Source organism: Patella vulgata, chromosome 4, assembly GCF_932274485.2.
Source record: "Patella vulgata chromosome 4, xgPatVulg1.2, whole genome shotgun sequence".
Classification (NCBI taxonomy): domain Eukaryota; kingdom Metazoa; phylum Mollusca; class Gastropoda; family Patellidae; genus Patella; species Patella vulgata.
The window spans coordinates 66,320,624-66,608,981 of record NC_065882.2 but is presented as its reverse complement, the minus strand read 5'-3'; the positions used below and the strand labels follow the sequence as shown (position 1 = coordinate 66,608,981).

Genomic DNA, 288,358 nt, shown 5'->3' with positions numbered 1-288,358 from the left:
GCATAACTCTGCACTGTTGCGTCATAAAATAGGAAATTTGGTCATTCTCTCAATTGTAGATATACCAGTGACGTTCACTAGTCCCTTACCCCATTTTGAGATGTATCCCTACGCCACAACCTACGACCGAAACGCCACAACCTGTGACCAAAATCCCATATTTACGAATAGGCAAAACTCTGTACTGCGTCGTCATAAAATGGTAAATTTGGTGTCTGAACTAATGTTTTTGGGGTCAGTATTTCATTTGAAGATATGCCCAGTGGTGTTAATTGGCCCCTTGTACCATTTTCGGGGTACTTTATCGCGTACTAGCATATTTGGTATGTACATGTTTTGAGTGGTTACCTATATCCCCATAAAATGCTGTAGTGGAAAATAGGTAAAGAAAGACAAGCAAAAGGTACGTAAGGAATCCTTTACCAATTTGCTCTACATAGAATGAAGAGCGTTGTAATCTAAATGATTTCTAATAAACATGGGGTTGTTTTCCATTAAATGTGCAACTTTTTCTAAAATACGCCTTAATATCTGATTGCTGGGCTATACAACATTATAGTTCGCGTCGGATAAACTGATATACATCCGCAGAAACTATAGGAAAGGCAAAAGTTCAATACATGTGGCTGCTGCTTTATGTGATGAATTTAAGTTAAGAGGGGGTTGAAATGTTATCACACACGCGTACTGTAGAATGTGTTATTGGGTGATAAAAAAGGATATATTGTATACATAAACATGATATTATTGATATACCTATCAGGTACGAATGTATAATATTTACATATGTTATTGAAATATGCAGTATGTGTGTCAGTGGTGTTTCCAATTCATCGGTGTGTAGCACCATAAGTCTTCTGTCTGACGTGGAGAGCGTCTATGGGAAACCGATCGCCACATCCTACGTACGACCCATGCATCTTTTCTTACTACATATTTCTGTAGCCTTGTGATCGTCTAGAATTTATCTCTAGCTGTCTTTACTTCTGCTTCACGTTGTGTGTTTACTTCTTACAGTTTCTTAAAACGTTTGTCTTACCACGAATAATAATGCATAGTTCGCTTCTACATTTTATATAGCATATAACTGAATACAGGTATACAAGCATAGCACAAATTACAATACTATATAGCTAAAACCACTTCTCCACCCTATCCAGCCTCTCGGCTGTCTAGGAACTCAGATGTACCCTCGATCTCTAGAATCTAATGCAAGTTTGTCTTAAAACTTTACTATGATTTATTTTATAAGACTCCTGCAGATCACGCACAGAAAGCCTGTTCATGGCCCTGAACCTGTGCAATTAACGATATGATTGGTTACTTTAAGCTAAATGATGCAATTAGAATAATTCCACTCACGTGTAATTCTGGTGGTAAACGAGTGACATATGTTTTCGATAAATAGCTCTTTTTTATGTGTCAACTGTCAATTACAGACTAAGTTGATTTAGTGCACACTATATATGTGAATATGTTTGAAATTACTAACTTGCCAAAGATATTTATTAATGAAATATAAAGGCATCTTATTTCTCTATTCCTTGTCTATAAATTTAAAAACAATGTCGCAACGACGATAGTGCTACAGGTGTCACAGTTACATATCTACCTGTAGTAATATAGTTCATTTATCTGTATATAAAATACACATATATTGAACGACCGTTAGTATATTGCAATGAAATAGGCCGAATATTGACTACAGCCCTATGCGTCCAAATTAAATATGAGGGTATTGGCGAAAGTTTTAAAACTAAAGTCGCCGTGAAGAGAAGACGTGTCTAATACAGTTTAAGGTTATATCAGAGAATGAAACTTAGTTGCTATGTATAATTCCGTTGACCCAGAAGAACATTTATTGTTACATATGTTCCCAACAATTCTCGTGACACGTGTTACAATATTCGTCTAAAGTGTCATGAATGACAAACATACGTGTAACAGTAGACCACAGGATACTTTAGAGTGATGACGGAGACCAGAATAATGTTGATTACGGCATCGATAGTGATTTTCTTAGTGAAAGTAGCGACGATAATGACAATTTTGGACTTTTTCGGGGTTTTTTTTTGTCAACTGTGCACCTATGATGAAAAATCATATTAAATGTATATGTATATTTCAGAACTATAATACCAACTATAAAATATATTAAAGATACATTATGGGAGATAAGATAAAGAGATGGCAGTTCTCGCTATAATAGTTAAAAACTAGATAGTGTAAAGGTAATTTGCTGAAAATTTCAGTCAAATTGATCCACTATGAGCCGAGAAATTTTCGCATAGTCTCGGTCATCATTACTTAAATCATTAATATAAACAACATAGTCTCGATTATCCACTGTTTTGATTTAATTATCAATGGCCGTTAAGCGGCATATAGGGATCTAATCCAGCCAACATCAAGGGCTAGCCTTGACATCGAGAGTTTATTATGGCCTGGAAAAGTTAATTAATGTCTAATTGATAATTTAGGCCTAAAGAAAGACTTGTAATAAGCAGATTTTGCTCTTACATAATGCATGTTTAATGAACAATTTCCGTCCGGGGTAATGTCTAAAACTGTACACACAGTTAAAAAAAAGCATCTGAGCTATTGTATTTTAAATCCACTTTTGAACGGATAAAAAACACAAAATGACCTTACATGGATAGGCTTGCCATACATGGATAGGATGGCATACTTATCGAAGGTCTTTGAAAAACTTTGTGGCACATGAGATCTGGCTGAAACGTTTTAAGTCCGAAGAGAGAGAGACAGAGAGAGAGAGAGAGAGAGAGATGGTTTAACGTCCACTCGACACAAACTATTTCATTTTGGGACTAACATATGATTCAATTTTATTTCAATAATTCGCTTGCGCATAGGTTCTTTATTCTTTAGCAGTGGGGGGAAAATGGGAGGACCCGGGGAAAACCCATGAGTTTGGACACGTGACCCTACTTCTTGTCACGTACAACCAGGGAATCGAAACCACGCCAGTCGACTCAATGACAGACTTTATGATACAACGCACACGCGCTAACCATTTGGTCATCTATTCCCCCCCTCCCTCTTAGCCCGAAAAGGATAGATCAATTGCGTTGAACAAACTTTTACCACCAACAAATACAATCAGTCAATGAATTATAGACTTAACAACAGCAACTGTAGGGTTATTATTGTCTTCGTACCAGACCAGGGCAGTCATTAGTACCTGCAACTGAACGGACTAACCCCAACGCAGAAACATGCCGACGTGGTCTTCACTTTAGTGGATGATGCTATATAAATCTTTTAAATGTAAAATTGTATCAGATGTTCATGCAAGAAAGCATGCCCTGATTGGTGTGCCCGTCACTGTAAAAGGCTTAGAAAGAGTGTCTGTTTACTGACATACTTTAATTAAATGCTATCTGTGTCCCCATTATACGAATATAGACCTTCCTTGTTCTCATAATATACCTTGTCATACGTCTACACACAATAATTCAACCTTGACAAAAGTTTTTTGGGGTAGTGATTATTTTTCTTCCTGGTTGCAATGTAAAGGTTATAGAAATTTGATATGAAATTAGTCACTTGAACATAGCTGGTAAGATGGTGTCTAGGTCTAGTCTGGGTGTTTTTATTTTAATATTTCAAGTGATTCAGATAGAAGGTATGTTTTAATTTAATATTCATAACTTAAGTCTTGTTTTGTCGTATACAGAATGTGTTTTAAATTATTTAAATGTTTACGTATATGAACACACGATACTAATATAAGATTCTTGATTTTGATATATTCATATTTAAGAACGTCCCTTACGACTCATACGTTTTTGTCCATAAATAGATTTTTTCGTCATTGAATACCCTTTGGAATTTGTTACGTCAATATGTTTGTTATATATTTGGTAATTCCTTCTTCGGTAAAGGTCAAAATGTGTTTTTATTTATTTAGTTGATTGATTTTTTGAAATATGCAGTAGAATTAAGTTTATTTATTATATTGAAATTAATTAAAAACCTGTTGTTAAATTACTTTAGGGTGTGGTTGGGGTGGACTGACACTTATTATATGTAGTGTATACATACACTTAATAATTCATTAAGAAGAGAAAAGGGGATTTTAGTTTGCAATCCTATTATCTGCTACGCCTTCTACGCGAATATCGAAAATAATTTTTTAGGTTTCATCAAAATCAGTTAAAAAATTGTGACCTCTAGAGTTCACAATTGTGGTATTACATATTGTTACACTCATTTTGAACAATTGGCCATTTTTTCGGACAGTTTCTGTCCAATTTTCACGAAATTCGAACTCAATCGTCATTTTGGTGTAACGATGATATATTTCAACGGTTTTTAAAATCCGATAAAAAAAACTGTGACCTCTAGAGGGTCCACACGCCAAAAACACGATTTTGCTTACAATCGTGGGTCACAGTCCAGGAAGGTACGGTTAAATATGCGCCAAAGTAGAAAGGAACCAAGAGATCTTTGGGTTATAAACATACAGTTTCAATTTTATCAATATCGGATAAAAATTGTGACCTCTAAAGTGTCCAAAAGCTAAAAACGCGTTTGTTTTTTTTTATACAATCAGGAGCCATAATCTATGCAGTTACGCAATCAGGAGCCATAATCCATGAAGTTACGGTCCGATACATGCCAATATCGAAAGGAACTACGATATTTGGCATTATAAACCTATATTTTAAATTTCGTCAAATGGACGGACGGACAGGAGCGACGACAATTTACGTCCATATGAGAATGGTGGCGCATAAAATCGTATAGAACCTGCTCCACCACTGATAATCAACCCTATTATATTAAGTGCATGATATAACCGAGAGCTATAAATATATTTGTTTAAACTTAGTGTAAGACTACCCACATGGCACGTACTAAATGATAAGCCAATAAACTGCACTGCTTTACTACAGGTCTATTATATTAATAACAAACGCGTTGTATTCATACTTTACTTCTCGGGATATTGAGAATTAGGTGTGAAGTTAATTTTTATCTAAAAGTTAGTTAAAAGACTCCACACAAGAAATATACAGCATAATTTATATGTAGGATAAAGCATGAGACTGAGGTTATGCTGGGGAAAGAAAGACTGAAGAAAATAACCCGAGAAAAAGAAAAACCGAGGCCGGCAGGCCGAGTTTTTTCTGTCAAGTGTTTTTTCTGAAGATTTTCTTCCCCAGCATAACCGAAGTCGAGGATTTTATCTTGCTTATAAACCGTCCATGTTTTACATGTACGCAAAATGAGAATATCCCAAAATTCCCATAAGAAAAACCTTAGATCATGTTTTCTTATGGAGAAAAAAAAACCCTACCCTGGAGGAATAACCTGTTACAGGTTTAAAGAAAAACTTTCAGAAGAATAACCCCAAATTCCCCTGTATATAAAAAGCCACCCACGACTTTCAGACCTCAAGTTATTCCGGGCATAGAATATATCCCAAAGATCAAAGAGATTTACCGTTACAGGTTTATAAAGCAAATTAGAACAAGTGTAAAAGTCCGTCAAGTCCAAGGGGTTGGGTGGCCGAATGGTTAACGCATGTGCGTTGCATCATAAGGTCTGTCATTGAGTCAAGTGGCGTGGTTTTGATTCCGATCGATTCCCCACTTGTACGTGAAAAGGGTCGCCTGTCCAACCTCGTGTGGGGTTTCTCTGGGTCCCCCCACCCCCGTTAAAGCCCCTACACGCAAGCAAATTATTCAAATAAAATTAAAAACCATATGTTAGTCCCGAAATGACCTAGTTTGTGTCGAATGGACGTTAAACCCCACCTCTCTCTCTCTCCTGTCTAGTCCAGAACTAGTATTTCTTATTTTGAGAAGGAAATAAATGTGACATATCAGGAGTGTACTTGTAGTAAACTAAAGGATGGTTAAATGATTTCTATTAGATAGATCGATTGATCAAATTGCAGTTTATCAAATTTGTATTGTAATGACCACAGCATGACAATTTGTTTTTTCTTCTTGGTTTTTGATATTAGTGATTTTCGACATTCACCAATATAAACAAAAACAAGGAGAAAGTGTAGTTTTTATGTGAATCCACTGCTCAGACATACTCATTTATGATATCTTTAGAAAACTGATTTAATCAAATTTAATGTGTTTTGGAAACATTCTGTAGATAAACATCCATCAAATCTGCTTTTCTGAGATTTAATTTTGAATATCGAAAAACGAGCTAGTAAAAACTCGTAGCTACAGCTTTGAGCTGTTAGATTTATTATTTGATTTAATCAAATGCGTCTCTTTGTTCTGTATTCATCGCATATTTTTTAAATCTGAATGTCTAAAAACGAGTAGCTCGGGTGAGCTACTTGTTTTTCGTTATTCGCCAATATCGAAAAACGAAAAAGGAAAATCGAGCTAACTTCACACTGCCACCACACTCATGGCCTACAGTCTGTTTATCATAATTGAAATGTCCCGGTAGGGGCAAAATGGGATTCACCCTAATTTTATATTTGCGACTATTCCTGCTGAACCTCACGGTGGTTTCCCTTCCAAATTCAGTAGGTATTTTGTTTGATTATTTAGATGTGTTTACATATTAGTTATCCCTATTGAGTTTTGAAGCACCTCTGCCTGTAAACACTGGGGATTCTAAACTGGCCTACATACACACGTAAAACAACTGAACCTCGGGAGTTGTACATCGCTAGTCTCTTAGACCTTGCTTTATATGTCTGATGCCGACCTCCCCCCACCCCCCAAACCAAACACGCATAATTACTCCTATCGCCCGTCTCGTATTTCTACCATAAATAAATGGTGACAATAAATAAAGGTTTCGCCTTTTTAAATTTTGGTATTTCTAACCTTCAAATAATACGCATGACTACGATGGTTTTATCGGTTCCATTTCATCATCTAAAATGATTGTACTAAACGCCTCTTTATTCATTTTCATCTCCAAAATCCAAATTATATATCATCGAATCTGTAGTCTATGGACATGGTCGACCAGGATTTAAAATCATCATCGCCGACTGACATAGGCGTACGGACCGAATAACATTGGAGATTGTATAATGTTTGCCCGAAAAATACGGTGGCAGCACCCGAAAAACGAACCTACATAACTTTACCACCAAATAACCATAGTAATATCTTGAAAAAGTAACGGCAAGTAGCGCCTAGTGGAGATAATTTTCATGAACTGCAGTATTGAGTTTGAGAACGGCAAGTAGCGCCTAGCAGAGATAATTTTCATGAACTGCAGTATTGAGTTTGAGAACTAGACGCCCTGTATCAAAATCAGAATTGTTTGCATAATATTCTGAAACTATGAACTCCGGTTTGGAATCACCCCACTTCTTTTTGAGGGATGAAATAATTTTCATATTTTTCGTTTATATCCACTAAAATTTTATTTTTGTAATATTTAGCCAGTGCCCGAAAAAGTTTAGGATTATATTATTTTGTTGTAATCTTTCAGGCCAAATCAAAAATGTAGCCTTAGATAAGCCAACCAATCAGAGTTCTATATATCGTGAAAGTGATTCATCTAAAGCTGTAGATGGTAATACTGTTGGTGATTATGATGTAGGAGGATCATGTACCCATACACAGTCAGGTTCACCCGGTTGGTGGTGTGTTGATTTAAAACAAGTCTTCAATATCATCACTTTTAAACTGTATAACAGAAACAACAGTAAGTATACAATATTACCAATATTACACTATGTAACACAAACACCAGTAAGTATACAACATCAGCAATATTAACATATATAAAGAAAACAGTAAGTAAACGATCATCATTATCAACAGCATTACATTAAATGTGAGAAATGTGAGAAATACACTATTTTACTTGTTCACTGTTTCGCACTCTCTTTAAATACGTATTGACCATTAGAGTGTTATAACATGATTTTATTTATTTTATCTTCACGTACTTTATATAACGTATTGACCATTATCATGATGTAGCATGATATTGACAATTTTACCTTCATGAGCTTCATAATGTGTATTTTCCAATAGCATAGTGTAACATGATATCGGCCATTTTTCCATCACGTTATATTTTATAATAACTTTTTTTGCATTAGGATGTTAAGATATTGACCATTTTACCATCACGTATTTCACGCTGTTTTTCTTTTGTTTCTAAATATCACCATCACCAGCACCCTTGGGGAAGAAATAATAGATTACTCTTAATTTAGAAATGACGTAACTAAATTGTGCAGATCACATTATTCATTTTGTGGCTCTGTGAATATGTCGCTGTCTTACTAGGTGCGAACGGTTGCAAATAACAAGCGTTTAGTCTTTGGATGAGTGTAGCACCATAGGTCTTTTGTCTGACGTGGAGAGCGGGTAAGGGGAACCGGTCGCCATATCCTACGTAGACCCATGCATCTTTTCTTACTACATATTTCTGTAGCCTTGTGATCGTCTAGAATTTGTCTCTAGCTGTCTTTACTTCTGCTTCACGTTGTGTAATTACTTCTTACAGTTTCTTAAGACGTTTGTCTTACCAGGAAAAACAATGCGACAGTTTGCTTCTACATTTTATATGTATATAGCTGAATACAGGTATACAAGCATAGCACAAATTACAGTACTAGCTAAAACCATTTCTCTACCCTAGCCAGCCTCGCGGCTGTCTAGGAACTCAGATGGAAGCTCTCTGGAATCTAATGGAAGTCTAACGAATTCTCACAAGTATGATAGTTTTGTAGCTGTGGGTTTTGGACGTTCAATTATCTAATTGGTCAAATATCATGTAAATAAGTATAGAGATTGGTCAAACAAGCTAAATGATGCAATCGTAATTTTCCTTCACATGTTTCTCGACACAATCTATCCTTGAACTCAGACCTTCTTTCCTGTTATTCTCACACTATTTCATAAACAGTTAATTTGCGTTTTAAATAAACTCATACCTTAATATACTGACACTAGAGAATAATTTGTAAAGATAAAAAATGTTGTTTAACCCATCTTATTTCTCTATTCCTTGTCTATAAATTTAAAAACAATGTTGCAACGACGATAGTGCTACAATTCTTCCCCCTTTAAGAATATATATAAAATATATATATTCTAACTAACTATTCACGCAACAGGCAAATATAAATGATTACTATACTTTAAAACAAAGCCGTGATAGAAAAACACAAATAATCAAAAATCAAAAATCAAAAGTTAAAAGTTGCATGCAAAAGCTCTCCAAAAAGTTCATATGTACTTCAAAGTCCTACGAAAATTCACTAATCCCAAACACAGAAAACACAAATTGTCTTTTTTAAATCTTCAAGTGTCCTAATTTCAAAACACTATAACACATCACGTAATACTTATAAAGTTCAGGTTTCACTTTAAATTCTGTCTCAGGAAATCTCAATTTGGTAAACTGGTAAACCATTTCTTCTTCTTGGATTTGTATTGGTCTGTTTCAGCTACCATAGTATCAAGTTGAAACTTTCTTTTTTCTTCTTCTAAGTATGATTGGGTTGTACAATTTTATCCGTCATAGCTGCAGCCAAACTATTAGGCGAAAAGTCGGTAAAATAGCGTGATTGGCCAATGAACTATCGGTATGCAAAATGCACGCGATGAACTGTGTTAACGATGTAGTAGACATTATCAGGGAGATAGTAATAGTATACGTGTCAATTAAATATATCTAGAATAATAGCCGAGAGAGACACGTTATATTTACCAATCAAATCAATATGACGGCCATAAAACATAAAACATAAAAAGGTTTTAATAAGTTTAGTGCGCAAGTATCCTTGTAGTTGAAGCTTAGATGACAAATGCCTCGATCTACTTAAAAAGTCAGAATAAAAGGAACAAGCTCTCGCGTAACGGATTAGCTGAGACACAAACACTCCATAAGCTGGTGATATTGGAATGTTACTACTAATAAATGGAAAGTTAACAATCGGAAAGTCAAAGTCATCACGTTTATCGTCCAATTTAACACTCAGTTTATGGCAATTGTCAAAATCGAGACGCAGATCCAAGTAGGAAGCGTAATTGTCACTGTCAGTGATGTTTTTAATTTCTAGCTCATCAGGATATATGAATTCTACATAATCACTAAATGTAGGATTATTAAGTGATAAAACGTCATCGATATATTGATAAGTGAAATTAAAAAGTCTGACTGATCGTTTATTAGTTTTTACGAGCGTCTGTATGTAATCGGCTTCGTACGAATAGAGAAACAGATCAGCAAGCAAAGGTGCACAGTTGGTGCCCATGGGAATGCCAACCACTTGCTGATATATTTCCCCTCCAAATTCAACAAAGATGTTATCAATTAAAAAATCCAACATCTGAATTATCTTGATGGCCGTGAATTTGTTTTTGGAATCACTGTGATTCTTAACGAAATATGTGGAATTGTAATTTACAACTAAATATTGATATCTCGCAGTACCTGATTTAGACGAAAAGACACTGTGAATAATGTCTTTCAACCGGGCTTTTAATTTACTATGGGGAATTTTAGTGTACAAAGTAGAAAAGTCAAACGTTTGAATAGATGAGACTCTTTGGAATTTTTCAATATCCACATTTGATTTATACCACTACGAGAGTATATTTTGTCACAGTATTTTTGAATACCCTCTTTAACAGCCGTTAGTATAGATGTCAATACTTTTGAAAGTGGTTTTGTGGAACAACGGGATGAACCTGCTATAAAACGTTGCTTGTAGGGATTTTTATGTAGTTTAGGTATCCAATATAACAAGGGCAAATTCTATAGGTATCTCCACACGGAGTACCAAATGAAGTGAGTACAGATTTGTGATTGGATATAATTTCATCCTTACTAAGAGTAGATCGTTTGTATGTAGCACTGTCGATTGGTTTCCCGAAATTAAGTTCGTTGAACAGACAGTCAAAATAATAACGTTTACATATAAACACTATGTTATTGGACGCCTTGTCAGCCGGAACAATGACATACTTGTCATGCAAGGCATTGAGATTTTCAACAATGCTAACATCATTGAAAATAGACTTAGGCCTAGTGTCAACTGACAAACGTTGCATGTATATTTTTCGTTTAAGTAAACGACTGATAGATTTAGTCCAATCAGAGAGAGTATCCGAGATAACATCTTCCCTCTTGGCCCATGATCTAGCGTAGTCCTCTACGGCATCCATAATAAGTTTGAAATTTTGATCCCATGAAAATGGTTGCGGTTCCCGGTATTTGGGTCCTTTGGACAAAATTTCACGTAGCTTATTATTCTGGACTATGTTCAAATCACCAGTGACCACATGTCCAGCTGGTGGGTGAAGGAAGGACGACGTAGAGCAAGAACAGGGTAGAGGGTCATCATATAATTCTTTTGCATTGATGTTAGATAATGCATTTCTGTAATTAAATATTTTGGATGCAATGGGTTTAGTATAAGTATAAGAAATCCTAGGAACAGTAACAGTTTTGAAGTAAGGAGGGATGTGTGCTGTGACTTGCTTATGGTGTAATATTTGGCTTAACCCGATAGCATCAATGCCTTTATTAGCAAATTTTAGTTTTAGAAATGAACTGTTGGTGGTGTGTGACGCATCAGGCTCAGTCGTAATGTCATTGCTATCAGACCAAGAACTAACTATTCCTAAATCATTAAAACTTTATTTTTATATATTAGTCTTATATTATTATTTCGAAAACTTACAAGTAACTCACTCTTAATTAAAATTAAACTTTATTTTACTATTAATAAACTTTGATGTGTCCTTTAATTATAAATTTCCAAACTAACTTTGACCTCTTGACCTGAACCCGATATACAATTTTATAATTTCAGTTTCTGTTTTAGAATTCCGCCATTATTTTTTTATTTCTCCGTTAGAAATGTGATCTTTTGCCCTAATCATTTACAATTTTGTATTTCTGTTTTGACTACTATTTCCTTTTTTTTTCATGTCAACCAAACAAATATAATGTTATCGTACACCATTGAATGTCTAAAACAAACCGGATCCATAGCTTATTCCAACATTAGTATGACATAACACTATCGAGAATGTCAATGAAATATGGCCAGTATATGAATGACATTCCATTTTATCCTACAGTATGACGCGAAACCCCATTTCATTTAATTTATAACCATGTCCCAAGTGAATGAGTGCACTTCCATCCACAGGAACATTAGTCTATACACATACAGTTTACTATATTAACGCGTCACGTCAAATTTAACACAATGTTAGAACCTATTGTTGTCCCCCGCCTTTCGAAGAAAGCAGGGGACTATTAAAATGGGTTCGTTCGTCTGTCTGTCTGTCTGTCTGTCCGTCTGTCTGTCCGTCACACTTTTTGGGACACAATAACTCTCTTCCTAATTGAGCTAGAATGTTCAAACTTGGTGTATGTGTTTATTAGGTCAATGCCTTGATGGAGTTCGAAGATGAGCATTTTCCGCTTAGGGTAAGCAGAGATAAGCAATTTGATTGGTTGATGCTTTGGGACACGATAACTTTTAATTAAGCTAGAATGTTCAAACTTGGTGTATGTGTTTATTAGGTCAATGCCTTGATGGAGTTCGAAGATGGGCATTTTCCGCTTAGGGTAAGCAGAGATAAGCAATTTGATTGGTTGATACTTTGGGGCACGATAACTCTCTTCCTAATTGAGCTAGAATGTTCAAACTTGGTGTATGTGTTGATTAGGTCAATGCCTTGATGGGAGTTCGAAGATGAGCATTTTCCGCTTAGGGTAAGCAGAGATAAGCAATTTGATTGGTTGATGCTTTGGGACACGATAACTTTAGTTCTAATTAAGTGAGATTGATGAAACTTGGTGTATAGTTTCATTACAGTAATACCTTGACTAAGTTTGATAATGAGCATTTTCTGCTCAGGGTAAGCAGAGCGATACGCAATTTGATTGGTCGAGACTTTGGAAAACAATAACTCTCCTACTTTGATTGTTAGACTATAAGTAAAGATATACTGTTTGATTGTTCAATACTTTGTAAAAGATAATTTGTGATAAATTTATATGTGTCCTCTAATTATTTTCCTATTTCGGCGGGGGACATCAGCCTCACTGTTGGCTTGTTTATTATAATTCGACCTCATGTCAAATTACACATTCCTAATGATTGCGTACATGTCGACAGCTTAAAGCAATTAGCAGTATATATTAAACGTTAATATTACGTTTCTAAAGCAAAAATTTAATTACATAAAATTATATACAGACAAAATTTACCGTATACCGCCACTTTCCTAAAAAGTGTCGTATTCTTACTTTAACCTCATATTAAACTCGTATTAATGACTTTGCGATAATCTCACAATTTAACGAGCCAATAATTTTAGTGTTTTCCCACAACAACTCTAAGGCCTGGACTAAGGGCCTCAAAATTATATAGCTGAACACACATATACGAAACAACACAAAAACACAAATTAACGAATCCCAGTAGAAACCACGGCCAACTAGGAAACTAGAGTTAATCACTCACAAACTTCATCCTTAGCTCTGCCGTCTTTCCACTGCGACACGGAGACAACATTAGTTCCTTATTTTATTCCCTATTCCCTTTCCTTACCATTCCTTAGTTATATCAAAACATTTTATTTTTTAAAACCTACTCCCTAGAGACCCTCGATCACTTTAACTTTAATTTTACTCAAATTTACTACAGGTCATGTTAACCCGATAATATACATACCTATAGCTTGTCATATTATATTGTTTACTAAACTTGTCTATCAGAACCGATGAATGACTGTGATTTGTGCTCTATACAGTTAAATTTTAAATATTTAGTTTCTAATCAGATTTTAACATTAAATTAATATTATTTGGTCTGTAAACAAATTTAACACATTTAATTTACCAAACAAAATGTATTTACCCAATTTTTCGATTATCTTCACCATATTTCTTTTTTTCCACCAGAATTTTTCCTCTGTTGCTGGATTGTACAGATCTTTTTTTCTTCTTAACGTCTTCAAATATGTATTCTTCTTCTAAAGTGACTTCTTACCCCAAAGGTCGAAACTTCAGCACAGCACCAAATCGAATATGTAGCACCATAGGTCTTTTGTCTGACGTGGAGAGCGGGTAAGGGGAGCCGGTCGCCACATCCTACGTAGACCCATGCATCTTTTCTTACTACATATTTCTGTAGCCTTGTGATCGTCTAGAATTTGTCTCTAGCTGTCTTTACTTTTGCTTCACGTTGTGTATTTACTTCTTACAGTTTCTTAAGACGTTTGTCTTACCAGGAATAACAATGCGACAAGCATAACACAAATTGCAATACTAGCTAAAACCATTTCTCTACACTAGCCAGCCTCGCGGCTGTCTAGGAACTCAGATGGAAGCTCTCTGGAATCTAATGGAAGTCTAACGAATTCTCACAAGTATGATAGTTTTGTAGCTGTGGGTTTTGGACGTTCAATTATCTAATTGGTCAAATATCATGTAAATAAGTATAGAGATTGGTCAAACAAGCTAAATGATGCAATCGTAATTTTCCGTCTCATGTTTCTCGACACAATCTATCCTTGAACTCAGACCCTCTTTCCTGTTATTCTCACGCTATTTCATAAACAGTTAATTTGCGTTTTAAATAAACTCATACCTTAATATACTGACAATAGAGAATAATTTGTAAAGATAAAAAATGTTGTTTAACCCATCTTATTTCTCTATTCCTTGTCTATAAATTTAAAAACAATGTCGCAACGACGATAGTGCTACATGAGACGAACAAAAGAGGTCCACGTGTGTACTCGTTGGCGTGCGCGTAAATAAACCCTTGACATGGGAATTCGAGGTAATCATATGCGGAAACACCGCTGTCTGTGAAATATTCCTCCACAGCACATGCGTTGCGTATGCCCGTCTTCATTGACTCGGTTGGCGTAGAAATATAGGACGTTCAACCCCATTTTTAATTTCGATATTCATTTCATACACAATTATGTACACGTTTCTAAAATAAAATAAAAATAACTAGTTTAATGATCTTTGGGCTGGGTACACCAATGAATGAACGATTATAATAGACTCAGTTTGTATACTTGCACTTGTAAATAAAATAAAAATAAGTAGTCTAATCATTTTTGGGGTTGGTATAGCAGTGTTTGAATAATTTTGTTGTTGAAATAATCTTAACCTTTCTTTGTATTTTATTGATCATAAATCCTTTGTGCTGCACACTTCTATCTGGATGGTAAATATGTTAACCGTTATTCACGTTCTTTGTGAAACTATTAAACTGGTGATCGGCTTAGGTTACAGCATTACAGTCATCCAACTTGCCAGATACTGGAACAGTTAATGCGGATCTTCTAGACTGAAATGTTTCTAAAAATTTACGAAGATTATCTTCAAAAAACACGGGATACTACTTCTCATGTGTGTAGGAAGTATACTTTATGATTTGTGTAACATGCTGTGATAAATATAATTTGATAAATATATTGTATGTTACAGATCAAGAGAGATTACAAGGTTTTGAGATAAAGATAAGTTCCGGTGATGAGTGTAATGAATCAGGATTTACATCAGCTACATCATGTTATGTAAATACACCACCAACAGAACAAGATGTATATACTATAGAAAGCTGTAATCAACAACCATCTACATCTTTATCTGCTAGAACAGTATTTATCAATGTTACTGGTATACTTACATTATGTGAAGTTAAATTATATACAGGTCAGTCCCCTTATTTTATTTACAGGCTTATCCGATTTTCTTAGTGAGAAAAGTCAAATTTTTTGTAAATTTCAAACTCAGTAATAAATAAAAAAGAAATATACGATATTTCAGGGGTTTCAAGTAAGAAAATAACATATCTCTTTCCTTTTGAATCTTTAGCGTAATCTCATCTACCCGTGTGAAACAAAAACGACAAAATACAAATTTCTGATTTCATCTTGTACTCATTTAGTCAAACCTTGTAACTGTTAATCTCTGGCATATATCTTGCTACGTTCTGCGGCTACATGTAATACTGAGATAAATTCACTTTCATACATTAAAGTGTATGCACTGCTTTCTGTTTATTGTAATATTGCAGCTCTAATAGTTCATTATAGTAAATGACAATACAGTAATCTTACACGGACTGGTACAGAATACAGAAAAAATAATTATTTTTTCAGGTTGTACAGGAGATGATTGTGAGTGTGATGATAACTGTGAGTCTTGTATTGTAACAACAGGTGTCTGTAACTCATGTAAATCTGGTTGGTTTGGTACAAACTGTCTACAACAATGTTCTACATGTATGACATGTAATAAATCAGATGGTACTTGTAATGATTGTATTAATGGTAGATCTGGTATAAACTGTGAGAAGTCATGTATAGTTACTAACTGTATAGGTAACTGTGATAGGAATACAGGACAATGTACCACCTGTACACAAGGTTACCATGGTGCCAACTGTCAATCAAGCTGTAATGGTGGTTGTCTAAACAGTTACTGTAATAAAGATACTGGTGAATGTACTTCTGGGTGTAGATCAGATTTTACTGGTAGTAAATGTGAGACATGTGTACAAGGTAGATACGGTACCAACTGCCAACAGAACTGTAATGATGGCTGTCTAAACAGTTACTGTAATAAAGATACTGCTGTATGTACGGATGGATGTACCAGCGGAAGATATTCACCAAACTGTGCAGCATCATGTACAGTTACTTACTGTGTCGGTAACTGTAATAGGACTACAGGAAAATGTACTAGCTGTAGACAAGGTTACCATGGTGTCAACTGTCAATCAAGCTGTAATGGTGGTTGTCTAAACAGTTACTGTAATAAAGATACTGGTGAATGTACTTCTGGGTGTAGATCAGATTTTACTGGTAGTAAATGTGAGACATGTGTACAAGGTAGATACGGTACCAACTGCCAACAGAACTGTAATGATGGCTGTCTAAACAGTTACTGTAATAAAGATACTGCTGTCTGTAGGGATGGGTGTATCAAAGGAAGATATTCACCAAACTGTGGATCCCAGTGTACAGTTACCAACTGTGTCGGTAACTGTAATAGGACTACAGGAAAATGTACTAGCTGTACACAAGGCTACCATGGTGTCAACTGTCAATCAAGCTGTAATGGTGGTTGTCTAAACAGTTACTGTAATAAAGATACTGGTGAATGTACTTCTGGGTGTAGATCAAATTTTACTGGTAGTAAATGTGAGACATGTGTACAAGGTAGATACGGTACCAACTGCCAACAGAACTGTAATGATGGCTGTCTAAACAGTTACTGTAATAAAGATACTGCTGTATGTACGGATGGATGTACCAGCGGAAGATATTCACCAAACTGTTCAGCATCATGTACAGTTACTTACTGTGTCGGTAACTGTAATAGGACTACAGGAAAATGTACTAGCTGTAGACAAGGTTACCATGGTGTCAACTGTCAATTAAGCTGTAATGGTGGTTGTCTAAACAGTTACTGTAATAAAGATACTGGTAAATGTACTTCTGGGTGTAGATCAGATTTTACTGGTAGTAAATGTGAGACATGTGTACAAGGTAGATACGGTACCAACTGCCAACAGAACTGTAATGATGGCTGTCTAAACAGTTACTGTAATAAAGATACTGCTGTATGTACGGATGGATGTACCAGCGGAAGATATTCACCAAACTGTGCAGCATCATGTACAGCTACTAACTGTATAGATAACTGTGATAGGAATACAGGAAAATGTTCTAGCTGTAGACAAGGTTACCATGGTGCCAACTGTCAATCAAGCTGTAATGATGGTTGTATAAACAGTTACTGTAATAAAGATACTGGTGTCTGTAGGGATGGATGTACCAGCGGAAGATATTCACCAAACTGTGAAACACCATGTACAGTTACTAACTGTGTAGATAACTGTGATAGGATTACAGGACAATGTTCTAGCTGTAGACAAGGTTACCATGGTGCCAACTGTCAATCAAGCTGTAATGATGGTTGTATAAACAGTTACTGTAATAAAGATACTGGTGTCTGTAGGGATGGATGTACCAGAGGGAGATATTCACCAAAATGTGGATCCCAGTGTACAGTTACCAACTGTATAGGTAACTGTAATAGGTATACAGGAAAATGTACTAGCTGTACACAAGGTTACCATGGTGCCAACTGTCAATCAAGCTGTAATGATGGCTGTCTAAACAGTTACTGTAATAAAGATACTGGTGAATGTACGGATAGATGTACCAGCGGAAGATATTCACCAAACTGTCAATCAACATGTACAGTTGCTAACTGTGTAGATAACTGTGATAGGAATACAGGAAAATGTTCTAGCTGTAGACAAGGTTACCATGGTGCCAACTGTCAATCAAGCTGTAATGATGGTTGTATAAACAGTTACTGTAATAAAGATACTGGTGTCTGTAGGGATGGATGTACCAGCGGAAGATATTCACCAAACTGTGAAACACCATGTACAGTTACTAACTGTGTAGATAACTGTGATAGGATTACAGGACAATGTTCTAGCTGTAAACCTGGTTGGTATGGTATAAACTGTGAACATAGATGTTCTAGTAACTGTACTGGAGAATGTAATAAATCAACAGGTAGATGTACAGAATGTAAACCAGGAATATTTGGTGATGAATGTAATACACCATGCCCCCTTAACTGTTTTGATAATTGTACTAGAATAGGTGGTATATGTAATGGCTGTAAAGCTAATACAGTCGGTCTATTTTGTAATTATACATGTGGGACTGAATGTCTACCAATTACAGATGGGACACAAGAAACATGTGATAGAAATGGTACATGTACTGAATGTATTGTGGGAAGATATGGTGATGAATGTGATAAGAACTGTAGTACAACATGTGATGGTAGATGTAGTAGGAGTAATGGTAGATGTACTGAATGTATTGTAGGAAGATATGGTGATGGGTGTGATTTGAATTGTAGTACAACATGTGATGGTAACTGTAGTAGGAGTAATGGTAGCTGTACTGAATGTATTGTAGGAAGATATGGTGATGGGTGTGATTTGAATTGTAGTACAACATGTGATGGTAGATGTGATAGAAGTAATGGTATATGTAGTTTATGTATTAAAAGATACAGTGGCGACACCTGTGATAAAGATTGTAATGAAAACTGTACTATTTGTAATCAAGATGATATCAACAACTGTTCTCAATGTAACGATGGAAAATATTATGGAACAGCATGTAATTACACATGTAGTTTAAACTGTAAACATGGTTCCTGTTATCAAGAGAACGGAGATTGTACCGGTGGCTGTGTGGAGGGTAAAATGGGAACGGACTGCTCTAAAAGTAAGATATGTATACCTCCAATTAGTATTTACTCTTTCATAAATATAACCAAGATACGTGGGGTTTAATTCGAAAAATAATTGTGCAACCGATACTGTTTTCAAGATGTCTATTTGGGCTATTTAGAAAGTAAACGTAATATATAGTTCCATAAACGTCAAAGTGGCTGGGGGTGGGGTGGGGGTGTGGTGGAGGGGACGGGGATTTAGACAATATCCACTTCTACATTTCATTTTACAGTATGTTTAAAACACATGTAAAGCTTGGGGGCTCTTGATTCGAGTTTGTCTAGTACCTGAAACTATTCTTTAAAGTAAGCAGATGTATTATGACATCCCTTTAACAAGGGATGAGTAGTCAAGTACAAATACTTCTATATAAATCCACACCAAATGTCCTCCTTTTGAAGATATATATCTTCGGTGTGGATATTCCAAAACTTCTAGAAAACGTCATCGATTCAAATCACCTATTTCATAAATAGTTATAAAATGTAAGAATCGTGAAATTCAGGAAAGGTGATATAACATCTTTACCCATTCGTATAGTATAGCCTACATGTATGTATACAGGGTGTAAATTATTTCAGATTGTACTTGGGGATTTTATGGTGAGAATTGTAACAGAACCTGTGGAAATTGTGCTCAGAATGCATCATGTGAGATAACCAGAGGAAGTTGTGGTTTAGTTGGATGTATAGAAGGTTATACAGGAGATACTTGTCATGCTATTAAACGTAAGATATATATTAAAATTGATTTCAAAATCATAGTAGTCATGCATGTCATACCTACACAGTGGATTTTTTTTATCTGAGATCTAAGAGGATATGCGTAATGTGAATCCATACCTAACTGTACATTCCTGGTTTCTCTGTAATTTCATAGTTGACTGAATCCAGAGATGGGATTGACTATATATCTGAAGATGCATTGATATATCATATCGTGATGTCGGCAATCCTAATTTTTCAGGAGGAAGTAAAAACTAAATAAAGCAGTATCCACAATTTTTAATTAATCAACTTTGTGTAGACGATTTACTGCTGATTAAGACAAGAATTTCCACTTTTGACGTATGACCCTTTAGTTTTCATACAATATTTTAGATTTATAACACTGATAGAATTTAGAAGCGAATACCACCTTTCAGCTTGTAGTAATGCAGGTATGCAGTGTTCGCAATATGTGGAAAGCAGAAAAAGGCAAAATTGCTAAGTGATCCGTTTAGATAAATGAGACACGTTATATTTATGTCTGCGTTCCATCTATTCCGCGTCCCCAATAAAATTAAATTAAGGTGGTTCATGCCAAGTGTACCATCGAATGAATAGATCATATTTTACGGCTTTGATCTCTTTTAATACAAGTTGTGTTATCTTGTGTGAATGTTGGATGATTTATGTTGATGCTAGTTCTTTGGGTCGCTGTAGATCGATTGTATGTGTTGCTTAGTTTGTGATATCCGTGAATGACTGTCGGTAGATCTCTTTGGATGGTTGTTGGATGATCTCTTTTGAAGGAAGTTGTGTGACATCCTTGGGTGAATGTGGGGTGATCGCTTTGGATTCCGTTTGTGTGTTCCTGGCTTGAATGACTATTAGGCCGTCTATTCTGTAAATTGGTGACTTTGTGGGGATTTCCTTTGAAGACCGTAGTATGGTCCCCTCGGATGCTAGTAGCTGGGTCATTTCTTTGATCTCCTTTCGTGACAGTTGTGGAGTTTCTTTGCGTGACTAGTTGTGTGATCTCTTTCAATGCTTGTGGCATTTCATTGGTTAACAGTTTATTGCATGCTTGTCGGCTTAGGGCTGATCATGTACGATAAAGTTGTTTTCGTTTCAGTGGTATCGGCGAGACGTTTGTTGCAGGCGGATGATGCTATGTAGGACAGGGGAAGGCGTAGACTTAACATCATTGTTACTTCTGGCAAGATAAATTAAACCTCTCCTTCTTGTAAAATACTGCTTTAACTCGAAGTAAATGAATAATAAGCGGCTAAATTTCGATGCAAAGTCAACACAAATATAAGACATTGAAATATTTCCAAACTCTCCCAAGTCAAATATTTACTTAGTATATTCTTAAGACTACTTTTGCAGTTCTGTTACACAGTACTTGAAAATTATTCTAATTTATAAAACAAAGAATCATAATAAAGTGATTCTATCTTCAATCACGTTTATCTTGTTATGTGTTGTTTTAAGTCCTTTTAAAACATCGATAATTATGTGCTTTATTAGAATAACTTACTATCAATAAAACCAGACGTTTGGGTATTTTTAGAAGACGGTGCACACAAAATTTGTAATCGAAAAAAAGCCTATTTTGAGTAAAATTCGACTAGGGAGGTTTCTGAATCATGTCGATAAATTTTGAAGATTGAATTTGGTAATTTGCAACATGTTTAATGGATCATAAATAATCAAAGTCTTTGCCTACGAAGAACGGTAAACCTATGGGGTCCTAAACTCCTATTTCAGATATTTATTGAATAAAATATTTGTTTATAAATTGATATATTATCTTATAGCAGAACAAATGAAACGCAAATAGAATTGTGAGGAGATCAAATCAAATCGAAATCCTCGGAATGGACTTTAACTGAACTCTGTGTTTAATATTCAGACTATTATAAATCTTGACTCTAGTCAATTCTCACTACAAATAACATGAAGAACAGAACTAAATGTTCTATAAATAATAATAATAGTGAAATTTTAAAGGGATTCTTCCTCCATGTTTTATTTCAGCTCCCGGGCCTGATTCTCTTATTTTACCTGTTGTTGTATCGGTTGTTGTAGTTGGTATTGTTGTTTTAGTTATTGTCGGTGTGGTTATGTTCAAAAGGTAAGAATTCTTTTTATAAATATATGGTTTCTACAAATAAATATAGTTTCATAACATCTGAGACCACTGCTCATTTCAGAAGTTAACATAGATTGCAAACTTTTATTTTGTGTGACATTTTTATTCCATTGGATTTAATGTTGTTTTCAAATATATAATACTATTTTATTAAAATTCGACATTAAGTTTTTCTCATTGACGGAAAGTAATTTATCTATTACATAAAATATCTATTGCAGAAAAAGAAATAAAAGTAATACACCAAGGCTAGAATCTGAAGATAATAAATATGAGAACTTCAGTTTGACGAAATCGATTATTAAAAACGATACATCAGGTAAAATCGAACTTGACGGATCACAAACACAGATTATTGCTGTTTTGGCATTTAAAACTGATAATATAATATGAAAATGTTTCACGGTACATTATGTGAGATTTGGATAAAGAACTGTCGGCTCTCGCTATAGCAATATAAAATAGTCAATTACTTCATTCTGGGCGAAGTTATAACTGTTTGAAGAAAAGCGTGGGATCGATTTTTATTGCTACAGTTGTTACGATAATAAACAGTCTTGATCATCCATTTTCAATTCGATTATTAAATCGCAATCGTGTTTCAATGCGTGCATATTCACAACCAATCGATGGTTTATAGAACTGATTATGAGCTTGGCAGGTGAATAAATGTCTAATGCATCTTTAAAATGGATTGCCGAACAACATGATGGCCACAAACGAGGGAATATTTAATTATTAATCTCTAATTTAATCCTGTAAATCAGGTTTTCCAATTATCTGAAAAAATTATTATTTTATTTAAAGAGTTTGTTTTAATTATGGCCTTTATTAAGTTGGGGGGAGAGGGATATTGTTTCTGTGAATACCATATTTATAATGAAAGTTATTTATATACGATTGATATTTACAGACGAAGATAATACTCGCGAATCGGTTTACGTAAATGAAGCTGTTTATGTTTCTCATATTATAGAACAAGTCATAGATAATGGAGAATCTGTTTATGTTAATGATGTCAGATCAGATGTCTTTGTTAATGATGCTAGTCTTTATCAGAACATCCAAATTACACGATCCAAAACTTGTATCGATCTGAAGGATTTGTGGGAAACCATTCAAAGAAAAAAACAAGAAAAATCTTTCAAACCAGAATATCAGGTAAATTGAATACACAAATTAGGCCATTTTGGGACTAACATATGGTTCGGTTTCATTCAATAATTAGCAATGGGAGGAAACCGGAGGACCCGGAGAAAACCTAAGAGGTTGGAGAGGTGACCCTACTCCTTGTCACATACAAGCAGGGAATCGAAACCACGCCACTTGACTCAATGACAGACCTTATGATTTCACCCGCACGCGTTAACCATAGTAAATGCGATCGTTCTTGTATATAGACAATCTCTATTAGTAGTAAGTGTAGTTGAATCACACTACATATAAACAACCAGAAACCCAGAAGACAAACCCAGTGACACGACACATGTTACAATGGACAGGACAAGCAAAAAACTACAATAGTATTGCCAAATCAGACAAACAATCGTTCCTATATTATAATTGTAACTTTCTAATCTATGCACATGATCTATTGTTGACCAGAGTAATTGTTATTTATGGTCTATTCTAGGATTAATCGATGGTGTTACAGATTGATCATTGATTTATATTTACTTATGGTTTCATTTATTTTATCTACGATAAAAGCTGGCAGATCTATTGTAGATTCCATAATGTTAAATAATGAAATATAGAATATAAAACAAAATGAAACTAAACCAGTTTGGTTAACCAACTTGTATTGAGCGGAACACAATTTTTATGGAAAAACAATCACTGGTTTGTAAACATATAGCATGATGTTTCTATAAGTGTTCTCTTACCGTTATCAATAACAATAAGAGAACACTTATAGAAACATGTTATAAGTTTACAAACCAGTGATTGTTTTCTAGATAAATTGTGTTGCGTTTTATTGTGCTCAATCGTTAGTTAAATGCAACTCAAGGACTAATTGAGCAGGCTGTATCCAATTAAACGTAACATCGGATGTACTGATGTCCAAAAGAAAGTATACACACTAAAAGTATGACTAAGTTTTGTTTAGATTAAAAACATTTGACAAAACATTACTGAGTTTGTCTCTTGCGTCCAAACTCAACATTTCTAAGCAAAATAAAAATGTGAAACAAATTGACATTCTACCCAAATACCGTATACCACGGAAAAACGACTTTGGTTGATGTAGCACAAAATGCACAGTGTATACTTTCTTTTGGACATTAGTACATATATAATGTTTTAAAAAATTTGTCGTTGCTAACCATTGTTTATCACCAATCATCCATGCACAAGCGCGTTCTTTTATCCATAGCGCCAAAATTATTGCGAAATATGGTCGACAATGCCAGATATGTTATAGATATGCATATTCTGTATAGTATCATATCTAAAATTTAAATGATTTCATAAAGAATTGACAAAATTATGGATAAGTGAAAAATTGACAAATCAGCATAATTATGCATTCAATATTGAGGCATATATATATTTCATAGTTTGTTAGTTTATATATTCTATAATATTTATCCAAACGTGGGAGCCACGGTGGCTAGGTGGTTAAGACGCTGACTTGCTAGCCTGGAGGTCGAGTGTTCGATCCCTGCATTGGCCTAGAAAGTTCATCTGGATTTTCCGACGTGGTTTCCCCTTGTCAGTGGTGCAGAACGGAGGGCCTGACAAGGACAACTGTCTAGTCCTTCGGATGATTCGAAAAACCGAGGTCCCGTGTATACATTGGAATGCACGTAAAAGATCCCTTGGCAGTTGGAATTCGATATAAGAGTAGGCGATAGTGCCGCTGCCCGGGCAAAAATTTCCCTCATAGCACACTGTATGGCATATGCCCGTCTTCATTAGCCCAGTATAGGAGCAGAACAGTAGGACGTTAAACCCCATTTCATTTCATTTATCCAAACGTAACTATTCTTACATATGATAAGTAGAATAATTATATAGATTTATCTTATATTGCTTCATGTCGGTAAATTTATTTCGTATCTTGATTCTTGTTTGTTATTTTATCAGGCTTATTGATGCACAAATATGGTTTGTTGAGACACACATGGGTTTTTACAACCTGCATATCGTCTTTAATTTTCATTCAATTGAACTACATAATTTATATATGATATATCTATCTGTCACGCGTTGTCCGTAGCTGTTATAAAAGTTGATCATGCGTAAGGTATAGTTCTTACTTGTCGGTATTACGCCGCTTTTTAAAAAAAAAAACATTAATCATTGGATATGATATGTAGAATATTATATACAATATATATTTCCTTAGCGGTGGCTTATTGCAATACCTTGGGCGCTTTTGAAAAAAGAACGCTCTTGTTGGCTCTTGTCCGTAATTAGTAGGACTTTTTTTTATTATTTACAAGAAACTACCAAAAGACTTGTGTTCACCAGTTGATGTTTGTATGAACGATGTAAATCGACCTAAAAATAGATACAGAAATATATGTGCATGTAAGTGTTAGATCTATTAACACGATTTGTAACATGGACGGGAAATCTTCCTTTGTTCTTTTCGTTGAATAAGCAGATTGTTTTCCCTCTAGTAAGATTGGGTGAAGCTAAACCGTGCAATAACTAGACATGTTCAATGTTATTGCACTCTTTTGCTGGTTTACACTAGTTTTAGTAGAAATCATATAGAGAAGTGGGGTGGGTTTTCTGTGCAATAATAACAAGCATGTTCAGCAGGTGTCAATGTTACAAGTCATTTATAACACTCTTCATTCGTTAACAGGTTTAAATCGACCTGCGGTCTCGAAGTTTAAACATGTTAACTCATGAAAGCCGTGCTATAAATATAACTTGAATTAAATTCAAGTACATTCTTCCTTGTTGAATTCACAAAAACACCTTTTTTTCCTAAATAGAAACATAATACAATGTAATCTGAAACACATTAATCTTTTCATGAATAAAATTTATATAAGGAAACTCGTGACTGCCTTTTTGTTAGCCATTCCTTTGTTGTCGACAATAGAATATTGATAAATACAAAATAATTGTGCAGTTAGTCGTGGTTATTTGTTCAATACTCCATTTAAATATTAAATATCTACTTGTATTTCAGTTGATCACACACGGGTGAAACTAGATATTGAAAATGATGACCCCACTTCAGATTATGTCAACGCCTGTTATATTACTGTAAGCTAAACACATCAATAAGTATATTACTCGGTCAGATACATATACATATTTTTATATTTTTAGATGTTAGAAATGTTTGCTACGTGTATAGCTTACATTATTAACTGTCTTATTGCTGTTTTAAGCCGACCGTGCACAGTCTGTGTAGAAAGGTAGGAAGTTAAACCCCATCTCAATTCATTTCTTTTAAGCTGGTATTAAGAAATGAAATGTAATAAGGTTTAACGTCCTACTTACCTGTACAGAATGGGCTAATGAAGAGGCCGATATTGAGAATAATAAATTCTTCCACACCTAGTATTATGACACATATTCTAGTATTACGGCTGGATTCTTTTCCTTCTTGTCACTTGATATGTTTGCTCCCGCTTTATAACCCATATAATAATAATAATAGTGTGTATTTATAATGCACACATTCCATTCGTGTATGCGCATGGCGCAATTGCCAGCTCTTCACATATACATATAATAAGGTATGCTCATTATTTTTTACGAATATGTCTTTCCTCTCGCTGTATAAACAATGATAATATTTGTTCATTATAATGTAGGGATATGACTGAATGAAATGGTTAATGGCGCGTCAACGTCAGCTCAAACCGTGATATATTGCGCCAAATATATAGTGATGTTACACGAGACAATGTAGGAATATGTTTCTACGCCCACCTTATAAACCATATAATATGTTCATTATTTGTAGGGATATATCTATGGTCTCGCTTTATAAACCTTATAATAATATTTGTTCATGAATTTTAAAGAAATGTCGTTAACCCCGTTTTATAAACTATATGATAATAATATGTGTTCATTATTTGTAGGGATATGGAAACATCAAGAATAAATACATCGCGGCACAGGGTATCATTTTTTTTTTTTTTTTCATTTTTATATATTGTAATTGAAACCTTCAAATGGGCGTTATACATACGAATCTGATTGTACAAAACGGAATTTGTGCAAGCCTAACAACGTTCGCATAGCACATAGAATAAATTATGCTAATTTTGTACGGTGAAACATTCAGGCGAACCCATTCGCCATCGAATTTCGCCTAGTGTGTCTGGAACTGTGACACTCACCCGATCTTCGATGTCCATAAAATTCGTAAAGAGTGTTCCATATTTCCGACGAAGTTACTCGGGCAACGCAGAGTACTCAAAAGGCGAAAATGTCGCATGAAATTAATTGTGTCTTTGGCATTAAGAATCAAATGTCTGGTGTATAGAAACAGTAATGCCTGGGATACACTACGCAAATTTTTAGGTCGAACCATTCGGGCCATATCTTCGCCAGTGAGTTTCGCCTAGTGTGTCTGAACCTTCGCCCGACTTTCGCCAATATCAATATGGTTCAGCTCGTGTGTTCACTCCGGCGAAGATGACGCGAACCCTAGAATTCATCAGCAAATCAAAACCGTTCCAGGTTTCTCATGACAAACCAAATGGCGACCTCCAATGACACAGCGTGGATAAAAGTACATCGAAGCAAGCGTGAACTTAGTTTAAGGCGACTTATCCGAGAGATGTAGATCCACTCAGATGTCTGGGTAACTTCGGCGGCGAAAACATTGACCAAACTACATCCGAATTAAATTCGCGTAATTAGTCCCAGGCTTTATTATTCAAAAGTAATAATTTTCGACAATATGTTGTGTTTTAATGTGCTCAATCGCTAAATGCCACCCAAGGATTAAATATATTTTGACGTCAATCTCTCCTGATAGAATGTGCTCCAAAATTGTTCATGTTCTATTATGTTAATCGCCAACCCCTTTGAAAGCAGTAATGTTTAATATTTAATATACATTGCAAATTATTGACTAATTTCAATAATATGGACCATCTGATGTCATATTTTGACATTAGCTTTAATAAATATATTTAAATATATAATATATAGGACCTAATGATGTGAACATCAATGAGTTTGTTAGGATGCTTTGGGATGTTAAAACAGGAAAGATTGCTATGGTTACTAATCTACACGAAGCCGGTGGTGTAAGTTTAATATGGATGTTTTAAAATACAACATATTTTATCTTTTGATTATTAGAAATATATTATTTTAATTATTTTATAATAAATTGATTGTTAGAAATAGATTATTTTAATTGTTTTATAATAAATAGATTGTTAGAAATAGATTATTTTAATTATTTTATAATAAATTATTTGGCTATAATGTTACAAGTTAATTTGATCGGTTATAGAATAGTTTGAATGATGTATTGTAAACTGGTTCAGCCCAATTTTTGAAGAGAGCCGAAAGCAAAATTTTAATTTATTTATTTACTTTCTTTCGAATCACAGATGAAATGTTTAAAATACTGGCCCACGATCGGCAAGGTAAAGACTTTCAGAAAGATAAAAATTGAACTGATTGAAGAGGATGTATTGGCCCATTTTACTATTAGGACATTGAAAATAACGAAAGTAAGTAGCCTAAGCTAATCCCGTGGTTTTCTCTTTAGTATCGTTTCGGAAAATTCTTCTTCTTCTTTTTCGTCTTCTTCTTCTTCAATTTGTGATGTATTCGAGCCATCGATGACGGAATTGGTATTTTGATAAAATACTAGCAAGGAGCCAAAGGGGTCTTTGTATTCTGAGACAGGGATTCATACACCTAACTTCTATGAAAAGATTTAGCAAATACAACTATTGAATAGGCTGTAATTTCATGTTAAAAATATTTTATTTGAAAAAAAAAACTGTAGGATGGATGTGGATCTCGGACAATAAAACATTGTCATTATACATCATGGCCTGATAAAGGTGTCCCTACTGATATGGCGTCATTGGTAGAATTCAGAAACAAGATACTTAAAGTCAAATCACCACAACCAGGACCAATGGTGGTACACTGTAGGTTAGTTCGCTTTTAAATATTTAATATAAACCTGTTGTTATCAATAGAAGCCGATCTTATGGGGTCACTGTTATCTGTATGAGTATTTATTATCAGAGACTGATATCGTGGAGATGGGGTGTAGTGATGAAAACGAAACAGGGGATTAACCCTATAGTACATTGGTTTCGTTAATTCTGTGTTGTATAACAAAAGCGTGTTTGGAAATGCCATGATAATGTTTAATGCTCTGTCTTAATGTAAAGAAAACCGACCGTGAAATGAAATGAAACGGGGTTTAACGTCCTTAAGTTCTGCTCCAATTGGACTAATGAAGACGAAAAACCGATTCTCCTTGCCTTGCAGTTATTTTATCTTATCTCTATTTCGATTTATCCTTATGGTTCTAATGTCGGCTGTGTTATCGGAGATATATTGGCGTGATCATTGGTTGTTTACAGTACTCAGCATTGATAAAACCTGTCATATCTTATCTAAATTTGTTTTTAATCATATTAATTTGAGATACTATTAATATTAGATTAACCAATATATCTAAATCTGTTTCATGTTTTTCAGTGCTGGTATTGGACGAACAGGAACATTCTTAGCTTTAGATTATCTGATAGAAGAAGGTAAAGCTGAAGGTTCTGTTGATGTGTTTAAATGTATTTCACAGATGAGAAGAGAAAGAGTGAATATGGTTCAAACTGATGTAAGCTGAAAATCATTTTAAATTTTTCTTGATTTTTCATAGTAACCCACTATTTATACCATGTATTGTATTGCTGTGGGCTAAAATTAACTCAGTATTAATATGATGTTTGCAATAAGATTAAAATTAAGTCGGTATTAATAACACGTATGCTGCTTTCTATATAAAATCAACTCAGTATCACAACCATGTATAGGAATAAAATGAACTAGGTATTAATACCATGCAAGGTGTTCTTTTGGATTCAATTTTTAACTCAGTATTAGGTCTTTGTGGGAAAACACGCATCATGAAAGTCTAGTTTCTGGTTTAATGAAGCAAATTATCTGGTTCAGTATGTATTATTCTACAAGTTTATTTTTCTTGATAAATATTTGTAGGATCAGTATGTATTTCTACATGAAGCTATATTAGAATGGTATATAGCTGGTGATACTACAACTACTGTTACAGATTATCAAGGTGTTTATCAAGATCTTCTTAAAGTTAAACAAAGTTCTGGTAAATGTGAACTAGAAGAAAGGTTTGAAGTAAGTTCAGTATCATTATCCAATATTCAAGTATAAATAATATCCGTTTCAGTAACAAAGACAGAAAGAAAAAAATCTTGCTGTTCATGAGGATGATTACGGAGTTAGTGACAATACACAATAACAAGTAATTCAAATCCCTAATCTAATTTCATTATAAATTCTGACTTTGAAAAGAATACTTACTATTTTATTTCGAGTAGAAATAATATATCCCGGTTTGGATCAATGGGATTTATTTAATGACCTCGACAATTGGAACAAAACACAAATCCATCCACACAGTCAGTGTTTTTGCCAGCTATCTGGACAAATATTTCCAAGTTTCCACCCAGTTTAGGAAACGTTGAACACCATCCAGTTATGGTTCACGTCGCAAACTTAAGTTAAAGAAGTTTATATTTTACAAATTTGTGGCCATTAATATTGTTTACTATGTCTTATTGTAGATGATGGGCCAGGTTTGTCCAAAATATACAGACGCTGATTATTGTACAGCTTTACTGAAAGAAAATAAAATTAAAAATAGAGTGCCAACAATATTAGCGTGTACGTAATATTATTTCTTTTGAAATTTGAAATTTACTTTGACATGATGTCACCCTCATGTGGCTTTTAAAGCGTTTAATATGTATTACCGCGGGAGTAATCTCCCTTTATTTAGACGATTCATACATGTATATATAATGGAATAGGGCTTAATGTTATATATGTCTGCATCGACTGGGCTAATTAAGAGTAGCATACTCCATGCTACTACTAACTCATATTTCGATTTTTGACAGGAATCTTTATCGTGCTACTAGTGGTATAAACGGAACCCCGTTTTAATAGACCGATTTTCCTTGTCAGACCCTCCGTCCTTCGCCACTGATATGAGGAAATCAGACTGGAAATCCCGGGGAACTTCCTTGACTAACACCGAGATCGAACTCGGAACCTTCTGCTTTGCTTAATGGGTCAGAGCTATACCCACAGGGCCACGTTATTGTATAGACGTGTCACTCACTGCACAATAGATACGCCCAAACAAAACAGACCACAAAAAAGCATAATTGATAATATTCGGGTTTTAATTTTCATTCGTACTGCAGTATAATCCTTGCCAACCCATCACTTTTGCTGGCTTGACAGCTCCAGACAATAAAAAAATAGCCTTATTCTAAGTACTAGATGTGTTAGTGTCCTAGCTGTTGTGTAAATTATCAATTAAATCCTATTTTACTTGTCCAGAGGGTTCAGAAATATTTTTAAATCCAAGTAACATCTGAAAAGATTTACGTCAGGCTTTTCAAATCATTTAGTTGAATTTTTCCAATTTTTTTAAATTAGGTGTATTAAGATGAAATTTGTATCATCAATTAATTGGAATATTGTAAAATAGTACAATTTGTTGACCAGAATAAAGATTGGGACATATTATTCAGTTACAACAAGAGTGGTATTGAGCCTTTAAGGCAACGTTTACATTGTATGCAGAAACAGTCATAACTCCTAAAATAAATCTATGCCCACATCCCTTACGACATTAAATCAGCTTTCACATTATATGCCCCAACACCTGCATTGAAACGATCTAAGGTTAGTATAGTATTGTAGTTGATAACATCATTGAAATAAATAAAAATGATTAATTGATATATTTTTAGATGAAAATACTAGAATACTTTTGACGATACCCGTTCCTAATACATCAGATTATATCAATGCTGTTTATATACCAGTAAGTAATGATTTGTTTTCGCATCACATGGATTTTGTATACTGTTCTATATACTCAAACTTGGTGCGTACGTGTTTTTTGTGTACTGTTCTATACTCTAAAATGGCATGTTCATGTATTTAAGGATAGTGTTCAAATTATATTTGGAATGTGTTTAATAAGTTCTAGCACATATTGTAATATTTGTGAACACCAATATTGTCCCTTAATTGACACATACAATAAAAAATATTGACACGTGTACCCACGGACACAAATGCACTGTGTGTTGCGTCACGTTTTAGATATCAAAATGAGTATGCTTAATCGTTCTGATACATTATGAAACCGAGCGATTTTAGAATGTATGAATACGGGAAAAGCTTTTATACTGGGTTCCAGCCTTGCGAATGATGCCAGGTCGCCCATTTAGGCTACACATTAGTAAAGACCCGGAGCTCTAGATAAAGACTTATCAATACGTACTCTAGAAAACAGTAGGCAAAGAATTGAAGAGGTGTTGTGGAATCTACTTCAGTCCATGGCGATAGGCATAATCCTCGGTGACCTATCTGGAGCAATAGCATGTACAGGATATAGGTTTTGATGACATATGATACCACCTCTCATGTATTTCAGATGAGTACTTAATTAGATGATATTTCTTGTGTAATTTTGAATTATAATTTGTAGAGTTACAGAAAGAAACGAGCTTATATATTAACACAGACACCATTACCTAATACTGTTATAGATTTCTGGAGAATGGTTGTTCAAAAGGAATCTCAAACAATCGTTCACATGGATCATGGACAAGATAAAACTAAGGTAAAATGGATATGGTTTATAACTATCCTGACAAGTTATAGAATTTATTAGTATTCTGTAATCTTAAAAGTATAGGCAATGGGGAAGTCGTTAAGGTGGTAGCTACTTTTTTTTAACAACATTCGTTAATCCCAACAGTCATACGCACCAGGCTATCAAATTATTTCATCATTTACCCAAGGACTGTTTCACGGACCGAAAACCATTAACAATTATTGATCATTCAAAATGGGTGCTGTAATTTTGTATCCACACCGCCCATAGATTTTATAGATTGTAATTTGGGAATATGTAGGAATATATTAATTAATTTTAAAACGTGATCACGGTATGTTCTGAGCTTCACTAGCTGGGCTAGAAAATGTCGGCTACGTGATGTTAACTACTTTATGACTATGTATATATAATATTTGTTTAGGGTATTGGTCAGTATCTACCAAGAGATAAACCACTAACCTGTGACCCCTTTACTATAACTAAAACAGAAGAAATACAACATGAGTTTTATACAATTATAACATGTCAGGTTACAAGTACGTCACAAGATGTAAGTTGAGTATTAGATATTTAGGATTAAGTTTGTTCTAGCTTTGTAGATACAATCACTGCACAGCCAAGCCTAGCACACACGAACGGTTTTGTATTTTCATTTAGTAGACAAATCGCTCGTGTGTGCACCATTGCAACGAATATCGACTGTGTGTCATCAGCGAGAGTTTCCAAATATCAAACACCTTTCGTTTTCGGTAACAACGAATTGCTCATCGATCTAATGTAGCGTACAGCAGGCAAGCTCTCGTGGAACAATTTTTGTGCCAGACACATTTTGACAAGTCACATAATAGTCACTATTCACTCAACTGCTATGACAATACGTCATTTCAAAGTTCAAACCAAGAAGTTAGGCACAATAACATTGAGTAATCATTATAATTTAGTGGTGTGAATAAAATTTATCGCTGCATGTGATCAAATCATTTTTATAATAAATATAGTTCATTTGGGAAACGAGACAAGTGTGTATCTTTTAGAGACATTTTCAGAAGATTACACCACCAACATTCTTACAAAGTTCGGTAAATATTCTGGCAAAACTTGGGGCAGTTTTGTACGTTTACGTTGTATGAAATGATGTCACCTGTATGAGATGTTTTTTTTATATTAACACAGAATGAGATAGATCATACGGTTAGAATCTACCAGTGTACATTCTGGAAAGGTGAGGAAACCACACCTAAATCATCTACTCCATTTTTCACCCTGTTGGAACACATTCAGTCATGGACATATGATCAAAAAGAAAACCCAATTATTGTACACTGTCGGTAAGTTAAAATATACATGTGTTGTATAGTAAATTGTTTCTAATAAGGTTATGAAATGAAATGGGGTTTACCGTCTTATTGTCTGCACCAACTTGGCTAATGAAGACGGGCATACGTACACCATAACGTCTATTCTGCTCGGAAAGCGACGTTTCTACCTACTCTTTATGGAATTCCAACCGTCAGGGGCTCTTTTACAAGTACGCATATGAGTACACATGTGGGCCTTGTTTTGTCGCCCATCCGAACAATTAGAGGCTTTTCGGTCTGCACCACTGCCATAAGGGAAAGCAGGCAGAAAATCCCGAGAATTCCTGTTTATACCGTAGCCCCCATATAGGGTTATAACAACACAGGGTATTATTTTATGGATACACAATTAATGAGTTTAACCAAATTCTACCCTGTGACAAAATTAGTACACAGGGTACAATTTTATAGATACACAATTACTGAGTTTAATCAAATTGTATCCTGTGACAAAATGCCTATCAAAGAAGAAGGTTATAACACTGTATCAGATAGTTGAATTATTTAGGAAGCAAACATGTAACTGTTTTTAGAAGGGTCACTTTGATTAGTTGATTTAAATCAGTTCATGGCAAAGTTTGATACGAAAATATAATTAACATTCACTTTTAACTTGTTGTACATTTATCAGTAAATCATATTGTTGTGATATGAGATACCAGAAAGTTAAAAGGGGAATAACTCACAATTCGATCAGTATTTTGTGACCCTAACCCCATTCCCTTCTGTCATCACCCTTACATACACACCTTTCTCCCATGTTAGCCACACTGTTTGAAATTAAGAAACCTTCTAAAAACCAGGAACCCACTTTACAAATGAATTTATTATAGTTCCCAGTCATTTTGATTTCGTGGATTTACATAATTTTCATCAAAGTCCTCGGATTACTTTATCTAAAGGAAATAGTAAATCGCAATTTGTATGGGCATTGAAGAACTGTAAGTATGAAAATAAACTAATTTGTTTTTAGAAATGGAGTGAACAAGGGAGGACTATTCTGTGTTCTGGCAGCCATTTTAGAACGACTAACTTTAGAACAAGACGTCAGTGTGTTACAGACTATAATACAGCTTCGAGTATCCAGACCACAGATTATTACTTGTTACGTGAGTATGCACATGCTTTTCAAATTACATCAATTATTGCAAATCATTGTTTTTCTCCTATTTCTGATAAAATTAATCAATGTGGTTCTGTGTAGCATTTGTTAAAATTCATGGCATGGACATTGCACCAGCAGCCCTGTCACCTTCCAGAACATTTCAGAACATTTTTAATCGTGTCGACAATGTATGCAGCGTAATCGGGAGCCTGACAAGCCCCGTTTGTGTTTTCTTACCCCCCCCCCCCACCCCGTACACTCCCTAATTATCAAAATTCACAGTAGTACCTTAGGTTTTGATTTTAGTCCCTAATAAATTAATATTATTTATTTTCAGGACCAAGTGAAATTTTGTTTCGATTCTGTTGGTAATTATCTGGATAATTTCTCAATGTATGCCAATTCTTGTTGATTATAACTAAATTATAATATGTATCGTATAATCAGCCAATTCTTATTTATTACTTTAGTGGGATGGTGCCATTGTTATATATTTGTTTGGGATTTTTTTTTCTTTTCTGCTTTTATGTAGATGTTATGCTTTGTACAAGTTTTGTTTTATTATTTAAAGTTTATACTAATCAATGTCCACATAATGTATACATAGCTATCTTGTAATTACAAGATAGCTATATTGTAATTATAGGGTAATCAGACTTTTGTTGGGGTTTTTTTTTTTCATTTTTTTATTGACCCTAATAGTCTTCCGTACTTAGGTATGTGCTGAAATGATTATATTTTTTTATGCATATTATGTTTTATAAATATTTTCAATATATTATATTTTGATAAGACTATTATATTTGGTTAAAAATATTATATTTGGTTAAAATATCATATTTGGCTGAAACTATTATATTTTGCTAAACCATTATATTTAGTTAAAACTATTATATTTTGCTAAAACTATTGTATTTTGCTAAAACTATTGTATTTTGCTAAAAATTTTATATTTTGTTAAAAACTGTTATATTTTGCTGAAACTAATATGTGTTAATATCATTTAAAGTAGTTATGTCTCTAACTCAATATCATCCAAAATCTTCGACATTGAAAACACGAATTATTTGTCAATTTACATCAACATTGATGTTGTGATCTTACGGGGAAAAGATGGCCTTCTGATATCCAATAATTAAGACAAAATAAACATTTTACCGTTGGTACACGAATCGTGTACCATGATGCATTTCAGTGTCATTTTTAACAAGGGACTCGTAGAAAGAGGCTAGATATATTCCACAAGTCATGTCGAACGGTGACGTCATATTCTTATCTGGAGAGCACGCGCAATAAATACTATCGGTATAGAGTGGAATAACCAGACGTTAGAGATTGCCATTGGATTGAGACTTCTGGCATATTTCGCGGAACATAACTGATTAGAAATTGCAGTAAAACAGAAACGATTGAATGTAAATTAGTTTATATACATTTACATTATATTATTATATGTGTTGCGACCCATTTGTGTCAATTTCTAGATCCAAAATATTAGCGAGTTAGCTCCTTAAAATCCACATTATTTAAACTATATTTTGTTTTGTTATATCCTTTATATTTTGTTAAATCTATTATATTTTGCTAAAGCATGTTTTATAAGAATAAACATAGACATGTTAAAATACCAAAATAAAAACGAAGTCACTATGTACCGTTCAGTATGAATACTGGGTCTGAAGCAAAGTTAATTTTTTTTTTGTTTCCATTTGATTTCTTTGTGAGTAGATAAAAACAAAGTTTGTACAACACCAGAAAATTGTGAGTTTATAGTAAATATTATCGGGGTTTATTTTTCTTCATTTTTTTTTATTTCATATTGTATTTTATGCCATTTGTAAATTATTTTATTAGCTTATTTTAAGTTATGATTCGGTGCTTCTTTTATTTATTTGAATTAAATATTTTTACTTTGTTTATGTCACATGTTTTTTTGTTAAATAATAGTTTTTAAGTTATAAGTAGTATATATTTCCAGGAATTACTGTCTCTTTCATTGTGGAAGGCATGCATGTAGGGACGGGTTACACAGTAAACCAACCAAAATTAAACCCAAATTATTTTATAACTGTTAGTTGAGCTAACTTTTTCTCTATCATGAGGTTCTTACCTACATACCTGCACCCTTCAGCATAAGGTCATCAAAGATAATCATATTTTTAAAACATTGGTCCAAGGATTATAATGAATGTTGTGTTCACTTGTAATTAACATTCTAAAGTAAATTTTGTCCAGTTGAAGTTTACATTAGTGTTATTGCGTATACCCCCAATTCTAACGTAAGTTATATTCATATTAAGTTCACATTAGTGTTTATCCCGTATGCTCCAGTAATATTTGATTTAATTTGTATCCACTAACATCTACGGACGGATATTATTTAACCTGTCTATAATACTGTACCCAGGATTATTTGGTGATTAGTTAATTTAAACTATTATTTTCTTTTACATATTTTATCTAGATGTAAAGATTTTAAATTTAAAATAAATCTTAAGTTATTATTATTTTTCGAAGAAAATAAAATGCTGTAAATTATATATACCTGTGTTATTGGTATTGTGTATGTACACACGGCGGGAACGGTTGATTTTTACCAGTATTCGGTAAGAATGTAGTTCATTCCGATACTAATCTCTCTCTCTTGTTGAATTGCGAGTTTTTGGTAAATATTCGTGTCTTCGAGGCAAAAAACAGGGTTAGGAAGCTGGTTACGGTAATACGTACGGCGTAGTATAAATGAAATGAAATGAAATGGGGTTTAACGTCCTACTGTTCTGCTTCTAAACTGTGCTAATGAAGACGGGCATATACAGTGTGTTATGAGGGAAATTTTGCCCGGGCAGCGGCGCTACGGCCTACTCTTATATCGAATTCCAACTTCCAAGGGATCTTTTACGTGCACGCCAATGGGACCTCGGTTTTTCGTCCCATCCGAACGACTAGACAGCTGTCCTTGTCAGGCCCTCCGTCCTGCATCTCTGACAAGGGAAAACCACGCCGGAAAATCTGGATGAACTTTCTCGGCCAATGCAGGGATCGAACACCCGACCTCCAGGCTAGCGAGCCAGCGTCTTACCCACTTAGCCACGTGATTCCCCCTTACGGCGTAGATAGCTACATGTTCATAGTGTGGATTTCAAGTCTCAAAACTTTAGTGGCTATCCTCATACAACCTTTGGAGCAAAGGCATGGAAATTTGTTGCTCCGTCTGTGATGAAAAGCGCTCAGCCCAACGAAAATTTGTGAAATATTTTTTTATTTGTTTGTTTTGTAGCATTTACCTCCCTTTAAACTAAAAACCATTCATAACCAAACAACTCGACGTTAATTTGAACCCCACGGAAAATCATACTCAAACATAGGCGTACGAGCCAGAGGGCGGTGGGTTGGGGGGGGGGGGGTCTTTTTACTTTTCGGTCAGACGGGTAAAATGAAAACAAAAATTATTATTTCATCTAGTAGTTGGCAAAATAAAGTGCCCGAAATCGAATGAAACACTAATATTACTTTTCTTTTGATTGAATACTGTAACCTAGTAGATTACTTTCATAAAATCAGGTACAACTATATAATCTGGATATGAATTTAATTAGCCAGCAACATTAAAATCAATTTACAACTAAAAAGGAATGAACAAGACAATGTGCATCCTTTATGATAAAATATTATATTTCCTCTATATGAAACTTGGATTTAATTTATATGACTTTGTTATTAAGACACTAATCTCCAATAGTTTTAAGTTAAACAAAATGTCGCCACTAGTGACTTATCTATATATATATTTGTGACTGTCGTTTGTCTGTCTGTCTGTCTGTTCGGGGTTGGCGGCTACACTAGGTCTGCCCCGAGTCTGAAATTTGGGGTATAGGGGTAGCTCGGACCGGGGAGTAACATAGGCCAGGTGGCGTTAGTCTACCACTTCCGGTTTCGGAGTTATGACCCCTCGAGCGAAGCCGGTCTGTTCGGGGTTGGCGGCTACACTAGGTCTGCCCTGTGTCTGAAATTTGGGGTATAGGAGTAGCTCGAACCGAAGAGTAACATAGGCTAGGTGGCGTTAGTCTACCACTTCCGGTTTCGGAGTTATGACCCCTGAGCGAAGCCGGTCTGTTCGCGGTTGGCGGCTACACAAGGTCTGCCCCGAGTCCGAAATTTGGGGTATAGGGGTAGCACGGACCGGGGAGTAACATAGGCTAGGTGGCGTTAGTCTACCACTTCCTGTTTCGGAGTTATGACCCCCGAGCGAAGTCTGTCTGTTCGGGTTTGGCGGCTACACTAGGTCTGTCCCGAGTCTGAAATTTGGGGTATAGGGGTAGCTCGGACCGGGGGGTAACATAGGCCAGGTGGCGTTAGTCTACCACTTCCGGTTTCGGAGTTATGACCCCCGAGCGAAGCCGGTCTGTTCGGGGTTGGCGGCTACACTAGGTCTGCCCCGAATCTGAAATTTTGGGTATAGGGGTAGCTCGGACCGGGAAGTAACATTGGCCAGGTGGCGTTAGTCTACCACTTCCAGTTTCGGAGTTATGATCCCCGAGCGAAGCCGGGTATCCTGCTAGTAATAAATAAAAATATGTTAGTTATAAGACAATACGTAAAGGGGTAGAAGGAGCTTAATTAAATACTAAATCCTTAAAACAACTATGCAATAAAACTTCTGTTTGTAAAAGATTAAACCAATGAATACATTTCATTATATTGAAACAAGCGTAGGAGATTAGTGTCTGATTATAGGTATTACTGGTCTCAATTTACAATGTATAAATTCTGTTATAATAAAATGACAAGAAATATTTATTTATGACTAGAAGAATGCCCGGCTTCGCTCGGGGGTCATAACCCCGAAACTGGAAGTGGTAGACTAACGCTACCTGGCCTATGTTACTCCCCGGTCCGAGCTACCCCTATACCCCAAATTTCAGACTCGGGGTAGACCTAGTGTAGCCGCCAACCTCGAACAGACAGACAAACAGACTGACAAACGACAGTCACAAATATTAGTATAGATTATGCAGAATACAGGAAAAATATGTCGTCCAAGCATAATGTTCAAATGCTTGTTTATAATACCACGAATCTGTACTGAATTGACAACGGATTAAATCATTTTGTCTGGAGCCACTCTATTTTGTGCGATATTTTTCGGGCATCAATTATTATTTGTGAATGCAGCTGCAACAGTCCCATTGGATAGTTTGAATTCAGGTCGGCATAGATTGGAATTTCGGTTACAAAACGATTGAAAAACTTTGAAGATTGATCAGTTGATTGGACTATATCAGACCACTTGCTGCATTCAGGGACTGGAATTTTCCAAATTTCCTTTGGAAGGGGGTGGGTGGGGGTGGGGGTGGGGGGTTCTAGACGTCTGTAACCCGAGAGATAAATAACACTGAACAAATTTCCATCACTATAATGATAAAGATCGCAATATGAAGCAAACTACAACCAAACTATCAGCAGTCATCTCCCTTGGAACTGAATGTTGAATGAATGCAAAATCTAAATATGGTTCAATATTGTTATCAGAATTGTTTATTGTTATAAAGATTAAGATGATCGAAATGTTCTAAAACATATTATAGGCCAGTTAGAGATGTCATGGATTTAACATTGAAGTCAATGTTGAGACAATTACTGATCAGAATTCAGATAGAGATATCAGAATATTTTGGACACAGACGATACAAAGAGAGATAGATCGGTCTGCACACTGAGATCTATGTTCCCACTGACCCAATCTGATTTAAATGCAGATCTATATTTCGTTTCGTTTTTTTATACTTTCGATGGCCTACACTACATGAAGACCTGACCGGTTGTAGCGATAGGTCTCGTCAGAGGTCAAACGAACGGCTTTTGACACTATTTGACCCTACGTATGACATTGAATTAACCAATCAACATTTAATGTTACTAGTGGATTACCCACAGTTCCGTGCAAAACACGCCTAAAGCTCGCCGTAACAGACCATTTCATTGGCTAAGCCCTCACACCATTCATAACACGTCAATGATAACAACTCGTCCAGATCCTAGTGTAGCAAAGACAAGTAAAACGAACTTTTGAACTATAAAAACGAAACGAAATAGGATCTGTGTTTTAATCAGATTGCTACTGACCTCGATGTTGATTAATTGGTGTAGTATTTTTTTATGCGATTATACTCCGTTTGATACACACGGAGGCTAAATAAGCATTTTTAGATTATAACAATGGAATTCTATTTTTTTGACAGATAGTTTTAAGATGGAGCTTACAACGTTAATTGTTTTAACTGTTCGCAAATCGACTTCGTGGTTAATTGTATGATTGAGTGTCTATCTTATATGTCTTCGATATATTATCAGATGATGTGAAAACACAACTGCTAACTCTAAATGCCACACGGTTATAGAACGGCCCAGTTGAAAACTAAATACTAATATTCTTCTCGCCACCAGATCTTTTAATCGTGGTTGAGAGTTGGGTCGGTATCCCAGTGTTCGCTATGGAATATTATGAATCTCTGAGACAGTGGCGGGCTGGATCTGAAAATATTGGTTGCCAGGAGACAAAGGGGGGCCACCCACTAATACAATTCTGTCATTTAATTTTTAATGTAAGTGGAAACAAAACGATGTAATTAGAATTTTCATGCTAATAATTTTTATCTAATATTTATATATATTTTTGATAATTTATATTCTAAATATATTGTCTAATGTCTAAGGGGCCCACTTGCCATTGGGCAAGCTGACAACCTTAATAGTCCGCCACTGCATTTACTTATCCTATCATTCTGCTGTGATGGAAGCAAACCTTCTGGTTACCGGGTTTAGTGTTGGTTTAGCATAAGGAGGAAGCACATTAAAGTCTAAATGTGCTAAACAGACTAACTGAAGTTATAATCCGTTCGAAATTTAAATAAACAACGGCATCGCAGAATAGGGCACTGTGTAAAAGATTTACCCTGCTTGACTCCCAAAAAGTATCATAATATCTGGGTCGAATCAACCGTAACTTTCGGGTTGGAATTTGGGTTTTGTCTGATAATTTCACAAGAAATGTATTAAATCAACACAAATATAAACAATAAAGTATATATTTTAATTGCACGCGGTATTTTACATGTTCAAGTTTGTTTGTTGTTTTTTTAAAAATGTACATAAATATGTTTAAACATGAGATGTGAAAACAGCCTTTAGTAAATTGGCCATATTTTAAATCGTGCGTAAATGATAGCTAGATCATGTTCGCAGGTTGTGTGTCTCTGACGTTCAGAATGATTTTAAATCACACGAGTAGATTAGATAAAAAAAAAAAATAGTAATTGAAGACCACAAGGAAAATTAATGACGCTATTTTGAGTAATATTTCGCCAAGTCACCGTCAATTTTGAATCTTCTTGAAATAACTGCAGAGGTTATGAGGACGAAATCGGTCAGGTTTTAGAATATGTCCGCTGCTCACCTTAGCCATATTGACAATGAACTCTCAACATGAGGTAGCCTACTTCAGATAAAGTATAGCCTTAAAATAGATTCGTGGGCAGTTCTTGTAGCACTCCAAGAAATCAAGATCGCATTTTCACAGTTTCTTAAACTAAGTATAATACAATGAATAAATAAATAATATATTGGCGTAAAAGTGTAATAAATTGGATAATATTTACAAAATGTTCAGTTTATATACAGATTAGATATTTACAGTATAAGTATAATGTTAAAATTTAGTAAGACTAAGGCCATACTAACCCTCGCAATCACTTCTTAATAGTGTTTGCGCTTTATTAGATTTAGTGTCGTTATTGTATTGTATACTTTCTTTGATTAGCTCAGACCATCACCAGATAACCGGCAAACGTTTTGGCTCATGAATACAAGGCAGCTCAATTCGCCGTTGCCCTTTGCAAGATGACTACCCGTTGTGGGTCGAGAAGAGGTCTGAAATGTTCAAAATCACCCTACCAGTGGCCACAATACACAGTCAGTCTAACGGAATAATTCGGCAAAATTAAACAACAGCAGTTGCACTAGAAACATGAGAAACAGGGTGAAATCAGTTTGATCGATACATGGCCATCACAGTTGTAAAATAATCAACTATATGCTGCTGTCTTAGACAAATTATAAATAAGATTGAAAGCAACAGAGAAATCGCAGCCAAATGAATGTTAATAAAATAAACATAGGCAATACAAATCCCTAAAACTTTAGAACCCCATTGCACAAAGACTATTCCCCATGCCAAACAATTGGACATTTATTATTCAAATATAAATATAACGTTACATGACGTGTTCCTGACAGTAAGGTTTAAACAAAATTTAAACCTGATGTATGATCTGATAATTAATGAAAAGAATTAAATAATTTATTTACAATATTGGAATGCCAGAGTATTATATAATAACCGTTGAATGTATATGTATAATTTATTCTATTTACAACTATATATATATATCTTTACACTGTTTATTGCACAATTTATTTTCAGTTTTATATCAGTTTCTTTTGAAGCGACTAACTTTTAAACATATCACATAACAACTTTTCCATAGGCATGTTTCCAATTGTTCTACCAAAGAAGAGTCGCTCAATTCGGTCAAATGGAATATATCGTAAAGCAGGAAGTGTGAGTAATAATCTACCAAATCTGAAACGAGAAACATTATAATTTATAAATGTATACATTGTCGTATTGAAGTAAGTAAACGTGTCCTAAGGGTGATTTGTTCGAGGCAGTGTATTCTTTACGTAACACCCAATCTGATTAAAATACAGATCTATATTTCGTTTCGTTTATTTTATACTTTCGATGGCCTACACTACATGAAGATCTGACCAGTTGTACTGGGATATTGCGTCAGGGGTCAGACGAGCGGCTTTTGACCCTGTAGAGTCAGACATTGATTAATCAATCAGCGTTGACGTTTCTAGGAGTTCACCCACAGTTCCGAGCAGAGCACGCTAAGAACTTTCCTTAACAGACCGTTTCATTGGCTAATTCCTCAACTAGAACGCCTGTTATCTAACAACTCTTCCAGATTCTAGTGTAGTAAAGACAAGTAAAACGAAATTTTGAAATATAAAAAAACGAAACGAAATAGGGTCTGTGTTTTAATCAGATTGTGTAACACCTGGTAACATTTTCCGTTATTTTCGAAGTTCACGGTTTAAGTGTACAACTTTGTAGTAGAAGGCGGCCTCTTCAGTAACATTTTAAGAATATTTGATTTGTATTAAGTTGTATTTTGCTGGGTAGCACAAACCCTAAGTATGCTACTGCAAGGTGTACTTATTTATGTTAATATTAATAACATTTCTAGTTATTTTTATAAAGCGCAGTAATCACTCTCATGTTAATATTAATAACATTTCTAGTTATTTTTTTAAAGCGCAGTAATCACTCTCATTAAGAACATACATGTATATCACATTGAATGATATCATATTCCAGATAAACTTAGACTCGACATCCACTGACTGCGTAGTTTTTCATGAATGTTCGTTACGCCAGAAACGTCTAAAAGTTTGTACGTCCCAGATAGCTAGTTAACTAGTGTATGTCTGGCTTGGAAGATTGTCTTCTAAGTTTGCATATAATATAACCTGAACTGTATCAATCAAATAAAGGGTTCGCTTCGTTTTACTCAGTTCCTATCGGCTAGCTCTACAAACTGTCTGCGGCATATCTTTAAAGTAGAATACTGTCTGAAACTAGGTGCTGACGGTCAAAAACTAATTTTAGATGCTTACATGCTGTCCGCCTTAACATTTTCTTAACTTTAATTAAAATATGTACCTGAATGGTCTTGTGGGGTGCTGTGCCCGAATATGTTGACCAAGCATCACTTGTGCTTGATCCTGTAAATTTTCAACTTGCTGTGGGTCCTTTAAACCTCGTGTTTCTGTGAATTATAAATACATGGTATTACAGATCAAATGTGTAAGAAGGTTTGCTGGTAACCTTTCTAAGATCGTATCCGCCGTTATCATGACACCTTCACAACCTTGATATAGCACATTATATAGAAACACTAAACATTCTTAATGTGTTGTTGGCCAATGTTGTAAATCATATTAGCAAAATATCACATCTCCCTCCGACTTTGCGTTCTCCAATTCGAATAAAGATATTTGATATTTTAAGGTGTTAAATCGATAAAGCGATGTTTTATTAAATATGCAGAACTACAATTTATTTACCTGGCTTAAATAAAACAATGGCTTTAAGACAGGCAAATTCTGCTGGATCAACGCAGATAGCCTTGAATCTGTTCATCACTTCTTGTAAGATACGCATGTCACTGTATGGTGAGACCTTGCCTGTCTGTCCTGTGTGCGCATGTTCGGGAAGTATAAAAAGTGGACACGCTTCCATTGGCATCGACCATTGAATAGCACACAATAGAAATAATTCACTCCACGCTTCTTCCAATAATATTACCTGAAACAGTTAATTAAATTCCTATTAGAGAATATTGTTGAAAATGGTGTGACTTGGCATTGGTATATAGTTCATAAAACGGTTTTGCGTTCCACTGTTTTGCGACATTTGATTTGCCATGCTCGGTCATTTTTTTATACGACGTCCTCAAACATTATGAATATTTCAACGAATAATGATTCATCCATTATTACAATGTTTAAACATCCTTTCGTTACGCATGCGTTCTACAATCGCAGCAGTAACAAACATTAAGCGTTAATTAATAAATATTTCAAGCCCCCGAACAAACCTACATCGATACAAAGCAACAAATGCTAAAGAGCAAAATATTTCAAGTTAGGAAATATATTTTTCGAGTTCAAAGAAAATATATTTGTTTGTGAACAAATCAATCTCATTAAAACACAGATCCTATTTCGTTTCGCTTTTTATAGTTCCAAATTTCGATTTACTTGTCTTTAATACACTAGGATCTGGAAGATTTGTTATATAACCCGTGTTCTGCTTGATGCGAGGTATTAGCCAATGAAACGATCTGTTGCAGCGAGTTCTTGGCGTGCAGTGCACGGAACTGTGGGTATCCTACTAGAAACATCAACGCTGATTGGTTGATCAAATGTCTGACGTCATAGGGTCAAAAGTCGCTCTTATAACCCCTGACGTGACTCACACAGCAACTGGTCAAATCTTCATGTAGTAGAGGCCATCAAAAGTATAAAAAAACGAAACGAAATAAAGATCTGTATTTTAATCAGATTGTGAACAAATGAACTAACATGTTATAATTTTCATAAACAAATATATAATGAGCAAAATGTAAAGTTCATAAACAATATTTCAACATAATTACCTGATCTCTGAAAGGTAAATTGGAAAATGAAGGTAAATTTTTCGACCATTTGACAGCCATGAAAAGAAGACGTGCAGAACATTCATAGATAGTTTCTTGTCCAGCGGGGAACATAATAGGTTCGGGATAAACTGCTGTATGTGGTCGTGGTCTCTCTTGTTCAACACTAGTCACATCTATGTTCTCATCCAGTCCTGTAATAAACAATTATCATAAATATTAGACAAAGTCCCAAGTCACAAATTTGGGCAGGTAATGTAACATCTATTAGCTATGTGAATTTCTCAAATAGCTTTGTATCATATGTATTTTAATGCTATATTAAACAGCATCATCCGTTACAATCGCTGGCTAACATGATAATCTGTGTTAGATTAATTGGGTAGCAATACTATTTATTATATTTATATGTTACAACAACCGTTGTAATCAATTAGTAAATAAATGAATAAACTGGAGTGGAGCATACCGTGGATACCTGCGTGTGGAGTGATGGGGTTAGCTACCGTTTATCCTTTTGATATTTTACAACGAGTCGGGTTCCCAAACGGCGACATTGCTCTTTATTCATTTTTAAACATCAAATATCACTGGATTCGTTTCACTACTAACGTATTCGCAGAGTCCTGACTTTTTCTGACATTCGAACCATTCGACAAACGTTTTCAGTTTGCCTCGTATAAATCATTACGAAGGAATGTAGAAGTGCCCGAAGACCAAATCAAAGGTATAAAAATAAGTGTCTTACCCGTATCATCGGGCTCTAGCTTGGCGTTGGTTTCAGCTGTCATTAGGCTGGCCATAAATCTGTGGGTGGCACCAGGACTAAAGGCGGGATGGGTGGCTGATACGGTGGCACTGTTTACAGACATCGGGTGTTCTAGTTCTCGTTCTATCTGATCTTCTCTGACTTGGGCCGTGTTCCTCGGTTGTCTCTCATTCTGTACAGCTGAAGACACGATAACTACAAAAATTAGTTTATGACAATACAACGCCGGTATTACTTACTATGCTACCTCTGAAAAACTAAATAATGAAGATTAAGAATTCACTATCAGATATGTCACACCCTTGTAAATAAATAAACAAAATCAAGCAAAATCTATGACAATTAGCAGTATATAAATTTAAAACCTTTAGGGGACGAATTCGACAAATTCAGGGCAACAACTGGGTTTACAACATCACAACTGGAAAGTGATACCAGGTGTTCGCGAATGTAATGTAATTGTTTATGTCTTTTGGTTGTATCAGTTGGGGTACAGAATCTCTTAATAATCGACATCGCATCCAGTGAAATGCTCATAATGAAAAAACTGAAACATATTTGGGAGAAACCGAATGTTGGAAAAAGACTCTTGATAACCGTTGTTCGCTCTTGAATTTTATTGGAACAGTAGATGGGTATATAGTATTCGCATTGATTATAAAGCACGGCCATATTTCACTGTATATAATTATATAGTTGTTGTCTTAACTTGGTGATTTTTCATAGTTTGATCTTACGTTGCGTTTAAACTCGTGTTAATTCGGGGTCACGGCGGCTAAGTGGGTCAGACGCTGGCTTGCTAGCCAGGAGGTCGGGTATTCGATCGCTGAATTGACCAAGAAAGTTCATTCAGATTTTCCGGCGTGGTTCCCCCTTGTCAGTGATTCAGGACGAAAAACCGAGGTCCCGTATACAAATTGGCGTGCACGTAAAATATCCCTTGACAGTTGGAATTTAAAATAAGAGTAGGCCTTAGTGTGGCTGTCCGGGCAAAATTTCCCTCATAGCACACTGTATGGTGTATGCCCGTCTTCATTAGCCCAGTTGGACATTAAATCCCATTTCATTTCATGTTAATTCGATTTAAAATTCAAAAGCGATTGTTGAACTCTAACATTTGTTATATGCAGTTGTATCTACACGAGTAAAAACATAGACTTCAACAAAATTGACACCCTTTTAATCGAAAATAACTAATGTACTTATAAACCCAATACACGTTATTCAGACGTTATATAGTACATTGTCTGACTCTACAGGATTATCAATAATCCATATTTTAAGGGAAAAGCCAACTAACGTCTAAAGCTAAAACAATAAAAGTGTTAAATGTGTTTTGAATATTGGTAAAAAATGTTGACTTTGATAGTGGTGTTTATATTATCAATAACAGGTGAACCAAACAACGCGTCATATTATGTGGAAAGTTGAATATTGGTGTAAAAAGACAATTTGCTGTAAACGACAATATAAATGCCTCTCGATGCGCATTGTATCGGGGCTATGTCTGCTATGTAAAATATACATTAGCCCAAAGTTGTGTAAAACTGATTAATTTTAATTGACTATTTTGAAATGATTAGTTTTAATGAGTTAACTATAATCAGAGTATTCAATATTTTCGTCTTGTAGGCGATATCACTTCAAGAGAAGCAGCCGTTAAATAAAGCTTTTTAACACACACACAGAACTATCGTTATTCCCTATAACGGAGTTAAAATATTAAGCTAGTATCCATGTAGTACGCCGAGACACATGACATCCAGTGTGTGTTTAAATGAGATTAGAGCAAAAATAGTTTCTTAAACTGCAGTCTTAAAACGATGCCAGAAAAACTGCACTGTGGCATTTGTTTTGCTGTTCTTTCGTTACATGTATTGATGTTGTATATCACATATGAAATACTAGTCAATGTAAATATTGTGGGGATTAACACCTGTCTATTCGTATATAACATAGACTTTATAATATCAATAATACCATTATTATACTGATTTCATCGATGCTTTTCATCCGTGATACAAATACATTTCTAGATATGGAGCAGATATAAATACACGTATGTCTGTTTTCACTCTCACGCCTCCATTTTCAGCATTTGCATTTTACTTAATGATGAAGAAACAAATAAACCAGCCCTGTTGGGGGTTTTTTGGACACATAACAAACATGTTAATAGTTGTAGGCGAGTTGTTAAAAATGTATAAATATTGTAATAACCCCATTGTCTCCAAATAAGCGAATACTATATACCATAACAATGTCAAATAAATGCCTTTGTTCGCACTACCCAATTTGATGTATTTGATTTAAACATCAGTGAGGTTGCAAATTTTGTAGAAATAAACCACTTACTTTCTTACGTATACCACTTTAAGTGGTATAATTTGAATTCTAAAGACAATGATATATAAATATATACGTATACACTTACCATCTTTGTTCATGCCCAATGTAATACATTTCTTCAGGCGACAGGCTTGACACTGATTTCTGTGTGCTTTATCAACATTACACATCCCTGTTCCAGCTTGACATCTAAATTAGAACAATAATAGCCTTATGAATTCTGATGTTTCTTAATAAATATATATGACTGCTTATATTTATATCTAAATCTCTCACTGTATAAAATAGGTATATTTGGAAATAAAATACTTATATTTCTAAATAACTGACAGCATAAATGACTTATATTTCTAAATATCTGACAGCATAAATGACTTATATTTCTAAATCTCTGACCGCATAAATGACTTATATTTCTAAATCTCTGACCGCATAAATGACTTATATTTCTAAATCTCTGACCGCATAAAAAACTTATATTTCTAAATCTCTGACCGCATAAATTACTTATATTTCTAAATCTCTGACCGCATAAATTACTTATATTTCTAAATCTGTAACCGTATAAATATCTGACCGCATGAATAAACATACGATTACTTCTATTTCTAAATAAATAAACATACATGTAATATCTATGCTGAATTATATAGTTTCATTATTGATTTTCATTTTATTTTTGGTACGTGTATGTGGCTTGGGGAAAATATTCATTTGTATTCTACCAAAGTGGTTTGCTTTTCTATATTATAAGCTTTATGATCTATAACACTAGACCACTAAGGGACACGTGCCCAATTACTTGACAATGTCAGAAGTTACAAAAGGTAATTTGATCAATATCCCGCTAAAAGAATTCTAAAACATTCGTATCCCTCTAAAATACTTCTTAAATATGGATAATCTTAAGGGGACAGTCCCGGGTGTATATTAGAGAATAAAACTAGTTAATTCTGTATGAAAGACTATCTTAATCGGTGATAAGATATGAAGCTATGTGGGGGTATTTACACTCTATTGTTATTTATACTTTTATTAATTATCAATGTATATTATTTATATTTGTATACATGCTTTGACAACAGCAAACTTTTTGCTCCGCCTGTAATAAAGTTCAGTTCAGTTTATGTTATATATAATTTTACAAAATGAATAAACTGTTTATTTCCAGGAGGGTTCAAAATTCCAAGTGTCTGGATAACTTACGTAAGTTTTAATGGCGAATGTTTGCGCGATTACAAAGTCACTGCAATACATAATTCCATTAAGCGAATCAAGAAAATAAATTTTGACTTGAAACTTCCAGACAAGCTAATTGGACTATTTCTATATATTTGACATTTGAGTTCCATACCTCGGTTCTTATTATAAATGAAATCTCCATGAAATCTGGGACCTTTCCGTTAAATTTTGATGACACACACAGATTAAATTAGTGTGTGGTCTTTCTCGATCTCAGCCCACTCTCCTGTCGTCTTTATTCTTCAAAAATTGAAGAGCTCTTTTAATCCCCCCGATCGCCATTGTTCGCCATTTTGAAAAGCGTGTTTACTAAACAGCGTAGATAATACTACTATTGTGTTTATGCTTTGCTCTAACTCTTCAACATTTATTGCCACTTTTTTACGAATTGTAAACACACAAGATTAACCACGAAAAAGCAAATATTAAAAAATAGACTTCATTGACGAAAGAAATTGAAACTGTTTGACTGAACTAATACAACTTCGTCAAGGTTTTCATGTTCTGAGAAAATTTATTCATAGTGTACAACGTTCAAACACGGATAGTGTATGTATAGCATTATAGAAAAAAACATCGGAGATAACTCATTTCAATCGAAAAACATCTCAATGATTTCTAAATTATTTTATCTTAAACTCACTTAAAATCAAAACTCTTCGAAACTCTGAGAATATTAAAATGTCATAAAAGCCCATAAGGTTCAAATCCATCACCGATGATTATAAGAAGATTTTGCTAAATGACAACAAGAAAATGAAGAACTTGTTTAAACCAAATTTCTTTTTTTATATCTATAATTCAAACTCCGCCATTATCAACAGAAATGTGTAATTAAACACAAGCCTATTCTTTTTATACCACAAATATATCTTATTAAATCGTTTCTTTAAAAAGAAAATGATGGAATATCGATTTACGAAAATAAAGTCAGTCGGCATTTTAGTGTTCCACACGGTAATGAAAAGATGTTACCGGATATAAATGCAAAAATCGAGCAACGCATAACACTTTAGGTTACAGTTCGAAACCCCAAATATCGACAGAAGTTCTCCACTAAAGGTTAGCAAATTTAAGAAAACAAATTTTCGAATTGTTTTTTAAAACAATAATTTGTTGAATTGTTTTAAAAACAGAACTTTTTGTGTTTATGGTATTTGTTAGTTGCTCAGTCTACAGTCATTCAGAATAAAATTTGTATATTTTTACCTGTAAATAAGCTTTCGTCTTACACTTCTTTTGAAGAATCCGCTGCATCCATTACAAGCCAAAATACCATAATGTTTACCACTGGATGTATCACCACATACTAAACAACTTAAACCAGGCATTCCCTTTCGGATAGGTCCAGTAGACGGTGATAAACTACGATATGATTCTGGTGATCCTATCCCCACATCTGTACCCAGTAGTGGAGGAGAGGGGGATTTACTAATAGAAATCGTCATCACGTGTGGGGAAGGTCTTGGTGACAGATCTTGGGGTTCTGAAAAAAGAAAAAAAAATAATGTTTTAATAAAATCTTTGTTTAAATCTGCATGTAAAATTTAGCATATCACATTGTATGCCATGAAACTCAACTTCATTTCACTCCACAACTTTAACTACCTGACTACTACTTGCGTTAAAATGTGTGAATTTACGTTATAGAATTCGAGGATCGCTTTGTAGTAAGATAATATAAAAACTGCTGTTTGTGGAAGAATTGTTTTAAAAACTTTCATCCATGCGAGTCTTTTATGTCACTGTTATCGCGTCCCTACCTATTGTTATTGCCTCAATATGTTAGGTTAGATTACTCTCAAGTAAAAGAATTATGTCAATGATTCACCTAAAACTTATAACTAACATAATATAGATATCTTAAATAAATAACTATGTAATTGACGCGACTTAACCTCAACAACAGTCATAGTATCGATACCATCTTTAACTTTTACTAAAGAAAACCCAATCAGAAAACCATAGGACAAACACAAGGACGAAAATAAGACAAACAGCAAGTAGGATAAGTGATCTATGGATAATGAATATAAGGACAGAACATGTTATTAAAAGACACATCAAATACTGGTCAATAAATTAAAAAACTTAAAAACGGGAAAATATTAACGAACTATCAAATCAAAGACCCGCCGTAATCATTTAGTATGATACATACTTGCAATTAGCATCAGTCTTATAATTATCAAGAAAGCTATAAATAAAGTGTCAAACAACATATTATTTTTTTTTAGTGCCAATGTATGTTCATGTGCAAACCAAAAAGGAAATAAGGTAATCGAATTCAGTTTGAATTATTCTTGTTAGAATTATTATCAGTAGTTAACTAAAATAGGTTTAATAAAGGAAAGCATTTTACTTGTGATGCTCTAAATAAAATACCAAATTAGAAAAATACTCGTAAGATGGTCGATTATTCAATTTCCACGAAGAAGTAACTTAGAAACGGACCCATTCTTAATAAATTTTTGGATATTTTTCTTATATTAAAATGCAATCTGAAAATACTAAAGACTACTGTAAATATTAATTCAATATTAATAGATCTGGGGTTTGAATGAATGAACGAAATAGGGTTTAAAGTCCTACTTTTCTGCACCAACCGGGATAATGAAGATCGACAAAGGGGTATGTCATTTTATACCGTATAAATCTTTTGATGTACTTTTTGACAGTTGGAAAATTAATTTCCGCAATAAAACATTCAGCAAAATATTTTTAATATTCATGGCATTTAATTACCAATCTACAACAGAATTAAAAACTAACACGAATCGCCATTGTAATGTTTTGTTGTTTTGCATGTGATCAGAATATGGAAGACATTTTCTTTCCTTAATAACCTTTCGTAATTAAACGACAACCTCTGCTCTTACACCTGCACTTTCACGTTTGCTGATGGAAAAATTAAATATTTATCACAAATCTTTGTCGCCGTTTAGATCTCTTAAACACAACCAAAAGGGATTTGTAAAAAGCGGAATGCAAATGCCAATGAAACGAAAGGAAAGGTTAACCGTATGTTGTCATGTGCTACGGTGGTTTTGGCGTTTTAATTTTGATAAAAGGAAAACATCATTTCCGCTGAACAAAATCATTGGTTAATCATATTGATCTCGTGAGCTCGTGAGCTTGTGGAAATCGCTCCATTGATCTTTTGAGATGTCGGAAGACAAAGAGAACTATATAAAAACATGAAATGTCAGGTAAATCTCAGGAGACGAAAAAGAAGAATAAAATAAATCACCCTGTTGGATTTTGAGCTTCGTTTCGTCTACCTAACACAAGACGTAAAATTAAAGAAATTAATTCGGGGTATTTATATCGATGTTTTTTTCATGAGTGAATCTAAATTGTGTTTTTACAAATTGCGTGTCTGGGTAGATTAATAATAGATTAATGGTACGATAAGAGACAATTATAAGACGGGAGAATCAGCTTGATCTGTGGTCTGAATACCAAATATCCTTTTACCAAAATAAAAATAAAAATCAATCTTCTCAGATTTTTTTTTCAATAAATGATTTAGCAGTATAAAATATACAATGAAGAATTAATATTTTTTTTATAAACGGCGTCAACACGCTATGGATAGGAAATTAACAGAATTGATCATTGTTATCAGACATTCTTCATTTGATATAACTTTTAATAGTCTTACGCGTGTGTGAAATTTAATTTTAGTTAATTAAAACCATAAATAATTAGTTTTATCACAATATACAATTTGTATAATATATATTGACAAAATCTAAAAGATAAATTTTATTTTAAATATTCACATCTAAAAATTCAAATATACAGATACATGTATGCAATTTAAAGTGGAGTTAAAGTTTTACCAAGAAAATATATGTAATTTATTTTTAATATGTGATAAATAAAATAACCTAGACCCGCTCACATAACGAACATCTAAGTACGGAATAAGATATGTTGTTTGATTCTTCGCTGAACTCCGGGAAAACCACTAAAATATTTGCACCACTCTTTTAAAACAGTTCAAGCGTCTATCATATCTATTGTCTGTAACGGATTGACCGATGTGTCTCAGATTTACATACAGACTTGTTGAACAGGCGATACGTTTCAAGTCAGTAGCTTGAAGCGTATATATGGTATTAGTGTCAGTGGCCTGTGGCACGAAGTAACAGTATATTGTCGCATACATAATATATTATGTCAACGCTTTGGCGATATAATATATTATGTCAACGCTTGGAACTAGGATGGAGGTGACTAGGCATGAACTTGCAACGATAGATTTAATTGGCGCTTTGATAACCAATGAATGCTTTGGAGACATATTTTGGCGGTATTTTCCATCATGGAATCGGTAAGTTTCGATTGTTTTTTTCTTTTCTGTTTTTTCTCTCTTTTCTGTGTCCTAACCCTAACCCTAACCCTAATCCGAAAGAAAAGTGCCCTTTTTTTAAATTCTGACATCACAGGTGCCCTTTTTCTGATAAGGATGCCCTCTTTTATTTACAGGGACACTTTCTATTGTTAAGGGGGTGGACCGGTCCCCATGGTCCAACCCCTGGATCCGCTCTGATGACGCGTACATTCCACTGAGTCTACAGGTCTAATATGCTAACACGCTTGGAGCGTCAACACAATATATTATGTCGCCCAAGCGTTGACATAATATATTATGTATGCGACAATATACTGTTACTTCGTGCCACAAGCCACTGACACTAATACCATATATACGCTTCAAGCTACTGACTTGAAACGTGCAGGGTGCATGTTGAAGGGCTTCATTCTAAGTCAAATCAAATTAGGTGTTTTTTTTTCCGACTGGTGAATATCTCCAAAGAGATGATTATATAATATTTATCGTTAAATTGTTTTATCTTATATTTTACAAATATTTAAAGTATTCCGGCTTATTTAAGAAAATGGTTATGGCCGAATTCATTTTCGAGAACTTCTTCACTGAAACAAATGCAAAACTTAAATTTGAATTTGATATCTTCTTCCAAATTTGAAATTACACTTTAATGCAAAATTTAGTCAAATTAACAAGATATTTAAACAACTGCATCTAATGAAGATAACAGACAGTACTTGATTAATTCGAAACAATAAAACTACTACTAAAGACTTGACAATCAAGAATTAATCGCAGTTGATTGATCTGGCACGTGGTCGTACTTGATTAATTATATCGACGAGAGTTTAGCGCACCTCAAAACGACCAAATCACACAAAGACAAAATGGAGCTCGCATTCCGTGACCTTTGCGAGGAAATTAAAAATTGATTGGTTTATGAAAACAATTATGATTTATTTATTAAGGTGAGGTTTTTACCTAATGTCTTAAGGTAAACGGCGATGTGATTTTCAATGATACTAAAAGGTGCGTTAGGATGGTTAGTATCTATCAGAACAAATGTTCATGTTTTAATCAAATTAATTATTAATCTCAACTAATCGGTGACGTTATGCCATTCTTTTAGATTGGAAAAAGATAACATAAAGAATGACTTCTGACCTTTTCAGATGATGAAATTAATTTCTCTCCTGAATAACTGATAATATTAAACAAGATAAATAGAATATCAAAGTTTTCTCTCATTTGAAAGGTTACCTGTTAAGAGGACTGAGTTCACAAAGACAAAAATATATTAGAAAACGTTGCATAAAAACTGAAAATTGTATTTTACTTGTTCATATGCTTCTGATTCTTTTCTACCATAAGTGTGGAGCTTTCACGGTTTTGTCCCAGTAAATAATTAATGCACTTCTAAAATGTCAGAAGACTTTGAATCAAAACTGTATTGTACCAAAGAGCGCGGAAGCCGAATATGGAAATACAGGTAATTCTGAAAAAAGATTAAATATCCCAGGCACCGCTGCTCTGGCAATAATCTTTCTTTTGGTGCAAAACAAAGTACGCAATTTAAGTCGCTCAATTAACTTTTGTTAGATATCAGAATCAATCAAATTTAAATTTAAACAAAAATAATTCTTTTGATTACTTTTTATTTTTAACTTATCATTTTGAGTTACCATAAATATTAATGATAATGTATTTGATATTTTTAATATCATATGTTATTGATATACCGTTATTATTATTTGTAAATCACCTTAAACATAGAAATTGTATTTACTTTCATCATTAATTTGCATATAACATCTTGGATAGGCATTTAGTAATTGAGCATATCCTCGTCTAAACGTCGCTTAGTTATACCTTATGTTAATTTGCAAATACAATAATAAATTATGTATGAATACATCACTATAGGTCGTCTAATCTACTTAAATATTATCAAACTGAATGAACTAGTTAATTTACATTAAGAAAAACAAGTGACAAAAATATAATCCTTTTTTGAGCGTTTGATCAGAATGTGAAATCTCTGTTGATTACTATTCTTACTACAAAATTCATAGTACCGAGCAACGCTGGGTCCAAGTATTACCACCTTTTTGGTTTGGTCAAAATTAAAGTTGTCATGTTGATTTGTTTTGCAAGTCGATAATCTGTCTTCGGTGAAAACGTTACGATTGTTGATAAGCCATGGTGTGTTGGGATGTAGCCGATGTGCTGTTCCACTGTCGACGGAGTAATAATCCAAAATGGCAACTTCCACTCAATCTTTTGAAGCAAAATATTAATCGTGGAACCTGCCCCTTTACTGATCAAAATGATGCGTATCAACCCAATTCAATACTTTAAAGGAAGTAGCATAAAGGAAGCGGGTTTAGCGCTTATACCTTTAATTAAAATAGCAAGGAATTCGAACGGATTTATTGTAAATGGTAAAACAAATTAGTACGCGCAAGCATAAAATGTGTGCAAAGTGTCAGCTTGTCTGCGATATCACCCTCGGTGGAAGCGGACGTTAAACACTAAGAACAACAACCCAATTTAAAAGCCCCTCGACAAATGGGAATCGGGATAAGAATGCGTGGTAGAACCGGTGTCTGGTCAACATTACCCCCCCCCCCCTCCCGGCCAATAAAACACTGTATGGCATACGTCCAATTGGTGCGGGCGAGTAAGATATTTAACCCCATTTCAGTTCCTTTCTTAGTCTAATGGTGTACATGCTATACACCAGTTTCTATCTGTATATCTTTGGTTTGTAATTTAGCAGGTGTAGATAGCTAAATAAAGAACACCCAGTAATCCCCTCCCTACTGTATTATGGTAGAGATAATCCCCTTGAATTAATTACAATATATCTATAGGATATTATTCACCACCATCTTCTTCATAATACATCCTTGTTTGACACTACAATAAATTTATCGTCTACAAAGAAATTGATTCGACCGCATCTCACCACCGCCTTGTCACCTCTCAGTTTTAATTTTACACCTTGGTGTTCTGTTGACTTAGACGGTTTGGTGGGTAGACAGATAAAGATGAGAACAAGATGAAATAGATGCAATTTTTTGACATCAAGGATGAAAGTTTTAATCCCAATTTCAAGATGATAAGATCTAATAAATAAATCTTTTCTTTGAATTGATAAGTATGAAAACAAAATTTACTTTTATTCTTTGATAGAATAAATGAAAAAGTGAAAATCTAACATTTCAAATGAAAATCAAGTTGAATACATAACAACGCTAAACTAATAATAAATGTACCATGTTTTAAGATTTAAAACTTTGTGTAATGATTTTAGAATTCTAACATCATCATTGCAAAAAATCGTAGGTTTTAATGAATCCACCGCCTTGATAGCCCTCCCCTCCATAGATGGACAATTATTGCGATGTTTGACAATAAGAGTGACCTAATATACCTTACGGTTTTTGCGAAGCCCCGTGTTCATTGGGCTGGTTAGTGCCGAAAGGAAAGACGTTAAAGTCAATTTCATTTGATTAAGAAGCTCAACACTTGAGATATTAAAACACATTCAGTGATTTATATTTAGATGTGTAAGTTATTTATATATGTTAAAACTTCTTCCATCGCATCTTTGCTGACGAAACATAATTAATATGCATTAACATAATATTTACTGTAGTCCTGAACATATGCAGCCTTTGTTCATGTCCTGCTGTCGAAAAAAACATTAATAAACTGCAATTAAAACCATTGCTTTGAAACCTTCACCTTTAAAGTTAAAATAAATCAAATTCTCCTATCTGTATCTAAAGAAAGTCAATAGACTCTACAAAGGCAATATTTCTAAAATCAAATTTTCAAACAAAAAAAGAAAAAAATAGAATTCTACTATACGCCTGCCACCAGAATCGTCTCGTTTTTCCAAAAAATGCCGACTCTGGTTGATATAAAGGCAACGATTATCTATTTCTTTCAAGATTTAATGTATGTATTGGGTATTATAAAGCGATGTTTATTCAATATTTGGGTATCCACGACTATAAAACATACAGTCAAAAAGATTAAAGGTAGAGATAAACGGGGTTTTACGTTTAGCTTATTTTGGAGCGCTTCGTCACGAAATTTAATAAAACATCAAAAGAGGGTTTTTATATTTGTAGAGCTGTCTGAAAGAGAAACTAGTTTAGGTTTGATGAGACTTTGGTTGTTGTGTGTTGGTGTTTGATGTATCGTGACAAGAATAAAACCATACATATATAGGATAGTAAGAAGTCATATAGGTACTTCTCTTCTTTCTTGTTTCAATGTTTTATACTAGTATATGTCACATGTGAGTATTGCACAGGTAGGGACAAAATAAATGGCTGGCCATGTCAACTCCCCAAGCCAGCGAGAAGTGACATCGGGTGTTCCAAACAAGATTAGTACTCTCATTATCGTATTTAAAACATAATTTTCAGCTGATTAGATTATTAATGAGACATAATTTGTTAGCCATATGAACTTCTTATATAATTATAAGACGTAGTATACGGTTGTTCTCGAATGGGTAAACACCCACTTTCCACATGCTCGTCTACCGTTACAATTCACGACATTTTTGGACTAGCTTCAGTAACCCGGGCTATTTTGTAAACGATTTCCCCGAACAATGCACATCAATATTGTCCCCATGCAAGCTGCTTATAGGGAGATTCAACAGAAAATAGAAACCATGACATACCCCAAAAAAAGATATTTAAGACATTATTTATCCTGTAAATAACAACTTTTATTCCAAAATTTCAGCGACTTTTGGGGTAAAATTAATGAAATTCGTAATATATAATTTCCTCGCGTACTTAATAACTAATGATTTAAAGTAGCATGGTGGTAATCAACCCGTATAGTTTAAATTTTGTCCAACCTTTATATTATGTCAATTTACATCTTACGATTTCACTTTGCCTTCTGGCCTTTATGTCATGCGCACTCCCATTGTTTAAGCTTCAACTTCGATTTCTCTAGAAATGCGCATGACAAAAATTAACCGGAAGGCGAAATACAATCACTTCGGTCCTTCTTGTCTTCGCGACTTCTACTTCCGGGTATAGATTCACAACCCTCTCACTTTCCGGGATGATGGGGTACTTATCGGCTTCTATACTTCAATCGATCGTGAACGCAACTTGACGAAGTCACTCGAAACCATGAGGTTGATCTAGACTTGACACGAACTTTTTAAATTAATATTCATATTTAACAATGAGTATGACATGAGCTTCTTGCCACTTTAATTTATAAAAAATCAAAGAAACCGGCAACAACAAAAACAATTAGAAGGGAGATAATCAGGAGTTCATTAATTCAATTATTTAACTGAGAATAATGACTTATTTCCTTTGATTTAAAATCGATATTCCATAATTGTAGAACAAATAAGGTTTTGATAGACATCGATCACGATAGAAGTTGACAAATCTTCAATTAAATAAGATAAAATTCCTAAACATTAATATGTCTGTAAACACGACATTCCTGATAAGACTGATAAAACCCAGATCTCATCTTTATGATGTGATGTCTGTCTACGGTTAACTAAAATACACGTTCAAGGAAGTCTGGGTAAGCCTAGTAGTTTATACGACAGATATTTTAAATATCAAAAATGAAATGAGGTTGAAGGTCCTATTTTTTCAGAACCGACTGGGCTAACGAAGACAGGCAGATGCCACACAGTGTGCTATGAGGGATATTTTGCCCGAACAGCTGCGCTACGGCCCACACTTATTTTAAATTCCAAATAGCAAGGTTTGTACACCAAAGTATACACGGGGCTTCGAGTTTTTCGTATCATCCGAAAGACTAGACGCAGTTCGTTGCCAGGCCCCCGTCCTGCAGCACTGACAAGGGGAATCCCGGGGAATTTAATCGGCCAAGACCGGGAGCGAACCCGAGACCTCTTGGTTAGCGAGCCAATGCCTTACATGCACACATTGGGTCAACGCGGCTCCTCGTATAATTTAAAAGATCTAAAAAACTCACTTAGCATACAGACGAGCAGTAAGACGCAATTTGTCAGTCATTCGAATTTCCAAACTAAATTATAACAAGTGGTTTTGAATGTTCTGTCCTATGCATGACACCTGCCACTATGCGTATATTGAAACTAACTAGATCGATAGTTTTGACTTCTGAAGCTCAAGATAACCTCACAACAATCGTCACAAGTGAAGTCACCTGTCAAGTTCTTTAAATACAAAAAATACGTTTTATTTACACAGGCTGAACGCTTACCACATACATGTATAGTGAAGCCTTCTTCAGTTTCAACATAGTCCCCTTTTGTTGCTTCATATATCTAAACGTTGCACTTTTCTTTTAATGTCATGAATTCTAATATACATCCATACTCGATCATGACTGTAAGCGACACGCCTTTTCTACGTCAACCACTTTCCAAATTACGAATTTAAAGAACAAACTTTCCAAGATATGAATTAAACATTTCAAGTTATGAATTTAATAGGGAATTGTCGAATTTGGTACTCTTGAGATATTTAGCTATGGATTTCGGACTCTACAAACATGTATATATCCTTAAAGATACATTATGGGAGATTAGATAAAGAGCTGGCAGTTATATTAGTTAAAAACTAGATAATGTAAAGGGAATTTGTTGAAAATTTCAGTCAAATTGATCCACCCTGAACCGAGAATTTAGCGATTGAAAAACTAAGATAAGTCATCCGCCAACCCCACTTATTTGTCGATTATGTCCCTTCTGCGCAGAAATTGAGACAAAACCCAACTTTTTAATAGAATACAAAATGTATTCTAGTTGGAAAAAATTACTCCGATTACCAGACGCTGGGTCATAATCACATTGACAAATCGCTCTGGAGAATGAACTTTGATCAGAATAAGAATAAAAGGAACCATGTTTCGACCTTCTGTTATTGTACACTGCCAGTTCCCAGTGCCAGCCTTTGTCTCCGTGACAGATATCATGTGGTTAACCGCACTTGTAATGTCTGGCAATATCCCTAATGTCCTTGTAGGATTATAAATATCTCTACTCCTCGTTGTCTGGTTATGAATTAAAATAGTATACTTTATTCGGTAGTGATATATTATTTGTTTGCAAGCAGGGATCTTATGAATACAGTAACTGTCTCTTAATAGTTTCCGTAGATGGAATAATAGTGAAGTGATTATGACTCTAAATATTGGGCATTTTAAGCTTCCATATTTTCTTGTAATTAAAGTTAATAAATCTTAAAATATTTTCTGTTTGAAGAATATTGACAACTCTAATATGAATAAACCACGTTAGTGATGATTATTGAATTCCATGTTTATGCATGATGATTTGAAAACAATGAATCAAGTCAAATCAAATCAAAAGTAAAAATCATTGATAACTTGACGACAAGTTAAACATTGGATGCGGGGTGAGGATTCAGTCCCCGTCTTAATCTGAAAGCAGTCATATTGAAAATAAGATTAGTTCAACAAGAGAGGGTCAACCGATTTGACATTTGAATCCAATTTGAGGAAGCAAGTGTATAAAATTACCAGCTGTCTAAGTTGAACCGTTTATAGCCGTAGTCGTAGAAGTAGGTGGCCGTATCTTGATTGATTTATTGTGTCGTTTGTCACAGTGGCTGGTTGTAAGAGAGTAATGAATAATGAGCTAACTTAACGGGATTAAATAGCTTCGATCTTTTCACATTAAAATCGTCAGTCAGCGAGATGGTGAGTGGTAATTAGGAAAGAATCTTGATTCTCCCGAAATATCTCGAGATGCCAGCTATTCTATCTCGTCCTCTCTTTTCTCATCCCAGCCAAATGAACGTGACGGTAACCTCCAGCTGCCGCACTCGCTTGATGACACTTCAAAACGTCATCAACTACCCCGACTGCCAAGTTTTGGCGGAAAGAAGAGCTTCAATTGCCATAAATTAAATATAAAAAGCCAGAAGCGACCAAAGTTGAGATTATGTCGCCGGTTAATGTAATAAAGGAAGGGAAACTAGATGATTCAATTAAGTCGGTGACGATCATTTAATTTGTCCGCTGGATGACGGCTATCACCAATAGATGAGAGACCTAATTGCTTTTCTGCAGGCCTCTATCTATCACTTAGTTCAATCTCTGTATAGATGGCTGACCATATCAATAGACCGGTATAGACTACTAGAACAAACATCATATCCCAGTAACCTGTAAACAGTTCTATATTAATATCGGCTGTATCAATTAAAGGCTGTTTCCATGGTTTATAGTTGAAACCATTCAGAATCTGAAACTAGTCTCAAAAGGTGTACTTAATTTATGACAATAATAATTATATTAATATAAAGCTTTAAATAATCTGAGCCGAGGAAAGTCCTTTCAAAACGATACTTTCAAACAGAAAATTTCCTTTGCAGAAATGATCCAAAAATACTTAGTAAAGATGTGATATGCGAAAGTGAAAGCTGAGTTTGCACAATCTAACATAGATTAAATTGGGGGATTGAATTTTCTTCGGCAATGTTATAAAGGATATCCAGAGGTATTTTTGTTGGAATGTACTGGGGGAAAGTAGGTGTGTCACGACGATGACTACTACCATTATCCTCTTTATAAACACAAATTACTAGATCTATTACCTGTAATATTTTATTATGGAAATTATCCAATGTCCTGTTTATTTTAAAAGCTTTCGAGTTATACATTACACAAATATGTCTATTATTCTTAATAGTAATTATTATTTGTTATATTATTGAATATCAAAAGCTTCATTCCCAAGGTTATCACAATTTCACACCGAAATCAGAAAGTCCATCAGCCACTTTCTCTTCCAATAACTTTGTTTTCATCTAGTGAATTCCGACTTTCAAATAAAACGCACCGAAAATTTAATTTGGTAAATCAGTTTCTAGTTATTCGTCGAGTGTTGAGAGATCTTTTGTGTGGCTTTTATTAGAAGTGATGTGGTTTTTATAAATCACAAATAAAATCCACATTCGTTTTTACTAATTAAATTTCATCGACAAAAAGTGCGCTTTGAGAGCTTTTTTCCTGTCTGATGTCTTTAATGCGAAAAAAAGTGAAATTATTCTTCATCATCGTGAGCCTTGATCGGTAAAACGTTATAAACGCTTACAACACGAAACGTTACTTGATAGTTCAGTAGAAAGTAGTTTCCTCCACCAACTCCCTATACGTGATAAGTATAGATTCTCGGTCCAGAGTTGCCATATTTGACCACACTGAAATGATTCCTTTATTCTTTCCTTCACTCCGGACATCTTCTCGGCCCGTGATTATTTGAGGTCAACAAAACGCCATTTTAAACAAAAATAGTTCCCAATGGGCGTCATATATCTATAAAATTAAAATGCAGGTATGTTGGCGCAAGATACATCGGGCAAATCACCGGGGTGGTTGGCAACCCTATAATTCACCGTTATGTTGTATAATGTTTTAATCATTTCAATCCACTATTATATAGCACTATATTTAACTGTAAATATTATTTTTCTGCGTATCAATTGTTTTAATCATCTATTATTATATAGAACCATATCTAAAGGGGCTAAACCTCTAACGCAATATTTTGCACAATATTCAAAATTAAAAATACGAATTAAAATTCAATATTGGTCCATTTTAATCAATATTGATGTAATCTTGTCGTGAAAATATGAGATCCTAATATTCAGTATTCAAGACACGGTGAACATTTCATAATCAGTACACGAGTCGTGTATTCTATGGTATTGAACAAAGAAAAACGTATCCTACAAGACAATGCACAAACGACAAAATAATAATAAAAAACGTGTAGATTGGACCAAGCAGGAGAAAACAACTGCCCGTCAATTTGGACCGTTCAACTGATTAAAAATTACAATAACCTTTTTTTTTAAAAAAAAATTGATTATAGATCACTTTACATACATTCATATTACATTAATATTTGCTTTTAGACCCATATTCGTTTATTTTAAGTTTCCCAGGAATAGAGCCATACGCCATTTAACTGTAAATATTATTTTTCTGGTTATCAATTGTTTTAATCATTTCAACCCATTATTATATAGCCCAGTATCTAACTGTAAATATTATTTTCCTGGATCTCATCATGAAAAAATAATTATAAGTATAAAACAATCACCTATATACATTTAGAAAAGAACGTGATTACATCAAAATTTACTCCTATTTTTCTTATTCATTTGTAAATTCTGTTCCCTGTTTCCATGATTTTCATTCATTAATAGTATTTGTAATGAGGCCATTTTAAATCACAGGGTTAAAGTAAATATACACGTAGAAATGCGCCAATAAAATTAGATAGAGCATGAATGAAACTACTCAGGATGAATTCGCTGGTGTGAATTGGATTCTGAATGAAAAGTTCGTTTTAAAGATGCATTATGTAAGATTTAGATAAATAATGGAAAATAAATATATTGAAAATTCCTTTCAAAATTACTTTTTCTGGACGAAGTTGTGCGTGTTTGAAGTTTTGGCCAGATGTAACGTAAATTGTTTATTATCGTACTAACGGTACTTGACAGTCGAGACTAAGTCTCGATTATCCACTATATCATTAACTTTTTAAGTTTTATTCCATTTAACTCACGATCAATCGTTGATCTAGAGGGTTGATTATAGGCTTTTCGTATGAATAAAAGTCTAACCAATAGTGTATCTAAAATTTAATTTAGGTTTTGCATAGTGCATCTTTAGATAACACCCAATTATAATGGCTAAATATTTAACCTACCAAAGTTGAAATTGAAAAGTATATTTACTTTTCTTTCCTTTCAATTTTCTCTGTTGTTGAACATCCGATCGGTAACATTTATTGGATGAGAGGTCGGGTAAGGTCAATTGAACATCAACTTCATTGATCGAATTAAAGTGTTTCAAGAGGATTCATTGAAAATCTCTAAACCAGTTGTACGACTCGTAAATTGAAAGTTAAAACGACTTTATCTGGATTTGATATTTTGCATACCATCTAATTTGAAAATTCCCGAAGCAATTACACAAAGCCACTTTAATATATAATATAGTTTTATCCCGTATAATTTTAATACCAATTAAAACTTTTTATAAGATATGAGATGTTCTAACATAAATCACCACATTAGCATTCATTAAGTTTAGATACTGAAACGTTTAAATATTAATAATATGTTTTGTAGTAACTTTTGGGGAGAAAAAAAACTGAGATGATCTTGTTTATAAGTAGATAGGGTAGAATACTAGAAGTGAAGTATCTCGCCTATCACATTAACATTCATGACTGTCCTCTTTGATCTACAGACGTCTCAATAGAGACTTGATTCCCACTCTAACATCAAACGTGCCAGTCTTTGTCAATGCGGCCATGTTTGTGTAATTTTAATAAAAAGAAGCTAAGCCAAGATAAATGAATGTAATAACTTGTATCCCATTCTAGGGTGAAAAGGCAGAGAGAAGGTAGATAGTTTAGAACATGTAAACATACATCAAGTCGAGCATGGTACAATTGAAACCAAGCCCAACCCCGTATTCAATTACATTAAAAGCGAACAAGGAATCCTGCTCGCGCGACAATACGATCAAGGGAGATTACTCTGTCCTATCACTCTTGGTGTCTCGCGATAATCACTTAATCCTCACATGCCTGAAAGATGAATGCGGGCGCTTTTCACCTAGTATTTAATTCATCTGATGTAAACTCCACTAAGACTGGAAACTATGCGATGTGTGATTCATTATTCCAGTTAGGTTAATCCTTTACGACAATTAAAAGGTTGAAGCGTCTGGTTGTGTGACGACCACGCACAAAGTGGTGACGTCCCCTTGTTCTAGGGTTTTAATTGATTTACAGGGAACATTGAGTGCGAATCTACAGCCAACCCAGTGAATAAGTGCGATGCATTTAAGAGAGTTTTTAAGCTTATATTTATATGCTTTCGTTTCTAGAAAAAAATAATCTCTTATAATTAAACTAAGAAAGAAAAAGGTTCTCGGATCAGTTGGAAATGGCTCTTGACGTAATTACAATAAGATATAGTTAACCGAGTCCGCGTCGTTGACGACGACGGCGACAATCAAAATGACAATGTTTATTATAGATTTAAGAAACAATGGCCATGTAAAAAGATAGATACAGTGGTACAAATAGTTGCAATTAATTTGAAAATTAAGTGGTAAATAATTCGCTACTGTACAAGACCTCACAAATTGATGGGCGTAATTGTTCTTCATTGATATGGCTAAATACCACAAAACCGATCTTAACCAACCTAGGATAAAGCGTTTTTGGTGTGTTTTTATTAACTAAAGGAGATACATAAACAATAAGGACCGGGTCATGGTAAAATGGATTCCTCTTAATTATATCAACATCTGAGCACAGGAAAAGCAAATTAAACTAACAATTATTAATAAAGGGATTATGTATACTTGTACTTGAATTTTAACTGTAATAAATATAAAAAGTTTCTTTGAATGGTGTACTAACTGTAACGAATGTTCTTAATTAAAATTTTAAGACCAATAAAGGGGTTATTTTGGTCTCTTTTAACCTGTAAGATGTCCGACAAACATTTCTATTTAAATTTTCAAACACAGCAACGACAAAAGACACATATAGACACATAAAATATAGAGTGCACAATCTTTGGTAAATGTGTCATTACTTAAAATATAACTGGAGATCATAATTAAAATTTCAAACACAAAAATTACGTATGAAAATAATTATCATACTGTATATAGGTAAAGAAAATATTGATTCATACACAATCTTCGGTAAATATGTCATTACTTAAAATAACACTGGAGATCATTGAATATTGTTTCCGTTATACTAATATAATAAAGATTCAATTAGATTGTTTAAGCGACTATAAAGTTGTGCACCTGAATGTACTATATCCACCGGATATTTGAATCATTACTGTTAGTTAATCAAAGAGCACTCAAACTAAGTCAATGGAAATAGACCTATATATTTTATTTTCTCGGATTCTATAATCGTGCACAGCTATATTTTATACGTTATTTAAATGGCATTTGGGAATCGTCGAGCATAAATTCAATAAAAATAAATATATGGAATACCAAGGTCAGTTAATTTGGGTGTCGGTCGGGAGCTCATCGGCACCGATTGTAAAAAACGATTGACATTAATTTTTTCAAAATAAATAAAATTCATCTATGGATAACCTGAAAGATATAATGGCCTACTCCGGAGAGAAAAATAATCTGTGCGAGGGGTGCGGGACAAGGTAACCAAGTGAGATTCATTTCATGTATATTCTGCGCCGCGATTTGAGACCAAGGAAACCAGTTGGTCCTAGAGCTCAGAGCTACCCAGTCCATCCCTGATTACAGCGCCGCGATTTGAGACCAGAGCTACCCAGTCCATCCCTGATTACAGCGCCGCGATTTGAGACCAGAGCTATCCCTGATTACAGCGCAGTTTCAACTAGGCTTCTTTGAAGACTAGTTGAAATGTCGCTGTTACAAAAGCTATAAGTAATTGTTATTCCATATAGTTATTTAGATGGTTATACTAATGAGATGTTAAACGGGTAAATATAATACATATATATATTATGTTATAAAACGTGCAGTTTGGTCAAAATCATGCTCCTTTCTTCGAAACATGTATTTCAAAGCATTTTAGAATATCTCCTCAAGATCTACCTGAATGAACTTTGCTGTAGATAGAAAGTAATAGAGATATCATTTGATACAAAAATATTATGACACCACAGTACATCGTGCTGGTTACAGTGATTGTTCTACCTCGCTCCTCCGGGGATGGGAACATCTAGTTGTCTAACGCGTGCGTTTTAGATCACAAGGTCTGTCATTGAGTCAAGTGGCGTTGTTTCGATCCTGAGCTAGTATGTGACAAGTTGTAAGGTCGCCTGCCTAACCTCATTGGTTTTCTCTCGGTCACTCGGTTTCCACTCACTGCTAATTCAAAAACCCTTGTACCCACAAGCGAATAAATGATATAGCAATTGGTACCATATGTTGGTCCCGAAATGACATAGTTTGTTTCAAGTGGACGTTAAACCTTATTTCTCTCTATTTCTATCGCTACCCCTCCCCCCTCCCCAAGCCCAAATAAATCCACCAACCCTCTCTCTTAACCCTTTTTGTTTGATAAAAGATTACCCCATTCCCGTAATTTAGCCTACTGTTGAGAGGGTACACAATGGAAAATATCTAGTTGAATCTATGGTTCGTGTCAACACTATAATCAGGTGCATTGTTTTAAGCACATATATGTAATCATATAATGACTTGATATCATTATCAATCGCGTACGGTGAACTAAAATTACATGGCGGAATAAATGTGAATCAGAAATTGCTCAAAGTGCGAATCGACTCATCCATGTTTGCTTTATGGCATTAATGCGACTTCTGGTTAATTGCAATGCTTACAAGTATAATCTATGATTATGATTTAATCTAGTCTTTTATTGACGAACAGGGCATTTCTAGAAAATGATATATCACAAATCGTTTTTGCTTTTTCAGACACTGCCCCGGAACTACATTTTGAAATGTAAGTCCAATTAAACCATCGCTCTGTTTAGTAATACGTAATGACATGTGTAGTCCAAGAGATAGTCTGTGCTTACCCTATCTACAAAAATATGATACACCGTCTTGTTTATATGCGATGTCCGTGTTAATCATCATTTTGTGTATTTGAACAATTATAAGAAACAAGATTTTAACGTTTTATGAGTTCTAAATTAGTACTGATTACAGATGCTTTTAGCACTAATCTTTCAATATTTAGTCTGGGAGCTGTAACATTATTTTTATCTCTAATTTTACTGAAGTTTTAATTGCTTATTCAAATATGCAATTCAGTATATAGAATAAATATCTTCGTTTCGATATGTTCGGATGCCGGTCACAGGTAGAATTTACGACACACAATGAAATCATGTGCTAAGCACCTGCTTCAATTTACCTGTTTTTCTGCAATATTATATATACTGTGAAATATACTATAATCAACATAATATATTAAATAAACCAGGTATTTTTTGATACTCTGAAGTTATACTACTTTAGTCAAACGCATAAAAATAATTATTTGGCCAATCTGTATTGTTGTCTTTCTGATAGTATACAAATATAGTAGTTTATAGAAACAACATAATTAGGATTTATATCATAATAAATGAATGAATGAAATTGGGTTTAAATTCCTACTTTAGCATATAATATCAAAATAATGAAAAACAAATAAATTCTAAGTGAAAAAACTGTCAAAATATAAATGAAAAACTCTTACTTCTGTAAAATAACACAATTTACCAGATTGTTTTTGACTGATTATTATGTTTCCTTTCCCTTTTCTTAATTGGGATCTTTTCTCTTTTTGAAAAATTAAATAATGAAAACTACTGGTCATATTATTGTTATTTCACTGCTGATAAACAGTTGAATTGCTAGACTATTAACAGTCGAGAATATTATATTGTGAGATCAGGGATTAAAACATTTTAGATAATGTATATAATGAAACCTTTAGTTAAAGTGGCTCCATTTGCAAACGATGAACTGATTAATGCGCAGATAATTAACATTTGGCTTTAATGATAATGATTACATTGATCAATTAATATTTACTTTATCGTCATGCACATTATTAAATATCTCAATTTTTTTAATAATGATAAATTTCATAAATGTCTTTGTCAATATTACATCGGTATCCATTCCAGTTTATATAATGTGCATATAATTTGAAGTGGGTATCGTTGAATTTATAGTGTCCATGCAATATACATTCTAAACAAATTAACTATACTGAGACAACTACAATCAGTTGTAAAGACTGTTGTAAGCCACTGTCGTCTATAGGGTTATATATTTGACTACCGTTATTCAGTTAATCAATTTGCTAATTATTAATTAACTGAAACTATATAAACAAATCGGTATTAATATAAAACACAACAAATCGGTACTGTATAAACAAAATGAAAGGCAATAGCAAAGACATTATGCATTGTATTACTGGCATGCTTAAATGATACAAATAAATGTTTAAAAAAAACAGAATTAAACTATAAGAAATCTTCGAACAGCATAACATTTAAAAATAAACAAACATACCTGTCTGAAATGGACGCTCCATAGAATGTTCGGACAAATCCATATTCGTTCACTTGACCTTTTTCTTCCGTGTTTCTGTTCACACTTAGCAGCATAAAATCATAGAATTAAAATTGCTGATGTTTATAACAAGCTCGCGACGTTTATACCACGTGCTTGACTTCTTCCACTAATCTCGCGCTGGCTGATCGCACATCAAAATAAAGGTGGGAATTAATCTCTGGATGTTAGAGACTATAGTATAAAGACATCATCAATAGAGCGCAACCATTGTTTAACGCGAGGGGGGATGATTCCAAGTTGAAAGATAAAGTGACAAAAAAACATTATTAGATTTCTCTTGTATTTTACCCTGCACTTCAAAGATTGTAATAATGTTAGTTTATAAGAGAAATCATATGTTTACACTTTATAAATATTTAATTGTCCGGTTTCCTTTAAACCTTTACAAGAGCGTGGTGAGCCGTGTGGCATGAATATATGTGTATATTTATTTTAGATGAATATGTAAATAGCTCGGGAAAAGACTAATCTAAAAGTTAAACTTGTGATATTCTCGCTCCGTTTACATTTCTCCTGAATATATAACACAAACTAAACAGTATTATTATTATTCTTCCTTTACTTTTTAACATTTGAAACTTTTCATTCAATAATTTTTGTTTGAACTTTTGAATTACTAGTTTTTGATATTTCATTTATAAAAGAAAGTTAGGCTTTTAGATGATTTAATTCCCTCATCAGCCTTTTTCCTTATTATAAATGATGTCAATATCCCTACTCTCTAAGGAAAGATTATTTGGATTAAATCGTTTTCATTTTCGCACCATGGAGGCAATTTCAAGACACTCAGTATTGTTTAACGCCCGCTTCGACCCATTGCGACGTCAGTTACACATTTTCTACTTATTTAGAAATATTAGAAAAGGGTTGCAATAATTGGTCCGGATCACTTAAACCACTCTTGACCAAGACTAGCCCAAAACTATTTTGTTTCAATATGGTAAAGATTTTAACTGAAAGTTTATAAACGAGAAATACTAATTCTGCCATGTCATTCGGTTTATGTACAGCCCCTGCCCCCTGCCCTCGCCCACATACCTTGCCCTTTCAACTATAATAGTTGAGAGATGTAAATTATAAAATACTTAAAATGATTATAATACAATGTGTACACTTTAAATTGATTCAATCAGTCACAATACGACGGTAGATATGTATATCAGAATCCATATTGTTATATTTTCCCCTTATTAATCAGCAGTATTTCTAGTTTTAAGCGGGTGCTTGTTTCAGATTCTTTTAGTAATGTTATTGTTTTAAAAAATAAAATGCTGGCGTTGATTTGTCATAATTTCAAATTATAGTATACGCTTAAGTTTTAATGCATAATTTTCTCTCTTTTATTGTTTGGAGGTGGTGTGGTGATGTGGGGTGGGATACGGGTAGGGAGGGGATGGGGTGGGATACGGGTAGGGAGGTGGGAGCAAAATTGTATCCAAATGAGTTTAGGTTATTTAGTCACATCTCGTAAGCCCTTCTACGCGAAATTTGCTCAATAGAAACTAAGGGTTTACTCATATTTAAAAGTATCTAAGTAAGTCCTTACTTAAGCCTTAAAAAGTTTGGCGATCTCGGATGCCAGGCTTTTGTTATTTGAGATATACATTGAGTAGCAAAATAGGAAAATGTTATTACATCATAAGCTACAAACTTTATTATTTTCGCCACCGTAATATTGAACTTATGTTTAAAAGTCTCTGTGGTTAATACGACCAAACCAACGAAGACAATAGAACAGTGACAAAAATCAAAATTTATTCAAGTTTAGCTTGTCATATATAAATAGATAAGTAAATGTCATATACTTATGATTGGTCTATTTATAATTGAAATGAAACATTGATAAGACAGGTGTCCGGAATACACAAACGTAAATAAAAAAGTACATAATAATAATAACAAATCATTGAAAATATAATAATATAACTAAATTTTACTTATATAGATATATAAATAATATGACAATATTGTAATATACAAAATAGCCGTTAATACATTAGAAATCAATATGCATCACTCATCATCCCCTAGTTTCAATATAGACTCTTCTGATATTTAGTGGGCGCGTGTTGTTATTCATCTATGTTATACTAACGTGATTGGTTGCTTTTTGAATGATAGGTTATATTTTCACCAAAGAGGGGCGTTATACAACAGCCACGCGCTAACGTTTTCTTATGACAAATGCAATTTCGATAATAAAAAGGGGAGACGGAAAAGATAACACCTTTAGGTGAATATTCAACAATAGAAAATAACTAATTAATCAGATTTGTATTATCCATTGGATTAGTATTCATGGTGTTTTATGTAGTATTAATCCTATCGGCGATTTTCAAACGCACAAACAAATTGGCCTTAAAAGAAAACAAGAAAAAATAATAAAATAGAAGTAAATATTGTTTAAATCCAAATCCGTACAATCCTACATAAAATGATGTGTTAAAGGGACAATAACATTCTTGCTGGCTTGACAGCTCAAGAAAATAAAAAAATAGCCTTATTCTAAGTACTAGATGTGTTAGTGTCCTACCTGTTGTGTAAATTATCCATTAAATACTATTTTACTTGTCCAGGGGGTTCAAAAATATTTTTAAATCCAAGTAACATTTGAAAAGCTTTACGTCAGGCTTTTCAAATCATTTAGTTGAATTTTTCCAATTTTTTAAATTAGGTGTGTTAAGATGAAATTTGTATCATCAATTAATTGGAATATTGTATAATAGTACAATTTGTTGACCAGAATAAAGATTGGGACATATTATTCAGTTTCAACAAGAGTGGTATTGAGCCTTTAATTAACCGCTAATACAATGTTTATATAAATGGTAAACTATACAAATCACAGTTTTTAAAGTTTTATAAGTATATTTAACAAATTTTTTTCATAAATAACTTTGAAATTTACATTTCTGTTATTAATATTTTTGACGTTTATTTATTTCAGTTTAATTTTAAAATATCCTATATATTTCAAACATAATGAATTAAAAGGTTTATAAATTCAAATGCATGGTTGCCTTGTTTTAAGTTTTTTTTACATGTTAAGAGCAATGCATTAAAGAAATGAGAACTCAAGAAGTTCCATACCATGTCATGTGTTGATTACCCTTTTCGTGTACTAGTTTTATTTATTGATGTACGTATGCTTATTCCTTTATTTATTTATTGTTATTATTTGTTTGTTTATCTTATGTTTAGATGGGTGGTACGGGTGGGGTTTGTTTCTTACGCTCCGATTCGTTAAGTTTTTGTTTGTCTCACCGAGAAATTTCTTCTTTTTTTTTGGTTTGTTTTGTTTTGTTGGATTTTGTTTTTGTTTTTGTTTTGTTTTGTTGGATTTTGTTTTTGTTTTGTTTTGTTTTGTTTTATTTTGTTTCGTTTTTTAATTGGCTTCCACCATGTTCTATCATTATTTTTTTTTACAGTTTAAAGCGTGTGCTTGCTCGTTTTAGATTCGAACACCCCCACAAAGACTACTCCACATTACGCAGGTCATTGACCATTAACTAGTCCACAAACAATAAATTGTTAACTTGTTTTTCGCGAGATTTTTTCTGATTATTTTATTTTAGGTCTAGATTATATTATACAATAATGTTATAGAAAAAGAAATCCGATAACCCGATTTCTATCTTCGCTTTTAAGCCTTTATTTCATTTGGTACATTTAAAGTGATTTCTTCTCTAAATTAATTTTCGATTTTTAATCAAGAAATGGGATTCCCTTTTTTTCATCTTGTTCAGATTGAAATAGACAGATATTCTGAAACGAAGAGTAAAAATTGATTTTGGGGTCCTTATCTAATTATAACTCGCGCGTGAATAAAGCAAATAATCCCTCATTTATTGGCATTAAGCCCCATTTTACATGCATTATTTAATCAAACGGCTCAACGCAAATTATAGATCGTTAAAGAAAGGGACCGCTATACGTTCTGTATTCGCTAGAAGCTAACAAAACGAAACGAAAGAACCAAATTAATCTGACAATGACAAAAACTGTATGATCGTCGTCAAAGTCCCGAAGGCGCGAGACTTTGTCAATTAATAGGATAGCACGTGCCACGAGCTAGCGGTTGATTGTCGGTAAAAGCTTGTGACAAGTGCGGGAAATGAACAACTCTAAAATCAAATTGTATTCGGATGTGGGGTGGGCGATAGATCGTGTGTTTTTGTCGGCGTAGGTTAATTTCTCCACTTTTGAACAAATAAGCATCCCCGTCGCCTATCATCCACAAATACACGGATAAACAATAACATGTATATAAATAAAAAAAGAGGTATGAATGAATAAATTACAGTTTATATCAAGTCATAAAAAAATTTATTTAACCCTTCCATGACCAAATCCTGCTAAGACCATTAATAATTGCATGTACCATATTTAATTATATATTTATAACTTTCAAAATAGGTTTAGATCATCTATACAGACTTGATACAGACTTGAAATTCTTTTCTCGTTAGTACCTTGTTAAACAAAAAAGATATATTTAAATATTTTAAAATATGTTTAAATTACCCACAAAGACTTGTCGTGACATTCTATTAGTAATTTTCAAAAATAAGTTATAATTAAAACTTTTAAATTAAGTTTAGATTAGCAATAAAGACTTGAAATTCTTTCTTTTTAGTAGTTAACAAAAAGCTATATTTTAAAATATTAAAAATAGGTTTAGATCATCTAAAAAAACTAATTAGCAATTAACAAAATAAATCTATATTTAAAACGTTTAAAATATGTTTAGATTATCCACATAGACTTGAAATATCTTTCTCATCGGTAGTTAGCATAAATATGATATTTTTAAAACTTTTAAAATAGGTTTAGGTTTTCTACACAGACTTGAATTTCAATTTCATTAGTAATTTCTTCCAAAAAAGGCTACATTTAAAGATGGGTTCCCAGAAAAGTATTTATCGGGTGGTTATTTCCAATAAAAGTATGGTAATTTTGGTATATATGGAAAGTAGAGATATCCAATCTTACTAGAAAAATACTGGATTCCCCGAAAAACACTCATGGAGCGTATACAGGACAAAAATGTAAGGGTTCCCCTAATCAACAGCACGCGTGATGTCAAAGGTCACACGCGAACATTGAGCACTTGATGTACAAGTTGATAAACTTTATGAAGAGTTAGACGTACAACACTTTCTGAGATAAAAATGACGGAAAAAGACGCGGATAGTGGATAGTCCGAGAATTTAATTAGGATTTGATATTTGTAATAAATAGTAAGCGATTAAAGACAACATCGTCTTATGTATGCAATCAATTCTCCTCTGACTTCCAAGAGAGGTAAGTCACGTGACGTAAACATGGTCTGGTTTGATCGAATTTTTATAGCAGGACATTCCTTCGCAATTACAATGTTTGAGACGGATTTGAAGCAAAGTTATGACAAATTAATTAGTTTGAATATGTTTTTAGTCCATATATACCATTAAATCACCCAGTTCGTACGCGGGAACCCATCTTTAAAGCTTCAAAAATAGGTTTAGATTATCCACGTAGTTTTCTCACTAGGAGTTTTAACAAATCTATATTTAAAACTTGTCCTTGCAGATATCTTTTGCCTACATTTTTCAGTACCATTACATGTAAATAAAATACTATTTATTCAAGGACTAAAGTATTATTACGCTCTCTTAAATACTTTGTATTGCTTATACACGATCTGTACAAGTGATAAGGCTATTCAAATGTAACGCGTCCAAACACTCACAAAAATGACTTTAATTTCACATGGTTGTTAACACCACTTGAAAACTTAATCAAACATTCGATACTAAACATTTTGAATCAATACATGTGAGAAAGTCAAGCAGACGACCGGTAACACATGCTAATTATCTCCCTTAGAAAAACAAATTTGTGTGAAATATTTTGATAATTTGACTCATGGACGTGTTGGGGATAATAGAATGCAGTTATTCGTACCTCATTGATTGAGGTGGGTTGGCGATCATGTGTTTATTTGTTTAATATGGCCGCCAGATCAACTTTCTAAAATGTCGTCTGTTCCATGTGACATGTCTTTTGCTGTCGCCAACACGTGACTATCACTATACAGAAGTTACAACTCACAGAAGAATCCGATAACTTTAATTTTGTTTCATAACACTAACAGAGAAAAGTCGATAAATATACCTGAATGTAAGCCTGTAAACAGAATATGTGAAAGTGAAAGCTGGGCTATTGAAGAAATACAACCCTCCAGCATATAAAAATGGGGCTCAACCTTAATGCAAGTTTCATCTTTCGGTATTTGCATAATTTTTTTTTTCATTAATAAACTTCGTGAAAAGAAACTTTATCTTGATGCCCTCTTCAATTTTAAAACACCTGGAGAAAGTTCCTGGGGTTTTTTTTCTCACTCTGAACTATGGCAATCAAACACTGATAGGTGTCAATCTTATGATCGTTAGAAATTTTTCTGGGCATTTTGCTATCAAGCTGAGCCTAATATGCACCTACATAATGAGTTAATATTATGCTCTGAAGGATAAATCCCAGATATATTTCTATGTATAAAAATACCCCTTAGAACACTAAAGTCTAGTCCCAAAACACTATTGAAGTATAAAGATGTATAAACTGTGTGATTTGACTAAAAAACATATTCAAACTTTTTTTTCTTCAAATCTCTCTCAAAACTTTTTAATCTCAAGAAAAATACCTCAAGGGCTTGAATCTATTCTAAGACGCCTGGTTTGCCACGTGACTCAACTAAGAGAGAATCCATTACAAGGTTGTATTTATTGTCGTTAGTCGCTGTCCATTTACCATAAATATCGAAGCCTAAGTAAATTCTTGGATTATCCATTGCCAATTTCTATCCCCGCCTTTTAATCGCAGTGTCTACTTGGTGTTTAAGTCTCTCAATGTTCCCACAACTGCTACCTATTAGATCAACACACAACAAACACTCCTTACATCGGTTTAGCTAGCAATCTGATTAAAACACAGATCATATTTTGTTTCGTTTTTATAGTTCAAAATTTCGTTTTACTTGTCTTTACTACACTAAGATCTGGAAGAGTTGTTATCATTGACCTGTTCTGAATGATGTGAGAGATTAGCCAATGAAACGGTCTGTTACGGCGAGCTTTAGGCGTGTTTTGCACGGAACTGTGGGTAATCCACTAATAACATCAATGTTGATTGGTCAATCAAATGTCTGACGTCATAGGGTCAAAAGCCGCTTGTATGACTTTAATCGGAATGTATCGTTAAATACAAAAGCCCAGTTATCCTGTGGAGACGGAGGTGAGTTTCGTGACGAGCAATCACTGTGTGCCCGGATAAACATGTTTAATACCCAGACACATGCGCAATGACAACTTGTTGGTTTTTGTTCAGACTTTGTTTATTTGGTTGTTTTCCAAGTAGCAATATTCCAGGGCCCTGTTTCACGAAATTTAAATAAAGATAAAATCCAAATTTTAGTACATACTTCAATTTTGATTGGCTAAGCATTAAAATCAATCTTATATTATCCAATCAAATTACTAAAATTTAAATTTTATCTTAGTTAAAATTTCGTGAAACAGGCCCCAGGTTTTAATTAACACTTAGAAAAGCTTACAAACGGTATCGAATAGTCACTGATACCAGGTGTCTCAGTGTATATGTGGAGTCGAGCTCTCTAAAGGGGTTCCCGTCTTCATTAGGCCAGTCGGAGCAGAACAGTAGGACGTTAAACTACATTTCATTTAATTTCTAAAAGAGTTACATAACCCCGATAAACCGCCCAAACGGCCGCATATTTTAAGCTACATCTTTCGGACATAAAAAGAAAAGGGATTTAACGTTACACTTTTCGGCACCAACCGGGAAAATGAATAGTTAAATAGTTAATTGCTTACATTTTGGAGTTTGATTTGTATAATTCAACAAACTTTATTTCGCAGATCCATTGAAAATTTGGACAACCTCTTTAAGATTTAACATAGGATGCAAGAAAACTGAACTATAAAACACAGACTGTTAAACCCAAGAATGCACAGAGAGTTAATAACGCCTAATCCAAATTCTAATTTATTAATTATAGCAATGTGAACTTTGCAGAGCAATAAAACTTCAATTATGAGAGAGAGAGAGAGAGAGAGACACACACACACACACACACACACACACACACACTCACACAAACTAGGCCATTTCGGGACTAACACATGTTCAATTTTATTTCAATAATTCGCTTGCGCGTAGAGGTCTTTAGCAGTGGGAGAAAACCGGAGGACCCGTAGAATACCCACGAGGTTGGACAGGCGACCCAACTCCTTGTCAGGTACAACCGGGGAATCGAAACCACGTCAGTTGACTCAATGGCAGACCTCATTATACAGCGTGAACGCACTAACCATTCGGCCACCCACCCTCTCCCCTTTGTAAGTTAGAAGGACAGGATATAGTTTAAGTGAAACTGTTAAATTACTCTATAACGCTAACCATTTTGCTTATTTAATTTGTGTACGAAAATGGGGCAATTTATATTACATCTGCATGTATACATCCGAATTAAAGAAATATCATATTATGCTAGTCGTATACATGTAATATATACATATATTATACATATATATATATATATATATATATTATACATATATATATTGCTTCGTATACATGTGAAGCAAGATCTCACAATCTCAGTGATAATAGACGGAAAATTTGGAGTGGAACGTGTTGGACCACATTGCCTTCCAAGATGATAGTCAATAACACTAGTTGAAATGTGGAAGTCGAGTATTGAGATATAACCGACACTATAACAGTACTCATGCAACCCCGAACATTCCTGTTCCTAGAACCAACTCCAGGTTGCTAGATTGACAGCCAACCGCTGTCAAACCATCCAAGTTCCTGTAAAATAAATACAGGTAATTTACAGTACACGTGCCGAATTCTCCCATGCACGTGTTCTGTTGGTATTTCGCGAATACGTTTATTAACAGAACAAACGAGCTTTCAAGTACCGTTTGTTCCTGATTGCTTAAAGGAAATATTGGATAAAAGAACAGCGGACTGATTACGATTTGACGGCTTTATAATTAGTGTATCAAATACAAGCAAAACCCGTACAACACTGCGTAGTCGGGTATTATCAATTAATATATCGGATATGAAATAAGGAGGAGCGACTCACTCCTATTAACGACGGTATCGTGCAAATGGTCAATATACTTTAATGTTATATTGAATTAATACTGGGTGATATGTACACCTGAAAGGAAATCATTTGATGAATGATAATGGTGAAAGGAGATTAGATATGTATTGTAATATAACTGTTGTTAACTTTGTATGGTTATTAGATGATATTATAAGCTCAATAAGTTGGCTTAATCAACAGATTTATTTGGTTTATTATCACATAAACCACATCCTTATTAGTTTTGACTCTTTTCCGTTTAAATCTATTTCCTCTATACATCTTCATATTTGCATATCTACAAACAAATCCGCTTGGCCATTTCTATAAGTAATGATCGGTTCAGCTAACAGCACACACAATAATCCATTGTTTAAGTATTCCTAAACCAATTTTCAAACTTTACACAAGGGTCAAGAGAGAGTGAGTGTTTAACGCCCACTCTAAACAAAATCAAATGAAATGAAATGAAGTTTAATGTCCTAATCTTCTGCTCCGAAATGGGCTAATAGAACGGACATACGCCATACAGTGTGCTATGAGGAAAATTTTGCCCGGACCCAGGTCTCTTTGACAGTAGGGATAAGTTGGGGAACCTGAAGTAAATCTACGCGATTAGGCTGGCGACCCTCTACCCAACGACACTTGACTTAATGGTGGGCCTTAAGTACTAAAGTGAACGCCTTGACCACTTTACTTGTGCTGGAATCATGAACCAAGTGTCCATGGATTCATTCTTGGTTCGAGCAAGGCGGAATAACCTTCCTGGTTGTAGACAGATAAGGCGAAATAACTTTCCTGGTTGTTGGCGGATAATGTGTCTATTTTTTTTTTAATTATCCATTTGACAACCCCATAGAATTGGTATTTCGTTTTTGTGAATATATAAATGATTTTTAATATGTCTACAAAGAAATATTCTCGGATTGAATTGATTTTGAAGGAGTTTATCTCAGGAAATAATAATATGCCAAGTATATACTGGAAAAAAGTAGTCGCAACAACCAGTCCGTTGACTTGATCTTGTTTTCAACAATCTAAAGAGTACTACTTATTAAACCTCAGACTTTATTCTTTGAAACTTGTCGAGCTTTATAAACAAATCTCCCTAACAATTAGACGATTGCTAATTGAACGAATATATCTAATATAAAAGAACATTTGTTTTTGAATTAAATATGGTAATTATATTTGATTGATATAGATTGGGGAAAAGGTGGATAGCATTCATATATGTTATTTGTTCTTTAACAACCACAGCAACCGACGAGTTATCCTTTTTTTTATACCGGACAAATAAAATTAGATTCTGGGGAACAAGTGACGCGTGTAGATAAATTACCTTTACAAAAGGGGAGATTCAGGTGCATCGTAGAAATCAATGCTAATGCCTTGTCGATATATTGATAGAACGTTATTTTACAATCAAATATATTCCATATAATGCGTCAAAACAGATAAATGGAAACAAATTTCTTTTCATCAAATGTTGATATTACAAATTTTAATAATGCCACATTGACAATATGCGCAAGTCAAATAAACCAGTGTGTTATTGCTTGTGGAAATAATCCTAACTATATTCATGTTTTATTATATATTTGTCTCGCCTCTACTTCCAATAGATTAATAACAGAAAATGTATTAAATACATATCAAGTATTGGCTATTCACATTTATATTGAAAACCAGGATGACAAAACAGCACAAACTAATAAATATACAGCTAAAAACTATTCTCCATTCGCTTGATTTGTTATTGAAATTACCACTCTTGTATTTCACATATTAAATTCAAAGTAAATAATACGACCATTTCAATGAGACCCCTTTCCCTTGTTCTTTTACAGCTGTGATTAATTAATGCATTTTTACATCAAAGTGAAAAAAAAAAAAATTGTATCTTCCACCTTTTGAATTATTATGCAATGGTTCAAAGGATGTTTTATTTTAATAGAATTATAGATATAGGAGATTAATTATCTACACAATTTAAAACTCATCCTTTGAGTAAGCTTCCTAGTATAAAACAACAGGTGCTAGTAGATATAAGCGTTAGAGGGCTCATTAGGAGTCGAGTTTATTGCCCTAAGAAATAAGGGATATTAAAGATGGGTTCCCGCGTACAAACTGGGTGATTTAATGGTATATATGGACTAAAAACAGATTCAAACTAATTAATTTATCATAATTTTGTTTCAAATCCTTCTCAAACATTGTAATTGCGGAGGAATGTCCTGCTATAAAAATTCGATCAAACCAGGTCATGTCTACGTCACGTGACTTACCTCTCTTGGAAGTCAGAGGAGAATTCATTGCATACATAAGACGATGTTGTCTTTAATCGCTTACTATTTATTACAAATATCGAATCCTAATTAAATTCTCGGATTATCCACAAGTTTTTCAACTTGTACATCAAGCGCTCAATGATCGCGTGTGACCTTTGACATCACGCGTGCAGAAATTCCTAATCGTCGAGCTGTGGATTAGGGAACCCTTACATTTTTGTCCTGTATACGCTCCATGAGTGTTTTTCGGGGAATCCAGTATTTTTCTAGTAAGATTGGATATCTCTACTTTCCATATATATACCAAAATTACCATACTTTTATTGGAAATAACCACCCGATAAATACTTTTCTGGGAACCCATCTTTAAGTTCTTTGGGATAACAGCATTGACCCCCCCCCCCATCCAAGTTTTAAAATCGGTTATGGTATATAAAAAGAGCTAGGGTGACGGGGAAATAGGATGCGGAGAGGGGTGGGTATTTGGAGAATCAGAGTAAGCCATCTTATTTGTATTCAACATTTCTTGTTATTGAGTGAGACGGGACTACCGCAAGGTGATGCCACTATTTCTGAACTCTTCAAGAGATGAACAGTGACCTTTAAGGCTTGACAGAAATTCTATCTTTAAATAAAAGTTAATAAACTATATTTATTAAGATCTGTATCTCCTCATTCTGTACAGTACAGAGCTAACTCATTCGTTAAAAAAGATTCATGTTAATATGAATATCTGTTAAATATTGGGAATAATAGGACTGACAATAATATAGAATTAAGAAAAATCAAAGTTTCATTTTGTCAAAAAGGCAATGCAGGACCTTTAGTCTAAAATGCCACGTTATATAAAAAATTAAACATTAGATTTTTTTTATTAAAGATTGCTCTCTCGTACTTAGCCCGTTATGGCACTAAGCTATAAAACGTGGCTACTCTACGTCAAATCAGTTTGGGAATACATTGCTTAACTATTCATCATCTATTTGGCGACAGTTGACAATATATTTTATCAAGTTATATATATTGGTAGTGATATTCAAGAAGCCTTGCCCCTGAATAGGTATAGACTTGGATTTTCAATAATAAAGACGATTATTTTCTTGGTAAAAGTCATATTGTCTCTCTTTTAAAAAAATACACTTTTCATGAAGTTAAGCGCAAAAAAATCACATTTTATTTGCATTTGTTCCCACCAGCACTTTAAGTGTTTTCAGTGCGTCACAGTAGCCTATATTTTAATTTGATTCAAGATATATATCATTTATATTAATAATATACTACTATATTACACCAAACACGGATCGCTAATCTTAAATACATATCAAACCCACTAGAACTTATTAAACGTGTGCCTATGACTTTGACTGACGCGTGACTTATTTGTCGGTAAAGGCAAAGGGAGAAAAATGTTTCACCTGTCGGTTTTACACGTATAATAATTAGAGTTAAATTTCACGCACTACGGTATATTAACATTTTCTCATTCCTTATCAAAGCTAAAGCTGCAGCGTATTATAAATAAACTTTAGCAAAGATCGATTTGAACAATATGTTTTCACCGTATCACCATTGTAATTTATCATCCATACAAGACCAGTCGCGTGCAGCAAATATATAAAATCGTGCTTTTAAGGTCTAGAGAAACAAAGCAGAACAATACTGTGAAAAGCCGCCTATATACATCTAGCCTATTGTTATTCCGTTCAGATCGAGTGGGACTTTTTTTGTTTATTTCTTATTTTTGATACAAGATTCATTCGATAAAGAATTTGTTTTTGGGGACTATGCCGCACACGCGCCGTTCATTAACAATACAGTATATTCTTTCGAAAGAGTGTGAAACTCGCACGTGTTTGATTGTGCAGTTTTTGGTTGATTAGTCGGGACACAAGGGAGGTGATCTTTTAGGGTGGAGATAAGGGTCCCTCAGCTATTTTAATATCCCCCCCTTTTATTCATGAGTGATATTTGTCAGTCATTGTTTAAAGACAATATGCTTTGAATATATTTGCTGTTTAGTAAAATAAAACCGCTAGTGATCCCCTTTACGCATACCTTAATAATTGCATTAGTTTAGACTTCAATGAAAATGAGAAAGCAATGGGTAAAATATTAAATAGGTGATAAGGAGACATTTTAAAAAAGAATATATGTAGGGGTTATTCAGGACAGGTGCGATGTTTAATATGTTTTGCATGTAAAAATAATTTATGTTGAAAAAAAGGTACCGTTTGAGCATATTGAAAAAAAAATAAGAGCAATTAATAAAATATTGAAATTTCTCAGATATCTCCTTCTCTAAAATTTGAACATAAACTTAGGTGGGAAATTCGCACAGCTATTACATTGTTTATACGCCCAAATATGCATGTGGACGTATTATATCGTCGTCCCTGTCCGTCCGTCCGTCCTCAATTTGTTTGTGGACACTCTATAGGTCACAACTTTTATCCGATTTTAACAAAACTTGAAATATAGGTGTATCTCCCAAAGATCTCGGTTCCTTTCGATCTTGGCATTTATTGGACCAAAACTTCGTGGAATATGTCCCCTGATTGTTCGAAAAATCACGTTTATAGCTTGTGGACACTCAAAATTTTCATATTGGCACATTTCAGACCATAACTTCCTGGATTATCACCCCCCCCCCCCCCATTGTACGAAAAGTCACTTTTTTTAGCTTGTTCTCTATCCATCTCTTGCAAAATATGGACGTATCTTGCCTGGCAACCGCTGGTTAATTATTATTATTCGAGGCCCCATTAAAAATATTTCTTCTTATATAGTTTACTATCAAATTTAAATTTTTAGCGCCTCTTATAGAGATAATGGCCCAAACGTCTAAAAATTATCGGACCATTATTGCGCTGTTGCTTCTTTATCAAGTAAAGCATGTGGGTGGACCCAGGAGAAAAGTTTAACTTAGTTTTAGTTTCACAAATTATATGCAACTTTGTCGCACGGATCTAACTGTCCCCGAGAATTTAGTGGCTGATATAGTAAACTTATTTTATATTATTATCTATGCGCTATAATTTTATATAGTAATTCAATGTAAACATTTTAGTTCTCAGCGAATTTCACTGATTGTTGATCGGGTACTAGGTTATGTAGGTTCATTTTTCGGGCGCTGTCGCCGTACTTTTCGGGCAAAAATCCGCCATGCACCTATGTGTTTTATAGAAATGCATATTCTACACATCATATCAAAAATTCAAATGATTTCTTAAAATAACTGCCAGAATTATGGATATGTGCAATTGACTCGAAAAACGCTCTTGCCGGTGATAAGTCAGATCGTTTCTGTCCAAATTTCAATTATCCATAATTTTGTCAATTTTTTATGAAATTGTTTGAATTTTGGATATACTGTGTAGAATATGCATATCGGTCACTTTTAACAATAATTTGGGCGCTATTGTCAAAGGACACGCTCTTTTCGGTTCTTGTCGGTGATTAGTTTGACCGTTGTCTACTGATTGTGTAGTTCGACCTCAATTGGACTACGCAAATATCCATGAGGTTAACTCAGCCCCCCCCCCCCCCCACACAAAAAAAGAAAACAAAGGCGTGATTGGGGTCGAACTTCAGACACCTATGAATTTGGACCCTAAGTATATTAGCTCTCGCTACTAATTACTAAATATCTTGAATTTACCCCAAATAAATTTCTCACACTGCTTTTAAAACAAACTTAATGTTCCATGTGAGTATATAAGATATAAATGTACTTTTGAAGCCTTCAGTGTAATGATTTTTAAATTTAGACCAACTCATAGGTAAGCACGAAAGAGGATGTCAGGATTTTCTGGAATTTGACTGAAGATCTTAAAAGGTTTAATAAATGCAAAAAGGAAAAAAAAAACAAGATAATTGCGTCTAAAACCATTGTTTTTCGTTTGATTTCCAGGTTTGCTTGTGTTTTTGATTGATTCTATATAGGATGATAAGAATGGTTGGCGATCGCTAGATTTACACGTTGCTATCGTCATAGGGATTATTATTGCTTTAATGATAATATTGCGCTGAAAGAAGTGCTATTGAAATGGGCTCGGCCATGCCATTCTTTCGTCCGTCCTTTCGTCCGTTCCCCCGTCTTACCGTAATTCAGTCCGTGATTTGATTCCCAAGCACATATCTTAAATCGTTCACAATGTCGTTATGAAACTTTGTATATACATCAAACCTGTTACTTTATTTTTTATGTTTCCATGGAAACAAATTTGACTTACTTTTAAACGCGAGGTGACTGAGTCCGTGTGTTGTTATTTAAATCGGCGATGATATCGTCAAATCACTTCATTAATTTCTGTATTCAATTAGCTGACCTACCATGTTATTTCAGCTTACAAGTACAATAACTAACCTTTACCACAGACTTTTAGAAGCTGCATGGACATGACCATTGACCATCCATAGAAACACCAAAACAATTACCGAATGACTTGCAGATTAAAATACAATCTGTCCGAGCACCTGCCCACCCACGTTAAGTCCTTCTCATTGATGTCAATTAAAACTGACCATGTTAGCATAAGTTTTTGACGGATATTCTAATGAAGGCGTGTTTAACTTGTAATCTTTTGTTATTTGAGGAGATTCACCCTGGTCATGGATGACATGTCATCTTAGAGGTGTTGTTCGCCAAATAAAAGATTCATGTTATATCTGTTGGATAATTATCACACAACGAAACGAACTATGAGACGCTTGCTTTTGTCCCCTCTTCTTTGCATTTTATCTTTTGAACCCCGAATTCCGCTATATAAACAATTGCTTCAGTTTTTCCTCCACCTATAAACTATTTGCTGTTTTAAATTCTGGTATCAGCAAGGTCGTGACTTTAGTCCAACACAATTAATTATCGGTACTTTTTATGCACTAATTAACTTATTCCATAAGTAATTATAACATTTGTGACTTATAAGAATCGGGCAATTGAAGACGCCTTCCCACGTATGAACTGTGTGATTTGATGATATATTTGGACTTAAAAAGTATATTCAGACTAATTTATCATTCAAACGTTTGCTTCAAATATCTCTCAAAACATTTTAATTGCACGAAAACTACTCCATGATGCAAATGCAAAAATTTATTTTAAGAAACCATTCTTGTAACGTCACTTGACTGAGGGAGAATCTTGTATTTGTCGTTAGTCGCTGTCCATTTACCATACATATCGAAGCCTAATCTCTGCCAGATTCTTTTTCCGTCATGTAATTATAGGATACTGGGCGTTTACGTCTTTCAATATCCTCAAAATTGTTAGCCATTAGATCAACATGTAAGAAGCGTCCCTTACGTCACTCGATGAGACAAGCTACCAGTCACTGACACCCTTACATTTTTGTCCTTTGGGCGCCACATGACTGTTTTTCGGGGTATCCAGTATTTTTCTAGTACGATTGGATATCTCTTCTTTTTATAGATATATATATACCATACTTATATTGGAAATAACTACCCTATAAATACTTATTTGGTAATGTATCGTTATGTTCAAATTGTTCGATTTGACCATTGGCTAGTTATTCTATCCTAACCCTGTCAGAATGCATTTATAAATCTGTACGTTATTCATGGTTTCTATATTTGACAATATAATGCAAAAACTTGTCAATTAAAATCTTATTTTGAAAAATAAAAGAACTATACTATCGCGGGAATACCAGTTACATTTTGTAATACCACGTATTTTTGGATCGATGGTACTATATATATTTTCATATTGATGGAATAGTCTGCAGACCAGGGATGTGATTTGTGGCAATAAGCTATTTTTAGAACCATGTCAGTGTTTTTTTAGGCAATGACCATTGATTAATACTGGCTCTCTTACAGCTCCCCAAAAATGTAGGCTAAATATATATATATATATATATATATATATATATATATATTGCTTTTTTTTCACCCAAAGACTCATTTAGTAAGGGTTTTGTGAATAGCATTGTTTTAATTACATACTGAAATAGGCTTTTTTTTTCATTGGCGTTATAACGCCACAGATGATTCTATAATTGAAATGACAGCTTGGTGTTTGATATTTATCGCCCCATTTTCAGTGCGTCTACAAACAGCTGTATGTTATGATTGAAGTCGTGTGCCGATGATCCCAAACCTATGTGCAATATTTTTTTTTATCGGGATATTAAAAACCTCATAATTCATTTTACAAATATTTAATATACTTGTGTATTAACACTGTATTAGCACGCCGTTGTAAAATCAAGATAGCATCAAACATGCGGTAGAAGTATTGTACAGACAAATGTTTAGTACTACTGCACATCCTATGAGGTGATACTAATCTGTTTGTTCTATACTTTCATTTTAATAGCAAAAAAGAGAAAAGGGATTTTATAAATTCAATTTCCTCGACAGTCGTACATAACCATTGACTGAAAAAATAATAATATTAGAAAGAAAATATGCTATACGCAATAAATATCTGGATATTTTGGTCTACTAGATGGCCTAATTTACCTTGAAGGAAGAAAATCTTTTTGAGATATAACTCTTTTTTACGACCTGAAAAATGCGGCACTATGAACTAACCACCATTATAATTTCTTTTAATTGCGTTATATTTTTTTGTACAAAAATAGCAAAATGAATTGCATTAATTGGAATTGTACTTTTCGTATCAGTCGTAACGGATGCATTCATATAAAGGACTATACTGGGATTAACATTATAAGGCAGTTGTACACCTGGAAATACTGAACCTTCTAGTTTTTAGAATAAATTTACTATTTCATTACGGCCCCTATTTAACGCTTTACGAATAAAGAAATAATTTAAATGACTGTTTTATAGTAAAATTAATTTTAAAAAAAAGGTGAATATTGTAGGGACGTTTCTTTATTTTCGCCTTTTGTAGCAAGATTCTTCGTTATATGTTTGTGTTTAAACAATTACGACCCGAGAGGCTGCTGGTTAACATTAGTCTTCAGGTCCTATAATATTGGATTACTTTATAGCTTTACTTAGCTTTAATATGTGAAGGATGTCGTGAATTCGGCAGTGTGGTTACATTTTCTATAACACTTCATACCACACTATGCATAGATCTTTCCACTAGACCTGATAGAATAGGGTCCCAAATATAGTGTAAATTTATAACAAACAACATTATTCATTAAATACATTTTAAATCTTTAATTTTATATGTTAGTTTAAAATCTTAGGAATAAGTCGTGCAGTAACTGGTGTGTAGCTGTTAAAACCGTTATAAGCCTTTATTGGTTTATTACCATCAATACCATGGCGTGCAATCCCAATAAATTCATCTGATCCTATCTAGTCAATATACCATAGAAAACATATTGATAGTAGATATCTTGATAGTCTTCTAATGAAACATTTGTGATATAAATCAAATAACATTTATTTTTATATTAATGGCGACATGCTCCCAACGTTCACTTGCCTTAAGCCATATAAGCGAAGGTAAACCATGTAAACCTAACTAATAAGAAAGGACAGATTGTTAAATCCATCTAGTATGACAAATGTTAAAATATCTTATATTGGTATTTGAAGCATATTTTTTATTATTTTTTGAAGCATATTTTGTATTATTGTTTGGAGCATATCTGTATTAATAATGAAGCATTTGTATTATTATTATTTGAAGCATTCTTGTATTAATATTGAAGGATATTTTGTATTATTATTATTTGAAGCATATTTTGTATTGATATTGTTGCATATCTTGTATTATTATTTGAAGCACATTTTTGTATTATTATTGAAGCATATTTTGTATTATTATTTGAATTAATATTATAAGCATATTTTGTATTATTATCTGTATTAATATTTATTATAAGCATTTTTTGTATTAATATTTGAAGCAGATCTTGTATTCATATTTGAAGCATATCTTGTATTCATATTTGAAGCATACCTTGTATTCATTTAACCCATGTCAAGCTAGTTAAATTTGGTTTATATTTAAAAATATATGATGCAGGGCATCATTTTATATGTCGTGTAATTATAGTTTTTCTATTTAAATTTAAAAATTAAATCTTATCATAGTAATTCATGTCAAATAAGAAGGAATTAACAAAACCTCCTTTCCAATGTGAAATTTATTTTTACACATGTAGGATTTTCTTTAAGAATATTACATTTGAGAATATGTCACAGGTGGATATAACAATATCTTGATTAGGCACTAATCCGTTAACGTCATTACAGTATCTAAACATTACCGATGTTCTGAAATAATCTACTTGAAAAAGTTAAATATCGTAATTAATTTTAAATCTGTAAAGGGGGTTATTAATTATTGGTCATCGCGGGATGTATCTATAGATCATACAAATACAGGTAGAACTAATTAATAGATTTTAAATATTATTACTGAATGCCGAACTCACCTGTCACTTCATTAATGTTTATTAGGATTTTTTTTTACTTATCTCAAATGCTATATTATAAAAAGAAAGGGGGTTGGATGGCCGAATGGTTAGCACATGCGCCCTGTACGTGACAAGGAGTGGGTCGCCTGTCCAACCTCGTGGGTTTTTTTCCGGGTCCTCCGGTTTCCTCCCGCTGCTAAAGATCCTTACGCGCAAGAGAATTATTGAAATAAAATTGAACCATGTGTTAGTCCCGAAATGACCTAGTTTGTGTCATGGGGACGTTAAACTCTCTCTCACTCTCTCTCTCTCTCTCTAATAAAAAGAAAAATCTTAAATCTTAATATTTATATTAATCAGGTTATTGTTATTACAGGTGAGATTGGTGGGGCGGGTATGGGTGGTGTGTTAGTTTACAAGATCCAAATAATTCTCCCATTTCGCTAAAAATAGTGGCGGGTGTCGTGCATGCAAGGTATGTTTACTCTTTCTAGAACACATTATACAATTTGAGATGTACACATGACTATGTACATTAGTTACATAGTGTAGTAGCGTAGGGTACGTTTTCCATGTTCGCTTTCTGAGGCGTTTCCGCGCGCGTGATCGCCTGCTACATGAAAACGGTCTCATTACATTTGCATTAGGTCGACGTTTTCGTCAGCGAACATGGAAAATGGGCCTAAAGCTAATATCTGAAGCGGACCGTGGTGGCTCAGTGGGTAGGGTGTTTGTTCGCTAACCAGCCCCTTTAACTCCGTGTAGCAACATCAAATCAAGATTTTGATGACATGGTTAAAAGAATATCTTCTGTGTATACGTCAAAAAGTAATGGATTTAAAATATCGTACAAACTAATCTGAACAATTTAATTTCTTCTATAATTAAAATAATCACATTATCTATTATTAACCCTGGTTCAATTATAGATTGAAACAGTGAAAGGTTGAGTTTTGTAGTAATTGTTTAATCCCCCATCTTGGCGAATGACCTTTCCTCAATCTGCAGAAAGTGGTTTATTAATCACACGACTTGAAGTATTGGCCTTATAAATAATTCCCACTTTTAATAAACCATTAAGAAATTAAATCAACGTAATCTTGTTGCAATCTGATTAGCATTTCACACTTGGTTGGATTCTGTCTTACGCCGATTTGTCTACACATCAGCCATCTTGATTGAATTCTTCACGTGAAGGTCTTTTAATTAGCCATCGTCTACCTTCATTTATCCGCGACAGCAAGGGACACAAGCATACAAAATTAATGATTAAGATTAAGAAATGGGATGTAGTCGAAACGTGAGTAAACCCTGTATGCTGTTGTTACCCTTTTCTGCCTTAAATTGGGTTTAAGATTCCAAATAAAGTAATCAGTTTCAGACAACTTAACACACTGAACTGTTTGTGAAGTTTAAACTCATGTCAAAAATCAAAGTCCGTTAGTCGATGCTCAAATATCCAGAGAACCAGTATGCTTAGTGTTTAAGTCGATCGTACTCGAATTGGCGACGTCTTAGGTTTTTTGAAAAGCGTTTCCCCAAGAAGATGATTAACAGAAACATGAAATGGGGTTTTAACGTCCCTCTGTTCTGCCCCGACTGTCTTTGAAATTATAATATTTCTTTGGAATGTCAATCGCCCAAAGTGTTATCGAGTGGTTCCGCAAAGAGTTAACATGGTTTATGTCGAATATCACGAGTAAAACCATATCTCTACACGATGTCGATACGTGTTGTCTGTCAAAGACATTTTCAAGAGCTATATCTGCTTGACTGATTTCTATTAAAACTACATGCCAAACCCAAAGGCGGATAATTACATGAATTAAACGATACTCAACTATCATCCTATCAACGAAATACACCCATCAAACTTCCAGGAACGGTCATTTCATTTCCCGCCAATTCATTCTTGATGACCTAATCATGTGTCTGTCAAAAATACATGACAGGTGACACGCGCAATATTATCCCATATATAAATCGAAATGATATAAGTAAAAATAATCGTACTTCAATAACAAAAAAAAAATAGATGGATATTTTATTTAATGATAAATATGTAGTGGACGATTCTATTTCTATAATACTTGATATACATTAAATACCATTTACTTTCTTGATGAAATTTCAAATGTTTGTAAGAAAATTAATCTACGTTTAAATTCAAAAGTATAATGCAACAAAACATCGCCAGTTACGTGAATCCACATATGAAGTAGTATCTAGTGTTCTAGAAATAGTTCGAATCACCGGTTGTACGTGACAAGGAGTAGGGTCGCCTGTCCAACTTCGTGGGTTTTCTCCGGCTCCTCCGGTTTTCTCCCACTGCTAAAGACCCTTATGCGCAAGCGAATTATTGAAATAAAAATAAACCATATGTTAGCCCCGAAATGACCTAGTTTGTGTCGAGTGGACGTTAAACCCCATTTCTCTCTCTCTCTCCCTCTCTCTCTCTCTCTCTCTCTCTCTCTCTCTCTCTAGAAATAGTAGGAACGCCTTTTCTCTAATTCAACAATATTCTAACTTACGAGACAGGGAATTTATTGTACCTCTCCCGCACTCGTCCTTTTACTTTAAAGACGAAGAAACCTCAATCATGACGTAATAAAATCCAACCGGTGTCTGTAACTGAGACTAAATTGAATTCCACTCAATCACCTAATTAATGAAATTTGGTTATTATTACATATCAAAATTGTGGTGTATGAGGGATCACGTGACCCATCTATCACTATGATGGGGAGTTGTTTTTCATCTCTCCGCCGGATTATGAGGCGACCGCACGATTTAGCCATAAATCTCCTGTAATTACCTTATCTTATTTCATCTATTAGTTTCCTTTCCGTTGTGGTTGATGGTTCTATTTCCGCTCGACAGATTTTCACGACATTCTGTCAGGTTTCACGACATCCCATACGACCCCTTAACCACTGTAATTAAACGCTATTGGAACAAGAAATGATAGAAAATATGAGCTTAATAGCAGATTGATGGCAAGAACAAATTTTCTTGTGAAACTTAAGTAGGAGTCTTGTCAGACTATCAATCTATCATTTCGTAGAGATCAGAAAAACATTTACTTTAATATATATATATTAAAATATTTAAAGATATTTTTTCTAGTAAGTATAAATGCTTACAATGTAGCACCCTCTCTTTTCGGGCATAAACTTTATAAAAGATGAAAAATATTTGAAAATTATTACTAAGTTCTTGTCCAAGAAAAAGTCAGGTGAGTTACGAGTTTTAAACCAAAATCAAACTACTAATACTACAAAAGATGCATTATGTAAGATTTAGATTTTAAAAAAAGCTGGTCTTTCTTGCTATAATATACTATTCAAAAAAAGTAGGGGATATTTGATTTTGGGGGCATAATACTAAAATATGCAAATGACTACGAAAAAAGTCACTATAGAACCTAACAGAAGAAACATTTCCAGTTACATGTGACGCCCAAACGCACCAATAGCTACCGCATGGAATGCAGGTGATGCTTGGGATCATCATGGGGGTCCAACCCAAGATTTGCACGACTCTGACTTTGAATGTTACAGTCATTGTGGCATTGAATTCCAGGGTGGAAACATCAGTTTAATTGTTTTAGTGACCAGAAAACAAATTTTGATATGCGTCGGCTTACCCAAAATGAAAGGTTACGTGCCCTTGGCATGCTACAGATCGGCACAACACAGGCGGTTGTGGCGCGGACGATGAATGTTTCTCAGTCTGTCATAAGCAGGCTATGGTCCAGATACCGTGATACACAATCTGTACAGGACAGACCACGCTCAGGTCGACCAAGGGCGACAACTCAAGCCCAGGATCGATTTATCCGTACCTTGGCCTTGAGAAATCGTGTCATCACAGCAAATCAGATCAGCGCTCGTCTTCAAACAGACACTGGTGTGAGAGTGAGTGGCCAGACGATTCGGAATCGACTGCATAGGGGTCACCTTCGCGCCCGACGTCCTCGCGTGATCCCTTGTTTGAGAGATCATCACATTCAGGCAAGACGTCGTTGGTGTAGGGATCGTCAACACTGGGATAATCGACGCTGGAGCAATGTGATGTTTTCAGATGAGTCAAGGTTCACTGTTGATTTTTTGGACAGACGTAGGAGGGTGTGGCGTCGTCGAAACGAGCGCTTCCAAGACGTTAACGTCATCAGACATGATCGATTTGGGGGTGGTTCTGTTATGGTGTGGGGAGGCATCACTGTTGCTGGAAGAACGGCTTTACATGTTGTTGCAGGGCGTGTTACAGGCCAGTACTACCGGGACAACATGTTGTGCCGTTCGCAAGACGTCATGGCCGCCGTTTCATCTTCCAGGATGACAACGCAAGATGTCACAGGGCCAGGATCGTTACAGGTTACCTCCAACAACAGAACATCACCACATTACCTTGGCCAGCACTGAGTCCCGACCTCTCCCCCATCGAGCATGCTTGGACAGAGGTTAAGTCAACGTCAACGACGTCCTGCCAATGTCCAAGAACTTGCTGCTGCGTTGCAACAGGAATGGGACAATCTGGACCAAAATGACCTTAGACGTCTCATTAGGAGTATGCCACGTCGGATCAATGCTTGTTTGGCAAACAGAGGAGGATTTACCCGTTACTGACTTGGTTGTGATGCTGTGGTATCTTTGCTGTTTGACCCCGGGTATCATTTTACCCTTATAATGGTCAGTCTGTGCCTTACTTAGTCTAACGATCATTTGGAATAAATCGATGAATGTGAACTTCATTTCATTTTGTCATTTGTTTCTTCGTCAGTTTCATTAGGTGACTTTAATAACACTTAAAAATCAAATATCCCCTACTTTTTTTGAATAGTATAGTTCAAAAATTGATAATGAAAAATAAATATATTTTATTGTGAGCGAAGTTATGGGTGTTGGAAGATGTAGCATTATCGTAGCAATGGTGCTGGATAATCGTGCCTTAGTCTCAAGTTTTTTTAGGTTTTTATTTCAATTTATCATTAAATTTTGACATTTTCACGGGCTTCCTAATCCATTTTAATCTCTGCCATCCTATTGTCCAGAGAGATTGTTATGGCTTTGTCATGTAAATAAATGCCTAAATAATAGTTTATATAAAGTTGAAGCCAAAATAATGCACAATGTATCTTTAATTCTACTGCTATGCTTAAGGTGCAGTGTCCATATCCACAGCATCATCTATATTTGTATGCTGGTGTCGCCGTTTGACTCTTTACTCTTACTTGCTTGAAAAGTGTTACTTAAAGACATGGCCAAAATCTAAAGCACCACGATAAATTAATTTTCGGTTGTGATAAAATATGTTCGCTACAAAAGTGGGGAATCAAATTGCTAGGTAGCTGGCCTCTCGTATACTAAGCACAATTAGCACAATTTATGCATGTAAGGTCTGTAAACATGGAGTACATATCTGCTTAAGGTATGTCCCTTCCAGAAGCAGCGGATATAGAATCTGTAAATAGACCGAGGGCGGTTCCAAATCTAGGGTGCTATCCACAATCACACCTCACAATGGATGTCAACAAAGTCCGTAATAAAATGCATAAAAACACTGAGCGAACCGATAGAACATAGATCGTATTGCCTATATAGTTGGTACCATACTGCTTTCTAGAAATCAGAGCTAACATTCTAGTATTGTAACGAAAATATCATTTTTATCTTGTTTACAAATTAGCATCATAAGATTGTAAATGCCTTGTGGATAAAACGGTTTAGTGTCCAGTCAAAGCGTATTTTCAATATGCCATGTTTCACAGAATAGCCAATTTAGGATATTCCCTATTCAATCCGTTTTTCTAGCAATCAAATCAGACAAAACTACCATCCTTATTAATGATGGCCGAAGGGAATCGACTTGCTTAACCGTTCATTTCTACTCTTTCTAACGAATGCATAATCATATAATATTCGTCTGATTAATTTTCCATTTATTGCCTAACCACGCCGTCAAACCCCGAACATCCAGTTCTTCGGTATCTTTGGTGCCAATCAAATGGAATCGACTTGGGAACAGGATAGCCGGAAGCAATGGAATCGTCAAGAAACTAAGAAAGAAGAATCATTTTAATTGGCCACCTCTGGTGTCGAATCTAGTCACGTGGTAAAAGTTAATCAAACGTTGCCGGCGGACATCTTGAATTGTTGTTGATGCGTGAATTATCGCCCCTGATTGATATGTTAAGGATCGTGTTTTTTCCGCCTCTAGCGATTTACAAGACAATTTACTGTCTAATTGAGCCATCACTAACAGTTAACGTTTCCAGTTAGAACACCAGGATGTATATTTTTTTAAGATCATGGCGAGGGTTTGAGATTTCAATTTGCATGTTCGGAGAAATTGGTTTAAGCATATAATATACAATAACTCTACACTGTAAGGGTGTATTTGACTGCATTCATTTCATTATTAGATAATGTACGCTGTGCTGTCCTATAACAACAGATATTTATTACCTATGTGAATTCCTCCAGTGTCAAGTAATCTAAGCCTCCAGTTTGGGTGAAAAGGTATTAAAACATTGTGATTATTAAGATTGTTTGGGCTTATCTCCCCATGATATCTTCAATTAATACTAATAGTGAAAACGTCATATCCGTTTGATTTACATATCTATATCTGGACATTACACTCACATAGCGTGTTTCAAGCTACGTCACGATGACGAAATTGAGCTTCCGACTTGTTCAGATTATTTGTATAGCATTCGCCACACAGTACCTCAGTTGGCTGCTTTGTTTATGAGTATATCAAATATATGTTGTTGTTATATGCTTACCCACGATCTGGAACATTGTCATTTTAAGAGGACTTCCTAAGGAATATATTAACGTCGAAACTGATTCTTTTCTATGATCATTAAAGACGGAGGGTCGTAAATTTCAGTTTGTAACAATTCATCGGGAATAATCAAAAAGAAAATGTTGCTTCATATAATAAAAATACGACGATTACTTGCAATAAAAATATGCTGATTACTTGCAATATATACTCTTTAAAAAAGTAGGGGATATTCAGAAACAAGGGGGATTTTGTTCAGAGTTTCAAGACATCATATTATGAAGGATTGGTGAATCATTTTTCGAAGTTTAATCTCTAAAATTTCCGTTGAGTATTCAAAAAGATATTCTGAACTGAAAATTTGTCAACATTCGTCATGCTGGGTAGACCATATAAACGGGATAATGCCAATCGCCAGAGCTTGTCTACGATATCACCCTTGGTGGAAGTGAACGTAAAACTCCAGGAACAAACGAACGAACGAATCGCCAGAGTCACCTGTAATCTTTAATTACATCCGTCCGCCGAATTCACGAAAATTAAGTACTTATAAAGCCTACAACTCATAAGGAATCTCAAAACGTCTATATCTCAACAATGGATTGACTGATACGTATGTCTTAACTTTTGTATGCAATCTAATATGAACATCTTGACTCTTTAATGTGTTTTTGTTATTAATTGCCTCATATAGAAGCGAAAATGCGGATCAAAGACTACTTTGCATTTAGAGTTAGAAGCGGGTGTCAAGCTGTTTCCTGTTTATCACGATCTCTCAAGAACTGGTTAACGTTCTTTGTGCGATATGAAATTGGGTTTAACCGAGCAAATGAAGACGGACCTATGCATGTGCTAAGAGGACAATTTTACCCTGATAGCGGCGTTACTTTCATTTCGATTAATGGCTGTCGGGGGATCTTTAACGTGCTGTCAATGTTATACACGAAACCTAAACTCTTCGTCCCGTCCAAACGACAACACGCTTTTCCGTGGCAGGTCGTCCGTCCTGCACGAATGACAAGGGAGGGGGGGGGTGTAAAATGGCGAGACATTTACTCAGACAACACCGGCATTGGGGGGTCACGTGGCTAAGTGGGTAAGACGCTGAGTGTTCGATCCCTGCATTGACCGAGAAAGTTCATCCAGATTTTCCGGCGTGGTTTCCCCTTGTCAGTGATGCAGACGGAGGGCCTGACAAGGACAGCTGTCTAGTCGTTCGGATGGGACGAAAAACCGAGGTCCCGTGTACATATTGGCGTGCACGTAAAAGAGCCCTTGGCAGTTGAAATTCGATATAAGAGTAGGCCGTAGCGCCGCTGCCCGGGCAAAATTTCCCTCATAGCACCATGCCCGTCTATATTAGCCCAGTTTAGGAGCAGAACATTATGACGTTAAACCCCATTTCATTTCATTTCATTTATATAAGAACATAGCTCACACACTGCTAGCTAGAATATTTAGGTTACAGTATATAAATCGGGAATATTATTACAATAAGATTATATCAGATGTTCAGGTTATACAAAATAACGTGTGATTTACAAAACACCCTGAGATATGTCAAGTTACCGACGTTAATAGAAAACAGTGATGAAATTAAGAAGCGTCTTGTGTTGGTGCCAGCCTGGTCCTGGGGCGATGATTTGTGGTTGGAACTAGAAGAAGATAATTAAAGGATTAAAACCAATCTGTTTGTGACATAACGCGTTAAGCTATTTTCTCACTCTATTCTCGCCCTGACTAAAAAATGACGATCGAGGCCACGCGCGCGTTTGCAATGGAATTGATTTTAAGTTGGGTTTGAAACGATTAAAAGGTTTGAGTATGTCACAGCCCGCCAACAGTTCAAAATTCAATTACAATATATCATATTGATGGTGTGTTCTTGACATCTAATGCTGGAATCGGTAATACTCTACTATACTTTCATTACCCACTTTCCCGGTCATTTGGTTACGATGCCATCACGACTATCAGAGTTTACAGCCATCGAGTAGCGCGTTTTTTACCAATACCATATGATGCGTTTTATATCTAACGACATTTTTATCGTTTTAATCACAACAAATCATTGGTTGCCATAAAAACCAGCAGAAATATCATTACATCTAGTAAACTTTCTAACCTTATAATAAAAAATGGGCGAACATTAATGGCTACGGGAACTAATGTATTGACAAAAAAAAAGGTTTAACTGGGTATGGTTCCAGGACGTACATTTAAAGTGTTATCTGGTGCCTTCTAGTTCTTCTGGTATTCCGGACGGGACATATTGTATTTTACAAACAAAACCTAAAATAAAATAAAAGTATTTGATTATTAGTGCAGTTTATTTATTTTATTTAAAATTTGATCAATACTAGAAATGAACAGTCACATAATCCTCATCCTCACCACCACATCATTATAATCACCACCATCATCATTACCATCATCACCATCCTTTAATTTAAAAAAAAAGAAAGAATCACTATAGCTATTAATTCTTATGTTTACTTACGATTAAGTGATATCTATACCTATGTCATGTGGATAATTAGAATAAGAGAGAGAGAGACAGAGGGGGCGAGGGGAGTGTGTGTGTGGGGGGGGGGTGAGGTCCACTCGACACACAACAGTTCATTTCAAGACTAGCATAATATTTCAAGAATTAGCTTGCGCTTAGGGGTCTTTACCAATGGGAGGAAACCGGATGGTCCAGAGAAAAGCCACGAGATTGGGTAGGCGATCCTACTCCTTGACACATACAAGCTTGAGATCGAAACCACGCAACTTGACTAAATTACAGACCATTAAAGTGCACGCTTTAGACCACCCAACACCCCCTCACCCAAACTAATCTATCCCACCCCTTGAACATACGTCACATCATAATCTTAAATTCAAGTCCTACCATTAGTTGGAGCTTATGTGGCAAGAATGGTAGTCTACCTTTCCTTTGTGCAGTTATTGTTGTTAGCATGGGAATATAGCTAAAGTCTTCTTTAATAATCCTCAAAATAAATTCTAAAAGTTAAGCTTTGCTTGAAGGCATGATACGACTTCATAAGCATAGAAGTCAAAGTGTTCTAATAATATTGGACTCAAATTTATATACAGAGAGAATGATGCATCAACTATAAAATGAAAAGACAAAATACAAGACAATAAATACTGAAAAGTCCACACGGGTAGTCCAATTCCCATTTACAGAAAAAAAAATGTCAAGAAAAACTACACTAAAATAAAATAGCACAGAGCAAATGAATAAAGAGTGGAGACTAATCAAAGGAGTTTCTTTTTTATTGTGTCCGGTTAGCAACGTTTCACAAAAGTTGTCTCTTTTTCCCATTTTACTTTATTTTGATGGATGAGAGTGAAAGGAACATCAACTGCTGTCTTCTCGTCGAATCCCGTTTAATCTCAGGAGACTCATGAAATCTCGTTAGATGGTAAATTGAAAATCAGATCAGTCTGCAGCTCACAATAAAACAAATTGAAACCAAACATGGTCGACAAAATAACAGCCGAACCAACTTTAGACTCTTTCCCTGCTCGACAATTCATTGTTCAGTTAAATGGGCTTTGTATCATTTGTGTTAAGAGTAAGGCGTTTAGATGGGCTATTTGTATTATTGAAAGATAGTATATGATCAACAATATGATCAATGCGTTGGATTTTTTTTTTTCAAATAAGAAGGGATTTATTTTAAAATAAAATTAGACTCATAACGACTACACTGGGGTTTTTTTCTCCTAAAGTAAGAAAATTTATATTTTAAAATGATATTAGACTCCGAGAAACTACAATGGGGTTTTTTTTTGGGGGGGGGGGGGGTAACCAAGTCATTTTATTTTTTTAAGTCATCCGTAGATGGACAATAGTATTGGACTCCTAATGACTACACTGGGTTTTTTTTTCTAAAATAAGAATTATATTCTACAATGATATTATTTAAGCTATCTGTAGATGAACAATAGACAACACCAGGATTGGTCCTCAAGTTGATGATGAAAATTTGGCAGGATAGAATTGCATATCTCCTACTTAGCCACGGAAGCAAATAAAAGATTCATTATGAAAGAAAATCGACTATTTATGTTTTTTTAATATACATTATGTTACATAATGTGGATAATAACAAGTACCACCAAACTATGAACCAGGACATGGCAGTGACATCATAACAGCCATCTTCATATCAAAGTTCGAAGTCTGTAAATGCACAATTTTCCAAGATACAAACAAGAACAAGATGAATGGCGCTTGGGGCCCAGTTCCTGATTTAAAAACCCCTTTTGGATTTTTAGCTACTAAAAATAAAAAATTCATTTACATCAACTTTAAAAAGAAAAGGCTTTAGTATAACACAAGTATTAGTATCTATACAAAATTCTAATATTAAAAATCGTTTAAAAATAAAGCAATCCTTTTTTTTTCTTTTTTTTTTGTTTAAGTGGAGCCGGGTACTACAGTTGTGGACCTCGTCTAGAGGGGAAAGTGTCTTGTTCTGAAGAAAGCTGTTCTTAATCAGTTCACAAAACAAACGTACAAAAGTCACTTCCTAACTATCAGTGATCCCCTTCCTGTGATTTAATTTACCCTATCCTGTTGGCCGATAATTACTTTTATTTCTAATCGGGTTGGAGAGCAAGAGAGACGCTTCAAGCCCCGGATTAGACGCCAACTACTCGTCATCGGCCACAAATAAGACTTCCAACAAGAAAATCGAGTTAACCGATTCAATAGAAGCTCGCGAGTCGAAATCTTGTAAATTGGGCTGCGAGTGGCAAAAACTAGAGGGGAAATGTAAATGATATTTGAATCAAGATGATTGAATTAAGGAAGAGATGAAACTCTTCAATTCAATCAGGTGATCATTTGAAAGCAATCAATTGTAGTGTAAGAGATAAGGTGATAGATGGGACTCAACTATGACAAAATGAACTAACGACAATGATAAAATACGCTTCTAGTATTCCACTTGCTGAATTATACATTTCTAATAATAGATATCAGTCTTGTCATCTTCGATTATCCGAACCGATTACATTGTTACTATTATATAATATAGGAATAGAAAACGAAATATATGGCATTTATTATTATATGAAGAGGCTATTCGTAACCTTTTATTAGGAAACTCTGTATAATAAACAAGCACACGGGTTGGGGTTAGGGTTGCCACAGTTTAGTTTAATTATTGTCATTCTTTACTTTGTTTCATCAATGGTTCAGAAGTATTTACGAGATAATCGTAATTCATAAATACAGTATTTACGAGGTAATCTTTTAATACAGACAATGGCTATGAATAATCCCTTGCTTTATAATAACAACTATTGTACGATAAGGCAACTCACGAGCACTAATATTTCACATTATAGTATTGTCAGTGATCTACGTATCACCAATTTCATTAAATCCTTATATCCTGTTTTATCTTTTTAATGACCATACTGTAATTTGAGATTACCCAAATTCCTACTGGCGTTTCAGTCGCAGGAAAAGGCACTCTTCAAGTTGAGAATTTTAGCCATGTGTCTTATCTTTGTTCATGTCACTATCGTGTAATGTAAATAGTGTCGATGGGTAGCACTCGCGATAAAAACTATTGACGGTTTTTTACATATTGGATATGATGTAAAGATAAAATATATTGCATTCATGAATGAAATGAAATGGGACTTATATAGCATCAACTCCAACTGGACTATATTGCGTCAAACATAAATAAAAACAAATATCACAAGTAGAAGTAGCGAATTAAATTAAAAACAAATATCAGAAAACCTGTATGTATAATATAAAAATTTAAAATGATAAATAAAAGCAAGTTACAAATATACAATTAAAATTGATAATAAAAATGTGTCTCCTTTGTAGAGGCTTGTATTTTGCAATATAGAGCCGGCTGGGTAAACAATTGATTTAATGACTGGCAGCGGTAAAAATGCAATCTTACATCATTGAGATGCTTGCACTCAATCAGAATGTGCGAGGTTCTCGCCTTAACGTGAGATTAAAAAGTAAGAAATTAAATTAAAGCGGTTTAACGTCCTCCGACTGGGCTAATAAAGACGGGCATACGCTATACAGTGTGCTATGAGGTACATTTTTCCCCACGGTAGCAACACTATGGCCCACTTTTATATCGAATTCCAACTGCCAAGGGATCTTTTACGTGCACGGGACCTCGGTTTTTCGTTTCGTTCCACCCCAACGACTAGACAGCTGTCCTTGTCAGGCCCTTCTTCCTGCACCACTGACATGGGGAAAGCACGTCGGGAAATGTCGATGGACTTTATCGGACGATGCAGAGGGTCGAACACACGACATCCAGGCTAGCGAGCCAGCGTCCTACCTGAGCGACACAATGGAAGAGAAAGCATACTTTGTGTTGTTCATGACTGCTGTCAATGTGTAATCACATATTCACCCGCTAGTCGTCCTGGACGTCGATGGTGAGATAGACATAATGTTTTATTTGGAGAGTTCACAAGGTCAATACATTTGTTCTTTTGCATTTCATCCACTGAATTGGTGACTCTGTTTGTGAATATTTATTTCCTTCAATTTTCACTGGGGTTAACATTTATCGACACAAAGGCTTCGGTTCTTATAAATCAATGTGAAAAACATCACATCATTTCAAGAGAACGATATTATGGTATTTATTACAAGTTGTTGGGTTTTTTTCTTTGGGAAGGGGGGAGGGTGTGGGTAAATTCGAGAGTAAAAAATCTAAAAAAAAAAAACATAAATATGGTGATTAATTTTAGCACAATACAGAATTCGCTAGGATTTTTTATTTCACTCTTGTTCTTGGGACATGTGGTTATATAGACTGCCTACTGGATAGAATTCGAATATTGTTTGGCAACCGCGATATTTCTTAGACAAAGTAACCGAGATCGATTTTAAATCATGGTTGCATTTGAAATTTGTATATCAAAATTTAGGGGTTCTTTGAGAAAATTTGTATTATATATGTGTGGATTTGGAATTTGTATTTCAATATTTATGGGTGTTTGGAGAACTTTTATTATGTGAGATATGAAATTTTCATCGAAAGAATGATTTCCAATCAACACTTTCCTCTTTACAGATAACGGGTGCGCACGTGCCTCTTTCCACTACGTTTCCACAGATTCGTTGATTGTTAAAATTGTATATCTTCTCTGGAAATATATGTATGTACTTGTTCTATGTTCTTGTATTATTTGTTTTGTATTCTTGTGAAATTCTACAGCATGGCATAAACAATAAAACATTACTCATAAATATCCAACACAGTGTGCCTTCCGCCCTGCACCACTGACAAGGGGAAACCAAGGTCGGAAAATCCAATGCAGTGATCGACAGCGTCTTACCAACTTGTCTGGGCTTATTACATGGGTAACAGACATTGTAAAACTGATACCGTTAACTTAATCAACAGGTGACTTTTACTAATGATAAAGTCATCATTTCTTTGAACTAATGTTCGGTATACATAGAAAGGTATTTGTCTGCCTATACACTGTTTACTCCATTCGAGCTAACATACCTATCTATCAATGGTTTATCAGCAGTTATCAAAGCAATGTCATCTGTTTATTGTGGAGGGAGAGAGAGAGAGAGAGAGAGAGAGAAATGGGGTTTAACGTCCACTAGACACAAACTAGGTCATTTCGGGACTAACATATGCTTTTTAATTTTATTTCAATAGTTCGCTTGTGCGTAGGGGTCTTTAGCAGTGGGAGGAAACCGGAGGACCCGGAGAAAACCCACGAGGTTGGACAGGCGACCCTACTCCCTTGTCACGTACAACCGGGGATTCGAAACCCCGCCAGTTGACTCAATGACAGACTTTATGATACAGCGCGCGCACGCTAACCATTCAGTCATCCAACCCCCCTTGTGGAGAGACGAAGGAGTATCAGATAGCTTTGATTTTGGTTTTTTACCTTAAAAACTTTCACATTAATAAAGATTACTAAATAAAGACCGAATATCTGTAATAAGATATATTGTGCTTGTGGGATCACGGTGGCTAAGTGGGTAAGACGCTGGCTCGCTAGCCTGGAGGTCGGGTGTTCGATCCCTGCATAATTGGCTGAGAAAGTTCATCCAGAGTTTCCGGCGCGGTTCCCCCTTGTCAGTGATGCAGGACGGAGGGCCTGACAAGGAAAGTTGTCTAGTCTTTCGGATGTCCCGTGAACACATTGGCGTGCACGTAAAAGATCCCTTGACAGTTGGAATTCGATATAAGAGTAAGCCGTTGTACCGCTGTCCGGGCAACTTTCCCTCATAGCACACTGTATGGCGTATGCCCGTCTTCATTAGCCCAGTTCGGAGAAGAACGGTAGGACGTTAAACCCCATTTCATTTCATATTGTGGTTGTACTGGGAGTGGGTAGCCATGGAAAAAACATCATCGTCTGCGGACTTTGCTTCAGGGGAAATAACTCCTAATTTACATTGTGCTGGTTTAACAGCACCCATTACAGCGGAGATTGTTTTCAACGTTTGAGTAATTAATGTATTACTAATATAGGAACGATTGGTCAGATTAGAAAATGGGGTACGATTATATAAGAACAAATAGCCAAAATAGATTTCACAAATAGTGTAACAAAAACTTGAATGAACTCGTATGTCATGTCAATACCAGATAATATTACTAATTTATAAAATGAGTTGATACTTCAAAGTAAATTATATCTCATAATATACTCAGAGAGAGAGAGAGAGAGAGAGAGAGAGAGAGATGGGGTTTAACATCCACTCGACACAAACTAGGTCATTTCGGGACTAACACATGGTTCAATTTCATTTCAATAATTCGCTTGCGCGTAGGGGTCTTTAGCAGTGGGAGGAAACCAGAGGATCTGGAAAAACCCACGAGGTTAGACAGGCGACCCTATTCCTTGCCAGGTACAACCGTGGAATCGAAACCCCCGTCAGTTGACTCAATGACAGACCGTATGATACAACGCGCACGCGCTAACTATTCGGCTATCTAATCCACCCACCAACCCGCCTCTTATCTGTAAGGAAAGAGAAGTGTCTTTTTTGGAAGGGCATTTAATAATTGAACATAAGCACGATATACAATTTTATGGATACACAAAGGTTGGATTTATTACTATACAAGGATAGTATTGCCTCTATCAAGCAAGTAATAATGTGCATCTATAAAATTGTATCGTGTCTTAAATGTCACTTAGATTCTAAATATAATGCTGATTGCGAAATTTTAAGTGCCTTGGTTGATGTACATTTTCACTTTCGTGTTTTATTTTTATATCTGTAACGTGTATAGTTAGAAGGTGGACAATATACAGTATCAAAATAATTTAAAGTGCATTTGATGACAAATCACTCATCACAACTTTTACTATTAATTACAGTTGCGTGAAATCTGAGCCATAACCCGGAGAATTCCCTACGAGGTTGGATGGGTGATCCTAATCCTTGTCACGTACACGTGTGGACTCGAAACTGCGCCACTTACTCAATGACGCCCAACCCCAAATCACTGTGCGGTTGAACACGACTTTCTTGGCGACGATAAATATGATGGCAAATCATTATGGTGTGTGCTGAGTGTATTGACCAGCAGATTGTCGCCGATGAGATATCGTCCATGGTAAACTTCCATTTTATAGATTCGCATGACTATAGGGCTTTTTAACCACTGGGAGGAAACTGGCATAGCACAAAAGAAGTCTACCAACTCCAATAAATAATGATCCTAATCCGTCGTAACATCAGTACCATGCCATATGTCGTAACATTTGATATTTTACGTCGTAAAATTTGATATATTATTTTAATTAAGGAAATGTAAATAATTTAATATATTATTTTAATTAAGGAAATGTAAAATAATTCTCGACAGGAAAACAGAAATTGTCTTCGGGTAAAGTATAATTAGTTACTAACATATTTTACATCCTTGAAGACGTAATTAACTTCACGAAAAATATCTTTGACAAAATTGTTCCACAATAGCGTTTCTTCAGTCAAGACATTCTCCTGAAATGACATGAAATGAAATGGGGTTTGATGTCCTTCTTTTCTGCACCGACGAGGCTCATGAAGACAGGAACATGCCATACAGTGTGCTATGGGGGAAATTTGTCCAGGACAGTGACTTTACAACTACTCTTATATCGAATTCAGGCTATCAAGAGCTCTTTTATGTCAACATGTATCAGGAACCTCGGTTTTTGATCCCATTCGAAGGACTAGATGCTGGAAACACAGGGATCCAACCCCTGACCTCCTGGATAGCGAGTCGAGTCAGCACCTTACCCACTACCACTAACCCACCGGGACAATAAACTGTCCAGCTCAATTAGAAGCAGTGTTGTGTCCCAAAAGGTGGGGCGGATAGAAAAACAGACAGAGAGGCGATCGAACCTATTTTGAGAAGTCAACCTGGTTCCTTAGAAAGACAGGGGACAATTAATTCATATCCTGGTGAAGATAATTCACCACAACAAATACTTTGAAATATGTTTTTAAAAAACAAATATGTTTCTGACTGTCATACCTTCAGACATACTGACTATAACCCAGCTGCCATCTGTTTGGGAACAAAGGGATGGTAGTCGCGTTATGTTACATGTGCGCTGTTGATTATTATCTCAGGCATTTGGTCAAGTGGCGTGATCCAAGCTTTTAAGTGACAAGGAGTTGGGGTCGTCTGTCCAACCCTGTGGATTTTCTCAGGGTCATCAGGCTTCCTTCCGCTGATAAAGACCGCTGGTTAAACCAACAGCAACAACTTATACTGCCCCGGCGGACAGCTAAACGTTGGCATGTCTTTGAAACAGTATCACACAGGTTCAGATAATTACTTGGGATTAGAATAAAGATTTTTAGAGCCTTCCATACAAAATTTCAGTCACTGAAGCATATATGGGATTTCCCCTTTAAACCGAAATGCCAATACGTGACTATCTTGTCACAGTTGAAGTTGAAATAACGCCATGTCATTTTATACAGGACTGTAATGACTTATAAGTTCTATTAATTATGCACAATTTTTAAAAAAATAGCGGTGTAGGTCATTGTCAGGAAACAGTTAGGATGAATATACTTGATCACTTGTAATCCGAGGTTCCGCCTCATCGCAAACTTTATCATTGGCTAAGGGAAGCTCTGTCACATCTGAGTGACAACCCATTTATACTTCCTAATTGGAGGTATAAAATCTGCTGACGTACATTTATCTGCTTGTATATTTGTGCACATTTGGGTAGGTTTGTTTTTATTCTGATACATAATTAAGTATTAATTTTATTTTCTATTACGACGACATGAATGTATAATTATTACCACTTAAAAACTTGAATTATGCCCATATTGAGTTATCATATAATAATTCTATGTCATATTAAAACGTTATAAAAAATAATAATTATACTGGTTTCTAGTCGGCTAGATTATTTGTCTGATTTTCTACGTATTAATGCGGTCGTATATTATTGCCGCCTCTGCCTATCCGTCCAACTTTCGGTAATCGTTCTACTAATTTGAATTGTTTTTTTTTTAATTTTTAAAATTAATTTGATATAATAGCAGGAGATAAGACCACCGAATTCGACTTGCATCTTGGAGAAACGAATACATCCTTGATGCTGTTAAAATTATATGAATATTTACAGTTATAAGTATAGTAAAATTTCAATATCAAATTACATGGTTTGTTAACTTACATTTAAAACGATAAAATTATAAATTCATATGAATACAAGGCTTTTGTAAGAATACATCAAACGTAATGTGGAATTACAATCATGTGTCAAGTTACAAAATGTGAGCTGTATATTAACAGAAATGCCATTTGGAATAATATTTTTACAACAAATTGTAAATTTACTGTCAAATAGTGGTCACATCAGTTATTGCCCCTTTGCCAACATATCGAATTTTGTGCAACATATTTACTGTTCTGTCAGTCAGTTTAGTCTATTTTTCAGAAATAGGTTATTGAAAATATGAATGCACCTAACTGGCTAATGATTACAGGCATATTCCATACATTGTGTAGTGTGGACATTTTCCTTGGACAGTGTCATCCCACCTACTCTTGCCAGGATCGAACCTAGGATGACTTAGCCAAGTGGGGACAGCCACATTGCCTTTAGTAATTTTACCTCGGCAAATTACATAATATATGTAAATCTACACTAGAATGGTGAATTTACTTGCAGGCATATTGCCATCGTAATGCGGTATAATTACACAGTGTAATTTTACCAATTTATGAAAATTATCTTTATGGTAATTCTACATGTTCCCCGTTTACAGATCTGTAAATTTACCGTGGATGTATACTAGCTAGAGGTAAAGTTACATTACAGAATGTGAAATAACATGCAATGTTAAAATACAGCTATAATGATGGCAACATTTCTGCCAGCTTAAAAAAGGTAAAAATACATAATAATTTCAACAGTGTATTATTATAAAATATGTTATTACGCTTTTCATTACAGTCTGCAAGATGTCTCAAAAATGCTGTATTTTTGCCGCTTGTGCAATTTTGCTTGGTTCTATAGTGCAAACTCAAAATAGAGGTACAGGAAATTTATTTTTTTTCGCAATATCGTCTTACACTAAGAAAATGCACTATATAAGACTTAGATGAAAGTTTCAGTCATATTGCAGGCTTCTGAGCTAAGTTATCAGGTTTTGAGGTGTTTAAAATATAGTTACGATAATAAACAAAATCTCGGTTATCCAATTCTAAATTAAATTATTACATGGCAATTGTTTATCAATCCATTGAAAATCACGATCATCCAATGGTCTAGAGAGTTGACTATGGGCTTGTCTTATGAATTTAATATCTAATTGATAATTTAAATAAAATTTGAAGCCAAAAGAAAGACCGACAATATGCAGATTTATCTTTTATATAACATTTTTAACATATAAATTATAAATATTCATTACTTCCTACTGCGAAATTTATGTTAACATATTTTTGATTTAGATCAAAAATATACATGTCAATTTCATATATAATTTAAAGTGTTTTACACGGCCTTAGATTTAACCGGTGGTGACAATAACCAATTTAGTGTTCATGTGTCGTTATAGATTTAATTCGAATAAACTTATGTACGGTAAACGGAACACAACCCCGAATTTAGGCCTAACAGTTGTTCATACCAACATTAAAGATGGGTTCCCGCGTACAAACTGGGTGATTTAATGGTATATACGGACTAAAAACATATTCAAACTAAATTTTTCATAATTTTGCTTCAAATCCTTCTCAAACATTGTAATTCCGAAGGAATGTCCTGCTATAAAAATTCGATCAAACCAGGTCACGTTTACGTTACGTGACTTACCTCTCTTGGAAGTCAGAGGAGAATTCATAGCATACATAAGACGAACTTGTCTTTAATCGCTAACTATTTATTACAAATATCGAATCCATTGCATACATAAAACGATGTTGTCTTTAATCGCTAACTATTTATTACAAATATCGAATCCTAAAAAATTCTCGGATTATCCACTACCCGCGTCTTTTTCCGTCATTTTTATCTCATCTTAGAAGGTGTTGTACGTCTAACTCTTCTTAAAGTTTATCAACTTGTACATCAAGCGCTCAATGTTCGCGTGTGACCTTTGACATCATGCGAGCAGAAATTCCTAATAGTCGGGCTGTTGATTAGGGAAACTCTTACATTGTTGTCCTGTAAACGCTCCATGAGTGTTTTTCGGGGAATCCAGTATTTTTCTAGTAAGACTGGATATCTCTACTTTCCATATATACCAAAATTACCATACGTTTGTTGGAAATAACCACCCGATAAATACTTTTCTGGGAACCCATCTTTAAATACGATAGTCTATCATATGCGTTTAATATGCATGCATTTGACACCTACGATTTCATTAAGAATACGGAATGTTTATTGTTTGACGTGTATTACTTGTTGACATAATTTTTATACAACGTTAATAGTGATACTGAACAATACTACCTGTATTCTATATTAGCTCACTTTTACTTGTGCAGGTGTTTTACATAAATTAGTTTATACAAAATAAAAAAAAAATCGTGCGGATATTTAGTTAGCCTATCGTTTTCGCTAACAAGAAATATACATATTGATCGTAATAAAACAAAATATAAATATTGTTTGTATATTATTGTATAGTGATCAGCCTTTGAAATATCTATTGAATTGTAGAATGCCACAAAAGTTCATAAATGAGTCTGTGCGATTTTGAAATTAGCCAGCCCTGTCACATTCAGTGTTTTATCCATTGGTATCTTGAAAATAACATTCGGGTGTTTATCCTGATTAACTCGATTAATCGTTCAAGAGCTCTATTCGGGACGAGAATGGTTTTTTTTTACTCGATGTATCTATATTGCTCAATCCCCAGATGAAAGTGTTCATGACCTTTTAACTTTTTAAATTGCTAATAAACTTCTTTTTTTTTTCAAGACAATGATCACGTTATGTCGCTCACCATGTACCAAGCTCAATTGTCAGCCATGAAGAGAGATTATCAGCTGAGAGAGACTACTGTAGAAATATCAACTATGGGTCTAGGGAGGTAATATCTCTTTCTTTTTTTTCCGTTCAGATTTTTGGATCAGGAACTGCTCCCCAAGAGCTGTTCATCGTTTTGTTGTTCTTCTTCTTATCGGGACTCTAACGCTCCGCCAATGCAAGTACGATCCACATGAAACCATACACGAAACTTGACATTCCAAGATGGCGACAGTAGCACCATGCTTGGTTCTTGTCTTGATCTGTGTAGCACTACTAACGTACTTGTTTGGTGAAACATACAACACTTGAGTTGTTTTAATCAAATGCGTTTACAAAATACAAAAATGATATGAAGGTATCGGGATTTTGCTAATTATCAAGAGTTGCAAATTAAAACTGTGATCTATCCACTAATGCTTTGTATCCTAATATCATAATTTACTTCTCTCAAACCAACCTTTATAGTGTCAACCCATACTTTGGTTTTGCTGCGTTTGGTGGTGATGCTGCAGATGCCGATTTTGGTGGTGGTGGTGATACTGAATTTGATGCTCCATGCTCAGACTCCGATCGACTTTACAGAAATATTACTGGTTATTGTAATAATATAAGACGACCAACACAGGGTAAATCATTTGAAAGATATAAACGATATGTTTATCCTCAATATCAAGATGGTAAGTAATCAACTCAGTCATGTATCAATGAAATGTAGCATTTCCCACGTGGCTAAGCATTCCTTTTCTATTGATTATTTATTTTTTATCGCTTTCAGTCAGTGTGGATACGTGTTTTCCCGCTTTTGCCTCACTTCCCGATTATTCACACCTGTTTGGGATCACCCCGTAAAGATCTGTGTTACAATATTTGAAATTTGTTTAACCGGTTCTATATGTAATATCGGCGGACACCAACAGTAGTTTGTGATGCAATTTTTTTCGATTTTTATCTTGCTTACAGTAAAACCATTCGAAACACATTTTAGTTATGACATTAAAACATTCTTGTCTTCAGGCATATGCATACCAAGGATACAATCAACACAAAGTTTCGGCCGAGTTCCTTATGACATCCATTTTCCAAAAAACGATTACCACAGCGGTAAAACATTTGGTTATGGGCGAGATTGGTACGATAAACCTCTGTTGCCCAGCGCCAGAACTGTTAATTTTGTTTTACATCCAGCTAAGAACATGAACTCGAGGAATACAGTGATGTTTATGCAGTGGGGGCAATTCTTAGACCATGATTTAACAGCCGCTGCTATAGAACAACGTAAGTTTGTTTCCGATTTCTATAGTTTATATTCTACTAACGATTAAGGAGCTCGTGTAACTAGAGGGATGGGCTTTGTTACAGAATGGCACCAATCTGATTAAAATACAGATCTATATTTCGTTTCGTTTTTTTATACTTTCGATGGCCTACACTACATGCAGATCTGACCGGTTGTAGCGATAGGTTGCGTCAGAGGTCATACGAGCGGCTTTTGACCTATGACGTCAGATATTTGATTAACCAATCAGCATTGATGTTACTAGTGGATTACCCACAGTTCCGTGCAAAACACGCCTAAAGCTCGCCGTAACAGACTGTTTCATTGGCTAAGCCCTCACACCATTCAGAACACGTCAATGATAACAACTCTTCCAGATCCTAGTGTAGTAAAGATAAGTAAAACGAAATTTTGAGCTATAAAAACGAAACGAAATAGGATCTGTGTTTTTAATCAGATTGAGAATGACACATGATGCTGTATTTCATTTATGCCACTTACCCTATATGAGCATTTCTCAAAAAGATGTACATGTCAACATTCGAAGCTGACAGATATCATGACAACACCTACGATATGTTTATCTGTTCCTTTATCTGACTTACCCGATTCCCTTATTCAGTAATTCATCTTAGAATTGACAAACGAATCTATTCCATTTTTAACTTATCTCTCAACTATTGCTCTCAGGTTCATTTGTATGCTAGTCTTGAGATTAATCCCAGAATTGTTTGTAACAAGAGACGAGACGAGACAAAATATATCTCTGTGTGTGTGCTTACGTTTGCACTTTGTTTACAGCTCAGAACAATGTTTCCCGATCCAGATTGTTCAGATTCCTCCAGACAGGTTCTTTAAAAGGAATTGTATGGAATTTCTTCGTTCCCGATCAGTTGAAGAGAAAATAGGTTTGAATGATTATTTTAGTTATTTTATTTAAATTGAACGGGTTAAGTATGGATGGAGGACTCTAAGAAACAGTTATCCGTGTCCTGTTTGCCCTGTTTAACCTTTCGCAGAAATACAAACTTTCAGTTTTGGGCGAAAAGTCCCAAAGTTCCCTTCTATCCACGTGAATAGTCATGTCCAACCAACTAAAAGAATTAAGTGACACAATACAACTGAACAGGAAATGCCGTAAATGCGTTACATATCCCAAATCTACATAGATCACTTTAAAGCGGCTCAGTATTTTGGGCTGAAAAATTCATATACGCTTTTTAGGCAATTTCTTCACACTTTCATGTTTATTTGTATATTTGAACAAACGCTTATTAAACGGTAAAAAGTTTTTGGTGTAAATGTAGCTTAATTTAAGTTTTATTGGCTGTGTTCAGTACCGTATGTCAATCATATATTTTAGGCGAAGAAAATCCAAGAGAACAACAGAATCTGTTAACAGCTTTTATTGATGGTTCCAGTGTATATGGTAGTGATGTAGAGACAGAAGAAAGATTAAGGGGTAGAAATGGTGAGAACTAAGCATTGGGGTCATGAGATGATGAACCCTGGGGATATTCAGTATTCATCTACTTTCAGTTATCCCTTTTTGCCGAAAACCGTGTGTGGAGCATTGTGGTCACTGTGGTCTACCCCTATCGATATTCAGCTTTCCGCGACTTTCCGTCCCGGGGTATACTCGTTTTCCGAAAACGTAGTAGTTAAACCGACAGACCAGTTTTTAAACATTGGGGTCGTGAGAAGATGAACGTTATTGGTATTCGGCGTTCCGCGACTTTCTGTCTCGGAGTTATTCCCCCCTTGACTAAAACCTTTTTAACTTTTAACTCGATTTTCAGGGTACGTTTTATGTTTCAAATTAGTCGTGAAGCATTGGAGTTATTCCCCCTTTTCTGAATGCATAATATTGAACGCTATAGAGGCCATAGTTTTCATGAGATTTGTTCTCGAATTTAGTTTAAAACCTTGCTGTCATGAGCGGGCGAATCCTTAGCGTTCTGTATTTTCCCATCCCGAATATATCAGATACAAAGGCAGACCTTCATAAAATGACAAGGCAACTGCGGTGATATAAAATGGTAGAAATATTATTGACTTATTCAATGCAAATTGTATCGGGAAAATTCATATGCCCCACCAAGAAATGTATATCATTTCAGGAAGAATGAAAGTATCTGGTAATAATTTACTACCAAGAGGAAATGACCAAGACTGCATTGAAGGGGACTATTATTGTTTTGCTGCAGGTAGTTCTACTTATTTATGTCGCATTTTTGAATCATGATATTACGATATTACATTTCAAGAGCGTATTAAATTTTAGGAAATAATACGTTATAATATAACATTAAATTGAATTTCAAAAAATATAATACTAAATTTTAGAAAATATAATAATTAAATTTTAGAAAATATAATATAAAATTTTAAAAAATATAATATTAAATTTTTTTAAATAAGGTATTAAATTTTTTTTAAAATATAGTATTAAATTTTAGAAAAAATTAAATTTTAGAAAAAATATTAAATTTGAGAAAATATCAAATTTGAGAAAATATCAAATTTGAGAAAATATCAAATTTTAGAAAATATCAAATTTTAGAAAATATCAAATTTTAGAAAATATAATATTAAATATCAGAATATATATTTTTATATTTCAGAAATTCGGTATTTATGATAGGTATTGAATTTTATTGTCTATTGTTGTGTTTTCGAGATCAATCACAACGTGTCGATCCATATTATTCTATGCGTTATTTAATCCTTGTATATACCTTAATTGTACTATTTTAAGGGGATGATCGAGTTCATGTGTTTCCTGGTTTGACTGCTTTACATACAACATTTGTAAGATTGCATAATACTATTGTGCAAAAATTGGATGACAATACGGATTGGGATGGTGAGCGACTATATCAAGAAACTAGAAAAATCGTTGGCGCTATTTTACAGGTAACCTTAACAAAATCTTTATTTGTGTTTATAGAAAAATACATAAACGGGGGCTTGTCAGACCACTATTCGCCCACCATCAGTGCTTTAATATAAAATCATTATCAACCATTTCCATAGAGCAAGTTGTATAGGCCTACAACATTTTATGAACCCTGTATAAAGTTTTATACACCCTTTTACGAACCTTTTATAAGATTTATACAACCTTTTTTAAACCGTGTATAATGTTTTATACAACCCTTTATGAACTCTATATACGGTTTTATACATCCTTTTATGAACCCTGCATAAGTTTTATACATCCTTTTATGAACCCCGTATAAGTTTTATACAGCCTTTTATGAAGTCTGTATAAAGTTTTATAAAACTTTTTAATAAAGTTTTTGGGGGTTGGATGGCCGAATGGTTAGCCGGCGCGCTTTAGCATAAGTTCTGTCAATGAGTCAACTGGCGTGGTTTCGATTCCCTGGTTGTACGTGACAAGGAGTAGGGTCGCCTGTCCAACCTCGTGGTTTTTATCCAGGTCCTCCGGTTTCCACCCACTGCTAAAGACCCCTACGCGCAAGCGAATTATTGAAATAAAATTGCACCATGTGTTATTCCCGAAATAACCTAGTTTGTGTCGAGTGGACATTAAACCCCATTTGCCTCTGTATAAATAAAAAGTTAAAATGGAAAAATAACTGTGGGGTTAATTCTGTGGTTTGTGATCGAAAGATAGCGGATTTATCATCCGGGGGTCCAAATGAACTTTTCCCTGTATTCCATCCAAGTTTTGCAAGTAATTAAAATTTACGATCCTACATGTTTCATCCGTCAACACCAATGACTAATCACATTGCATTTCAGAAAATTATAGACGCCTATATTTAAGATAGTTAAAATAACAAACGGGAAGATAATTCACGATATTGTTGATAAGAAACTTTGCAACCATTCCGCATGTTGTAAGAACATAACATTTCTTTCTATTTGCAGAGGATTACTTACCTCGAATTCCTGCCAGAAATATTCAATAAAAGAACTTTACGAAAATATAATTTGAAAGACGGAAACTATAAATATAATATCAACATTGATCCCAGTATAGCCAATGTTTTTGCCACGGCAGCTTTCAGATTTGGTCATTCTTTGATTCCGGATTTCTTAGTCATAGATGGCGAGAAGGTCCGCTCTCGAAAATTGTTCAACAACCCTAAATTTATATTTGAAAAGCTGAAAGCTTTGGTTAAGAGTGTCTTATATAATCCAAGTGAAACGGTGGATCGTTTCCTAACAAAAGAAATTACAGATCATTTGTTTGAAGTTGATGATCTGTCTTTTGATTTAGCTGCATTTAATATACAAAGAGGAAGGGATCATGGGTTACCTCCTTATAACACCTTTAGAAGGCTCTGTGGGTTAAATCCAGTTGTGACATTCTACTCCAAGCAGTTAGGGTCAGGGGGGGGGGCTGCTATGGCTAGAATATACAGGTAAATATTTATATTTATACATACACCCAAATACTTGCAATTTGGACAGAAAGGGTCATCCATAACACATATTATTGAAAAAGCCTTCCACGATGTGACAGATAGGTTTTTCCAATCTGTGTTCCAATTGACTCTGCTGTAACGTTGGATTGTCTACGTTCTGTTTTTCAAACGTCAAGATAGTAATCTCTCCAGTAATCTTATAAAAAGCAAATGTAGTCTGTGTATGTGTGCAGCTGAAAAAGTTGCATTTGTTACTATTACTGGATGTCAGACACAAGAGTTGGTTGATTTATAGATGACATTGTTATGAATACCGGATCGTAAATGATATAAAGGTTCTCTATAGATGATATAAATGTATTTATCATCAAAAATGCGAAGGTTTGTGTAGATGATATTATTACAGGATGATATATCTATTTATTATTATTACAGGATGATATTGGTGTATATGTTATTATTACACGATGATAGATATATTTTTACTATTACAAGGGTGTATATAATAGAATATGTTATTATTACAGGACTGTAGATGACATTGATGTATTTGCAGGAGGTTTAGCTGAACCACCACTCCGGGGTTCTCAACTAGGTCCAACCTTCACTTGTATTTTGGCTCAACAATTCAGAGATCTTAAATTTGGCGATAGTTTCTGGCATGAAACCAAGGATCGTAAACGAGGATTTAAATCAGGTGAAATAGCAATGATAATGATTTAATTTAATTTAATTTAAAGTAGCTAAGTCTTTAACTCTGTATCATCGACAGTCTTCGACAATGAAAACCCGAATTATTTGTCAATTTAAATCAACATTGAAGTTGTGATCTTACCGGGAAAAGATGGGCTTTTAAGACAAAATTTAAGACAAAATAAACTTTTTACTATTGGTACACGAATCGTGTACCAGAATGCGTTTCAGCCCCATTTGTAACAAGGGACCCGAAGAACGAGGCTAGACATATTCCACATGTTATGCATGTCGAAACATAACATCCCAGATTATGGCCCCTTATTGTATGCAGTTCTCTGTCTATCGCTTGCAAAATGTGGGCGTGTCATACATGACAACCCCTTGTATTATTAGATAACATTGTGTTTTTGTATTTTAATAATTAAAATTATATAATTACTCGTTTTGCAGATCAGCTTGAATCACTAAAACGAATATCTCTGGCTAAAATTATTTGTGAAGAAATTGGGTTAGATAGAATACAGAGGAATCCATTCCGTGTTGTAACAAACGGGTGAGCTATAGATTTGAATGCTCAAAAACTTACATTTTGATATTGTTTATATATCGCGTAAATCATCAAGATTGATTTGCAGTCGATAGATAATGCGTATTTTAACCATGCCAACCGAAAATAAATCTTGGAGGTCGGCTGTCTATAATAACCGGCTGATAAAAACGTAACTTTTAGGATAGCGGAATCGAAAAGCATACACAGTTTACAGATTTTTCAAGAAACTATAGTTTACCATTTTTGTTGACTATTTTGTCTAGCATGTGTTTGTATTAGGAACGTACAATAGTTAGGTTTATGCAGAAGCCGTGCGATCTAGACTGTTACTGATGAAAAATAAAATTGCCATAGCCACTGAGAATTAAGAGGTTCCCTAAACACCACGTCTTCCGGTCCCACGAAGTTAGTATCAAGCAATTCATATAGCTTGGGGTTTTCTCTGTGAATAATAACGCTATTGAATGGTCAGATTAGTAATATTGTGAGCTTATGTAAGAACTGAATAAAGTCTGCAATTACATGTAGCAACTATTGTGAGATGTCTTCACCGAGTCTAGACAAAATGGCGTGTGATATAATTATACTGCTGCAGTATACATGCCAGATAATATTAAAAATTTGAATTGGGTTGATAATATACGCCAACATGAAATTATGGCCTATCACAATAAATGATAGATGGTGCTATTAATTTAACCATGATTTTTCAACATTGAGTTTCACTTTTCATGTTGATAAATCCTGGTACAACGTGACAAGTACTCCATAACTATATAATGCTAATTATATTTTCAGAAATCCAGAAGTTTCGTGCAATAGTCTACCTGATTTAGATCTGAGTCCTTGGTGGGAGATTAACTAACTAACTACTACAATCATCGTGGGAAGCATGGATATTATTAATTCTCTGATTTATTTATGTAATATATCGAATTGGTTTATTTAAGTTTGTCTGTGGTTTAGAAAATAAATTTGGACGCTGACTAGAGATTAATTATTATCAAAATGATTAAATCGTATATGGTATTTAGATGAGGGGGAGGCTCGATGTATTTGGTATTATTGCTTTCTCTGTTGCATTTTAATACTTAGTGCAGGGGGACCGCACCACACAGAGACAATTATACTTGCGTTATTTATCCAATGGCTGTGAATTGCTAAATGATACATTTGCTACAAATTTTCCAAGATAAAAATATATAGGTGCATTATGTAAGATTAAATAAGGGAGCTGGCCGTTTCTGTAATAATAATATTATATGGTTCAAAGATAAAATGATTATATTGGAAATTTCATTCAAATCAAATGTAACCAGAGACGGATTGGGCCGGTCGGAAATGAAAAAAATAATTTTGTCCAATTCGTCTAAAAAAAAACCTTTTTTGCTGAACATTATTTGGTGGGGGGGGGGGGGGTATTGGACCGTTCATGTTGTATGTGGCCAGTGGCTTTAACGGGCCGCCACGCCATCACTGAAGTCTGGAATGGGCTGGTATAATAGACTTTCTGGCCGGGTGTGCTGGGAGTGGGCCGGAATTCGGAATCCTGCAATGGGGATTCCGATTTTCATCCGAAAATTTCATCGGATTCACCCGACACTGTTGTGGAAGCTTTATTTTGCGTCCAAGATCAAATTTTATTTTTATTTTTATTTCCGCCCGCCGCTTCTGACAAAAATGTCAAGGGTAACGCAATTCTCATAATTAAATTTGTGTGGCCTTATACTCGAATATTCATTATCTGAACTAATGCTAGTTCATTAATCAATATGTAGTGTGCCAAATGTTTAAGTTCGGAGTCAAGGTAAAATAAGTTACTTGGAACAACAAATCCAAAATTCAAAAAAGGCAGCTTTCATGAATTTCACTTTCGTCACTCTGTACCAATGTGTCTTGTGGCCTTCCATCACAGGAGGAATCAGCTAGCGCTCCCGGGAACAAAAATGGGTCATTTTTCAATGAAAATATTCCTACTTATTCAATATTCCTTACTGGTTAATCAAATGGTCAAAATTTTCTCAACTATTCCCATTTTTTAACCAGTTAAATTCTCTTGAATCTTGACGATACATTGATAATACGTTAATTAATAATATGACGATATGATAATTTCACAGGTTGATGGTTGTAAATTACTTGTAGGTCGGGGTTTTGGCCTAAATTAATCGATTTATGAGATATATTATTTGACAGAGGTTATTATCAGATATGCCACCAAATCGCATATTTGGGGTTCATTTTTCAAAATTTTCCATCCCGGCCCCAATCCGCCCCTGAATGTAACGGTAATCAGGTGTTGATAGTAGGCTTGTCATGTGAATAACTGTTTAAATAATAGTTTATATAACATTTGAATCCAAGTTATATAACATAATGCAACTTTTTGATTTTTATTTTTTTTGTTTTATTGTCTATTGTCATCCCAGGTAGTCGGACATTTGAGTCTACAAACTAATTTATTATTTTCTTGGTCATTAGATACGCCATTGTCAAAATAAACTTTCCATTAATAAATCCCCCCCCCCCTCCGATATAGATCATTTTTTTAAAAAATTAGCCTGGAGGTAGCGGGTTCGTTCCCGGTGTTGACCGAGAAAGTTCACCTTCTCAGTGGTTCAGGACGGAGGACCTGACGAAAAACCGAGTTCCCGTGTACACATTGGCAGGCGCGTAAAAGATCCCCTGTCAGTTGGAATTCGATATATGAGTACGCCGTTCCCTCATAGCACACTGTAGCCCATTAGCTTCAAAAACAAGCCGACCAAGATAATATCGTTTTGATTCTTTTTTTTTTCAATATTTGTTGAGTGGATAGCCCAGTGGTTAGCGCCTGCGCGCTGTATTATAAGATCTGTCATTGAATCAACTCGGAAACAGGAGGACCCGGAGAAAACCTGCGAGGTTGGACAGGCGACCCTACTCCTTGTCACGTACAACCGGGGAATCGAAACCCCGCCAGTTGACTCAATGACAGACCGTATGATACAGCGCGCGCGTGCTAACCATTCGGCCATCCAACCCCCACCCCCTCTTCCGGTTTTCTCCCAATGCTAAAGATCCCTACGCGCAAGCGAATTATTGAAATAAAATTGCACTATATTTTAGTTCCAAAATGAGACCTTTTTTAGTTTGTGTCCAGCGGACTTTAAACCCCATTTCTCTTTCTCTCTATGCTGGTGGATAATAAATGAAAACATGACTCTTGTTGGTTGTTGATTTTACTATATTCTCGGTTAACAATTTAGCAACATGAATTACAGCACACAATTAATGTAACAAATATTGGTATGTATTGTTTAATGGTCGAGAGCGAGACATTAAGTAATATATTGTAACAACAAGAGGGCTGTAGGCCCGAGTGTTTTTACAATATATTACACAATATCTTAAGCTCGAGACCATTAAACGACTTAAAATACTGATACCCCGCACGTGCTTTTACAGTGAAATACGTCACGCGAGTCCAATATTTCACTAGTATAAATAATGTACAATTGGCAAGTTGCCCTCCCGATTATTTGAAATAATGGTACGCCAACATCAAGGGGTGCCCTCACATTTGTGTTTTAAAAACGCTTAATGGCATATTAACTACCCTATCGATATGGGAATTGGCATAAACGTGTGTCTCCAAATATGCAAATACAGGCACAAAACGCTTGTCCTCGGGTATGTGATAGTTAACTACCCATGAGACAAGAATCTGTTTTAAGAACAGCCTTGCCACGTGACCTGATTGAGGGAGAATCTACTTACAGATTGTAGTTGTTGTTAGTCGCTGTCCATTTACCATAAATATAGAATCATAAGTCAATTCTTAGATTATCCTTTACCAACTTCGTTTTCTGGCGTTTAATTGCAGTCTACAGGGCCCTTATTCACGAAAACTTAAACTAAGATACAATTGAAATTTTAAGAAATACTGCAATTCGATTGGCTGACCAGTAAAATCAATTTGCATATATCCAATTTGCATATTGGTCAGCCAATCGAATTGCAGTATTTCTTAAAATTTCGATTGTATCTTAGTTTAAGTTTTCGTGAATAAGGGCCCTGGAGAATTAAGTCTATTGATTTTCTCACAACCGTTAGCCATTAGATCAACACATAAGAAGAGCCTCTTACATCACTCGAGCAGACATGGCTGCCATTTACTGACCCTTACAATTTTCTGGGTATCCAGTCTTTTTCTAGTAAGACTGAGTGTCGGTATTTTCCGCATATACCAAATATGCCAAACGTTTATTGAAATAAAATACCCTATAAAAAAATTCGTAGGAAAGTATCTTGCAAATTTTCAATTTTCATATGATAAACACCTTTAAATTTTGTCCTCACAAACTATTTCTTAACATATAAACAAAATAAAATTCTGACCAACTTCTAAACTATTAACATTTGGAGACAGAATAACACACACACGTTTCAGCGAATCGCAATAGTACGCCATGAGCAGTTTGAATTTCATAACCTAGAGTCAATATAAACCATGGGACAATGGTTGGGTGTTATAAGTATTGTCCGGTAGGTTAAGTAAATCTTGTTTGTGTAACCGTTTATATACCGCAGGACAATTGTTGGGTGTTATAAGTATTTTTCGGAAGGTCAAGTAAATCTTGTTGGTATAACCGCTTATGTTGGATATTTTCTGAAAAACAAGATTAATTTAAAGGATCATTGACAGTAAACCAAAATGGTCTGTGAATAATCTATTTTATCGGAATAGATTTTTTTTTCATCTTTTCGTGTGTTCTTTCAATATGTTTCACTTTACGTTGTTTTAAAGTGAAACCTGATAACTTAACTTGCTAAAGTGACTCAATTAGACACCAAGTTTGAGAGAAGTTTATTAATGGAGCTAGAAAAACAATTATTTGCCTCGGTCCTCTCGGTTGTCTCTACTCATTGTCGGAAATATTAGTTCCGAACCCATCGAAGAGACATAGGTACGACACTAATATCAAACCGATTTCGTCTAGTCATTAAACTGGGGGAAAACCGAGATCTTATGTAGACTCGGGGGTGCAAGTAATGGAACATTGGAAATCGATGAATAGTAGGAGAAAACGAACTTTTCCCCGCAGTACAGTGGATGGCGTATGCTTTTCTCTATTAGGCTAAATGGGTACACAATAAAACTATAATTTTAAACCCAATTTCCTTCCATTTTCATTTCATTTCGCATATGAAACGGAAAAAAAATGTTACAAACTCTTTTATTAAATACAAATTTTTTAGACAGTACGATGTTATATTTCTTGGAATCTTGCTATGCACCCCATCCCCCCCCACCCTAAAACCCACCCACCCATTGGAAACATTCGTATCCGTCCCTGCAATGAAAATAATTAAAAGCCAACTTGGGTCGAATAGAATCTGACATGGACTATTTCTATTAATCTCATCCTTGTAACTTCTACTTATTCGTTAAGTTACAATTTCATATTTTTAAGTTATATTTTTAAAATGTATTAAAATAAAGCCTTAAAATAGATGGTATCTATAAACAGTCCTACCTTGTTAAAGAATAATCCTATTAATCCTATAATTCACTATTGCCAGTTGAGAAATTGGCAAAAATATCATTTTCAACTTCAAATTTAAACATTTGAAGATAGCTATTCCATGGGGGGGGGGGGAAATAGGAAAACAAGGGAGGTAATTGTGTTATTATTTCGGGTGTCAATGAATTTTAAGTGTGGGAAATAATGCCTATGATCGTATAATAGTGAGTTGACAACCTATTGCGCAAAAGACATAGAAACAATTATATTTTGACTTTCTTAGAAAATATGAAACTCTCGCTTTAAAGAAATTAAATGAAATGGGGTTAAAGCCCTTACTGTTTTGCTTTGAATGTGGTAAGAATATCTTTAAGAGATACACTTCAGATACAATCAGAAATACAAATAATAAATAAACTGTCGGACGTTGACGCGATAAAAATCATTTCGTACGCATTTGTCTCTGAGCATTAATGTCATTTCTCCCGTATATTTGCGATTTTGGTGCTAGCGTCAAAGGTAGGTAATTCCTTTCATTATTTCCGATAATATATATATATATATATATTATGAATCGTTTATAGTTAAAAAATATTGGGTTTTTTTTCATATGGACATAATAAAATGTGTTCTGCTAATGTGTTTCTCAATCACTAAATGCCATTTTGTTCATGTACAAGCATATTATCTTTTTTTAAAGAGTCTTATTGGTAATAAATAAGTATACCATAAAACCTGATTTTAGATTTCGATCTCTTGTATATACCGTTAACATCTCGTCCCAGGTTTCTAAATTCATCAGTCAGCGAAGTGAATGAGATCAAAGAAATAATGTATTCAACTAACACAAATTTACCCAAGTTAATTTCATCCAGGCATAAAATGATATATTATTGAGAAAGGTTCAATTTTTGAGCGGTCGACTTGGATTTACATGAATTTTATTCAACCGGGCATGTTCAAATTCAGGGAGCCGTGTTACATCGGTGAGTAAGACGTTGGTTTGCTAACCTTGATGTCACGTGATCGATTTGGGTGTTTGACGAGAAAGTTCATACAGCCTGATTCCCTGCGACAGTTGTGCAGGACGAAGGGCCTGGCAAGGGACAATGTATAGTCGTTCGGATGTGACGAAAAATCGAGGTTCCTTGTACGCATTAGCGAGCACATGAAGGAACCCTTGCCAGTTAGAATTCGATATAAGAATAGGTAGTAGTGCCGCTGTTTTGGCAAAATACCACCCATGCACACTGTATGGCGTATGACTATCCTCATTAGCCCAATCGGTACAGAATAGTAGGACGTTAAACCCAATTATATTTCATTTCGTGTTCAAATTCATACCTGCGCACACGAAAAATTATTTTGTCGAACACTGTCCAAATTTCTTTGTCGGACAAAACACTCGCACACATCACACCAAAAGAAAATAAGCTTGGAGAAAAAGCAAAAAAAACTTACTGAACAAAAGAATCTTAAGGTTACAGACACTCAGACCGAAGTCAACGGTTGTCTGCCGCCGATAATCCATCATAAAAGATGAACCCGAGATACTTTCGACTGATTGATTACTAACTATTCTTATTAATAAGGCTTCGGATTAATAATGCTTAATAATTCTTACCAAGAAAGCAATAGAATGGGACGAGGATTTGAGAATGGTTCTTGAGCTGAAATATAGCAATTAATTTTTTAGGTGTGTGTGTGTTGGGGGGGGGGGCGAACATTTATTTGTACTTAGAAGAAACGATAACATAAAAATATAATGACTATATGATCAAATATTTCATGACCTTTTTCATTCCAGTTTTGTATGAAATGACGTCTGCAAGATGTTTTGTTCTTGCAGCTTGTGCGATGATACTTGGTTGCATCGTGCACTCTCAGCATCAAAATGGAGGTACGGGATTTGGTATTTTTTTAGTACATACGTTAATTCGAAATAAAGGGAAAATATTTATTTTTGAGGTGGAAAACTGTCGTTGTTAAATATATTGTATGACCTATTTAATGTCCAACTGACCTTATAAGTTTAATTCGAATTAACGTATATTGTAGTAAGATTGATAGAATTTTTACTCTTTAAATTAATGACAGCACTATATTATATCTGTAATTCATTATTTGGTAAAATCTCATGCACTCAAATGTTTTGTTCGAATTTACATATAAAAAAGAGTTATAAAACCAAAACATAGCTGGTTCTATGTGTCAACAAAATATCACCAGATCACTCGTGATCGAAAATTACGATTGCATCATTTGGCTTAAGTAACCAATCATCACAATTAATTATGTAATATTTGACCAATTAGATAATTGAAACTCAAACGAAGGCCAGAAAACTATCACATCTCGGGCCATTCGACAGACAACCATGTAGTTCTTTGAGAGCATAAACCGTTTAGGCTCAGCAGATGCCATCTGGATTTCGAATGCCATGTTAAGTGGTAGAAGGGCCTTATGACGTAATAAGCCCTTCAGTAAACTCGTTCCACGAAGTGGTGGGGTTGAGAGAGGAGGGAACAACTTTATTGTAATCTATTCTTGTGTCTTAATTGACCAGTGCTTGATATAAAATGTAAAAACTACGAGAATATAAACCTCTTAACGTCGGAGATAAAAAAAAATATACACAACGTCAGTACTAACCAAAAGATGAGAACAGTCTGATTAAAATACAGATCTATATTTCTTTTCTTTTCTATCGATGCCCTACACTACATGAAGCTCTGACAAGTTGTACTCGAAGGTCATGTTAGGGGTCGTACGAGAGGCTTTTGCCCTATGACGTCAGACATTGATTAATCAATCAGCGTTGACGTTTCTAGTGGTTTACCCACAGTTCCGTGCATGGCACGCCAAGAAGTCGACGTAACATACCGTTTCATTGGCTTATCCCTCACTTCAACAAGAACTCGGGTTATATAACAACTCTTTCAAATCCTAGTGTAGTAAAGACAAGTAAAATGAAATTTTGAACTATAAAAAACGAAACGAAATAGGATCTGTATTTAAATCAGATTGAGAAGAGAAGTACAAATACTAGACGATCAACGGCTGCTCCAAAAGATGTAGTAAGTTAAGAGCGCATGCGGTCATATGTCGGATGCGGCGACCGGGGTGGTGATGGCCCGCTTTCCAGTCTGACAGACGACTCATGGTATTACATATTTACGGTAAATGCAACTTAACCCTTTATTTCATTTAAGAAACGAAACGAAAGTTTTGTTTCAAAATTGTTCTAATGAAGATAAAGACTGGCAGTTGATTACCGAGTGATTATGTCGATGTTTAATCATAAGAATAAATCGAAATGAAATGAAATTGGGATTAACGTCCTACTGTTTGCTCCGACTGGGCTAATGAAGACGTTTTCTTTTTAGAATGAATCGGCAAGTGAGTCAGAAAACCCACTTGTTGCTAAATTAAATATCAAACGAATGTGGGAGGTACTCTTCGATTCAAACAGATCGCGCTTTGTGTAACTAATTAAAATATGCAAGAGCTATATCTGCCTTTTTTTACTTTAAGTACATAGGCGTACGGGTCAGACGGGGTCAGACGGGGTTGGGATGTGAGGCAATCTGGCTTTACTTTAAGTACATAGGCGTACGGGTCAGACGGGGTCAGACGGGGTTGGGATGTGAGGCAATCTGGCTTTACGTGCAGATGGATAAAGTGAAAAAAAAATAATGTACCATCTGGTTGGCCAAATTAAGTGCCCGAATTCTAATAAAGCACTACTTTACTTTTCTTTTAATTATACTATTCAAAAAAAGTAGGGGATATTTGATTTTTAAGTGTTATTAAAGTCACCTAATGAAACTGACGAAGAAACAAATGACAAAATGAAATGAAGTTCACATTCATCGATTTATTCCAAATGATCGTTAGACTAAGTAAGGCACAGACTGACCATTATAAGGGTAAAATGATACCCGGGGTCAAACAGCAAAGTTACCACAGCATCACAACCAAGTCAGTAACGGGTAAATCCTCCTCTGTTTGCCAAACAAGCATTGATCCGACGTGGCATACTCCTAATGAGACGTCTAAGGTCATTTTGGTCCAGATTGTCCCATTCCTGTTGCAACGCAGCAGCAAGTTCTTGGACATTGGCAGGACGTTGTTGACGTAACCTCTGTCCAAGCATGTCCCAGACATGCTCGATGGGGGAGAGGTCGGGACTCAGTGCTGGCCAAGGTAATGTGGTGATGTTCTGTTGTTGGAGGTAACCTGTAACGATCCTGGCCCTGTGACATCTTGCGTTGTCATCCTGGAAGATGAAACGGCGGCCATGACGTCGTGCGAACGGCACAACATGGACTGCCAAGATGTTGTCCCGGTAGTACTGGCCTGTAACACGCCCTGCAACAACATGTAAAGCCGTTCTTCCAGCAACAGTGATGCCTCCCCACACCATAACAGAACCACCCCCAAATCGATCATGTCTGATGACGTTAACGTCTTGGAAGCGCTCGTTTCGACGACGCCACACCCTCCTACGTCTGTCCAAAAAATCAACAGTGAACCTTGACTCATCTGAAAACATCACATTGCTCCAGCGTCGATTATCCCAGTGTTGACGATCCCTACACCAACGACGTCTTGCCTGAATGTGATGATCTCTCAAACAAGGGATCACGCGAGGACGTCGGGCGCGAAGGTGACCCCTATGCAGTCGATTCCGAATCGTCTGGCCACTCACTCTCACACCAGTGTCTGTTTGAAGACGAGCGCTGATCTGATTTGCTGTGATGACACGATTTCTCAAGGCCAAGGTACGGATAAATCGATCCTGGGCTTGAGTTGTCGCCCTTGGTCGACCTGGGCGTGGTCTGTCCTGTACAGATTGTGTATCACGGTATCTGGACCATAGCCTGCTTATGACAGACTGAGAAACATTCATCGTCCGCGCTACAACCGCCTGTGTTGTGCCGATCTGTAGCATGCCAAGGGCACGTAACCTTTCATTTTGGGTAAGCCGACGCATATCAAAATTTGTTTTCTGGTCACTAAAACAATTAAACTGATGTTTCCACCCTGGAATTCAATGCCACAATGACTGTAACATTCAAAGTCAGAGTCGTGCAAATCTTGGGTTGGACCCCCATGATGATCCCAAGCATCACCTGCATTCCATGCGGTAGCTATTGGTGCGTTTGGGCGTCACATGTAACTGGAAATGTTTCTTCTGTTAGGTTCTATAGTGACTTTTTTCGTAGTCATTTGCATATTTTAGTATTATGCCCCCAAAATCAAATATCCCCTACTTTTTTTGAATAGTATAAATACTGGAAATTTGTACTGAATTGGCTATAGATTAAAACATTTTTTCTGGAGCCATTCTTTTTTTTTTTGTGCCGCATTTTTCGGATATCGATTATTATTTTTGAACGCAGCTGCAACAGTCTGGTTGGATGATCGGTTTTCGGGGCGGTCGGCAAAAAATTGGATTGAGGTTGCAAAAACATTGGACACATTTGAAGCCGGTTCAATCACGTACTAGATGGCGAAGCGTCTATAGCCCACGGCTCCGTAAAGTAAACGATTGACTGCTTGTTTGGAATTCAGGTCATCCACCTATGTTAGGCTGAATTGAAGTACCCCAGTTAGGCTATATTAGAACAGCCTGGAGTTGCTGTCAAATTTTCCAAATTTCCTCGGGGAGGCTCCCACACGGTAAACTTTGCGCCTCCGGGACTCGCTGATGACCTGCGCAGTCGTCTGCCTGCCCCCCCCCCCCACCTAACATTCATTAGACATATTGTTTCAACATACATTATGCAAGAGCTAAACATGCCTATGGCAGGTCTTTATTTGGGCCTGGAATGAATGTTATCTAAATTATTAATTAGACATCAATTCAGACAATAATCAACTCTCGATGTCATAGCCACCCTGTGATATTTACTGAATTTGAATCAGATCTGCTGCTCAGCGCTCATTGATGATTAAATCCAAAACTGGATAATCGAGCCTATGTTATTTATCGTACCGACTTTAATAATGATGATCGAGGCTAGGCGTAAAATTTAAAAGCTAACATCTCGGTTCAGGGTGGATCAATTTGATTGAAATTTTATGCAAATTCACTTTACATTATCTAGTTTTTAACTATTATAGTGAGAACTGCCAGCTCTTTATCTAATCCCCCACAATACCCCTTGTGAGGCAATGTGAATGCAGTAACTCCTTTATACATCATAGCTTGTCTGAGTAGGGGTGAGAATGGGAGTGGTGTATCGAACAGGCAGTTCGGAATACGGATTGTGAAACGTCAACCTGTAAACAGGAACTCGACGTATACGTCCGAAAGACTAGACACGGTTCCTTGTTTGACCCTCAGTCCTGCATCGCTGATAAGTAGAAAACACGCTGAAAAATCCCGAGGAACCTTATCGACTAACACCGGGATTGAACCCGGGACCGCCTGGTTAGTGAGCCACTGTCTTACCGTGGCCTGTCTCCCAGTCTTTATAGGCACGGGGGATCCTAAGGTAACACCTCAGATGGATTTTGGGTTTATATGAACTGGTCCCTACTTTTTTAAAAAATAAAAATAAAATATAAGCTGATCCAACACTCGGTTTACTGGATGGGGGGGGGGGTCTAGAAAACTAACGTCAATCTTATACTTCATTTAGGGCACTTGTAAGACTTAAGATTGAACGGCTCAAGCTGATTTCTGAGGATAATAATATTTTTACACTCGGTGAATATTAGATTCCTAGAAAATCTATGTTTACGATAGATCGAAAAATCAGAGAATTTAAATCTCTTCATTTTAGAACGAATTATGTGAACAAACTTTTTATTGTGCGTTGTGGCCACAATTTCCGAAAGGGTAGGAGCGTTACACCACATCTTTTGGAATTATAGTAACTTTATTATTGCTAAACATTCTTTATTGAAGACAATGATCACGTCATGTCACTCACCATGTACCAAGCTCAATCGTCAGCCATGAAGAGAGGTAATAAACAGAGAGAGACTACTGTAGAAATATCAACTATAGGTCAAGGGAGGTAATATCTCATTGTTTCTCTCTGATTTTTGATCAGAAACTGGTTCACAAGCGTTACCAATCATGTTGTTCTTGTTCTTTTTATTATCGGGGGCGATGCTCCCGTTTACAAAATACAAAACTGATGTTACTAATTATCAAGAGTTGCAAATTAGGACTTTGATCTATCCACTAGTGCTGTGTATCCTAGTGGCTTAATTTACTTCTCTCAATTCAACCTTTATAGTGTCAACCCATCCTTTGGTTTTGCTGCGTTTGGTGGTGATGCTGCAGATGCCGATTTTGGTGGTGGTGGTGATGCTGATATTGATTTTGATTCTCCTTGCCCCGACTCCGATCGACTTTACAGAAATATTACTGGTTATTGTAATAATATAAGACGACCAACACAGGGTAAATCATTTGAAAGATATAAACGATATGTTTATCCTCAATATCAAGATGGTAAGTAATCAACTCAGTCATGTATCAATTAAAGAACATTGTTGGGCTGGAGGTTTTTTTTAATGTAGCATTCCCTACGTGCCTTCTAAAGATGACAGAAGTTCAAACTGCATAGTTCAGCTGGGAAGATTGTATTGTATTTTTGTCACTTTTGTGTGTCTGCATTAAATAATTCGGTTTTTGAATCGCGTGACATTTGTCAACAGTTATGTTGAAATCGCGAACAGTTGAAGAGAATCAAATGGCGCGATAATAGTACCTTTAGAAGGGAGAGGGAGAGGAGGGGGTTCGGGTCTTGTCTTCTTTTCGTACTAATTAACTGAAACCCATGTAGGTTTTAAATTGCAACCGAACTTGCGGACGTTAAACAAACGAACGAAAATAGCAATGTCATGGACTCTTTATGTCGACATTCCGCCTCCTCTACAGAAGATAACAACACGTAACAATATTTTGATGGGTCTATTTTAATTCAAATTGAATCAATGACCTTTTCGCAATTAAATGGTTAAACATCAATTTGATTTGCGAGGAGTAATGCATGAAAAATTAGATATTGTCCCAGAAATACAAATAACAATCGGTTATTCCAAATGCACTTCATTATTTTTCATAAGGAAAATCGAAACAAATTTTCAAACATTAATTAAATTATCTCTTCTTTAGGTGTATGTTTACCGAAAATAAGATCAACACAAGGTTTCGGATTTCAATATGGTATACATTTTCCTGAACGAGGTAACAGACGCAAAGAATCTTTGGACAGTGGTAAAAGATTTGGTTCTTGGTCTTGGTGGGATTTGTACAAACTTTTGTATGATAAACCCTTATTACCCAGCGCCAGAACTGTTAGTGTTGTTGTACATCCACCTAAGAACGTTAACTCGAGGAATACAGTAATGCTTATGCAGTGGGGGCAATTTTTAGACCATGATTTAACAGCCGCTGCTATAGAACAACGTAAGTTTGTTTCCGATTTCTATAGTGTTTAGTCTACTAATGATTAAGGAGCTCGTGTAGCTAGAGAGGTGGGCGTCGTTACAGAATGGTACATGATGCTATATTTCACTTATCCCACTTACCCTATGAGCATTTCTCAAAAAGATGTATTCATGTATAATGTTTATATTTTGCACATGTATCTTTGTAGGGATGGAGTTAGACATGTGCCCAGTAGTTTCTCTTGCCCAAGTTTACTAAATTGAATAACAAACACACGAGGGTGGAACAAATCTTAATCTAGAATTGTAGATCACGCAGCAAAACGTGTTCCGTTTTTGTACAAAAATACACAATTCTATTTTCAGCTGATACACAGACTCCGTGTTGTGAGGAGATACTGGAAAATGGACTTCATCCAGACGTTTCCAATTGGTAAGATGTTGTCCATCATATTATCTACCACTTGTACATTAATTAATCATAGCTGCATGGTCCGACAGTTTTGGTCCGAGTTTCACGAAATTGGACCTCAACCCAGATTTTGATGTAACGGTGATATATGCGGACGTGTTTTTTTTTAAATCGGATAATAATTGTGACCTCTAGAGGGAACACAAGCTAACAATGCGATTTTTCGTACAATCAGGGGCCACAATTCAGGAAGTTACGATCTGATATGCACGAATACCGAAAGGAACCAAGATCTTTTGGTTATAAACATGCATTTTCAAGTTTCATCAAAATCACATGACAATAAAGTTGTGACCTCTAGAGTGTCCACAAACTAAAAACGTGATTTTTCGTACAATCCACGAAGTTATGGTCCGATACATGCCAATACCGGAGGGGACCGAGATCTTTGAAAGATAGACCTATATTTTACGTTTCGTCAAAATTGGATAACAATTGTGACCTGTAGCCTAGAGTGTCCACACACAAATTGTGGACGGACGGACGGACGTCCAGAAGGAGAGGGGCGTCGGCATAATGCGTCCACATAAAAAAGTGTGCGTATAAAAATCAAGGTAATAAGGCGAACGTTAACTCTCTGTATTGTTTACAGCTCAGGTCAATGTTTCCCCATCCCGATTGTTCAGATTCCTCCAGACAGATTCTTCAAAAGGAATTGTATGGAATTTGTTCGTTCCCGATCAGTTGAAGAGAAAATAGGTTTGAATGATTATTTTAATTATTTAACTCCAGTTGAACATAACGTAAATAATGGTAATAGGTATTCATTCATTCGGCTAATGTCCTTCAAAGCTATTAGCCGTCAACTGTTCTGGGCTTCTATCACAGGATCATCAGTTCGGAAACATGGACAAACTAATGTTCTGCAGGACTGACCAAGTTACTAACAACATAAAGTTGCAATGCGATAATTGGGCGCTGATTCGGCTAATAGGACGCCAGTCAGAGCAAAGATTTGCCGCTTCAAGCCTCCACGCTCTCCTAATCTCCTTATGTCTGTTGGGAAGCCGCCCGAAGTATACTTGCCTTGCTTCCAAACGGACCATCATTAAAACATTAGGGTCTAACAACAGTTAATTTAAAAACTGTTCTTTTTATCGATTAAATTCATATTGACTACCGCGATATGTTATCAATTGCTAAGCAATACCTCGTTTTTATCCATTTAGGTGGGGTTATGTGTAGATTAGGGTTAAGCCAGATGAACCCCATTATAACCACACGTCCACCAGCAACAAATTTTAAGAAAATTTCATTTAATTTTGATCAGGAACTGTTAAGAAATCCCAAATTATACAATTGTCCCGTAAGCATGAAATGTGATCAGTGCTGTATGGTCGTATGTAGTTGTATGTACATGTAGTTTAATTTTCTTATTATATTTTAGACGATGAAAATCCAAGAGAACAACAGAATCTGATAACAGCTTTTATTGATGGTTCCAGTGTATATGGCAGTGATGAAGAGACAGAAGAAAGATTAAGGGGTGAAAATGGTGAGAAACTTAAGCTAATACTTTTATTTTTATTTCTGAGTTCCCATCGACTGCTTTCACTTTGGGATTATTATCGAATCCCATTTATGAAATGAACATAAATAGTTCACGTAAATTGCTTCGGGTAGATAAGAGACAAACGCAGATTTGAAGATTTAGAATATGAAGCAACGAAAAGGAAAAAACGAAATGTCCTTACTTTTGAAGTAGATAGCGATAACAGATACGTGGCCGATTTTCAGCTGACTGATGATTCCGTTGAAATCGAAAAGTTGTTATTCCTCTAAAATCCGTCAAAGCTTTTCGTTAGAGGCGCGACAGTTCTCCGATAAAGGTCAAATAAAGTAGAATTCTGCTGGGGTAAGCTGTTTACGATTACGATTTCATCACAATCAAACGAGGTCGAAATTTACTTTAACTGTCGACTGTTCTATCGTAACAACGGTAACAGACGAATAAAGTACAATGTGGTAAAGTATCCATCTCGCAAAACAAATAACCAACCAAATGAAATTATTTTCGAATTAAAAAAATATCAACATTTATCACATACATACTTGTATTCGTAAAAAAACATTATTTAAAAAATGTCAAATGGTACAAATATTATTGTCGTTACTCAGTGCAAGTTATATTGATATGCCTCTTCAGGAAATGTACAAAATTTCAGGACGTATGGAAGTATCTGATAATAATTTACTACCAAAAGGAAATAGCAAAGACTGTATCGAGGAAGATAAATTCTGTTTTGCTGCAGGTAGTTACACATATTTCTCTGCATTTTTTTTTTAAATTCATAAAATATTGTATTTAATTTTCATAAAATATTGTATTTAATTTTCATAAAATATTGTATTTAATTTTCATAAAATATTGTATTTAATTTTCATAAAATATTGTATTTAATTTTCATAAAATATTGTATTTAATTTTCATAAATTATTTGTATTTAATTTTCATAAAATTTTCATAAAATGTATTTAATTTTCATAAAATGTTTTTAATTTTCATAAAATGTATTTAATTTTCATAAAATGTATTTAATTTTCATAAAATGTATTTAATTTTCATAAAATGTATTTAATTTTCATAAAATTTCATAAAATGTATTTAATTTTCATAAAAGTTCAAAAAATGTATTTAATTTTCATAAAATGTTGTATTTAATTTTCATAAAATATTGTATTTAATTTTTATAAAATATTGTATTTAATTTTCATAAAATATTGTATTTAATTTTCATAAAATATTTTATTTAATTTTCATAAAATATTTTATTTAATTTTCAAAATTAACATATTATATGAATTATTTTTTAAAAAATTAATTAAATTTTAGGAATTCAATATCTATTTTGGGTAGTTCTGAATTTTATTATCTGACATTGTGTTATGTGGGAGTCGATTACTTTTTGGAGATGTTGTTCAAGGTGTTTATTGGTTGTCTAATGTTATTCTATGTTGTTCTTGTCGTGTACTATTTTAAGGGGATGATCGAGTGAATGTGTTCCCTGGTTTGACTGCTTTACATACAACATTTGTAAGGTTACATAATACTATTGTTCAAAAATTGGATGAAAATACGGATTGGGATGGTGAGCGGCTATATCAAGAAACCAGAAAAATTGTTGGTGCTCTTTTACAGGTAACCATACTTTACAAAAGAACGTTTATTTGTATTTATAGGAACAAAAAATAAACGAGGGCTTGTCACTTTCCTATACACCCACCAGCAGTGTTAAGTATAAAACCAATGTCGACTATTCCCTATGAGCATGTTTTATAAAACAATTTATGAACTCAATACTTACCTTTTAAATTAAAAGGAGGGGAGGACATACAGTCTAACCATGTTTAAAACGTTCTATTAAGCAGTTTTCCCGTATCACAGTTACGAGATTTCATATATCTAAAAGTAAATTTGGGGATAGGCTCTTTTTTTGGTTTCTTTCTAAAAAATGTAATTCGAACTCTTTCTTTAAACTTCTTTCTAAAACTCTGTCGTGTAAAGTTTAATTTAAAAATTAGAAAGCGAGACTAAGCTTCGAAAATACCATTACCATGGTTACGATAATACACAATCAATACACACATCTTGTCAGAACTACAAACAGTGATAACTTGGCTCAGAATAAAGTAATTTGAATGAAATTTTCAATATATTCATTTTTCTTTTTCTATTTTATCTAAATTTTACATAAACCGAGAAAATTTAACTATTGTCCGAAATATTAAAAATAATATATGAATTAAAAAAAAAAATGTTTTCGGGGAGAGGGGGCGTCTAACGCTTTAGATTATCGGGTCTGTTATTGTGTCGCGTGTTTTTGTGTTCTGTCCAGGATTAGTACATGACAGGAGTGTGGTCACCTGCCTAACCTTGTCAATTTTCTCTGAATTACCCCCCCCACACACACACACCCATACACACACACACACACTGCTAAAGAGTCTTCCACGCAAGCAAATTATTGCATAAATATTGTCCATGTTAGTCTCGAATTGACATGACATGTGTTGAGTGGACGTTCGAGAAAACACTGCGCTGTATATTTATTTAGAATCTACATGCCATTTATTTCTGTTTCCAGAGAATTACTTACCTCGAATTCCTGCCAGAAATATTCAATAAAAGAACTTTACGAAAATACAAACTGAAAGACGGAAACTATAAATATAACATCAGCATTAATCCCAGTATAGCCAGTGTTTTTGCCACGGCAGCTTTCAGATTTGGTCATTCTTTGATTCCCGATTTCTTAGTCATTGATGGCGAAAAGGTCCGCTCCCGAAAATTGTTTAACAACCCTAAATTTGTATTTGAAAAGCTGAAAGCTTTGGTTAAGAGTGTCTTATCTAATCCAAATGAAACGGTAGATCGTTTCCTCACAGAAGAAATTACAGATCATTTGTTTGAAGTGGATGATCTGTCTTTTGATTTAGCTGCATTCAATATACAAAGAGGAAGGGATCATGGGTTACCTCCTTATAACACCTTTAGAAGGCTCTGTGAGTTAAATCCAGTTGTGACATTCTACTCAAAGCAGTTAGGATCAGGGGGACCTGCTATGGCTGGAATATACAGGTAAATATTTATATTTATACATACACTCAAATACTTGCAATTTGGACAGAAAGGGTCATCGATAACACATATTATTGGAAAAAACTTTCACGATGTGATAGATGGGATTTTTCCCATCTGTGTTCCCAATTTACCTCTGCTGTAACGTTGGATTGTCTACGTTCTGTTTTTTAAACATTAAGATTGTACTTCAGTAAAAATCATATAAAAAGTAAATGTAGTCTGTGTACCTGAAATAGGTGCATTTGTTACTACTACTGGATGTCAGACACAAGAGTTGGGTGCTATATGGATGATATTGTTATAAATACAGGATCGTAAATGATATAAAGGTTCTGTATAGATGATATACATGTACTAAATATATTTATGAAAAGGTGAGGGGTATGTATGTGTTATTATTACAAGATGATATAATATTATGTATTTGCAGGATGATATAATATTATGTATTTGTAGAATGATCTAATATTATGTATTTGCAGGATGATATATTATTATGTATTTGTAGAATGATATAATATTATGTATTTGTAGGATGACATAGATGTATTTGTTATTATTACAGGGTGATAGATGTATTTGTTATTATTACAGGATGATAGCTGCATTTGTTATTATTACATATGTTATTATTACAGGAGTGTAGATGACATTGATGTATTTGTAGGAGGTTTAGCTGAACCACCACTCGGGGGCTCTCAGCTAGGTCCAACCTTCACTTGTATCTTGGCTCAACAATTTAGAGATCTGAAATTTGGCGATAGTTTCTGGCATGAAACCAAGGATCGTAAACGAGGATTTAAATCAGGTGAAATAGCAATGATAATGATTTAATTTAATTTAAAGTAGCCAAGTCTTTAACACAATATCATCCACAGTCTTTGACATTGAAAACCCGAATTATCTGTCAATTTCAATCAACGTTGATGTGATTTTACCTGGAAAAGATGAGCTTCTGATATCCAATATTTAAGACAAAATAAGCGTTTTACCATTGGTACACGAATCGTGTACCAGAATGCGTTTCAGCGCCATTTGTATTAAGGGGCCCGAAGAACGAGGCTAGACATATTCCACAAGTCATGTCAAACGATGACGCTATATTCTTATCATGAGAGCATGCGCAATAAATGCTACCCGTGCAGACTGGAGTAACAAGACGCAAGAGATTGTCATTCGTATTTCGCCTGATTTGAAATTAGAGTAAAAACGGAAACGATTGAATGTAAATCAATTTATATACATTCATATTACATTAATATGCGTTTCGAACTATTTGTGTCAATTTCTAGATCCCAAATATTAGCGATTTAGCTCCTTTACTCTAATAATAATAATAATAATAATAATGACATTTTCAAAACAGTCTGACGTGTTTCGTATTGACCATAGGAAAAATATTTATGGGGTTTAACGTTCACTCGACATTGTATGCATTTTTATCATGTTCTCTTTCAACTCTTGCAAAATGTGGACGGATCTTGCAACTGCTTGTTTTATTAGATAACATTGTGTTTATGTATTTTAATAATTAAAATTATATATTACTCGTTTTGCAGATCAGCTTGAATCACTAAAACGAATATCTCTGGCTAAAATTATTTGTGAAGAAATTGGGTTAGATAGAATACAGAGGAATCCATTCCGTATTGTAACAAACGGGTGAGCTATATATTTGAATGCTCAAAAACTTATAGTTTGATATTGTTTATATATGGCGTAAATCATCAAGATTGATTTCCAGTCGATAGATAATGCGTATTTTCTCACGATCAAGTACTATTTTGACTATGGCAACCGAAAATAAATCTAAAGAGGACGACTGTCTATATAATAAACGACTGATAAGAACATAACTTTTAGAATAGCGGAATCGAAAAGCATACACAGTCTACAGATTTTTCAAGAAACTGACAATTTTATCTAGCATCTGTATGTATTAGGGAGGTACAAAGGATAGGTTTAGGCAGGAGTCGTGCGAACTAGACTACTAGAGAAAATTAAAATTGCCATAGCCTATCAAAATTAAGAGGTTAACCAAACACCACGCCTTCCGGCCCAACGAAGTTAGTATTCAGCAATTCATATCGCTTCAAGTTTGATTTGTGAATAATAAATCTATTAAATGACAAGTTTGGTGATATTGTGAGTTTATATATATATTGAATATAGTCTGCATTTTTTTTTTAAAGGGTGGGAGTGGGGGCGGGGGCGGGAGCGGAAGTGTTACATGTAGCTACTATTGTGAGATGTCTTCGCCGAGTCTAGATAAAATGGCGTGCGATATAATTATCATGCCCTGCTGCAGTATACTTGACTAGATAATATTAGAAATTAGAATCCCTTCAAGTGCCAGTGGGTTGACGATAATATACTCAAACATGAAAGTTTGGCCTATCGCAACAAATGATAGATTTTAACAGGAACTTTAACCAGGATTTATCAACTTTAAGTTTCACTTTTCATGTTGATAATCCTGGTACAACGTGATCAGTACTCCATTACTATATAATGGTAATTATATTTTCAGAAATCCAGAAGTTTCGTGCGATAGTCTACCTGAGTTAGATCTGAGTCCTTGGTGGGAGACTAACTAACTAACTACTACAATCATCATAGGAAGCAGTCTTCAAATTTGTAATTTATTTGTTTATGTAAAAGCCCAAATGGAATTTAAAATTTATCGAATCGGTATATTTATATTTCTTATGGTTCAATAAATAAATTTCGACGTTGACTAGAGAATAATTATCGAAATGATTAAATCGTATATGGTAATGGGGGGCGGGGGTCGATGCGGAAATATTTTATTGTACTTGGTATTATTGTTTTCTCCAGATCGGCTCAGTTTGCTTAATTTTAGAGTTAACAGTATTTGCAGGAGGACCGCACAACACACAGATAATTACGCAACACAAACCTGCGGACATGACACAATGTACGCACACCACCTGTATAGTTCCGGACCTGTAATGATACAGAATTCACTCTAAATGAAAAAATAACAATAAGGGTAGTAACTTAATAAAAAGGGGAATATTTCCTAAACGTTGTATCCTACAAGCGTGGGTCATGATCTGCTATGTATAACAAAAAATCTGAATAGGCACATTGAAGGAAAAAACCTTTTTAAATAACCTACTTTGTGAAATATAGTAAAAAGCGAAGTAAAATTAAATGGCTTATGTAGAACGAAGCCAATATCATATATTACCAAACCAGCTGGGGTCAACAAGTTCACTGCATCTAAAAAATGGTTCGTATTTTATAAGATAGGAAATGTTATGAAACTTATTGAGCACTTTGTCACATGTGGGGCTTAGTTGATATAATGTGCGCATGTATTATTCCAAGCCACAAATATTTGGCGACTTTGCCCAGAATTCTTCGGTGCCATACACTGCGAGCCAGATGTCCAAACAGAATATACACCCTTTGCAGACATTTGTGTAGCAACCAGTAAGGATGTGAAATGAAATGGTTTGGACATGCATCACCCAGTGTGCTATATAAGGTACAACTTTGTTGGGACAGCTACGGCTACGGATTACTCTCATTTCCATTCCAATTTGTGGGAATTTATGGCCCATCCGAGCGACTGGACATTTTTTCTTGCGAGCCTTCCGACCTACACCAGTGACAAGGGGAAATCAGGTTGGTAAACCCCGAGGAACTTAATCAAACCTGGGACCCCTTTCCGGTTATTAATTCATGAACATACTAACGAAGACAACAATAAAGTATACTGATGTATCTAGCCATCATTATGCCAATGAACAGAAGTTTTCAAACCAAAAAGGACTCCCATTTTATAGAGCTAGTTTTTTTCAGACACCCATGGCTTGTATTTAAAGATACATTATTAGGAGTTAGCCATTCTTGCTATAACAGTTCAAAAATAGATGATGAAAGAAGAATAGATTGAAAATTTCAGTCAAATTACTTTATTCTGAACATAGTTATCACCAGTGTAATTTTTGACTAGAAATGGGGTTGAATTCCATCTTCACCGATTCTTAGTATGGCCAATCGTTTGATTGACAGGCGTTAACTCCACCTACATAATCTCTGCTGTCTTGTGTCTACGTCATCATATCCGAATTTGTGTTTTACCTTTTAGGATTTTTATAACAATTGGACAAAATGAATGAGAGGGTAAATTTTCATTCTTACTTGTATTTTAGGCATGCATTAAATCAATTGAATATAGGACATAATATTATAATACAATTATGATAAATCTATAGGTACCAGTGGCGTCGTGCCTATTGGGGAAATAAAAATATTTTTATTGATATTATTAAGACAGAAGACCTGTCCGTCTGTATTAGTCATCACACGGTCTCCAGGAATTGTATAATTTGTCATTATCTGTGTTTAGTTTATTGCACTTTAAATAGTTTAGATGTCGTTTGTTAAGGCATCGCTCAACAGCGGCCTCGCTTCGTACACTCTATCATTTAGCCTCGATCCGGGAGTATGACGTCAACGTAATGGTTAATCTCCGCTCACGACGCCATTTAAAATTAAATCAGTCAACGAAATCCCGTTTAAATCCAAGCTGAATCCAAGCCATCCGTGGGTCTACAGAGTTGATTTTGTGCTTGTTGTGTAAATAAAGATCTGATTTATAATTTCTATGACATCTGAAGCCTAAATAAAGACTTGCAATAATCAGATTTAGCTCTTGCATAATGTATGTTGAATACGAAGAACAGGACTAAGCAAACTATTCTAGCAATTGGATACACACATTTTATGCCAACACAGTATCTTTCTCAGTTTGATCAAAGCACGCATAAACCAACAACACAGTCAATGATATAGAACAAACCCTTTACCTGAAGAAATATTTAAGCGGTGTTATGCCTGAATCTGTTGAAAGCTATACTTGTACAAACTTATAATATACTATTCAAAAAAAGTAGGGGATATTTGATTTTGGGGGCATAATACTAAAATATGCAAATGACTACGAAAAAAGTCACTACATAACCTAACAGAAGAAACATTCCCAGTTACATGTGACGCCCAAACGCACCAATAGCTACCGCATGGAATGCAGGTGATGCTTGGGATCATCATGGGGGTCCAACCCAAGATTTGCACGACTCTGACTTTGAATGTTACAGTCATTGTGGCATTGAATTCCAGGGTGGAAACATCAGTTTAATTGTTTTAGTGACCAGAAAACAAATTTTGATATGCGTCGGCTTACCCAAAATGAAAGGTTACGTGCCCTTGGCATGCTACAGATCGGCACAACACAGGCGGTTGTGGCGCGGACGATGAATGTTTCTCAGTCTGTCATAAGCAGGCTATGGTCCAGATACCGTGATACACAATCTGTACAGGACAGACCACGCTCAGGTCGACCAAGGGCGACAACTCAAGCCCAGGATCGATTTATCCGTACCTTGGCCTTGAGAAATCGTGTCATCACAGCAAATCAGATCAGCGCTCGTCTTCAAACAGACACTGGTGTGAGAGTGAGTGGCCAGACGATTCGGAATCGACTGCATAGGGGTCACCTTCGCGCCCGACGTCCTCGCGTGATCCCTTGTTTGAGAGATCATCACATTCAGGCAAGACGTCGTTGGTGTAGGGATCGTCAACACTGGGATAATCGACGCTGGAGCAATGTGATGTTTTCAGATGAGTCAAGGTTCACTGTTGATTTTTTGAACAGACGTAGGAGGGTGTGGCGTCGTCGAAACGAGCGCTTCCAAGACGTTAACGTCATCAGACATGATCGATTTGGGGGTGGTTCTGTTATGGTGTGGGGAGGCATCACTGTTGCTGGAAGAACGGCTTTACATGTTGTTGCAGGGCGTGTTACAGGCCAGTACTACCGGGACAACATCTTGGCAGTCCATGTTGTGCCGTTCGCACGACGTCATGGCCGCCGTTTCATCTTCCAGGATGACAACGCAAGATGTCACAGGGCCAGGATCGTTACAGGTTACCTCCAACAACAGAACATCACCACATTACCTTGGCCAGCACTGAGTCCCGACCTCTCCCCCATCGAGTATGTCTGGGACATTCTTGGACAGAGGTTACGTCAACGTCAACAACGTCCTGCCAATGTCCAAGAACTTGCTGCTGCGTTGCAACAGGAATGGGACAATCTGGACCAAAATGACCTTAGACGTCTCATTAGGAGTATGCCACGTCGGATCAATGCTTGTTTGGCAAACAGAGGAGGATTTACCCGTTACTGACTTGGTTGTGATGCTGTTTGACCCCGGGTATCATTTTACCCTTATAATGGTCAGTCTGTGCCTTACTTAGTCTAACGATCATTTGGAATAAATCGATGAATGTGAACTTCATTTCATTTTGTCATTTGTTTCTTCGTCAGTTTCATTAGGTGACTTTAATAACACTTAAAAATCAAATATCCCCTACTTTTTTTGAATAGTATACAAAGTCTTTTTTTAGAAGAAGAAAGGTTTGGTAATCCTTTTGTCATTTCGTAATAAGTTAGAAATTCATATCGTTAATGGGGTCCCGGGGTCCCGGGGTCCCGGGGTCCTGCAAGGGTTGGTGGCCGGGGTTTTACCCAGAAATTATGGACTGTTTGCCATTCGTGGAGCAATATAGTTATGAATCATCTGTCAGTAATATTATAAATCGCACTACAATATACAACACACATACCCTTTCAATTAGACCCTACAGTATTGTTAGTGCAGGTAGCTTTAAACCTTTAGTTCACATATGATATAAGGGCAAATTTAAACTGGTGAACGGGCTTTTGTTTACGCCTCTGCTAACGTGTGGAATGAATTACCTAGACATGTAAAAGACTCGGTGCGCGGAAAAAAAGTCACAGGAAAAAAGTCAGTAAAAAAGTCACAAATTTGCCTAGGTAAAAAAAAACACAGGAAAAAAAGTCACAGTTTTTTTTATTACATCTCAAATTCAATAACAATATAAACAATAACATACATATTTAACCTTTCGTAGTTGTGTCTGCATCTTTACAAACTTCTTCTTGACCTTCCTGACAAGTGGATTTCCGATGGCATCCTGGGCGACGACAGTCTGGACTGTGGCTGATTCCTTCTGGAACCACTCCACCACTCTCCAGATGGATGGATGGTGTTGGCCGACAAGATTGTAGAACTTGTTGTTCCATCCCTCGCAGATGTTGTTGGTACAGGGGGTACTGTTCATGGTTGCGTCATGTACGTTCCAAACTTCAGGAGGGAACATGGGGGGATTCTTCTCATGGAGAAGGTTCGGCTGGACCATGACGTTGCCGACAGGGACCATTCACATAGGTTCGGTCGAAGTAGGCGAGGAGGTCATCGACTTCAGGGGGACCATCAGGTTTGATGGAATGGAGATGTTCCAAACCTTCTTGCACATCAGCTAAGGGTAGAAACGCCAGGCCGTCAAGTCGGAACTCGCTGTCTTCCTTGTAGTAGGGTATGTAGATGGTCTCAGCTTGGGCAAGGCGCTTGAGGGAATCGACGGTTGAATAGGCCAGAATTCTATTTGGATTGTTGGCTCCGTTGTCATAGATGAGGAATGGCTATCCTGATGAGCGCTTAACAGGCAGCACACAAAGTTTTTGGCTCTTCAGTTTTTGCTAATATTTACAAGTTTTAAGAGATGTTTCAAATATAATTTTTGGACTAGTCTGTTTCCAAAGTCTTTCAGACTCAGGATTTAGTTTAGTGAATGAAAACAAATGGATTACTATGCTATTTCGGATGATATTTATATTTTATTTCTGGATAATTCTGAAAAGTTACAGTGAACTCATATTTGACACCCAAGCTCTGATGATTTCCACCAACCAGATTAATCACTACAGTAGAGATGAGCTATTAAACATAAACTCATTAACAAAAGATGTCATTAAACTAGATCAGTCTGAAGTGACTACTTTTCGACAAATTGGTATTTCTAACTCAAAACCAACAAGAAGGGGTAAAAGAGCTGGAGTTAGAAAACAAAAACTTGCTGAGGTCAACTCAGTTGTTGACAATTTAGTTAAAGATGATCAAGTCAAAAAGGTCACTTGTCCCTATAACCTCATTTCACACCCTAAACACTCTGATATTAAACTAGCACTTTGGAATGCAAGATCTGCTAGAAATAAAACTTTAGCAATATCAGACGAAATTGTTGAAAATAAACTTGACATTGTGTTAATCACTGAATCATGGTTAAAGAAGACTGGGGATGACTCAAAACTGAATGAATTAACCCCAAATGGTTACTCCTCAAAAAGCTTTCCTAGATTACATGGTACTGGTGGTGGCATTGTCATCATTTACAAAAGCTATATTAAACTTGTAGTGGTTGCATCACAACTTGAGGTTTTCACGTCTTTTGAATCTGTAGAATTTCTAGTAACCCATGTGTCTCAGACTCTAAGATTTGTAGGTGTTTATAGATCTCCATCATGTTCTGTGTCTGACTTTCATCAAGAATTTCCCAGTTATTAGGCATTGTTTGTGTTAAACGTGGTCAGCTTATTCTCCTTGGAGACTTTAATGTTCATTTTGATTGCCCAGACAAACCTGAAGTAAAGAAGATGGTGAATTTATAATCTATTCATAATCTCACTCAACTTGTTGAAAGTTGTACACATAAAAGTGGTCATATTCTTGATTGGATTGTAACTCGTTCTTTTGAGAAAACAGTAAAATCTTGTGATGTGGTAGACAATCAGATGTCCGATCATTTCTGGATATTTTTATCTCTTGATTTTGAAAGACCTGTAGAAGCACCCCAACTTGTCACCTGTAGGAATATCAAAGGAATATCTGTGTTAGATTTTAGTAAAGATCTGACAGAATCCAAACTGCTGAAAAATCCCCCCGAAGACTTGGATCAACTTGCAGATCTATTCTTTACAACACTGACCAACCTGATGGATATACATGCCCCAAAAGTCTCGAAGCGTGTCAGAATTAAGCCAAGATCGCCATGATATTCTGAGGCCATCTCCCTAGCTAAAAATGTGCGAAGGAAAGCAGAGAGACATTGGCGAAAATCTCGTTTAGAGATCCATCGACAAATCTATGTCAGCTGCAGAAATGATGTTAATAATCTCCTCAAGTCTGCAAAGGCCAAATATTGTAAAGAACAGATCGAGTCAAACACTGGTAATTCTAAAGCCCTTTACTCTTTTATGTTTTCTTTAATGGGCAAGCATGATGAAGGGAAGCTTCCTGTGGTTGATAATGATACTGAATCCCTCGCAACCAAATTCAGTAACTTTTTCCATGATAAGATTGTCACAATCCAGCAGTCAATAAATAAACACGATTACTCTAGTCTTGCATTTAACAATCCTAGTTATTCCGGTACTTTACTGGGAGCTTTTACACCTTTTACGGATGATGAAATTCAGAAACTAGTGCAATCCTCAAAACCAACATCATGCGAGCTTGATCCAATTCCGACTAGCATTTTTCTAACATATCTGGACATTCTACTGCCAACCATCACCAGCATTATCAATAAGAGCCTTGTGACTGATACTGTTCCAGCACTCTTCAAATCAGCTGTGGTAAAACCTTTACTTAAGAAACCATCTCTTGATCCAAATATTCTTAAAAATTACAGGCCGGTTTCCAATCTGTCCTTTTTATCCAAGATTCTGGAAAAAGCAGTCAAAACCCGATTATTTGATCATCTTGAAAAAAACAACTTGTTTTGTGAGTTTCAGTCAGCATATAGACCTCATCATGGAACTGAAACAGCCTTAAACAAAGTTGTAAACGACCTTAAGATGTGTGTCGATAAGGGACGTGTTTCACTGCTGATATTGTTAGATCTTTCGGCAGCGTTCGACACAATAGACCACCAAAAGCTGCTTTTCCGTCTTCAGAAAGACTTTGGTATTAATGGCACTGTTTTGGAATGGTTTAGATCGTATCTGTCATCTCGAAATCAATCTGTGATTGTCAACTCAGACAAATCAGAATGTGTTCCGCTAGTGTGTGGTGTTCCTCAAGGTTCTGTTTTAGGACCTGTTTTACTTACCATGTATACAATTATACAATGCAGCTTGGAGATGTTCTAAATCAAAATTCTGTCTGTCACCATCTTTATGCTGACGACACCCAACTTTTAGATTCGTTTACTCCTGGATCAGATAAGACAGAGGTGCTCACAGTATCGGACAAATTAAAACCTGGATGAATTTAAATCGCTTGAAATTAAATGCAGATAAAACCGAAGTTATCCTTTTTGGCACCAAAACTCGATTATCGCACTTGTCAAATTTAAAATTCGACATGGGAGATATGGAATCTCCGCCAACATCAGTAGTAAAAAATTTAGGCGTTTTATTGGATAGTGGTCTGACCTTTATGAAACAAGTTGATGATCTGTGTAGAAAATGCTACTGCCACCTGAAGAACATCAGTTCCATCCGCCATCTCCTCACACAAGATTCAGCGTAAGCTCTAGCGCGATCATTAATTCTATCGCGACTAGACTATTGTAATAGTCTTCTCACCGACCTACCGCAAAATCTACTAAATCGCCTTCAGCGAATCCAAAATTTCACAGCAAGAATGGTCACAAGATCTCCATATCATTGTCACATAACCCCAGTTCTCCAAACCCTTCATTGGTTACCAGTCAGTGCCCGGATAGAATTTAAAATACTCTGTCTAACACATCAGTGTGTCAGTGGAGAGGCTCCTGATTACCTCTGCAAATTAATTCAACGATATAATCCAAAAAGATAGTTGCGTTCAGAAAATCTCAATCAGCTAGTGGTACCAAAGTGGAAACTTGCTACCTTTGGACAAAGAGCGTTTGCTGTTGCTGCCGCTGAAAGATGGAATGCACTTCCAGTTGATCTCCGTTTTGTGACTTCTTTATCAATCTTCAAATCTCGATTAAAAACTCATCTTTTCAAAACTCACTACAGAAATTGACAAAAAAAAAAACCAAAAAGCATAGAGCCAAAAGACTTTTGTATAGTTGTATGCGCTATGAGCACGATTTGTGGATTTTGCGCTATATAAATGGACATATTATTATTATTATTATTATTATTATTATGTAGTTGTCGAAAAATCTTTAGGAATGGAACCAAGGTCACTCAGAGTAGCTGGAACTGGTGGTGTGGGTCGTTGGTTTCTCATCATCCGTTTGCAGGTTTCATGGTTGGGCATAATGGCTCGGGTGTCGGTGTCACAATCTGCTACAACCTATACAACAGAAAAATAATGATTAAAGACATAATTCTATGTAGTGGTTGGAATTGACATATTTCTTATTTAAATTTGTTATTTAAAGTTTTTAAAGTTTTTTTTTTAATTGGGCAAATATCTGACTTGGCTTGTCTCTTGTGTCAGATGCCTGCTGTTTCATTCTCAGACGCACCTTGGTCAAGGAGATCTGTATTTCATCTGCAGGGTGATTGTGAGAAACTCTGATCTCGGTTTTTTTTCTCTCTGTAGGTCTGTCACAATACTTCCTCTGCATGACATACTCGATCGCTTAACGCACTTCCACCAGATTTTAGTTTTACGAGTAGCATGTTTTGTGCACATGTGGCCTTCAAATACCACATTCAATCCTCTTCTGCTGGTCTGATTGAACAGTAATGAAGCTTTATATATAATTTGCATGTAGATGTCATTGGATCTAATCACTTTATTAAACAAACACAATAAGTGGCTTAACATTTAACAAAGACAACAGATCAACTCACAGCACTGATCAAAGAGCCAATCTGTTTGTATAGTGTTTGCAGCAAGGTAATGTAGAGTAACCACTCTGTTAACCAAACCTAATTAACTCAAAGACAAATAACTTAAAAGATCAAAGATATACTCACTCTACAATACAATATATATATAAGTTGTGACTTTTTTACCTGTGTTTTTTTACTGTGTTTTTTCAGTGTGACTTTTTTACCTGTGACTTTTTTTCCTAGATTCAAAGACTCTACTAATGTTGCTGTTTTTAAAAAAAAATCTTAAAACCGAACTTTTTAAACGTGCTTTTAAACTATGAACATGTTGACATTTTAATGTTTTAGAACTATTTGTTTTACATTGTATTTATTTTAATTATGAAGAGCGCCGTGGAGCAGCTGTTAGCTGAAGCACTCAGCGCTATACAAATTGATTATTATTATTATTATCGACCGGGTTAATGAAGATGTACACACGCCATGCATTGGCCCAAACAGCGACGTTACGGTGTATTCGTTATTTCGAATTCCAGTTACCAATAGTTCTTTTACGCGCACGCCAACGTGTACATGGGGCCTCAATTTCATATCCCAACCGAATAACTAGACGCTGCCCATGACACCCCCACCCCCTGCTGCCCCATTGACAAGGGGAAACAATGTTGTTTTAAATATAAATAATTAGTTCACGCTATAATAAACTGAAAAGTACGAATTTAAAGAAATATGTTATTTAGGTTATTCAAACTATTAGTGACTAAAAAGTACGATATATTATCGATTAATTCTTGTTGCTTACTATAACATTCATTAGATTTATATTTAAATGGACATTTTACAAAGTGGTGCAGCTCTTCAGCTGTGCTAATATTTTTGGATATATACATAGCTACACCACCCTATGCATTGTGCATTGTATTTATGTTTATTGTCGTAGAAACGGTACTTGACAATCAACATTTTACAGGTGTTGGTTGCAGGCTTGTCATGTGAATAACTGTTTAAATAATAGTTTATATAACATTTGAATCCAAGTTATATAACATAATGCAAGTTTTGGATTTTTATTTTTTGTTTTATTGTCTATTTTCATCCCATTTGAGTACAAAATAATTTATTATTTTCAAGGTCATTCGATATGTTATTGTCAAACATCATTTGTCATTCTGCCAGAATAAAGTAATATTGTGACGTTGATTGAGCATAAAGACATTAAAAATCCTGAAATAAACTTTCCATTACATAAATTCCAAATGATATGATTTTTTTTTTATTATTCTTAATTTGACATTTGTGCACTTCGAGACAAGTTACATTACCTTCTATCAAAGTTAAGCATTATCCTAAACTATGGCCCAATATTTTAATTTACCGCTAATAATCCCCCCAGTAAACATCTACCGGTAAAATCCCCCCAGTAAAATTCAAAATACCACAAAGCAGTTCTTTGTTTTGGTTGAAAATAGGATAATCTTAGCAACATCGCAATTAAAGTGAAATGGACAATTAATTGTCGAACGCTGATAATCTGTGCTTTGGTGGCTCTATGCTTTCACATTGGTATTTCTGTGGGATGAAAATATGTTGAACTTTGTATATTTTACAAGTGAAATGGACAATTATTAATTGATGAATACGATTTATCTTGAAATTAGAAACATTTTTGTACAACTTTCTCAGTTGATATTATACAGACTATGACTTCTAGTTAATACGATCATTCTGATCATATTTTTAAATTGGGTCGCATGTCCAACCTCGTGGGTTTTCCCGGGTCTTCCGGATTCCTACCACTGCTAAAGACCCCTTTGCGCAAGCGAATTATTGAAATAAAATTGAACCATATGTTAGTCCCGAAATGACCTAGTTTGTGTCGAGTGGACTTTAACCCCCATTTCTCTCTCTATGCTGGTGGATAATAAATAAAAGCATGACTCTTGCTGGTTGTTGATATTACTATATTCTCAGATAACAATACAGCAACATGAATTACAGCACACAATTAATGTAACAAATATTGGTTTAAACGCTTAATGGCATATAAACTCCAATATAGATATGGGAATTGACATAAACGTGTGTCTCCAAATATCCAAATACAGGTACAAAAAGTCTGTCCTCGGGTATAGTGATCTGAAGTTAATCGCAAGAAACTTAACTACCCGTGAGACAAGAATCTGTTTTAAGAACAGTCTTGTCACGTGACCTGATTGAGGGAGAATCTAAAAAGAGATTGTTGGTGTTGTAAGTCGCTGTCCATTTACCATGAATATCGAACCATTTACCAACTTCGTTTTCTGCCGTTTAATTGTAGTCTACTGGACAATTTCGCATATGAAACGGAATAAAATGTTACAAACTGCGTTTTATTGACCAAAATGTTGGTAGACTGTACATTGTTATTTTCTTGGAATCTTGCATATAGAACCCATTCCCCCACCCTTTGGAAACATTTGTATCCGCCACTGCAATAATTAAAAGCCATCTTGGGTAGAATAGAATCTGACATGGACTATTTATATTAATCTCACCGCTTGTAACTTAAACTTACTCGTTGTATTCTTTCTTTAAAGAAATCAAATGAAATGGTGTTTAACAGCCCACTGTTCTGCTTTGAATGTGTTAAGAATGTATTTTTATGAGATACACTATCCATCAACTGTCGAAAGGTGACGCGACACTTGTCAATTTGTACGTGTATCTCTGAGCATAAATGTAATTTCTCCCGTTTTTTTGCACATTTGGTGCTAGGCTCTAAGGTAGGTAATTCCTTTAGTACATTTCTGATAATATAAATATATACACACATTTGGTGCTAGGCTCTAAGGTAGGTAATTCCTTTAGTACATTTCTGATAATATAAATATATATATATATATATTATCAGAAATATATATATATATATAATCAATTAATATAAACTATCCATAAAACACATATATATGGGACAAAATCATTTTTTTTTTTTTGGGGGGGGGGGGAGCTGTAAATGATTGATTCGCATAAAAAAATGTGTTCTGATAATGTGTTTCTTAAGACGTTGGCTCGCTAACCTGCGTGTTTGCCGAGAATGTTCATTCGACGTAGTCCCCCGTTGTGAGTGGTGCTGGACGCAGGGCCTGGCAGGGGATAACGTATAGTCGTTTGGGTGTGACGAAAAATCATCGAGGTCCCGTATACACGCTGGCGGGCAGGCAAAAGAACCACAGACAGTTGGAATTCGACATAAGAATAGGCTGTATCGTACTGCTGTCTTTTAGCAAAATACCCCTCATAGCACACTGCATAGCGTATGACCTTCTTCATTATCCCAATCGTTAAGACGCTAAACCCCATTATATTTCATTTCAAGTTCAAATTCAGACCATCGCACATTATAAATTATTTGTCGACCACTGTCAGATTTCTTTGTCGGACAAACCACTGCTCACACACCACGCGAAAAAATTACCTTGGAGAAAAGGCAAAAAAAAAAACAACCATACAAAAATTATCAAGGGTACAGGCACTCAGACAGGGGTCATTGGTTTTCTACCGCCGATAATCCATCACAAAAGATGAACCCGAGATACATTTGACTGATTGATTACCAGTGGGAGGAAACCGGAGGACCCGGAGAAACCCCACGAGGTTGGAAAGGCGACCCTACGTCTTATCACGTACAACCGGGAAATCGAAACCACTAAAAAAAACAATAGAAAGGAACGAGGATTTGAGAATGGTTCTGGACGTCATTGTCTATTCAGCTGACATGTAGCAATTATCTTTTGAGGTATGTGTGTGTGTATGTGTGTCTTGACTTGTACTTCGGAGGAACGGCTACATAATAATACAGTGACAATATGATCAAATCTTACATTATCTTTTTCATTCCAGTTTGTAGAGATGACGTCTGCAAGATGCTTTATTCTTGCAGCTTGTGCGGTGATGCTTGGTTCAGTCGTGCAAGCTCGGCATAAGAATAGAGGTACGGGATTTTTTTCTTTTATCCCTGGGGTGGGGGGGGTATGATATTTACTGCTTATACAGTGTCATTTGTTTTTGCAATTGGTACCCTGACTTTCTCAGTTCCTACGCAAAATTTATGAGAATTTGCCATGGCAGCATGCATCTTATATTGCGTTTACAGGTATATATGTTAATTCGAACTAAAAGAAAAATGTTATTTTCGAGGTTTGGAAAACTTTATTGGTAAAATATATTCTATTTCTTTGTAAAATATATTCTATTTCTTTAAAATATATTCTATTTCTTTTTAAAATATATTCTATTTCTTTTTAAAATATATTCTATTTCTTTTTAAAATATATTCTATTTCTTTGTAAAATATATTATATTTCTTTGTAAAATATATTATATTTCTTTGTAAAATATATTATATTTCTTTGTAAAATATATTATATGAGCTATTTACGGTAAATGCAACATAACCCTTATTTGATTTAAAAAGGGAAACGAGAGGTTTGTTTCAAAATTGCTCCAATGAAGATAAAGACTGGCAGTTGATTTACCGAGTGATTATGTTGATGTTTAAAGCTGAACTCCGGTTACAAAAATACCGAAATAATTAAACAAAAAAAAGTTAATGCCCCCAAGAGGCCATACTTGTTTCCAATTTGTGAAATAAATATGGCGGACATGGAGGCTTATGACCTGGAAAGGTTAGCCGATCTCACTTCCAGTTTGTTTCTTGTCAGCTAGCTGTACATATCCGGCCTTTTTCTCTACACACGCTTCACCGATTGCTCTATTGTTTCCCAACAGTATACCAAATTATTGAAGATTGCGAAATGTCTGATCAGGTTGTAAATAATTATATGAACTGCGTCTACTACTATATAGCCTAAGCTTTACTCTAAAACAAAAGATGCAAACAGATGGCTTACCCCAACCTGAAATTTACAACCATGAAGAAGACAATAGTTTGTGCAGGTGAGTAAATTATATGAACTGCGTCTACTACTATATAGCCTGAGCTTTACACAGCTGCACAAATCACCTGCACAAACTATTGTCTTCTTCAGGTTGGGGTAAACCATCTTTTTGCATCTTTTGTTTTAGGTAAAGCTTTTAGGCTATATAGTAGTAGACACAGTTCATATAATTATTTACAGGCTTACCTGATCAGACATTTTGCAATCTTCAATAATTTGGTATACTGTTGGGAAACAATAGAGCAATCAGTAAAGCGTGTGTGGAGAATAAGGCCGGGTGTGTACAGCTAGCTGACAAGAAACAAACTGGAAGTGAGATCGGCTAACCTTTCCAGGTCATAAGCCTCCATGTCCGCCATATTTATTTCACAAATTAGAAACAAGTATGGCGGCTTGGAGGCGTTAACTTTTTTTTTTATTTAATTATTTCAGTATTTTTGTAACCGGAGTTCAGCTTTAATCATAAGAATGAATCGAAATGAAATGAAATGGGGTTTAAGGTCCTACTGTTCTACTCCGACTGGGCTAATGAAAACTCCCGTCTTCATTAGCCCAGTATAGGAGCAGAACAGTAGGACGTTAAACCCCATTTCATTTCTAATAAAAACGGGGTTATATTTGAATGAATTGACAAGTGTGTCGCTAAACCCAATGGGTGCACAATTGAATACCCCAATATTCATTAGGCCCGTACGCCTATTGTTTATATGTCATCTATCTATCTAACTATATATATATGTGACTGTCGTTTGTCTGTCTGTCTTTCTGTCTGTCTGTCTGTTCGGGGTTGGCGGCTACACTAGTTCTGCCCCGAGTCTGAAATTTGGGGTATAGGAGTAGCTCGGACAGGGGAGTAACATAGGCCAGGTGGCGTTAGTCTACCACTTCCGGTTTCGGAGTTATGACCCCCGAGCGAAGCCGGGTATCCTGCTAGTACATAATATTATAATTTCGACAGTTATTCACATGGCAAGTCCATAATCAACTCTCTACACCATCAGATGGTTTAGATATTGAATGGATAAGAACACTCGTTGCATTTAAAATATAACTCTAAAATGGGTAATCGAGACTTGTTATTGTAGTAACGGTACTTGACAATCGAGACTATCTTGCTAAAACTTTAAATACTGATAACTTCATCCAGAATAAAGCCTACACTCAACACTCGCGAGATTTAACGATTGTCAAGTACGATAATAAACATGTACACTACTTCTGGTGAAAAATTCAAACACTGATAACTCTGATTTGAGAGAAATTTTCGATGTATTCATTTTTCATTGTCTATTTTTGAGCTATACTCTTCAAAACAAAAGCAGGGGATATTCAGAAACAATACAAAACTGCGGAAATGCCGCTGCCAACCCACCCAACGTGGAATCGTTGTACCAATTTTTTTCTGACCGATGCCCTTTGGGTTCCCCTACCTAATAGTCGACCAATATGTTTCGCGATTTATAAAACATGTGTCTTCTTTTTTTTCTACAAAATAACAAAAACAATAGTCACAAAGTCGCCGCATCCCGTCGGGGCCCGGCCCCGAGGCATTTGCCTCAGTTGCCCTCGCCATGATCCGCCACTGAGCCTCCCGGTCTGTATACGTACGGAATCCAAATGTTACAGCTCAGATCTGTTTTGGTCTTAGCTTAACTGATCCCTCATTTTTTTTTTTTTTTAAAATGATAAAACAAGAGCTGAACCAATAACCTGTTTACTGGATAGGCGGTTATTTAGAAAACTAACGTCAATCTTATATTTCATGTTGGGTACTTGTAAGACTTGCATCATATTTGTGTTAAACTTATGATTGAACGGCTCCAGTTGATTTCTGGAGACGACGATGTTGATACACTCGGTGCATCTAGATTCCAGTGGATCGAAGAATCTGAGAATTTGAGTCTCTTCATTTTTGAACGAATTATGTGAACGAACTTTTCAGTGTGGGTTGTAGCCGCAATCTCCAAAAGGGTAGGAGCGTTACATCACATCTTTTGGAATTAGTAACTTTGTTATTGCTAAACACTTTTTTTTATTGAAGACAATGATTACGTCATGTCACTCACCATGTACCAAGCTCAATTGTCAGCCATGAAGAGGGATTATAAACAGAGAGAGACTACAGTAGAAATATCAACTATAGGTCCAAGGAGGTAATATCTCATTGATTTATTTTTTCCCCTCTGATTTTTGGGTCAGGAACTAGTCCGCAAGAGCTATATCAATCATGTTGTTGCTATTCTTATTATTCTTGGGGGCGACGCTCTTCAGAATACAGAAGTTGTTGTAATTAATTACTTTTACAAAATACAAAACTGATGTTACTAATTATATTATCACGAATTGCAAAATAAAGTGACATGTATCTAACGACTATTGATTTGTATCCTAATGGAATAATTTACTTCTCTAAAAACCAATCTTTATAGTTTCAACCAATTCTTTGGTTTTGGTGGGTTTGCTGGTGATGCTGCAGATGCCGATTTTGATGGTGGTGCTGATACTGATTTTGATTCTCCTTGCCCAGACTCCGATCGACTTTACAGAAATATTACTGGTTATTGTAATAATATAAGACGACCAACACAGGGTAAATCATTTGAAAGATATAAACGATATGTTTATCCTCAATATCAAGATGGTAAGTAATCAACTCAGTCATGCATCAATTAAAGAACATTGTTGGGCTGGAGTTTTTTTTAATGTAGTATACCCTACGTGGCTTCTAAAGATGACAGAAGTTCAAACTGTATTGTTTAGCAGGGAATAATAGGTCTAAAGATTGTACTATATTTTTGTAACTTTTTGGTATCTACTGCATTAAATAATTCGGTTTTCGAATCGAGTAACATTTGTATAACCCGAAGTCAACAGGTTCGTCATGAACCGTTGAAAACAATCAAATGACGAGATAATAGTACCTTTAGAAAGGGGTGGGGGTGGGGGGTTCTTGTACTAAATAAAATGAAATGAAATGGGGTTTAACGTCCTACTGGTCTGCTCCTGACCGGGCTAATGAAGACGGGCATACGCCATGCAGTGTGCTATGAAAGGGGTTTTGCCCGGCCAGCGGCACTACGGCCTACTTTCATATCGAATTCCAATTCTCAAGGGATCTTTTACGTGCATGCCAATATGTACACGGGACCTGGTTATTGGTCCCATCTGAACGACGTTGTCCCTTGCCAGACTATCTATTCTGTACCACTGACAAGGGGTAACCGTGCCGGAAAATCTGGATGAACTTTCTCGGTCCAATGTTCATGCACTAATAAACTGAAAACCATGTGAACTAATTGCAGCCGAACTTGCGGACGTTAAACGAACGAAAGGAAAAATAACAATGACATGGACGTTTTATGTCGACCTGTTTTAAATTGAAACAAATTTTCAAACATTAATTAAACTGTTTCGTCTTTAGGTATCTGCTTACCGAGGATTAGATCAACACAAGGTTTCGGATTTCCATATGATATTCATTTTCCTAAAGGAGGTTACAAACGTAAAGAATCTTTGGGCAGTGGTAAAAGATTCTTTGATTATTGGTGGGATTGGTACAAAACTCTGCTTGATAAACCCTTATTACCAAGTGCAAGAACTGTTAGTGTTGTTGTACATCCAGCTAAGAACGTGAATTCGAGGAGTACAGTGATGCTTATGCAGTGGGGACAATTCTTAGACCATGATTTAACAGCCGCTGCTATAGAACAACGTAAGTTTTTTTCCCGATTTCTATAGTGTTTATTCTACTCATGATTACGGAGTTCGTATAGTTAGAGAGGTGGGCGTCGTTTCAGAATGGCATATGGTGCTGTATTTCATTTATCACACTTACCCTCTGAGCATTTCTCAAAAAGATGTACATGTATGCATGTACAATTTTTATATTTTGCACATGTATTTTTGTGGAGATGGAGTTTGACATATTCCCAGTAGTTTCTCTTGCCAAAGTTTACTAAAAAAAATACACAAATTCTATTACAGCTGATACACAAACTCCGTGTTGTGAGGACATACAGGAAAATGGACTCCATCCAGACGTTTCAAGTTGGTAAGATATTGTCTATCATATTATCTACCACTTTTACATTAATTAATCATAGCTGTACAGTTTTATCTGAACTACACAAACTGGACACAGTTTTAGTATCTTGTGAAAACCTATTATACATATGGATCAACATGTAAATACAAATCAAGCAACTTCATAGAATTTTGAGTTGACAAAATACGAAACCAGAATCGAGTTCTTTCATGCGCCCACATTATTAATGCTTGTCGTTTCCTGTACAACTGAAATAAAAAAAAATCAAGATAATAAGGCGAACGTTAACTCTCTCTATTGTTTACAGCTCTGGTCAATGTTTCCCGATACCGATTGTTCAGATTCCTCCAGACAGGTTCTTTAAAAGGAATTGTATAGAATTTCTTCGTTCCCGATCTGTTGAAGAGAAAATAGGTTTGAATGATTATTTTATGGTAATGGCTATTCATTCATTCGGGGAATGTCCTTCAAGGCTATAGCCGTCAACTGGGCTTCTATCACAGGATCGTCAGTTCGGAAACATGGACATACTAATGTTGTGAAGGACCGTCCAAGTTCCAGACAACACACAGTTGTAATGCGAAAATAGGGCGCTGCTTCGCCTAATAGGACGCCAGCCCTTGCAAGGAGTTGCCGTCTCAAGCCTCCGTATATATATCTGTTGAGAAACCGCTCGAAGTATACATGCCTTGCTTCCATAAGAACCTGCAAAGTTCCGTCTTCGTCAGTCCAGTCAGTGCAGAAATGTAGAACGTTAATCTCCGTTTCCTGTCATCAAAGGTTGCTCATGCCTATCTGCGAATTCGTCTGACATGACGTTTAGCAATACGGCACAGGAGTCAATAACGCACTCGCCACAAGGCCTGATTACCTTAAAAACAATGCTGAGAAGACATTGCCATGGCAAGCCCGGGGTCCGGATCTGAATCCCTAGAAACACATATTGCGATGTCATTAGCCTGGGAATACTAGCCATTGACCCCCTTTTACAGAATTTAAAAGAACTGGAAGCAGCATTGTAAAGAGAGAATCACCTGGACGTGGCTCCATACTTTCTTTATTGAAATGAAATGAAATAGGGTTTACCGTCCAACTATTCGTTCCCGACTGGGCTAATGAAGACGGACATACGCCATACAGTATGCTATGGGGGGAATTTTGCCCGGACAGCGGTGCTATATATGACCTGCTCTTATATCGAATTCCAACTGTCAAGGGATCTTTTACGGGACTTTTTTTCGCCCCATCCGAACGACTAGACAGCTGTCCTTATCAGGCCCTCCATCCTGCACCACTGACAAGAGGAAACCACGCTGGCAAATCCCGATGTACTTTCACGGCCAACACCGGGAGCTAACCCGCGACCTCCTGGCTTGCCACCGTGACTCTCTTCTTCATTAAAACATCGGCTAATAGCAAAAGTTGATTTGCAAATAGTCTTTGTATCGATTAAATTCATATATACTACCGCGAGTTGTTGTCAATTGCTAACCAGCCGCTCGTTATTATGCATTGGGGTGGGGTTATCTGTAGAGTAGGCTTATTAAAACAAGATGAATCCCACTGTAACCACATGTCCAACAATAACAGATTTTAGGAAAATGAATAATTTCATTTAATTTTGATCAGGAACTATTAAGCAATCCCAAGTTATACAATTGTCCCTTAAGCATGAACTGTGATCAGTGCCGTATGGCCGTATGTAGTTGTATGTAGTTTGGTTTTCTTAACATATTTTAGACGAAGAAAATCCAAGAGAACAACAGAATCTGTTAACAGCTTTTGTTGATGGTTCAAGTGTATATGGTAGTGATGAAGAGACAGAGGAAAGATTAAGGGGTGAAGATGGTGAGAAGCTTAAGTTAATACTTTTATCTTTATTTCTGAGTTCCCATCGACTGCGTTCACGTTGGAATTATTATCGAATCCAATTTATATACTCTTCACAAAAAGTAGGGGATATTCACAAACAATACAAAACTGCGGAAATGCAATACTGTTTTTATTAGAGGTAACCAGTGTATGTTAATAACAGGCCAATTGCCTACACATGAGCATAAACAGTTCATATGGGCTTTTTTGATTTTTGTCTTAATAGTGAGTAATTGCTCCACCAATCCTCAGACATTCAGCAATTCGTCGTGGCATGCTCCTAATCAACCGTCCAATCTGACCCACACCTCTTGCAGTGCCACGGCCACTTCTTGCAGGGTTGCCGGTTGACGTTGACGTCGACGAACACGTCTCCCGATCAAATTAAACGTAACACACTAAAGCAAAGATACGCTAAACAGTAAAAAATCTTATGCAAGAATCGATAGGACAGCAAACATGGTTAGGATAAACCAGCAAGCGGCAGTTTTCATCAACCCTTCCTTGAAGTGTCAAATTTGACAATGAACCCCTCCCACGTGTATGGCGTTATTGCGTGTCGCACATGCAGCTCAGTGGTTCTGTTGGGGCGATAAGTTATTCATCTGTGAACATACACTCAAAGCATGTCAAGTGTCCATGACTATTTGTCATATCACAACCTGCATAGGTATTTTCATTTCAATATCCCCTATTTTTTTTTTGAAGAGTGACAGTTTGGGAATTTGTTTCGGGTAGAAAAGAGGCAAACAAAGATTTACTTTCACTGTTATTTCGTAACAGCGGTAATAGACGTACAAAGTGCAATGTGGTAAAGTAATTAAACATCTCGCAAAAGAAATAACTAACCAAATCAAATTGTTTTCGAATTAAATAAAGATAAAAATTTATCGTATACAAAGGAATTGTATCCTTCTTCGAGACCAGCCCTGTAGTCGTTCCTTAAAAAAATGCCTGTATTCGTTAAAAATGTTATTTAGAAAATGTCAAATGATAGAAATATTATTGTCGTTACTCCATTCAAGTTGTATCATGAAAGTTGGTATGCCTCTTCAGGAAATGTACACAATTTCAGGAAGAATGAAAGTATCTGATAATAATTTACTACCAAAAGGAAATAGCAAAGACTGCATCGAGGAAGATAATTTCTGTTTTGCTGCAGGTAGTTACACATATTTCTCTGCATTTTTTTTTAAATTTCATAAGATATTGTATTTAATTTTCATAAAATATTATATTTTCCATAAAATATATATATATATTTTTTTAAATATTTAATTTCTTTTTTAAATATTGTATTTTTTTTAAATATTGTATTTTTTTTAAATATTGTATTTTTTTTAAATATTGTATTTTTTATCAAATATTTTATTTTTGTATCAAATATTTTATTTTGTATCAAATATTTTATTTTGTATCAAATATTTTATTTTGTATCAAATATATTATGTTAAATTTTGTCAAAATATTATATTAATTTTTGTCAAAATATTATATTAAATTTTGTCAAAATATCATATTAAATTTTGTCAAAATATCATATTAAATTTGGTCAAAATATTAAATTTGGTCAAAATATTACATTTGGTCAAAATATTACATTAAATTTGGTCAAAATATAACATTAAATTTGGTCAAAATATTACATTAATTTTTTTTAGGAAAAACTATATTAATTCTTTTATGAAAACTATATTGCTTTTTCTAGGCAAAAAAATATTAATTTTTTTTTAAACTTTTCAAAAGTAATATATTATGTAATTATATAAAAATAAAATATATTAAATTTTAGGAATTCAATATCTGTTTTGGGTAGTTCAGAATTTTATTATCTTAAGTTTGAAACTGTGTTATGTGGGAGTCGATTACTTTTTCGAGATTGGTCGTGTTATATTATTCTATGCGTTATTCTTGTCTTGTACTATTTTAAGGGGATGATCGAGTGCATGTGTTCCCTGGTTTGACTGCTTTACATACAACATTTGTAAGGTTACATAATACTATTGTACAAAAATTGGATGACAATACGGATTGGGATGATGAGCGACTATATCAAGAAACTAGAAAAATCGTTGGCGCTATTTTACAGGTACCCATACATTACAGCAGGTTTATTTGTATTTATATGAAAATCAATAAACGGGGGTTTGTCACAGTCCTGTTTTCTTTTTTAAAAATCTAATTCGAACTCTTTCTTTAAAAGTTATGTCTATAGCTATGTCGTGTATCGCGTTTACAGTATATAAATTTAAATGTGTTCTTTCTAATGAGTTTTTCCATCGCATTTTGGGATACGATTGAATCCAGACCTTATTATAAGTCTTCAATTCAGCATGGATTAAAGATACATTATTCAAGAGCTAATTTTGGCCATTGCATGTCTTTCTTTAGACCTTAAATTTTATATAAATTATTAATTAGACATTTATTAAACATACATTATGCGAGAGCTAAATCTGCCTATTGCAGCTCTTTCGTTAGGTCTTAAATATTATCTAAATTATTAATTAGACATTAATTAACTTATAAAGATCATAATCAACTCTCGATGCCATCGTTAGCCTCCGATATTTAGTGGATTTGAATACGTTTTGTGATGGATGATTTAACGTTAAAATGGATAACTGAGACTTTCTTTATTATCGTACCAACGGTAGTAATGACGATCAAGGCTAGCCTAAAATTGAATCTCTTTATTATGTCGGTTCCGAGTGAAGTAATTTGACTGACATTTTCAGCATATTCTCTTTTCATTATCTATTTTTTAACTATTATAGTGAGAACTGTCAGCTCTTTGTGTAATCTTACCTAATGTCCCTTTAACATGACAAGACCGTAATCAACGCGAGATTTTAACTAGTTTAGAATGATTTGGCCATTTAATGATTTAATTTAAAATTGGGAAAGCGATCCTAAACCTCAAATATACCAGTACTGTGGTTACGATAAAACACAATCAATACATACATCTTGTCAGAACTAAAGACAGCGATAAGTGGCTCAGAATAAAGTAATTTGAATGAAATTTTCAATATATACATTTTGCATCATCTATTTTTGAACTATTATAGCAAGAACGTCCAGCTCTTTAACTAAATTTTACATAATGTATCTTTAAACCGAAAAAAATTAACTATTGTCCGCAATGTTTATAATAACGAAACCGAAAAAGAGTGGGGGCGCCTAACGCTTTAGATTATCAGGTCTGTTATTGTGCCACCTGCCTAACCTTGTGGGTTTTCCGTGGATTACCCCCCCCCCACACACACACACACACACACACACACACACACCCACACACACGCGCCACCCACTGCTAAAGACGTTTGCACACAACTTATTGCATAATTATTGTCCATGTTATTCTCAAAATGACCCGACATGTGTTGAGTAAACGTTCGAGAAAACACTGTTATGTATATTCATTTAGAATCTAAATGACATTTCTTTCTGTTTACAGAGAATTACTTACCTCGAATTCCTGCCAGAAATATTCAATAAAAGAACTTTACGAAAATACAAACTGAAAGACGGAAACTATAAATATAACATCAACATTGATCCCAGTATAGCCAGTGTTTTTGCCACGGCAGCTTTCAGATTTGGTCATTCTTTGATTCCCAATTTCTTAGTCATTGATGGCGAAAAGGTCCTCTCTCGAAAATTGTTCAACAATCCTAAATTTGTATTTGAAAAGCTGAAAGCTTTGGTTAAGAGTGTCTTATCTAATCCAAGTGAAACGGTAGATCGTTTCCTAACAGAAGAAATTACAGATCATTTGTTTGAAGTGGATGATCTGTCTTTTGATTTAGCTTCATTCAATATACAAAGAGGAAGGGATCATGGGTTACCTCCTTATAACGCTTTCAGGAAATTATGCAAGTTGCGTCGAGTTAAGTCATTCTATTCTCGGCAGTTAGGATCAGCAGGGCCTGATATGGCTAAAATATACAGGTACATATTTATTACTTAAGGGGGTGTAGGTGGTATATATGTATATTGATTTGTTATTCTCATAGGAGTGTAGATGATAGGTGTATATGTTATTATTGCAGAACGGTGATGGCTATATTTGTAGATGATATAGTTATATATGTTACTGATCATGAGACGGTTATGATTGTCTTGCACACACCCCGCGCAGTGCTGCTCTTATCTTACTGACAGACAACAGGAGACTAAATTTGTAAAGCTTAACTGTGGGGTGCCCCGGGGATCCATTTTCGGAACAGTATTGTTTGTACTAGCCAAAAAACGTCTGGGCATGTTATAGACACCGTTTTCATATAAACAAGTACTCGTATGCTGATGATAAACAATTAATAGGTGGGTTTGAACAAGATGCCATTTATGACTCACTGAATGAATAACAAGAGCTAAATCTGCCTATTGCAGCTCTTTCTTTGGGCCTGAAATGTTATATAAACTATTAATTACATATTTATTCCCATGCCAAGACCATAATCGACTCTCGGTGCCATCTGATGCTTTCGATTTTCATTAGATTTGAATTCGACCTATACCGTTCAACAGCCATTGATGATTAATTACAAAAATGGATAATCGGGACTTTTATTTTCGTCACAGCGGCAGCAATGACAATCGAGGCTACAATGTTTTTAAAATGAGTATTTCTCGGCTTAGACTGAAGTAATTTGACTTATCTATAGTGAGAACTGTCAGCTCTTTATCTAAGTGGCGTGGTTCCCCTTTGTCAGTGATGCAGAACCGACGTCCCGTGTACACATTGGCGTGCACGTAAAAGATCCCTCATAGCACACTGTATGGGGTATGCCCGTCTTCATTAGCCCAGTTCGGAGCAAAACAGTAGGACGTTAATCCCCATTTCATTTCATTTCTTTATCTAAGTTAAATAACGAAAGAACTGAAGCGATAATTGTTGGAACACAAACTCCCTATTCATAAAGAGTAGATAATAGAGTTATATGTATATTATTATTTGTTATCATTACTGGTTGACATAGATCTATTTGTTATTATTACAGGACTGCAGATGGTGTAGATGTGTTTGTTATTATTACAGGACTGCAGATGATGTAGATGTATTTGTTATTATTACTGGTTGATATAGATCCATTTGTTATTATTACAGCATGATATATATATATATATATATATATATATATATATATATATATATATATATATATATATATATATATGTGTGTGTGTGTGTGTGTGTGTGTGTTATTATTACAGGTTGATAGATGTATTTGTTATTATTACAGGATGATAGTTGCATTTGTTATTATTACATATGTTACTATTACAGGAGTGTAGATGACATTGATGTATTTGCAGGAGGTTTAGCTGAACCACCACTCAGGGGTTCTCAGCTAGGTCCAACCTTCACTTGTATTTTGGCTCAACAATTTAAAGATCTAAAATTTGGCGATAGTTTTTGGCATGAAACCAAGGATCGTAAACGAGGGTTTACATCAGGTGAGATAACAATATGATTTTAATAATAATAATAATAATAATAATGATCAAAACTAACAGGCCTTAAAATTTATATCTATAATCTCGTTTGGTAGCATTGTGTTTTTGTATTAATTATTAATTTCCCGTTTTATATGTTTTGCAGATCAACTTGAATCACTCAAACGAGTAACTCTATCTAAAGTTCTCTGTGACGAAATCGGTTTAGATAGCATACAGAGGAATCCATTCCGTACTGTAACAGATGGGTAAGCTATATAGATTTATACTATAGAATATTCAAATGCTTAAAAGGTAATTTTTATATGTTTTTATACGATCAAGTAAAATTTTGACTACGTGACCGGTGGACAATCACGTAACCTACCCGGATCGCGGAGTCAGAAAGAATACAATATATTTGGCAGATTGTGGAAAGAGAATATAGTGCTCTGACTACCCGGACACAGTTTACTATTTTGTTGACTATTTTATTTTTAATCGGCATGTTTGTATTAGCATTTCTGTCATTTGTTATTGAATATTGGATATAATGTATGTTATAATAAATAAAAAGAGCATAGGACGGCCAACAGACGAACGGGCGAACAGGTTGACGACAATATACATGTACTCCAACATGAAAGTTTGAACTATCGAAACAAATGTAGACAATGATTGCAGCTTCTACCATGATTTTCCAAATTTCAGCTTCACATTTTATCGGACTTATAAATCCTGGTAGCCCATAATTATTGTTATATTTTCAGAAATCCAGAAGTTTCATGCGATAGTCTACCTGATTTAGATCTGAGTCCTTGGTGGGATGATGAAACTAACTACAACAATCATCATGGGAAGCATGGATATTATTAATTCTCTAATATTCAAATTTATTTATGTAATAGCTCAAACGGAATTTAGAATTAATCGAGTCGGTGCAATTAAAGTGTTTTGTGGTTCCAAAAATATGTGGATGCTATGTAGGGAGTAATCTTGATATGGAAAAATATATTTAATTATTTGGTATTCTGTTCTACATTTCTAGAAAATATGACGAATTTCCGACATTTCCTTATTTCAAAGCGTATAGAGATGAAGGGAAGTAACTCTTTTGAGCTCCCATTAAAAATTACCCAAGCCTATATTATCGTGTTAATTTTTTTGTTATCAGATTGCAGTTTTAATGTATCTTATAAAATATAAATTTCTTCCAGTGTATCTTCTGTTGTTATTCATTTTAAAGTCTTAGTGTATGTTGGGATAGTTGATATAAATTTATGACGTTTACATGTATTTCTCGAAGTAAATAACACAAAGAGATTGTATCGGATCCAAACGCTACGAGTAATATGTCTGATAAATTGTTTCAATGGCATTTAGTAATTGAGCTGGAATATACAGGTCACAATTCTATAGAATACAATTACTGCTTTTTACTGAGCGACGTTTCGATTAGACTTCTCTAGTCATTATCAAACAATGATAAAATATGAAAATATAACAAGACACATATACATGTACACAGCAATACTTGGTTAATGCTGACCAACCATATGTGATAGAACTTGCTAAATACGTTCGAAATATAATTTTAATACAGAGATCATTGCGACGATAGATGCGAGTTATCCTTCTATATAACTGACGTAAGTGACGGGTAATAACAGATACACGGGCGAATTTCTGCTCACTAATAATTCCTTCGAAGACCAAAAGTTGTTATGTGAGACTGTGAGAGGATATCTGACAATTCAAGAAGTAATTGAATGCCACTAGATAAGGGACAACGAGAAAAAATAGAAATAGCCCGTATATTCCCTTGTTTTTTTATTCATTTTATACTTTATAAAAACATGGTAATGCACGGACTTTTTCTATTTTTCTCGTTTTCTCTTATCTAGTGAGAGTCGATTATTTTTTTGAATTGTCAGATATCCTCACACAGTCTGATATAACAACTTTTGGTCTTCTAAGCAATTACTAGTGAGTAGAAATTCGCCCGTGAATCTGTTATCACTCGTCACTTCAGTCAGTTATATAGAGAGGGATAACTCGTGTTTTCCTTTTGCGTTCGTCACTTCCCTTTCTTGAACGCTTCATAGCGCATCTATCGTTGCAATGATCTCTGTGTTAAAATTATATTTGGAATGTGTTTAACCAGTTCTATCACATATATGTAATAATGACTGACACCAATATTGTCCTTTAATTACATGTACCCAAAGAAGACCTAACTTAGTTAGGGACCTTTCACGAACTAAGCTTTTGCTTGCTTTGGAGAGTACCCAAGGGTCACCTCACCCGCTGCGTTGAAGATGCCGTATCTCTGGTTGATCAGCATTAACCAAGTATTGTTGTGTACATGTATATATTGTCTTGTTATATTTTCATATTTTATCATTGCTTGATAATGACTAGAGAAGCTCGAAACGTCGCTCAGTAATAATATAGAATTGTGACCTGTATTTATGAGTAATATGTCCATGACAGAATTATGCACCCTTTTTTCGTTCAAAACTGAAAAGACAGTTAACGGTGGTGGGTGTTTGCCTCAAAATTTGGACATCATTCAAACTATCGCATGGGCACATGTACTAAAAACATTGGTCTATCGAGTGTGCTTTAGCTACCGAATGGAGTCCTTCATTTCTACTAGCAAACTCGTTTTTCTCCTACGTGGCTTCTTGGATATTACTTTTACAATATAATGACATAAAAAAAAACATCAGCGCTTTCTCGAACAGTGTCCATTAACTAGTCAAATTATAGCGATTTTCCGTATCACGGAATGCAGGACAATTTAAAGCTTTTCAAAGCCTTTACGTTACTTTTCAACTACGTTTTCTGTACAATTTTGTCTTGGAATTGATGATATTTAATAATAAAGAAATGAGTACCATTAATTTTGAGAAAAGGTGCAATAGTTACCGCATAATTACCGCTGTCTATTAAATGCTCTTTTAAAATAAATTTAAAAGGTAAATTATATAAAGTCCTTTTACCGATAATGATATTCAAAATACTTCTACTGACTTAACTCAAATAGAAAAAGTCACATGTAATGTCTCAGCGGAATATTAAAATGTTCACCATACCAAAAACTTAGATTAATATTTTGTAATTGTTCTCAGGACCGAATAAAATGAGTTGGAGTACTGACTGGGCGTAATGTTCGTGTGCATTTGGCGGATAATATCAAATGCAGTATAGCGGAGAAGTTGTGAATGGGGAGGAGGAGCGGGAGGGAGTCGGTCCCAATTTATAGGGCGCCATCCACAATCCTATCCCACAATTAATGTCAACAAAAGGCGTAATAAAATGTATAAAATTAATAACACTGAGCGCCCCGGTAGACCATGATGAGATGTTCGCCGATCGTTATCTCGCTGGAAAGCAGTTTTATTCAAGTTAACAAAAAGTTCATATTATGAATTGCTTATTAGGGGCGTTTACAATATGTCTCATAGGGAGGGCGGGCGCCCCCCCCCCCCTCGACACCACACCCCCTTAAATACGCACATGCCCAAACGTCAATAAAGCTCTACCAAGCAGCAGATTTTGTGAAATGAACTAAAAATGGGGTTTAACGTCTTAAATTACTTTTCGTACGTGACGTAGAGTCGGTGGCCCCGGAAGGTGCCTTTTCGGGTTGTGGAGCCAGGGGTGTTGTTTTCTCACTCCGGAAACCCCCCTTCGAATTATTTGCGAAATTCGGGTGCTTAAACGATGAAATATGGCATCTTCTGCTCCGGTTACCATTTAAACCCCCATTCGATCAGAATGCAACTTAGAATACTAGATACTAATTTGGTGCACTTTAACTATTCCGAACAAAAGTCTCAAATCCAGTTTCATATAAAAGAGGGAGCCACGGTGGCTCAGTGGGTAGGACGTTGGCTCGGTAGACTCTAGGAAGTCCTGTGTTCGCTCCCTGCACTGGCCGATAAAGTTCATCGGGATTTTCCTGCGTGGTTCCCACTTGTCAGTGGTGTAGGGCAGAGGGCCTGCCAGGGGACAACGAATAATCTTCGGTGAGACGAAAAACCGAGGCCCCGTTATACACATTGGCGTGCACGTAAAAATAAAACCCTTGGCAGTTGGGATTCTAAAAAACGTAGCCAATACGGGCAAAATATCCCTCATAGCACACTGCATACATGGCGTATTATCAATTATCCCAGTTGGAGCAAAACAGTAGGACGTTAAACCCTTTCATTTCGTCTAAAAGAGTTATCCGTTGAACATCACAGACCCGAAGGCTTATAAGGATATACTGTTGAAATAGTTTTTAAAGAACAGTCGGCAAAAATGTAAGGGCAGTGGGGCAATTTCCCTGTGAGACAACTGCGGATTTCGAGATACTTGTATAAACCGTTTCCAATTTGGTATAGGGGAGTAACTGTAGTGTTGACAAGGGAGGTGTATATCTATCTAGTCGTTGAGATGAAAAGCCGAGGTTCAACCGTGTACATAAGAAAACCCCGGAAAATTCGAAAAAATGTAGACAGATTTCGAACCGCTGCTATCCGAAGAAAAAACATTTCTCTCGTTATACCACCTGCATGGCGAATGCTGTCTTAATTAGCCCAGTTGCACATGGTATAAGGACCTTTAACCCCGTTTCACTTCATTTGCTATATAGTTTAAAGTTACAATTTCATATTTTTATATTTTTAAAATTTATTAAAATAAAGCCTTAAAATAAAAGGTATCCATAAACAGTTCTACCTTGTTAAAGAATAATCCTATTAATCCTATAATTCACTATTGCCAGCTGAGAAATTGGCAAAAATATCATTTTTAGCTTAAATTCAAACGTTTGAACATAGCTATTCCATGGAGGTAATAGGAAAACAAGGGAGGTAATTGTGTTATTATTTCCTGTGTCAATGATTTTTAATGGTGGGAAATAATGCCCATGATCGTATAATAGTGTGTTGACAACCTATTGACCAAAAGACATAGAAATAATTATGTTTTGACTTTCTTAGAAAATATGAAATTATCGCTTTAACGGTTTCAATATGGGGTGTTGAGGAAATAAATAATAAAAATAATTTTGACAACAATGCAGAAGATAGGTACCAGGTATTGGTATTATATAGTAAGACGCTAGTGCTGGTTGTTGACCCGTTTTGCTATACTGAGACTGTCAATTGACGTTTCCCGATGGTCTTTCTGTCATACAGCTAGATCTGTAAGCCACGACATTTAGCACTATTTCAACGAAGTAAAGCCGCATCATTACTTTAAAAATAAAGAATAATATGTAATTTATTTATTGGTGATTTTGTTAAAATTCTTATATTGTTGTTTCAGTCAGTAGGCTACATTTTGTTGTGTTTTTTTTTTTACTCAGAAAAACCGATCAATGACAAACAACATTCAGTTGGTTTTCAGATAGTTTTGTTATTTTGTTATTTTTTTTATATATTAGTTTTTTTTAAATTTTATTTGTCGTTAGTTTGATTCTTTTTTTATTTATTAAATTATCCATTATTTTGAAAACCGAAAGGACAAAAATATCAACTTGATTCTGTAATGCCTGTATAATTATTTTCGTTAGAATAGAAATAGCTTACAGATAACGAAAAATCAATGAAGGGGCGCCTATAGGCTAAATAGCATACTAATCGAGTCGTATTTTTACCGCCAGAATCATCCGTTGAATTTTTTTTCTTGCTGATCTTACATAATTCTTGACAAATTGCGTGTATCGATTGATAAAATCTCGAGACGAACGCACGTGCGTGAGTCATCAACAGTGACAACGGCTACACATCAAAGACACCGATCTTTCCCTGTGCATTATGATCATTAGACCCTGGCTGGTAATGTACCGCTAGACGGCGTTGTACTAGTTTACAGTGAAGATGTGAAAAGATGGCGGAAAGTTTGACAGTCAAGGGGCTTATTTTTATATTATTAACTATATCAACGGAATCTAGTCAAAGTAAGTGTTCTTAATATTTTATGGGTATCTTAGATCGTTAATGAAATGTTTCAAGAAGGTTAAAGCTTGCAATGAAAAGCTGCAAACTGAATTTCACGTAACTGTCAGTGACTGAACTGAAGTGCCTGCTACTGACACTGTGCCGTGTGACTGTCGTTCACGACAGTTTTGTAACAATGTTATTCGAATACGGTCAGACTAGGACAGCTTGTGGGTCCGCCCGTGCCACCGTCTTGTTAAAATTACCTAACAGGTACATAACACGGATATTGCTTTCAAATTGACACCAAACTCGTCCACATTATTAGGCCTACAAGTTGACAATTCGCCCACCCACAGTCACAGATGTTAACTCGTTCACACTTTTACAAAGTTTTATCACAATAATTTTTATATTTTGCACATTATCTTTAGTTAGAAGCCAGTCCTTAACACTATTCTGTTACAAGTTTTTATTGTTACACAATGACAGTCATAACACCCCATGCAAACCCAGACCCAAGCAGTTTTGGACATGTTTTTGAAATTGGGCTGGGGAAGCATTGGGAGAATTTAAAATTGCCTCAATTTACTGCAGTATATTGGCTCTAAGTCTAGTCTCTTAGTACAAAATAGCAAAGATTGAAAAGGCAAAGTGTTTTTCAGTTATATTTTACAAACACACTGAAATGCAGTCATCTGCAAGATTCCTGATTCAAAACTTGTCATCATTATGTTCATTCAACATTTTCAGTCTAGGTCTATATAGTAAGACGGTTTTCTTGAAAATACATTTACCCAATGATTTTGAAATTGGGCTGGGGAAGCATTGGGAGAATTTAAAATTGCCTCAATTTACTGCAGTATATTGGCTCTAAGTCTAGTCTCTTAGTACAAAATAGCAAAGATTGAAAAGGCAAAGTGTTTTTCAGTTATATTTTACAAACACACTGAAATGCAGTCATCTGCAAGATTCCTGATTCAAAACTTGTCATCATTATGTTCATTCAACATTTTCAGTCTAGGTCTATATAGTAAGACGGTTTTCTTGAAAATACATTTACCCAATGATTTTGCCGGCAGTGCCAAATGATTTTTTGACAGCGGTGAACAAACTTTCACAAATGCATTACACATTGAATTGACATTACCCACAATACACTGTGCAATCCTTGTACATAGTACCTGTAATAATTAGCTTACATGTATATTTGGGAACCATGTCGGGTTGATTCTTTTTTTTTTTTTTTTAACAATAATGTATTCAAAAATTGAAAGGGATTGAGAAACATCAGAGGTTACTGTATATTCAACTGGGGTTTGTCTGATTCCAGATTATCAAACACTGCATTTGCAGCATCCATAACTTTCTAAATTATTTTGTGTTAAAGTTTGTTTATCATGGATTCTCAATGTTCAGTTTGAATTTTATCCGTTACATCAACATCAGGAGAGTATTGTTTCTAATCTTCTCCTCAGCCATCACATCCCAACCATTATCAACTAATAAGAATAGGATGATGAAAAATAAACTGCCACAGACACACCAAATAGATAATGGACATTATAAAAGAACATACAACTCTGCACAAAATTCCAAATCCACAAATGAACACCTCACAAGAAATATTCACATATGGTCCAAGTTGCATGTGGCATAATTAAATAAATTGTTAAGGTGAAAACTACCTTTAAAAAAATAACAATGTAGAGATCAATATATTATGTGATTGTTAATGTTAAGATGGCATATTATGTGCGTACACATGACTACATGTAATTTAAATGCATCTACAATGTATGCATACATGTACTATAAAGTGATTGTCAATTACGGTAATGTACATATTCGGTCACAATATTTCAGAAATAAATATAAGGCATTTTCAATAAAAGTGGAGAAGTTTATTAAAGTGAATTTGCATGATGTATGTCTATTATTAGATTTCAGGGCTGGAATTATCAAACAAAAAAATACATTGTAAAGAAAATCATGTTTACAGAATGTGAAATGCTAACATTGCATGATTCTTGTCCCAGAGTTCTGAGCACATACCCATCTTTGATACTCTTATACATGTAGTGCATTATCTAAACTTAAGAAAATCAAAGATATTATACACAGAACTTAAATGTATACAGTGAATGCTAAATCTAATTTAGATGTCTAGTTTGAGCTTTGTTAATATCTGCAGGTAGAAGAAATCCTGTTCTCTATCTAACCATAGAAATTTTTGTATTGCTGGTAAACTTTGTTTATGTTAGAAAACATCATGTCTGGAAAGTTCAGTAGGTAAATTTTTTGATAAAGGAAAACTGATTATTAAAACCCAGGGGAAATTTTAGACCATGTTCTTATTGATATCTCTTAAAGTTAAATCCATAATTTGTTAATTATTTTATTAACTAATTAGATGTTCTGCACATTGTGTGTTGTGTGTACTGTAGATTAATTTCAATGTCTTCTCCACTGAGCGTGATGTATTCCTTATAGACGAAAAATAAAAGAATTTGAAAATGGCATGACCTACTACCGTTTTCAATATGTGTAGATCATTTATAGTTAAGTGAAAGCAAGTTACTGGGAGAAATTGGTAGAATGGCATGGTGGTGAGATATTGTTTTCTGTCAGAGATCCAGGATAATCCAATTATCTGCTTGTTGGAGAATATTAGATTTGATGGACTGTCAGATCCTTTCTAGAAACTTATAGCCGACATTGTAGCAATCAAAATTGAAAGTACTATGGACAACTCAAGGCAACATTCAATAAATTTTAGAAATTAGAGCTTGTGGACTTTTTAATTATAAATTCTCCAATAAAGCTTCCGTGGCTGCATTAGACACTGAATATCATTTTAAAAAGATATTTACTGTAAGATCAATCTTCCTGTTTAGAATGTTTAAAATCAAAATAATTGCAAGGAAAAGATAAGATTTTTTGGTAATTTGTGATATATCTATACATCGGTGGTGTTACATGTAATAGTATACCGATGCATACAATGTGAACACTCCCACATATAAACCAGTAGACTACAGTATTAAAATATATCTTGTTTTTAAAACTGTTTCTACTAGTTTATCTACAGTTAGCATCAATCCCTTGAGGCAAATAACTGGTTTGTGGATTGTTTTCTGTTTTTTTATCCCATTTTACTCACATTGTATAAAATTACAGTTACAGATCTATAGGTAGAACATACACGTAGATCATTTTCTCTCCACACTTCATTAACCACGTAATGAGGTTTTTCGCTCCCAATCCTTGGGAGTGTTTTTTGATGTTAATTTTAAGTGCAAAGCTTGAAGAAATTTGAATCAATGGGATCTCTTTTGTAATGTTGTAATGGCCAAGGCAATGTTGTGTAATATGGTCATTTGATAGATTTTTAATCCCTTGCAAATAATTAAAAGAAATATCAGTCTGAAAATAGTTCTGCTGATTCAGTATCTACTTTGTATAAAATGTAAATTATTTTAAATATATTATATGCCGGTATGATCTTGTTTGAAATCAGTTGAACCATGATGGCTCTTTGATAATGTATATTATTTAGAAATTGGTTTAATAGAATCATGCATCTTTACGAGGACATTTAATCTTGCTTTGGGACTAAGTTACAATTTATTCATGAGGAGCGTCTAATTTACTATAAATGCTGGTAGGTTCTTGTTTTATAGACATTGTAAACATTAAGGGGTGACACTTGAAGAGGATACTTGTCTATGTAAATAATCCCCACCTTGTCAATCAGCGGTCATTTGTAATGTGTGAAAGGTCACTTATTGTAGATAGCCATGTAAGATACTGTTCTTTTATAAAAAGTAAGAGAGATAATCAGTAGAGAAGAGACTGTGTGGTCTGATATTATAGTAACCACATACATGCAGTCACAGATGAATGAATTTTGTAAAATATTTGAAAAGACATCCCACTGTTGTCGTTGTCCTAAATAATGTCTTAACAATCAATCTTCTTCCCCAGCTGAGATATTATTAGATTAGAACATAACTGTTTTCTAGTTTTAATAGACATTTACAGTTGGTCATTATGAGTTATAACCTGGAAAGTTCTGAGTTAAAGGTTGACTCTCTCCTAAAATTATAAACATGGCCCACAAGTATTCTGTAGTGGCATACATATTAATTCCCAAAATCAAACGGAAAATTCTGTCAATAGGAAGTTTTGTATTTGGGACTCCCCAAATTTAAATCAAGCACTGCTTGTAGCCCAAATTAATTTAAAGGTTCCTTGACACATGTACGTATTGTACAGACTGTGTGATTTGATGATACATTTGGACTTAAAACATACTAAAACTAATATCTATCAAAAGTTTGCTTCAAATCTCTCTTAGACTGTAAAAATCTATTTTAAGCAGCTTTGTTTGTCATGTGACTTGATTGAGAGATGGCCTATTCCAGTTTATACTCACTGTCCATTTTCCATATATATTATTATATATTACATGTACCGGTATATTGTACTCGTGGGCTGAAATAGCTGGAAAACATGTTTGCGACCATTTAATTTTCGAAATTTTCACCTTGGCTGGGTGGTGGCCTGGGGGGACACTATATTAGGGTGACCCATGTACTCACAGAAATACAGTCCACCGCTGATAGTTCGAGACTACCACTGAAGCGTGCACATTCGCCGTGCCGAGACCAACTTTCTGACAGTATGATACTATAAATAGCCATGGCACGTGCAATTCTCTACAAATCTTATCAACTATTACAGCCGTAAAAAATTTATTGTTGACGATTTTGAATAGCAGTTAAATTAAGCTTCTTGGTTATTACAGCAGATTTAGAAATTACGTTCGTTTCATTTTTTAAATCGCTTTATCATTAACTCTACCGTTAAGAGCGGCATCTTTTTGTTTAGTACAAATAATATCTCTGAATCACACGGGTTAGGCAGGAACATGATACTAGCAGTAGTTTCATTTTACTTTTACAAGCTTCTTAAAACGATTGTTGAGCTACCTAACGTGCTTATTTCTAAATTCAATTTCTTGTTCTAGCGTTCTGTTACGTTTCGTAAAAAAGTAGTCTTGATTATCCCGACCTGTCAATCAGACGTAGAATGGTCGATAGACTGGTTAGGCGAGACTAATTTCAAAACAAGGGCACGTAACCTATCTTTTACTCAAAAGTGTCTGGATGTTATGGACGACTCTTGGAACCAGTTTTCAGTCTATTATTTATACATGATTAATGGTCATAGCTTATTAAGTACAACATGATCGTTTATTTAGTGACTATAATTGTGTGAAACTGATTTGAGGCTTGGCATATATATAAATATTGTGGCGTAATTGTCGAGATATATGGAGATATTTATTTATGGTGGGTCACCCTAACTATATATAGCTCTGGACAAAGCAATTATCACCTTTGGCACTCACTGCCACTGGTGACCGGCTTCGGGCATTTCATTTCGGTTTCACTAACATTCATCGGGTCCATACAACTATGAGAATTACCAAGTGACATTTGAAGGCTACATGTACTTCAGTTTGTTACTCCAAGTACGGTATCCAGAATTACTGCAATTAATACATTATTATCTATATATATATATTTGTGACTGTCGTCTGTCTGTCTGTTCGGGGTTGGCGGCTACGCTAGGTCTGCCCCGAGTCTGAAATTTGGGGTATAGGGGTAGCTCGGACCGGGGAGTAACATAGGCCAGGTGGCGTTAGTCTACCTTTTCCGATTTCGGAGTTATAAGCCCCGAGTGAAGCCGAGTATCCTGCTAGTTATTATGTAAGATTTAGATAAAGAGCTGGCCATTCTTGCTACTGTATAATATGTTGTTCAAAATAGATATTCATTTTATTAATAATTTTATTCAAATTACTTTATTCTGAGGGAAGTTATCACTGTTAAAAGGTTTGGCAAAGGTGGCAACGGTAGTTGTTATTCAAGACTTAGCCTTGATTCACCATTTTTGAATTAAATCATTAAATGGCAACTGATTTTAGTCCATTTAAATCTCTGCCATCCGATGATCTAGTGAGTTGATAGGTTTGTCATATTAAATGTCATATTTTGAAGCCAAAATGAAGACCGGCAATAGAACGATTTAGCTCTTACAGAATGCATCTTTGACTTGAATATATTCACCAGGTTAATTACATGTTAAAATCATAGTTTCATGAACATGTGGTTTAATTTAGGTTATCAATCATAGCATATTTCTCAAACTCAACATAGAAAGATAATCCTGGTTTACTAGACTGTCCTTTTCTTGATAACAGTAATATGGCAGAGTAGTCTTACATATCGGGTAAATAGTACCCTGTAAATAGAAGGTTGAAGAGGGCCACTAGAAAGAAAAGAGTTCAGAATAAGAATATTAAAGATCAGAATTCTACAGTAAACTTGGCATAAGTCGGATCTAAATGGACTGACGAATTTTATCCAAGTTAGCCGAAGATCTGAGTTAGCCAAAGACCGAAATTCAATCTTAGCTCGATTAGAAATAAACTGCAATAGCTGCATAATAATTGATTCAAAGGCACATTTCAAGATTTTGTTCGTATGTGCGAGTTGATAACTTCCATTTTGTCGCCATCTTTGAAAAATGTTCTAAATTTTCACGGAAAGTGTCTCGTACAGCAGACAGCGAGTTTCGAATTTTCTGTGAAAATTTTATTATTGCGGCGTGTCAGATAGACTGATTTGAGTCAAAATGATAGGGAAAAGTATTTTGAGGCTCTGTGCATGGAATAGCTAACCGCGTTTTGGACCTTCTGAACATACTGCCGATCCGACTTGGGCGAAGGAAAAAAGCTGGAATTGGATCAAATGGACTGAACATTTTGATCCGTGTTGAGCAAAGATCAGACTTAGGAAATCTGACTTACGCACAGAAATTTAATAAGAAAAACGTGCACTATTAAAGGGTCCAAATGATTTTATCCGAGTTGAGCGAAGATCTGACTTATACAAATCCGACTTATGCGAAGTTTACTGTATATTAAACTAAATGATCTGTTACTCGATGCTCCAGTTAGCAAATTTAGATGTTTCTAGTGATGGTTCTAAGTTATTAAGGAAGATTTATGCTCAAAGCAAAGCAATGCTTTACCTGTTCAAAGCAAAAAAGTTCAAAGCCATTGCAGCCATGTAGTTAGATGGATGTAGTGATACTAGTTATCGCAACATTGGCTTCGCTCCAAAATTGATCTGCGAAGACTTTGCAATGCTAATACTTCGCAGCAAAACGGGCTTTGAAGCACGCGAAGGTATGTGAAGAAAATTTCTGGTAGGCTGGCTTTAGTATTATTACTGTACAGGTTATTATGGTTAATTTAATTGTATGGTTTCGTCTCCCTTAGACATATTTACATATGTGTACCTTTTAATGATTTATTAGTTTGAACTTGATAAATGCTGAAACTTTAGACTACACATGTGCAGCATTTTATGATTTATGAGTTTGAACTTTATAAATACTGCACCAATAATGTCACATGTTAGCTTAAAATATTTTTTTTTTATTGTTTTGTGATAAAAAGCAGATTTTTTTCTATGTTAGAAATATTGTTCTACAATCACTGTGTGTATTCAGGTGAAGGGGTTGTGTGTGTTTTTAGATTCTATGAATTGTATTGATTTATAAGTCCATGAAGTAAAGCATACTGCTAACTGTGCTTAATAGAATGTTATTCCATCTTGAACATCATTCATATTGTATTATGACACTCCCTTGGAGTAAATTACAGAACTTATCAGTCTGTATCCATGTTATCTCCAGAACTATTTCCAGTGAGATAATTTCTATTCTTTCACCACCCACTCTGTTTGCATTTAGTGTTATGAATGTTATTCTAAACTATTTATAAATAAATTTTGTAATAAATTAGCCTTAAACATTGTAATTTGAAACATTTGAATTGATGTTCATTTATTTCTTAATCTAGGCCTATGTGGTCTGTCATTCATACTGTAAGATTATTTTATTTTAAACAATTTTATCGTTCAGATGTTTTATTTACTTGTATGTAGAGTGCATCAAAGCACTTCAATAATTATAAATGAATATATTATTTTTCTGATTTAGTCCCACAGAACAAAATATTTATTTGCCAAATATTTCACGGTAAGAAGTCTGAACAGAGTTACGTTATCTATTCTTCTGCTTCCGACTTATTTTAAAATTCAAACTTTGTGATCACTTTGAAGTTTGTTCTTTGAAGATACTGTATATCATTTGGTATGCATATATATCAGTCTTTCACTGACATTTAAGGGCGTATCATATCAAATGTATTTCATTAGTTTTAAATTAGTGTTACACAGCAGTTTGCACATTGTTACAAAGATATTGCTAGCTTTCTTTTTTAAAAAAAAAGATAAAGACATTCACCTTTAAATGTCTTCCCTTTGTCAGGTAAAGAGGGAAATGTATTGTAAATTGAGACTTAGACCCGTTTTGATACATTTGTATACACAATGTATGTTCACGCCTCTCATAACCTATAGATTTAATAATTAATATGAAATGAATTATTGCATAAATGGTGGTTTGACAAGAAAACTAGAACCCGAGGAGAGAGTGGGATTTTTTTTTCGATTGAAAGTTTTTAACCTGAGTTTGTACATTGAAAACCAGTAGAATAAAGCCCAACTAATCTCTGTAACATTGATATGATGTGGTAACACCTGACTTATTTCTGATTGTCCCACAGTAAAAAGCTTTCAATGTAATTATTTTCTATTGTGCTCTATTTGTACATCTATATCGATCACAACGATAATTTGCTATTATTTGTAATAATGTTCTAAGCATCCTATTATAAAATTGTATGCCTATATGATATAACGATTTCAGTTTGTTGGTTGCTTCATTATACTCTCTTAATAAACTGAGTCAGTATCATAATATTGCAATTTTCAGGTGAATCAGTCAGTAGGCTATATCAAACATGTTTTTGTTTGATATAGCTTTGCTTAAATTATTAAGCAGTTCTAGAACAGGTTTTTCACATGGATTCTGGAAGAGCAGTTACTTAAAAAACAGCTCTCTAAAGCAGTTGATGCATGTACATGTCAGATCAATTTAAGATTTAATTATTGAAAATAAAGATAAATGATGTGAGAGCTACTTGCACGTTCTTTGTCTGGCTTCAAATGTTATATGAATTATTATTTATTAGACATAGATTTACATGACAAGCCAATATTCAACTCTCTAGAACATTGGAATGCTGAGATATTAAGTGGATTAGAAAATGTCTGCCATGTTTTCATTAAAAGTTAAAATACAAAATTGTAGCCACGATACTTGACTATTGAGACTATTTACACCATTTCTTTTAAAAATGTCAAACCTAATTTGACTGCACTTTTCAGTATATTCATTTTTCAGTATCCTTTTTATACGTTCATTTACAGAAAGAATGGCTAGCTCTTTATCTACATCTTTTGCAATGCATCTTGAAAAGTTTTTGGTAATGATTTTCTTTTTGGTATGTGTGATAAATCAAAGAATGACTTGTCTCCTTGTTGCTAAGATCAATTGTAAGATCTGAATTTTTATGCAACTGAATTATATCGACAATTGTTCTATTTTAGTAGTGTTGGTGTCTATTCCATTTACCGTATTTGTGCACTTGATATATCTTGAATCAATACTTACTGGTATAACTAAACATGTAGTAGGTAACACTCATCGATTAAAACATTCATCAGGCATCTTGAAAAATATAGATGCTAACGATTTTCTTGTTTATATGGTTTGCTATTTTCTGATTCAACATCATATTAAATAGAAGTGACAGTATTAGAATTTAGTTGTATTTAATGAAAGATGTGTGTAATGTTCAAGTTGCTATCTTAGTCTTAAATAAATATTTAATGTAATCTTTAAATCTGGTTATTGTCACTTTTACTCAAAAATCTATAAAACTGATTTCCATCTGACAAAATGACTAATGTATTTTTAAGAGTCTCATCTTCCAGAAAAATCCCACACACTTGTAAGAATGGTATGGCAGCACTTAAGAAAGATATTCATCTTTGTAGGTTGTGTAGTAGTATGTACTGAGATGCATTTACATGGACCGTACTTGTCTTTTTTTCGCCTCCTACATGTCTACATGTAGGTATAACACTATAGATATTGCTTTATTTTAAATATGAACATGATTTGTTTCCACATTTACCTTTATTTTACAATGAAATAAAATTAATATTTAAAACCGAATTTGTTTTCGTTGAGAGTAATACAATTTTGAATATTAATTGTTTGTTTGGCAGAACTAATATTCATGGACTGATCATGGCATTAGAATTTTGACCATTCAAATTGATAATGATTAATTATTCAAGAAACCACCGGATTGGAAATGGCTGCACTTTTATTGGTCAATTGCAGTATACAAGTAAGAGCACCACTGTGATGAAACTTATCAGATGTTCAGCAAAACCATGTCCTGTAAAATAGAAAATGAAAAAAAAATATCTGATTCTAATCAGATCGGATTTAGTGCTTTAGAAGTTCAGAAATTAAAGCATAAAGTCCTGAGGGATTGATAACAAATAAAAGGGATTAAGCGTCAAGCAATATTTAAAGAATCTGTCAACTGATTTTTCGTAGTTCACTATCTTGCCTTATCTATAAACCCTGATTTTACTTCACATGTAATATGGGTAGTGATCTGAGTGGTTGACAGATTCTAAGGACTAGCCAGGGAATACAAGCACAATTTTGCTGCAAAAACATTAAACAAAAAGTCAGATTGTATATATTTATCACAAATCTTTGTTCACTTAGCATACACAACCAACATAATTGAAGTTATTTCAAATCGTACATCTGCAATATGCCATGTTGATGTATTTAGCCAGATTACATGTTTTGGTGTTTATTTTTCTGAGAAATAACTTAGAGTTAGATCCATGCAAATATTATTATCAGACTCCAGGGAAAGAGCAATTGAGACTAGTGTCATGGATCATGAAGGAAGACTTCATAATACAACATAATTTGACTATTTATAGAAAGACGATATTGTTTATGATATCACGAAGATAGCAGAATTAGCAATTACATTGGTCCTTCCCAACAATCACAACACTTGAAACACATATGTAGTCTCCTAAACCTATCCTGATAAAAGTTAATTATTGGAAATTTGATACAATTTATATGGTGCTGGCAATCCTGCTAATTGTTGTTGATGAATAGTTAATCTGATTTGATCTGACACAACTCTATATTGAATGGTTAAAAGGAATATAACTCGTTATTTCTGTGTGAAAGACCAATAGAAAGTATATATAGTCCTGATATTTTTTGGATAAAATACAATCTTGCATTTTCCATGTGCGTTTGGCCATGCGTCTGCAATTTCCAGACTATACAAAGAGAACGAGAGAAATGAGGTTTAATGTCTGCTCGACACAAACTAGGTAATATCAGGACTAACAGATGGTTCAACTCTTTGACATGTACAAGCAGGGAATCAAAACAACGCCACTTGACTCAATGACAGATCTTATGATCTAACACACAGTTGCGCATGTGTTAACCATTCTGTCACCTAACCACCATCCAGACTATACAAGTGTGTGGATAATCATTTGCTCATGGCATAGTAGTAAGTGGTCGTCTGGATTGAGAAGAAATGGTATGATTGGATAAAAACACAATATAGACTTTAACATTATTTACAATAATAATTATTTGTGTTCACCGTACGCCATATGATCAATGGAGAAATCATGGATAATTAGAAATTACAAAATCAGATTCAATGATAAATTACAAATACAAAATCATTTCATATCAATCTTCAATATACTGGTATAATACACCAAACAATGATCTTTCTCATAGTCATATACAAATATCATGCATAAAGACATTTCACTTTTTTTAACGAACATTATGACATTATACATCCACTATATCACACTGATCTGCAGTGAATATTCGCTTGGCCGCTACAATCACTGATAAGGATGACATCGATGCGACTTAATGACTACAAAATATTAACTTTTTTCTTTCGACAAATTAAATTCTGAAACATTTTTTTTTAGTATTAGAAAAATAAATAAAGGTGTTTGAAGTATATCTTGATAAAAAATATTCCATATTTAGCGTAAATAGGTACAGAAAATAGTACGCGGAGGCGTAAAATGGGTAAAACGATATAATTTTGCCTGTACCAGTTCATATTACTACGTTCGATGTAAACAACGCACGTGTGACCATCAATTTAACGTTTTTTTCTGTTTGTTTACTCTGAATTTTTTTTTACCGTCTAATCTGATTGACCGGCTCGTGTTTGTTTTAAAACAACAAAAACAAGCCACAGAAGTAATCTTTTTTGGCGTTACCGATGCCATCTTGCTTTGTTGGTAAACATTGTGATGTTACGTCACCCTTAGAACTACAGCGGTCTGACCTTTTAAAGGTCAGGCATCTTGGACAGAGATAAAAGACGGATGTCGCATTAGGTCTGTAAAACAGATTGCCACTATATAAGGGTTTATACATAACAGATTCCTTTTAAATTTCAATACCTCCAGGCAGTTGAAAAAATGAAGTCAATTTCTTGTATTCTTGCAACTAGTATAATAGTGGTAAAATTTTTTGGAAATTTTTAATTTTTAAAAATGAGTGTCTAATGCTAATTAACATAATATATATGACATCTCTTGCTTTCTGAAACTGCACCAACCATCCTTTCCTCCCTCTCGATAGTTTCATCTTTCTTTGCCAATGGATACATGTCACAAATAAATTGAAGATGATTACTTTTACGACAAACTGTTGTAATATAAAAACTAATTATGAAATACACAGTGTTGATTTCCTGTCAATTTAGAAATATGCTTCGATATTGTATGAAAGTGACACCATGTCATAATCATCTGTAGTTCTACAGTATTTCATTATAAATACACTACTAAAGTCACATTTCGCTGTCAATTTGATTGACAGGTAGACATTTAGATAGAAGTGGGGCCTGGTATAGTTCAGTCCTAGCCTAATTGATAAAAGTCAGTGTGCTTTGTTATGTGGGTTACAATATTGAATTATTATTCCCCTGACATTTACATTAAATGTACACAGATGTAAGTGATAAATCTTCTATCAGGGGTGGCTTGTTAGGGTTATTGAATTCAATTCAATTGTGAACTGACTTTTAGCAAAATTGAGTTCAGCATTTAGTGTGGTCCTCCTGAATACCCAGATTAAGTTAAATAGCCACCGTGGATCAGTGAGTAAGGTGCTGGCTCAGTAAACAGGATGTCCCTGGATCGATCCTAGATGTTGGCTGAGAAGTTCCGCTTGATTTTCCAGTCTTTTTTCACCATGTCAGTGATGCAGGATGGAGGGATTGCCAAGGAACAGTATCTAGTCATTCTGATCGGACAGAAAACCAAGGTCCTGTGTACACACCGGAGTGCACTTAAATGATCCTGTAGCAGTTGAAAATCTAAAAAACAGTAGACAGGGACGCTGCTGCCAAGGCACAATTCCACCATACTATACTGTATACCAGTCTTGTTAGCAGACCTGGGGCAGGAAAGTAGGACCCCATTTCACTTCTAATTTAAGATTAAAATGCATACAATTAAACCAGCAAATTTCTTTCCACAATAAAACCATGTATACTGATAGGGCCATGAGCAGAGTTGGTTTTAGGTGATTTGGGCCAATTGCTCCCAAACAGACCATAGATGTTCCCCCTTCGGCCCTACAGTTCAGAATGGCAGGCCCTGTACCATGGACACTGCACAGTTTCATAACAATATGTTGAACTGCCATCGATTATGTCTATTATTAGACATATACAGGTAACTGGAAAAAAACCCATCATATTTATTGAGATGCCAAATATTGTTACTGGCCTAGATTCTGGAAACCTGGTTGGTTGGCAACATGCACATATTGAAATAAAGAGATTAATGTTAGGTTAACAGTTCTTTGACATCAAATTGATATATCAATATGATTCTAAGTTTTTGGCAGAGAAATAGAATATGTTCATCAGATATTATTACTTCCAGGAATGGTCGATTTAATCTGTAAATGTAGCCTAGAAATAAAAGAGATTTATTGGCCAGCTTTTCTGGGTTTATGTAAAATAGTAAGATTGGACATGTAAACCCTGGCCATTATATCCTGGTTTAGTCCTTCATTATTTTTCTAACAAGTATTTCTATCATCTCAATTTCCTTAAGTAACCCTTCTTAATTCAATTTCGTATGGCTGGATAATTTGGATTAGGTCTACCATGTTTATTAATTACTGGAAGAGCAAGTCTCTTGACTCGTAAGTACTTCATCAACTTCATCAATTGGTGCTCACGTTATCTTTCAGGATAAGACACTTGTCAAGTGCGAGACTCCTGATTCCCTGCAAATTATTGGTTCGCTACTAGTCATGCATTGCCAGCGCTGCTTCTAACCTGATGAGATTTTTTTCTTGTTAGTATTGTACAAGAATATTTATGTATAGATTTTCTAAGCCAAATTGATGAAACCCCAGGAGAAATAAGCTAGAAGACATTTGATATGTGTAATATTAAAAGATTTCATTTCATTATTATGCATACATGCTGTGAAGGAATCCAATTCTAATAACCATTGTCTTTATATAGGACGCGATAATGAGAAATTTTTTCATCTTCCCCTTTTCTCAAGAGTTTATTATATTCAGTTGTAATATTATATTCTAGACACGAGGGAAATAAAGCATTGTTAGCCAAGCAAGGTCTGACAACACCTTAACTATTCTTAAAGTGGTTTTATATTATTTTTCACTGAAAGCTAGTACTAACTAATAAACAATAGACACTTCATATTTTATTGACGACATGTTTCAGTCTTCCACCATATAAGATCACGCTATAATTATTAATAACAATAGAATATAAAATTAGTCAATTTTACAAAGAAGCAATCATTGTTATCAGATGCTTGATCTATATTTGGAATTTTTAAAGAAAGTGAGTGTTTAGAATTTAGAAGTTAACAGGAAAAGCCAATATAATAAAATACCAATAGAGATTTTTATACAAGTTTTTTTAGCTTGTGGATTCTCTGGAGGTCACAATTTTTTATCCGATTTTAAAAACCATTTAAATATATCAACATTCCACCATAAGGAAGGTTCGGGAAAATCGAAAAGAAACTGCCCGACAAAATGGCCACTCTTTGTACGCAAATTGTGTAAAAGTATGTAATACGAAGGTTGTGGACCCTCTAGAGGTCACAATTTTTATCCGATTTTGATGAAACTTAAAATATATGTTTATGTCCCAAAGATCTCAGTCCCTTTTGATATTAGTGCACTTCAGACCATAACTTTCTGTATTATGGCCCCTGATTGTACGAAAAATCGCTTTTGTTTTTAGCTTGTTCTCCATCCATCTCTTGCAAAATGTTGCACATCTTGCCTGGCAACCGCTGGTTTTAAATGCATGGCTTTAACTTTTACAGAGAAATAAGTGTTGAATAGTATTATTTATATAGTGATTTAGAAGCTTAAAAAATGGAGTGTGTAATAAATCACAAGGTATTGATACATAATTAGCAGATACATTGGAGATAATTAAAGTATACATTTGAAACAAGCAAGGGGTGAACATGACCTTTTCTGACTTTTACACATGTTAATTGCCATCATTAACTTGATATTGGATCATTCATGACTTGACATGCACATTTGTATTGTACAGCAAAATCCTGCCCATAATTGTGACTTTAGGTACATGTACAGTACTATTGGGAAGACATCTTTTGAACATAGCCAGAATATGATTGCAAGGGTCCCTTGGCTGAAATGCAAACAGAAACAGGGATCCTTTCATCAAAATGATAGTTATAGTATCTCTTTTAGTGATTTTTAAAAAAAAGAATAATTGTCATTAAAGTCTCATTGCATCTTTACAGAGCAATAGGAATCCCTTGTAAACTACAATATTGTAAAAGTTGAATCTCTAAAAGGAATATCAGTCCAAAAATGGTTCAATACCATTCAGTATTTAGAAAGACATGTTGAATTGAATTTCATCGACCTATATGTATGCCTGCTGCTGTTATGTTGTGGGTGAAGGTGATAGACCTGTTTAAAATCTAGATTGAATACATGGCAGGAATTGGTATTTTGATTTTGTTTTCTTAATTAATTGTTAGATAATCTATCTTGAGATTCTGAGTACATATTGTGTGAATTTCACTGTCAGAAATGCAAGGGACGCATCATTACTTTAACTTTAACTGGGACTTTTTTCTCTTTTAACTTATTTTGGGGTCTTCAGCCTATCCATCAACCCCTATACTTCGATTATCATATCGTGACTGTTTTATTTGATGATGTCTGGTGTTTTTTCCCAATAAATAAATCATACATAAAGTTAATTTTACCCATTACCTGATGGTCCTGTTCTTTCTCAAATAGAACTATAAATGATGAGTAAATTGTCTAATCTACCCTGTGTACATATAGCTATCTGAAACTGATATATTTATAATTATATACTGGTAGTTTCCACAGGGACTGCCTACAGTAAGATATTATAGGTCTCTGTAATTGATTAGTTTCTCGATCTAAATATTTTTTATGTTACTGTAATAATAGTTATGTTACTAGCTACATTACACGAAACAAATCAATACTATTATATCCAACAGATAGCTGGGTTAATCAGCTGCTGGGATATAAACCATATAGACACCTGTCAACTATGATATGATTAAACCATCAACTTTATAAACATCCTGACTTTCATATAAATATACTTAATAAATGGAATTTTAATAGTTTCATCAGTGGTAATTGACATTGTTTGTTAATGATATATATACTAAACCCAGTGACATATATTAAAGGGACGTTGCATGTGTGTACAAGATCTCATCTATTCCTAATTTGGAGAATACTAGGAAATCGTATGGGCAATTTTTAAGATCATTCCAAAAAACAAAATAATGGTTTAGCTGGGCTACATGTATGGATCACATTATGTAGTATCTTTCATTTACTCATACTGAACGAAATTGAACCATTTGGGGCCAATATTCCTTTACAAATTCTACTTTCAGCTTGCACTAATTTCAAAATCCCCTGAAAATTCCCAGTTAACTAGCTTATCATGAACTTTTAAACTTTATTTCATGTTTTAATACAGAAGTTCTATAAATTTAAGTGGAACCAATGTGAGCTCGATTTTGGTATTCAGTTACTACATGTATCTAATTTTGTTATAAAACTTTAGGGTGACATAACATTGGGTGCTAATAAAGAGTCCCAGGTTCAGCCCTACATTGGCCAAGGAAAATGTTTTCCCTTTGGCACTGGCTAGATGGCTTGGAAAGATCGAGCATCCATTTGTTTGTGTAGGTGTGTGCATAATACAACCGGTAGCAGTTGGAATTTGTTGAAAAGTAAGCAGAAACGTCACTGTCCTGCTGTCCGGGCAAAATTTTCTGTATACATTACATTATGTACATGTTGCACATTGCATGGCAAATGTCATTAGCCTGAAAAGTAGAACTTTAAACCCCATTTCATTTAGTTATTTATTATATTTTACAGGTTGTCCTAAAGGAAGATTTGGATGGAAATGTCGTTTTTTTTGTCAATGTGCTGATAACAAAGAATGTGATGTTTTAACTGGTGCTTGCCCTTCTGGCTGTCAATCAAATAAATATGGTATCAACTGCCAATATAGTAAGTTTTTCATTGACATGCAATGTACATTATTTAATCAACAATCCCAAATAATTTTTAACTACAGTATTACATGGTATAGATGCTGTATTCAAAAAAGAATTTTAAAATATCTCCTCATTTGCGGACTATATTGTAACGTGTAAGTATTTATATGGGTTAAGTGTGCGGTAATTTCTCACTTCTATGCATATATTTAATTGTTGTTCTTTTATTTAATTTTTGCAAGGTTTTAACTTTTATATATTTTATTATCTAGATAACACATGTCTATATGATAGAAGAGGTGTAAATTATACTGGCTCATTGAACGAAATCGCACCCAACATAACATGTTTAAATTGGACCAAAGTTAAAGATTCTGGCGTCTATACTGACTTCAATATTGATGACTTTCCTGACAATGATGTTAATCATAATTACTGTCGGAACCCAGGGGACAAAGATTTTACCGATTTACCCTGGTGTTACGTAGAAAAAAAAGATGGATCTATAACATATAAGAAATGCGACGCTCTAAAAGTCTGTGGTAAGTTTTTGACATATTAGAAAATTACCTTTTTAGATTTATTTCAAGGAATTTTTGTAATGGACCAATGTCCTATTGTTTTAAAAGTTATTAGTTTGTGCTAACTTAAATTTTCTGAGTGTTTTTTTCATAAAACCTTTCATTGTTTCAAATGGCCTGGTTTTGATTCGAAACTTGTACATGACAAGAAATGTGGTCCTCACGTTTCCTTCAGCTACAATCAGACCCCTACAAGCAAGCCAATTATTGAAATAAAATGGTATCATATTTTAGTCCTGAGTTTACCATCTTTGTGCTAATTAGATGTTAACCACAATACCGGTGTCATGGTTTGACTTATTTGTACCAATTCAGTTTTAAGTACATGTACATTATATTTTTTGTTACAATAGATAATAGCCATGACATTTTTCCATGTAAAATTGTAGACATATAAAATATAATAATATGTATTATATAAGAAATAAAGAGTATTCAGAAGCTGTAAGTAGACCCGATAATTATAGGTGAAAAAGAAAAATAAGAAATACAATACCATATCAAAGATTTATAAGTCTAATTATAAACTGTTGGCCAATGGGTTGTTGAAAGGCTTGCACTGTTGTATAATGACAGTGAAAATAGATGGAAGTAACATGATCAATCTATTGTCAACTATTGTTTTAACATGAAAACATGGAACCACACATAGATACATAACTGATGCAATTTCTTACCATTACGAGTCTTATTATATGCACAAAATATGGATACTGAGTCAAACTGCGTAACTATTACTTCAGGGATGTCAACTTAGGAATATGCACACTGCACCCAATATAAAGTATCTTCTTTTGGAATTTAGAATTAAATATTATTTTAACATAGGCATCTGTGGTGCAAAGGGTGGTGGGGATCAACATAGACAAAACTGAGAAAAAAATGTCTGTCTTTCTTGTAAAATTGATTTGATACATACATGTACATGTATGTGGAGAAATAGATTTTGTAAGATTTATAAAATAAATGTTTGTAATATGAATATTTTTTTTGAATTTATAGAGTGTCCTAATTATTTATATGGAGCAAGTTGTTTAAAAGAATGCCATTGTAAGAATATAAGTGAAATATGTGATAAAGAAATAGGAACATGTGAATCTGGTTGTGCTCCTGGTTGGATTGGTACACTTTGTGATATACGTAAGTCATTAATAATTATGCACTTACAATGCATAGTTGAAGATGTACTTTTTGGTCTGCATCAAATGGAAAATATATACCAGTATATAATTTTATGTAAAATCTGGTCTTCAGACTTCCATAAATATTTTTTTTGGGTGTTAATCGACAATTTAATGAAAAATATTTTGATAATTTAATAACTGTGATAATTCATATACAAATTTTGTCAACATTTGTTTGAAAATTCTGCCTAATTCATGTGATGCATATAATTTTTACTGGTCAACAATTTTTTTTTATAAAAATTACCCCAATAACTTACACAGCTTCAATACAAATTATTATACAAAAACAAAATTGCTAAGTTTTTATGAAAATTGAATCATTTCAGTAACCTGCACAATTATTAGTATTCATTGAGAATGAGCCGTAATAATTTTGGTTCCGAGGTCCCACTATAAATATTAAAGGCGTATAAAACTGGATTTTTGACAAATAACCCATATATGTCAAAAATATGTACTTTTATAATTCACAGATTCTTATTATTTTGTAATTAATCACAACCAAGTACAAAACATTTTAGCAAAATTATTGTTTTATTTATCTAAGACACATAAAGATCACAGTGTAAAATCAATAGAAATCAATGTAAACTTCAAATGACTATTATGTAAGTTAGGTTTATATAATTTTTGTGTATGGTCTTAAGTTGTATATTTAACCTTTACTATTATCTCTAAATTATTTACAGCTTGTCCTAAAGGTAAATATGGTATTAATTGTGAAAACCTATGTGGTCATTGTTTAAATGATAATTGTCATTCAGAGACAGGAAGATGTCTTGACAAATGTAAATCAGGATACTATGGTACTAAATGTACCAAAGGTATGAATAATATATTTTAAATTTATTATCAAAGTAGAATTGTACATATGGCATACAACTGTTTGTTGTGACAAAATATCGTACTAATCTGAGAAATTTAGGAATCGGTCATACTTCATGTCAAGTCCAGGTATTTACTTCATTCTTTGTATGAATGTGCTGAAAAATGAAGGAGAATTTAAAATATGACTTGAGTTTACTAGTATTTACATAAAAAATAAATTAGAAATGAGTGATAATCAGTGAGTGAGGAACAAATAATTACTTTATTTATTTATTTGTTATTCAGTTTGTCCTGGGAAATATTATGGTCCAAACTGTATGAATGACTGTGGCCATTGTGGGGATAATGATACATGTGATCATGTGACTGGAGCATGTTTTAGAAGTTGTGAATCTGGTTATACTGGTCAACAAGATGGATGCCATGAACGTAAGTTGATTAAATCATTTGTAGCATCTGTATAGAGTTGATTTAAAAATGTAGTACACACACTTTTCAGATGTATTAGGGGAGGAATTTAAATTTCTGTTTCTAAGAATACTCATTTAGAACACTTTCAGCCACGGTGTCACAAACTTGAGTCTTCTTCACAAAATAAGTGAATGAATTCTTTTATTACACAAGGATATAAGCTGTATTTTAGGCAAATTTTCTTCCTATTGTATTCCATAATAATATCTGAGATTATGTCCTATAATTTGTTTTGTAATTTATTTTAATTTTAGATCTTATTTAGAATTTGTTTTGGGTAACACAAATGAAATAAGTTGTTTACTCGGGCACCGCCCGCACCCAAAAATGGTTGGACGTAGAGTCTTTTTATTGGTCTTGATGAAAATAAATAAATAATGCCAGCCCAACCTTCGACAAATAAATAATAAAAAAAACTTGCTGCATGTTCCTACTTAATCTACTTGATTACCTTGTGGTTTCCATTGTTGGACATTTTAATTTCCTTGAAGTCAACTGGCAGCAGGTAGAAACTAGTCATATCCTAATAGTATATAGCACCCCAAATCAATGGACAGTAATTATAATGTTCAAAATTCTTCAATCCTTATCTACTGCCCAGTCCTCTACCAAGCCTGAATGTGACAATGCTGACCTACCTGTGACCACTGGTTCTACTTAAGCTCTGTGCCACCTGGCAGCCAATTTGTCATTACACAATATTTTATCTATTTTCCGTTCACCAACAACAAAATATTCCATACATACGCAAAATATATCCATACGAATCGCTGCCTACATGTATTAACACCTTTAACTTTTTTCTGTATTGAAACTACGTCTTTTAAGACTCCGTACAGAAATTCCCATCTACAGTAGCACTTTCACACAATCTCGCTGTCACATGGAATTCATCGCCTACCATATATAGTTCATTACTGACTACGAAACTAATAAAATGGTTGATTTTGGTGCAAAATAGCTGTAAAAAATGACGTATAGCAATAACAGACATGATAATATGTGGAAGTTGGCTATGACTTTTTAAGATAATGTAGAATTTAAATTAATCCAGTCACACGTATTTAATCTATAACAATTCGTTACGAGAACGGCAGCTCTTAAAAATGTTTTGACTTAAAAATGTAATGATTAGGTCAATCAGTTTGTTAATTGAACTGTCAATAAACACTAGTCAACTGGCAGTGTGGATAAACAAATGAAATGAAATGAAATGGGGTTTAATGTCCTACTGTTCTGCTCCGAACTGGGCAAATGAAGACGGGCATACTCCATACAGTGTGCTATGAGGGAAATTTTGCCCGGACATCGGCACTACGGCCTACTCTTATATCGAATTCCAACTGTCAAGGGATCTTTTACATGCACACCAATGTGTACAGGGGACCTCGGTTTTCCGTCCCATCCGAACGACTAGACAGCTCTCCTTGTCAGGCCCTCCGACCTGCATCACGCCGAAAAATCTGGATGAACTATCTCGGCCAATGCAGGGATCGAACACCCGACCTCCAGGCTAGCGAGCCAGCGTCTTACCCCCTTAGCCAGTGGATAAACAATGATACATTCATAATAATGTATTAGTATCGTGACCAGCCAATCAACCGGATTAAGGTTGTCATTGAAAAATTGTTTTCAGGTGTCTGTTACTTAAACGGTAATATGTCGAATAATTTTAGTCATATTGGTGTGAACTTGTTGTAATGTGTATACATATAGCAACCACTGGTTATATGTACATATAATTTTATTTTGTCATCTGATGTGCTCTTTAAATATTTATAAGAAAATATCTGAGGCTTCGTCTATTGAGTTATTCACCATTAATAAAAAAAACAACCTGTGTATTATTCAATGTCAATATGTTAAAATGGATTTTGAACAGATCACAAATATTTTCTAAATGAAAAAGTAATATGGTTGAATAAATTTGGTTAAAATGCTTGTTACTACAGTAAACATTTCAATGTCAAAATTTCAAAGTTTTTAATTTCAAACTTTTGTTGATCTTTCTTTTATATGACAAATAATTATCCATGAATTATCTGATAAATATATTTTAGAATGTCCTGCTAATTATTATGGTATAATGTGTAAACAACCATGTGGTTTGTGTAAATATGGTGTTACATGTCATCATGTGTCTGGAATCTGTGAAAATGGTTGTCAGTCAGGATCACTTGGACAACATTGTAATAAAAGTAAGTACATTTAGCTGCGTTATTTAAATCTTTATTTTGGTGGATTAATGAGAAATTAATTATTTTTTGCCATAAAGATTTGAAAGAAAAATCATTTGGATTTGAACTTTTGTTTAATCTATGAATTTAATTGAAAAGCACAAGGCAAATTCATATTCAATAAAAACTTTCATTTTTCAAGTTAACATTTTGAAACAATACTTTTTTTTCATTTATTTTGAGCTCAGTTTGCCTGGACTTTATTTGTCAAAGTAACTGGTTGTTGCTCAATATGATCTTTTTGTGTTTTAAATGAGGTAATTGTAAACCATGTGATATTATATTTATTACCAGGTTGTGAGACAGGATGGTATGGTGAGAACTGTAGTTTTACATGTGGTAATTGTAAACTAGGTAAACCATGTAATCGTATAACAGGACAGTGTTCACAAGGCTGTGCTGAGGGCTTTATAGGCTATAGATGTGCAGAAGGTAAGCAATTTTAGAAGATAAAAGTACTACCGGATATACCAGCCAACTAGTTGCTAGTACCACATTATCAGACGCAAGGTGATTTTAGCAGTCTTGGTCCACGAAAAAATCCATAATTACCGGGTACCAACGTTTTACACTCATGGCTGTTCAGATGACTGCAGGTGGACATTAATGGTCAAGGTGAAAATAGTGCAAAAATTCTTACTGAGTCAATTAATGTAGCTTTGGGAAAATATGTCTATAGTTTTTAGTAATGAATTAACTAAGTTTAGTTTTGTTGATTTATTTGTTTAACCCTTTATCACTCAGATCTCCCCAAACCACCCTATCTAGGGCTCCTTATACGCAAATAGTGTAAAAGTATGTGATACTAAGGTTGTGGACCCTCTTGAAGTCACAATATTTATCTGATATTGATGGAACTGAAAATATATCTTTATATCTCAATCCCTTTCGTTATTCGTGCATTACAGACCATAACTTTCTGGAATATGGCCCCTGGTTGTACGAAAAATTGCTTTTTTTTATTAGCTTGTTTTCTATCCATCTCTTGTCTGGCAACTGCTGGTTTCATGATTTTATTGGACAAAAAACTCCTAGAAACTTTTTAGACTCCAGCAGACTGTAATACAAATATGACAGCATTAAACCAATCAGGGAAATTGTTAGAAATTCGAAGAGAAGACGGAAACCTAATGTAATATGTAAACAATCAATCAGTGCACACACTGTAAAATCATTAGCAAGAGTATGCTTTTTGGTGTGATATGTCTAAATTTTACATTATCATATGAAAATGTAATAAGATAGCCATGTGGTAAAATATCTTATCAGTAGGACTTTTCACAGCAGACGTAAATAGCAAAAACACAACTCTCAATTACATCTGTTTCATTCATTTCCCTGGATACCAATAAACCACATAAAACCATTGAAATTAAATAAGGTATGGGAGAATGATTAGTGATCATTGACTAGAAAATACATTGAGTCTTCTCTAGTGGATGTTATACAGTTAATGAAATGGTACGTTCAATGGATAAGAAATGAAATAAGGAGCGTTAATGTCTTGTATTGAAACATAAAAGCAGGTGAATGTTCTTGTTAGAGCAGAAGTCTGTGCACAAAAATGTTTTAATCAAACTTAAGAAAAAATATGGCCATCAGGGGTATATTAACAACTTAGGGAAATTTTTCGGTTTATATATTTTTATAACAGTTTTGATTGTACAGTTAGTTTTTTGAATTTAGATGTTCTGCATATTTATCGTGGTCATATAATATTTTACATAATTTTATTTTTTTAATTTAAATATTGTTTAATTACAGTTTTACAAGTGAATTTAAAGTCATCAGTAGTAGGTGGTGTTGTAGCAGCTGTTGTTGTATTTATAATAATACTCATACTTATTATTTTATTCTTGAGGTAAGTATTATTGTATTTTTTATAATACTCAAACTTATTATTTTATTCTTGAGGTAAGTATTGTTGTATTTGGAATAACAAATACTTAGGTAATTGCCTAGTATTGTTATATTTATCATGCTAATAGTATGACATAATTATTCCATTTACCATATATAACGAAATACCACGTGACCATGGAATAGAACAATATCCCATCAGGCACTATTGTTGTTAATTTATCCTTCCGTAATGTCTATCTGTTCGTTCTTTTCCTCTCAATCAATTTAGTGTCCCTTTATAGATTACTTGCCAATTTTTATAGGTCTTCCTCTTTTAAAAAATTTTTCCAGTATCATGATGTGTTTATTTGATTGTAGAAATCGTAAAAGGAAGAGGATGAATATAGCCAAACCTTTCAGTAAAGATGGTATACAAGAAGAAGAATTACAGATACAGGGAATGGAAACCTGTCAATTATTGGGAGATTCTAGATTGGGGGATGGTAAGAATATTTAAAAATCTACAATCCGTAAGATTGTAATAACTTAAATAGATTATTAATATGGGTCTGCCGATCAGTCTGTTCATCTATCTATTACAGTTTTTTGGACAGAATAACTCGGCTTCTAATTGAGCCTTTTTTAATTCTAATTGAGCGATTGAGCGAGAGTGGTTAAAATTGGTTTCATTACATCAATACCTTAACTAAGTTCAACCATGAACATTTTCTGCTTAGGCTAAGTTTGATTGTCCGGTGCTTTGCAAAGGGATAAATGTGCAATTAAATAATATGTGTGTTTCTATTTATTTTGGGATTGAGGTCGGGGATATCTGTGTCACTGTTGGCATCTTTCAGTATTGTTTTGTATTAAGTTTTAACAATTCCAACATTTTATGAGCTTACATAACACCTTGATCATGTAAGCACATAATGTTTAAGAAATTGTTGTAGTTTTTAGTTTGTTAATCAGAGCAATTGCTTGCAATATATAATGGCTATACAATGTTATACATTATAACAGCATTCTACATGCCCCATCTTCTGTACATGATAGTCCGAATATTGACGGAGTAGGTAACGATTTTCTAACTTTTATAAATAAAATTAAAATAATTTTAAAAGAAATCAACTGTACAGACAATATCAACTGATGCATGCCACCATTGTGTTTCAATTTTTTTTGACCAAGTTTATGTAATAAGCTAATTTTTAATTCAATGCTTGGCCAATGGTCAAAAAAATAAACAAATCATACATGAAATGTAGCTTTATTATTCACTAAAACTTAGATATTGAATTGGTAACAATGTACTTTTATTGGTTTAACAATAAGATTTGTATTATTCATCCTATGAATAGACAATATTCTTAAATATTTAAATTTTAGTGAGATAAGATGCTTGGCAGTAACTCAACTGAATATTTACTAAAGCTGCTCCTCTGCATATAACTAAATTTAATCTTTATAATTATCTTTCTTTTTATCTTTAGATTTGTTTTCTAGTACTAATGCATATACTTTGGAGCCGGAATTCTTTGATTTAGGTCAAAATGTGATATTAAAAGAGCAACATGCTAATACAACGGGACAATCTCTGAATAATTTTCTTTTCATTTTGGTAGAGCAAGCCTCACTAGTTTGTCAAAAAATCAGTTTCATCTGAACGGCGACTTATGTTGTGGATGTGAATTTTTTTTAAAAGATAGCTGTCTTTCAAAACAAAACATAGAAAACAAGACAAGACATTATGTTTAATTAAATCTACACTGTCATTTCTGACCAAATTAGAGAGGTTCTCATTATTTTAAGTTCTATTTTTCATTTCTTGCTGTTTATTTAGAATATATATGTCATTCTTTTTTGGTTTTGGTTTTAAAATTCAGCTTTGCTTTCTCTTCTGTTGCTTTTTCTGTGCTAATTGAATAGTGTTGTTCTTTTGGACATTTGTCTAGTTTTTTTCGCAGACCAAACAGTGCTGTCAGAGCATGTGGACAATCAGATCAATGAGGAGATAATTAGTGAGCCAATCTATATGAACGTCAACAACACCAAGAAGCAGAGTAGTCCAGTCATGTTATCACAACTGTATGATTATATCAAGAAAAATAAAGAAAACAACTTTTATGGGTTTAAAAGGGAGTTTGAGGTTAGAATTTATTTCTATTTTGTTCTTTCTGGATATTTGTGGTTGATTCCTTATAGAATGTAAGCTGTCACTGTACAACTTGTAGTCAGTGATGTATTCTTTATATTGAAATGTATTGATATTATGATAGAATTATTAATGCTGTGATGGTTGCTTATTTTGTAGGAATTGCCAGTCGGTTTATTAGCTTGCTGTGAAGTAAGTCGTAGACCTGATAATAGAGCTAAAAATAGATATGGTAATATTGTTGCATGTAAGTTATATTTGACTTTTTAAAGTTCTAAAAATCAACTCTAAAATAACTGAAATTAAACTTTGTTGTGTGGCCGAATGGTTGAACATGTGTGCCTTGGATTATAGTTCTGTCATTGAGTTAAGTTACGTAGTTTCTATTCCCTGCTCGCACATGACAAGGAGTAGGGTCCTCCGGTTTGTTCCCACTGCTAAGGCTCCTTAACCGCAAGCGACTAATCGAAATAAAATTGAACCATAATATTATGTTAGTCCCGAACGACATAGTTTGTGTCCAGTGGATGTTAAACCCCATTTCTCTCTCTGTGTATGTGTATTGGTGAATATTGATTTATCTATAATATATATAATTTCAGATGATCATTCTCGTGTTGTATTAGATCCTATACCTGGTGAACAAAATACAGATTATGTCAACGCTAATTACATGGATGTAAGTCTTTCTACTCTTTGTTTTAATTTGATGGGGAATCGGATGGCCGAGTAGTCTGTCATCTTTGCAAGTTGTGAGTTTGATTGCAAGTTTGTGTGTAATAAGTAATAAGGTCGCCTGTCTGACCTTTTAATATTTTTCCCAGGTAAAAATTCCAAGCTGAAATCTATTGATTGGGATAATGGTTGATACCATAACAGTTGGTACCATGGTATTTTTACATGCAGAATTTTTATTAGATGAGGATTGATGTTAACACCAATAAATATATGCTAATAGTTTGAGAATATCTTAAAGTATAGCTTAATTCAGCATTACTTGGTAACCTCCAAGTACGGTAATCAAAAAGAAAAAATTTATGTCTCGACAAACTATAAAGTTATAAGTATTTGGTAATAATTATGTAGGAGTATAACAGAAAAAGTATGTATTTATACAGGTAGATGTAGTAAGTAATTGTATGTTTTGTGGTATTATTTTTGTAGGGTTATAACAGAAAAAAAGCTTTTATAGCTTCACAAGGTAAGTTTGAATAATCATTAGTCAAAACGTAAGACTAACCAATTTTTATTTAACAACATTATACATATTCAATACTGCATGTGATCAGAATTGTTATGAAGAGATTTCCAACTGTAGGTAAAACATGGAAAGATCAAGATACAGCCTTGCTTCCTTTTAGTCTGGCTGCCACAAGCAGTGGAATTAAATTGTTAGGTTTAACATTTGCTTTTTCAGGTCCTAATAAAACTATGATTCGTGATTTTTGGCGAATGGTGTGGCAGCTAAAAATATCCAAGATAGTGATGTTGACAAATTTGGTTGAAGCATGCAAAGTAAGTTGTCTAATATTTCATTTGATATCATATACTAAATAGAGACAACATGACAAATGGACAATCAAAATTTCATTTGTTTAAATTGTATAAAATTATGGTTTGAAAAATGTTGTTTTGATAATTATTTAAAAGATTAGATAATTTCTTCACTTGTTTATGGATTTAAATATATTTCAGACATTGCATGTGTATAAAGATGTGAAACCAATAGAAACTAATGTAAACTTCAAATGGCCATAATTTGAATACTTTTGATTATGTATGGTTTAAAATTGTCTATTTGAACTTTGTCCATGTGAACAGAGTATTGAATTTTAAATTATTTTTTTTAAGCATATTTTTTTATCAAAACTTCTGTTTATTTTTTTAACAATTTTTGTTTTTAGAGAAAATGTGAACAATATTGGCCAGAAGAAGGTTCTATAAAATATGGTGAAGTTACAGTAAAACTTGTTCATACAAAGAAATATACAGATTACATCATAAGAACATTTGAAATATCTAAGGTATATCTTTTTCTTAATCCTAAATATTTTAACATCTTTATCTTAACTATCCTAACATCTTATCCTAACTATCATAACATCTTTATCCTAACTATTATAACATCTTTATCCTGAATATTATAACATCTTTATCCTAACTATCCTAGCATCTTTATCTTAACAATTATAACCTCTTTATTCTAACTATTATAACATCTTTATCCTAACTATTATAAGTTCTTTATCCTAACTGTTATAAGTTCTTTATCCTAACTGTTATAACATCTTTATCCTAACTGTTATAACATCATCTTTATCCTATTATAACATCATCATCTTTATCCTATTATAACATCATCTTTATCCTAACTATTATAACATCTTTATCCTAACTAATATAACATCATCTTTATCCTAACTAATAATAACATCTTCTTTATCCTAACTACAGCAGCATTATGACAACTAGTAGGCTCAGGATATAATTACATGTATATCACAATAATAATTCGCTGTTGGAAGTTTTACACAAAGCAGTCAACGTTAACTAGTGAATATTGCAAAGTTGAGCACTTTCTGTCTCTGTTAAATTTTTTGTTAAAATGCTGTTCATTAAAGGAAATTTTTCACTTTTATTGTTTTGTTTTTTCAGGAAGAAATAAGTAAAATTGTGAAACAGTTTCATTTTACAACCTGGTCTGATCATGGAGCCCCTACATACCCTACAACATTGTTAGCTTTTAGACGGAAAGTATTAATGTATAATACTGATAGTACAGCTCCAATACTCTGTCACTGCAGGTATAGTATTAATGTGTTTCATTATTCTATTTATATGCCCACGTGGGTGGCCAAATGGATTAATGCAGGCACGTTAGATCGTAAGGTCTGTCATTGAGTCAGGTGGCGTCGATTCAATTCACTGCTTGTACGTGACAAGGAGTAGGGTCTTCTGTCCAACCTCGTGGGGTTTCTCCGCGTCACCTGGTAAAGAACCCTATGCACAAGCATATTAATGAAATACCTTTGAACCATATGCTAGTCCTGAATTGTTGAGTTGATGTTTAACCCTCTCTCTCTCTCTCTGTCTATATATAATGTGGACATATATTGTCGTCACCTACTTTCATTGCCTGGTGTTCGGCCACAATTTCGTGTGAGCACTCTTAAAGAATCAGATTTTTTTGAATTTGCAAGGGTGCTTCATGTGATCATAAAGGAAGAATCTTATGGAAATTCAAAATTTTCTAAACTCAAAAATTATCTTACAATTTTATGTTTGGACAATTAAATCGTACTTGATAAAGATTATTAGAGAAGCCTAATAAACAATATTCCATAGAATTGTCTAGTCCCAATTCCATTACTAAATGTGTCCTGACTCCTGTGTAAGATTTGATTGAAACAGTTTGTTAGGCCTGTTTATGAAAGAACAGATCGGTTTCTATTACTCATTTCAATGTGTACATGATGTAGATCTTGAGTTGGTATTCAGATCTGTTCTCCATAAAAGCAACTATTTGCCTCATAAGATGGCCAAAGAGCAGAAGAATTTTAAAAATAAATCTGGTTTTTTTTTTTAATTTTCAAGTCTCAGCCCCAAAAATTGCCGTCTGTAACAATTTAGTATTGGAATTCCTAGTGAAATACACGAATTACTGCTCTTTGACTGTACCAAATTTCGGACTTGACAAGTTTCTGGTTCGTTTTTGGAATGCCACATTATATTTGAAGTACCGAGCTTTGGCAGGCGAGCAAGTTTGAAGATTTGCATAATCAATTTTTCATCCAGATTTTCCGGCGTGGTTCCCCCTTGTCAGTGATGCAGGACGGAGGGCCTGACAAGGACAGCTGTCTAGTCATTCGGATGAGACGAAAAACCGAGGTCCCGTGTACACATTGGCGTGCACGTAAAAGATCCCTTGACAGTTGGAATTCGATATAAGAGTAGGCCGTAGTGCCGCTGTCCGGGCAAAATTACCCTCATAGCACACTGTATGGCGTATGCCCGTCTTCATTAGCCCAGTTCGGAGCAAAACAGTAGGACGTTAAACCCCATTTCATTTCATTTCATTTCATAATCAATTTGGAATATTTACTCATAATAATGAGTATACTGTAAAAAACGTCTCATGTCATAATAATTTAACTTAATGGTTATTTATTTCAGTGCTGGTATTGGTAGAACAGGAACATATATAGCATTAGATTATTTGTTAGATCAAGCTCAACGTGAAGATTTTGTTGATGTATTATATATAGCACAAGTTATGAGAACCAATAGAGTTAATATGATACAAACATGGGTAAGATATATACTATTAATATGGAGCCTGTGTTGCCAGTAGGGCATTAGCTGTTTAACCAGGAAATCTTAGTTTGATTCCTATGCTGGTTAAGAAAGGACTTTCCAGTAGGTTTTGTCCTTGTTCTTGGAATAGCGTCTAGTTACTCGGATGAAACAAAATAATGAGGTCTTATGGATACCATGGGCAGCAGGTTAAAGATCCCCTGATAGTAGGAAATCACAATAAGAGTAGGCTGTAAGCACCACTGTGAGGCAAAATTTCACTCATAGCAGACTGCATGGTTACTGCATGGTATATGCCCTTCTTGATCAGCAAGGTTGGTGCAGAAAATTAAGATGTTAAATCCCATTTCATTTCAGTTCAAATATAATAGTTTGATTATGTTTTATGATCTACTAGAAGAATGCCCACCTTCGCTCGGGGGTCATAACTCTGAAACCGGAAGTGGTAGACTAATGCCACCTGGCCTATGTTACTCCCCGGTCCGAGCTACCCCTATACCCCAAATTTAAGACTCTGGGCAGACCTAGTGTAGCCGCCAACCCCGAACAGACAGACAGACAGACAAACAAACAGACAGACAAACGACAGTCACAAATATTAGTATAGATGTATAGATAGTGCAATATTGTATTATGTGTTATAGGAAGAGTATTTGTTTTTATATGATACTGTATTAGAATTATTAATGTGTAGTATTTATGTCTGATAGGAACAGTATTTGTTGTTATATGATGCTGTATTAGAATTATTAATGTGTAGTATTTGTGTATTATAGGAACAGTATGTGTTTGTATATGATGCTGTACTAGAAGCAGTAAAGAGTGGTAATACAACTATATCTAGATCAGCTTTTAGAACTGTATATCAAGATATGTGTACAGCTACTAACGAAGGTGATAAAACAGAGCTAGAAAAACAATATAATGTAAGTTGAAAGAAATTAATCCTAGTAAACTTTGAGTTATGATATTTTCAGAATAAAATGGTTGATAAAAGCTGAATGGGTAGAATAATGCAAAGGGAGGTGACTCAGCATTGTTGTCCCTTTCTTTATATTATCTCCCCTTAGACCACAATTTTTGTTTTGGAGATCTGTTCACCATTTTTAAATAAATAAAAAGGACAATTTTCAGTTTGGAATGTGTTATAAATATATTATAATTTATTATTATCCTAGGTTTTACAACTTCTGTCACCAAATATAGAAAAAGATGAATGCTCTGCAGCTTTAACCCAAGAAAACATACTTAAAAACAGATTTAAAAACATACTTCCTGGTGAGTATTATACAAAATAACTATTAAATTATCTCTTAAATAGTTCTTTTCTTTTAATTTGAATTAATAAATATTTCCAGTTTCATTTTCAGAATTTAAGCCCAAAACATGTACATAAATTTGGCATTTGTGAAAAAATAAAAGAAAGTTTACCACTAGGGTACATAGTAACATTGTGGAATTAAGAAGAGTCTAAATGGTGCGCACTACTGATATGATTTGAACTGGTTAATGATTATATCACAGTTGCAATAGAACAACAGTTATTTCATAAAAGGGTTGTTGGGTGGCCGAATGGTTTGACTCGTGTGATTTAGATCATAAGGTCTTTCATTGAGTCAAGTGGCATAGTTTAGATTTTCAGCTTGTACGCGACAAGGAATATGGTTGTCTGTTCCACCTCGTCGGTTTCCTCCTAGGCCTCTGGTTTCCTCCCCTGCTAAAGACACCCTATGAGCAAGCAAATTATTGATATAAAATTGAACCATGTGTTAGTTGTGAAATGACCTGATTTGTGCTGAGGGGAGTTAAGCCCTCTCTCATAAATAATATGCCAAGTAGTCACTGGAAAAAGTAGTCAAAACAACCAGGCCGTTGATTTGATCTTTTTTCAACAATCTAGAGAGTACTGCTTACTGAACCTCAGACTTTATACTTTGAAACTTAAAGAGACATGAACACTTTTGACGATCAACGGCTTAATATGCTTATTGTCAAGATTTTATTACAGGCTGTTTAAAGGGGTATTTCAATTCTCATGAACAAAACGAAAGGGGTTGTTTCGTCACATTTCTTGCAAACCGACGAATCTGATATATTTAAAGTATTATTATTTGATGGCTACAGAGATAACAATGTCACGCAAATTTCAAACACATATTTCCCAATACTTTAAATATATCAGATTCGTCAGTTAGCAAGAAACATGACGGTTTTAGCTCTTGTTTTGTAACAATGAAATGCAATTTCTGTAACTTCCAAGTTATGTATGATAATTCATATAACTTTGTAAATTTGACTTTGCTTTAGATTACAAAGGAATGACAGAAGTTGTACCATTATTACCTCGATTATTTGTAAATGTAAGTTGGAGTGTTAGAACCCCATTCTACTCTTCACCACATAACAACATGCATGGGGTGGTAACATTTGTGTAGCTTTCTTTAGTTTACAGTTTATTGTATGGCAATGAAATACTCAGATTTGGCCATATCATTTCTCATCCTCTAATTAGAATTTTGATTCAGACTGTTTCCTAGCATTATTCAGTACAAGTACAACCCTCCCTTTCATTGTTTACCTTGTAATAAATTTCATCCTTTTAGAAACTTCATCTTGTTTAATATTATAATATGTAGTATGTTCCCAGAAGGATTTGTGACGAATTGGACATTTTGTGTCATTTGTAAATAATGATGTGTAATGACTGCATGTCCAGAAGTAACAAACTAACAAAAGTAGAAACCAACGGAACCCCAAAATATGTGATATTTTTTTTATTTTGAGAAAAAAAACCTTGTTTATATCTGGACTCTAACCTAATATTTTTATGTTTTAAAGATGTATGTTGCAGAATATGATTATTTCTATACGCCCACATTGAAATGTGGTCGTATATTGTTGTCGCCCCCGTCCGTCTGTCCATCGGTCCGGCGTCCGATTTCCGATAATTACTGCCAGAGTTATGGCCCTTGATCACTTCAAAAAATCTTGTGGACACTCTAAAGGCCAAAGTTAATATCCGATTGACTTTAAATTTATACGCAGTGTTTAAGGTCATGAGACGTAGAAGCTTATTGATTTTCAGCTATTTCCGATTATTACTGCCAGAGTTATGGCCCTTGATCACTTTGAAAAATCTTGTGGACGCACTAGAGGCCTAAGTTAATATCCGATTGACTTTAAATTTATACACAGTGTTTTAAGGTCATGAGACGAAGAAGCCTATTGATTTTCAGCGATTTCCGATTATTACTGCCAGAGTTATGGCCCTTGATCACTTTGAAAAATCTTGTGGACGCTCTAGAGGCCTAAGTTAATATCCGATTGACTTTAAATTTATACACAGTGTTTTAAGGTCATGAGACGAAGAAGCCTATTGATTTTCAGCGATTTCCGATTATTACTGCCAGAGTTATGGCCCTTGATGACTTTGAAAAATCTTGTGGACGCTCTAGAGACCTAAGTTAATATCCCATTGACTTTAAATTTATACACAGTGTTTAAGGTCATGGGACAAAGAAGCCTATTGATTTTCAGTGATTTCCGATAATTACTGCCAAAGTTATGGCCCTTGGTCACTTTGTGATGCTCTAAAGGCTAAAGTTATCATCCAATTGACTTCAGATTGATACGAACAAGTATATTAATTTTCAATGAATTTTAATGTCTTGAACAGCTAAATCCATGATATTAAAAGTTTTGTATACAAAACGTTAGAATGGGGCAGAACTTTATAAAAACAAACAAATTCTAATGGTTTTCTGATAATTACTTCATGAATTGTTGCTCTTTATCAGATTTTAGTGTATTATAAATGTTTCATTAACGAAAAAAGTAAAAATATGCAACAACTCTTGTTGACTGCCCGGACAATTTAGCTGTTGTGGGCGTATGTTTCGTTGCCTGGCAACCTATCTTTTAAATTTTGAATAAAAAAACCCTGTAAAGTTATATATTTATGTATTAAAAATATATGTTGCAGAAACAGATCTTAATTGAAATTTAAGATAATACTAGCGATTTTCAAAAGAAACAACAGATTTTTTGTGCAGGTTTTAAACTTATATTTTTAGAAATGAAAGGTACAAGTGTATGTTGCAGAAATTATCACCCAAAATTAACATCACAATAAGTTGAGGTCAAACAATAAATGGAGGTCAAACAATAAGTTGAGGTCAAACGTTCTGAACATTTACCAATGCCACATACATTACATTGACAGTTAAAGATTATTATGATTATGGGACAATGACAAAAAATGGTTATACAAATTTGAAACAAATGAATTGGCCAAATTTGTGTAGTTTCAGTGAGCATTTTTTTTTATTTATGGCTTTAGTGGTTTTTTTGTTGCGTGGTGGCACTGATTTCTCCCTGTTTATTTTAGCTAATCGATGTCGTCCATTCCTGTATACGCCCGTCGATGACTGTAACGATTATATCAACGCTGTCTTCCTACCAGTAAGTAAAATATGGACATGTCTGTCATGTTTAACAATATTGATATTAATTGATATTAATTCTATATATACCCTTTGAAGCAGAATTTAAATCATTAAAGGAAAGATCCCCAAAAAGGAAACATTAGTTTGGACAAAAATTTAAGTGTTAAGTTTCTTGTTTAGGTTTAAAGTTTTAAATAATATTGTATATCCTTTAAAGCACAATTTAAATGATCGAGAAAAATCCCCCCCCCCCCCCAAAAAAAAAAACCAAACAAAACAACAACATTAATTTGGACCAAAAGTTAATTGTTGAGTTTAAAGGGTTAAATAATATTTATATTGCAACTATGGCTTATTTTGTTACTAGAAAGAATATTACAAAAATGTAATATCTAGATGAATGTATGTGAGGGTGGAAGTGATTAAGATATCGCCTTTACATATCCTGCACAATTTAATTATTAAATAAATATATGTTGTTAAGTTGCCACTTTTTGTTTTTTATTTGCATCAACATGGCTTCAGTTTCTGTTGCAAAATGTTATAATCAATTTCGCATATTTTGATATTTGTTTGATAAATTTAGCATTTAATGTTATGTATATTTGCAAACTAAACATTAACCAACTCAGAGCAAATAATGATTTTAGTTAACATTAAATCAATTAATTTGATTTATTTAACGTTTTAATTCGCAGATTTTAATATATTTATCAATTGTATTCTAGGGTCACACTCAGAAGGATCATTTTATTATAACACAGATGCCCTTACCGAACACAGTAGCTGATTTTTGGAGAATGTTGTATGACTATAATTCTGATACAGTCGTCATGTTAAATGAGTTTGAAAGAAATGATTCGGTGAGTAATTATGTAAATTATGTATGCATCATGGATTATTATTTTGTTATTTGACAGTGATAGCATCATTGTGCATTGCTATAGAATGATTATCATGAAGCATTGATCACACCATTGAATAGCTTTTATTTCTCATCCAAGCAAGCTATGTAATTCTGTACATTGGAGTAGAAGGGAAGAAAACTCACTGCTTTAAAATGTTATACACGCTAGGTCTTTATGTTACATAAAAGTTTGAAATTCTCGACTGCATATAAGGTTGATGATACATTGCTGTAGTTATTGACTGCACAGTGGGGAAATAACATGGCTTCCAGTAGTAGAAGCACTTTTTATTCGCCCACATTTTCATGTGGACGTATATTGTCGTCGCCCCTGTCCATCCGTCTGTCCGTCCATCCACAATTGTTTGTGAACAGTCTACAGGTCACAATTTTTATCCAATTTCAATGAAACTTGAAATATAGGTTTATCACCCTAAGATCTCGGTTCCTTTCGATATTGGCATCTATCGGACCGTAACTTCATGGATTATGGCCCCTGATTGTACGAATAATCACATTTTTGGCTTGTGAACACTGTAGAGGTCACAATTTTTATCCAATTTTGTTGAAACTTGAAATGTAAGTTTATAACCCAAAGATCTCGGTTCCTTTCGATATTCGCGCATATCGGACCGTAACTTCCTGAATTATGGCCCCTGATTGTACGCAAAAACGTGTTTTTTGGCATGTGGACCCTATAGAGGTCATAATTTTTATCCGATTTAAAAAACCGTGTTAATATATCACCGTTACACCCTAAGGACAGTTGAGTTCGAATTTCGTGAAAATCAGCCCAAAACTGACAGACAAAATGGCCGCCCCTCGTTCTCAAATTGCGTAAAAATATGGTATATCAAGGTGGTGGACCCTATAGAGGTCACAATTTTTATCCGATTTTGTTGAAACTTGAAATGTAAGTTTATAACTCAAAGATCTTGGTTCCTTTCGATATTTGCGCATATCAAATTGTAATTTCCTGAATTATGGCCCTTGATTGTAGGAAAAATCACTTTCGTTTTAGCTTGTTTTCTATCCATCTCTCGAAAATGTGGGCGTATCCTGCCTGGCAGCCGCTGGTTGAATAATGTGACAGTTTGATCAAAAACAGCCATAATGCTACTTATTGAAGAAAATCCCAGATGGCTTGAAATTAATTTGGAAGGTTAATTTAAATAGTTAGTCAAATGTAATCCCAAATAACTGTAGAATTCTAACTTTTAATAAAATTAATTCTGTATTTCAGACTGAAAGGGTAACCATTTATTATTTTGATTACATGTATCTGTATAATCTACATGGTTGATAATATGCCTGGGTACAATTCTTTCACTCAAGTATAACTATTGGTATGCAACTTATGTAGAGGGATCTCATCATTCTCTTTACTTATGGGATTTTCATTATTTCAACAAAATTTGGTATTTAATTTCATGACACAAAGATTATATACATGAGATTTTTTTAAGATAACAGAGAGAGAAAGAGAAATGGGGTTTAACGTCCACTCGACACAAACTAGGTTATTTTGGGACTAAATTTAAGATAACATGATCTGGTTGTGAAACAATATCTTCTTTCATGGTGTGGGTTATTGGTTGGACCTGCATGATAATCTGTGTGATTTTATTATGGATCTGTGAGGAAGGCATCTCTTTCATCTGCCTTGATTCATCAGCACATATAAAGAATTAATAGATTAGTGTAATAGAATTCTGAATTAGTTTAGTGATCTTTCATTCATCATCACTGTTAAGTGATCAGAATGCACATGCTCTATAACAGATGTTAGAAGTAATATCTTAGATTCTTAGCTCACTCCTATTCTTTTTTATTAAGACGTTTATAAGTGTATAGATTAATAGAAAAAATAAATTTTAATCTTGTTTATTTCCGTGTAAATTATCAGTAAAGAAAAGAAGTAGGCCCTATTATTAAACAGAGATCTGACTGATTTTGAGTTATTATTTAGAGATTCTAATTCAGAGGGAAATATATGTTTAAAATTACTTGTTATGGTTATGACATTAATAATAGACCACCCTAAAGTACCCCAATATAACATTGTAATATTTGCTGAAAAAGGTGTATTATTAATGATGGGCATGTAGATCAATACTCATAAGCATAGGCTTACGGTTCAATACCATTGAAATACATACTAACTTGACACTGCATTGTTTGAAATATAAAATCTCAAATTTTATATGATGGATTAAAAAGAAAGAAAGTAATATTTAATGCATGAAATTTCTTCGTCAATAAATATGTATTTTATTCATATTGAAAATAAATGTACCAGTATGTGGACATGTATGATTATACATTATATATGGCTGAGCACATTGGGGACTTAGACATTAACTATTTATGCTCCTGTGTGCTAAAATATGGTGGAGTGTATAACACTGCTTCTTTATAAGGGGCATTTAGTAATTGAACAGTAACACACTAAATACTATTTATTGATAACAATTACTGGTTTATTAACATGTAACGTTTCGACGATGATACTCTTGATAAAGATGAGAGTATCATCGTCGAAACGTTGCTTGTTAATAAACCAATAATTGTTATCCATAAATAGTGTTTAGTGTATATAACACTGAACATTAACTATACAAATGGCATGATTACTCACAAGTATTGTATTTAACAATGGTTTTGTAACATAATTGTGTTATTAATCCTACTAATTTATTATACAATAATTGTGTCATAATAATTCTGTTAATTATTCTACCAATTTAATCACAATAATTATGTTTTAATTCTACATAGTAATTATCAGTCACAATAATTAATTGTGATGTGATTGCTCTGTTCTTCCTCTGTTTTTCTCTCTGATTTTGTTTACCACATGTAAAAATTCTTTGACCTATCTATATAACTCTATTTCATCACTTTCAAAGTATAAATATTTTTGTTTAATATTTTCAGAGCTGTGCTTTATATTGGCCAGTAGAATATGGTTATAGTGAGGAATATGGACAGTTAAGTGTTGAACTATTATCATCATCAGAAGTTGATCCTGATGTTACTATGCACCTTTGTCAACTTAGTCATAAAGGAAAGGTGAGTCTTGAGTTATAGAAAATTGAGATTTGGGCAGATTATCTTGTTTTAATTGATTAGTTGGCCTATTTAAATGTCTGATTTAAAGGAGCTAAATCGCTAACATTTGGGACCTAGAAATTAACAAAAGTGTGTCGCAACGCATATAATACTGTAATATGAATGTATATAAACTGATTTACATTCAATGGTTTCCGTTTTTACTCAAATTTCAAAATCAGTTATGTTCGGCGAAATAAGCCAGCAGTCTCAAGCGAGTGCAAATTTCTAGCGTCTGGTTATTCCAGTCTACATACGCCGTTTGATTTGGTGCAATGTGTCTAGCCTCGTCCCTCGAGTCTCTTGATACAATGGTAAAATGTTTATTTTGTCTTAAATATTGGATATCAAAAGCCCATCTTTTTCCGGTAAGATCACAACATGAATGTTGATTTATTAATTTGTAAATAAATCGTGTTTTCAATGTTGAGACTTAGCTACTGTAAGCATTATCTCACTTTTTGCTTCTAATGTTCAAACCTTGTGTAGATGTTAATTAGGTAAATATCTTGACTAAGTTTGATGATGGTCATTATCTGATTTGACTAAACAGAGATAAGCCATTTAATTAGTTGAGGCTTTTTAACACATTAACCTTTGATTCTAATTCATTGAGAGTGATGAAACTTTGTGTATAGTTCCATTACACCAGTACCTTGACTAATTTCAATGATGTGCATTTTCTGTTGAGGCTGAATAGTGATAAGCAATTTTATTGGTCAAGCCTTTGGAATACATTAACTCTGCTTCTAATTGAGGTAAAATGATCAAACTTGGTGTACATGATCATAAAGAGCCATCTGATGGGTAAAGACTTTAGAAAACAGTGATTTTGATTGTTATCGCATGAGAGTGATAAAACTGTGCTCCCCTTGACTGAATTCGATAATTCACATTTTCTGCTCCGGTTAAACAGAGTGAAAAACCGGTGTATTGCTTGATGCTTCATAAAAAGATACATATGTGCAATTGATTAATGAGAGACATCTATTTATTTTGAGATTGAGGCAATGGACATCAGCCTCACTGTTATATTTAAAATTATTCTACAAAAGTTAATAAACATATGATATTTTATAGGGTGAAGAACGGGCAGTTAAACAGTTTTTATTTAAATCTTGGCCTGATTATCAAACAACACCGAATTCAACTACCAGTTTATTACGATTACATAAACTAGTCACAGAATCTCTTAAGCAAAATGGTAAAGGACCAGTAACAATACACTGCATGTAAGTTACTTTTAATTCCTCGTCTGTTGTCTGTATCCTTGTATCCTACAAAAATATCAATCCAATATAATAAAAAAAATTACAGGTTAAGGTTTTAGCTATCACATGATGTCATGGGTTCGGGAAAGTTCCTAAGGATGTTTTAGTCTGAATTCCCCCTTTCAGTGGTCCCTCAAGGAAAAATGTTTAGTAGTTCGGATGGGGCAAAATATATCAGTACTGTATTATATGTTATTATTAAGAACCTATTACTGTTGGAAATCGAAATTAAGAGTAGGCTGTAGCATCGCTATCGGGACAAAATTGCCCTCATAACACACCATCTTAATTAGCCTTTTCATACATGTGTGAATTTGATATAAAAGGAAGGAGGATAATGATAAGGTTGTCACTGTCTTCATTTCAGGAATGGTGCAAGCAAGAGTGGGTTATTTAGTGCTATTTGTATTATATTAGAAAGACTGGATATCGATCATGAAGTCGATGTTTACCAGTCTATGAAACAGATCCGAATGAACAGACCACAGTTCATTGAAAATATTGTAAGTTGTTTTGTAATAAATATATTAAACATACATCATTCAAGAGGTAAATCTGCCAATTGCAGGTCTTTCTTTAGGTCTGAAATGTTATCTGAATTATTAATTAGACATTAATTAACTTACATGTATCCAGACCATAATCAACTATCCATGCCATCATTAGCCTGCGATATTTAGTGGATTTGAATACATTTTGTGATGGATAATTTAATGTAAAAATGAATAATCAAGACTTTGTTTATTATTGTACCAACATTAGTAATGATGATCGAGGCTAGCCTAAAATTGAATCGCTAATATTTCAGTTTAGAGAGAAGCAATTTGACTGATATTTTCAGCATATTCTGTTTCCATTATCTATTTTTTAGCTATTATAGCAAGAACTGTCAGATCTTTATCTAATCTTGCCCTGCCCATTTAATGTATTATGTTTTGTTGTATTTCTCCCCAGCAAAGTGTTTTTGGGAGGCTAATTATAGAAAACAAAAGAATTATTTACTGAAAATGTTAGTTAATAAAGTCATTTGACAAGTTTGATAGAAGGAAAATTAAAGACAAATTTTGTTTTTATTATAATCATATAACTAATATAAACATATTTCTCACAATTATTTTGTTAATTTTTGCAATTAAATTCTTTCTTGTTTTTTTTTTTTTAGGAACAATTTCAGTTTTGTTACCAGGCTGTGATGGAATATATTGATAGTCAATGATAGTTGTTTCTTATAATGATTATAAACATTTCACTATTGTCTCAATTTAACACTCGTGAGAAAAGATCTAATAGAGTATTAGCTGGATGGAAAGAGTTTTATGTAAAACAAAAGGAAATTTCAGAGAAATGTTACAAAAAGCAAGAATGAATAAGGAAATAAAACTATAAGAAAGGGACAAAAGAAGGAAACAGATTTTGATTTTGTGTGTGCTAACAAGAATGAACTTTTGTGTGCTAACAAAAATAAACTTGTGTGTGCTAACAAGAATTAACTTGTTTGTGCTAACAAGAATGAACTTGTGTGGTGATATAACTTGAGAAAGTAAGTTGTCGATGTAAATTATGTGCTGTTACAGAATGTGTCTTTAATGTGTCCTCAGATAAACAGTTGTGAAATTGTGAACATTTATTTTTGTGTGTTTTATTTTATTTTTTTGAACTATCATAAGGTCTATAGTTTTGTTAGACTCTTCTCTTTTTTTGAAACTGTTTAGGTCACACTATGGATTTTACCATACTATTTTATATGAAATCAAAACAGAAAATTAAAAGATCATTTTGAATTAAAAATCATGTCCTTTTTAATCAAATACAAGTTCAAATCATGGAAATAGTTTTAATAATAGGTTTATCTTGATTTGAACATCTCTAACAACACAATGTGTGGCATTATTATTTTAGAACGAACTACATGTATTGAAATATGTAAACAAATTAAACATTTGTTAGATTCTCTGATCCTCATTTGAAGGATTGTTAATCACTTAAGGTTGTGAAGGTTGAATTTCTAAAGGAAATATTGGTCCAAAAATGGTTCAATTCCGATCAGTGTTTACAAAGATATGTGGAATTGAAATTTCGTCAATATTTGGCATCCACTGCAGACCATGTATTGATTATGGTAAAAAGCGGCCAGCGGCACTTAATTTTCCCTCAAATCTTTTTAATCCAATTGAATCCAAACTGGGAGATTGTCTATGGTTTATATTTTGATTTTGTTTTTTTAATAAAAATTTAAATAATCAATATGAGTATTTTTTAGAGTGGATTAAGCCCACCGTGGAAAGATTAGATATAACAACCGTTCTGGTGTCATGAGTTTTCTTTGATTATAAAATGAAGTTATAGGATGTAAATAGTGTATACTAGTACAAACAGGTTATTGTGGCTTCCATGTATTAAATATATTGGATTGTGATAATGTTTAAATCTAGTATATTGTACAATGGGCATGTTTTCTACATTGTGTAGCCTAGAGTAACTTGTAGTTCTTAAAGTTAAATATATATATTATTTTGTTTATAAAATAAAAAATAGATATAGTATAGTACATTTATTATATAACACAACACTGTATGTGTAAACTGCCAATTTTCTTTGCTGTCTAAACTTTTTATGCTGTCATCACATCAAATAGCGGACTATTGTTTTAAATTTCTAACTAGTCAAACTTTATTCTGTAGTTGATGCTTTAAATATAACACAGTGTCTGTAATAGATAAATTAATACTCTTATACCAGACAAGTTTTGATGAATGTACATTTAGCTTTAATACAGTGTGTTTTCTTATTAAATATTCCTATAATAAGTTATTAACTAAGGAACAATCCTACGTGTTCTGTTACTATCATCTATGTAAAGAAGCAATCAATGATTGTTTTTTTTTGAAAGATTAGGCTATAACACTGTGACGATAGAATATGGCAACAGAACAAATTGGTTTCAAATCAAAAGAGATTAAATAAGAAACATAAAATTTTGAAAATAAAATTGTCTCTAGTCTAGTCTAACAGAATGTTTAAAATTCTAATATATTTCTTTCATGAAATCAGATGTGGTTTAGATTTTTGTATCAAATGATATTGAATCAACCCCATTTCTTTGCTTTTTAAGATATTGTAAATCATGATGCTCAAATGTTAATGCTGATGATTTTTATATTATTTTATTTTAGTTGTTTATTCTTATCTAGGAAGACGCTTCAAAAGTAGTTCCTTTTTTTTTTTACAAATTTTTTTTTTCTTTTTACAACATTCCATTTTATTTTTTTTTATTAATACATTCCTGATATTAAATACTTTAATGGCACATTCTTCTTATTACTACCGTTTTTCTCCACTAGTTGTATAACCAGTTAAAAAATTGGTTGATCTTTTTTTTTAGCATTATTTTTATCAAAAGTGACGGCCATACTTGATATAAAAAGTGATAAATAATATGTGAATAGAGTTGATGACATATTAATGTTTTAATACTTCAGGTTTTACTAAAATATTAGATTTTATCTAGTCAATAGTTATAACTAAAGGGACAACATATTAGAATGATAATTGGATATCGAATCTGAGACCATACCTAATCATAAAGCAGAACAGTGGTCCATTGTTATGGTCATTTAAAGTTTACATTAGTTTCTATTGATTTCATATTACCATCTCATAAATAAAATATTAATTATGAAATATTTTCTATAAAAGCCAATCTGATATAATATAAATTTCTGAAAAATAAATGAAGCAAAGTGGTAATCCAATTTTTATTAGATTGAATATAAGCCAGCATATGGTTTATGGACTACCTGTTTTTGTTGTCCCTCTAATATTTCAATATAGATATCTGTATATATACAAGTTATATTATCTTATTTCATATTTTAGATTATCAAATTAAATAACATTAGCACTTTTACATTTAAAGGTCTCTTACATTTTCTGTTACTTATGGAATTTTAAATAAAATTATCAATGACAAATTTATCAACATACATTTGTATTACATCTGTAAGTCATGTGAGTGAATAAGTCTATCATGTAAACAAAACAGCATGTTCAGCATATAAAACGTATATATATATATATATATATGTTTGGCCTATTCTTTATCAAAAAAAAGTCGATTCATAATTTGGTATTATTTTTGGGTAAATCTATACATATTTGACTTTATTCCCCATTTGTATGGACTCCAAACTTTTATCTAAATTTTGTAATGTTTTTTTTTTGATTGCACCCTTTCCTGAATTGAAATGACTTTTTGTTCATTCCATGAACTGTTATTATATTCATTACTTTTACTAAAAGTTATGTGATACATTACATTAATGATATTTGTTTTATACTTTTTATTTTACTATTATTTATTCTATATTAAAGTAATAAAAGTACAATAACATAGGTCTTAAATGAAATTAATATACAAAAACAATAAAAATAATATTTTGAAAATTTGCATAATTTTAAAAGACAATTTGGCATTATTTCTTAATGCCTGCAAGAATGGTTATCAAGTAAATTTTCATTTCATGTGGTAATATAGTGTTTGAAAATAGGACTGAATAATTACATGTAAGTGACAGCCTTCTGATTATGTAGAAATAAAAGACAATTGCTTGTGATGAATATTGCAATACCATGTTACTATAAACCTAAACCCATTATAGGTTGTGATTTATTAAAAAATTATTCCTTTATTACCAAATAATACTTGCTACATTTCTTCATATTCTCTTTACTTTCCAAGCTAATTAGAATACAGATCTTACCTAATTTGTTCCTTTTTTCTTAGCCAAATATTTATGTTACGAGAAAAAAATGAAAGTATGAAATCATAAAAAGGTCTGTGTTTTAATGAGACTTTATTTCTCATTGGTGAAATATTTGTTATTTTATTCACATGTTTGTTCACTGCTAGCTGCTGAAGTCATTATATCATTATTATATATATAAATATATAAAGAAAAACAATTATTGTATGGAGTGAATTCTTATATGAAAAGTTGTTAGTAGATATTTTCAGTTATTTGTTATATACTAAACACATTTGTTTCACATTTGTATTTCACAACATAAGAAGCTTTGAAAATAAAATTTATTAGAACTTTGGTCTTTTTTTGTGAGTTGTTCATGGGTTTCAAAACAAATCAGTGACACCGAGGGTTAAATAAAGTTATTATTGCCATCATCAACTCAAAATATAAATCATTTGGAACTCTCAACGCAAGAGTTCATGGATTTGTGAAAGGGGTGGTAGTAATGGCTGGGAGGTTGCCCCACAAAAGATCTTAGTTAGACTGAGCCCCAACTTCCAAAGTTGTAGGCATATGTTTGCCTCTACCTATTCTGGATGCAGGTGGTGTTGGAAATGCTTAGAACACCTGTATAAATGCACCAAACTAATGTGGCTGTCTCTATTCTCAATGACTACACAAAAACAAAAAATTTCTGTCAGTCTGATAATTTTTTTCTGGTCTAAACAATCTAATAATTAGAATACAATGCGCTTTTATTTTTGCACAGATACTTCGTAAATTTTAAGAAAAGAAAAATCACAAAATTTTAAATATAAAATAATAATTTATTGTTTTTATATTTACAAAATATATAGCAATGTTTGATGTATTATTATAATAAACAATATATAGCCTAGAATAATCAACAAATGTTAAATATAAGTAACAATGATTTATAGATTTATATAAATAATAACAGATCACTGGCATTCTTCTCTATATAACAAATACAATATGTAAAAACTAAAATCATTTCTCTCTCTTTATTCATAGTAAAAATACACCAAGTTATGTATATAATAGCTCTTGGTATAAATAAAACATCTTTCACAGCTGATTACAACCTGTGGTTCACGGATGTTAATGGTCATAATTACATTTACAAGATGTAAATAAGGTTTAATACTCCCAGCGTTGAAACACTTACATTTTGTACAGGCATTGAAAATTGTGAACTCTGTATACTACAACCTATGGGTTCAATCAGTAAACCCTGGAATTTGCAAAGAATCTATGATATTTTTAGTACAGAACTCGAACGCAATATATGTTCATAATATTTAAGGGCAGTAACAATTATTATCAGAGAGAATATTTATTTATACCAAGAAACACTTTTTAAAACACAACTACAAATAAAAATTATTACCAAAAAAAATACAAATACTAAATGATATGGCCATATATTTTGAATAAGTGAGGATAAATATTGTTTCGTATTCAATCTGTTTACTTTTATAATTTTTAAAAAATACAATTTAATAAACAAAACACCAGTTATATAGTATGATTTTAATCAAACTCTTTCACTACCTCATATAGCCTATAGTCACCATTTCAATCTCTCTTTCACTACCTCATACATAGCATATAGTCACCATAATCACTCTCTTTCACTACCTCATATAACATATAGTCACCAATGTTGTAACATTTCAATCACTCTCTTTCACTACCTCTATATAACCGACATATTATTGGCCTACCATTTTACTACCTCATATGTAACCTTGGGAATGACGAATAACAGAGGTCCCATGTACACGTAAAAGACCCCTTGACATTTCGAATTCGATATAAGAGTAGGCCTTAGGTCTGCTGTCTGGGCAAAATTTCCCTCATACCACACTGTATGGCGTATGCCCGTCTTTAATAGCCTAGTTCGGAGCAGCACAGTAGGACATTAAACCCTATTTCATTTCATTTCTAATTTCAAAATTGAATTCTCTCAGTCCTATAAATGGTGTCAATCGAATGTTAAACACAAGAGGAGTCTCCGACCACAAGGCATACACAAACTGAATATGACACTATCACGACCCATCACCATAGCTGAAATGTTTGTTATGATTCTGCTGGCACATTCTTGTTTGAGGTCTGATCTAGACTGACAATCGAGCACCCACTTATAGTCAAAATATTATACTATTGTTATGACATTTCAATCACTGTCCCTCTCACACCCTATCTACATAAACCGAAATTGCACATATTTATTTTCAAACTAATCAAATTACATTGCACCAAATAATCAACTTATAACATTGATGAAGAATTTTTTAGATGATTTTATAATCATATGTAAAGAGAAGATGAATGTTGAGCGTGTAAATGTAAATGCGATGGTTGTGGTTAATAATGTAGATTATTTCATTCTATAATTAAGACTGTTAAGATTAAAATGTATATATTTAGAGTAGATGTTAAGACTGTGCTTGAGGTGATGAGTTAGCTGATAAATTCATTCTCTGTAATAACGATCTGTCATATACCCAATGTTCACCCACTTCATGAAAATGCTGTAAAAGAACAAAATAAAAGATTAAAAAAAACAAGATTTCTCTCATAAAATCTGCTACTAAATTGTCATCACATACTACGGATTGCTACAGATTGTGAACTTTTATGTTAATTTGAAACAGGTTGAGTTACCCAATACTAATTAAATACTACTTCATTATTGTGAAAAACTAACATAATACTTCAATTAAATAAAAAAAAAGTTGAGGTTATTCCTGGAAAACTTGCATAAAATGTACGGCAAATATGATTGTCAATGTCTTTCTATCCAGTTATCTCCCTTAATAATAATGTCCATTACTTTAGCGCAAAATCCATCCATAAGCATGCTCAAGGTGCTTTTAAAGAGAGGGATAGAAATGGGGTTTAATGTCCACTCGACACAAACTAGGTCATTTCGGGACTAACATGGTTTAATTTTATTTCAATAATTCGCTTGTGCGTAGGGGTCTTTTAGCAGTGGGAGGAAACCGGAGGACCCGGAGAAAACCCACGAGGTTGGACAGACGACCCTACTCCTTGTCACGTACAACCAGGGATTCGCAACCACGCCAGTTGACTCAATGACAGGCCTTATGATACAGCATGCATGTGCTAACCATTCAGCCATCCAACCCACCTCAAGGTGCTTTTAAGAACAATAAACTATACATGTCTGTTCAAAAATTTAGCCAACATAAGATTGAACAAATGAGTTTTTATTTCGGATTTAAAACTTGTAAGAGTTTTGCTGTCACAAATATTTTGTGGTAAATTGTTTCTAATACCGCTAATAAGTCGCAACTGGAAGTAACCGGAATCGCTAAGGTAAGACATGAATCAAGGACCGCACTAAGATCCTTAACGGTACTACAAACACCCAACATTTAAACATATCAGTAGTACCCTAATCTACTCATTTTTAAAACATATATGACAATAATTTATATCTATATTTGATAATATTCTCTTCTTATGCCAAATTCTCATTTTTAATTTAAAATTGTAATGTTTTTGTTTCAGAAATGCCCCTCAAAATGTGATTTCTTTGGTTCCAATACTTCAAGTATTCCTACCTTAGTTTCCCATTTAACTCCTGCTTCTTTTCTTTCTTTAGCTTCTTCTCTCTGCCGTTGTTCTAATTTATGTTTACTTTCAGTAGCTTCTACAACATTCTTCATCTTTAAATGATGAGTCACATCCTGCCATAACCTGATAATAATTATTTGTATTGTATATTAAAACAGAAATTCAGTTAACATCTCAAATCGGGCAAATCCCCAGTTAGTCGACAATTCGCAAAGAGCAAAATACCATTTATCTGACAATAAATGAATGATATCATTTAATTTCAATGATCTAAATCTAGTAAAAACTAAATCTTACCTTCTCGATTCAAACTCATCTTGTTGCTCACGAGGTTGAACACGTTTTTTAATAATAGGAAGGTTTTTGGTATCTACAAATGTTTCACTGTGCTAAATATAAAAACAAAAAATAATATACACTTAGGTAATAAAACAATACTAAATTGTATATATGGCTCAATGTATAGTTCAAAATTCTTTTTTGTGTATATTATGATGCTTCAAAATTACAACTTAATGTCAAATTTGATGGCTTCAGTGTGTTAATTTAGCTGGGGTCCAGGACACCGCCCCTACAGAAAAATACCACAAGAATAACTACCAGTGGACAATTGTTATTTATAATAATTCAATAACGTACCCCTGTATCAAATTTAGCATACATAACACCATTCCATTCTCCCTGTATGGTAACTATAGGTTTCTTCTCATTAGGATCATTTATCTGACCGCTTATTTGATGTTTCTTTCCACCATAAAATGGCTGTAAAAAAGAAGACATAATCCTACAATGTGGTAAAATCATATATAAGCTTTTTAAAATGTTACAACTAATCAATATTGGTCGGATTTATTAGTTAAAGATACATTATGGGAGATTAGATAAAGAGCTGGCAGTTCTCACTAAATTGGTAAAAACTAGATACTGTAAAGGGAATTTGCTGAAAATTTCAGTCAAAATGATCCACAATGAACTGAGATTTTTGCGATTGAATTTCCTAAAGTCGGTAGGATAAAAAACATAGTCTTGATTATCCATTTCATGATTTAATTATGAATGAAGTCGAACAGCAAATCGGAACCTAATCCAATAAACATCGCAGCCTAGCGATGTCATCGAGAGTTGATTATGGTCTGGATAAGTTAGATAATGTCTAATTACTAATTTAGATAACATTTCAGGCCTAAAGAAAGGCCTGCATATTAGGCCTGCAATAGGCAGATTTAGCCCTTGCATAATGTATGTTTAATATTTCAACTGTCAAAAATACATCAAATGATTATTTATATACTAAGGCTCCATTACTGTTTTAAGTGCTGAATAGAAATTTATTTCTGGAAATGAACTCAATGGGGTATTTTTACCTATTGTCAAATTATTTCAGACTATAGTGTGAATGTTTCAGAGACTCATACATGATGCTATATAATATCCAAAACTTAAAACATTTGAGAACAGTTTCCCTGTTTGAAATCATTAAATTTAAGTTATTACCTTTGTAAGAAAATCTATGGTAGCATTATAACCAGTTTTAGCACATGTTATATGAACTTTACTACCTAGTTCAACCCATGGTACTGTTAATATAGATCTATAATATAATAAATTAAATAATCACATATTAAACGTACTGCTATATATCATAATAATAATACTCCTGACTAAAAGGCAGATCTTCATACCATACACAATAAAAACCTGTCTTATATTGGTTTAAATATAATTCAAACAGACCAATCATAACTGAAGTAATGGATATCTAAAGTTCTCATTACTTTCTATTGATTCGCACAAAACACAGGATCTGGCAAAGAATAATGTCTAATCGTTTAGATGGGACGAAAAACCGAGTCCTTGTCAGATGGAAATCGAAACAAGAGTATCGTCTATAGGAACCTATGATTATCTAATATCATTCATGATTGCCAGTAACATTTATCAGGGTTACTTCCTGTGACTGGGAAACTATTTACATCAGATTGTTTTTATTTTTTATTTGTTGAAATAAAAACAGGCCATGCAGCCCTTTTTAAGTGACGTAGGAGTATCTGGGAATCAGAATACTTTTTTTTTTGTACAGCCTTATATGTACAGCTGGGTGAACTTAAATGATTGTTCTCTCGTTTTGTATAAAGTCTTTTATAAAACATAGTTTCTTTCATTTTATTTTGTTAATACATGTATGTGCAATTTTGTGTTAATTGTGTCTCCTACTGGTATGAGAATTTATACATGTCTTACCTGCCATAACCATTAGGAAATGTTATGGTATAATGTTCATCAAAATCTAATAACGACACAACAGCCTGACCTATCATATGTACACCAATAGATAAACCTAAAAACTTGGATTTAGTCCAAATATAACCATCTAATGTTATTCTCTTGTTAAAATGTTCAGCATAAAAAGCCGAAACTGAAAGAAAAACGGTAAGAGTGTGGTTATTTTGAGTATAAATTGAATACTGCTTACAACAGTTTTTGTCCAATTAAAAAAATAGTAAATAGAATATATATACCATTTGTAATTACAAGGTTTTTATCTAATTAAAATAGAAATAGTAATCAATACCATTTGTAATTATAATATAGTTTGTGTTTAATTACATGAATATATGTACATGTATTGTAGAAGGAACAAAGAAATAGTAACTGATACAATTTGCCATCACATGAAAGAATATAATATTAATGTGTATTAACCAGAAGAATTAAGTGGACCAGAAATTGAACCAATTGAGTTGCTGATTTAACAAAGGTATTGTGTATCTAACACTTTAACAATATATTCTATATACAAAAGAAAGTTTCATACTTGGAGGGTGATGTGAAACTTGTTCTGCTATAAATGATAAATTATCTTTAGTTGCCCATGAAACTGGACCATTTTCTACTTTTCCCTGAAGAATAAATAAATACATGATCATATTAACCCTATTTCTGTGGATGTAAAATAACTCATTATTGAAACAATGATTGCCATATTTTTTACAATGAGAAAGTTTGTTTGCTATATATACAAAACTAATCTTACAAATTTTAACAACAGAAATTTAATGGCACTGTTTATTTTGTATTAAGTGCAATATTTAAGGTGAAACAGACTAACGATTCTGGTGTTATTACGGATGTTTTACTTATGCAACTAAGTTACTTCAGCAATAAAAACAGACTTACACTTTTACTATAATCTTCATCTGGCATTCTCCACTCACATAAAAATGTTTCTCCTAAAATAGGATTATATGGTTTTTTGGCTACTTCACTAGGTCGACCAGCATGAAATGCTGATAAATACCATCTAACCATCTGTATCATTCTTTCTCTAGGACTATCAAATTCTACAACTCTACAAAACATAACAAAATAATCAAATGATTATCAAAAATGCCGACTTTTTCTAAGAGATTTTTTCAGATATATGATGTCAATGGAAATATATTTAGTAAGACACCTTGAATGTTGTGAAAGATGGTAAATATTTTCCATGGTAACATGGAGAGTTTAATGAAAGTTTCATTTCCAATAAAATTCATCCGAAAACTGGTTTCTGGTGTCACTGTTTCACTCAGTACTTGATTTACATTCACTACTTTTTGGGGTTACAAAATAGCAATCTTAGCCATGACATGATAGGCATAAGTATTTTACAATACAGTATTCTATACAGCAAAGTACCTGTACTTAAAACTGAAATCATAGATTTGTACTAATGAACAGTTGTTTGTTGAAGACCTCTCAACAAACATAGTGTTATAGTGTTTCATAAATATAGTCAAAATAAAAAGGGGGCAACATGATAAATTCAATATCGATTTGTTGTTATTAAATTGGTTCCCCATGAAAACATGGAACTAAATACATATATGTAACTGATACTTTCTCATTCAAGTTCATGTACAAGGAACCAAACCAATACAAGCACCAAGTCAAACCAGGACACCAGATTATCAATATTGGGTCTGTAAGGAACCAAATACAAATGGAACTGATGCTTTGTCACTAGAGTTCATGTACAAGGAACCAAACCAATCCAAGTACCGAGTCAAACCACGATGTCAGACTGTTATTGGTCTATAAAATATAACCAAAAGATGGATCATCAGCGCTAAACACAATGAACTATCATAATAATTTTGTTGGGGTATAAAATCTATATCTATGACAAACTTACTTTAAAAATAAATCTGGATGTGCAAAAAAATCAGCAAACATTTCTAGTAAAGATCTGCGTTCTAAGATGAAGGTTGGTAAGACAACTTTAGTTAAATCCATACCAATTCTAACTTGTGATAAAAGATGAGCCACTATACTACCATGTTGTTCTAATGAACCCACTACAAAAGTTAAATATAAAGATCAAGTGGTTTCAAAATGTAAACTTCAAAAGCTATTTGAAATTAAATTCCTATCAAAACAAACAGGATAAATAAAATATGAAAGCCTAAAAATTCTATTATTTATGTGAGAAAATGTATTAAAATAAACTTGACTTACAATCTTCTTTATCAACTTCATCATATAACTCTAGAAAATAAATATAACAAGTTAATAATAACGGTTTCAGAAATTCCATCTTTTTCTAGGACAAAACAAAAACGATAAGAATGGAAATTAACATTTTGTCAATAGAATACTTAGGTTATTTTTTCAGTGGTAACATACGCAATGCTAGGGAGGAAAGAAATTCACACAGACATTGGAGATTCCACCTATTCTTAACGGGTCATCCAAACAACTAGACAACACTTTGTCAGTCCTGCAGGCACTACTTAGCTTATTTATTTCAATCGTCTGTGTGCAATGCTAGGGAGGATAGAAATTTGCAGAGACAGTGGTGTTTCCGCCAACTCGTCACCGAACTCCAACTGACCAATGTTCTTTTACGTGTACACCAAAGTGCATTACCCGTGACAAATAATGCCCACTCTTCATTTCTGGCGACAAAATGAAAAGTCTCAATTTACCATTAAAAGTGAAAAAGAAAAAGATTTACCATCATATACATCATCTTGTGATGTTATAACTGGTGGTGATGTGGTATCAATTTCACTTACATTATCACTACTTCTTAATTCATGTCTGTAATAACAAATAAGTCATGTTTTTAATATGTTTTAACTCATATGATATAATATATCTAGATATACAATATTCATATTCTCATACTGCTCACCTTTTAGGAACTACTGCTCTTAATAGTCTTGGTATTTTCGTAGAAAATTTCCTTTTTTTCTCGGCCATAATAATTTTTTATTCATCAATTGATTAACTGCATTGTGACATCACAGGCATAGTAAACTGTCTATGACATCACAAGAAATGTATCAAATTTGTGAACCAGTGCTACACTGTGATTCAAAGAATTTTAACAAGCAACATAGTATTAGTACCATCAGAATTGTAATATTTACGAAAAACATTGGCAGAGTTTGAATAATTTGATAAAATTGGCAGTTAGAATAATTGGATAAAATTTGCAGAGTTTGAATAATTTGAAAGATTCTTGGGTAGAACTTCATAATAATATTATACTATAAGTATAACACAAAAAAAAATGAATGCCGCACCAAATTTCTCACAAGGCTTAACAGAATTGTATCATCGAAATTAATGTGACCATCTATGAAATTAAAGCAATTATTAGACTGCCATCTAATTAACAAATGTTGATTATTTTATTGTTTTTTATATTTTGTTGTTTTACAGAATACAAATTAATGTGACTGGTGATAGCAACCTGCACGCAGCGATCCGTATCTATGTCATACTTCGAGATTATGATCACTGCCCTATTGCCTGCAATTTAAAATGCTCTCATGATCATTTTGGGGCGGGACTTATCGACTGGACTACTGCTTTGTGTACACAACAGAGTAAAAATAACTCGACCAAGCACGTGTTTTATGTAAACACATGTCATTGGCAAAATGTCAACTTCTGCCACTCCGGTAAAAGCGATATATAATATGTGCTAGTGGGTAATATTGCAATACATTCTTTGCCATTGTAAACTGTCTTTAGAGTTTCAATCTGTTTATCTTTCAAAACAAGGTTAGATACTCCTAAATTTGTCTTCGCAAACAAAACCGCCTCTGTGAATTTATCTTTTATGGGCGCGGCCATATTGAATAATTAGAGGACTATTTTGTGATTCGGCTTTGATTAGTTTGACATCTTTCATACACACAGCGGCTAAATAAACATATTTAATTTCATTCAATATGACAATAGAAGAGAAATAAATACTTCTAAAAATTACTAAAAGCATACTCAGTGTTTTCGACTAAAATCGTCGATGTAGGAATTAAAATGTTGGTTAATTAGCTTAGGGCCTGTTCTCAGACGGAGCTAGCTGTAGACAGGCAGCCTAAGTTTGGGATGTGGTGATAGGTCACATCTGTTCCTATTCATTTCTTATCTTACAGTAGATTTGTAAAAAGAAAGGAAATGAGGTATTAAGTCCTACTTTTCTGCACAAACCGGTCTAAAGAAGGACACTATTCATGTGCTATAGTATGAGGGGAATTTGCATGGGCAGCAGCATTACTGCTGCTCTTCATCAAATTTCAACTACCAAGGGTTCTTTTACACACCGACAACATGCACACGTGACCTTAGTTTTTTGTCACATCCGAACGACTCGACTTGTTTTCGTACCACGTCTTCCATCCTGCACCACTGACATTGGGAAACGATTTGTAAAATGATTTGTCACTCACAAACTATCCATCTGCAGCATTTTCAAATCAATCAAACTAATGTAATTTTTCTTACTCTGGCGTAGATTTTGAGGAGGTTTTTTGATCCTCAGCATCATAGAATTCATCATCTTCACTACTAGAATAAGAAGTAGCAGGCGGCGATTCTACTATTTCATGTAGTAAACGAGCCTCACCATCTTGTAAATTTTCTGTTATTACTAAAAAAAGACAAGAATTTATTTAAAGCCACAATAACCATGTTTTTTTATCAAACAAAAATAACGGATGAAAAGTGTTTTTTTAGGTAGTAACCTAGGTTACCATCCTCAGCTTGATGGATAATTTTAAGCTAATAAAGATGGCACTGAGAAGAAAGTAATGTAAACATAAATTTTGATAATTGCCACTTTAAACTAACTAAAACTCTCTGATTTCAGTCAAATTGAAGTTTGCATTAAGTCCTTTATTAATTAGTGATGAGACAAATTCAATACGATTCAATTTTAATTTCAGAACATTTAAATGCAAGTTAACTTGTCTACTAATTGTAGTTTGGATTTACTGTGTCAACAGTAGAACACAAAATTGGTCACATCTCAACACTGGCAATCTGTTTCACAGAGGATTATGAAAGTCTTCTAATATCTCTGTAAAAGATTACTACCTACGTGACGTCTCATCACGCGGCGTCAACCATCGGCTCAATGGCACGTGCATTGTTTACATAAGACGTTCTAGTTCGGGTAGAATGGCGTCTTTTACTCATTTTAATACCCATTTACACTAAATAGGAAATAATTTTTACCTACAAATACGCCAAATGCTTTATTTATTTTTCTAATACATAAGAAAAAAATGTTTTAGAATTTAATTTGTCTGAGGAAAAAAGTTAATATTTCTGGCTCAATAAGTCACATCAATGTCATCCTTATCAGTGATTGTAGCGGCCTAGCGAAAATTCACGGCTGATCAGTGTGCAACACTGGTTTTATATATATATGTACAGACAAACCAATTTTTTGCAAAGGCAGATCGTCATTCCACAAAACAAATAAAAACATAAAATCCAATAAAATTGAAAATTTTATTCTTGACCCAGAATCAAACAGATCTAACCATAAGGTTGATAGATCTACATGTAAATGCTTATTTCAATAGATATAGATTATGTTTTTAAAAATAAAATTACCTGGTGTAGCTAGATTAGGTAATGATACACTAGCAGATAAACTATCATCAGTTAAAACATCCTGCGCTTGATCTATATTTTCAGCTGATAAAGATGTCACTGTAAATGAATCTAAACATTAGCAACCTTATTATACTGTTTGACAAAATTTCTGTCTCTTTGCATAATTTTTAAAATCTTTAATCTAGTTTAAATTGTGAATACAGTTTTAAATCCTTTTGAATTGGTGGCTTAGAGGTTCGAGAATTGATCCCGGTGTTGGCTGAAAAAGTTCCTCTGGCTTTTTCAGCCGGGTTTACCCTTTGTCAGTAGGACAGGACAGGGGGTTTGGCAAGGTAAAGTGTCTAGTTGTTTGGATGGTACGTAAAACAAGGTCCCATGTACTAATGCAGAGTAAACAGAAATGCCACTACCATGGCAAAATTACCCCCATAACCCACTGCATGGCTTATGTCCACCTTCATTATCCCAGTTGGTGCAGGAAAGTAGGAACATTAAATAAACCCCATTTCATTTCCTTCTGAATAATAATGAACAACTTAGAATCAGAGCAATGTTAGATGACTCAATCTATTAAAGATACATTATGGGAGATTCGTTAACGAGTTGGCAGTTATCATTATAATAGTTAAAAACTAGATAATGTAAAGGCAATTTGGTGAAAATTTCATTCAAATTGATCCACTATGAACCGAGAACTAAGCAACTGAAATTCCCATAAGCCTCGGTCATCATTACTAAAGTCAGTACGATAAACAGCATAGTCTTGATTATCCATTTAATCGTTTAATTGAGAAGGAAAGTTATGCAGTAAATCGGCTTACAATCCACTAAAGATCGCAGGCTAGCGCTGCCATCTAGAGTTGATTATGGTCGGGATAGGTTAATTAATGTCTAATTAATAATTTAGATAAGATTTCAGGCCTAAAGAAAGACCTGAAATAGGCAGATTTAGCTCTTGCATAATGTATGTTTAAAGCAGAGAGTTTCTGAAATTGTTGGGTTTTAAATTTCAGTATGTTTGGCAGATTGTATTATCCTATAAACTAGAGTTAGAACATTAAACTTACCTGCTGTTTTTTGAGAACCAAAATGAGTAAAATTCGCACTTTCTGTTATTAATGGTGGATATGTTGCATTTAAAACTGGTTCCTTTAAACTTTCCTAAAATAAATCAACATTTATATATCATATTAATTATTTTCCTGTCAGGCATCAAATTTTACAACAAATTTATTGTGGTTTTAGTTTATAATCATATTCAGTTGTAGAATAAATCTTACAAAGAATACAGAATAATACTGTTGTATTAATAGCAGTAATAAATTATAAATGTGAATATCGCTATAGACTGTACAAAAAATCACCTCACAACACATTAAAACTAAACAAACATAAAACTGATACATCTAAACCAGCACACTCATAGTATGATAGAATTGTTACAGTTTATCAACCCAATTACTCTGTTTTACATCAGAACATGTGTTAGCAAATCAAATAAAATGGGGTTTAATGTCCTACTTTTCTTAAAGGGGTTGGATGGCTGAATGGTTAGCACGTGCGCGATAAAGTCTGTCATTGAGTCAACTGGCGTGGTTTTGATTCCCTGGTTGTACGTGACAAGGAGTAGAGTCGCCTATCCAACCTCGTGTGTTTTCTCTGGGTCCTCCGGTTTCCTCCCACTGCTAAAGACCCCTACGCGTTTGTGTCGAGTGGATGTTAAACTCCAATACCCCATTTCTCTCTCTCTCTCCCACTTTTCTACACCAATTGGGCTAATGAAGGTTTTTTTTTTGTTGGATCCGAATGACTGGACGTGATGAAATTCGCATGGAACTTTTTTGGTTAACACCTGGCAAGCACTTAACAGACACAAAGGTAGAAACTGCTTTTTTGTGGGGAGGTGGCTTGATCTTTTAAACTTACCTTTGAAATCTGTAACATCATGATTGTATGTTTAATAGCTTCTATCATATCCTATATAAAAATACAATTATAATCATCATTCACAACTTAATACACACTACATCATCAACTATTCTACTTACATCTAACATCATACAGATAAATATATATACACACAAATACATTATACTTACATCAGCCTTAACTTTTATAACAGTGTATTTCTCTTTAGCTAGTTCATCAGGGCAAGCAGCAATCTTGTTTTCTAAAGTCTTTTAAAAAAAAGAAAAACATTTTAAGAAAATAAATAGTAAGGTCGGTTTATCAAAATCGTGTTTTGACACAACACGACACAATTATATGTGAAATACAATTACCTTAAAGGTTTGATGCGTCATTTGCCTTTTTCGCTAAAATATCAAATTTCTCACGCTTTAATCCATGCTAAATATGTACTTAGATTGATTATATAACATCTAATTAAGAAATCAAAACACCAATGCTAGATCATCTACTGGCTTGGATTTAAACTAGGACCATCAGGTTTCTCCACTATCAATAAAAGATAGCAGTATTTTGTTAACAGCGAGCAGCATAGATCAACGAAATTTCAATTTTATCATAACTTTATAATACTGAATGGTATTGAACCACTTTTAGACCAATATTCCTATTCGAGATATTGTAGTTTAGAAGGGATTCCTATAGTGTTAAAACAATGCATCAAGACTTTAATCATGGACACTATAATAAAGTACATGCATGTAGCCATTACGGATGATGTTTTAATAAGGGTTTTCAAGACTTTATCGCAGTAGTAGGCCATGTGCATCAACTGTAACCTTGTAATAGTATGCCAAATAGTAGGATTTTTATATTTAATTAGCCTCTTATCTTATTTATAACAACAGTCTACCTACATGGTTATAAAATGAAAACCCATTGGATAGTTCATGGTTCATGCGGAATGATCTCCAATATGTGATAGAGTTATATTATTACATCACAATATGACCCCTGACCCCTAATTCAACCTTTGACTCTTGAACATAAACACTGTGTATCACTTCACATTAATCGGATGATAACTTTAGCCTCCAGTGCATCCACAAAGTAAATAGTAATCTTTGAAACACTGCCCAACAATCTCAATTTACGCTCTTCTTATTTTTATAGGTTGAAAGCTTCTATCAGTGATTTAATCAAATATCAATGGCTTGAAACTTAAAGAAATCCATAACTAGTAAAAGATATCCTGTAATAATCCATAGTTTTAGTTATTCATCACATGATGGAAAATATGCAAATATCCTTTAATTAATGAACACAAAATATTCACCTCAACTTGATCTATCAATAGTTGTAAATAAGTGTCTGTTTCCATTAATTTATGATCAAAATCTTCCATTTTATATGAAGCTTGCGCCCCAGATCTCTGCAAAAAAAACAAAAGAAGAAAATAAGTACATGTAAAATACAATAGACTGTGTTACTGACTGTGTTACCGAAACAGGTCATTTGCTGAGTAACATAAACATGCATGTAATATGTTTATATAATGCAAGAACATGAACAAACATTAAAATTATCCTTATATAAACTAGTAAACGTTTCCAAAATACTTAAATCAAGTTTTAAAACAGAATTTTCAGCCGGTTTAAACTTAGGATGTCTGATTTGCTCCCACACACCCACCCAATGAAAAGTATCAAAATACTCCCTAAATCGGACAATCAGACTTTAAAAAATAATTTTAAGCAAATTGTTTAATCTACAATGTGACATTACCTCACATAATTATAATTTTGAACCTGCAATGTATTATTTACTCACAGAAAAAAAAGTTCAGTCACTAACATGTATTGACCTAATATCTGAAATTTTATTGAAACCACTCAATAGATAACATGACTTAATGTAACTAATATGGTATATCTTATTACTAATATAAATTGCTATTACATATTAAAAAGAAATGTTATGTTTAGCAAACAAAACACCCCAAAAAGTTCATTTTTATTAGCTACAACATAAAATTATACAATATATGAAATTAATACAGTAATTCAAACCAGATCATGTAAAACCCACCAATGAGCAAAAGGTACAGTCTTTACTGTGTATGATAAAGTAAAAGGTTAAAGGAGCTAAATCGCTATTCTTTGACACCTAGAAATGGACACAAACAGGTCACAATGCATATAATAATGTAATATGAATGTATATAAACTGATTTACATTCAATCGTTTCTTTTTTTACTGTAATTTCTAATCAGTTATGTTTGGCGAAATACGCGAAGAGTGCATACTGAATGGCAGTCTTTGCTGTCTGGTTATTTCAGTCTACTCTGGTAGTCTTTCCTGGTGGGATATGTTAAGCCTAGTTCACTGAGTGGCTCATTAAAATGATGGCCAAAAGCATTCCAGCTCACGATTCGTGTGCCAAGTTTAAAATTTTCATTGTGTCTTAAATACTGAGTTAAAGACTTAGCTACTTTAAAACGAAAATAAATGAAACAACGTATTAATAATCTACAGAAGGACTATGTACATATAAACAGTGACAGGTGCCAACAAGTAGTATCTGTTATCACTTCTTATCAAGTTTGGATGTCCACATACATTGTATATGAAGCTAACGATTGTTTTATTTACCATAAAGTTCTATACAACATGAACATCTGTATCAATTAATATTACATTCATGCCACAGCATTAACTATCTGTATTAACTACATACCTGACCTATATGTGAATGACGTAGTACTGTATTTTCTAATGCTTCTATCCACCTTTCTCTTTCATCTGCATCTCGAGCTGAAATCATAATTTCTAAAATTATCTTTCAAATCCAACATAATCAACATATACTCATAACCCTCTACAGGTAGCTAAGGTGTCACCTAAAGTTTGAAATCAGTATACTTCATTGTAATATAATGGCCTATTGACTAAAAAAAATATATATAACTTCCTTGTGTTGTTACAATTACAACAATGTTATGAATGAAATCTTTTATTCAGATATTTCATTGAAATTCCAAAAGAAATTTAAAAAGCATTTGAAATGACAGTAACACTTCAGTGCAACTAATTGCACCATTTACATAATAAATAAATCTATTGTGTAAATGAATATATTTCACCTTGTGCTTTATCTCTAACTACAGTATCAACTTTGTACAGCTACATTAACATTAAAGTCTCAGTGCGTAGTATTTGAATTGTTTGCAAAATATCAATTTTTCCATGGCTTCTAAACTGTACTCAAATTGTTATTTAATTAAGAAAGAGAGAGAAATGGGGTTTAATGTCCACTCAACAGACTAGGTCATTTTGGGACTAACCCATGGTTCAATTTTATTTCAATAATTTGCTTGCGCGTAGGGGTCTTTAGCAGTGAGAGGAAACCGGAGGACCCTGAGAAAACCCACGAGGTTGGACAGGCGACTCTACTCCTTGTAATGTACAACCGGGGAATTGAAACCATGCTAGTTGACTCAATGACAGGCCTTATGATACAGTGCGCACACGCTAACCATTCGGCCATCAAACCCTCATATAATTAAGAAACAAAATCAAAATATAAATGGTAGATATCTCTCGGCTTGGATTCAATCAGATTAAAAGGATGCCCATATTTTAACAAAGATTATAGGTGGTGCTAGAAAGCTGTTTTGACACTATTCCATTTATATTATCTGCAGATAATGCTGAATGTTGATAAATTTTAAATAAATAACTAGAACTGCGACGCAATAATGACCGGTTTCACTGGTGCGCCGTTACCCTTGAACATATGTCACTTCCGGTACCGATGAAACCATTAAACAAGTTTCCACGTAAGCATTGCACACATCAAATAAAATGTACGCAGAATCAACCAAATCCAGCAATATCAATTGTTACATGTAAGTGATACTGACAAAATTACATTACTTCCGGTGATAATGAAAATGTTAAATTAGTTTTATGAAATCAGAAATGGCATAAGGCATCACATGGAAATTTTTTTATGTAAATTGAATAATAATTGCCATTTTTATAGACCAAAAACCTTGAAAAAGGGACTTGTAGAAAATCGTCTATTTCTCTGCAACCGTACAAGTTTGAAACCATTTTTGGGTATCTGTATGAACATATGGGTTCAATCTATTTGTTGATTGGAATCAAATATCATAATTTTAAAAACATTACAAATTAGACTCATTTGAATAAAATATCTGTTTTGAAGGCTAAAAATACAGTTTTTACCAAAATGACATTACTTCCGGTGACAGTAAAAGTGTTAAATTACTTGTATGAAATCGTAAATGGCATTAGGTATCACACGGTGAAAATTTATGAAAATCGAATAATAATTGACACTTTTATGGACCACAAACCTTGAAAAGTTACCTGTTGAAAATCGTCTATTTCTCCGCGACTGAACAAGTTAGAAACCATTTTGTGATACCTATATGATCGTATGGGTTCATTCTATTGGTTGATTGGGATCAAATATCAAAATTTTAAACAAAAAACAAATACGACTCATTTGAATAAAATACGACTCATTTGAATAAAATACTGGTTTTGAAGGCTATAAATACAATTTTTGCCCAAATTACGTCACTTCCGGTGACATTGGAAATGTTAAATTGGTTTGACCTTGTTAAAATTGACATTACGCATCAAATGGTGTCACTTTTATGAAAATCGAATAATAATTGACTCTTTTACAGGCAAACTAGCGTAAAGGGTGACTCATGCAAAATTGCCCATTTCTCGGCAACTGCTCATATTACAAACTAATTTTCACATACATTCTCTTCGTATGGATTATTGCTACTAGTTTATGAAAGTTTCGAAAAAATATATTAAAATATGAAAAGTCTGAATGGGTTGTGAATAGCTCATTTTTTCACCTTTTTTCGCCTTTAAATCGAAATGATCCGAAACGAAATAAAATTTTTAAAAAACTGAGCACGATGATTTCTGCGCCTTATCAGGGCACACCCTTTCAGTCATACCAGATTTGAAAAAATAATATTTGCTTTCAAAAAGTGGTACCGAACTGTCAAAATTGCAGTTTTTGCTAAATTTACGTCACTTATCGAAAGGAAAATGTACCGGTAACAAAAAAAATGACATTTTGGACCGCGGAACATATGAACTTTGTTTTATACAAATCGAACAATAAATAATTAATCCAGGACTGAAAAACTGAATTAGCCAATGGGGGCCAAGGAAAAATATTGTCAAATCAGATGACCCTTTAACCCTTGGTAATATACCACATAAAAATATTCATTAATAACAAATTTTTTCGTAAAAATTTAAATTTTCAAAATTTGGCGCCTAATATCTCCGAAGATTCGTCGAAAATAAAAAAATCAAAAGTACCTTAGCTATGTGCCTTGTCTCTGGCTATGTCAAAATGTATCAAATATTACAATCCGACAATTATTGATAATATTACGGCAAAATATTGAAAAACGACAACTTCGGTGATTTCAGACATTTCGCATTGTCGCAGAACGTTGGAAATAGCTTTAAAATTTAAGTCAAACCCACTTTCCCAGTAAAACCGAAGACATCGAATCGATCCAACAAGTAGTTTCTGAGATATGCTCAAATGGAAAAATAATAATAATAAGAAGAATAATAAGAAGAATAATCCGAACAAAAACAATAGTGTTTCACACTGGCTACGCAGTGTGAAACCCTAATAATATTAATGTACATTTGTAGAGTGTCAAATCCATCCAAAAGCATGCTCAAAGCACAATGAAATAATAGTTATATATACACAGTGAATAGAAAGTCTAATTCTCATAGCATTCCCAAAATAAGTGAGTCTTCAGCTATGATTTGAAAGTAGTCAAAGTTTCACTGTTTCGGATTTTCAGAGGTAAATCATTCAGCAATTTTGGAGCAAATACCCTAAAACTTCTGTCACCAAAATGTTTCAGTTTTGACTTTGGAACGACAAAAGTGTTCTGGTTATAAAATCTCAAAGACGGGACCAATTTAGTTGATATAGTGTTAGTACAAATGTAGTTCTGATAAATAGCTGGGTGTAAGATTTTGTAGACACTGGTATGTGTGGCACAGGACCTTAAAGTTGAGGCAAGCTTGAATTGGTAACCAATGTATGGATTTTAGAATAGGTGTTATGTGAGATGATGTTTTAGTTTGTGATATGATTCTGGATGCTGTATTCTGTATTTTCTGTAGCTTGTAGAGACTGGTTTGATTAATCCCAGAAAACAAACTGTTACAATAGTCTATTCTAGACAGAAATAGTGCCTGTACTAAAGACTTGGAGGCGTCAATCGTAATGAGATGTTGAATATCACTGATGCGCCGCAAATGAAAATAATGATCTAGATAAACACCAAGATCCTTCACAGCACTAGCTAACTGAATAACTGAGGCTCCAATTTTAACATTTTTTTGAGACTTGTTCTGAAGGCTATTTGTTCCAAATAACATAGCTTCAGTTTTGTCATCATTCAGTTTGAGTTTATTTGAGATCATCCAATTCTTAATATCCTGTGAACAATCAGTCACACAAATCAGAGCCTTGGTAACCTCCTCGAACTTGAAAGATAAGACAAGCCTAGTATCGTCAGCATAGGAATGGTGATCAATATCATGTTTATCGATAATACCAGCTAAATTACGAATGTATAGCAGACACAGTATTGGAACGAGTACCGATCCTTGGGGCACGCCGCAGGTTAAGCAAGCAAGCATCAATTGAATATTATTTATCTAAACCATCTGTTATATCAACCAGTTATGAGCCATTCCAGTGATACTGAATTCAAATTGGAACCTATCAGCAAGGAGCAGCCAAAAGGTCCAATAGAGTGAGTATTGCTATATCACCACTGTCAACTAAATGTCTCAGATCATTCACAACTCTCAGAACGATAAGCTGATTGAAATTTTCCTAAAGATTGTTATTTGATATGTATGCAAGCAGTCTATGTTGACAGCTTTCTCTAAAAGTTTTGAGAGGAACAATAGATTTGGAACAGGGCGCAAGTTTTTAAAAACATTTCGATCAAGTGAATCCTTTTTAAGCAATGGACATAGAGTGGCCTGCTTGAAGATTTCAGGAAAAATTCCACTTTGCAAGCTATAATTTACTATGGAGGTTATGACAGGCAGAAGCATATCCAAGTAGTCACAGACAATGGTTGACGGAATGGAATTCAATGGACACGTTGTTTTCTTTGACGACAAGACTAACTTTTGGAATTCTTCCTCAACAAATGGATGAAATTCTTTCTATCTTTGTAAATAGTGAATGGAATTGAACCATTTTTGGACTAACATTCCTTTTAGAGATACAAAATTTCATAATATTGTAGTTTGCCAAGATCCCTCAATGACATTCAGGGCTTGAGGTAATTTATTCAGACATTTATTTTCCATCCTTCCAAAATAGATGAAACATGTACATGGACGAGAACAATGGTTAATCCATAGATTTTTTTTCAGGACATTTAAAATATACTATCAAATCTAGAGCAAAAAGACTTATTATTGAAAAACTAAGTATATGTATTCTAGCATGGTAAAATGAAATAAAATGGTGGCAATAAAATTAGTTTACACATGGGTGTCAAAAATATATTCAAAGTGAAATATTCACCTCTTACTTTCAAAGCAACATATACAGTTACCATTCATGAACTAATTACAGAGTTATCAATAACACTGATACTGTATTTATATCAATTGAATTCTACAAGCCAATGAATAAATTATATATATATATATATGTACCGTACAGTCATACTGATTATTAAAGTACCATACACAAATGTTCACTTGTTCTATTCCTTTATACTTCGAATTTGTACAAAATAATTTCAACAATTTTTGTGTGAAATCATTTTAATTTTTTTACATAAAATCATTTTAAATTCTTCATATAAAGTCATTTTAAATTCTTCATATAAAATCATTTTAAATTCTTCATATAAAATCATTTTAAATTCTTCATATAAAATCATTTTAAATTCTTATATAAAATCATTTCAAAATCTTTTTTTTAAATCTTTATATAAATTCAAAATTAGTTTAGTTTAGGACTGGAGTCGATAATTGAAGTAGGTTTATCTGTTGATAATGATATTACTGTAATTTAATTACATATGTACTATAAAAGAATGTATACCTTTAAATTTAATATGGTTATTTTAATGATATTATTCATTGCTCAAATATAGTCTACACTAGCCTGTCACTATGTGAAATAAAATTGGTATGAATTTATTTATCATACCTTGGACTTTAAATACAAATAGACCTAATAACAACATAATATTTTTATTTTAGAATTCTTCATGCCACATGTTTAGCAAGTCTTTGGTTTATGAATGTATGACCATCTTCCAAGACATAAACAGGAATGTTTCAACTGTTCATCAATCTCTTTACAGTTCTTTGTATTTACTTGCATATTTATGTTTGCTCAAACAGTGAATGTAATAAGTCATTATAATTATGCCATATCTCTACCTACATGTACTAGAGAGAAAGAGAAATGGGGTTTAACGTCCACTCGACACAAACTAGGTCATTTCGGGACTAACACATGGTTCAATTTTTTATTTCAATAATTTGCTTGCACGTAGGGGTCTTTAGCAGTGGGAGGAAACCGGAGGACACAGAGAAAACCAACGAGGTTGTGCAGACGACCCTACTCCTTGTCACGTACAACCGGGGAATCGAACCCCGCCAGTTGACTCAATGACAGACCGTGTGATACAACGCGCACATGTGCTAACCATACGGCCATCCAATCCCCTACATGTACTAAGCAAGAGCTATTTGTAGTTATTTATGTAGATTTCTACTCTACCGTACATGTATAACTTATTTGCAACACAGATGAAATTCTACAAAGGAAGATGGAACATTATGTATACATTAGGTAAGAGCTAAATCTGCCTATTGCAAGTCTCTTTCTTTAGACTTCAGATGTTATAGAAATTATTAATCAGACCTTTACATGACAAGCTCAAAATGAACTCTGTAGACCCTTGGATGGCTTGGATTTAAACAGTCATCCATTTAATAATTAAATCAATAAATGGCTGACCAAGCTAAGCTTGTTTTCAGATCCCACAATTATATAGTGTACTTTTATAATATGTAAATATTTATTGAATAAATAGTGTCAAAAAAAAAAAGCCCTGCCAATCGAGAATATGTGGGTGGAGTTATCGTCTGTCAATCAAACGATCGGCCAATCTGATTAAAATACAGATCTATATTTCAATTCGTTTTTAATACAATCGATGGCCTACACTACATGAAGTAAAGGTTGTGTCAGCGTTGGTGTTTCTAGTGGTTTACCCATAGTTTGGTACATGGCACGCCAAGAAGTCGCTGTAACAGACCGTTTCATTGGCTTATCTCTTACTTCAAGCAGAACACCGGTAATATAACAACTCTTCCAGACCCTAGTGTAGTAAAGACAAGTAAAACGAAATTGTGAACTATAAAAAGATAGGTTGCCAGGCAACAAAACATACGCCCACAGCAGCTAAATCGTCCGGGCAGTCAACAAGTGTTGTCGCATATTTTTACTTTTTTCCGTAATGAAACATTTATAATACACTAAAATCTGATTAAGAGTAACAACTCATGAAATAATTATCAGAAAACCATTAGAATTTGCTTGGTTTTTATAAAGTTCTGCCCCATGCTAAGGTTTAGTATACAAAACTTTTAATATCATGGATTTAGCTGTTCAAGTCATAAAAATTTACTTGTTCGTATCAAGATGTTAAACTCTGTGTATCAATCTGAAGTCAATTGAATGATAACTTTAGCCTCTAGAGCGTCACAAGATTTTTCAAAGTGATCAAGGGCCATAACTTTGGCGGTAATTATTGTAAATTGCTGAAAATCAACAGGCTTCTTCATCTCATGACCTTAAGCACTGTGTATAAATTTCAAGTCAATCGGATATTAACTTTGGCCTCTAGAGCGTCCACAAGATTTTTTTAAGTGATCAAGGGCTATCACTCTGGCAGTAATTATCGGAAATCGCTGAAAATCAATAGGATTCTTCATCTCATGGCCTTAAACACTGTATATAAATTTAAAGACAATCAGATATTAACTTTAGCCTCTAGAGCGTCCACAAGCAACTGTGGACGACGGACGGGGGCGACATCAATATATACGTGGGCGGATAAAAACAAAATAGGATCTGTGTTTTAATCAGATTGACAATCGGAAATTCTCAGAGACGGTGACTAATTCATTCAGACTAAAGAAATTTTACTGAAATTTTTAATATTTTCTTCTTTCATCATCTATTTTTGAATTATTATAGCAAAAATAGCCAACTCTTTATTAAACTCTTAAAAACTAATGTGTCTTTAATATATTATAAGTTCTTTATTTTATGACCAGTTTAAAGTAAAAGTAATCGAACTGATTCGGTAAAGGGAAGACATTAAAAACAAAGAATTACAGGTTTTAACTATGTTTTGAAATTATGAAGCCAAGTGCATACTGTTAGTCAGCACATTGATTAAATTATTTGAATCATTTTGATGTTTATCATAATGTCACATGTTACTTTAATAAATGCCATTTACTAACAAAATACACATTATCTACACCACCATTTAATTGATTAAATCTCAGCAACATTTTTAGACTTTCCTTAAATAAATTAAGAGTACAAAATTAAATTAAGAGATAATATAAAACTTAATTAAAATCTGCTCAAATGCCTTTGTTTCTTTCTCAGTAGTTTAGTCAAAGAAAATCTTAAAGAAAATCTATTTCAATAAATCATAATGCCTAAAGGCTGCACTTTAAACAATAAAACTTACAAAAAAGTAGTTAGATTTTCATGTAGTATAGACCAACAAAAACAATCATAACAATGTAATCTAATTTTAACTAGATCTGTCAGTTTTGCTACTGCACTAAGAAATGTACCAAGCAATTAAGAATCTAAATTGAAACAAGAAATGATTTGGAAAGAAGTTGGACAAATTTCAGTTCTTATTTCAGAATAAATGAAGTATATTAATTCAGGTTTAATGTCCTACTGTTGTGCTTCAACTAGGATAATGTTCAGAATAAGTGAAATAGGGTTCAAAGTCCTACTGTTCTGCGACAACCAGTATAATCTTTAGAATAAATGCAGACAAGGCTACCAAATTAAACAATGAAGCCATGGTACAAATTCTAATCAAGAGACTGGGATCTGTCTGAAATCTTTTGATAAGACAAAGCTGTAGTTTACTTTTTATCATCTGTCTAGAAGATCTTCAATGTAACTGTTAATATATTATTTGAAATATAGTCATCGTTTTGTACTAGACTGATATAAACCTTTGTCTGGAAAGTAACATAGCTTTACAGAAATTGTTCATTTATTTCAAACAAAATATTTTCATCAATGGTGTACTAAGGAATCAGAAGATGTCTCATATCATGATCAAGCCTGGACACAATTTATCACATACAAATACAATGTTTTTATTATGATAGATAAGTTCTGTTATAATGTGTGTTTGACAAAGTCTGTAACAGATGCCTTATGTCCAGGCTTATATATATATATGTATGTTGTGTGATAATTTGTACTTGACAAAGTCTGTGACAGATGCCTTATCTTCATCATAGTACTGTTAATATGATCATTTTGTGTCCTTTGACAACAATTTCTATACAGATTGAAACAATTTCTATACAGATTGAATCTGAAACATGCCACTAATTAATGTGAATGGTGATTCAAGCAAGTGAAAAGAGACTACTGGTATTTTCCATACAAAATTGAATAACCAACTGCACAATTTTGGTAAAATCTTGGCGGCATATTCCACCATTGGACAAAAGGTATTGTTCTTATTATGGAATCATAAAGTAATAACTATGAAACCAAATAAAATTCATACAGAGAGAGAGAGAGAGAGAGAGAGAGATGGGGTTTAACGTCCACTTGACACAAACTAGGCCATTTCAGGACTAACATATGGTTCAATTTTAGGGTTCATTAGCAGTGGGAGGAAATCAGAGGACCCGGAGAAATACCATGAGGTGGGACGGCAACCTTACTTCTTGTCACGTAACTCAAGTACAACTGGGGAATTGAAACCATGCCAGTTGACTCAATGATAGACCTTATGATACAGCGCGCACGTGCTAACTATTTGGCCATCCAATCCTCCTCATAGTCTCATACAGAACAAAGTATTAATAATATACATAAGGACTGCATGCATACTAGACATGAATATCTAATTTTCTATTTGATTCTTGCACTGCAAGAACTTAAACATGCATTTGATTTTTCAAAAAGGTTTCTTTCAAAGAATCAATCTGATCAAAATACAGATCTATATTTCGTTTTCTTTTTTTATACTTTCGTTGGCCTACACTACATGAAGATCTGACAAGATGTCCTCATAGGTCGTGTCAGGGGTCGTATGAGCAGGTTTTGACCCAATGACGTCTGACATTGATCAATCAATCAGCGTTGACGTTTTTAGTGGTTTATCCACAGTTCCATGCATGGCACGCCAAGAAGTCACTGTAACAGACCGTTTCATTGGCTTATCCCTCACTTCAAGCAGAACACTGGTAATATTACAACTCTTCCAGGTCCTAGTGTAGTGAAGACAAGTAAAATGAAATTTTGAACTATAAAAAACGAAATAGGATCTGTGTTTTAATCAGATTGTCAAAGAATTGAGTAAGACAGTTCTTTTAAAAGTAAGACTAAGATCATAGATTGTACATTAACAATCAAATGATTTAGAAACAGATTGCTCAAGTTCTCTTTAACAAGATAATCACAAAGGAAACTTTATATAATGTGATTAAGTGAACACTGCTCAATTTAACTGTTGTAAAAACCCAGCCATTATAACAAAGAAACTTGAGATTCCTAATCCTGTTAAAATACCTGTACTATTAAACATAGATTAACACCAAAACTAATCAAGCCACTTTCTTTCTCTCTCCCTTCTTTAAGTGGGTTAAGTTTTTCAGCTGTGTCATTTAATAACAGATAATTAACAAACTGTTTTGTATTCTTAAAAGATCACAAAAAAATAAACAAGTGCATATTGTTTTAATGTATGGTAATTGGTACCTTGAAAATGAAATGTTTTTTGATCAACTGTGATTGTGAATGTACTGTCATCTTCATCATCAATACCAATAACTGCCCCCTAAAATAATAAATTTGTGAATTGATTCAGTATCTTTACTTTTACTATATTACTGATTCATAATCTGTTCTGGTTCCAGTACTGCACATGTATACATTGTATAACTACCAAAAGAAAACAACGAACTATTTTTTTTTAAAATGTCCTGGTCTGTAAGACAGATCCTGCAATCGGTCTAACAGTATAGAATATTATAAATAGAAAGTAACATCTACAGACTTAACTGAATGGACATGATGCATACCTTTAATATGACACAGCCTCTTCTCGTTCCTCTCATCATTTTTTCCTTTGACTAGAAAAAATAAAATTAACGAAAAGTGATAACTGGATATGAAAATGAAATCAAAAATAAAATAATTAAGTTCAGTTATTTGAAGTTGTTAGTCGATGCCCAAATTTAATTTATGACCTTATCAACACATCTGGACCCTGTCCCTGATAGTAGTGACACAACAATATTATGTGACAGATGAGGTGTCTTAGCTGTACTCATCATTACTATTACTACTATTAGTAGTTAGGAAATAGAAATAAGAATAGATTAGAATTATTAGATAGGCCATAGCCGCCATAGGGAGGTTTGTTTCCCCGATGTCTCCAAATCTTCCAACCCACAAAGTGTATCTTGTTTTATAAACACAACATTATGTTCATAGTTGTGACTGTTCATTTTTGTACAAATTTAATTTCATGCATCCTGAACATCGAAATGCCTGTTACATAGTGGGCGTGACTAAAATCTCTTCTATCAATGACAATAAGTCTGAAGAAATCAAAATTAGAATAGCAGACAACATTTTGCCGGTGTTTATTACTAAAGTTTCTCGCCTTAAGGCCTGGTAAATAGGATTAGACTGATTGTAGAATAAACACGTACGGTGTAGTAAGACAATAAGCCCGAATTGTCGTCTAAAACAAACCACCGATACTGCCATCCTTTCATTACATTTGTCCATTTACTCAAAGGCCCTTCCATGGTCGCCATATTGCTAAAATAGCGGAAGTGTGGCACCTTTCAATTATCCAATCAATAATGAGTACAAGTTTGAGCTGAGCCAATCAAACGAAAGAGGGGGTTTTAAACAGCAGACAGCGTCATGGCATCAGTTGTTAGCAGGTGCCCGTAGTACTAGTGTATGTGATGTAGACCTGTGGATTTTACTAAATATCAACAGATAACATTATTATGGAGAAGAGATCAAGTTCGGATACTGACGTGTATATGGGACCATATAGAGCGACAAAACTTGTAAGCAAGATCTTTTTTTTAAAATTTTCTTTAATTCTTATCGACAGTGATAAGTTCATATTCAATGTTGTTTGCTGATCTATTTTATGTGTTGTGTTTACGGTTTACACGCATTGAAGTTGAACAAAGTAATACATTTTATTTTATATTGAGATATAACGGTGTTGTTTATTTAAATATAATCACCGTACCTGAAATTACAGTTTAGGATCTGCTCTAAATAATTGAGCTTGTAAATTTATTTGTTAATTTGAGCTGTTACTGTAGTAGTGGCCAGAAAACTTATAATTATTATAAAGGTAGATATAAAGAATAGCTTACTATAATCATTACTGTTCAATATTAAGGAATACGCCTTTGCTTTCCAAAGATCAGAATGGTATATCCAGACAACTCTGACCAAAAAAGGCTGCTGGGTCTGTAATCCGAATGGTCATGCATTCAATAAGAATTATTAAGATTTGAAATCTGATTCAGTTGTGTATAGCCGAGTATTATCTATGATAAGAAATACTAAATCACAATTGAGTATAACACTAACAGAAATACTAATACACAATTGAGTATAGTATAGAAATACTAATTGAGTACCGTTGATCTGTTTTTACAGTGGTCAGTAATTATTAGGCCTACATGTATTTCCAGAAAACTGTTGGTTTTTTTTTTAAAATTCTGTAGGCTTTGATGTTGAACTTGATGTGGCATTAGCACTTTATGTTATGTACATACATTATCATATAATGTAGGTAAAGAATGAATTTACACTTTTGGTGTGGATTAACAACAAGCACCTGGTAGCACAAAGTTTTGGTCACCCGACCTTGCAGGCTCCACAAAAACAACGGTTCAGACTACATAATAATATTAATAACGAGGTTTCAGACAATAATAAATAATGACTAAATACAAACTTTGTCGCAGGATCAGAATGTCAGGTAATCGGTTACCCCAGTTAAATCTCTAAGCCAATTGGTGAGATATAAACGTTTTTAAGTGAAACTGTCATTAGGACCTGGTTTTCAAGGAAGTCAATTAATTGCTGGGTGCAAAATACTATACAAAGTACATGTACATGTTGATCAAAATGCTTGTATTTTTCGGTAGTTAGGAAAGTCATTCAGAAGGTTAATTTGAATATATATTATGTGTGATTTATTCCCCTTTTGCAGTGGAACGATGTTATTTACACTTTTCGAAATGGCATGCCATGTGGTAAACACAGAAGATATATGAGAACTTATGAAGATTGTTTTGTTGCATCTTGTGCTGTAGAATGGGTACACAACTATATGAAGAATAATCCAAACTTTGGTCAAGAAGTTACCAGGTAATAGACCATTCAATTCAATCTACTTCCATAACATTTATTTTTACTATTGACCTGTATATACATGTATTCTGTGGAAGTTATTGATAATTACTATTAGGAGTGAAAGTTACTTGTCTAGCCCCAAGGGCTTTAGACTAGTCTCAGTTTAAAATTACATTTAATGACTCTTGATTTGGACACAAAATAAAATTGTGGATTTATTAGGATTTTACAGGTTGATTTGTTTTGTCTTCTCAGTGACCTTGAGATAAATGTATAACAGGCATTATTTTTCAAAACTAAACTAAATAGACAAACCTACATGCACTTCCAGTTACATGTACATCACTAATCAAAATAACAAGATCAGATCAACTAAATTTACCATATTTTGACCTAAAACAGAGATTAAACAAACTGCACGGTGACACTTTTTTAAAATAAATTTAGGAGATCAACTGAATTTACCATATTTTGACCTAAATTAAACAAACTGCACAGTGACACATTTTTTTAAAATAAATTTAGGAGATAGTTTTTTTTGTATAATTAGATGGGGTTTTTTGTTAGAGGAACTTTCACACCTGCTGGGATGACATGGGTCATTTTTTGACACATCCTAATTTAATTACTATTCACTAATACATGATTAGAGGCACAGGGCACTTTTATTGTCTCTACTTTAAAAAGGTATTTAAACTAGATTAAACAGTTAAGAGGTGTTCCTCTACTTCATTATCTGATTATCCATAATTACATACATGTAGGGAAGGATTAACCCAGTTTGACACTGTTTGCTAAGATTAAATAATCAGGGTAGCAATGAAGTACATCAACAATGTAGTATTAGCCAACTGGTCTAAATAAAATATTGACCGCACGCATGAGAATATGATTTAAAGTAGCTAGTCTCTAACTCAATATCATCCAAAATCTTCGACATGAAAACACGATTTATTTGTCAGAAAAGATGGCCTTCTGATATCCAATATTTAAGTCAAAATAAACATTTTACAATTGGTACACCAATTGTGTACCATAATGCATTTCAGCGCTATTTGTAATAAGGGACTCGAAAAACGAGGCTAGGCATATTCCACAAGTCATTTCAAACAGTGAAGATATATTCTTATCTGGGGGACATGTCCAATAAATACTATCGGCGTAGACTGGAATAACCAGGCGCTAGAGATTGAAATTTGATTTGAGAATACTGGCGTATTTCGCCGAACTTAAAAAAAACAGAAACGATCGAATGTATACATTCATACATGTACATGTATTACATTATTGTATGCGTTGCGACCCATTTGTGTCAATTTCTAGGTCCCAAATATTAGCGACTTAGCTCCTTTAATATTTAATGTTATTTTGTTTTTAATTGAAAAAAAAAATTGACCTGTACTGTACTTTAATTATATACTTGTAGAGACATCATAAAAGTACTTGAAAGAACATTTATAATATAAAATAGACAGTGACTAAAGACATCCCTGCACATGACATAATTTACTGATAAAAGTACCAGACAATTATTGTATGTCATATAAATAATGCACATGTATAGTGATGAGTGAGCTTATCTGAGCATCCCCCACTGGATTATGTTATTGTTAGTTATTTTATCACTAAAGTCTATACCATGACTATATAATCAATTAATTATCCCAGAAGTAAACATGCTCTTCAAGATCAGTTTAAGATGGATATGGTTCTGACAGAAGACAATAGGATAAAAGACAATAAAACTCGCATTCCATCACTATTTTATGTCTCCAAATGTTTATGTATATGTAGTGTCAGTTCATGTAATAAAATGTAGCCCAGTTTTTATTTGCTGGTTACTGTATATATGTACTTATTTAACAGTGTGGAACAACTGTATATTATTGAAGGTCCACATTCCAGCATTGTGTATTATGTGTACTACATGAAGATATTGTTTTAATATTTATTGATGATTTGCATCTTTTCAACCGATACAATGTAACAATAGAATACAGTTTGTTTACAGACCTAACAATATAAGAAAAATGTTTAATTGATTCAGAACCACTTTTTCAATAATATTGATCTATTCCTGCCAATACAATGTATTGTAGAAGTAATATATTACACATAGTTATGGTACCAATTTTATCTAGTGGAAAACTGGTATAATAAGCTTATAATATATATGTAGGCCGACAGTAGTTTTGTATCAAAATTCTGAGTGAGGTACAAATTAAGGATGTTTAAAAATTATTGAATGGGTTAATTGGTCGTTAAAATCCCAACCGCAACCAGTTAACCAATTTATTCACATTTAATAAAAGATTGATATTACAATATTTGTTGGATCACATGAAAACTTATTAATATTAAAGCTTATCGGTATAGTATAAGTCTTATGTTTTGCAGCGAGTGCTAACAAAACGCTGAGAGGGAATTTAAAGGCCTTAACTTCTCATGACATAATACAAATTACAAATGTGCTTCGTGTACATATGTATATGAAGTATTTATATGGTCTTTAGTGAAAGAAAACAATGTTGTAGCTACCATTTCTGGGTTTGAAGGTCAGGTACATGTATGATATGAAAATAAATATGTAGGTTAGTAATTTTTTGAACCGGTTCACCAGTGCAACCGAATCGTGCCCAGATAACCAGTACATTTACATCCATAGTACAAATGTAGATGTACATGTAGGTGTATTATACCATTGATGTGCAAGAATGAGTACCTGTACATATACTTGTAGCTCATCCGATGAATACACGTAGATTCTAATCTTGGCCATCACTGACATACATGTACATGTACAAATGTATTACACAGAACATCATGAACTATAGTGTTAACAGGTTTTCAGGGTGGGGTGGGATGTGTGTTCTGTTACTGATAATATTGATAGGATTTGTTCTCTCTTCACCTCCAACTCAAACTTCAAACCAAATTTAAAACAATTCGTTGATAATACATAATGCCCTCTATCACGTCGACAAAGTTTTCGGAAAAGGGATATACATAATACATGTACTCTGGAACAGAAGGTTTGAGAGCACCAAGTACCTGTATGGTATCCTCTTGTGGTCCCAATAAAAGAACTTCACTGACTAACAGGAACGATGACATAATATGCCCATACATACAATGTATAAAAAATTCCAGTGAATTGTTTCCATCAATTTCAGTTACATACACATAGTTTTGTAATGAGTTTCCTGGAAAAATATAAATATTATACATGTACGGTTGTGTACCTGTACATGTACATGTACCACCAATATACATATAGCCTGCATGTATAAACCGTTAATATACAAAATAACAGATGTGATGTACATGTAATTACTAAAGTTATACTGATGTTATTCTACATGTACATGTTTATCCAGCAAGAAAAAGATCTTTTGCATTTCAATTTGGTTGCTACATGTATGGTTATACTCAACAATGATATCTTTGATGTACTTGATCTAACTCTATTGATACATAAATGTATAATTGATGTCGTTTACAGTAATTATATCATATAATTGTAGTTCTTACATCAATTTATTAATTCCCATTGTCTTTTCAAGCCTCTTAAACCTTTTTGTATGCATGCCCACAATATTCAACCCTATTTTAATGTGAGTCCCACATTAAAATAGGGTTGAATATTGTAGGGCGTGGTCAACAATTTCTTGTGAAACATTGTACAGACTACTGTAAGATGGATACATCTATCGACTGGTCCTTTTAAATTGTTGTAGGGTAATTATATAGTGAGACATAAATACATGTATCTTGAATTTCAGAGTTATTTACTTAAAAATTGTTATTGTTTTGTAAAATCTTGTTATCTAGTCTGTTTGATACTGGGGGATCACGTGGGTAAGACGCTGGCTCGCTAGCCTGGAGGTCGGGTGTTCGATCCCTGCATTGGCCGAGAAAGTTCATTCAGATTCCTGTGTACACATTGGTGTGCACGTATTAGAGTAAGCCGTAGTGTCGCTGCCCGGGCAAAATTTCCCTCATAGCACACTGTATGGCATATGTCTTCATTAGCCCAGGTTAGGAGCATAACAGTAGGACCTTAAACCCCAATTCATTTCATTTCATTTGTTTGATACTGATGTCTAATGTACTGTACAGTCTTATTCAAATTTATCCAAACCTACAGCCGTACTCAATTTGATTATTTATCATCTTGTCAAGAAAATGAAATCATCCAAATCAAATTAAATTTCCCGATCAATTAAATTTAGTGAAAACATACAACAGACACTGGGATCGATATATCAGAAATTATGTGTAAGTTCAACTTAAGAAGAAGAGAAAAAATTGAAATGGAATTTCAGTTTGCAATACAATTTTTCTATTAAAATAGATTCAGCTTTACAGTATATGTATAACTATAAGGGATTTCAAATCATGCCCATACATGTTTCCATTATAATTAGTGCCGGACAAGGACAGCTGTGTAGTCGTTTGGATAGGATGGAAACCGTGGTCTTGTGTACACATTGGCATACACGTAATAGATTCAAGGCAGTTGGAATTCGATATAACAGTAGACCGTAGCACCGCTGTCTGGGTAAAATTTCCCTCATTACTCATAGCACACTGGAGTGTCTATCTTCATTAGCTCAGTCGGAGCAGAATGTTAAACCCCATTTCATTTCATTTCCATAATATATTTTTTCCGGGTTTACATGTATGAGCCCCTTATTCACAGCTAAATCTTGTCAATGCTCTATTCATAAAAGTTACATGCTTGACAACATGTTTCACACCCTGGCAACCTATGTTTTTATCAGGTTTTTTAGCATTAATTAATTCCAGTTAATAAATTATACAGACATTGATTTACAGTGAATAAATTTTACAGACATTGATTTACCATCAAAAGTTCCTCCCACTGCTAAAGACCCCTAGGCGCAGGCGAATTATGTAAATAAAATTAAACCATATGTTAGTCCCGAAATGACCTACTTTGTGTCGAGTGGATGTTAAACCCCATTTCTCTCTCTCTTTACCATCAAAAATAATCCAATATCTCATTCAACCACGGAGTACATGTGGATTTAGCCATTTCTCTAAAAATATTCACTGAAATAATGACTATATTGTGAAATTTTATATCGCAATTGCCGAAGTATTAATTTCAAATATTTTGCTCTGCTGATAGAAGTAGATTCAGTCAGCTGCATTACCATCATAGTTAAAAATTATTGTAAATGCATAAGGCCTACATGTAGCCCACTATATTTTCATTAGACCAATATACATGTAAGTGTAAAGTATACATTGCAAAGAGGATTGATATAAATGCTAAATTTGTCATGACTACCTGTACCTTAATGCATCTTATTTATGAAAATAGTCACAAGCTTACAGATAGAATTGGCTAATATTGGTATAAGCTGTATTGAATTGTTGGGAATTGATTGGTTTTATAGGTTTATTATTGGACCTTGTAAAACTGAGCTCAGACTTTTGTATCCAATTAATTATTTCTGACTATGTTACAAACAAGCTTTTAGATCTACATTTTATGGATGGTGTTAGCATTCATGAAGCTATTATTTAATATTTATCCTCAAAGAATACTACAAACATGAATACATGTTGAATTCATTCACTTAGAATGAATGATGATAATGTAATAACATGTACATTTGAGATTCCCAATTTATTTATTATTTAATAAAATTCTACTGGTAAAGAACATTATAATGAATTGAATTTTCACATCTGTACATTTTACATGTATCCAGTATGACAATCTAATTTATTTGATAATGCAGGACTCATTATCAGTATTTTGTCTCTCCTTGATCCGGTTTTGTCCCCTTTTTCTTATCATAGCAAGGTTTATTTTCGAAATTAAAATAAAATAAATATAAAAATACAGTAGATGCATTTTAAAAAAGAAACATCTGCTTGAATTTAAAATAGGTGTAGCCACTATCTAGTTCCCTTTAATCTTCAACTTTTTATTATGTGTTATATTTATCCACCATTAATTTAGTCATTTGTCACACACTAAACAGAAAATGGCCAACAGGCTAATTATTTTATTGTCAATGCTCACTAACCATCCCTTATTGACAAATCTATACTATAGACCTAAGGGCATGAGATACATGTATAAAGACTGTATATTAGAAAGCCATCATCTAATCAGTATTGACAGATCAGGTGCTAGCCATACAAACAATTAAAGTGGTACAAACACCATCATTATTTTTATCAAACTAATTTTCATGTCTGGAAATAGTGACACATTCATGATAATTTCTTAGTTTGTTGTCACATAAAAAAGTAATTTTTGTATGAAAAACATTTCAACTGACTTGTACATGAACATACATGTATGTATATCGTGTATGTACACGTGGGTTCAGTTTGTTTCTACTATGATAGATGAATGGACAGAGGTGCCTGACACCCTGAACCTTGATTCATGCCTCACCCACACACACTCACACACAACAAAACAACATTCTTTGAAGCCAAAATTTGTCGTAATGTTGTGCTTTACACAATCATTATAATATTATTTCAGGGTTCAGACAGTACAACTTTTACAAAAGATTTATAAAGCTGGTGTGTTTGAGGATGTACGTGGACCAAAACATGGTAGAGCAGATTTTGCTGAGAATGGAAGAATCTACAGGTAGAAAGGACATTTTAGTTTTAAAGCACCTACTTTTTTGGCGATATTTTAAATTTGTATACAGTGCTACATGTACGTGTATGATATATCTGTTAGAAATTTTGTGCCTCATCCATTACATGCACGTAATACATGCACAAGCTTAAGCTTACATATATTGATTATAAAACCAAAGCTGATCACATAGGTTTATAATGGAATACTGAAATAAGTTTTTGATCTGATTAATTTGACATTATCTTTTACTTATAACTATATTTTTCAGATTTACATCTTCTACCTCACCAAAAACAACAAACAGTTCAAGTAGTAGAACACCATTATCTACACGTAAAAATATAGTAAACTGTGATACACCTGATACTACTGATGGTTGTAAACAAATAGATGATGATGAATTACGCAGTTGTCATCTTGTAGCTAAAATACTTACACCTGGGGAAATAGAAGATGTTTGGAAGACATTCACATTGTCAAGGTACATGTATTTCCTTTTTTGTAAAAAAAATGGTCAAACAAATCCATTTTAGAATTCCTTTCTTTTCTCTCTTAAACATGTATAACCATGCCCAACATGTATAATTTAGACCGGCTAGTAATAACAACACAATAAAAATTCACCGATAGAGAAGCCCATTCGAAGCGTTGCTCATTTATAAGCAGTAATTGTATTCCATAGAATCATGACTTGTATATTCCAGTCCAATTACTAAATGCCATTGTGATTGTATATTTACAGGTTACAGTTAACTATTGGTGTAGATAATTTAACAGATATAATGGATAGTCAACTAGTCAATGGTCATAATATCATGCATAATTGTATTTATATAAATAAGAGTGGTCTTGTTAGTAATGTACAACCTAAAGGTGAGAAACTTTCTAAAACTATTGTATTACATGAATATTTTAATTGTGCACATTCCATCCAAACAGTATGCTCCTAGCGCATGGTTCTCTAGCTCTTCAGTTTTATAATTCACTATAACAGTATTCAAACAGATGAGATTTTAGTTTGGATCTGAAAGTTTCCAAACATTGTGAAGTTTTTGAGATGTACAGGTAAAGAGTTCCATAGTTTTGGCACAATGTGGAAAAATCGTCAAATCCCAATTGATTTATGTCTATAACCTTAGAATAACAGAAATCTGAAAACCCTGACAGGGTGTTGGATGGTCGAATGGTTGGCATCTGTGTGCTGTATCATAAGGTGGTTGTATGTGACAAGGCGTAGGGTCACCTGTCCTCCTTTTCCTCCTATGCGCAAGGGAATTATTGAAATAAAACCATATGTTAGTCCCGAAATGACCTAGTTTGTGTCAAGTGGACGTTAAACACCTCATTTCTCTCCCTTTTTTCCTGCTGAAAATGACATAATCATATTTTGAATTTATTTTTTAGATCAACTTCCACCATGGGCAATGTCTGCTATGAAATGTTTAGCTAGATGTAAGTTTCATTAATGATTTTTAATTTTTGTTTTAGTGCTCCTACCTTCAGGTTAGGACATTTTTATCTGGTCATATATCATTTATTAAACATGCATTACACAAGACCTAAATCTGCATATCACAGGTATTTCTTTAGGCCTGAAATGTTATCTAAATTATTAGACATCAATTAACTTATGCAGACCACAATCAACTCTCAATGCCATGGATTTGAATACATTTGTGATGGATAATTTAACGTGAAATGGATAATCGAGACTTGATTTATTATCGCATCAAAGTTAGTAATGATCAAGGCTTACCTAAAATTGAATCCCTAGTGAAATTTTCAGTATATTCTGTTTTCATTATCTATATTTTAATTATTATAGCAAGAACTGTCAGCTCTTTATCTAATCTTACCTAATAATGTCCCTTTAAACTTGAATGTGTGAATTAATCAATTTATTTCCAGACTTATGAATAAAATTTATGAAATAATCTTTATTGCAGGGCCTGAAAAAGTAGAAGAAAATCTACCAAATTATCCTGGTTTTGAAAAAGATGTATTTGGAGTGGTGAAAGATTATTTTACAAATTTAGAAGAACCACTCATGACCTATGATATGTATGAAGTTATAACGAATGTTTTTGGTGGGTTTATTCTCTATTCTTGTTAAACCTGAATTATTCTTTTACTAATTTATAACTCCCGCAATTGTACCCTTTCATTGATGAATCATAATGGCGAGCATAGTTTGCCAGTCAATGAAAGCTTACAATACAAAAATGTTGTGTATTATTAACATGGTTCGTTAAAGGTATTGAATATATAATAGTTTCTTAGTTGAGGATTAAAGATGCCGCATTATCTGGGTTTAAAAACCCTGAGACTAAATAGAACTAAATGACAAATGTTAGTGTGGCAACTTTAATCCTTATCAGTACCTCAATTATTAGCTGTATTGCTTTTGCTGCAATTAAAAATGCATTATGTAAGAGCTAATGTCACTTAGAATAAAATAATTTGACTGACATTTTCATTATATTCATTTTTCATTATCTATTTTTGAATAATTGTAGCAAGATTGGCCGGCTATTACATAATGCATCTTTAACAATTGTTGAACAGATTCTGTTATTGTACAATGATAATGTTCTTTCCATATTAATATGTCCTGGTTAATAAAACTATCTTATTATACTGTATACTATAGCATTCATAGCATATATATCTTAACCTAAATAACTTCAATATTCAGGCTTCTTTGAGCATTTCCATTTATCATGTTGAATGTGTTTTTCGTTATTTATATTCATTAATTTGTTTGTTTTTTTCTTTCTTTTGCATGGCATGGCATGTTAACAGTTTGTGCAGAAAGCCGTTTACCTCGTCATTCATCTCCGAATGTGAATGCTTCATCCTCCTCTGGTCGTTCTACCCCGAGAACTCCTTGGTGCTATCCTTCTATAGAAAACCTACTTCTAGATATGACGAGATCTGGTAGTTTTGGTAAATCTTACTCTTCTGTCCCATTTCATTTAACTAGTGCTTCTACTTTAAATCTTTCTCGAATAGAGCCAGCCGCTGATAGTATGGCCCCTGACAGTGCAAGAGTTCTTTCATCGAACAGTCTTCCAGTGACACATTATGAAACAGCTTTTGGTCCTGATAATAGAACAGTGACAAGGGTTTATTTTAGTCAGGGTGTATCAACGGATTATGGACATCATCAAAGTAGTGATGAGGAAGAATTAGGTATGCCTTTAGAAACACATTTTGATGTGTCAACAGACTTTCGTCGGCGCCATTCTGACTCTGGTAATTATCAAGTTAATTTTACACGTGTGAAATCATTGGATGGCATAGATCGTGCTAAAAGACGTTACAGTAGAAAGAATTCTTCTAGTTCCAAAAATGGTAGATATAGCATCCATTTATCAAAGTCTCTTCACAATGGTGATACACCAGTCTCGGGAAAAACTTTTGGAATCTTACCTCGAAATGCAAATGTTGCTCGCAGATTGGCCCGTCCTTCAAGTTCATCATCATATGATAGTTGTGGTTATCAACCAATTCTAGACGGATCCAAGTACTCCCGTTCCAACAAAAGATTAAGTTCGTCCTCACCAGATCTAGCCAATATGTTAGCAGCAGAAGATGCAAAGATGTCAAATCCTATCTCTGAAGATGAACCTGCAGAAAATGGAAAACAGAAATCTGACTGTGAGTATTTGGTAGACAACCTTCATGCCATACCTCCATTTTTTTAAAACGTTATCAGTCTAGCAAATTCTTCCAGCATGCATAAGCTTATATTGTATTTTATCCATTTGGGATAAATGTTTAATCAAGCGTGCACCACATTCAGCTTAGTGCTTTGATGCATTTTTGGGCGCATGCTGAGTTGGAGCTTGGTGTTGCTTGTTATGATAATGCTACACTTACTTTGGTTTGTGGTGATAGATAATGGAAAAAGTCCCAGCAAATTTCTCCCAAACAATAGCGAATATAAAAATCTCAAAATTACAGTGTTTGAGCTGGCTTTCTCCCTTGTAAATATATTTTTTCTGTATTGTAGGTGAGTCATTATCAGCAGAAGATTGTGCTAAGAAAGCCCTCCAATTAGTTTGTCTTCTATTACCACCAGCTAACAGAAGAAAATTACAACTTTTACTTAAACTGATGTATAAAATGACAATAAATCAAGATTTAAATCTTGATCCATCACAATCTACTCGTAGTCTAGTAAGTAAAATTATTTATTAACGTTAATTATTTATAATCTTACTTTGTTATTTGGGAATAATACTAACAGCTTTATTAAATGCTCAATACCACTCTTGTAACTGAATAATATGTCCCAATCTTTGTTCTAGTCAACAAATTGTACTATTTTACAATATTCCAATTAATTGATGGTACAAATTTCATCTTAACACACCTAATTTATAAAATTGGAAAAATTCAACTAAATGATTTGAAAAGCCTGACTTAAAGCTTTTCAAATGTCACTTGTATTTAAAAATATTTTTGAACCCTCTGGACAAGTGTAAATTATCCATTAAATCCTATTTTACTTGTACTAGATGTGTTAGTGTCCTACCTGTTGTGTAAATTATCCATTAAATCCTATTTTACAACAGGCAGGACACTAACACATCTAGTACTTAGAATAAGGCTATTTTTATTTTCTGGAGCTGTCAAGCCAGCAAGAAAGAAAGCTATGGTGACTGTCTAGACTGTCAGTTATTTTTGAGCTATTGTTCATTGTTGATATTTATGGTACTGTGTGTCAATTCTGAGTAATGATATAATAATAAAGTTTGTGTACCTCTGTCTTCATTACCCCAGTCAGTGTAGGACGTTAATCCCCATTTCATTTCACTTGGTGCACTGGCATATCTCATTAATTAGTAATTCAGGTAAAAAAAAAAAAAGTGAATAACAAATATCTCATCAGTAACTCAGGAAAATATGAATAACTTTCTGATTAATAAGTAGGCCTAACTCTAATATTTATTTTACAGGTATTAGAAACTTTTTATAAATGTATATTGAGTTGTCCGGATGAGAATGAAATGGATCATGTTTTAGTTATACAATTAGTATCATTTTTAATGGATCATCATACAGAAGTGTTCAGTGTTCCTACAGAACTTAAATTATCTGTAGAAGATAGATTAACAACTTTACAAAAACCACAGGTTGGTACTGATTTTATTGCATTGTTAAATATTCACATTTTGTTCAAATACCTTTACAGAAAGAATTGCATATTTATTCAAATTGGTTTCAAGTTGTTATACTTTTTAACCCAAGTAATAGTGAATTAGTCACGGATCATATATACAGTTTGAGTAGTCCAGTAGATTGGAATGTCTAATGTCAACAATCACTTTGATTTAATCCTTTTTTATTTGCTTGATAACGATACCTCTGTGTATTGAAACGTAGCATGTTAATAAAATTCAGAAGTAGTATATCCATATAAGTGTGTTAATTTCACTTTGATTTAATTAGATTTAATTTTATCATTTGAATAGCAAATTTTGCAAGTCTTTCTGTTTGGGTTTAAATATCTCTTTATTGTAATCCTTCAGTTACTGCAAACATTTTCAACCTCTCACTATTCTACCAATCACAATATTAATTAATTTAGCACAATAACTTTGATCAATCACCTAAAGTAATAATGAATGTGTTATTAAATTTGATTGGTGATGTGTTTATTTTGTTGTTTTTATGCTTTTGTAGTTTATATGTTTAGTGCACGCTCTTTTTTACTTTGCTTTCACTGTTGCCACTTTGCTTTGCTTATTTAGTGTTTTAATAGCATTAAATATTTTTGGAATGCTGTGAAAATATTGAACCGAGTTAAAATTAACACATACCCAGTAAAAATAAAAATAAGCTTACATGTACCTTACTAAAAAAATATTCATTATTAATACCTTCTTGTTTTGTAAATCCCAATGCATTAAATTTCAATTATTTTCAAAATTATTAATGTTCACATAATTTGTTTAATTGGCTTTTGGATTATTTTTTGTTCTTCTGATAAAATTATGTTTATTTTTATGTGGCTGGAGCGTGCACATTTTTTTTTAGTTTTTGGTGGTAGTGAATAGACTTTGTGTTGTGTTTTTAGCACTCTATTTTTATTTTATTTTTAGTTGTTCTTTGGCTTTAATATTGCCATTTTAAGGCTTAGCCTACAAAGCAAAATTCTATAAAATGAAACTTCTCAAAAAGGCTGACATCTTCTCAGTCATTCATTATAAGACCTTTAATATGACAGATTATGCTATTCAATGCCACCATTAGGAAGAGAAAAATTGGGCACTTGCAGTCACTTCACAGGCTTGTAGCTTGCTGACATGTGGCTTGCTTTGTGCAATTTCAGATCAAATATTCACCTGACGATCCCTTGTCATTACGTTATTGTCGACAGGTTGCTGTGTCTACATTTGAAAGTGATAAACAAAGTAATTCCCAGAAAGCCCTGACTATATTACTAGAAGAAATAATTAATGATACCAACATGGCAGACAAAGATAAAAAGAAACGGTTAAAAATGGTGAGACATGCACAAATCTACACGTAACTAATTATTAGAAATCAATGAATTGTGATAGCTGATTAAATTCTGGCTCTTAATTGTGTTTTTTTTTTTTTTATTTAACATTTTTCTTGGTGTATGTGTGGTGTTAGATATCCTTTTCATGTGATCATTGCATGTCAGTGTTTATGTTTGTGGGGAAATTTATGGTTCCGGTGAGACCTGTTATCTGTTTTTATTGGGTTTTTTGATCACTTTTATTTTATGTTGGATGAATTTTTATGAATTGTTGTTTTAGTTTCAGAAAACCTATCCGGAAATTTATACAAAGAGGTTCCCAACAGCTGAAAGTGCAGCCGAGGTATTTCCTGCTAAGCTAAAGATCAAACAACCATTATTGGTCAAGCCATTTATGAAATTACGTGGGCTGCGAATGTAAATTTATTCATCTGTAGTTTCACAAGAAAAATTAGAATACTAGACTAGGAATCATTTTTGGGTTTTAGTAACATCTATACTTGTACATTTTGTAACTAAAATCTAATGTTTATTCAGTAACTAAACATGAACAATATGTGGTAAATAACATCTATGGAAACCATTAATGTTTGTGCTGGTCTCTGTATTCAGTGCATATAGTAAAGAGCATCAAATTAGTGCATTAACATATAGACAGTCATTAATTGTTTGTACATTAAGTAGATCTAATTTATAACATTTTCAACTCGATTCCCGGATAATTATATATTTCTTACTGAAATGTTAGATTTAACTATAATATAAAATATCTGTTTATACATGTACTTACTTGTACATATATATGTATTATTTTCCTTATAACAATATTGATTTTTATCTAACCATGAACAAAGAAGAGAACAATCAAGCATGTATTTATTATATCTTCTATAGTATTACAGTTTTATGTTCCTGAGTAATTTTAATGAGAAAAAAAAGAGATACATCGATAAGTTACGAAAACTAATTGATTAGTTTATCGTTTCAGTATGTAATTATTTATTTTATCATCTTTGGATATATTAAATTTTTGATTTTATCATAGTAATAATTCTTTTCAACCCTATTCCATGTTTTACTAACCGGTTCCAATTTAAAATATTTTCAATGAATTTTTTATTTTATTATTTTGTACAGTTGTTACTGTGTAGTTGTATTTATGTACATATATGTATCAATGTAAAATATGTATTATATGTATCCTCCCAGTGACACACTTGTCTCCATTTCAACATAGAAATATTTTTTAGTGTATTCAGAATATTGGCTTACTTTATGTATACTGTACATTTGTTTTATATAATTCAGAGTTACTAATTTTTATTTCGCACATTTCAATCTAAATAAAATCTAGAACTGATTTGATTTTGTACAATTATATGGTTAATAATATCTAACTAAATTTAGTCCTATATTTTAATTAGAATAGGTTACAAATGATCAGCTATTACCAGGTATTATACTTCCTCCTCAGTGACAGTCTCTTTAAAACTTGATTCCGAGAATAAATTCTTACTCACAAAAGAAAATATATAAAAAATACTCCTTGGGTGATATATAATATATTCCAGGTAGTGATATATTTGCAATACTTTGATCATAGCATTGTGATCTTACTTAAATAAGTTTTGATATAGCTTAAATGATATAATGACAAATTTGTTAGATTACTTTTATAGAGACTGTCGCTTTAAATCAAATTACTTACAGATTATCTTTCATGTTTTTGTATTATGTTTCAATGAAAGATTCTCCTGTGTGAGTAGATATTGATTTTACTGATGTAAATTAAGATGATTTATGCTTGGCTACATTCATGTAAAGACATCTCCCGGGACTAAAAACAAAGTAAACAGATCTTGGCTGTAAACACCATATTAATCACATCCAAAATTCATGAAATGCGGATGAATAGCAGAATTACCTGTATTTTCATTTACATTACATCATATTTCGTTTTTAATTAAAATTATATCTTAAATGTCTTGGATACATTGAATGCCAAGCATGAGCTTTTTATACGCCAACATTTTCATGTGGACTTAATATTGTCATTGCCCATGTCTGTCCGTTTACATTTTGTTTCTGAACACTCTACAGCTCAAAATTTCTGTCTGATTTTAACAAAACTTGATATATAGGTGTATCTCCCAAAGATCTCAGTTCCTGGCATATATTGGACCGAAGTGTCACGTTTTTAGCTTGTGGAAATTTTTATCCAGTTTTGAGGAAGCTTAAAATATGTGTTTATATCCTAAATATCTGGGTTCCTTTCAGAACTTGCGATTATCAGACTGTAACTTCCTGGATTATGACTCCTGATTGTTAAAAAAAATTGCTTTTTTTTTTTTAACTTGTTCTCTGTCCATCTCTTGCAAAATGTGGCATATCTTGCATGGCAACTGCTTATAAAATCTCAGCCATCCAGTAGTCTAGGAGTGAGTGGATATGGGCATGTGAATAAATCTCAAAATGTGGCATATCTTGCATGGCAACTGCTTATAAAATCTCAGCCATCCAGTAGTCTAGGAGTGAGTGGATATGGACATGTGAATAAATCTCAAAATAATTTAGATAAAAGACCTGCAATAGTCAGATTAAGATATTAAATCAGTAAGCAATGTTATAATTATCCTAAATATCAAAATGTTAACATTGTCTGGTCAAAGGTGTTAAAACATGTTAAATTACACTCATGGTTTATCAGCCATGGCAACAAGTTTTAAATGCCAATAATCTTCTATGATAAAATGTCAAATGTGTTGCTTTAATTAGCATGTACACATGTACCATATCTAGTCTAAATCTTAATTATAAGACAATGAACAGTAGTATTACTAGTAAAGTTGTATGTATATCTCTACTTTACTGCGTTTTATTTTTTAGCTTAGTTATTGGTTTTAAATCTTAGTGGATTATTTACCTGTATCTATATCGTGAAATATGAAGCCAATATTCTGAAGGATCAATTGTTATATTATTTTATTCTGTTAGAGATTTCTACACAAATAAAACTATTTTCTCAATTTATTTGATATCTTTATTTTTATTATGCAATAAATGTGTAAACAGTCACAGCTTATACTACTACGTAGTTTCTGATTGGTACAACCCACTGGATATTATTCAAATAAACAAATGAGGTGAAACTTTGGCAAATAAATTTTAACCATATCTGTTTTCTTTATATCTTAAGCTGAATGCAACCAGATTTGCAATCCCTATGCCCAGATTAAGGAGCCAATCCTTATGTTGGAAAATAAAACTGCTTAATTTTGTCTTAAAATCCTCTAAGGGCCGAGCAACTAACTCAATATTTGTGATATGTTTTCAAAGAATTTAAACTTGTCAGTCTTCATCTAGAAATGGAGACCGGTGTCCCAAGCTGAATTATGCAGTGTCTGGATAAAACCAGACTTTTATTTTATAAAAATAATGTGTTGGTGAAATTAACCTTTCGTACAGTACAGCAAAGCACAGCACATGGGTCATTCACTGTATGGGCCTCTAAAGGAACGGGAATCGATTATTAGGTCACCCAACGAAAAAATTGACCCGAAATATTAAAAAGGTTACTTGTCCGGATAAGCATTTTTGACATTCACGTCCAAACGATTCAATATTTTGAGACGAGGTAAATACACCATTCCTCTAAGCTTAAATTTCATACATACTCGGACTTTTATTTTTGAGTCTCTGTTCAAATCGGAGTAGTCCCTTTAAACATTTGGCAATCAAACTTTTTATATATTAGTTTTAATACCTGATATGTGAACAAATATAAATCAAGTTGTAATTATTTTGAAGCTCGAGATGTCCACTCAACTTATTTTGTGATAAATATGGTAAATCTTTTATTGCAAAAAGAGAAAACCTACATGGTTAGGCAAGTGACCATAGTTCTTGTCATATAGAAGCATGGGATCAGAATCAAAATGCTGGATTCGATGGTAACCCCATTACACTCTTCTGTCCTTGGAACTTGACATACATGTAAGAAGCAGCAGTAAATATGTAACCAAGTCTACTATTGTTTAAAAACTCATGTTCTAGAATCAAGAGAGAATGACAGTAATTGGATTTAGCTAACAGTTTGCAATTAATAAGTTTTATTCATACAAATATATCTTTGGATGTCTCTTGTAGATGTTTGTTCATTTTAATGAGGATACAAGAAGAATATAAACTCATAATTATTTCATCGTAAAATATTTTATACATAGACTATGACCCAATACAATATGAATGCAATGCAAAAAATATAATTTGCGACCCATTTCCAGCATTAAATTTCATTCTCGCACTAGTTTTGTTAAATCTTTGAAACGTCCAAGAAATTTTTTTACCCCTTTACAAGATGACTGACCTTAAAGGTCATGTCCAGCTTAGTTCTAATGTGTTGCATCGATAACATCTGCGCTGTCCGGGCAGAAATGGTGCCATTTACTCATTTTACGCCTCCACATAGGATTTTATGTACTCATAAAAATTTTTTATATCCAGATACTTCTTTATTTTTCTTCTTAATTAAAGTGTTTTAAAATTCTATTTGCAGAAGAAAAAAAGTTAATATCGAGGGCTAATTAAATAGCCTTGATATCATCCTTACCAGTGATATTTATCTTTGAAACGTCCAAGAAATTTTTTTACCCCTTTACAAGATGACTGACCTTAAAGGTCATGTCCAGCTTAGTTCTAATGTGTTGCATCGATAACATCTGCGCTGTCCGGGCAGAAATGGTGCCATTTACTCATTTTACGCCTCCACATAGGATTTTATGTACTCATAAAATTTTTTTATATCCAGATACTTCTTTATTTTTCTTCTTAATTAAAGTGTTTTAAAATTCTATTTGCAGAAGAAAAAAAGTTAATATCGAGGGCTAATTAAATAGCCTTGATATCATCCTTACCAGTGATATTTACAACTGATTAATTTGCATAAACTTAATGTATATGTCCGCAGAGTTCAATGTCTTACAATAAAGCTAAGCTCTTGTATGAATAATAATCGGAAACAATTTATGTTTCTATTATTTTAATATAATAAAGATATATACAGTGTACAACAAAAGAATTAAAACCTGTAGTTACAATGGTAAACTTCTGTGTGGTACAGTTAACATAGAGAATTTACAAATATACATCTAAATATGTCAAAATATACATTAATTTTTAATGACATCAATCTGATCTTTATTGTATAAAGTGCAATTATAAATTCATGATTCAAACTCACTGTAAGATATAAAAGGAATAAACTAGTGATACACTTAACTACAGTCATGTACAATAGAACAAATGGGTATTGCTAAGCAACAAAAATCATTATGATGAATGGAATCAAATTCTGAAGCTATTCATTATTTATAAGCAATCAAGCAGACAGTGATGCAAAATTTTAAAATAATTTCAGTATTTGAAGGAACTGCTTAAATATAATTTCATGTTAGAAATTGCAGGCCTTTCAACTGAAATATATATATAAGCATCATTTGCATAACAATCAGGTAGTTTGTCTCAGATGAGTATGATACCTTGGGAGACGAGGTGAGTAAGAAGCTGGCTTAGTAAACAGGAAGTTTAGGGTTCGCTCCCGGTGTTGGCCAAGATAGTTTCTCGAGAGTGTCTCGCATGGTTTACCCTTTGTTTGAATTCCTGACAAAGAACAGCATCTAGTTGTTTGAATGGTACAAAAAAAACCAGACAATTTAAAATAAGAGTAGGCTGTAACGCCACTGTCCAGGCAAAATTTCCCTCACAGCACACTGAATGGCTTATACCCGTCTTCATTTGCCCAGTTGGTGAAGAAAATTAGGATGTTATAAACCCCATTTCATTCATTCAAATTTTCTATCAGTATAACCTTCCATAAACATTTTAATAAAGGTACTAAAATAAAATACCTGGCTTCAGTATTTTTTATGATCATTTAAGTAATATCCCTCAATTGTTAGTTCAAAATTTTTAACTCCACATTACCAATAGAATTAATGAATTTGATCAACTTATAAAAGCTGCTTTATTTTTGTTCAAAAAAAAAAAAAATTGAAGCACAGGATTTGTTCTGATGTGTTTATTCGATCCGCAAAAGAGTAAGCTTTATTCAAATTAGTTTACATCTCGGGACCAAAATTTTTAAATGTACGGTATGCACTATTTCATAAAACAAAACACGTCACACTTCATCAAACTGACAATTATTTTAAATAAAAATGACTGAAACTCCAAATTGATGGCACATGATAAGACAATCATTTAACAGTTCTTGAAATAAATGATTAATAATCATGTAAAACTCTGTTGAAAGCATTGTAGGATGATTCTAAATCAAATAACATCTGACGAACTTGGTTGTTGTCTAGTTCATCTGATGCTGTCATGGAGCTAAGAGTATCCAGCCATTTCTTTACTGTTTCTCTTCCCTCAAAGTTAGCTGGTAAAATACTGAGTCGACTCATAGTTTCATCGAGGTCACGTATATCAGGATGAATCTAAGAAAATAAAAGTTTTATAGTTAATACATTTTTGAAGCAGAAAACCATAGTTCTATATTTAATACAATCTGCAAGCAGAAAACAATATTTATCTTTAAATATTGCCTAAACTCTCTTTATACATTTTTTATCAAGGATGCTTGTGCCCAGACAAAGGACACTATCTTCCATCTTATGGCCACAGTAGATTGTATACCGAATAAATGACTGCAGAAATTTAATATGGCAGAGGCCATATCATTTTGCCAGATGGCAAAATAATACAGTAGGCTTACCGCCACATTTTATGCACCGGACCCACATCTGATACAGGATATTATATATCTTCGTGGAACTGATCATTAGGTTATAAGGAAGGACCCGATCGATCGTAAACACGTTTTTTTTCTTTCAGGTACATTTTTTTCATAATAAAGATGCTTTAAAGGGGGCTTGACAAGCATCCATTTCTGTTAAGCTGTTTTTTTTCTTTCAGGTACATTTTTTTCATAATGAAGATGCTTTAAAGGGGGCTTGACAAGCATCCGTTTCTGTTAAGCTGTTATTACTTATGAAAAGATGCCCCAACTTGCATTTGGAATATACAGTAGCATATTTTTCAATAATTGTTGTATTCTCCTTGAAGGGATTTACTGACTATAATGATAAAAAGAACAGAAAACAGCCTGATAATCGCTTTGCTTTTATATAAGCTACTTTGGCTAAGCAGCAAATTTTTCAGACATTAAATGTAAAAATTTAATTTCTTTTTTTACACAGTCAAAAGAAATCGATGCTCTTAAAATTTCTTACCTCATCCATAGCTTTTATTTCAAGTCTTAATTTATCCATCACAGTTATATATAACTAAAGGAAAACAAAATATCATATTTAACTAATTTGCATGTGAAAGAAGTTATACAAGTCAATTATGAGATTTTAGATATTGTATAGAGATATATAGTTTGTTTAATAATATTTGTATGGGCACTGGGCAATACTCAGCAGTAGATATCACTTCAGATAGATATGTAGTTCAACATCTCTTCAATACAATTGGGTTATATTTTAGCCTAAAAAGTATATTTTTATTTCATTAACTCTCATGCGGCCAGGTTTCTATAGCAGTTAGAGCAACTAGCAATCTATGAGAAAAGTCTTGCAAGAATAACATAATTTACTGTGCACGCTTTGGACTGCTTCAACATCCATTCACACTGGATTTGAGACATTTTCAATTTGCTAAACAGTTAAAATAAAATGGACACTTACTGAAACAATATCGGCAATACATTTACTAGTATTTCCTTTGTCGTCTTTTATTGTAATTGGTCGTAATTCTTTTATTCTTTCTAATGCTGCAGGACAGTCAAGCTATAATAGATAATACTAATATTAATAACTTGAACTCCTGTAACTGTACAAGTGTGTGAGCAGTACAATAAGATGTGAATGTATATGTACTGAGTAGTACACTAGGATCGTAAAGTTATGACGTAGACAGTAGAGCACTAGGATGATAAAGTGTATGATCTAGACAGTAAGTACACTAGGATGATAAAGTGTATGATGTAGACAGTAGTACACTAGGATGATAAAGTTATGACATAGACAGTAGTACACTAGGATGATAAAGTGTATGATGTAGACAGTAAGTACACTAGGATGATAAAGTGTATGATGTAGACAGTAGAACACTAGGATGTTAAAGTGTATGACAGTAGAGTACTAGGGTGATAAGTACACTAGGATGATAAAGTGTCTGATGTAGACAGTAGAACACTAGGATGATAAAGTGTATGACTAGACAGTAGAGCGCTAGGGTGATAAGTACACTGGGGTAGGGTGACCACCCGTCCCGCATTTCGCGGGACAGTCCCGCAAAATGTTTCCAAGTCCCGCGTCCCGAAAACCAACCAACCTGTCCCGCAATTGCTCACATGGAAGATTTCTATACAGTAATATGTGTGAATCTAGTCTCGCTATAGTCTATTTGAGTATTAGTCTAGTCAAAATACTGAAAGACGAAAGACCCACCACAAATTCCTTCAGATGGTCTTTTGTACCAACATGTAGATCACCTTTCCCTGTACATCATTCTGAAAATCCACCGAAATCCACAGGCGTGCCCCCCCTCCCCCGTCACTGGTGCAGGACAGAGAGCCTTGGTCAACGGTCAACGTATACTCATTCGGATGAATCCTTGGCAGTTGGAATTCGATATAAGAGTATAGGCCGTAGCACCGGTCCCGGGCACAATTTCGATCATAGGACAAAACATGTAGATCGCCTTTCGCTGTATATCATTCTGAAAATCGACCGGTGTGCCCCCCCCCCCCCCTGTCACTGGTGCAGGACAGAGGGCCTTGGTCAACGTATATTCATTCAGATGAGACGCAAAAGCATCCTTGGCAGTTGGAATTCGATATAAGAGTATAGGCCGTAGCACCGGTCCCGGGCACAATTTCGATCATATGGCGTATGCCCATCTTCATTAGCCCAGTCGGGTGTTAAATCCCATTTCAATTACAATATTTTAATGTAATAAACATAAGAAATGGAAAATATTGACAAAAATCAACGAATATAATTTATATAACATTGACACCTCACACTACAACTACAACCACTATCAGCAGCGCAACCGACAACACCACGACCGTCACCATACTCAAAAAAAATTAAATTAAATTAAATGAATATAATTAATTCACATATTATAATTTACAAAATATTGTATAGGCTTCACTACCAGTAGAAATCTCAGTTCTCAGGCAGTACATCTTCAAAGATCTCCAAATATTAATTTACAACTTGGAAAACGTGCTTTGTCCTATGCTAGACCTTTTCTATGCAATAAACTACCAAAGTCAATTATTGTCAAAACAGTCCAGGGACAGAGAGAAGAGAGAGAAAAAGACAAATGGAATTTTACGCCCACTCGAAACAAACTATAAGGTCTTCAGCTTTGGGAGGAAACCAGTGGACGAGGTTAGATGGCGACCCCATTCCTAGTCACGTACAAGCCGGGAATCGAAACTACGCCAGTTGACTCAATGGCAGACCTTATGATATAGCTCGCACGTGCTAACCATTCGGCCATCCAGCCCCCCAGATCTTAAATAATGCATCTTTAACCAGCATAACATCCTTTATACTAAGTTATTATAAAATCACAATCAGTTTTACAACATTTAGCATCATTGAACATTACCGATAAAATCTTAATACTTTTCACTACCTTCAGCATGATTTCATTTTAGCAATAAACGATTAATGTACATGGATGATAATTGATTGTAACTTAATAATTTAATTCAACGCTAACGCACCCTTTCAAACGGTTCTGTCGCACAAATTAATAATTTATATATTTTGTTTACTTTCCTGAGCTGTGTTGAGTAATCCAGACAGCTTTTAAACTATGCGACAGTAATAACTCAATATTTTTTGATGATTTTCAATGAATTTTAACAATTTACCAACAATAGTTTGAAAATTAACACCAAATACAGAAACTTCTGCTAAAACAGCACAAATAAATGATACGTTGAAGTGTATATATACATCAACTTTTTTTTGTCTTACTCTATATTTCTTCATAAATTCTTCAACTGTTGTATATTCACTCTGTACTTGTCGAAAGGCTGCTTTATACTGAACTAATAATTTAGAACATGCTGCTGTATATCTACAATATAAACAGTTTAAACTTAAACATACATTATGCAAGAGCTAAATCTTCCTATTGCAAGTCTCTATTTAGGCTTCAGTTGTTATAGAAATTATTAATTAGACCTTTATTTACATGACAAGCTCAAAATCAACTCTGTAAACCCTCGGATGGCTTGGAAACACTTGGATCGTCCATTTGAAATTAAATCAAGAAATGGCCAACCAAGCTAACGTTTACCGTTAGTCACTGACGTCACTACCGGAAACTGGTGATGAAAGGCCTACCAAGCGAGGGTACCATAGTCATTGAGAATGTTACTTGATAATCAAGAATAAGTAGGTGGAGTTATCGTCTGTCAATCAAACGATCGGCAGTTCTCATAGACAGTGCAGACACAGTTGATACCTATTTCTAGTCCAAACTTCCAACATTGACAACTTTGTTTAGAATAAAGTAATTTGACTGAAATTTTCAATATTTTCTTTGTTTATCATCTATTTTTGAATTATTATAGCAAGAATGGCCAACTCGTTATTAAAGGGACAATAACACTCTTGCTGGCTTGACAGCTCCAGAAAATAAAAAAATAGCCTTATTCTAAGTACTAGATGTGTTAGTGTCTTACCTGTTGTGTAAATTATCCATTAAAACCTATTTTACTTGTCCAGAGGGTTCAAAAATATTCTTAAATCCAAGTCACATTTGAAAAGCTTTACGTCAGGCTTTTCAAATCATTTAGTTGAATTTTTCCAATTTTTTAAATTAGGTGTGTTAAGATGAAATTTGTATCATCAATTAATTGGAATATTGTAAAATAGTACAATTTGTTGACCAGAATAAAGATTGGGGCATATTATTCAGTTACAACAAGAGTGAAATTGAGCCTTTAAACTCTTAACTAATGTATCTTTATATATACTAATCATACAAACTCTGTGAAGCTACTGTCAAGCTTGACAGAAGTTGTAGGATATCTATTAAACTGTAGATATTAGATACTGGAAACTTCTGATATTCTACACTAAGCGTCCCGGCCTTTCTACCAGTAAGATACCTTTTAATTAGACTTATGCTTTTGTTATCAGAGTATCGACAGTTGGAGACTACATCCAAACTACAAGGCAAACATATACCACAACTTACTCTTTAGGCGCAACAGCATCCCTTATATAAGCTTTTTCTAAACTTTGTATAGTGTTAATCACTGCATACAATTCAGCCATATTATCATACCTATAACATAAAAGATTAAATATGACTAAAAAATGATAATAATAAAAGATTTCCTTTACTATATCTGTATCAAAAATTAGCAAAAATTCTGTTTAATCTAAGTACAATGTTCTCTTACTTTTCTCTGTCTCTTGCTGTTCTGTTTAATTTCACTTCCTAAAAGAAAGAAAAGATTATACAAATTAAAGTGTGAAAAAAAGAAATCATTAAACTCTGTTAAGGCCAAACAATACCTATTTTATGATGCCAAATTCGAAGACCATAAACTTTTTTTCTCCAGTTCCCAGGTCATAACAATCGGTCTTGGCATGGTTTTCTGTAGCCTGAATCAGCATTATTTTCCTGAACCTTGATCAAAATGATAATAATGTGACAAAATTGAGGGAAAATAAGTTGCCAGGCAAAAAAACATACGCCCACTGCTGCTAAATCGTCCGAGCAGTCGACAAGGGTTGTCACATATTTATTCTTTTGTAGGTAATTAGGGGAATTTAATAGACAATTTCATACACATGACATTATAATTTTCGTTGTTTGAAGGTTCACATGGTTCTAAAAACTAAAACAAGGGCCGTAACTCTGGAAGCAATCTACAGAAATTGTTCAAATTCGACAGGCTTTTTTCGTTTTACTAATTCAAATAATGCATATAAATTTCATACAGATCGGATGATAACTTTTGTTGTTCGAAAGTTCACAAAGTTCAACAAAGTAAATCAAGGGCCATAACTCTAGACGTAATTGACGGAAATTGCTGACATTCAATAGGCTTGTTCGTCTTCATTTCACTAATTTAGGTGATAACTGAAACTCAATAGGCTTGTTCGTTTTACTAATTTAAATGATACATATAAATTTCATACAGATCGGATAATAACTTTGGTCGTTAGAGCATTTACAAGGTACAACAAAGTGAAACAAGGGCCATAACTCACGGAAATTGCTGAAATTCAATAGGCTTCTTCATTTCACTAATATCTGCATATCAATTTCAAACAGATCGGATGATAACTGTTGTCATTAGAGCGTTCACAACATTTAACAAAGTGAAACAAGGGCCATAACTCTAGATGTAATTAACGGAAATTGCTGAAATTCAATAGGCTTCTTTGTTTTACTAATTTAAATGATGCATATAAATTTCATACAGATCGGTTGATAAATTTTGTCGTTAGAGCGTTCACAAGGTGCAACAAAGTGAAACAAGGGCCATAACTCCAGAAGAAATTAACGGAAATTGCTGAAATTCAATAGGCATCTTCATTTCACTAATTTAAATGATGCATATCAATTTCATACAGATCGGTTGATAACTTTTGTCATTAGAGCGTTCACGAGATTAAATAAAGGGAAACCAGGGCCATAACTCTAGATGTAATATACAGAAACTGCTGAAATTCAATAGGCTTCTTTGTTTTACTAATTTAAATAATGCATATATATTTCATACAGATCGGTTAATAATTTTAGTCGTTAGAGCGTTCACAAGGTGCAACAAAGTTAAACAAGGGCCATAACTCCAGAAGAAATTAACGGAAGTTATTGAAATTAAATAGGAATCTCCATCTCACTAATGCAAACAGCATATATCAAATTCAAAACAAACGGTTGATAAATGTAGTCTGTAGAGTGTTCACAAGAAATTGTGGGCGATGGACGGACGGACCGAAGGCAATATACGACCACATTTCCATGTGGGCGTATAAAAATGAAACCGTATTACAGACGGTTTCTTTTTCCTGGCATTAAATATCCATCAAGGACTTACGACAGCATTAATACAATACCATGTTTCAATTGCTTAAAGTATTGCTGGGTCATCTTTAACTTACCTCAAATAAATCTGGATTATTAGGTTGACCTGGAATATAATTACATATATTTATAAGTTTAAAATCAATAACATAAAATAACTAGTTATAGTTTTTAAAAGTGTTGTTGTGATGTTGAGAAAAGGAACCTGTCTGCTCAACTGTTTCTAAATTAAATCCATGTACCTGTGTGCAGTGCACGGTTATTGCTAGAATCTTGATACTCGTAAAGTTTCCTGTTGAGGTAGGGTACTATACATGTATAGTTCCTTCTAGAAGCTCACTGCTTCAAGTCACAGTGATGTGCATGTGTAATACATTACTACTAATGAATGAAATGTCGAAAGCTATAGAGAAAAAATTATTAATTTAACCGATAATTTTTGCAGTTATTCTAAATAAAAGTTATGTCCCTACTCTGGGCTGTGTATGTTTAATTAGTCATAATAGTAGGCTATAACATTATCTTATTTTAAAGATGTTACATGTACATGCATTAATAAACAAAATGAGTTTGTATGATGAAATTAATAAGATAAAATCATAGCTAAAAACAAACCCATCATATCTATCTCAACATTTTTAGCTACATTCTTGTAGATAGTTTATTGCTAGCTATATTCTAACAGTACAACATGAGTTCATCAAGAATCAATTCAAAAAATTTAATACAAGGTGCTCCTACAGAGAACAGTCATTCTGTTACTACCATGTAACCAAGTCAAAAATTTAATACATTAAGGATTGATGGTGCTGCTACGAAAATGAGAGAGGAATAGAGAGGAATAGGGTTTAACTCCCACTCGACACAAACTATGTCATTTCGGGACTAACATATGGTTCTATTTTATTTCAATAATTTGTTTGCACGTAGGGGTCTTTAGCAGTGGGAGGAAACTGGAGGACCCGAAGAAAACCCATGAGGTTGGACAGGCGACCCTACTCCTGGTCACATACAACCGGGAAATCGAAACCACGCCACTTGACTCAATGACAGATCTTATGATAAAGTGAGCACGTGCTAACCATTCGGCCACCCAACCCCCGCTACAGAAAACAGTCAATCTATTACTACCATGAAAATACATCAAAGATAGATTGCCAGGTAATATCCCAGCCTGTCAATCAGACGAGAAAGGTCGGTAGACTGGTTATGCGAGACACTAATTTCAAAACAAGGGCACGTAACCTATTTTTATATGCCCACATTGATATGTGGTGGTATATTGTTGTCGCTCCGGCATCCAAATTACTTGTGGACGTTCTCGAGGCTAAAGTTAATATCCGATTGACTTTAGATTTATTATACACAGTGTTTAAAGTCATAAGACGGAGAAGCCTAGTGATTTTCAATGATATCCGATAATTAGGGCCAGAGTTATGGCCCTTGATCACCTTGAAATATCTTGTGACTCTCTAGAGGCTTATGTTATCATCTGATTGACTTCAGATTGATACACAGAGTTTAAGGTCTTGAGACAAACAAGTATATTGATTTTCAATGAATCAGCTAATCCATGACATTAAATGTTTCGTATGCTAAACGTCTGCATGGGGCAGAACCACAGAACTTTATAAAAACCAAACAAATTCTAATGATTACTCTTAATCATATTTTAGTGTATTATAAATGTTTCATAACTGAAAAAAGTAAAGATAGGTTGCCAGGCAACGAAACATACGCCCACAGCAACTAAATTGTCCGGGCAGTCAACAAGTGTTGTCGCATATTTTTACTTCTTTCGGTAATGAAACATTTATAATACACTAAAATCTGATTAAGAGTAACAACTCATGAAGTAATTATCAGAAAACCAAGCTAAAGTTTAGTATACAAAACTTTTAATATCATGGATTTAGCTGTTCCAAGTCATAAAAATTCATTGAAAATCAATATACTTGTTCCTCTCAAGCACTTAAACTCTGTGTATCAATCTGAAGTCAATCGGATGATAACTTTAGCCTCTAGAGCGTCACAAGATTTTTCAAAGTGATCAAGGGCCATAACTGTGACAGTAATTAGCGAAAATCACTGAAAATGAATAGACTTCTTTGTCTCATGACCTTAAACACTGTGTATAAATTCAAAGTCAATTGGATATTGACTTTAGCCTCTAGAGTGTCCACAAGATTTTTCAAAAGTGATCAAGGGCCATAACTCTGGCAGTAAATATCGAAAATCACTGAAAATGAATAGACTTCATCTCATGACCTTAAACACTGTGTATAAATTTAAAGTCAATCGGATATTAACTTTAGCCTCTAGAGTGTCCACAAGATTTTTCAAAGTGATCAAGGGCCATAACTCTGGCAGTAATTATCGTAAAATCGCTGAAAATCAATAGGCTTTTTCGTCTCATGACCTTAAACACTGTGTATAAATTTAAAGTCAATCGGATATTAACTTTAGCCTCTAGAGCGTCCACAAGATTTTTTGAAGTGATCAAGGGCCATAACTCTGGCAGTAATTATCAGAATTCGCTGAAAATCAATAGGCTTCTTCGTTTCATGGCCTTAAACACTGTTTATAAATTTAAAGTCAATTGGATATTAACTTTAGCCTCTAGAGCGTCCACCAACTGATGGACGGGGGCAACGACAATATACGACCACATTTCAATGTGGGTGTATAAAAATATGCAACAACTCTTGTTGACTGCCCAGACGATTTAGCTGCTGTGAGTATATGTTTCGTTGCCTGGCAACCTATCTTTAACTCAAGAGTGCCTGGATTTTATGGCCGACACTTGTAACCATTTTTCAGTCTATTATTTATGGATGGCTAAATGGTCATAGCTTATTAAGTACAACATGACCGTTCATTTAGTGACTTTAAATGTGTGAAACTGATTTTAATAAGCCTAGGTGCCATGCATGTTTGATGTGACTCCCATTTTTGTGTCTCAATATTTGTTGAAGATTTTGTCTTACTCATCGGTTTTAATCTTAAACCCTTAACCCTCAAGAGAGAGAGAGAGAGAGAGAAATGGGGTTTAACATCCACTCGATACAAACTAGGTAATTTCGTGACTAACATATGGTTTAATTTTATTTCAATAATTCGTTTGCGCGTAGGGGTCTTTAGCAGTGGGAGGAAACCGGAGGACCCGGAGACAACCCACGAGGTTGGACAGGCGACCAAACTCCTTGTCACGTACAACCGAGGATTCGATACCACGCCAGTTGACTCAATGACAGGCCTCATGAATATGATACAGCGCGCACTTGCTAACCATTTGGCCATCCACCCCCACTGAGGCAAGAAGTTACCGGTATGTGTAAACAAACTGATATTTAAGAATCTTATAAATACGTGTATATTTGTTATTTTATGTTACTGCTAGACAGTTGTGAAATTAATCCATTTTTAGCATTAATGGTGACTATATTGTGGAAGTATAATACGTCTGGCTGTTTGTACTTTCAGTTTCTAAAATTAGTGATTTCAGACAAGTCATATTCATTAATCAATGCCGTATAAAAATATGTAAAATATCTCAATCCATTTTATATTCTAAGTTTTCACGTTATTCATTCGCTATAGAAACATACCTGAACTAGGATAAACTTGGGCGAACATCTTGTAGTTTATTAGCAAGCTAAAATTCTATTTTATGTAACTGACTCACAATCACCCTCCTCAGTCTATTTATTTTCTAAATCTTTAGTTCCGTTTCCGCATTATGTTTCTAAAAATAGAGATGGCTCATCTCCTAGTCTTGTTTGTCAAAACACATAAAGAAGTAAAACAATGAAAGCCTGGCTACCATCATCTACATAATTGCTGTGTACGTCACGATTTCTGTTTTTGGTGACGTAGCACGCACTTTGTGTTTGACATAACAACATCGACCGGAGTATCAGGAAATAATACAAATTTTGTCCAATAATTGTAACTATATTTGAATTAAAATGGGAGGTTCACATAGTGCCTTTACAGAGCAAGAACTTGATGATTATCAGGTACGTTAGAAATTGAACACCAAACCTCTTGAATTCTCCTTATTTATGAAACAAATTAATTGTTATTTTGATTTTGAATGCACTTGATCACCCGAATCGCGAATCTTGGATGAATTGATCATTCATTCAATGTCTATGTCATCCTATGATGTCATTGTATTGCAGAGAGCAGAATTTAGGTTGTTTAGAAATACACTATAATTTTTTTTAAAGGCATTGATCTCGATGTATCTCAGTCAATAAAGTAGTAACTACATGATAAGATAATTTATTAAATGTTTTGTTTTTGTCATGTCTTCTTAGACCAAATTCGAAATTATCATTAAAAATATTATTTTACGTTACCAATTTAGTAATCCAAACGTAATTTTAACATATGAATTCAGACACTAGATAGCTGTTATATATGTAGGTTTTTTTTTTTATTTGACTGATCAATAATTTCATGTCATACCTAAACGTCATCGATATTTATTTGTGCCGTAAGTGGCTTGGTGGCTCAGTGAGTAAGGTGCTATCAGTCTAATCAAAAGTTAAGGAGTTCGATCCAGTCCAGGTGTTGGTCGAGAAAGTATAATTAGCTGACACTAGAGTTTTCCAGCGTGGTTTATATGGAAGGGATCGCTGTCAATATTAAATGCTCTGCTTAAATGTCTTTACCATTGATGTAAAAAGTACAATGTACAAAGTCCTAAAACCAGTAATGATAAAGTCAAAATACTTCTAAGGCCAATGTTAAAAGTAAAACGTCAAATGTAATGTTTCAAATGACAAATGTTTGATTGGAAAAAGGCTATTTTTTGTGTGTCTACATTTTACTTTTCCCTCAGTACATTTTACATTTGCATTCTTCTGCATCTCATTTGACCTTCACGCTTTCTACATAGCATCTTACGCAGAGCACTAACTATGATATGCAAATGTAGGATATCACGTAACTTATTAACATATACTGAAATGAGGCTGAGATGAACCTGGCACACTATAAGCCAGCATACAATAAGGGGAAATCAGTCTGGCACACTGTAAAAATATTTCTTACGGTACCGTGAAAAAATGATCAAATTTGGATGGTACTAAACTATATTACCATGATTACAGAGAGGAAGAGGGTATACAAGCAATGTCAAAATATGGTTCATGATGCGATATTCACTATATCATGTTACATATCCGTGAAAAGCACGTTCATGTATACTCTTTCCTCTCTTTAAATACATGTAATATTCATTATTTGTTGGGCACAATGATTATATTTTTTTTAAAAATGGATTAAAGGTAATTAGTCTGTACTCAAATTTTTAAGAGAGAGTGCGGGGGCGGTGGCGAGGGTCAAAATGTCAAAATACGGGTCTTAATACGAAATTCCAGTTATCGTGTTCATCACTGAAAAGTAAGTTTCTTTATGGCACATTCATAATTACCTACTTTAGAGAAAGAAAAAGCCTTCTTGTTTTGTCGAAAGAAATTTTCACTGTCCGACAGTAACCTAATTGCTAAATATAGACTATACTGTCAATTTATGTTATTTGTCAAAGGCTCGGATTACCCATAGGCATACCAATCACATGATTTTATTGCAGGCACGATTGTTCAGTGAATTTCTTATAGTTTGCCAGGTTGATTGCCTCAGTATCGTGTGGTAAATTCTTATGTGTGTGAGATAGCTTTATTTAACGCCCGCTTCAACCGAGGTGATATCACAGACAATGTAAATATCTTATAGTGTGCAGGCTTATAGTGTGCCAGGTTGATCTCGGCCTCGTTTCAGTATATGTTAAGTCACGTGATATCCTACATTTGCATATCATAGTTAGTGCTCTGCATAAGATGCTATGTAGAAAGCGTGAAGGACAAATGAGATGTGGCAGAACGCAAATGTAAAATGTGATGAGGGAAATGTCAAATCTAGACCGGTCAAAAACAGCATTTTTGAATAAAACATTTGACATTTGACACATTGCATTTGACGTTTTACATTTAACTTCGGCCTTAGAGGTAATTTGACTTGATCATTACCGGTATTAAGACTTTGTACATTGTGCTTTTTACACATAATCAACGATAAAGACATTTTAGCAGACCATTTAATATTGGCAGCGATACCTTTCGGTAGGTTTACCCTGGTCCGTGATTGCAGCATCGAGGGCCTGGTAAGGACAGTGTCATTTGTTCATTAAAATTGCACGAACCGCCATGGTCCTGTTACATGTTGATGTACACGTAATAGAATCCTTGACAATTGGAATTGGAAATAAGAGTAGGCTATAGTACCGTTGTCCAGTCATTTTGTTGTTTATCTTATTTCTGTTTGTTGATGATATTGTCATTTGTTGACAATGTACATTATACAAAATGGAATAAGGTCTACTGCTGATAGGCCTCACATTGTTTTAGACACTATTACATTATTATTCTGGGCTAATGTAGACGAGCATTATTCAGTGTGTTATGATGAACATTTTGCCTGGACACCTGTGCTACATACAGCCTAATTTATTTTTAATTCCAACTCATGTGTTTGTCAACGTGTACACAGTACCTTGGTTTTTCATCCCATATGAACAACAAGACACTGTTCCTTGAAAAACCCAACGGTCTTTCAATAACAAAGTCAAAGAAATCAATGCCAGACAATCACAAGGAAATTTCTCAGTCAGCACTGCCAGAATCAAACCTAGGAATAACTTCCTGGTCCATATTTGAATTTTTCTTTTGGTAAATTTTATATCACTGACAATTTAATTTTTTTGTTTTTCTTTTAGACCCTGACATATCTTACAAAGAAAGAAATTCTTCAGTAAGTATTTTTAAAATATTGATATATCATTAGTTAATATGGCAATATTGGTTTTATTTGAAGTAGGATGACCTCAATAGATATGTATATTTTACCCCTGCTTATATTCATGTAAGGAAATATAATGTAAACAAAACTGATAATGGTTGTTTAACCAGGACAAGAGAAGTAAGCTGTGTATGTATGATTTTATATGGTGTTAGACTCACCATTTGACTGATAATATTGTGACATGTTGTGTCTAAAAAATATTACCCTAAAACAGAACAAAACTGGTAATTATCTTTATCAACAATGCATGAATATTGTTTAATTTACGTTTTATTTACATTACATTATTCTAACTTAGCATCTTTAGTATTCAAGGAATTGATTTGTAGGTTGTTTTTTTGTTGTTTTTTTTTTTCAAATAATAGTTTTAGCAAATGTATCATCTAATGTATTGAATTATTTGCAGTGTTTATAAAAGATTCTACACCTTAGATCCAGAAAAAGTTAATTTAGATAAGAATGTTAAACTAGCAATGGATGATATTCAGAAATTACCTGAACTTAAGGTACGGTATGAATAATAATGATCAAAGAAAATTTCAGTTACTGGGTAGTCAGAGAGCAGAAGAAAACAAATTTGACGTATAGTTGAACACATGTACTAAAATATATGAATTAGGGAGTAATTCTTTGGATCGTTTTGTGTGAAGAAAGAGGAGAGAGAGAGAGAGAAATGGGGTTTAACGTCCTCTCAACACAAACTAGGTTATTTCAGGACTAACATGGTTTGATTTTATTTCAATAATTCGCTAGCGCGTAGGGGTCTTTAGCAGTGGGAGGAAACCAGAGGACCTGGAGAAAACCCATGAGGTTGGACAGGCGACCCTACATACAACTGGGAAATCAAAACCACGCCACTTGACTCAATGACAGACTTTATGATACAGTGCGCACACGCTTACCATTCAGCCATCCAATCCCCCGAAGAAAGAAATGTAATGAAATGAAATGGAGTTTAACGTCCTACTCCGAAGAAAGAAGAATAAAGAAGAATAAATGTTACACTTGAATGGGCTATACTGATCAATAGAAATGACTTGCATTGGCTGAGTTCTATAGTTGCTGTTTGTCTGGGGATTACTGTCTGCTTTCTCTGTCTTAGTAACCATTCAAAATATTTAAACATTAAATTTTTCAGTATTTACTTATTGTTCGATCTAGAAAAGTCTAGATCCAGTTTCAAATTTTATTGACTTCTATCCACATCAGAACATTTTCTAACCCAAACGTTTGGTTTTGATCTCCTAAATTAGAATACTGCTTAATAAACTGAATACAGTATGATTGATATAATGCTAAATTGTATTGAGATTGTTCAGCAAACAACAAGATATTCATTGTAGAAACATAGCTCCGATTAAAATGCAGTAATTTTTTTTCCTTAGAATTGTTTTGTTGTACGCCCACATTTTCATGTGGCTACCATTTGTTTTTGGATACTCAACAGGTCACAATATTTATCCAATTTTGACGAAACTGGAAATTAGGTTTACATCTCTCAAGGATCTTGGTTTCTTTTTTTCGAAATTGGCAAGTATCAAAACGTAACTTCATGGATTATTGCCCCTGATTGTATAAAAAATATCGTTTTTAGCTTGTGGACACTCTAGAGGTCATAATTTAAATCCAATTTTGATGAAAGTTGAAATGTATGTTTATAACCCGAAGATATCGGTTTCTTTTGATATTCGCGCTTATCGAAACGTAACTTCCTGGATTATGGCCCCTGATTGTACGAAAAATCGCATTTTTAGCTTATGGTCCCTCTATAGGTCACAATCATTATCCGATTTAAAAAATGTTTGAATATATCATCGTTACACCATAATGATGGTTAATTTCGAATTTCATAAAGGTCAGACCGAATCTGCCAGACAAAATGGCTGCTCCACGTATGCAAAAAGTGTCAAGTATGTAAGGGTTGTGAACCCTCTAGAAATCACAATTTTTATCCGAATTTGATGAAACTTAAAATATATGTTTATGTCCAAAATATCTAGGTTCCTTTCGTGCATATCGGACCGTAACTTATTATGACCCCTGATTGTACAAAATATCACACTTTTTTTTTAGCTCGTTCTCTGTCCATCTCTTGCAAAATGTGGGCATATTTTGCATATCACATTTTTTTTTAGCTCGTTCTCTGGCAATCTCTTGCAAAATATGGCCATATTTTGCATGGCAAACCGCTGGCTGGTTTGTTTTCATGTAATATTCCTATATATCTGGTGAAATCAGTGGTACAAAAAAAGGTTCCAAGGATATGAAAATATGATGCATATTATTGTTTTCATTTATTTAAAATATTGTTTTGACAGGTGAATCCATTCAAAGATAGAATTTGTAAAGTTTTTTCATCAAGTGGAGATGGTGAGATGACATTTGAGGACTTTCTAGATATGATGTCAGTTTTCAGTGATCAAGCTCCTAAAAATGTCAAAGTAGAATATGCTTTTAGAATCTATGGTAAATGTTTCTTTATTTTTTTTGGCAAACAATATTTACTACATACTATAAATATTTTATGTAAAATATGTAGTGAATGTGATGAGTCAATAGATCATAATATTTTTTCCCGGAAGTGTCACTGGACTGTCATAGGTTAATCCAGTATCCAATAATTGTAATGACTGTATGTAACATATTCATATTAGCTGATTTTGATATGTGAGTGTATATTATTAACACCCAGGTCTGTTCACATTTCTTTAAAGAATGTAGAGGTCATAGTTATTTAAAAAGGAAATTCTATCAAACTTGTTACACTTTTGATAGTCTTATGGAAAAACCAAATCAAAATTTAAAGTTGTATATGAATTTTGTGTCAAGTTATCGCCCCTGTCACTGAGATCTTGTAAAATTTGTCTATATATTAAAATTCAGAAACATTTTTTTTTCAAACTTGCTGTATTTCTGCTGAACCCTGTCCAAATTCAGAATCGTTTTTCAAACTTAGTGTATATTTCTTTCCTGAATGTTGTGTTATTATTATTACATTTATATGGTGAAGTTAATTATTGGTATGAAGAAGCAGAATGATATCTATCCTTTTTTTTTTTGTATTTATAGATTTTGACGAAGATGATATGATATCTGGTAGTGATTTAAAGCAAGTTGTAGACAGATTAACCGGGGAACAAAATTTATCTGAAGAAGATATGCAGCAACTGATTGATAATGTAATATTTTGAAATAATTTTTTTTCTTAAAAAATAATTAATCAAAAAAGTGTCCGATACTTTATCTATAAATAACTATTGAAGTGTTTCTCAACCTTTTTTTTGCCAACGGCACACCTTGGAACACATGAAAAAATAGCGTCACGCCTGGCTAAAGATATATGAAAAATATTTTGATTTTGCAAAATATAAACATAGAAAGCATACAACTGTAGACACAGACTAGCCATAAACACATGGAATGACTCAAAATAAAATAAAATAAAAACACAGCTATGAACTTGACAGTAGACACCAGTGAATTCTCAATTGGGATCACATGGTTTTTCCCATCTCGTGCCACACTGGTTGAGAATCACTGATCTAATGTGTGATTTATTGGTCAAATATTTTGGATACAATGCAGCAGTCCACAAATATCAAATAATCTGAATTGTAACGTCTCTAAAAATGATACTGTTAATTTTAACAAATATTTTATCAAGATGGTGTCCATTACATTACCTAAATAATCTGTGATTAAGGAGCAGACACTTTCTGGAAACTGTCTCTTGAAAAATAATAAATTTCATTTGATATGATTGTAGATTTTTATGGAAGCTGATCTAGATGATGATGAATTTTTATCATTTGCTGAGTTCGAACATGTTATATCTAAAGCTCCTGATTTTATTAAGTGAGTACAATTGTTAGCTGTCTGTAATGTGTGTGGATAATGTGTGTATGTCTGCTATGCTGGGGGTCATTATTTAAATCCCTGCAGGAGTGACCTGTCTTACCGTCTGTAATGATCTATTAATTATACCGACACTGTGGCTTCAGATCATGGACAGGAGCAAATAATACACCTGAAAGTAATGACTACATGAAAACTTTGCCTGGAAGATGGGGTCAATTATAAGTTAACATAATCAGTATATAGTAGTTTCTTAATGTGTCCATTGGAAATATACATTTTTATAATATAGTTCAATTCTTTATTTATTAATTTCAGTTCATTCCGCATTCGGCTGTAATAAGGAAGTTGACATGATCAGACCCAACATTCAGTGGTTGTGGGACCATAAAGTATTACAGTAATTATGCAGAATAAAGAAACCAAACTTTATATTACTATTCCCAGACAGATTTGTGTTTAAAATATTAGAAATATGATCTTGTTTCAGTATTTTACGTGGAGAACATCTTTGTCAATAATAACCCATATTCAAAAGGAACATAAAGAAATAGTTTTCACTGTGAACAGGTCATATTTAATTTAGGATTATTTTCATGCTGGCATTAAATATTGTTAAATCAGTGTATTGGGACTGATTCTATTTTGTTTTTGTTATTAATATCTATTGTAAATGGGACACAGTTTGGTACAAAATAACTCTAATTGCAATGTAAATTTGCTACAACATAATACAAGAATTTAAACTCTGTTCTTCCACTATTGTAACTTCAGCCATTATGTGAGATTCTTTATTTCTTGTGCGAATCTTAACAAACTATAAAAACAGAATTTCATTTTATTTCACATACATCAATATATATATTGTTGTCACCCATGTGTCTTATCCTTTATGTGTGATTCAATCATTTTTACTTATTTGGGAATCAAAGATCATTGTTTGGCAATTTGCATTACATGTATGTTTTGAAAATATAATTTTTTATCAATCAATCAGGATGCATACACTTGCAGATGACCTTTCTTTAATAAAAACCAAACTATGGAAATTATTGGGTAAAATAACAAAATACCATGTAAGCTACATTAATTTCATGACAATAATTAAATTTGTGGGTGGATTGAAAGCCTTGACAACTACAGTTGATTTATCAGTACCATCAGGGGTATATATTCATTCTTTTGCATGGATAGTTCTCGAGGAAAACCAGGTTACCTGGTGTATAAATTCGGAAATCAGTTAGGATGAAAATGTACAAATGGTCTTTATTTTCTTCCTACCTACACCTGCTTATTGTTTGTACCTTTTCTTCCTGAACCCCTTTTCTAAGAAATAAGGTATAGATAGAAAATATACAAAAAATATACATATACCAACTCAGAAGTAAGTTTAAAATAAAAAGGTACAGCTAAAGTAAACATCCAGGACAAAAATGTTAATTTTAGAATAAAATATAGGCCTACCCCTGCTATTATTTTATGTTGTAATAAATTCTTGTTCAAGAGTATTATATTATGTTTTTATCATTTAACAAAATTAGAAATATAATCAATATTATAAAACTAATATATTTTAATTGATATGTATAAAAGGTGTAAATATAAATATATAATTCTTTCTGGCTTCCCAAAATTTCCAAAAAATCATTATTTTATCTAAGAAAACAGCAATGTTATTGTAAATACTGACATTTTATGATTTTATTATAATTAAATATTATTTTCATCTGTTATACATGTATTTTTAATATTTATTTTAAACTTGTGATAATTTTAGATCTAAATATGCATTTAAAATCAATACCACTATGTGTTAACGGTATAATATACCAGGTAAAAAATGTTGATTACTGGACATTACGTAAAGTAAATATAAAAACACCAAGTGTGTTAGGTATTTTATCATTTTTATAATGCTGGTTTAAGAGGATAAAGCTATAAAGGTTCCATGTATATTACCCCAGTATATAAAACTAAGTTTTACTTAATATGAATCTTAACTGTGCTTCAAAATATTTTATACATAAAAAAAAACCTGCTGCATATTGCTAAATATGACAAATAAAAATAGAATATTTAAAAACCTTATGTGGATTCAGTATAAATGTATGTATTCCCATTCATAACCTTTCTATTTGATAAAATTATATACCTTTCATTTCAACCTTTTCCGGTTGTTCTGTTGTATTTTCTCTACAACAAACCTTTAAGCTCTCTTGCTTTTTCTTCACCTGCAATAGTTATTAATCTTATTTATAATGGTAGTTTTGTGGTTGTGATTCACGTTGATTTTATTACCTACTTATTTTAATATATCATACATATTCTTATAGAATTATTTACCAATTATTGTATATCATACACATTCTTATTGAATTATTTACCCATTATTGTATATCATATATTTACCTATTATTGGGTATCATAACACATTCTTTTAGAATTCTTTCTTGAATTTGTCTGCTCGACTTGCTTGTTCAATATTTAATAGCTGTCTAAAACTTAAAAATAATTTTGTGCAGGAATAGAAGCCAGGACTTTTAATCATTTGTAATACCTAACATATTTACCTAGGATGAGATCTCACAAAGCAACCAAAAACAAAAAGTTACCTGGCCCCTGTTTTAAGCTTACAAAATATTTTTATTTAAGGATTTAAGCCTTTATATTTGTAAAAAATTCTGTGAATGTATTAATGGAAATATTATTTAATCAAATTATTTCTCAATATTTTATTGAACACTGACATTATTTATATATATATTTTTTGAATAAAAAAATCATTTAACCGCATATTCCTTAATTTGATCATTTGAGGGTGTCCAGTGGCCTAAAAATGAAAGTAGACTTTCCTATGTGTAGTGAAATTGATGCTCCAAATTTCAATTTAGAAAACAGCTATTCATATCACTGATAACTGAAGATGATTTGTGGCACTACAGATGCTTATTATATTTTATTGGTTGATCTGTGGTCTTTGTAACGGGTGTGAAGATTCTTTGGTCTGAGCGTACACTGGATTACATATATCATCTCACTCAGTTAAAAAACAGTACTGGAAAACCCTGTTCCCAATTACTGCGACTCTTCAACTACCAAGAAAAATATTCACACTCAAGTGTGTAAAAGTACTAGGATGTATTCAGCCTTGAGTGCTAGCTGTTTATCACGAGTTAAATAGTGACCCCTAGCAACTGATTGAAAGAACAGCCATAAATATAGCAACCATCTTTCTTTTAGTCCTGAATAAACTTAATTGGTGTAGTTTTGACCCAGAGTTTGTGACGAGGAAATGAAATGGGGTTTAACGTCCTTCTGTTTTGCTCCTAAACTGGGCTAATGAAGACAGGCATACGCCATACAGTGTACTATGAGGGAAATTTTTCCCGGGCAGCGGCACCAAGGCCTACTCTTATATCGAATTCCAACTGCCAAGGGATCTTTTACGTGCATGCCAATTTGTACACAAGACCTCGGTTTATTGTTTGGTTTTTTTTTTCATTTTGAGCGAAGTCTGTATTACTACAGGCCCAGGGACTTTACAGCGCAGTGGATACTTACGGCTAGACCCCTGTATTCATTCATCTGATGCACTTGTGGTGTGTAGGATAAAACACCAGACTGAGGTTATGCTGGGGAAAGAAAGACTGAAGAAAATAACCAGAGAAAAAGTTTTTTTTTCTGAAGCCTTCTTCCCCAGCAAAACCAAAGTCGAGGGCCTTATCTTGCTTATAAATCGTCTATGTTTAAAAGTAGGTAAAA

General features: G+C 33.9%; 10 protein-coding genes across 20 annotated transcripts; 7 read left to right on the top strand and 3 right to left on the bottom strand.

Moving 5' to 3' along the window:
- Positions 1 to 26,529: 26,529 nt before the first annotated feature.
- LOC126817741 (receptor-type tyrosine-protein phosphatase mu) lies at positions 26,530 to 38,023 on the top strand. The gene is made up of 14 exons (XM_050544876.2): positions 26,530 to 26,871; positions 27,223 to 27,262; positions 28,304 to 28,401; positions 28,714 to 28,836; positions 29,118 to 29,269; positions 29,828 to 29,963; positions 30,344 to 30,493; positions 30,943 to 31,042; positions 32,143 to 32,216; positions 32,889 to 33,023; positions 33,442 to 33,570; positions 34,194 to 34,348; positions 35,352 to 35,487; positions 35,821 to 38,023. The coding sequence occupies exons 3-14, from the start codon at positions 28,339 to 28,341 to the stop codon at positions 35,893 to 35,895; spliced, it is 1,428 nt and encodes a 475-aa protein (XP_050400833.1). The 5' UTR covers positions 26,530 to 26,871; positions 27,223 to 27,262; positions 28,304 to 28,338; the 3' UTR covers positions 35,896 to 38,023.
- A 4,553-nt stretch (positions 38,024 to 42,576) lies between these two features.
- On the bottom strand, positions 42,577 to 71,743 carry LOC126817745 (photoreceptor-specific nuclear receptor). 2 transcript variants are annotated; one of them, XM_050544884.1, is made up of 8 exons: positions 71,583 to 71,743; positions 52,338 to 52,614; positions 49,972 to 50,075; positions 47,517 to 47,732; positions 46,769 to 46,962; positions 45,675 to 45,915; positions 45,271 to 45,376; positions 42,577 to 44,121 (listed from the first exon to the last, which is right to left on the bottom strand). In XM_050544884.1, the coding sequence occupies exons 1-8, from the start codon at positions 71,623 to 71,625 to the stop codon at positions 43,989 to 43,991; spliced, it is 1,314 nt and encodes a 437-aa protein (XP_050400841.1). In that variant the 5' UTR covers positions 71,626 to 71,743; the 3' UTR covers positions 42,577 to 43,988. The 2 variants fall into 2 exon arrangements, with proteins under 2 accessions (XP_050400841.1, XP_050400842.1); XM_050544885.1 differs by having other exon boundaries at positions 47,517 to 47,717.
- A 41,000-nt stretch (positions 71,744 to 112,743) lies between these two features.
- Positions 112,744 to 119,694, top strand: LOC126818016 (peroxidase-like protein 3). Its single transcript, XM_056100273.1, has 8 exons — positions 112,744 to 112,829; positions 113,234 to 113,394; positions 115,408 to 115,515; positions 116,669 to 116,675; positions 116,861 to 116,960; positions 117,942 to 118,438; positions 118,969 to 119,138; positions 119,588 to 119,694. The coding sequence occupies exons 1-8, from the start codon at positions 112,744 to 112,746 to the stop codon at positions 119,692 to 119,694; spliced, it is 1,236 nt and encodes a 411-aa protein (XP_055956248.1).
- A 14,320-nt stretch (positions 119,695 to 134,014) lies between these two features.
- On the top strand, positions 134,015 to 140,329 carry LOC126818015 (peroxidase-like protein 3). The gene is made up of 7 exons (XM_050545190.1): positions 134,015 to 134,042; positions 135,469 to 135,576; positions 136,247 to 136,333; positions 137,063 to 137,220; positions 138,167 to 138,660; positions 139,302 to 139,471; positions 140,223 to 140,329. Exons 1-7 carry the CDS (start codon positions 134,015 to 134,017, stop codon positions 140,327 to 140,329), a joined length of 1,152 nt encoding a protein of 383 aa, XP_050401147.1.
- Positions 140,330 to 154,234: 13,905 nt separating this feature from the next.
- On the top strand, positions 154,235 to 167,691 carry LOC126817735 (chorion peroxidase). The gene is made up of 13 exons (XM_050544868.2): positions 154,235 to 154,313; positions 157,322 to 157,433; positions 157,710 to 157,921; positions 158,702 to 158,992; positions 159,265 to 159,331; positions 159,633 to 159,739; positions 161,066 to 161,173; positions 162,273 to 162,359; positions 163,129 to 163,286; positions 164,658 to 165,151; positions 166,491 to 166,660; positions 166,806 to 166,908; positions 167,410 to 167,691. Exons 1-13 carry the CDS (start codon positions 154,274 to 154,276, stop codon positions 167,513 to 167,515), a joined length of 2,055 nt encoding a protein of 684 aa, XP_050400825.1. The 5' UTR covers positions 154,235 to 154,273; the 3' UTR covers positions 167,516 to 167,691.
- Positions 167,692 to 172,406: 4,715 nt separating this feature from the next.
- Positions 172,407 to 218,722, top strand: LOC126817730 (receptor-type tyrosine-protein phosphatase T). 5 transcript variants are annotated; one of them, XM_050544857.2, is made up of 26 exons: positions 172,407 to 172,595; positions 190,153 to 190,287; positions 190,547 to 190,816; positions 191,858 to 191,995; positions 192,732 to 192,866; positions 193,156 to 193,299; positions 195,402 to 195,539; positions 195,873 to 196,010; positions 197,343 to 197,439; positions 197,799 to 197,923; positions 199,388 to 199,569; positions 199,735 to 199,822; positions 200,178 to 200,254; positions 200,740 to 200,776; positions 200,993 to 201,090; positions 201,480 to 201,599; positions 202,231 to 202,379; positions 203,749 to 203,884; positions 204,666 to 204,815; positions 205,068 to 205,167; positions 208,277 to 208,350; positions 209,063 to 209,197; positions 212,179 to 212,313; positions 213,433 to 213,584; positions 213,991 to 214,126; positions 214,786 to 218,722. In XM_050544857.2, the coding sequence occupies exons 1-26, from the start codon at positions 172,526 to 172,528 to the stop codon at positions 214,837 to 214,839; spliced, it is 3,213 nt and encodes a 1,070-aa protein (XP_050400814.1). In that variant the 5' UTR covers positions 172,407 to 172,525; the 3' UTR covers positions 214,840 to 218,722. The 5 variants fall into 5 exon arrangements, with proteins under 5 accessions (XP_050400814.1, XP_050400813.1, XP_055956337.1 ...); XM_050544856.2 differs by having other exon boundaries at positions 199,376 to 199,569; XM_056100362.1 differs by lacking the exons at positions 212,179 to 212,313; positions 213,433 to 213,584; positions 213,991 to 214,126; positions 214,786 to 218,722 and adding an exon at positions 210,485 to 211,491 and having other exon boundaries at positions 199,376 to 199,569.
- A 508-nt stretch (positions 218,723 to 219,230) lies between these two features.
- On the bottom strand, positions 219,231 to 246,003 carry LOC126817734 (oxysterol-binding protein-related protein 9). The gene is made up of 21 exons (XM_050544867.2): positions 245,891 to 246,003; positions 245,255 to 245,305; positions 244,932 to 245,010; positions 234,540 to 234,616; positions 233,139 to 233,234; positions 231,994 to 232,071; positions 231,821 to 231,871; positions 230,962 to 231,055; positions 229,892 to 229,990; positions 228,776 to 228,920; positions 226,995 to 227,080; positions 226,496 to 226,525; positions 226,173 to 226,335; positions 225,176 to 225,347; positions 224,814 to 224,898; positions 224,240 to 224,414; positions 223,493 to 223,589; positions 222,638 to 222,760; positions 222,296 to 222,387; positions 221,986 to 222,121; positions 219,231 to 220,929 (listed from the first exon to the last, which is right to left on the bottom strand). Exons 1-21 carry the CDS (start codon positions 245,996 to 245,998, stop codon positions 220,834 to 220,836), a joined length of 2,133 nt encoding a protein of 710 aa, XP_050400824.1. The 5' UTR covers positions 245,999 to 246,003; the 3' UTR covers positions 219,231 to 220,833.
- A 127-nt stretch (positions 246,004 to 246,130) lies between these two features.
- On the top strand, positions 246,131 to 263,757 carry LOC126817732 (DEP domain-containing protein 1A). 5 transcript variants are annotated; one of them, XM_050544864.2, is made up of 12 exons: positions 246,131 to 246,262; positions 247,432 to 247,589; positions 254,110 to 254,220; positions 254,486 to 254,698; positions 254,960 to 255,090; positions 255,622 to 255,669; positions 256,164 to 256,304; positions 257,230 to 257,877; positions 258,233 to 258,399; positions 259,182 to 259,358; positions 260,558 to 260,731; positions 261,012 to 263,757. In XM_050544864.2, exons 1-12 carry the CDS (start codon positions 246,200 to 246,202, stop codon positions 261,150 to 261,152), a joined length of 2,172 nt encoding a protein of 723 aa, XP_050400821.1. In that variant the 5' UTR covers positions 246,131 to 246,199; the 3' UTR covers positions 261,153 to 263,757. The 5 variants fall into 5 exon arrangements, with proteins under 5 accessions (XP_050400821.1, XP_050400819.1, XP_050400817.1 ...); XM_050544862.2 differs by having other exon boundaries at positions 257,020 to 257,877; positions 260,606 to 260,731; XM_050544860.2 differs by having other exon boundaries at positions 257,020 to 257,877.
- A 1,801-nt stretch (positions 263,758 to 265,558) lies between these two features.
- Positions 265,559 to 277,654, bottom strand: LOC126817752 (vacuolar protein sorting-associated protein 28 homolog). Its single transcript, XM_050544900.1, has 8 exons — positions 277,480 to 277,654; positions 273,949 to 273,977; positions 272,235 to 272,272; positions 272,027 to 272,116; positions 270,796 to 270,898; positions 268,480 to 268,581; positions 268,021 to 268,074; positions 265,559 to 267,225 (listed from the first exon to the last, which is right to left on the bottom strand). The coding sequence occupies exons 1-8, from the start codon at positions 277,505 to 277,507 to the stop codon at positions 267,013 to 267,015; spliced, it is 657 nt and encodes a 218-aa protein (XP_050400857.1). The 5' UTR covers positions 277,508 to 277,654; the 3' UTR covers positions 265,559 to 267,012.
- A 73-nt stretch (positions 277,655 to 277,727) lies between these two features.
- LOC126817753 (calcium and integrin-binding protein 1) lies at positions 277,728 to 287,391 on the top strand. Of its 2 annotated transcripts, XR_007679118.1 has the most exons (8): positions 277,728 to 277,890; positions 280,656 to 280,690; positions 281,148 to 281,247; positions 283,060 to 283,207; positions 283,811 to 283,920; positions 284,508 to 284,596; positions 284,915 to 285,053; positions 285,112 to 287,391. XR_007679118.1 is itself a non-coding variant. In XM_050544901.1 (7 exons), exons 1-7 carry the CDS (start codon positions 277,840 to 277,842, stop codon positions 284,934 to 284,936), a joined length of 555 nt encoding a protein of 184 aa, XP_050400858.1. In that variant the 5' UTR covers positions 277,728 to 277,839; the 3' UTR covers positions 284,937 to 287,391. The 2 variants fall into 2 exon arrangements, 1 of the variants encoding a protein (XP_050400858.1); XM_050544901.1 differs by having other exon boundaries at positions 284,915 to 287,391.
- The last annotated feature ends 967 nt before the right edge of the window (positions 287,392 to 288,358 follow it).

What these genes read in the sequence shown, in the direction of transcription:
- LOC126817741 (XM_050544876.2), top strand. Translation starts at nt 28,339, where the DNA reads ATGCTTTGGGATGTTAAAACAGGAAAGATTGCTATGGTTACTAATCTA. An exon ending in ATCTACACGAAGCCGGTGGT is followed by an intron (nt 28,402 to 28,713) that starts GTAAGTTTAATA and finishes TTCGAATCACAG; the next exon opens with ATGAAATGTTTAAAATACTG. An exon ending in TCAATGCTGTTTATATACCA is followed by an intron (nt 32,217 to 32,888) that starts GTAAGTAATGAT and finishes TATAATTTGTAG; the next exon opens with AGTTACAGAAAGAAACGAGC.
- LOC126817745 (XM_050544884.1), bottom strand. Translation starts at nt 71,625, where the DNA reads ATGGATTTGTCCGAACATTCTATGGAGCGTCCATTTCAGACAG. An exon ending in ATTGGGCATGAACAAAGATG is followed by an intron (nt 47,733 to 49,971) that starts GTAAGTGTATAC and finishes TAATTTTTGTAG; the next exon opens with TTATCGTGTCTTCAGCTGTA. An exon ending in ATTTACCTTTCAGAGATCAG is followed by an intron (nt 45,916 to 46,768) that starts GTAATTATGTTG and finishes TAACTGTTTCAG; the next exon opens with GTAATATTATTGGAAGAAGC.
- LOC126818016 (XM_056100273.1), top strand. Translation starts at nt 112,744, where the DNA reads ATGTACCAAGCTCAATTGTCAGCCATGAAGAGAGATTATCAGCTGAGA. An exon ending in TCAACTATGGGTCTAGGGAG is followed by an intron (nt 112,830 to 113,233) that starts GTAATATCTCTT and finishes CAACCTTTATAG; the next exon opens with TGTCAACCCATACTTTGGTT. An exon ending in TATAAGACGACCAACACAGG is followed by an intron (nt 113,395 to 115,407) that starts GTAAATCATTTG and finishes CATATATTTTAG; the next exon opens with GCGAAGAAAATCCAAGAGAA.
- LOC126818015 (XM_050545190.1), top strand. Translation starts at nt 134,015, where the DNA reads ATGGACTTCATCCAGACGTTTCCAATTG. An exon ending in AAGATTAAGGGGTGAAAATG is followed by an intron (nt 135,577 to 136,246) that starts GTGAGAAACTTA and finishes ACAAAATTTCAG; the next exon opens with GACGTATGGAAGTATCTGAT. An exon ending in TAAACGAGGATTTAAATCAG is followed by an intron (nt 139,472 to 140,222) that starts GTGAAATAGCAA and finishes CTCGTTTTGCAG; the next exon opens with ATCAGCTTGAATCACTAAAA.
- LOC126817735 (XM_050544868.2), top strand. Translation starts at nt 154,274, where the DNA reads ATGCTTGGTTCAGTCGTGCAAGCTCGGCATAAGAATAGAG. An exon ending in ATCTGTTGAAGAGAAAATAG is followed by an intron (nt 159,740 to 161,065) that starts GTTTGAATGATT and finishes AACATATTTTAG; the next exon opens with ACGAAGAAAATCCAAGAGAA. An exon ending in TAATTTCTGTTTTGCTGCAG is followed by an intron (nt 162,360 to 163,128) that starts GTAGTTACACAT and finishes TACTATTTTAAG; the next exon opens with GGGATGATCGAGTGCATGTG.
- LOC126817730 (XM_050544856.2), top strand. Translation starts at nt 172,526, where the DNA reads ATGGCGGAAAGTTTGACAGTCAAGGGGCTTATTTTTATATTATTAACT. An exon ending in AGGCTATAGATGTGCAGAAG is followed by an intron (nt 196,011 to 197,342) that starts GTAAGCAATTTT and finishes GTTTAATTACAG; the next exon opens with TTTTACAAGTGAATTTAAAG. An exon ending in ATTTGGTTGAAGCATGCAAA is followed by an intron (nt 201,091 to 201,479) that starts GTAAGTTGTCTA and finishes TTTTGTTTTTAG; the next exon opens with AGAAAATGTGAACAATATTG.
- LOC126817734 (XM_050544867.2), bottom strand. Translation starts at nt 245,998, where the DNA reads ATGGCGACCATGGAAGGGCCTTTGAGTAAATGGACAAATGTAATGAAA. An exon ending in GCTTATTGTCTTACTACACC is followed by an intron (nt 245,306 to 245,890) that starts GTACGTGTTTAT and finishes TATTTTTTCTAG; the next exon opens with TCAAAGGAAAAAATGATGAG. An exon ending in TTTCCTAATGGTTATGGCAG is followed by an intron (nt 223,590 to 224,239) that starts GTAAGACATGTA and finishes ATTATATTATAG; the next exon opens with ATCTATATTAACAGTACCAT.
- LOC126817732 (XM_050544860.2), top strand. Translation starts at nt 246,200, where the DNA reads ATGGAGAAGAGATCAAGTTCGGATACTGACGTGTATATGGGACCATAT. An exon ending in CAACTTTACAAAAACCACAG is followed by an intron (nt 259,359 to 260,557) that starts GTTGGTACTGAT and finishes GTGCAATTTCAG; the next exon opens with ATCAAATATTCACCTGACGA. An exon ending in AAAAGAAACGGTTAAAAATG is followed by an intron (nt 260,732 to 261,011) that starts GTGAGACATGCA and finishes TTGTTGTTTTAG; the next exon opens with TTTCAGAAAACCTATCCGGA.
- LOC126817752 (XM_050544900.1), bottom strand. Translation starts at nt 277,507, where the DNA reads ATGTTCGCCCAAGTTTATCCTAGTTCAG. An exon ending in ATAATCCAGATTTATTTGAG is followed by an intron (nt 272,273 to 273,948) that starts GTAAGTTAAAGA and finishes TCTTTCTTTTAG; the next exon opens with GAAGTGAAATTAAACAGAAC. An exon ending in ACAGCAAGAGACAGAGAAAA is followed by an intron (nt 272,117 to 272,234) that starts GTAAGAGAACAT and finishes TTTATGTTATAG; the next exon opens with GTATGATAATATGGCTGAAT.
- LOC126817753 (XM_050544901.1), top strand. Translation starts at nt 277,840, where the DNA reads ATGGGAGGTTCACATAGTGCCTTTACAGAGCAAGAACTTGATGATTAT. An exon ending in AGAAATTACCTGAACTTAAG is followed by an intron (nt 281,248 to 283,059) that starts GTACGGTATGAA and finishes TTGTTTTGACAG; the next exon opens with GTGAATCCATTCAAAGATAG. An exon ending in ATATGCTTTTAGAATCTATG is followed by an intron (nt 283,208 to 283,810) that starts GTAAATGTTTCT and finishes TTGTATTTATAG; the next exon opens with ATTTTGACGAAGATGATATG.